General features: G+C 42.4%; 6 protein-coding genes and 2 long non-coding RNA genes across 20 annotated transcripts in view; 5 read left to right on the forward strand and 3 right to left on the reverse strand.

Moving 5' to 3' along the window:
* Positions 1-13675: 13675 nt before the first annotated feature.
* Positions 13676-174199, reverse strand: jade2 (jade family PHD finger 2). 3 transcript variants are annotated; one of them, XM_086226381.1, is made up of 15 exons: positions 174095-174191; positions 173252-174019; positions 154015-154078; positions 146522-146607; positions 122971-123128; positions 86557-86711; positions 81562-81773; positions 79536-79703; positions 75287-75403; positions 68419-68886; positions 67713-67877; positions 42348-42465; positions 31388-31522; positions 21777-21922; positions 13676-20604 (listed from the first exon to the last, which is right to left on the reverse strand). In XM_086226381.1, exons 3-15 carry the CDS (start codon positions 154076-154078, stop codon positions 19807-19809), a joined length of 2790 nt encoding a protein of 929 aa, XP_086082507.1. In that variant the 5' UTR covers positions 173252-174019; positions 174095-174191; the 3' UTR covers positions 13676-19806. The 3 variants fall into 3 exon arrangements, with proteins under 3 accessions (XP_086082507.1, XP_086082508.1, XP_086082509.1); XM_086226382.1 differs by having other exon boundaries at positions 31388-31519; positions 173252-174199; XM_086226383.1 differs by lacking the exon at positions 31388-31522 and having other exon boundaries at positions 173252-174199.
* LOC147248438 (uncharacterized) lies at positions 23645-27322 on the forward strand. The gene is made up of 3 exons (XR_015119474.1): positions 23645-23692; positions 25357-25455; positions 27214-27322. It is a non-coding gene; the product is annotated as an uncharacterized LOC147248438 (long non-coding RNA).
* An 8189-nt stretch (positions 174200-182388) lies between the features above and the next one.
* On the forward strand, positions 182389-184161 carry xtbd1 (XRN2 binding domain containing 1). The gene is made up of 3 exons (XM_086226817.1): positions 182389-182652; positions 183679-183784; positions 183862-184161. Exons 1-3 carry the CDS (start codon positions 182441-182443, stop codon positions 183868-183870), a joined length of 327 nt encoding a protein of 108 aa, XP_086082943.1. The 5' UTR covers positions 182389-182440; the 3' UTR covers positions 183871-184161.
* Positions 184162-185380: 1219 nt separating this feature from the next.
* On the reverse strand, positions 185381-193533 carry ube2b (ubiquitin-conjugating enzyme E2B (RAD6 homolog)). The gene is made up of 6 exons (XM_086226622.1): positions 193352-193533; positions 190369-190449; positions 188744-188769; positions 187695-187784; positions 187318-187406; positions 185381-186583 (listed from the first exon to the last, which is right to left on the reverse strand). The coding sequence occupies exons 1-6, from the start codon at positions 193393-193395 to the stop codon at positions 186455-186457; spliced, it is 459 nt and encodes a 152-aa protein (XP_086082748.1). The 5' UTR covers positions 193396-193533; the 3' UTR covers positions 185381-186454.
* Positions 193534-203627: 10094 nt separating this feature from the next.
* ppp2cab (protein phosphatase 2 catalytic subunit alpha b) lies at positions 203628-212849 on the forward strand. Its single transcript, XM_086226040.1, has 7 exons — positions 203628-203968; positions 210633-210842; positions 210956-211129; positions 211233-211322; positions 211410-211571; positions 211804-211922; positions 212030-212849. The coding sequence occupies exons 1-7, from the start codon at positions 203867-203869 to the stop codon at positions 212100-212102; spliced, it is 930 nt and encodes a 309-aa protein (XP_086082166.1). The 5' UTR covers positions 203628-203866; the 3' UTR covers positions 212103-212849.
* Positions 212850-214367: 1518 nt separating this feature from the next.
* Positions 214368-219566, forward strand: skp1 (S-phase kinase-associated protein 1). Its single transcript, XM_086225622.1, has 6 exons — positions 214368-214539; positions 215181-215280; positions 215368-215441; positions 216723-216866; positions 218642-218782; positions 218866-219566. The coding sequence occupies exons 2-6, from the start codon at positions 215184-215186 to the stop codon at positions 218899-218901; spliced, it is 492 nt and encodes a 163-aa protein (XP_086081748.1). The 5' UTR covers positions 214368-214539; positions 215181-215183; the 3' UTR covers positions 218902-219566.
* Positions 219567-219937: 371 nt separating this feature from the next.
* LOC147248443 (uncharacterized) lies at positions 219938-232284 on the forward strand. 2 transcript variants are annotated; one of them, XR_015119403.1, is made up of 5 exons: positions 219938-220065; positions 231278-231329; positions 231420-231527; positions 231697-231757; positions 231844-232284. It is a non-coding gene; the product is annotated as an uncharacterized LOC147248443 (long non-coding RNA). The 2 variants fall into 2 exon arrangements; XR_015119402.1 differs by having other exon boundaries at positions 219988-220069.
* Positions 220555-275542, reverse strand: part of tcf7 (transcription factor 7) — a 71331-nt gene continuing 16343 nt past the window's right edge. The window contains exons 4-13 of one of the 10 annotated variants that reach the window (XM_086225611.1): positions 246814-246940; positions 240660-240747; positions 235994-236083; positions 234361-234480; positions 233777-233939; positions 233165-233272; positions 231452-231499; positions 228693-228741; positions 227060-227132; positions 220555-222902 (exon numbers count right to left, since the gene is read on the reverse strand). In XM_086225611.1, the coding sequence (XP_086081737.1) occupies positions 222521-222902; positions 227060-227132; positions 228693-228741; positions 231452-231499; positions 233165-233272; positions 233777-233939; positions 234361-234480; positions 235994-236083; positions 240660-240747; positions 246814-246940 (1248 nt within the window). In that variant the 3' untranslated portion in view covers positions 220555-222520. Of the gene's footprint in view, positions 222927-227059; positions 227133-228692; positions 228742-231451; positions 231500-233164; positions 233273-233776; positions 233940-234360; positions 234481-235993; positions 236084-240659; positions 240748-246813; positions 246941-275542 lie in introns of all 10 variants that reach the window. The other 9 variants (XM_086225615.1, XM_086225613.1, XM_086225612.1 and 6 more) reach the window with 9 other exon arrangements.

Below are 275542 nucleotides of genomic sequence, written 5' to 3' on the forward strand. Positions count from 1 at the left end.
TGAGACGGAGGAGCAGAGCAAGAAAGAACTTGACCCGAGACGGCATTTTGTACTGTGATACTTTCTAATGAAGTGAAGCAAGTCCTGCAAATGTGTAACAAAGTACATATAATAAGAGCGAGGAACACTCTTCAGGGCATGATTTGTTTTATCGACAAGTAACAAACAGTGTCTGGAGAAGTTTGGTCTGCTCGAGCTGTTGAGGTCTATCCCAGAGCCAAAATGTTGCTCAATAAATTATTGAGTGTCTCATTCATGAGCGTTAAACTGTCTCCTAGTTGGGGGATGATTAGCTGCGCACGCACGTGTAACCAAAAAAAAAAAAAAAAACTAATATTTTAAATGTGTTTCCCTTCGCGGCATGTTGTAAGAGCGCACAAACTAAAAGAACATTAAGGATTTTTTTTTTTTTTATGAAGTTGAAAGACAGCTCTTACAGAACCTGATATTTATGGCTGTGGGGAGATTTCTGAACTTATTTTGCTTTTATTTTTCCAGGTTATCGTGGAGTTGGATCATAACCCAGCATGCATTACATGAAAGGAAATGACTGTGATTGTTCATGCGGCTCATGTTTGCAGCACATTCAACCCAGAGGTTCCCAAAGCGGGGGTCAGGCCCTCCCAAGGGGTTCGCAGGACACAGAGACAGAACATGTAAAATGGCAAGAGGGCCAATTCAAGCCATGATTGTTGCAGACAAATTTGAGGGACTCTTTTCTGTGAGGCATTTTTTTCCCCACAGACTTTTTTATTTTTTCCTATTTTTTAAAATTAAGTAGTCCATCATGTCTGCATGATTCATATTTTTGTGTAAATTTAATCTGTGTTTCGGGGTCATCGTGTGGAGACATCTCAAATCAATCTGCTCTTGAGATTAGTTGTCAAATAGAAGAGAAATGATGGATGAGCAAAAGCAGTTACTGCATGTTTTTCCGTGTCGGCCGTGACAGATACATTCACGTAGACAGCGGATAAAGTGATTGGTGTTAAATCTGCTCTCCTTCACGTCCTCACTTCAGTCCACGAGCAGCCTGTCCTGCAGCTTCATCACATGAACAGAAGACGGAGGAGAGCACAATGACTCTGACACCACAGATGTATGTAGCAGGTGTTCTCAAGCACCAATGGACTAAAACCCATATGTTTTGGTCATGTGGAAATCTTTCTTTGACACTATTCATGAGCTACAAGGGACAATTTCTGTGTTTGGGGACAGAAGACTTCTCTACAGAAGCCAAATGTCAGGATGTAGAGGCCCAATCTGAAATCCGAGATCTTTTCTGCAGCCCATCAAAACCTTCAGTCAAAAATACACAGGAGGTAGATGAAGTATTTCTTCGATATCATTTATTTCACAAACTGACCTCCAGCTGAATCTCCGCTGCAGTGATACAGAGGAAACTGGTCGTCCAGATGGGCTTGAGAAAGTATGCGATTTTTTAAGCCTGCATCAGTGACACTGAATAATCTATCACTTATTATATCAACCTGGTTTACAACCCATACATCTGATAATGAATGTGTTATTACACTATTATATCATAAAATTAAAATATTTATGCAAAAAAAAGCAAAATAATATTTCCTTATTTATTGTAAATGGCCTTTTGACACCCAACTATGGAAACTTCAAGGCCCATTGGGATCATCGTCATCATCGTCATCATCGTCATCATCGCCATCTCCACAGAGGTCAAGGTTTGTACACTTTTTCTTTACAGCATTCACAATAGGATATCATATAAAAAGAAAGACAGTACAATTAAACCACTTTTTAGTGATAAATTAATTGTCCACGGAGAGCAATTAAATACGTTAAATGAATGAAATATACTTCCGTTGTTTCGATTTTAGAGAAATGAATTAAATTCCCAGTGAAGTTTCCTCCGTCGTACAAATCTGGGTCACATCTCTTTCATAATCACATTTACAAATTGTAATCACAAATATTACACGCTGATAACGGCTCCAGTATTGTCATCTCGTTCTATTAAACTCACATATAAATATTTGAATAGACCTCAAATATCCAGTTTTGCTTGGCTGAACTAAAACTTGCAGACACATTAGACTTTTAATCAGACATGCCTGCTCTCTCCATCTGGTGTTATTCTTTCATGGCCCTCCTCTTCCTCACCTCACCTCCACCCTCCTGTGACTCTACAAAGTATTTACAAGGGATCTCGTACGGGAAACCCTGCGTCACATACTGCAGAGCGGCCTGGACCTGGACCAAGAGCAACAAAAACAAACTATCTTTCATGTCCACAGGGTCTGGCGTCTTTTTTTTTTCTTCTTTTCAACCCAATCCCTCTGCTGAGTCCATTGTTTGTTGCTTTAAGAGGAACTGGATGACTTATAATTCCTCAGGAACACACTTAACCCTGCCGGCCTCTTGGCATTTCGGCTGGCTGTTTGTACTGAATGGTTTCAACACCTGATATGTGAAAATACTGCCCTGGTCTGGATGTGTTAGTGGAGTTGATAAGGAAAAGAGAGTTCAAACACTTGTGCCAGGCTATGATGATCCTCCGGTGTGTGTCTGGAGTCCTTGTGAGTATTTTTGTAGGACAGTATATCAGTCTGAAACACAATTGTCCAACCCCTCTGAGCCCAGTCGCCCACCTCCTCCCTCTGTCGTTTGCTGGACGTCCTGAAACCGATGTAAATTTTATGGTTTCACAGTGGTGCATGACAGCTGCCAACAGTTTATCCAAACAGCTTTCTGTTCTCTATTGATTCTCCAACAATGTGTCAGATTAGCTGGCTGCTGGCATAAAGGGCTATTTAATAGATGCCTTGACATTTTGAATTTAACTCAATTTTCTCTGCCAGTCCCGTGTCATGTCATTGAGGAAACTATTTTCTGTCTCTACGACTCGTATGAAGCTTATTAGCATGTATCATTTACTACAGAGCTAATGAGCTAGCTGATGACCTACAGAAAAGTGCATTCATCACTGACACGGTAGCTGTAATTCGAAATAGATACAACGCTCTGGGGAAGGAAACAAAAAATCTAAGTGAAACCAAAGTCAGTCTTCAGTGGGTTAAATGAGGGAAGCATCTGTGTGACAAGCAAATCACTTTTCCTAAATCCATCATCCACCATTTTTAGAGTTCAAGAGACTGAAATACTCTTCAGTTATCAGCCGGTGATCCCAGTGGATTTCACTCATGGGTTCCTGCCATTTACTTCAGTCAATCAGGCTTAAACGTCTGCAGCATGGGGATAAAAGATCAGCGTCAGAGCAGCCCTCAAGTAAATGATTAGACCATTTAATCAACAGATTTGCAACATTTATGTGGTTCTGCAACATTTAACAGGCATAACATAACTGTTTCAAAGTCTGAACTAAAAAAAAAGTCAAAAAAACCTGCTGGGAAATTACTCCTGTCGACTCAAATTGCTCAAAACTTAGTAATAAAAGAGGAAATAGGAGAGGAACTGGGGTTCACCTCCATGCAGTTGCATCAATTGCAGTTGAAATAAATATGATGCTGCTCATCTAGACACAACAAAAACCCAACGCCACCATCTGGGTCCATAATGTCAACCACATGCCGCTCTGACAGTTTCACAGCAGTCTCCAGCGACCAGCTGTTTGAATGACTGTCGCTTCTAATACAGAATGTGCTGCTGCTTGATTGCAATAAATGTATCACAAAGTGATGAATAAAAACTCAGATTAGGATTAGAATTTGAAGATTTGTCTGTAACAAGATTTCAAATGCTTGTTTTTCTGAATGGAGTTTGGGTATCAGATACAGGAATGTAGTTTGAGCTCTTCTCCATCATTTGTGAGCCAGCTTTCTTCCCTCGTCACTCTTGTTCTTCTGTGTGTCATAAATTCTGCAGCAATATGTGTTTTGCTTTTGTTGGCCAACTAGCTTCAGCTGCACAGTGCAAACAGAGCTGAGCATTCTCTACTAGCTTGTTTAGAGATGGTGCAGCAGAAAAAGGTGATTACAAGCAAACATCTAAACAAAATGACCAAAGAAAGAAAGAAAAGTTGCTGATTGGTCCCCTCTGGGCTTCTGGGATATTAATGATAAAATAATTCATAGTAATGGATACTACATTCGGGTGACACGGTGGTGCAGTTGTTAGCACTGTCGTCTCACAGCAAGAGCTTCTGGGTTTGAGCCCCGGCTCCAGCACGGGATCATTCTGTGTGGAGTCTCCATGTTCTCCCTGTGCCTGTGTGGGTTCTCTCTTGTACTCCAGCTTCCTCCCACAGTCCAAAGACATCAAGAGGGGACGAGGCTGAGTGATACTCTAAATTGACCGTAGGTGTGACTGTGAGTGTGAATGGTTGTCTGTCTATATGTGTTGGCTCTGTGATGGACTGGTGACCCGTCCAAGGTGAACCCCGCCTCTCGCCTGAAGGCTGCTGGGGTAGGTTCCAGCCCCCCCACTACCCTTAACAGCATAAACAGAAGATGGATAAACTGATGGATACTACATTCAATCTCTGCCATGATGTCCCTCTCAGTTCTGCACACTGCTCCTGAAAAGCTACTGTAGGTGACTTTCACTGTCATGGTTACGATAACAAACAGAGTTGCACGCATGAAACTTGATGTAACTTGGTGTTGGACACAGACTTGGACAGCGTCTCCCAAAATCTGGTGCTGGGTTGACCCACCAGAGTCACCACCTGCAGCGCCAGGGTTCCCAGGGTTCTATATAAAATTCCCACACCTGGACCTGATCTGGGAAGGCTGACACACCTGCCTGTCCTCAGGAGGAATCACCCACATGGCCCCACTGATAGAGTGATGAGTGACAGCTGCCCCTCACGCAGAGTTCAGTTCAACAAGACAGGTGTGAAAAATCAACTCAAGTATTTTTTTTTTTTTTTTTACTGCTTGCTAGACACCAGAGAATCTATGGCACAGGGAAGATGTGCTTTTCTGTATCACTGCCTTGCAGTATGTAGTTTAGGCTGATAACACAGATGCATACTCACACTTTCCTACAGCAGCTTGAATAAAAACACCAGCCTCTGCAGCAGAAGTCCTGAGTCCTTGTGGCAAACCCAGCTCTGAAACACTGTCACGCTGCGTCCCAAAGCTAGCCAGAGGCACCAGAAAAGAAATCTCAAATTTATGCAAGAAACCATGGAAAAAATAAAAAGCTCCATTCAACATGCCTGAAGTTGAGATGGGACGCTGGGTTCAACTGTAACTAAACAGCTCATCAAACCTTCACAATAGATTGCAAAACAAAATGATTTTCAAAGGGTCCCAGAAGGAGAAGAAAGAAAGAAAGAAAGAGATTTGTCAGGAAAGTCATGTTCATAAAGTCTCTCCAGGTGCCTCTTCCTTTGTGCTGCGAAATTGATTTCCATTATTTTGAATATGTGTGTTTGTGTGGCTTGTTTCCAGGGTGTGTTTGTGGGAATCGATGATCGACGAGAGCAGAGGTCTTTCTGACAACAGCTGGAGATAATAAGGTAAACAGATGTGAGATAGTAAAGAACAGGAGGAGATGGTCAAGTAATGAGACGCAACAGAGTTCTAGTAAATAAACAAAGAACAAAGTGCAGACCATGTCCAAAAAAACTGGATGAAATGTTTTCACAAAATCGCAGTGATTATGTAAACGTGTTCATATTAACAGAGGGAACAAACAGTGAAAAACAAATTCACATCTTGTTTGTTGAATGCAAAAAATCCCTGTGGGTTCAAACTCGTGCCACAATAAAACTACATAACAGCTCAATTTGTGTTGCTTGTAATTTGTATTTTGTCTAATGTTCCAGGGAAACCAACACAAACAGAGAAGCACTACAGTGAACTGGTTAATCTGGCGGGTGATGGACCCGTTCACCTGTGCAGGTCACATGGAGGCACATAGGCTAATTGCAGCTGCCATTCTGGAGCTATTCCACAAGCAAGGCTAAAAAGAGAAGCAAAACAGAAGAGGTTGAGAAGTTGATTAATCAACTCTTGTTTTTGGCTCTGAGGCCCAGAGAAAAACCCACAAGAGCAGTGTCTCTATTTAATGGGCCTTCATAAAGTATTTAACACCTCCAGCCTTTTCCTTGCGTTTGCAATTCCTGCCACAGCTTGAATTTAAAATGTATCTACCTACTTTGAAATATGGTTGTGGAAATGCAACACAAAAAGTAAAGCAGTCTGGATTAAGAGATAATTCTCTTCAGCTTTAACACCCACCTTTTCAGATTAAACATTTGATAGTATAAAATGTAGCATCGAGCATCTTTTCTGCTGATGCTTTATCACGGTACCTTTGGCCGTGATAAACGCTTCAAGTCCTCCCAGACACATCTGCAACATCTTGGCACATTTAGACTTTCCTGTATGGCTCCGTCTTCAAGTCATTGAACAGATTTTCACTGGGATTTGAGGCTGCTGAAGGACTTAGACATTCTTGTTGTGAAGACACGCCAGCGTTGATTTGGCAGTGTGTTTGAGTCCTGAACTGGAGCAGAGATGCTTGGCTGCACTCTCAGGCCTTCGGCACTTAGGAACATACTGCGAAATTTGCCTTGTGTTTGGACTCCCACATTGTTCTTGTGGACCCCAGGCCAAGTTTCTCTGGCCAGGTCTGATTACGCATCGAGGTATGGATGGTGTTGGAGGGTTGATAAAACTCTACCCGTTAGCAGCAGACTCAACACTCAGGATTACAGTTGAGCTGTTTTGAATTCGGTTTCATCATGCCCCAGAATCTTTTGCATCATTCTCAGTCTTTCTTGTCTTTTGATGAACTCCACGCTCCAGGCCACGGGTTGTTTTTCAGGAGAGCTTCACTTCTGAAAGTTTGTGACAGGCGGGCTGTCCTGTCTATTTGGTTTTGTCAGTGAGGTATACGATTACCTTCCCGATCAACGTCTACTTGGCAGGTTGCTATTTGGTAGAGGCCAACTCAAGTGATTACTTTTTTCGTTGTCGACTCCAAGACTTTAGTCGTTTCATTTTCTTCAGATTTGAGTTTTATTAAAGTTTCATGTTGTTGAAAGTTTGTCCAGTGCCACAGGCAAACTCCAGGGCCAGTTCGCAAAAGTACAGAATTGTGTATCTACTGGTATCCGGCTTCTCTGAGACCACCTTGACCCCAGAGCATTAGCGATGAAAAGAATTTCACTTTGGCAGTCAGAGCACTAAGCAATGGATCGTTCACTCATTACTGTCAACATCTCATGCTCGTTCCAATAAAACTGTGTACTCTAGGTTATCCAGACTGGGAAATTGTTCCTGGATGGAGTTACTGTTGAGTGTGACTGGTGCCCTCATATCTGTAACTTCTGGAGCTCAAGATATTATGTGTTCACGCTGCTCGTCTTTCCCATTCTTGTGAAATCTCAGTAAAACCTAGAGGGAAATCCTTCAAATTTGCTGCGTATGTTCACTTGGACCCGACGACGAACTGATTCGGTGTTGTTGGTCAAAGGTGAAAAGCAACTGCGACCTCAGAAAACATGTTGTTGGCCTTCTGAACATGGGCCCTCAGCATCAACCTCGAGGGAATTAATTTGGCACCAACATTGACTTGGGCTCAAGGATGACACCCTTTTCATTTAGGTGCTCGCTGTGACTGTCCAACACTTTTTTTTTTTTTTTTTAGCCATCAGAGAAGTGTCAGTGGAATTTCTTCCAACTTTTGGGGTGAACTGATTCGATTTTGGTGGCCAAAGGTCAAAGTGACTGTGAGAACGTCTAGGAATCACACACAAACGCTGACTCGGGAGTCTGGGATGACCCGATCCGTCACTGTGACTGCACCAAACACGCTTCTGGCCACATGCACATGATGTTATAGAAGAACAGACATGAATGTAAACTAAAATGATTTAAAAAAAACAAAGTAGGACTGAGATTATCTACATTTTAAACTTGACCAATTTAAAGTTGCATCTTGAAATCAAATGTCAGTTTTTTTTAAATGCATGAAAATGTAATTACTTTCAGCTGGATTCATTTCTTTCTGTTATAAAGGGGGGGGGGTACTCTGTGCTTGTGTAACGCGATATGGGATGAATATATATTCACCAGGGCTAAAAAAAAAAAAAAAAAAGACTGACAAGAGCAATTTGTCAATTTAAAAGTTTTTCCTCTTTAAATCAGGTGGAAAAGACCAGCGAGGCCCCCTTTTGTGTGATGAAGAGAGAGTCGGAGAGCTTGTGTACACAGAAAGCACTGCTTTATTGACTGCACTGGACTGGACTGGTCTGGACTGGATCAGATGGGACTGGGACTCCACCAGAGGAGGGTCAGAGTTGAGGGAGCATGGTCATCGTTGGGGGAGGGGAGGGAGCAGACAGGTTGTGGGTGGTGTGGTCAGGGTCATAGTGGGATGCAGCCATCATTAAGGCAACACAAACAGCATGCAGATACAGTCACAGGAAACATCGTCATCATCATATTGCTTTTCAAAGTCTCGCTTAAAACATCGAAATTGTACAAAAAGGAAGAAAATAGGTTTTTCGCACTAATGAAAAATACACTTTTTGATTTTCCCTCCTACAAAGAAGATTCTAATACAAGAAAATAAATATAGCAAAAAAAGCCAAAAAATAATTTAAAATAGCTCTTCTTTTTCATATATGTTCAATAGTTCTCTTTGCTATTAACAAATGGCACAACATTCTTTGAAACAAAGAATACAGAAGGATAAACTCCTGCAACATTCATATTATTGTATTGAAGAACCGATGCAGAGTGGAGGAGAAACTGGACACGACAGCAGAGATTTGAACACCTTTATGAGGACAATTAAGACAGGAAGAGGAGGAGAAAACGCACGTGTCCAGCTCTGCTCTGATTGGATGATGCTGATTAGTATTCAAATAGTGCTTAAGTACGACCAATAGGATGCAAAACAATTGCAAAATGACACCCAGTAAAATCTTAAAAAGTTGCAAGAGAGCAGAGAGGGGAGAGAAATCGCTCTAATGAGAAGCTGCTCAATTAATTCAGTCAATTTAAGACTTAAAATAGATTAACTTAAAAAAAATGGACATTCCTAAGTGCTTATAGGATAACAAAGGGGATGGTATACGAAAAAAGTTCCAGAAATTTAGGGAAGCAAAACTTTGCTGTTGTTTCTCAGTCCTTTTTACACCTGAGGGAGAAGACTTTGTCAAGGACAGGTCGGGAGAGCGGGGCAGGAGTTTTTGTTGTTGTTATTGATGGATCCGAATTTGTCTTCGCTGCAATGAAGTGAAATACAGAGAAAGCAGGAGGGAAAGAGTTTGAGAAGTGAAAAAAAGCCGATAGTGAGACATCAGGAAATAAAGAGTTGTGAGGGAAAGAAACAGAAAAAGGAATTTTCTCTCTTGGTGTAATGATTACTTGACTTGCCTCTTTCCTTCGTCACTATAGTTTGTTTCTGCACATTTCTACACACATTCACCTGTATTTATGTTGAGTTTGGGAGTGATATTGCAAATAGAAACACGTTAATGAACACGCCGGTGTATGAATGCAGTCGAAGTGCGGATGGGGAAGGAGAGCGGAGGACAGTCTTTTTCCTGCGTCGCTTCTGTCATTGATGGACAGGTGCTGGTGAGGAGTTTATTTACTGACTCAGACGGGATGAAGAGGAGGAGATTTTACCTTTTTTTTTTCCTCCCAGGTTTCTATAAATAGACGTTCCGATTCCACCTTTTCCTTCTCGTCACATATGGTGATACTTAAATATGCACATCAGTCTGTTGTAATTTATACGAACATATGACATGGCTCTGGGTCAGCTTTCTGTTTAACAGGAACAAACACATAGAGGCACCTGTTGGGAAGCTGGATTTGCGAGATCAAGACATCACGTGAGATGTCATCTTGTCAGTCTTCGCCTCACGAGTTTGTCTGCCAACCACAGTCTTTACGTTTAATTAGCTTCTTCATAGGAGATACGGGAGGGGTTTACATGAGCGTGGCACGAGTGTCGGTTCAAAACACAATTTGCAGTGGTTTGGCACGGGAGAGACGTCTGGCTCAACCGGTTATCACTGTGCTAGCGGAGAGAAAGTACTTTCACTGTATTTCTGGAAGCTAATTATCACAGTCAGGTACCAAAGACAAATAACATCAATGGAAAACCATGTGCTGTTCTTGTTAACCTTGAGCCGATGTATATCTTTACAGCTATTGAGGGATATAATTGGGCTGACTAACCTTATTCTATGATGCAAATCTCCTAAAACGCAGCCATGTCACATGATTTATTGGCGGGATTTTATCATGGAAAATATTGCCGCATTGCTGATGTTTTTCTGGCTCCGTCTGACTAATGTTGTGTATGAGTCAATTCTTCTTTGCTGTCCTAAAATTGTAGTTGCCAGTAAAAGCTTAGCACAACTTCCTGTGTAGGATTTTAGAGCAGCAAAGAATAATAAGTGATTTCCTGTATGTAATATTAGTCAGAGATAACCGAGCTTACCCGGATGTAGCAGATTAGCGGTGCAGAAACTTCTTGCATATTTTCCGATACCGATCTCGCATTTTTAGCCAGTATCGGAGCCTCATTCCATTCTGGTATCTGAATCGAAGCATCTCTACATATCAGTGCGCGTCAACGTGCAGTGTTTTCAAAAATGTTGCTGCTTTAATGTGGACATCCCACTTCTCTCGAAATGAGGAAGAGGAGGCAGAGAAAGTACATTAGGAGAGACTTCCATGGTTTAAATTACATCAAACCCACACTCTCCCTCTCATCATGCACACACACACAAATCAGGATACCTGGGTGTGTTCCTGTGCAGCCTGTGTTTATCGGAAAGACACACACACACAAAAAGACTGCACCTTCTTCAATTTACGTAATCAAAACACATAATTCTTGCTTGTGTATCACCGATGGTATTGTAGAGGCAAGTAAATGCAATGTTGCCTCAAAGGAAAAGATAAATGTTTGTTCTGTGCGAGAGAGAGAGAGAGAGAGAGAGAGAGAGAGAAAGAGAGGGAGAGAGAAGGCAGGTTCTGAGGTTCTGAAAGCAGCAAAGACGGGGGAGACAGATAAGGGTGAAAAATAACAAATCACAAGAGAAACAAAGTGGAGACAGAGAGCAGAGAAATTACAAATGAGAGAAAGAGCAGAGGCAGAAACGCAGCTCTGAGAGCCTCTTAACAAATGGTCTTAACATGCATCTTAAATCAGACTGTCTAGACATGATTTATCCAGATCACATTTACACCTGGAAGTGCATTAATGTGTCTCCAGTGCATGCACTGAAATCACTCTTTCCTTCATAAAACCGATTCCCACCCACGTCCGTTTGCTATATTTACATCCTACAGCAGGACGACGAGCAGCACGAAGAGATGATTTTCAAACTGAGACGCTTCGCTCTGCATGTAGCAGGCAACTATTTACGTTAATGTGATCATATGAAGCTTTGACCACCAGTGGGAGGAACGAGCTTTTGGCAAAATGGATCTTTAGTGAGTCTTGGTTGCAATTATACCTCAATTTGTCTGCATTGATATACATCTGAGCAGAGTGAGAACCTCCCAGGAGCCTAATGGTGAAACCAGATGTAAAGTGAATAGATCGCTGAGATTGTGAGGGAGGAACTATAAATCTGTGGAGGAAAAAAAAAAAAGAGAGAAATTGGACTGATTGAAAGAGGCGGGCTGGAGACATGTCTCCGGGCAGGTTTCAGGTTAAATAGACAAAAGAATTGAAAGGATGGATGAATCTTTACAGATCAAGCTGGTCATATATCGTCTCTAGTTACTTGGACTTGGTAAGTCTTCCTCAGTTTTTGTAAAAAACAAACCAAAACAGCTTATCTTAAAACAGTGGTAGCTTTAAGTGACATAAAGCGTGAATTTTTTTTTGTGGGGGATTATTTTGGGGGATTCATAAACAATCAGAGGGCCAGTGAGTGGTGCGCTGTGTTTTTAATAGCCTGTGGAGCAGAGGGATAAGAAATGCCAGCCAACTTATTACCTCTCCAGCTAGTTTGTTCGCTGGATATCTCAAAAATTCTGAAGGACTTTGATCGAATTTGGTTAGAAAGAAAGGTAATATTATAACAATATTCCAATCTGGATCAAACTGTCGACCCTGAAGACTGTTCTAGGCACACTTGAGTCAATGTCAAATGACTGGAAAAAAAAAGAAGATAATTTCAGCTTCCGGAAATCATCTCGATCATCTTGAGGATAGTTATTTGTGACATAAGGGTGCATATCTACCACTAAATGAGTATATTTTGATCAAACTGGCTGAGGTCGTGTACTCGAATTAGACAGATTAAGTATTAAGCTCCTTGAGGTGGTCTGATCATGTGGTCTCATGTGGTCTCAGAGAGAGGATCGTTTGTTTGGGTGTTAATGTGATCTGATAACAGTATCCTGCTAGCCTCATGTTACATAATGATCTTTACTTTTCTGTAATAGCGGCAGAAGTTTTTGCTTTAGTTTCATCAATAAATCTTTATTTCAATTGAATTCATGGACGATTTTGCGGAATCCTGCCATAAATTGCAAATCTGGCACATCTCCGTCCTGGTTTCCTGAACGTTGCAGGTTAGGAAGGAAGTATTTGGACAGAGACCCGGCTGTATGGAGATGGAGAGCAGAAAAAGTACAGAGGGGAAGAGAGAGAAGAAGGGCGATGAGGAGGCGAGAGGGCAAGGAGATGGGGAGGGCCTTGTGTTGTTTATATTAGCTGCTTGTTAACTTGACTGTGCCGACAGGCTGCAAGCAGAACGCAGGGGAAAGAACAAGTTGTACTCTTTGTCTGCCTGCCTCTCTGGCTTCGGTTCAGTAAACGTCTCCCTCCTCTTCTCCTTCTATCCATCTCTACTCTCCCCTGCCCCTCCTCTCTGGGCTTGAGCAAAGCAGAGTGCAACGTTTTCCCTCCTCACACGTACTTCCACAACACGTGCCTGTCATTATTTGTCCTTAAAGCTACAGACATCCCCTTTTTCTTCATTGACTTGTTTTGATCATCCTATGCTTACAAAGTGATTTGGAAAGAGACACGTGCTGGCTGGGGAAGCTGATCACCGGACAGCAGAGGAGAGGAGGGAGGAGGAGCTGTGGGCTGGGGAGACACAATGGGAAGGGAGGTTCGAGGGATTCAAGATGAAGCAGAACAGCAGACTTTGCTGGTGGTGGAAGAGGAAGATATCGGATGGAGTAAGGTGCACAGTTTGTGCAGATGTGAGTTTTAGTCCCACAAACATTTCTTGGAGCTGCTCTGGAGGTTGAAATTGAATCTCAGTGAAATAAGGGATTGGTAGAAAAGAGAGAGAAACCACGCATGCGTCTGCCCTGCTGTGAATTGATTTCAGGAGTTGGATGAGGCTTAGTTTCTCAGACAGGCAGTGACTCAGAGCAGAAACCATTAATTGATTAACTGATTAGTCATAGACAGGCAATCGGACAGCAACAAGTTTCCCTGCAGCAAAATGCCAAATATTTTCAGGTTCAAGCTTCTTAACACTGAAGTTTTGGTGCAATTGTAAATATATTTTTGGGGTTTGGAGTCATTGTGGCGGACGCTTTTTAAATTGTTAGAGTAGAGAATTTATTATTAAAAAAGTAGATGACTTGATGCTGGAAATTAGCTAGTTAAAGCCAAAATTACATCAATATATATATATATATATATATATATATATATATATATATATATATATATATATATATATATATATATATATATATATATATATATATATATATGTGAATACTGTTAAATATCCCAGTTCCCGGGGTGTCGAGTGTGAGGTGCAACATCCCCGGTTTCTGTTCCACAGAGAACCTCATCCGCCATATTCATCGAGTGTTTAATGTCTGCGACCGGCTGTCTTTTCAAAACTGACACTGCTTCATTAATATCGCTAGTCTTCTGTGCAAACCTCCCAGGTTCAAACTGGCTGATGTGTATCTGAATGATCTTGGTACACCAGTTAGCTTCCCTGTAAGACCACAAATGAATGAGAAGGGGTCGTCTGATTCAAATCATGGCACTTCTTTGATTCCGTCAGTTCAGCTTTAACTGGGTGAAAGAGCTTGTTTGTGCCTCCACAGCAGCGTTGCCAGTGAGAAGTGTTTGTATGACTAAACCTCTGATCTGTGCAGTGTGTCTGTGTTGTGGATGTTGAGACCCTGAAGCCACAACTTTGTTGTAACAGAGAGGAGAGCTTAACGCCAGTAAAAACTGAGGAAGCAGATAATGAGTCAGCTTTCTGGTTTGATATCAGCCACAACTGCCAGCTAAAGCGTTACAAACGGGAAACAAAAAACAGCTTGCAAAGGATCTTTCAAAACATGGAAAATGAAAATGTCTCTTGTAGTAGTAGTAGTAGTAGTAGTAGTAGTTGACAGTACTGTACATTATTGTAAATGTGTATAATCTCCAGTGGTAGTGAGGAGGGGGGTCTGAGTGGCTGCTGCAGGACAATAAAGCAAGGACCAGCTCATGAACAGGAAGCACTCCATAGCCAAGAGTAAAAGTTCCTTGTCTTTTTGGTCAGGAATTCCAAGAATTCCTGAAAATAAAAGCCAAACAACATCTGCAGCAAGCTGCATTATGGCCTTTGTTACAGATAAAACAGCTGCTGCCACTTGAACTGACTATTACCACTAACCGAACACTCACGCTGTGGCGAAAACCACAGCTTGAGAGAGGAGCTGTGGCACTGAAATGAAATCAATCACCACTGAAGAATGGGAAGGATCGGCCGGTCCTGGCTCCACTGACGTGACGACAGCCTCAAACCACTTTCCTACTGGATGAAGGAGCAACCACAGAGAAAGACAGACATCCTATGAACAGCATCCGAGTGCCCTTCTGGTTCCACAAAACCGCCTCAGTGCAATAATCATGTGGAATTTTCATTCACCAGCTGCAGAATCTGGAATTGAGATCATATTTTCTGTTTTAGGCAAACAAATACTTTAGTTGCACAAATATCTTGTGTAGCTTGGTGGTCCTGCTAACACCTGAGGAAGTTCTGAGGAATCCAGCCCGGCTAGTGCAGTGACGCCTTTTGCTAGGAGTTTAACAACAGTGTCAGTGTAGAACATGGATGGAAGGCAAAGTTCCAATTATCTAGTTGGAGTGTCATTTGGAACGCAGCTCTCCAGTGGTCGTGTGTCTGGTGGCTCCACCAGCTGGTGTCTCCGGTGCATTCATACCAGACGCCGCCGGAGAAGCGGCACATGCCAGCCTACACGCTACAATATCTTGCCGCAGATATTCCACCATGCCTTCTGACACCGATGCTTCGCTCGGGAGGCAAAAAATATCACCGGACCGGGTAAACATTCCCACAGATTGAATCCTTCAAAGAAAAAGAAAGATGTGTAATCTGGATGTTCTATGTAGATATCTGAGCTGCAAAATTCATCGCAGCACATTCAGGCTGTGAGCCAACACCCCCTCCAGCGTACCACACAAAGAACAAAGATGCTTTTACTTGTATTCTATTGGATATTGATTGAAAAAAAAAAAAGGAAAAGAAAAAAGAACCTGCAGTCAACAGTATCTACGAAGCGGAAGGATAGGGCATTGAAGCCACACTGTAAATATAGAATAATAACCAGATGTGTTAACTAAGAGGCTGCACAGTATCCAGGTGAAAAAGAATAAAACAACAGCTGAGAATCTCAGTTGCCTTCCACCACAGATATAAATGGAGGAGTTGTTATTATTATTTTTTGCCAGCACTGTGCAGCCTTAACAATTGCTACGACATGTTAAGGCCGTAAATGTGAGGCCTTGTCTAACATCACTGTCTACAAACGCCAGGCTACTCTGAACACTGAATATTGAAACCAAGATTACATTTTTCTGTAACACATGAAGGGTTACAACTGCCCAGAGGAGGATTAGTGAATGTTTACACCACATCCTCGCTCTTCAAAACATTGTCGCTGTATGTTTCGTTACGGTCAGTTTGCATGGGTGTGTGTGTGTGTGAGTGTGTGTGTGTGGTTGTAATAGCAGTAGCCAACGTAGACGTCCAGAATCCTCCAGCATTTATAAATTCAGCAACAGCTTTCCACATCTCAATACAATAATTCTGAAGAAGGGCTTTCGAGACTTTTCAGGGTGGACAAGAGACGACGATCTCTCGTGGAGGACCAAGAATACGACTCTTCTACGATGGCTACGACTGAAGGACCGAGGAGACACTCCAGCATCCCCAGTAATAATACTCTCTTCCTGTGAGAGGGCATTTCACTCTGAGTAAGCATCCTGGTGCAGTCAGGACAACATATACATACAAAATTAGTCATCTTGTACATCATAACCCTGTTATACCAGCTCTAGTGTGTGTGTGTGTGTGTGTGTGTGTGTGTTTGTGTGTGTTCAGTTCAGCAGCATTTGGCTTTTTCTGAAGGAGATAACTATGTGTGTGTTTGCCTGTTACTGCCGCAACAGATTCGGTTATTTTTTTCCCTCCGATGTGAAGGTCTGGTAGAATCCAGTTTGTTGAAGCTGGTGTAGTTGAATAAATATGCCACACTGGATCACACCAGGTTCTGGATTAAACTGAGCTGATATCCTTGTCTAACATTCTTAAACTTGACGAACAAATACAGAGCAGTGTGTGTGTGTGTGTGTGTGTGTGTGTAGATTCTAGGTGAATATGCTGCCTTGATACACAGATCTGTTCTTTGGCGTGGTCACTTCAGAAGACAGGTTAGACGCTGTCCAAACAGAGAAAAACACAGGAAGTAGGTTGCACCTCCATGTAAGTGTGTGTTCATCAGGGTCAAGCAGCCCTTAACATCACTTTTGACGCTTCATTTCACCCCAATTCGGGTCCAGATGGCTGGAGTCTGCGAGAAAGTCGAAAGAATAAAAGTCCCGTCTTGTCCACCAAGATAATATTATCTGATGCAAAGTTGAAATGAACATTTATTGGTAGAGACTATCGAACCCAGTGCTGATGATCATATGGTCGTACTGAGAGAAGGAGCATGCTCAGTAGTAGTCGTGTAGGCTTTCAAATAAAGAAGTCTCTAGACATACACATCACTATATATATGTATATATAAGTATATATCTATATATACATATATATGTATTTATTTGAAAAGTTCCTTTGCAAAAACAGATAAGAGCCAATCTTTACATGTTCAATATTCATTATTTATCCATTGCTTTTATCTGTTATGCAAATAAACTCTTCATTTATATATGATATAAAATGTATATATACATATATGTTTATGTATATATATATATATATATATACGCATCTACGTCTTGTGTCGCTTTTTCCATAAATCTTTTAACCTTTTAATCCTCCTTTTTTTTAAACATTTTTTTAAAAGTTTTTTTAAACCCCTGAGAAGACCACAGACTGCCTTAAGTACAAAATACAACTCTCTGAGAGAACAACATAAAGTCTCAAATTTACAAACCACTCAATTCAAGAAGGTAGGAGCGCAGGCCTCTGAAGCGGATCATTACATCGTCATCATTCATCGAACACAAGGAGCGTTTGCTCCAGAGCCCTCATTTACAAGAATTTAGCCACGTCACGCTTCGCTCGCAGCCATGTTTGTGTCTGCTCATCTGAACACAACATTGAGCATCTTGCTACACCGGTGTCATCGGTAATAAAAAGGGAAATTTCTGTGGCCTGAAAGAGACACTGAGCAGAGCAGAAATAATTTAAAGGAGTTGAGCTACCGATGTTGATTTATAGCACAGGTAATGTGCTTAAAATAAAAAACAAAACAAAACAAAGAACCTAAAAAAAAAATCTCAGAATTTTTTTTCCAGTTTGATCTCACCTCTTCTCCTCCAGCGTCAGGAGAGATACACAGGGAATCTAATCTGCTTAAGTATGGGCTAAAATTTATGCTTATCTTTACACAAGATCTTCCATAATAGGTAGAGAAGTTAGTTTAAATGTTAGCATTCCAATGTAGAACGTGAGCACTATGACTGCACATTTACAGCAGTGTAATGGTACTGGCTGGCTGGCTGTGTCAAAGTGTCTTATTTGTGTCACAGGCAAGCTGAGATTGTTTTTAATAGCATGTAACCTCATTGAAGGAGTCCTATTCCTTTAAGTTTTATTTCCCAATGACTGTACAGCTGTTGTATTTGTGTTTGTGTGTGTGTGTGTGTGTGTGTGTGTGTGTGTGGGGGGGGGGGGGGGGTTCTGTTTTTGGACATTTTTGTTTGCCTGCATCACAAATAATTTATTTTGAAAGTCCCGAATGAATATTTAGCTGGATTCAATGTGGGTGACTTATTTCAATTTGATAGAAGTTGTAGCTTGCCGCTCAGTTTCTACCCAAACCAACAAGAAAATAGGACCCAGACTAAAAAAATACCAGAATTTCCCTTCAAGTCATTCAACTGGACTGACTGCAGACGGGGTAGCAGGCTGGATGAACTACAGAAGGATGACATGTTAGCGGCGCTAACCCTGCTCACTTCTGCAGGCAGCAACATGGCGCTGACAGTGTGACCTGGCCAAACTCCTCTCAGTGGCTCTGGACTGCAGCGATCTCGTCACTGGGGGCTGAGAACAACGGGCAGCTCTTTGCGCAGATGGCGAGCTGCGGCTCTGCTTTGCTAGCGACTGCAGAAACTTGGTTGATTAACGGCAAATGCTGCATTTACATCCTTATTTCAGGCACAATTGTTAAGGTGACAAGGAGCCCAATTCTGGCTACAGTTTTGTAACCAATGCAGTGGGTTTTCCTTTCAGTTTGATTGTTACAAATCAGATTGAGAAACAGCTGATTGAACTACTTGTTGATTGTTTGGTTGATTGATAAGGTTGGGGGGTGGGGTGGGGGGTGGGGTTTGAAGGGGAGGCAGGGCCACAGGGCGAGCGACAGAAGGCACAGAGTTTCGATGATTTTTCTCCAAAGATTCTGGGGAAAACAAAAAGCCCAAAAAAACAAAAAAAAAAACAAAAAAAACTTAACTAAGAATAAGGAAGAATTTGAAACATTTGAAAACAGTCGGATCGAATATTTCAAAAACGTCAAAAAGGGATTCCCGTATGTGTGCGTGTGTGTGTGTGTGTGCGTGTGTGTTGGTATCCGTGACAATCAGAATGAGCAGTAGGGTTGGGGGCCGTCATTTCAAAAACTGGAAAAAAGCTGGCAATGTGTTTTCTTTTCGACTGTGGAGATCAATTTGAAGGCTTTCATGTATATTTTACAACCATGATGAGAGGTGACCCCAACCCTGGATGAGCATGTATTATACATAAGTGCTTATGTTACAGCTCCAATAGTTTGTGCTTTTCAAGGCAGAATACATGTTGTCCCGTGTCACCCTCTGTACATATACAAACCAACTCTGGTGTGAAATCGTCTTTTCACTGAACATACTGAAGAAAACAAGGACTCATTGGATGCATCTCAGGTCACACGGACCGGGAGTGAAGCAGACCCTGAAACCAGCTTGAATAATAATAATAAGAATAATTATAATAATAATGCCCCAAAGTTTGTTCCCTAGTCTGGCTGATAACACAGACATGAGGCCAGAACTTCAACGCCAAGAAAACAAAATCTGAAATACAAAACAAAAACAGACTAAAGGTTATGTTCATTTCCTATTCGCTGAATGTATCGTAAGCTAACAACAAACTATGATCCGGTGGAGAAGCTTTACTGTACGACAGGCAAACAGCTACATTCAAATTCCTCCAGAAAAGCAAAGCAGGTAAGAGCTGAAGAGAATTTCCACGGGTAAACGTGACGGCGCTTTGGTCAAACAAAGCCCTCCGCTCGTGTTTTGTAACTTGTCTACTGGGCACAGATGGAGAAACAATTAGCCAGACGAAGACGCGGCTTGGATAACTGCGTACGTGTGTGTCAGTCTCGGTTTCTAGGATGCCAGCACGCTCCTTCTCAGCAGGTCCTCGTTCCCAGAATGCAACTGCGACAAACGCAATTTGCGTCCGCTAGAGCGTGTGTCCAAGTCGCTCTGCTCACCATCAGAGTAGTACCCATCAGTCTCAGCAGCATCCAGCAGGGATGTGTCCTTCGCTGTCAGGGGCAGGTCCATGGTCTCAGAACCAGCGATGCCGCTGCTGTTGCCCCTCCCTCTGGATTTACCCTGGCGGGGCAGTCGGAGCCGTGATGCCCCACTACGAAGGATTGCCCCCGCGTCACCGACAGTCACCCCAGGGCTGGACGCTGGAGATGGGGACGAGCTTGCAGTAAATCCTCCAGATCCTGCTCTTGATGCAATACCATTTCCTGCGTGGCTGCTGTCCCACGGGCCGGGTTCCTCCGAGATGTGACAAGAATCCATCTTGGAGATGGGCGGCTGTGGCGCCGGGTCCCTGTGCAGGTCAGAGCTCCTGGTCTGGTGGTGATGAAGGTGGTGGTAGTGGACCTTGGTGGAGCTTCGGGATCGTTCTCCTTTGCGTCCCACGTGACTGGGCTTCTCCTCTTCCACACTTACCCAGAGGCTCTTTGCAGTGGAAGGGCTGCTAGCGGTAGACGCGGCTGCGGCGGACAATGGCGTCTGGGGTGGCGTGGGTGCGGTGGATTGCTGGTGTCCACGAGCGCGGGGCTTGTAGCTCCCTCTTGATTTGCGGCCCAACTGGGGCGTTTTCCAAGTGGACTCCATTGAGTTTTCCATCATGAGATTTAGCAGGTTCTCCTCGCCTTGTAGGAGCTGCGTGAGGACAAGAGAAGTGGCAAGGAGATTATCAGACACACAAGTGAGGAGCGAGGGAAACAACTGACTAGTTAGTTGGGTTAACATCTCACATTCTAGACTCTGTGTGTGTGAATAAAAGTTACGTAACATGTTTTATAATGTGACCTTTTACTGATGGACACTGATTCTTAGTTGCATCAGGCCAGTGTAACTTGGCTGCTGTAGGTTTGTTTGACAGAAGTGAGCAACTACTTGAGGCCCTTTTAAAAGCTCCGTGTCTACTTGTCTAACCCTCTCTCAAGGTTGTCAGGTTTTCAACTCTACATCTCATTGATTCAACAACCTTCCTGTTACTTTTTTGTTCCTTAACCCCAAACAATAGAGTTATATCATGCATTTTGGTTGGAGCCCCCTGCCAATCAATACACAAACAGAGTACATTCCTGCAGAGAACAGCAGGTCAGCCACAGTGCAGCCCCGCTCTGCCCATCAGCTCTTTTGTTGAAGTGGTCAACCCAGAGTGAGAAGGACGCACAGACCGGATTTATCCTCTAAGATTTAACCTCATAAAACCACTTCATAAATCACATCCTGCTCTATATCAGATTACAATCTCCTGTTATGCTGGTTGTGCTACTAATGTGAGAGGTCTTATGCCATTAGGCATTAATATTTGTTTTACCACTTAAGTGGCTATAATTTGTACAGCTTTACTTGTATTTTACTCACTTATTACTCTCACAGTATAACCCAAAGCAAAATCAATTAGACTGAGAAAACAACAGCAATTACATTTTGTACCATCAGGCACGCGTGTGTGTGTGTGTTTGTGTGTGTGTGTGTGCGTGTATTCCTCCCTGAAACACTGGGCAGTGAAGATGATACAATGGATTTTGAGAGAACATAAACAGCTGTCCCGCCTACATGTTTCTAGTCTTGCAGTCAACACTTTCATCTTGATGCGTGCCCTTTCCCCTCTAATCAGATTCCCCTCCTTGACTAAGAGGAACTTGTTGAACTTTGGATGTCCGTCTCAATCACATCTGTGGGCAGCAGTTACTTCTCTTGCTCCTGGCACCAGTTTGCTCACCACTGCCAAGACTTGCTGCATAATCAAAGCGTACCAGTCGTCATGACATGACTGTCAACTTTACACCTCCCCAGGCCTCCTGCTACCAAAGCCCTACCTGATCAGAGAGCAGGCTGCCGCTCTTGTCCCGATGCTGGGCCCCCAGAGCCCACTGACTGAGCATGTCATCAGCGGTGATCTGAACCGACTGGGCGAGCCAGCTGTCGAACAAAGAGTTGTCCAATGGGAAGGATTTTGACAAACCTAGGGAAGGGAAGACAGAGACAAAGCAGACAGGTTACAGCGCCGCATACGCGTAAGGAAAAAAAAAGAAAAAAAAAAGTATTGCAAAATGCTCTGAAAACGAGGCGATGAAAGCAACAGCCAATTTAAAGAGTCAAAAAGTAAATGGCATAAATAGAGCAAGAGGCTTTTTAGCAGTGCAGCACAAGAGCGATGTGGCAAACGCAATATCCCATAATTGTGTTAAATACAAGGTTAGCTGCAGTTCACTGTCACTTCATTTTCAAATCAAACAGTAATACTTGGATTGTTATTTATAAAAACTGGCTCGTGTTCCTACAAGAACACATTGACGAGAGAGAGAGAGAAAATAAATCAACACATTCTCGTCCGCGCAGTAATATTGTTTTATGCAAATTTTTTGGTCTGTGACTGTTATTGCTCGAAAGATTCAGAAAACGTTATTGTCTGTCACATGGTGACAGAAAATATAAGCGTTCATTATAAATAAGAGCAGGTGTGCAAAATAGCACTGAAACAGACGTTGGAGGGAATGAGAGAGTTTCGCTACTGGTGCTCTCATTAAAGAAGATTTCTGCACTGACTGGTGAAATCATTTAGCTCCAGCACCTCTACCACCTCTAACAGATACACAGATAGATGAGAGGTGTTCCAAAAAAACTATCTCCTGGTTCCTGAATGCTCCAGCAAAGCTACTCAGTTGGAGCGATCTCACCAATATCATACGGTGCAGAATTAACTGTCGAAACAAAACGTTCTCAGTCTCAGAATTCATTTCACGGCATGATACGAACAGCACAGGAAGTCCATACAACAACCCGCTTGCCGAATTGTGATATGTGAAATTGTTTATGTTCATTATGCCGTCGTCTCCAGATGAGTGTCATAAAAATTGATATGGAATATCTCAAAAGTGATGATAATCTCTGATGTGGCACCTCTAAATGATGCTGTTTAATGTATTTAGATGTCCGCGCATCACAAACAGAGACGCAGACCTCGCCGGTGCTTTGTGAAACAACGGCACAATGACACCGACAGCAATAAGCTCCAAATCCAAACAGGCAGCTTTTGTAGCTTCGTCAATAATGAAGATATAAACCCATTTTACAGCAGAAATCCTGTTTCATGTCTCCTTGCGAACAGGACTCTCTCGCCACACACTCTGGTCTTAGTACAGGACTGTCACAGACCAGGACTGTGTTTTTGTGTGTGTGTGAGTGTGTGTTTTGACTAAGGCTTCAGACAAAGCTCCCTGATTTTAAGTATGTGAGTATGTGTGTGTGTGTGTATAATTAGGAGATTTTCATGGCTCATTTTCTATCATTGTGGGCTGTGAAAGTGCTGCCAAAGCACTGTGTGTCTGTCTGTGGCATTATAGTTTGTCTTACTCAGACACACATACACACACACACACACACACACACACACACACACACACACACACACACACACACACACACACACACACACAATGCAGTAAAAACAGTGACGCTTGAAGAGAACAGAGGGTGGGGGTGGTTTTCCTGTTCCCAAAAGAAGACAGTGCCAACATTTGGCTGGTTATTTTTTTTTGACCTTTGAATGCACTTTATTAAATACATCTTTGGCATCAAAGCCCATTTTTGAGCAGATACCTTTCTGAAATCCTCTCAAGTTTCCATATCCTTTTTTTGTAAGAAAAGTTTGCGTTGAGCTTTTTTTGGCCACAAGGGGGCAGCGGACAATGGTTGGCAGCGAAACACTGACCCATCGTCATCTTTTAAATTGGTATGATGAACTTTTTAGTAAAAGCTAAATTATTTCAGCAATAAAAGAACAACAATAGCACTCACTTGAAGTTGTGTTTCTGCCCAGAGAGAACAAGTAAGTCCAATATTCCTTCTGGTTTCTCTATCAAGGCCCAGAGAGAAATATTTGGCTCTTAGCTGCTAAAACTCCACGTTGTTCACCAGCTGGCTGCTAACTCTTAGCTTTTTATTGGCGAGCAGCAGGAGTACAGTGGGGTTTTTTTGGGGGCTATCTAAAAACAGCTGTCTGTACTGGCTGACTATGATGGTTTGAGACTCGACCAAAACCAGAAATTTTCAGCTGGACAGCTAAACGTGAAGCTGAAGAGATTAGTGGTAATTGTAAGTTCAAGAGCTAAAACTCATGCAACGTGTGTTTATTTACAAATGACAAAAACATTTTATATGAGTTGGAACCCTGTCGATAAAGTACTGAATCTGGTTTACCAGACAGACGGCATTCATGGAAAAGTGAGGTAACTCATTTATCAATTTTTGGCACCTTTTGTTTGTTTTTTTTAATACTCATCACCCCCCCCCCCCAAAAAATACAAACACAGAAAACGACAGAATTCTGACGACTGTTTTATGAACGACACTGTGTGACTTGACTTGTGTTTTTGTGTTATCTCACAAGATTTCCATTATCTAAAGTTAACAAGATAACTTGAGCCGTTATCAGGAGAGAATAAGCGTTGTCATCTCGACACAACAGGATAAATTCACCCGTTATCACGAGACGTTGAAGTAGTTACAAGTATGGCTTTCCTCAGCCTCTGGAGAGAAGAGTTGAACGAAATCATGTTTTTTTTTTTGTTCAGATTAAAGGTATCACAAGATGAAAAATGTTTGTGGGTGATGCTGCAGCACATGACTTTATGAGCAGCAAAATCAAGATGATTTGAAGCTCCAGGACTCTCGCATAACACACATAAATGTTAGCAAAGATGGAGGTGGCGTCAACAAAAGAACAACAACGGCGCATTATGAGGTGTACTGAGTGTGCGCAGAGTTATCCTGTGTGACTTCTTTCTCCTTGTCTCAAATGTGTTTCTGGTCTCCCTGTAAATCTTCAGTGCCTATAATGATCTGCCAAGTGAGACAGCAGGAGGTGCTGTTAGGGTTGCTTTAACACCAGCTACCCTCCACCTCCACACACACACACACACACACACACACACACACACACACACACACACACACACACACACACACACACACACACACATACACACACACGGCCGTTTCCATGACGCAGCATGCCTCTGCTGGAGTCGGGAGAGCAACGAGGGAGGGAATAGGTGACGGAGGGAAAAAAGAGACAGTGAAGAAGTGTGGAGAAGACAGGAGGGGGGTGAGAGAGGGGAGGAGTTCAGACAGAGGAAGGGAAGGTAAACATGCCCCTGTGTCATCTGCAGCTTTGCTCAATTCCTATCACATAATTTAATTCCTGATAGTATTTAATTTAACTTTTTGAGAAATAAAAAAGCCACATTGAGGCTCCAGTGGCTTTGTGAGAGCTAAATGCTAACGTCCAGTAACCTTAATTCACTGAGCTAAAATGCGAAAAATCAGCATTTGACAGAGCAATGTTTGTCTTTGCTGCTTCGAAAGCCTTCGCGACCGTCTGATGATTGTTCTCAGGTGCCAACCATCTCCCTGGACACGACACCAGATAACCGAGACTGAAGGAACTGGGGCACAGGCACGTGCGCTGGGCCATCTGATCACAAGTGCACATTTGTGAGTAGACGTGTGAACGCACTCAGGAAGCAGTTTGATCAATCAGACCAGACCTGGAGCACAGCATCCAGTCTTTGTGTGGTGTAAACACAAATATGACAAAAATGCGAAAAATTGAAAGGGTTTTGACAAATATTACAATTTTAATGTGATTTATTAGGATAAAGAAGTTGTCATTCTTGTGTCATTATTCACATCTTATTGAAAAAAACATATTGGAATGACAGCGGTGTGATTTTTGCAGGGATCTGTACCAAACAAAGACGTTACCTCAAAAGAGTAGAAGGGTGGCTGGCTTGGATTTGCCTGTAGAGCCACAATACTTCATTTGGAATGATACTGTGACACATTTTGCCTTTAGCAGGTTCTCTACCGCCTGTGATTTGGATATTGCATTACGACACATTGCGATTTTGATAAAATTCTCATATACTTCTTTGTCCTAGCAACAGGCTTCTGACATGTCAGCCGAGCCTCACTCAGCGGACCGTCTCTCCCTCTGTGTGCAATTGATTTAGAAGAACACCTCAACTTATTGGGAAATAAACTTATTTGGCATCGTCCCCAGAGCCAGACGAGACGATGGCTACCCTTCGCTCCTCTAACCCTTACACATGTATTCCAACAGGTCTGCCACTGGCTTCAACGTCAATCACATCTTTACTCAGAAGGGCCCGAGTTTGAAAATAAATGAAATATCCTTTAGGCTGTTCAGATGTGACTTTGTTTATTTCTAATTACTATATTTCATCTTTCGGTTCACGGAGCATTTGTTTGGGTCAGTGTTGCCATCTGTACACACACACCAAGTTTACTCACTGCAGGTGATTTGTTTACTTCCCTCATAGGAATCATTTCAACCAAAATGTGATTGCTGATGAATAAGCTTCCCTGGAACGTCCTTGAGTTTTGCCTCTCGTTCTCACAGCAGAGAAGCACAACAGCTGCTCAGGCAATCACCTCTGTGTTAAATGATCCGCTGAAATCAGTGACTGAATAAAGCTTTAGCAGGTACAGGTAGCTGCAGCTCAGAGAATCAGGCTACAATTCATGTCTAAAACAGCTAGTCGGGAAGGAAACTTTGCACCAGTGTTCCGACCTGTTCTTTTACTTATTTGATACTGTGCCATTGTAACTGTGCTTCTCCTTGTTGACTCACACAAGAGATCACAACACCGCATTTGCTGATTCATTTGATGGGTTCATTCTCTCTTAAAACAAAATACATGCGGTCAAAGACTGACTCCACAGCTGCAGAAACAACGACGACGCACCGCTTCCTACTTATCACTGCTGATTACCATCCGTCTGGAGCGAAAAACAATCGCGTCTAATGTAAAATCAATGCTAACACTTTACAATAACCATTAACCATGGTTAGCAAATGCTAAGTGTTGAATAGACACTGCTAAAGCATAATTAACCAGCTATTACTGTTCTTTGTGACCTTTATTGTAAAGTGGGGTACATGGACTAAGCCACATTTTACAATGACTCTTACCGACTCATCTTAATATGTTTTTGCACATTTTGAACGTGCCTTTTTTTCTTGTACACGGTGTAAATACTTAACCAGTTTCAATTATATTTTGTTTCTTCTTTTCGTGCATAATGTGTGATTTTTTTTTAAAAGCACTTTAAGATCATGCACATTAATTGAATTTCAAACAAGTGTACAATAAGTTTAAAGATTTCAAACATGTTACTTTACTCCCAACCAAAAATGACATGTTCAAATAACATTTCCTCTTTTGCCAGGGGGAGGGAGGAGATAGCGACCTGCACATCACCGGGGCCAGTGCAACCAGTCCGACACTGGACAGGTCGCCAGTCCATCACGGGGTGAACACATGGACAGAAATCATTCACGCTCACATTCACACCTTCGGGCACTTTTGAATCTCCGATTAACCTGACGAGCATGTTTTTGGTGAATAAGAGGACGGCGGAGCACCGGAGAGAACCCACACAGGCTCGGCATAACATGAAGACTCACCACAGAAAAACTCCAGCCGGCTGTTGGATTCAAAACCAGAAACTTCTTGTTGGATGCTTTCCAACACTTGTATATGTTCATATGATCTAAAGTTTCTAGATGAAACTAAATCTGTGCCTGAGGGTGTTGCCATTAAAATTTCAAAAACAATTTGCTTTTTCCAATTACGGCGGGCATATGGGCTCTGCTAATATACGGAGGGGATCGGGGACAGAGCATCAGAGAGGGAGTTATGGTAAATGTCTGCCTTCTTGATCCCAGAGAGAAGACAAAGCCCTGGGAGTCAGGACCAGACCAGACAGAGAACAGATGGCCTGACACACACACACACACACACACACACACACACACACACACACACACACACACACACTCACACACTCACACACACACACACACACACACACACACACACACACAAAAACACTGACAGTGAGATGTGAATGCATACGGCATGTAAAGACAAACACACGGATGACACACTGAGACAGGAACAGCATATCTATATAACAGACTGCCTACACCCACACACACCCACACACCCCCACATGAGCGAATGATACGGCTGCACCCAACAAAAGTGCACGATATAAACAGAAGGGCTTGTTTGTCACAAAATCACAATGTGAGTGATGATTTCCCCGCATCTATTCAACATCAAGCTGTAGTCCTTTTCTATCAGCAGTCATGTGGAAAGACAGAGGCAGAGAAGAACGGAAAGATAAACAGAAAGAGGGAGCGTTATAACTCGGGAGCCAGAGGGAGGGAAAAAGAGACAGATGCACGGTGAAAAACAGACAGAGAAGAGGGAAAACTGAAAGAGATAAATAGAAAAGGAGATCACATCAGAGCAGGAAGCGAGCGAGGCAGAGCCGAACTTCTCTCCTGTCTTCTGTGTTATCGGGCTCTTGTTTATTGATCATATTCACTTTGACAGGAAATCACTGTTGGCTCGACGACTCTCAGCTCTAGTTAAATAAGGAAATGAGGCAGAGATAGTCACCCTGTTTGTGTGGGTGAAAAGTACAAAACATCTCAGTAAGACTGTATCTCGAGTATGCTATAAAATAAAATGCAAATGGAATGCTGGGTTCTCAAGGTTTGTCCTGATATGATTTAACGTGATGAATTTAGTTGACTATTTAAAAAAACAACAACAACAACAACACCACGTATTTATGGTTCCTGTCAGCAAGAGGATCTCAACACACGGAAACTCCATGAAGTGCTGCAGGGGGGACGTGATTGGTCTGCCAAGCTGGCAGTTTGCAGCGCCATGACTTCCCTCGACCAAAAACAAGTGGGATTTTTACACTGTAATTTGGATCATTGTCAAAAATAAACTCTGAAGGAAACAAAAGTTAAAGAGATGATGCCTTCTGCTCAGTGAGATCACTTTCACTAATGACTTTTGGGGCATAAATTTAAGTTCTAGGAGCACAAAGCTAATGTTAAGCCAACAATGGCACCGCTGCTAACTTCACGCTTTTTGTCATTTTGACAGTTAATGTCCACCGAATCCTAAAAACCTACTTTTTAAGACATATTAATACCTCAACAATGACGTGAGTGTGGTATTTACTGATTAAACATGATGTTAAATAATTTCCCACAGACCTTATTTCAGCTATTTAACCTATTTAAGTAAACTATAATCCAAAAAATCCCATTGACTTTGAGACGACAAACCAGATGTTAAACAACGCTACATTTTTTTGGGGGGGGGGGGGGGTTTAAGACTCGATCCCGCATCTCAGTTAGAATCTCTGAGTTGTTTGTGGATTTGCGTCTTTTAGAACATAAGGGAGCCGCTGGCACACTAACCAGAAACTTCAGGGGCAGAGAGAAGTGCAGAATAATGGGCGAAATTATGTTCAACAGAGAGGTTTTTGAGACGTGTTAAATGAACTTGTAATCATCCCCTCAATACTGCTATCAAAATGAGCTTGTTCTACAGCACAGACGTCTATGAAACGTGTCCAACCTTTCCAACATTTAACTTAAACGTCTGGTCCTCTTTTGAATTGCAAATCACAACAATGATGCCTATTAGGAGGTTTAACTATATTGGAAGTGAAAATGAAAGTCAACAAACCTGCTATTTTGCTTTCAAAAGTGTGTTTAAACAGTGCAGTAATTTAAAGTTGCAGCTGCAAACAGTGTTCTAAAGTCTGATGGATGAACGCGGATAATCGAGTAAATGTTTAGTTTGGGTTGCGTTCTGCACTAGCATGGTGAAATGAAGTCTGTTATTTACAGTTTTTTTTTTTGCTGCCGTTGCAAACCCTGGAAGTGTACCGAACGCATCAGGGTACAGCAGACGCCATCACCGTGACGACGAATGCAATGACAGACCGGACATTTTTAGGGTTTGATGACTAAATGCTGAGTAAAAGCATGGATCCTAGTGGTGATCACATATCCTTGATGCTGTTTCCTGCAGTTCCCAGGGGTTTCATGAGCAGCAACACAGCAGAGAAGTCTGACAAATGGTGGGGAATTTTCCTCTGACGATCAATGGAGTTAATATTATAAGATTATAGTCACTACGAATGTTATCCATCTTGTACTGTAGGTGAACGTCTTCTCCTAATACACATAAAAACTCAGATAAAAGGATAAATGATATTAGAGAGCACAATTAGTCACCAGAACTCATTTTCATTTAGACTCCCTGATATGAATCATGTTCCTTAATTGTCAGTGCAGCAGCCCACGGCGTTTTACTGAATGTCACTGCAGGAATATTCATAACTTATTAAATCTGGATACATATTAACAAGGATTATGTAAAGACAGAAGTCCTCCCACTTGACGTCCCATTTTATTGAGGATATTCACAGTGGAGAGGCTTGTTTTTAGAGGAAGGACCCCGTCACGTCACTGCTTGAGTATTTCTTTGTACGAAACAACTTTGCACGACTTTCTCACACAATAAGAAAAATCTTAAACCAGGGACACACGCACTCAAAGCAAAACTCCCAATTTCATATTTTGATTGCAAAAAAATTTTGCATTTTATTTTCAAGTTTCCCTAAACGCACAAACATTTATTCGATCTTTGCACTCTAAATCCTATCAAACTCCTGCCTGTCATCCTTTCAGAATGGGTTTGGATGGTTATGTAACTTTAGAACGATTTTTTTCCTCCCCAAAATAAAAGCCTGAGGGATTGAACCTGAAAGGAAAGGAAACACAGCGTTTGATCCTGACAGCGTGCTCTGGTTCTGCCACGACCAACAGCACCAGCACTCATCAAACTGTCACAGCTCTACTGTCCCATGAAGCGGCTGCATGTAAAAAAAAAAAACAAAAAAAAAACCCAGGATGTATTCAGGATGTCAGGAAATGTGATTTTAAAGGAGCTGGAGAAACATCAGACTGCGCCAACTCTCAACACAGGCCCATCTACCTAAATGAATACAGATGGAGAGGTAAATGGATGGACATGAACAGATGGATGGATGTTCAGCTTCCAGTCTGAAACTTGCACAGTTCTGACTGCAGAGATTTTGATGTCCGCACCTGATTTAAATCATCAGTCAACACATTTCTACATCCATTAACATGAACCTGGATAACTTCCTGAAAAACCAAAACCTTTCAGCCACAAAAAAATAGTTACCGGCGGACTTTTCCGGGCCAAACTTGTCGCCTCTGCTCAGTGGAACAAGAAAAAATAAACCACTCTTTGAGCTTAGCTATGGACGAACTCTCTAAGATTTCTATTTTTGTAAGTTATTCAATTTAGCCAAAATGAAAAGATAAACGTCTTTAAATAAATTATTGATGCAAGAAATGTGCTGCTGCCTTTTGTCAGCAGGATCTTTCCCATACGCTCGCGCGCGCGCGCGCACACACACACACACACACACACACACACACACACACACACACACACACACACACACACACACACACACACACACACAGTACCTAGCTCTTTAAGCAGGGAGTCGCTCTCTGACTTCCATCTCTCCTTTTTCTTCTCAGGACTACTCTTCCTTCTCTCCTTCCCTTTCTCCTTCACTCCACTCTGCTTCCTCTTTTCCCCCTTCTGGCTTTTCTCTGCTGGGAGACAGAAGACGGGCTCAGGGTTATGGGTTCGGCTTCATATTAAATCAATTAAATCAAGCTTGATTTAGTCTGGGAAACTGGTAGTTAAGTTAGTATGACACAATTAATTCAGACAGAGAAATGAAAAATATGCATTCTAAAAAAAAGCTGAATGAAGAGGGTATCTTTTTATAAAATAACCTACAAAACCTGCAGAAGTTGTTTTAATAGCTGCACATCAGTAACAAATTGCTTGGTGACTTCTATCGACACTCAACCACCCACACCCCCACCCACACCCACACACCCACCCACAAACACAGCATATAACATGTAATAGAACCCTGCCGAGTACATCCCTGCAGTGAACTGTCCTCTCACTCCAGGAGACCTCACCTGCCTTCTCCAGCTGAGAGAGTGGCAGGTAATACACACACACACACACACACACACACACACACACACGCACACACACATGCACCCACACACACACATGCACCCACACACACAATGTTTTCTTGACCTTAATCAAGTCATTTTTTTTGCCTGTACAAAACTTCACACTGTGTCCCATTTACAACTTTGCGTTTTTTTACAGCTCCAACCCAAACTACAGAGTTCTCCTTCAGTTGACCAAGAATTCTTTTCCAACAGCGAATGTCTTTTCAAGAGGATGTTGTCAGCGAATAACACTGAATAAAGTTATTTGAACTACAAAGTGGCACTGACAGTCGCTCACAGCGCGATACTGTTGAATCAGGGATTTTACACACCCGAAAGGTAAGCAGACAAATAAAATATTTCCAATTTAAGTGCACTGGTTTGAAAGTCGAGGGGGGGGGGGGCATGGCTCAGAGGTAGAGTGGCCGTCTAACAACCGAAGGGTCGCTGGTTCAATCCTCACTTCACCCGGTGACCATGTCCAAGTGTCCTTGAGCAAAATACTGAGCCCCTAATTGCTCCTGAAACAGATTGGCGACCCGTCCAGGGTGAACCCCGCCTCGAACCCAATAACAGCTGGGATAGGCGATAGGCTCCACCCCCCCCCTCCCCCGCGACCCTTAATGGATAAGAAGTATAGAAAATGGACGGATTGATGGTTTGAAAGTCATCCCCATCAAATAAAAGCTTGGCAACTCATATCATTATCTCTTAAAGCTACGTCAGACAGCCACACACACATCAAATACACATGCGACTGTGGATACATGGCCTCCAAATCAGTTATCAGTCAGGTAAGTAAACAATTCAGGTGCTGGTCAGCCTGTACATTCTTCCAGAGGAGGTCAGGGCCATAACAAGATATTCCAAATGGAGGCTGAAATGTTGATCACTTAAACAACAACTGCTTTAAGATTCAAATTGTCAGGCGAACACTTTTAACAGTCGATATCCAACATTCAAAATTATTTTTAGTTTCTGAGAATTGTTCTATTGAGGTGAAGTCCAATAAATCACTGCTCAACTCAGCATTTAACAGATACACACCAACACTTGAAGACTTAACACATAACTGTGCAAACACACGTAAGGAAGTGATGCAGACACATGCAGCCACACTCCACTGATCCTCGCATACACAGTCTTTCTCTCTCTCTCTCTCTCTCTCGCTCATTCTCGAACATGCACAGCCCTTATTGTTGGCATGTCTTGTTGTAACAGGCTCCTGCTGTTTGCACAAACAGAGTCCTGCCTGCATGGCTCACTAACTCTACTGCTGCTGTGGATCATGTTCATGTGTGTGTGGGGGTACATTAGTGCAGCAGGTGGCACCTGCAGGTTCATTTGAGCTATCCTGGGGGCTTTTAAAAGTGGAATGTATTTGATTCTTTACGTGTGTGTGTGTGTGTGTGTCTGTGTGTGTGTGTCTCATCACTGTTGAGTGAAATTCACGATCAGATACCCATCTAAAGTTCATCATTCACTGTCTTTGTCCAGGATGTAATTCTACATATTTGGGCGAGTGCCTGGTTCAATCCACAGCTTCTCCACAGACCGAGTCAAAGTGTCGTTGAGCAAGATACTGAACCCAGAAATGCTCCTGATGCCGTCGCTGACAATGTTTGAATGTGAGTGTGTGTGTGTTTGTGTGTTTTAAAAACAGTGACTGGTCAGTAGACTAGAAAAGCAATTAACCATTGACTATTTTTTTTTCTTGATGTTATTATTCATTTAAAAAACTGTCTGCATTTAAAATGTGAGTGTGTGCGCTTACAGGCACTGGATTAAATACATCCATTGTGCGTAAACATCAATAAAAAAAAAAAATCCCCACCACAGAAATGTTTTAAGGGCTTCATTGGTTCCATGCTAATCTCGGCCCATCCTGTTGCAGCGAGTAAAGCTTTAGGAACAACACAAAGAAACAAAAAGAAAAAGAATAACTCGTCCACCGTAGGTGTTTGGTCACAGTAATCAGAATGAGGGCTAGCTTGCCGTTACAGGCTGCTGATCTGTCAAAGTGCTGTTTGCACTTTTCGGCGTCGTCTCAGTATCAGAAGCAACAGAGAAAAAGTAGCTTCAGCTGGCGTGATAACAGTGATCCGCCACTGCAGCTGTTACGTCCCGAGGGCTCGCAGATGCAGTCACACATGGAAGTTAAAGTCTGTGTATCTAAGAGGCAAACACTTGAGTTCCAGTCTCTCAGGTGAAAATGTCTTTCCCCTTTTAGAATAATGTGGGTGATTTTAGAGATAAAGAAATACTACCTAGTTTCTCTGTTGTGAGACTCGTGTTGTCTACATGGTCCCAAATGTTTTCAAAAATTTTCTAATCTTAAATTGTTATGTGATGTTTCTTGATTTCCTGTCAGTGATGCCGTATCCCTGTTCAGTTATTTTTAGTGTGTAAAACGCTAGCATGCCGAGGTTTCGTCAGCCAACATTAGCCGAGGCTATTTAATTAGAATAAAATGACCGGTTCGAGCCCCGGCTCCATCACAGGATCTTTCTGTGTGGAGTCTGCATGTTCTCCCTGTTCCTGTGTGGGTTCTCTCTGGTACTCCAGCTTCCTCCCACAGTCCAAAGACATCAAGAGGGGACGAGGCTGATTGATACTCTAAATTGACTGTAGGTGTGACTGTGAGTGTGAATGGTTGTCTGTCTCTATGTGTTGGCCCTGTGATGGACTGGAGACCTGTCCAGGGTGAACCCCGCCTCTCGCCCGAAAGCTGCTGGGATAGCCCCCCCCACAACCCTGAACAGACTAAGCAGTAGAACATGGATGGACGGACTTCATTCTTGAACATGATTTCTCTCATCCTCGCTAGTTTAAGAAGTCTAACTCCATCTTGTTATTGTTTTGACTGAGGTTCTTCGAGCAGCTGAGGTTACACACTGTGCCTTTAAGTAAAAGCTACCTATGTGTAGCGCCTCTGTTGTGTGCAGTATATAGATTTTGAAGTGTGTGTTGGTCGATGCAGCTCATGTCCACACTTAGGCCTCCTTCCAAACATGTGTATGTGTGCATGAGGCTGTCAGCGCCAGCAGTGGGCTGTCCTCATGCTCGCCTTAGCATGTAGGAGCAGGACATGCATGAGTGAAGCCCAGAGACACCACAGGAGATTTCACACTGTGACGACTGTGTGTGTGTGTGTCCACCAAGAGCAACCCAGTGCAGAGATGATGAGAAAGTACAGTTCAGTATGAGTACAGAAGTGTCCTGCATTTCTGTTTGCCATTATGCACATGATCCTAAATCAATTTCAGGTTCTCAGTTAGGTGGTAGGTCTTCTTTCCTTTTTATATTTGTTGTGCTTTTAAGCAAAATATCTTCAATTGTTTTATAGTAAAATACAACTTATGAATGTTTCTTATGGGGACATGTCAAAGTGGAAAAACATGGTAATCTCTTGCTCTAGGGGTAGATCTCAAAAACAAAGGGTCTTCCATGAGGCTTTTTTCCTGCATTATCAGTTCCTGGTTCAGTTCAGGTGACAAGGCTCATTACACAGCACGACTCCTCAGCTGTTATTGCCTTCTCAATTATATCACTAGGCAATTAACAATTACAGTCAGTTTACAGTATAAAATACTACTGAAATATCATCGCCTCAGAATATCATTAAACTCCGGGGTGAAACGTCCCACGTCCTGACATGGGCTGACATACGCACCTGAATCCTGGGCCCACATCACGAGTTCGGGGCTCACAGAAGGAACTGAACAAAATCCTTTATGTTAGGGTTAACACTTTTTCATCACTGCAAAAAAATTTGGAGTTTTTGTTGATCTTAAACAGGTTCAGCTGTGAGAGAGGTTTTTTTTTTTTTTTAATCATATCTGACATCTCTCCACTTGCTGTTTTGTCTGAAAACACACACACACACAAAAAAACACAACAGACCCTCTAAATTTTTGCGGATGTCCGCTGTCAATTCTGAGAGTTTGACAGACCTCGAGTTCCTCGCAACTGCTGCTAACATAGAACTGGAGAGTTGTTCTAGAGATGAGCTAAAGCCACATTAGCATTACATTCATTAAAAGCAAAACCCAAAAGGTGCCAAAAATGAACTTGATGGATCCGAAGTGACTAATAAATAAATATCGTAGTGAGGCAATTAACAGTGTCCGCGTATGATGATACAATATATAAATTGGACCGTAATGTGATGATTTTGGCCTAAACATAGAAAAATAATATTTATATTCAGTATTCATACTCTACATAATTGCAACAAAACATAAAATCCCTGCCTGAATGTTTTCGGTAAGTGGGCTTCAACAGAAGGAGAAGGAGAGTGGAGCAAATACACACTGGATCCAAGTATAACGTGACCGTACTTTAACATAGGACAGCTAAAACTGTAGAATTAGTGGGAAAGTTTTGTACGTCTGTATGAAAAAGAGAGCAGGTACATCTAGCAGACATTTCTCCCCCTTTTTCCAATTTATTTTATGGCAGTTACTGAAACTGAAGAGGCCATTAGCGGCAGGGAATCTTTGAAGGAACTCCCAGAGGAAACGCTTCTTTGCAGAACTCCTGAATTGTAATTTCTCTCCTTTTTTATGGTTTTGACAGAAGGACCATCTTATCTGATCTCCAAGGGACCAATTTTGTCAACATTTTCCTCCCCCCACCCCACCCCCACACCCACCACAACCACCACCCCCCACCCCTAATCTGATCGTGTTCTTTTGTAAGTTCCACAGCTTGGAAAAGAAGGAAAACCATGTCTTTGGGTTTTCAAGGACGCCTGCAGACTCAGCTTTCCCCCTGCAGGTTGTAATCTCAGCACAAAATCCAACTATCAGCAGTGGAAACCATTTTAAACACTTGGAAGCTTTTTTTTTTTTTTTTTGTCTTTACATTCTGCTGTTGCCTTTCGCTCCATCTCTGCAACATTATTCCTCCCTCCAAAAACCTCTTACCTTTCTTGTTTGGAAGCACCAGCGGATTCATCTCTTTGAAGTGATTAATTTCCTCTCTTTCTAGATGCACTGAACTGCAGCGTGAGGCTCTGTGTTGCTACTGTGTCCTATTTTTTACCTGAGCTCATTAGTGTAATGTGACAAGTTTTTTTTTCTCCCCCTCTCTCCCCTACTGTCTTTTCCTCCCTCTCTCTCCCCTTTCTTCTGTCCTTTCACACATACTTTCCCCTCCTTTCTCTCTCTTCCGTTTCTCTTCTCCACCTCTCTGACTCTCATCCTATTACCTTCTTGTCCCTTCTCATCCCCTCCTTCCTCCGTCTTCCTCATCATCTCACACACACACACACACACACACACACACACACACACACACACACACACACACACACACACACACAAACACACACACACACTTGCTGAGAGCAGATCAGAGAGGCCAACACTAACCGCTGTCAGCTTGTCACAGTTTGCTTTGAGCCAGAATTTAAATGTGGTGCACTTCCTGCATAATAATATTGTGTGTGTTTGTGTGCGTGCTTTCGAGCAAAAGTCTTAGCAACAGAGACCAGAACTGGACCTGTACAGTGTTCCTCGTGCTGCTGCCCCGGACCGAAATATATCATTAACTATTAAACGAATCGCTAGAACATTTTGTGCTGACATTCACGGCGCCCAAAGGATCCATCCTTGTGACATTGGTGATCACCTGACGTTTCCTCCAGTATTAGGCTGGCATGTGTTTTTGAGTTTAATATCCCCCACGGACCCTCATGTTAAGGCCAAACTTTATGGTAGTAATAAACATGTTTACAGCCTGGAACAAAAAAATGGGTTTGGTCCCTAAACTTAATTTCCCCTTCGATGAGAACTGTACAGGGGAATTCAATAAAAGTCTCCTGTTTAAATTATATGAAAGGGATAGTTCACCCCCAAAATGTGGCTCCTGACCAATGAGGGAAGGGTCAAGACTGATAAGACTCATTCAGGATTCCAGCATCCGTGAAGGAGACACTGTGTTTCTGTATCCAGAAGTCTGAAGTCATGCTTCCATTTCTTGTACAGTTGAGTTTTAAACATCTCTGATTAAAAAAAAAAGAAAAGAAAGGTGGTCCAGTTCATGTGTACGTGTGTTCCTCCTCTCCGGGGGTGAGTGGCCAGCAGCTAGTGCAACGGCACGGCCTTGATATTACTGAGAGGTAGGCGATTTCATTTACCTGAAAACCCTCCTAGGCTCTGACTCAAGTAAGTTGACCTTATCGACCACGCGAGCCGGGCTGGGTCACCAAACTCTGTTAAGGAACGGTACAAAAGAACCCGATGTGTGATGAATAGGAAACAGAGCGAAACGGCCCCTCTCGAGTTTCAATAAGATCCAACTAGGTGTGAATTTTCCAAAGTGAGAGCAGGTCTTCATCTCGTAAAGTCACTAACCATGGCTTCAGCAATCTGTTATTCTTCCTCTTGATGATGTTTCTCATTACTACAGTTCTCATGCACACTGACATCTAAAGCACCCCTGCCTGGTTAATTTATAGACTGGAACACTGAGCCAGATGCATTATGGTCCATTAGACATTTACTAGGTGTTAACAGACTGTCATCCCTGACGCTGCCGGAGTGAAATAATATCATGATATTCATTTTTATAAAGGGTGACTGGATGACACCCTCATTTCTCCACAGCTCTTAACCCTTTGAACCCCCGGGTAGCTTTATTCACAGGTTTTGTTTTTGTTTGGATGATTTAGGGTGACTCAGAAAAACCTACATCAATTCTTGGGCGACTTTAAGATTTATTCTTTATTATCATTATTATTAAAAAAAAAAGCGGAGCAGCGCCGCGCACCACTGAGGATTTTTGATTGACCCTCTCGCCTACTGTATACACATATGACAAGAAGATGAAGAAAAACACTGTAGCAACACCATAGAAGAAGAAGAAGATGCAGGGAAACAATTATTTCAAAATGGAGGAAGACGAGGTCGAACAAAAAGGAGATGCTCCTTCATCAAACAAATCGGTTGTGTGGACTTGTAAAAGACAAGGCAACGGTGATGCTCTTTGCTTTGAAAACACTAAATATTTGTCATATATTTTGTGTTTTCAAAGCAAAGAGCATTTTATTTGTACTGACAGCAATAACTTGAATGTCTGCATATTAAGGAAGAAAATACAGAATATTTGATTTTTGCATTTCTGATTTTCTTTCAACTTTATTTCGTATTGTGAGTATTTCGTATCGTTTGGTGAGCTGACTACTTTGTTGCATATTTATATATATAAATATATATAAATATAAATATATATATATCTATATATATCTATATATCTATCTATCTATCTATCTATCTATCTATCTATCTATCTATATCTATATCTATATATATATATATATATATATATATATATGTACACATATACATATACACGCACTGTTTAGCTTGTCTGTCTGTCTACATGCAGGACCACGGGGACACCGCCCATCTGCCTGTTCACCCTGCTGGTAACACGCTAGCCTTCACAAAGCATGACGAGAGCAGCCTCCAACATGACACACGGGCAGATAAACATGACAGACAGACGGGCGGCCTGGCAGACGGAGGGTGGAACATGACAGGTGAGAGACAGACAGGTGGACGGAGGTTAGTGGGTTTTTTGTTTCAGAAGGGTTCAAGAAGAAAAGTGTGTGTTTCTCATGTGGAAACCAGCCCGGAGGGAGACCAGTGGTGTTGACTATTGGATGTCAGAGCAGTTTTGACACCCGTGTAAAAATAAAACTGGCAAAACAGTTTAAAAATCACATACTTAAATGCCTGAGAGTTTTTGTTTTCTGTGGGCATGTTCAAGGTTTTTATATATGATTTATAATATTTTCAGGGGTGCTTTGCCTGATCTGGATTATTTTAAGAGTAAATAATCTTATTTCTTTATCCTGATCAAATAGATGGACCAGTCAGTTTGAAATTAAATGCCATTGATCACATCTACATGACATGACCCAACAACAACCCGCGTAGGGAAAATTCCTATATTTTCCAATATAAACATTATTTGTTCCCAAGTGTTCGGCTCGAAATGGGGATGGAAATTTATAACTGTTCAAATAATGAGCTGGGCGCGAACGGTCAGCAACAGTGCAACGGCTCCAGCTAGCAGACAGAGTGGGATCATTTGTTGCTTCTCAACAAGTACATCAAGCCCATCATAAATTCACTCAAATGAATATAATCATTCTAATTCCTTAGTTTAACATGCAATTCATTAGACAAAAGCAATACAAAGCAACTGTGTCCATCAATGTTGCTTGTCTATGTGAACAACCGTCGCAGTACAAAAAAAAAACTCATCTTATTCAAAATCAGGTCAACATTTGTCCCTAACGGTGCAGGTAAGTTACTTGGAGCAGTTCCTCGATGCCACTGGTGAGTTTGTTCTCCAGTCTGGTGGATTTCTGCACGATTTTTCCAGCAAACAATCCAATCAAGCTACCATAGCGGGTGAAACCTAGACAGAAGTCTCTGTATGGATCTTCAAATGACGTCAAAATGCCAATCTGAGTGAAAATAAACACTGTTAGCGAAAGGATTTTTACCCGGTATCAGGAAAAGAACAACAATTTTTGGTGTTCGTCGATCTTCTTAATCTCCAACACATGGAAAAATATGGCTCAGGTTACTAATAATTACTAGAATTCCCCTTTTAGTTTTAAAATGTGTTTGTGAGACTCGAAGGACAACAGGAGAACAAACTGATGGACTAACTGAACTGATGAGACCGCCAAAATGAGGTGGCAGAACAAAGACAGGTGAAATATAAGCCTTGGAGGACATCCCAAATGAGACAGAAAGAACCAGCTGGAAGAGAAATTTGATTAAAGACAAGGATAAAGAGAAATCGAGAGTGAAAAACAAGAGAGCCAGATAACAGAGGCTGAGATACAAGGTGAGGGACACGACAAATCATTACAGTCGACAACCCCATCCTTCACACACACACACACACACACACACACACACACACACACACACACACACACACACACACACACACACACACACACACACACACACTCACACACACTCACACTCTAATCTTTCTGTAGCAGTGTGAATAGATATGGCTGCTTAGTGCCAGCAGCACAGCTCCCACTACCTAATGGCAGCAATCTGCTGAGTCAGGAGCCCTGTGTGTGTGAGTGTGTGTGTGTGTGTGTGTGTGTGTGTGTGTGTGCGTGTGTGTGTGAGCGTGTGTGTGTGTGTGTGTGTGTGTGTGTGCGTGTGTGTTTCTCATTTGTTAGTTTGTCTCAGTGTGTGTTAGTGAGAGGCGTTCATTAAATCTGGTCGAGCGCATATGGGTGTGTGTTATTCCTATGGAATAATCAGCTCTTAACACACAAATGCTCCATGAATTAACGACACAGTGCGTTGCCTCTGGTGTTAACATGACAACAGGTTTCCCTGACATTACCATGACAGCTGCCACTCATATCTGCTGAAACTTAAAGGCATCTTAAACAGCATCCCAACAGGTAAAGGTCACCATCGTTTTATTCGAGCCATACTTTATTGTATTCTCTTTTTCAAGTACTCCCAAACTACTCTGCATCACTTCTTTGTGACCCCAGAATGCAGACATGGTCAGCCAAATCTATTTAGCTTGAAGCTAACTGACATAGATTGAACTAGACGATGCCCTTGAAAGCTTGTAAAGGGACATTTTTGGGCAGTTTTGTCGTTGTTTGTAGTTGGTGGCTGAGGGGCGCCATTACACTGTGGAGGCAGCAGTGAAAAAATTCCCTCTTGAGTTGTAGACACCTAAGTGTGAGTACTAGACAGGTACAAACAATATACCTGCCTGCTACTACACTTGCTACACGCGTATCTTATGTGCATAATTTTATAAAGCAGTAACAAGAAATTTAAATACATTTACAGGTGCTGCTATTTTATGAGACATGACAAGAACAACATAAAATAAATAATTCCGGGGAGAGAACACATGAAACCAAGCTAACAACAGCAGCTTCAGCTCACGCAGCCAGTTTCATCCTCGCTACTCACACAGCAGCTGCATGAAATGCATCAAGGTCAACCACCTGTGCAGAGAGGAAAGGCAATTGAGCTCCATTACAGAGGATGGTGTGCAGCAGTGTTCTTTGCTGTGAAGGTGTCAAGTGTGGCCGACTGTGCAGAAATGATGACGGGCCATTTCCAAAACTGTCCACCCACCACACTCTGCCAACAAGGGTTTGGATGTATCTGCTATGCACTTGAGCTTTCCAAAAAGTACTGTGTGTGTGTGTGTGTGTGTGTGTGTGTGTGTGTGTGTGTGTGTGTTTTGGCAGCCTTGGCTTCAGTGCTGGAGTGGATGAAAGGTAACAGGCTTTACATTGCCATATTGGAGTGGCTTGATGTTCACAAATCAGTACTGAAAGCAGCCTCACATACACGCATTCATCTTCTCCTCCTACCTCCAGCCATGTCCTCTTCCAGGAGTTGTATCTGCAGGTGGAAGATCTTCTCTTGGAGGTCACACAGGGTGTGTTTCATCTTCTCCCTCCGTGTCACCATGTAGCACAGGTTACGCACCTGAAACACACGGCGTCGTCCCGATGAATAACAAACTCTTACAGTAGCATAAGCATACCGACACAGAAACAACATACTCCTGACTTCTGCGGCATTTTTAATGCTCTTTTTTTAAACACGCTTTTATCGCAAGGTTCACCTTGTAGCAGCAGATTTGTTTTACAAACAAGTTCTAGTAGACCTACTGGATACTAAAAAGAATTGTCTGACAAAGAGAGCAACAAGCTGGAGATGAAAGCGGAACATCATGCACTCTCAAAGCCCAGTGATGCCCAGCTTGCTCAAACATGGATAAATGCTGAAACAGTCTTTAGGGGGTGAATGACTTTAAAAAGGAGTGGGAACCACTGATTTAAGATTAAATACTGTTACTTGATCTGTGTAAATGTTCTCTTGAAATAAATGTTACAAACACAGCTTCATTCATGCTGGACACAATTCAGTCGAACACTGCAGTTTGAATGACTCCAGGAAATATGTTTGTTTACGTAACGGCTGGCAAAATTATAAAATCACCTGGATTATGAGTCAGTTTATGTTTATAACCCTAATCCTGATTCCTGACTGCTGCGTATATTCTGTTCCTCTCAATATATGCCGGTGGGAGGAAACCCTGAGCAACGCTTTTATAAAACTGTGGCAGACAATAAAGGTTTACAGCTCTTTAATATCCTCACAGGTGCTGTTGTATGTTAACAGTAAGAGCAACGTTTATGCACAACATTAATACTTAATTGCCTCAGTTTGTTTTTTAAAAGTACAGGACGTCCTGCTGTTTGCGGCTTGTGAAGATTTCCAATCGTGTACAGCTGTGGTTGTACTGCACCTCATATCTGACACACAGTGATGATAATAAAGTAAGTAGGGGGGGGTGGAGGGAGGCGAGGACATGGTGAAACTAATGGAGCCCAAGCCAGAACACTTGGGTCCAGAACTAACAAGCCAGAGAGTGGACCTCTGCCAACTGGATCTCTCATGCTGGTAAATCAGTAATCGTGTCTCAAAACACAATTGTGCATGGGTCTGTGTATATGTGCGTGTGAGTGTGTGTATGTGTGTGTGTGTGTGTGTGTGTGTAAGGGTGTGACAGAGAGACAGGAGATCTGCCGTGGTGCTAATGGTACAAATTGTGTGTGTGTGTATTCAGTGGATTTAGAGGAAGATCAAACAAGTGTATACAGGTGGAGAACACATACAAAGAACATAACTGCTGCTGAGAACACATCATTACATCAGAGTATGGAACTACCTGTCGTCTCTGTTGTGTGTGTGTGTGTGTGTATGGGGGGGTATTTCTTTTCAGTGGTCATGCGGGCTCACTGTTTATCTGCTGGTCTTGATGGATACGTCAGCTTGGCCTATCTGACCCATTCCATCCCCGTTAGAGAGCTCTAGATAAAAATAGCTTCTCAACTGGGACACAATGTGCAGAGTCTGGCTTTGATTAGCACAGCGTGTGTGTGTGTGTGTGTGTGTGTTTATGTGTGTGTATGTATGCAGAACATTTTCAAAAGTAAGTACCTCTACATGGACACATGACAGTGCGGAGCAGGACGCGAGGAGGAGTTATGAGAGCGGAGCAGAGTTTGGACTGGACTTTGTTGAAGTGTTCTGTTTTTGTTTACTTTCTCATTTCTCTTCCCCTCCTTGAACATCTCATGTACGAACTCTTTCTCCTGTAAACTCTGGACATCATTAACGAGCACTGAGCAGCAGCGCACCTACAAATTCTCACATTTCAACTGAATTAAATCAAAAAAAGGAAGAAAATGGTTCCCGAATTGTTGTGTGAAGTAAAACAACCTAAAGTCTTTACTGATTTGAGGGGTTTTAAAGACTAAAATTACGCTGATAACGTTGTCAACCGAGTGTTGTGAAACAGCTTCAGGAAAAAAAAAAACACTAAAAGTTACTGAGAGACTGAGGAGGGGAGGCTCTGTCGACAAAAAAGATCAGCCAGTGTGAAAAAAAATTGATTTACTTTTATTCATGACAAAGTGACTTTTTAAGACAAAATGCACACAAGGATAAACTTATGAGCCACTGGCTGCATTCACGTACACAAACTCTCAACAATTTGCTGCGATCATGCAGCAACACCAGGATCATCCACTCCCTCACACCTCACCATCACTGCGAAAGTTCATTGTCAAGGCTGTCACTTGGATTCCAGTTCCTGGATGGTTCTTTTTCATGTTTCAGCACATTTTCCACTAAGGGCACTTTTATGATAAAAAAAAAAAAGGTCTGCGACTCGGAGATTTACCTCTTAGGAACAGAGTAACAATCTGTACTTCATAGTAACAAAAGAATTTGGCTGATGTCGAAAAGTATAGAAAAACTACTCCTAAATTTTGTTTGCGAGCTAAAAAACCATCTTAGCCAAACAAACGTGGCAGAATATGCACTGCAACTACATACAACAGGCATTTTTCACAGACGAGTACATACCTCAAATTCAGTTAATCTACAAAAAAACAGGAAGAAGAAGTAATTTTGAAAAGGTCAGCGCGGAGAAGAATGTGTATGTTTCTCTAATTGATTCTATTCCTGACTGCAATACTTAATGTTCCCACCTAAATCAAATTTCTACAAGGCAGCAAAGTGTATAAATGAAGTCACCTGAAATGAATTTTTGCACCTTTGGCTCAAAGCGACTCTGACATGTGCTCACTCCGTCTTCCAGAGCCTGCTGCCCTTTACAAACACTCTCCTCCGTCATTCTTTCCTCCTCGCTTTAATCCTCCTCACTCCCTTCTGCGATGAACTGCGCCCCAGTCCAGCAACTCACTTTCTCTTAAACTCCATCCGTCATTCTGTGAGTCTATCCGCTCATTCAAATCTGAGATGATGTGTTGAGGACTCTCAGGTCTCCTTTTCAACAAAAAACATTCAAAAAGCCTCAGTTACTGACAGAAAGCCAATGAACCCAAAGCAAAGCAACCTTTTTACATCTGGTGTGAGGACTGATTGGATGACATTTCACTGTTTTCCTTCTGATAAAGAGATTGTGATGCTGCTTATAAAAGTATCAATATTTTTACAAGTCTTTTTTTATGGGGGGGGGGGTATTTGTCTTTGATAGCGTCACCAGACTGAAGTAAAATTGCAACATAGTGATATAAATTGCAGTATTTTTTTTTTTTTTTTAATCTCAAATTGGACCTGGATTTCATGTTGGAGCTATAAATATGTCCAAAAAAATCGCTGTCCAGACAAGTTAAACCCCAGTTAACAGCCAAGTTACTATTTATGAAAAAGTCAATCCTACGTACTTGAGATCTTCTGCAAGAAGAGGGAGGAATTTTAAACAGTGTATATTAAACTTGACAGGTAATTTGCCTCTTGGCAAGAGAGCCAAAACACCGTGTGAAACTGAAGTAATACAACAAAAACGTCAAAGTTAATGCAATGAGGGACATTTACTGTAATATACAATTAAAATGCATCAATCCTCCCTCCACTGTTAATCCCCCGACAGTTGAACCCACCTCCTCTCTCTCTCTCTCATCCATCCGTGTTACGACAGGTTGGAGATAATCAGCATTACAAGCGTATTAACCCAGCTGAAGTGAGCCGACTCCTCTCAAACCGCACCTTCCATTCCTGCCACACCCCATCCTCCCCCTGCTCGTGTGTTTTATCGCCTCAATCAATGTACACAAACTCGCACATATTGACGAGGCACAAGATATATGCACACATGGGCCTTCGCAGTCACCTGCTGAGTCTCTCTCTCTCTCTCTCACTCCGACACCTTTAACTTCTATACCTGCAGTATTTTGGATTCTATATGAGTATTTTCTCAGATTGCTGAATTCACTGAATTCAAAGCACCTATATTATTCCCCTCTTACAGTTAACTGTTATAATTTTTCGGATGTATTTACTGTATCAACATGAACGCATATTCAATCCAGAGCCAGCAACAGAAATGGAGTTCGCCTCCCATGATAACCTGAAGTAAAAACATCATTGTGGGTGGAGCATGCACACGGAGAGCTGCATGTGTGGTGGCACGTTCAATGAAACCCCTTGTGATGCGTTAAGGGGCATCAAATCAGAACGACTCACTGAATCCTATGACTACGAAGCAAACCAGCCCACATTGAACTGACTAGGTTTTCAGCATGTGTGTTCGTAAGCACATCAGAGACCCAAACACATGTACATGCACAAGCACTGAAAAGCTGAGTTTTTCCACAATATGGCCCCTTTAAGAACTGCATGGAAACATACTGTCACTGAAGAATGTTCCTCTTCCTATTCAGAGGTGGTGAAATTTTGTATTAGCAGCATGTCAGCTAGCTGCAGTTTGTGGCTCCGGGCTGAAAGGCAGGAGTGCATTAGATCTAATCTCCAAACTGAGCTTTAAAATAAAGACCAGAGAGGAAGTGTGTGTGTGTGTGTGTGTGTGTGTGTGTGTGTGTGTGTGCGTGTGTGTGTGTGTGTGTCTGTATGTGTTTGAAGACAACAGCAGCAACATGTGTTTGTATGATGAGGTACGCTTGTGTGATTCTGAGAGGCAAATAGAATGCAAAGAAATAATAACTAAGGTAGAGGGTGAGAAAGAACTTTTTGTCTCAAAGATGAGACAGCATCAAATCTATTGAAATAAAGGTGATAAAAGTCTCTTCTTTACTTCTCCAAAGAACTTCCAGCTGAGATCTATAGTGACGCGACCCCCTCAGCTCTCACTATATTGACTGCAAACCTTTGCTGCTTACTAATGAGCAACATCGACTGTTCACTGGCCCTGGATCACACGGGCAACTGTGAGGAGGCGGCCCACTAAATGATCAGGATTATTGATCTTTAATTGGCCCGATATCACCTCAAACCCGATACGGAGAGCCTGGGTTAATTACTAACAAGAAGAATAATTTAACTGAGGTGTGCACTTAAATGTAAGCAGCTTGTTATTCAAAGAGCTCTGCTGCAACAGCAAATAAACACCATTAATCAATTTGTCACATGTTGCTCAAGTACGTTTAATCGATTGGATACATTGCTGGCGTCAGTCTGTGTTTCTATACACATCTACATTATATCAATGATCAAATAGACCTCTTTAAAAAGTCTGAATCACTCAGTCAAAGCAAATTAAACCCTGCTTTTATCTCAGTGCACCACAGGAAACAGAGACGCTGATTTGTTGGATCAACTGTGGACATTAAAGGTTTTCGATACAACTCAGATATTTGAAAGAAGAAATGAGCCGAGCATTGAAGCCAGTTTAACACAACAATCTGTGTAATTACAACTATGGAGGCCATCATGTGATGCCCCGTAGCCCAAAGACTGAATGGAGGCATTTTTTTGGGAGCTTGCCTCAACTTCCTGTTAATGGTCAAACTACTCCTACTCCTACTCCTACTAGTACTACTACTATTACTACTACTACTGCTACTGATGCTACTGCTACTGAGAATGTAGAGTACTAAATCCCTATGTAGCGACTGGCATAATTTAATTTTCTTTGTACGTCAAAAGTAGTTATCACAAGTCTGCAGTTTATTGTGGCACAAAAGAGAAGATCAGTGATACCAACTGTAAATATGTAACAATTCAGTGTTTAAGAAAGAACCTGTGATTCGATAAAGAAAACAGATTGGAATTATTTATGCCAAAAAAGCTTAAAAATCAGTATCAATAACTCAAATCCCTTTGGCTAAAAAATTGAAATAGGATCCCTTGAGAAATGCTTTTATTTTGACAGGGAGGATTAAGCTGCAAGTGATCCACAGCCCAGCACAAGAAGCATAATACATTAGTTCTCAAATTTCTGTCTGGGCTACCTCTGAGTCAAAAAATGATTTTAAATCCTGATTACTCTTTTATGAAGCACAACATAGTTCAGGGCCAAAATCTATCTCTGGTCTACTTTTGTGTTATGGACCCTCCAGACCCGGCAGATCTTCTGGGATTGGTTTTCTGATAGAACAAAACATGGAGAAATAGCTTTTAGATTTTATGCAACACATCTTCGAACCTCCAGAGGTTCCGAACTTTGTAAAATCAAGGCTACACATTTTCGACTTCATCACAGCAATCTATAAAACATCCTGTAAATTCCTACATTTCATTTTTAGTTTTTTTTTTTTTTTTTTTTTTTTGCTACTCTAATTAATTTCTCCTTGTTATACTTGCAGATCTTGGCAGCAGAAACACAAATATCTACGTTGCGAATCGACCTTCAGATAACAGCAGCAGCTTGAAAACGAGATAGCTGGGTGAAAATCTGGTGTATTCTATGTGTGATGCCCCTCAGACGACCCCAAAACAGATGGTGATTCGATTTCAGCCACTGAGGCCTTAAGTGTTCAACAACACATCTACAAATGGAAAGAGCCGTAGTGTTGCTGACGAACAGAAGTGTGTGGCAGACACATTACAGAGGCCTAGTCATTCTGAAGACAATCCAACCCTGAAATGTTACATATTATACCCCCAAAACTCTGCAGTTGTACTATTCAGCCTCTGTAATTCAAGAATAATGTCAGAACTGGATCTCAAGAGCCTCCTCCATCGCCAGCATGAGCGAAAAATGATGAAAGAAGTTAACGTGCTATTTTGAACCAAGAAGTCATCGTCTATATGTAAGTGAACGATCACACAGGAAGCGGCTGGTGTCACAATTCACTCCCACTTAACAAGTGGCTCCGCTGAGATGAAAGAGGGGAGCGCAGGTTCTTGGTCTTGTTAACATTGCAGACATCAACCGTCTTGCATGCTAGGACAAAATTGTGAATTTCATATGATGGATCAAACCTTCCGTTATGCTTCAGGCACTCGCACGGAATACAAAAACGCCCTGTATGCAAAAAGGGTGACGCCATAAATGATCTGAAACGCCGCTAATCAATAATGATCCTTTCCTTTGTTTGTTGTTTGTCGGGTGCAGATATTTGGTACAAACCAAATCGTATGCAGTTGTTTTTGCCAATATTCTTGACAGCACAGCACATCTAACTTGCATCTGACAACCACACACCAGCCGAGACACGGCACCAGCATCCCCCGGCCTATAGCTGCTGAGTCGTGATGGAAAATGAGTTAATTTAGCTTTTTTTTTTTTTTTTTTAAACCCCCTTTTTTTTTCTCCCCAATTGCACATTTCCAAATCCCCCAGCCAAGCTGTTCTGGTCATTGCCCTGGAGCATCCTACACTACTGCGTGCTTCCACAGTCACACAAGGAATCATCAGCCACATCTTTTCACCTGATGTCAGCACTTTTACCAGGAGGATGTTGGGTGTTATTATGCCATTCCTTCCAGCTCCAGAGGAGGCGCTAGTGCAGTGTCCAAAACATAAACCCTCATCCAGCTTCCCACCTGCAGGCACAGTCAATTGTGTCTGTATGGACACCCAACCAAGCTGGAGACGACATGGAGAACCGAACCAACATGACCCCCCCCCCCCCCCCCCATGTTGGGAGGCAACACAACAGACCACTGCACTATCTGACAGGCTGGACTCACGGTCTCTTAGGTGCTCTTGCACAATGAGTGTCCTTGACAGCAGAGTTATTGTTTACTTTTTTGCAGTATTTACTGTCAGCGTCAACAAGGCTAATCTTATTGGACCTCGCGAAAGAGGTGTGAATGACCCTGGATGTTGTGTTGATAAAAGAATGATAGAAAAGAAAAACAGAGTATGGGTAACTCATGAATATAATATGAGACAGTCTAGATAGGCAAAGATAGATCAATGGGAGGGCAGGTAGACATTCAGAGAGACAGACGGGAAGGCCAACATGAATAAAATAAGAACAGAGAGAGAGAGAGAGAGAGAGAGAGAGAGAGAGAGAGAGAGAGAGGGTGCATAAGCCAGTCTAAAAAGAGAAAGAGTTATCCAAATTACAAGACATGCAAAGGGAAGAATGGATTAAGGGCATAAAAGGAGATAGAGGGATGAGGGAACAGTGACAGGGGGAAGGGCTGAAAGATGGAGGGAGGAGGCAAGGAAGAAAAGTAGGGAACCCAAGGAAAGAAAGAATGAGAAAGTGGGTCAGAGCTGCAGCTGGATGCAGCAGAGTGAAGCTTTGTGAAACCCTCCCTGATGTGCAGTGCACACACACACACACACACACACACACACACACACACACACACACACACAAATCAAGGCTACACATGCACAAACTACATGATTTATTAGCTCCTGCTAGTCAGTCACTGACACTCCAGCCACACCCACACGGGGATCCATGGCAACATCCTTCTCTAATTGGGGCTGTTCAGTTTTTGGCTTCTCTCAGGTATCCAAATTTAATGGGTCTTATACTGTTTTCATACATTTGTGAAACTTTTCACAGCTTTTTTTTTATGTAGGCGTTCATATTATGTGTTACACATATATATCGTGCAAACATACCCACACACGCACACACGTACACGTACACGTACACGTACACACACACACACACACACACACACACACACACACACACACACACACACACACACACACTGACATACCAGCTGGAGGAGGACGATGAGGGAGTCTGGAGCTCTGCCAAAGCAACAAGCTCTAAATAAACTTTGTGACACCCTGCTCTTCTCGATCCTCAACAGTCACATATTACAATTTTCTTTTTCGTGTGCGCTTCTCTCATGCTTCTTTTCCTTTTCGCCTATTTTCACTCACCTTCCTCTCTTTCATCATCCCATTTACATCCATTTCTCATCTTTCATTTCCCTCCTAACTCCCTATTCCTCCACATTATCAAACACTATCCACAGAAAGGCGTAATAGAGCAAAAAAACCAGAGGAAACAAACAACAGACACGGTTTAATTAAAATGAAAGGAGCGTGTGTGCACCCCACACCATGTCTAAGAGCAAATATGTAAAGATCAAATCCTGGTTATGAAAACCTTATTATCCCAAAGCCCTCATCCCTATTGGATTGAGGTTTTATTGGACAAACTGTTTCATGTCGGCAAACAAAACAGGATTTGGGGAGGGATTAATGTGTCTCCAAAATCTCACTTGACAATGTATCCCGACAGCATGGATCGGCTGTCTTGCATGCAGCGTGCATAAGCCCTGACAGGATTAAAGAAGAGACTGGTCGCAGCTTTTGGAAATTTCTAGTCCTTCCTACCGCAGCTCCTTCAGGAATCCCCAGCACTGTACAAGCCAAATAATCTTCTCCTGGTGGCAGCTTGTTATGTGTATCAGCACAATGTTTTCCCACATTTGCAATAAACAAATGAGATTATGACTTTTTGTTAGTCAGATCTGGTCTGAAATCTGCTCTTCCTTTATTTTCCAAGGTGCAGTCGGACCTGTAAGCACACGCTATTTTGCCAAGGTTTCACTCATTTAATCTGTGAAATTGGTAGAAGAGATGGATCATAATCTTACGTGACTGTTGTGTCCATGTCTGCAATTGCAATTTGCATTTCTTTTTTCTTCCTCTGCTTTTCTTTTGGTCTTTAGGGTTTGAAGTGAAAATAAATGATTCCCGATCTACATTAAAAAAAAAAAATAAACTGGTTCATCTTCATGTTGGCTCATCAGTCCAGAGAAGCAATTTTGGTTACTAGGGGTTGTTATACTACCAAGATGCTGTAATTAACGATCAAATCCAGATGTGAAGGGGTTGCAGTAAGAATTTCTAAATGACAAATTCTTGTTCACGAGTTATAAAAAAGATTCCCAAAAAAAGATGTTTACATTTCTGTGACTTCGCTCTCTTGTGACGCTGTATCCTTTTAATGTTCAATTATCTGTAGTATCATGTCCAAGATTCAGACTGTTGTGTTGTATCTTATGGTAATTCATGACAGGGCCAAATCCAGCTTTTACCGAACCGTTAGCCCTATATCTGTGTGCCAGGATGATGGAGGAGCATCCAGTCAGCCTCAGCGGGCGGATGCACAGCACAATCCAGAGGAGCTAATCAGAAAGTTTTCCCACTATGCGACGAGGCTCCAATCACCTCTTCTCTGCAGGTGAAGTCAGCGAGAAAAGTTGCTTGGACTCAAATCGCACTCTGTAACAGGAGAAGTGCTTCACAGTGAGAAGAAAAGCCAAATTGTCTATGTTTTATTGCCCAGCCAGCCAGAGGTAAGTGGCGGCCTGTGCAATGTGTTTGCAGATGCTACAGGGTCCACAGCAGTGAAGCGTTATCCCATAATGGTTTGAGAGGCTGGTTGGGACAACACTGTGTTCAGACCTTCACAGTGAAACTCAGTTAGGGAAGTGATGGATTTTTGGCACTGCGAGGGAATGGGCCCAGCTGAATGTGATCTCTGTAACCTCCCAATTAGATTCAATTTATTCCAAACTGGATATACAGAGTAGAGACAAGGCTCCCTGCTGGAGGTGAGCAGAGGGGGATGCGGTATGTCGGTGGATAGTGTGGTCTCTTCTGGATGTTGTTTGGCACAGAGAGACTTGAAAAGGGAGACTGGACGCCGGTTGGAATGCAGGGGTACAATACTTAAAGAGAAAAACTGTTATTGAAATGGAGGCAAATGCAATTTAACACAAAAAACCCAACAACTGCAAATTCAGGTTACCATAGGAGAGCAGCACATGGAGCTCTCCAACCCTGCAGACATGACTTTCCTCACAAGTCCAGGTCAAGTCTCAAGTCTGATGCCCCCCGCCCTTCAAGTTTAGTAGCTGAGCTAATTTCCCAACATATGTCTCTCTCTCTCTCTCTCTGTGTTTTATTGCAGAGTCAACACTGGGAAACACTCTGAGTGAACACCAAGCTAATTAATCAGGTTCAAGTCCCACAAAGCTTTTAGCAAGCTAACGTATAGCTGATGTAGCTGAGCGTTACTGGTCATATTACCACGTGACAGACAGTTTGATGTGGTCGATCCGACATCTTTTATTTTGTCGTCACAAACGCTGCATATAGCAGTTCTTGTGTTAGCTATTTACATGAATTTGCATGTTTTTCAAGTCAAAGTTATGACAAATGAACACAGGTGTGCTGCAGCTGCTCGCCATGGTTTTGTTGTTGCAGTATCTCTGCGGTTGTGTGCACCGGATGAACTCCTATTGTGTTTCAGATCAACTACAAAATCGCACACATTACAAATGTGCCCAATAACATGCAAAACTAGGTCACTGTTAATTATACATGTCTTACTTTATGCCTCTGTTCTGGCTGAACAAACACTAGTGAAACTAAAACAACGCTCTGCTGCTCACTGCCTGATTGTAATCTGTCACTTTCAGCTAACAGCTATGAGACATGCTCCGAAACACCCCAAATATAAACATTGTGAGCCATCTTCTAGAGGCCTGCTTCAGTAGCTGCGTAGCACTTCATGCTCCAGCAAATGAACACCTGTCTCTAATAAGTGACCAGTCTGTTTGCATTGCGGGTCATAAAACTGCTCACAAAACCAGCAAAACGAGCCTGGGGCAGTTACCATATTATCAAAGCTTGGAATTTAGGTCTTTGATATCATACTGGAAACAGTATGTAGTTCAGTCCTAAATAGATGCGCGTCTGTTGTGAAACAGTTTATGTTTCTGATGTATAAGACAGCCTCCTGTCCTTGCCAGTGAGATCTAAGTTCTTACCTCATGACTGAAACAAATAACACATTAGACTATTAGAAGGAGTTTTATTGAAAAATGCAGTAAATAGAGCAAAAGGGAACATATCGTGTCCACATCCAAATCCAATCAATTCTGTTCTTTGTGTTTTGAATTCTAGAAATTCATCCTTATACAACAAGCTTTGTGTAAGCAGCTCCTGAGTGGCTGCCCACTGAAGTAAGTAAGCAGCCAGTAAAAAGTCCCCCTGTGGTCTGCCTGGTTAATAACTCATTCATGTATAAATATAGGAGCTTGAATCTTTTTGCACTTCTGCATTATGAGCTGCTGTTCAACATGACACTCCTCTGCCAAGTTTGGTGAAAATCTGCCTCGTGATTTTTGCCTTTTTAGTCTTTAATATGACCTCCTTGGCTGAGGGAATGAAATGAAGTAATTGAGAGATGAACCAATGTGCCAGTAGGGAGGTACCAGTCTCGTATTCCCAGTGCAAAACGCAAATGTACACAAAGCATCATTTCGTGCTCAAGTCAAATTAGAATGTCTTTCGCTGACGGAATGCTTTGACTCTCACACGGTGCCTTTTCATCTCATGGACAGGATACTAAAGCGGTTCTACGGTTTGCTATTTGACTTGACGGCACAAACTGACTCTCACAGGCTGTTATTAAATTGGACCTCAGAGGGCGGCGCTTGCCATCGTGGAATATGAAGTGGTATTTTACGGTTGAACTACATCACTGTGATGGCCGCTACCGTATGAGAGACCCTACCTTAAAATATTAAAGACCTGGGTCAACTCGGGGGCCCTTGTATTGCTTTCATTACTTATTAATGCACTGCTATCCGTGTGTAAGGTAGCTCGTAGGCCTATAAGAGTGAGTGTGTGTGTGTGTGTGTGTGTGTGTTGTTGAGTGTCGCACAAAAGCACTGTCATGTTCATGCACGCACACCAACAGAAATGGACCTGTGTGGTAAAATTAAACACACAAAAAGAATAGATGCACACACAACGCTACAGCATGCATATACAGTAGTACAACATATAATACTTAAGTGTGTGTACAAGACCCTGGACAAGTGTGGATAAGTGTGCCCGTGTTTCATGTAAGAGTGTGACTCAGTGTCCATGTGATCCAGCAGCGAGGTGCGCTTGCATGCACTTGTTTGTTAGATTGCATGAGGTCACATGTGCTCAGTGGCAGGTGGTGAGTGCCGCCATGCTGCTCCTATTGTCTTATCAAAGTGATGTGAATTTAAGGTTTGACTTCCAGTGAATTATTTATCTCCACAGAGACCTTGGCAACTGTACGGGCCAAGGGTCTGCAAACATATACGATATATATATATATATATATATATATATATATATATATATATATATATATATATATATATATATATATATATATATATATATATATATATATACACACACACACACACATATATATATATATATATACACACACACGTGCGCACGCACGCGCACACACACACACATATATGTTTGCACACACTGCTGCCCAGAATTATACAGCTGAAGCCACTATAAATATTTATATCTCTGCCTCATATTTATTTCATCCAACAGAGCTCATATCAGAGGGGCAGTGGGACGGTGGGGATATCAGACAGAGAAAGAGGGAGGGAGGATGATCTGATAGAGAGAGAAAGATGAGGGGTAAAGGAGGTATTCCAGATTTACAAATGAGAATAAGGAAACAGGTGATAAAACAGAGGAATTTGACGTGCTAAGAACACATAAATAACTCCACTGGCATACTTCAGCCGAGGAGGCTGAGTAAACATGAACATCGCATCATCGACGTCTGTTCAAAAAATTTCCAAAATACAATCCATGCTACCTTCGGGACCTTCACTGAATTCAAATACGTTCAAAAATTACAGAAATATTAATCATTCGATCAAAAATAAGAATCAAACATTTCATGTGGATTGGCCAGAAAATGTCATTTCTAAGATCCAGGATCAACACTTTGATCCAGATCACTTGCTCCTTGTCATAACTCCAGTATCTTTCCACCAAATATCATCAAAATCTTTCTATTACTTTTTGAGGATTCCTGCAGACACACACGTGCTGGTGATCAAATTACGACATGGGGGGGTAAAAATGTTGTCATGATTGTAATGAACCTGGGATCGTCTTCTTGTCGTTTTGGGTCAAAATAATTGATGGGGGATAAAGGGTAGTTTAATGAATCCAATAGTGACAAAGACAAAAAGTTCTGCAACCCCAAAATGGCTACATGGTCCAGGTCCTGAGATCATTGTTACTGTAGCATCGACAAAAACAGAGACCTGTTATCAAAGTCCATCCACTAAATGTTTGCCCCCATCAGTAATTTTGAACCAGAAACATGGGAAAAGAGGGTCCAGGTTGAAAACAGGGTCATTTTCATCAAAAATTAGGTATGGAAGAACAGATACAAACATCCTAACAAAAATGTTCACAAAGATAAAAGCAGGAGGTGGTCAGGAACGTCAATGTTGATACAAACGAGGAGTCTGAATCGACAACGCGGTGGTAGCACAGTTAGCAGGCACAAATGAAACAATGTGACTTAGTCTTTCCTCGTGGTTAAAAAACAAAAACAAAAAAGACTTTTGGCTTTTTAGTTCTAGCAGCCAGGTGGGAAGTGTCGAGTAAAATATCACACAAAGTAGTAGCACAAACAAAAACTTCCATGTTGCTCCCTGCAAGTCATGCTGTATATCCCTCTCGGGAAGGGAGGAGCTTTCGCAGTCCTGTTGCTCAGGAGCTGAGCTGGTGGCGGCAGCAGCAGATGTGGTGCCTGTGTATAAGTTTGTAAGTAATTATGGTCTTATTTATTGGGCATTGGTGGCAAATTATTATTAGTTTCTTCTAAACTTAATTAAAGTTGGCTTTTACGGAGCGGGTGCCAGTATGCGGTATACAAATATACAGTATGTATCTGGAAGCTCTAATATTTTCATTTTTAAAGGTTTTGTGTGGGTTGAAAACAACTCATATTTTCCATGGGTGGCTTTTTTTCTTTTTTCATTTTTCAAATTTCAAATTTCATCAGCACCACAAAAGTTTGCGGTTCCAAAACAATACCAACACTCACTGAGCCTCGACATGACCTGGGAGGTCTCTACAGACCCTCCAGACTTTGCTTGCTCAAGAAAAAAAAAAATCATTAAATCAAATGTCAATGAATTTCCCGCAGTTATAGAGACACCTATGTCTATATCAAATCTGTTAAAAAACACACGGCAGCCCTGATGTTTTTATTCTAACTAATTTGTAAAATTTACCGTGAAAAAGAAACCTCACAATATCAAATGTGCTGATAAATCACCCTGGATTAGACTCTGAATGAGCTCAGACACGGCAGCTGACGTAATATTTTTGATCATTCCCCAAGAGCTCAAACTCCATATCCCATCAAAGTTTTTAATGTGTAGAAGTCTCTCCGGAGTAGTACGACCAGAGAGCTCATAAACTGCAGACTACTTCTGGTCAGTTTGGGAGCAGGCCAACCACAATTCCTAGGTCCTTCCTAAATCTACAAATGGGACCTGCACGGCTGGTTAAACACTTAAAGTGGCGGTTGAATGTTGAGATGTAACAGTAACCGTTGCTGGTGGGCAGAAGAGGCCCCTCTCTTGGATCTCTCTTCGTACCTTGAAGCATCTTGGAAACAGACAGCGGCCTTAGAAGAGGGATTGTGTGTAGTGAGCAAGTATTAGGTTTGGAGCAGAGTGGTGTGTTGGGAGCCAGATTGACGTGGATCCAACAGGGTGGGTCTGTCTGCTGCATGACTCGGCCCGTCTGGCCTGCAGCTAGTAACCCCCTTATAGCTGTGTGTAGGTGTAAGTGTGTGTGCAAGAAAGCAATGCATGTGTGCATGCCTTTGTCTGTATGAAAAAAGGAGCAATGAATGAGTTGTACAGTATGTGGGGCATGGACATGTTACTGCAAGTTAACATTAGTGTGTGTGTGTGTGTGTGTGTTTTGTGTTTATGAAAGTAAGAAACAGGGATCGTAACCGAGTAGGCAGAGTTGGTGCATGACCCCGTCCTCTCCCTGACCCTAACTGTCGTGCTGGATGATGCTCAGGGGTGGGAGGGTGTGGTGGGGAGCTGGAATGTAATGACAAGAAATGAATAAGAAGGCATTGCTCTCTACCTGCATCTCCTGTCCCGTCTCTCTCCCTCTCTCCTCAGTGGGTTTAAATGCAAAGTTGCAGTATAGCTCAATTACGCCATTTAATTGGATTGCCATCACTGTCCCAGCTCACATGAGCGAATAAATCGATTTATTCAGTGGGGTGTGTCCGCCTCTGGAGGGGTAGGGGGCATTATGCCCATTTACAGCTGGTTGCAATCAGGGTTTTCTCCTGGTTCACCTTTTGCATCACATTCCAAACAGGTTAGCGAGCAAGTGGCGACCTTGTAGGAGGGCGGACTTAAAAACTCAAAGAGGATGAATGGACAACTCCTTCGGCTGAGACAAAATAAAGCTTGTCTCCTCATCTGTCCAGAAACACCTTGTTTTCAAAAGTGGTTGCTGTTATGATATATTCTCGACTCCCAGGTTAGATAACGCCACGGGAGGGACAGGACATGCAAAGAACACCAGACCAGTTTGGGGCCAACTGCAGCGAATACTGTGCGTGCTGGAGAATTTGATTCCTAAACGTATTATCAAGTAATTTTAGACCCACTTTGAAAAGTACAATTCCAGTAAGAGCAATGTTGTTTTGATGTATCCATGTATGTATGCAAGTCCATCAGGCTGAATATGACGATTTTATGGGAAGATATTTGAGCTTGGGAAGGAGCTGCGTGCAGAAAGAAAAGTCCAAACAAATATGCAAACAATCTCATCCATGCTGCAAGGCTGCATTTTCTGTAGTTGAGGCACTGGTCAAAGTCATGTGTAATAAGATTAACACTGATGTTTGAGGTCTTTTTTGGCAATTTTGTTCCCAAAATTACTTGGAATACTCAGTGTGGAGGAGCTTTGTCAATAAAATAATCCTGATAGTGTGGCTATCTCAGTGTGGGCTTCAAGACCATCAGCAGGCCTGCCATACAAACTAAGGTTTGAGGATTTAGGGAACATTTACCACGTAGACAGAGAGAGAGTCTAACAACGAAATGCTTTGGAGGTGGATTGAAGTAAGCAGACCCTGAGAATTTGTAGCTTGACCCACATCGGGAAAGAAGTCACCGTATTACAACCTCTGCTGCTTTGAGTTTGACCATTTGGTTTCAATTTTGAATCTGCCAACTTAGTGGACGGGCAAAACTAAATCACTGGGGCTCACCCTCTCAGTAAAAGGTGGAATGTACAGGGAGCAAGGAGCTCTAAGATGTCAAACAACTGAATTTGAACCATGACAGACCAGAATTAAGTTATACACATTACTCATATATAAATGATTGACTTTAATTCATGAGAAGGGAATGGGTGGAGAAAGAGAATTCCAAGGGTTTTTGGTCAGTAATTGAAGAGACACTGTCCACATCATACTTAGTCCCGGGTCTGATAATCACAGTTTTTTGCCAGCGTGAAATGGGGACCGAGGTTGTGATAAAAAAGGAGGGTTGAAACCATTTAGCACCTTAAAAAGAATTATCAGGATTTTAAAATCTCTAACAGGTAGTCAGCACATGGGAGCCGAGAGTGAGAGCGATTCTTCGTGCCTGTGTTGTGGGCAACTGGACTTGTTTCAACACTTAAAAGTTACACTGAGGATATTCACTGACAGTGGGAGTAATACAAAGATTTGTTGCTGTGTTTATGACGAGTTGGAGACGGGATAAACGCGACTGATTGATAACCAAGTGTAAAAAGTTCAATTCTGCTCGAGGTGGGACGATACGAAGGCACCGCTGACTTTCTCCAGGTCAGCCGTATAAAGAATTGGTCAGCGTTTGAAGATGATTCAGAGCTGCATAAAACTTAATTTAACTACATGTTTTATTTGCTTGTCAAATTTCAATTCTGAATCAAATATGACTCCAAGATGTTTTACTTGGGGTTGAAGAGGGAGAATTTACTGTTCAAGATGAGGAAAAAAAATAATGCTGGTCAGATGGTATGGTCCAAATAAAATAACTTTGGTTTTATTCTCGTTGAGCTGGAGAGAGTCTGCAGCCATCCTGAAGACAGTTATTGAGGTCAGTGAGTTTTGTTGGTTTTCTTTTTTTATTTTTTTTATTTTATTAAACCCCAGGGGGAAATAGATCTGAGAATTGTCTGGATTAAATTGGAAAGAAATGTTGTTGTTTTTCACAACATGGTCTAGCGGATGCAAATAAAAGAAGGCGAGAACTGGACCAAGTACGGAACCTTGAGGGACACCAGTGTGCATGGGAACTAAGAAGATGGATCACCCATAAAGGAGGGATCCTTGGGTTATTTAATGGGCACTTCTGTATAGATTATGTCAATCAAGAGTGCATTTTTAGCATTTAGCATTAGTGATTTCAGTGGATATACCACACCCTTTTATACTAACTCAATTATAACTGTGCTTTATCATTTTGGTTTATCACAGCCTGTTGACTGTTCTGCAAATTTGCATTTTGTACTTTTTTGGTCAAGTTTAAACATTTCTGAAAAATATTTGCTGTTTTTACAATTTTATAAATAGGTTTTTAACCCCCCCCCCCCCCCCCCCCAAAAAAAAGTGAAACTGAGCTTTGTTTCCGCTTGAAAAGTCAGAGGTTGGAATCAGGAGAGTTTTGCAGACTGATTTCTGCATCCATCCATCCATCCATCATCTGTTTTTCATATCGCTGATCCGTTAAGGGTCATGGGTGGCTAAAGCCTATCCCAGCTGACATTGAGCGAGAGGTGGGGTTCACCCTGGACGGGTCACCAGTCCATTTCAAGGCTGATTTCTACATTATGAGCAAAAATAAATTTCAAACAAATCATGAGAATAAGCTTTGTATAAACTTTAGAACATCATCAATTAGTTAGTACAGCACACAAAGGCCAGAACCATAAAACGTGACAAATAACAATAAAGTTGTTGTCAATAAAGTCTGTAGAGCCTGCTTTTCTTGAATGATTGTAGAAAAGACTTCGATAGGAAATAAATCTTCGGGAAAGACCCCATGAGTTGTTTTTTTTTCCAAAGTTGTTTCCAACTTCAGTGTTCTGTTAAAAAGAAATAATTGAAATAGAGAGAAACTGGAGAAGTTGGAAGATTTCTTTTGTGGGTTATGTGGATCTTCCACTTGGCATTCATGAGCCGTGAGTCAATAAAGGGCCCCAAAACTGCACCACAAACATGGATATTGGCAGTCGGTGATAATAAAGATATTTCTCATGAAAAGCAGGTTTCTGCCAAGTAACTTTCTTAGCTTCTTCTGATGAGGAAACTTTGACTCTTTTACCTTCTCCTGGCCAGATTTTTACTGCAATATAACACCAGCAATCTTCTGGCCATGCTTGTGAGTATTACCCCCTCATTCTTCACTTCTCAACCTCCTCTCTGCTCTTTTCAAACAACAGACCCCTGAGAAAAACAAACTGGAACTGGAACCTGTCGTCAAGGAAAACTACAAATGAGTTAGTCACGGCACAGATAACAGTCCTCAACCACCATGGCTGCTTCCAAACCTGCAGCTACAAGATCAGGGCCTTTACTGACTTTGGCTCTCCCTAGCAGATTGTAGCAAAAATCCAAATCCCTACTTTGTAATTTTTCTATTTTTTGCCATATTCAGATACCATTTCTCTCTCTACATCCCTCCGCCCTCCCTGCATATGAGTGTTTAATAGGAAAAGACATTCGTTGCATTTGAATATCGAGGAAATTTTAAGTGAACTCTTGGAAATGTTGCAAAAGAGGAAATGTGTATTAGGCACTTGTCCGTCAACTGGTTTGGAGGTAAAAGATGGTGGTGGTCTCGGCAGTGCTATGCATGGCTGTGACAAACGCAGTGGATGAAGAGGTTGCAAACCCCAGAACTAGTTGTCTAGAGCAACAATCTACCGGTGAAAACTTGAGAAAGGGAAAGGGTCTTGATGAATAATGTGGTCTCGTCTTTGGTCCACATAAACCTGTCGCTGCCATATTTTCACTGTATGTTTTCTGTTTGGGAATCAGTCAAATTAGTTAAAGATTCACTATGTCAAAGGTTATGTAAAAAAAAAAAAACAACAGCTTTCCACCTTCAGTTTTGCACATTTACTATTTTTCCAAAAAGGCAGAACCACCTGAAGTGGGCACAACATTTTTTAGGGGGGAAATTGAGGCTGTTTCCATCAACTTTTTTGAAAATCATGTCAATGGGAACAAGACTGCTGTTAAACATTAATCTACAGTTCTCACCAAACTTTCCCCGACTCCTAAGTAGACTGTTCTGTTCTTTTCTGCGGGCCGGGTCCTGGATGTGGAACTGTTGACCTTCTGGGCTGCCAAGTCTTCACTGTGAGAGGGCGAGGGCGAACAGAGGGCAGGGCACAGAACAGCTCTGTGTCATCAGACATTTGGCTGGAGAACTGATGTAATGACGGGAGGGAAAAGACAACTTGCCATTGTTTAGCTCAAGGGGATACAAATGTAAAAACATATGAGAGGAAATGAGCAAGGAAAAAGGATTCTTCCACACCTGCGTTTGCTCCACCAGCCCCTGCTCTGCCCCAGGCTGAGCCCTGGTCGTATCCGCTCATCATCCACCTCCTCTGTAGGCTCCATCCCCCTTTTCTCCAGCCTTTAGCTCTCTCCTTAAACTTGAAAATCCTTATAGTCCTGCTCATTTTCATGTGTGCTTCCACTGCCTGAGCCTCCACCCAGCAGACATCCTCTTCTCTGACAGTGACCTATTTTCACCCAGCTCCAATTCTCCCTGTTCTCCTCAACCTCAGCTAGTTTCCCCAGCCAAAAAATTGATAAATCTCTCTGACCTTTTCCTCTTGGACTTCACTTCATCCTCTCTTTCTCCAAAATCCTGCCACCTCTCCTGACTTACATTTATTGAATAGTTCCCTGTGGAGGATCCAGAGCCATGAAATACATCAATTATCTTGATAATTTGCTACACTAGCTTTTGAGACCATTTGAAAACAAGTCTAAGTGCCAAAACTACTGATAACTGTTCATTTTAAATGTGAATTATATTAATTCTGTAACATATTCAGTTCTACTACTTCCATATTTCTATGGATTCATTATAGTTTTAACAGCAAGTCAGGGTCACGGCAATGTGAGCTATAGTTCATAGCATATTGGCTTTCCGTGATTTGTTGGAGGGTAATGCAGACTTTCCTAGCCGCTGCAGCAATCAACGCTGATGACTTCATCAATACAAGCAGTTGCTAACTTTATGCAACAAACACACACACACACACACACACACACACACACACACACACACACACGCACACACACACACACAGTGCACATTTACCCTGATTTAGAAAATACCACACAAGCCAGACAGAAAAAAAAAGAAAACACACTGAAGCGACAGTTAGCAGCCCCAACTTTACGCCATCCAATCACAGTGCCACACATTGCTAAGACATGTTACATGCTGATTGGACGAGTGATGCGGGGGCAAAGGGGCGGAGGGACAGCACTCAGGAGAGGAGTAGAGAAATGGAGAAAGCTCACCGGTGCATTAGGGACAGCGCGGTGCAATTCGTTCCATTGGCAGCACTTCAAAGAGGAAGAGGAGGGGGATAATCCAACCCAACATTAGCCCCCAGAATCTTCCACACCACCAACATGCACACACACACACACACACATTGCTTCACCAAAGCAGCGGGGTTTGGTCGTGAGGTCTGATTGGGTTGGGGACTGGGGATGACGGGATGGAAGGATGGAGGGGATTTTTCAATTTGCCAGCAAATCAGAGATGATTGGAATACTCTCTTGTGCACGGATACACACACTTGCCCTCTCACACACACAAACACAATGCTACACGCACAAAACATTTCCATCTCTACAGAATAGACCTCACACTCGAGCCCAGAGAGGGAAAAGGAACAACAGGTATTTATAAAGAAACGCAGAATAGAGCTATAATTTAGGGGTCCAGGTTTCAAATATGGGTGGCTGTGTCTCTCCTACAGGTGGTAAATGTGATCTGGGGAAAGAAAAGCAAGGAGTGCCAAAGAAGGCAAGAGAAGGAGACGGATGGAGAAGAAAGGAGCTTGTATATTGACTGCCACTACCATCAGTAGCAGTGAGTTGTCAACACTTGCTCAGCCGATACGTGACCAATTGATGATCAATCCTCCTCAGCGGCAACCTGCCAGGGTTAAACCTAATCAATCCTGTTTTCTCCTGTCAGACCTTCCAGCCATGTTAAAGAGGGATACCTCTCGGTTCAGAGCAGCCACAGCTTCTCCGTTTAAATCACCTCTTGAACGTGGAAAAACATATCGTCACTTCACACTTTCCAGAGCTCTCCGGCACAAACGCAAAATTCCGGTGAAAATGCAAACTAAATTCTTACAGGATATCTCTTCTAACAGCAGGATGAGTACATAGAAATGTTGTAAAAAATACTCACGAAATAACGCCACTTCAGCTACAGCGGCGTGATGATGATATGAAAAATTTGACAAATCAAACCCATGAATTGCTGGTTTCATTTCCAAATAATACTGAACGGACAAAGTTATCCTATCATATCTTTATGCTGTGGAGGTTTTACCTCATAGTTACATAATGTTCTGAATTAATAGTCAAAATTCCATCCATAAAATTCTCTGTATCTGTCATTGTCAGTAGTTCTTTTTACATACTTACAGAACAACAAAAACCCCATTGTTATTTTCTCATCTTCCATTGTCTCTACTGATATTGTTGGTATAAACCATGTAAACCTTTAAGATTTGAAGTGGTACAGTCCACTCCTGCAAGACATTAACAATGGACAGTCCCGAGGAGAGGAGTCAAGAGACTGACTGACAGATGGGGGGGTTAGCAAGGCCAGTAACAATCAATAAATTGGGACCACTGGGCACCACTGTGGCACGACCACAAAAACACAGTTTGAAAAGGATCAAATACCTCCACAGTTTTTTCTTTGACACAAAAAAAACCTTTAATTTCATAATTCTTTGTCCACTCTCAGACCAAGTGACACAAATACAGTAACAACAACACACACAGGTAGATGACTCACCACCTTACAAATGTTAAAACCCACTTGTTGAGGAGAGTCCACCTAAGTTAAGACGTGAGATATTGATATATAAAAGCCAAATGCAGCGTGTTGGAGTGCTGGGTGAATCAGCATGATCCTTTGGCCTAATCAGGAACCCTTAAATCCACTCCAGCTGAGTCTAAATGGGAAAACCAAAGAGCAATTAAAAATATCTCCCTCAATTATTCCTGTGTTTGTATTTTATTCTTTCGGTTTGTTACAGAGTTGTAGGTCATTTGGTTGATACACAGCCACATAATTGCCAAAACGTCGCCCTAGTATGAGCCAAATTAAACTAACCAAGTCGAGCCAAACAAAGGCTGGCCAGCGGTATTGTATCATATCACATGTCCCAGAAACCAAAGAAGAATTTAGGACACCAGTTTATTTTTACAGTTTCGTGGAAGACAATACACGTAATCTAGTTGTCTTTAGTAGATTTAGCATCATATCAAGCAGACGCTGATGATATAAAACACTGGCTCAAGTATAAGATGCCGTCTAGCCGCCTGTCCTTGGCAAACCAGACTTAAATGTATCCTCCTAAACTGGGATTTCAGAACTGTAGATGTTGGCTGTGGGCTCAGACTCCGCAGGGTAGATTGCAGGGTCAGGAAGAGGCTGTGAGAGCGCCACTGCAGCGAATGCCAAGCAACTATCAGAGTGACATGAACATTAGCCTGGGGTGAGGTTACGGCCATGGGTAAGACCAATCTCAGAAACTGAGCATTTAGCTGCCAAGTCTGAGCCACGATAGTGATTGCAGCCGAGGAACCGTTCCGAGCGACCTCCAAACTTTGCTACTGTAGTTGAGGTTCAGACTGAGGTTCTGCCTCGCTGGAAAGCATTTATTAAACGGCTATTATCTGTGTTTATGATGATGAGGTTTTCGCTGTCCTCTACGTAGCCTTGCTCAACGATGGCATGTCAATCAGACCCCTTCAGCTTATGTCCTCTTCATGGCCACCCTGAACTTTTTCCACATGTGATATGCATTGTTTCCATTACCATAGGAAAGCTTCTTAAGGGCCGGCCCAGCCTGAAAGTCCTTCTCCTTAAGTTCCAGCATCTTTCACCACAAGTGTCCTCTTGCTGGTGAAAGAGCTGCCACCAGTGGAGGCTCAGCAACTGGGTCTTTATGTCCTGAGACTTCTCCCAGAGTAACAGTTGTAGATCAGGTCTACCATGTCTGCCTGGCAGATAGCCAAACCTGGTCCACCTCACCCACATGTGTACACCAGCTGACGGCGCCGCTTCTCACACACAGCTGAAGACATGACCGCGAGCATCAACTGTTACTGTACCTCACACTTGAACGCGCTTGATGCCGGACGGTTGATGAGAAAGAGCTAAAAATTGAAAGCATCTCTTGGACTTCAGACACATTGCTCTTCCCAAAGAGCCCCGTCGCAACGTGGAACTGTTCCACATCCAGCACTCTCGCTAGCCTCCGAGAAGGCCTCCTCCTCCTCAGAGCAACCAGCTGTGGCTTCAGCTCAGACCAGGGGTCTCCTGCTGCATTCTCATGATGTTTGACTCATTGCAATAATGAGTTTCCAACAGGAAAAATACACATGGACAGACTCCCGTATATGGAAACCAAAAACAACAACAACTGGCGAGTCGGTAATAATTCTGATGTCATATAAGCAGTGTGTGACCTTAATTCAGTGTTTGCCTACTGATTATTTCATTACTTTATTAATTCTTAATTTGAATATCATTTTGTGATCACATACTGTATAGCACAGTGTGTGACGTGGTACTAATGTTAAGAGAGGGAGCTAGTTTAGCTATAAACGCCACGCATCCATCTAATCCTTTGCTTTTCATTGTCACGGAAGACTGGGAACAGCTCTTAACGTCTTGTTTAAAAACGCCAAGCTTTAAAAGACAACTCATCCGTGTGACGTCCAGGTTAAAAGTTACCGAACGCAACAAAACCAGAAGAAAAGTTTCCAAACTCAGATAATCTGACAATTCCATCATGAAATGATTGCAGCATTATTTATCACTACTGTAAACACACACACACACACACACACACACACAATGGGGCATAAATTACATCCCAGCTAAAGTTGTTACCTGCTCTGATCCTGTAAGTAAACGCTGAGTGGTGCATTTGATATTTTGGAGAGAGATGGTGATGAGATGATGATGAGGCGGTGCCTTGACGGCGTAACGATGTGTTATTATAGATCCTAAACAATCAAACCAGCAGTGTCACCTCATCATCAGCAGGTAGTCTTACCCATCAACATCCCCGCACTGAGCACAGGCCAAGAACATTCTGTGAGCTGCGATTTCATTTTCAACACTGAGCTCCGTTAGTCGGTGACTCATTTTATTAGTCAGCCATTTCATTATGCCTTCACCCTTCAGGCTATTTATTCATTTATTATTAATATTCACATGGCAAAACCTTATATGATGCTCAATAATCTTTTTTAATTAACATTCTGAAATATGTATATCTCTCCTTGCTGGACCACATGCACTCACACATACACACTCAATGTTTATCCACTCACCCTCTCCAAGTCCTGTCGGAGGTGTGTGAAGAGTTTGAGGCGTCTGTAGAGGACGTCCTGCTCCTGCTGCGCCAGGTTGTCCACTTCATCCCTCTTTAAGGTCACCAGAGGTCGATTAAAGTTTGCCTTCCTCTTCAACTTCCAGAACTGATAGAGAAAGTCCACCTAGGAGAGAGTTGACACCGTGAATCAGATAATCCTCATCACTACATCGGGATATCGTCCGGAATCCGCTGTGAATTATATGTTGTACTTTTTCCCAAGTCCACTACAGATACAATCTAAATAAGATATCAGATGTTGGCGGGGGTATGAGCGCCGAAGAGTGCCCTCCTAATTCAATAATTTATTCATTAAGTAATTAAAATTGCTTAAAAGCAGTAGAAAGAAGTAGTGGAGAAATATTTTATGACGACTGTGAGACTTTCCTCGGCTGATGAAGTTCTGTGATACGTTGGACGGCTCAAGAGCAGAGCAGCCCCTCATCCGAGCATATTTTCTCTATACAATGTTGCTCTAATCAAGTTCAAGAAGTTTCAGCTTCATATTCTTAGCAGACAGAACTTAAGTTTACCAAGCAGTTCCAGTATTTGTGTAGTTATTTATGTGATCGTTATCCTGCGCTCTGTGGTGTTTGGTCAATATGGACAAGTTAACAGTGTCATTTGCCAACATTATCTAATTCTAATCCTGTGCCCTCACGTACCTGCGTGACGGGCAGCGCCAGGTTTTCGGCAACCTCCCTGGGATCCACCAGTCGGTAAAATTCATCTTCTAGCTCCTGCAGCTTCTGTTTCCTCTGGCTCACCTTCTCTCTCTCCAGCTGGTCCCGCTCAGCTCTTTCTGATGCCGACACAGAAACCGGGTAGAGCACTGACCGTTGTTCTGGATCACCGCCGCCGTTTGACTGGTGCTGCTGGTCCGGCCGGAGTTCAGAGGTGACAGAAACCGCTCCGTTGGTTGGGTAGTTGGTGATGTGGTTGCCGTTGTTCGCGCTGGCTGAACTGGAGGTGTTGTTGGCGGTTGTACTACTGTTGCTGGCGGAGCAGCTGTGCTCCAGACAGAAGGACTTAAAGCGCACCTCGTCGTTCTCAGCCAGGATGGTCCTCATCTCCAGACCGTGGTCGAAGGCGCATGTCACGTGGAAGGCCACAATACAGGAGGGCATAGAGCACTGTAAGATGAAGAGAGGAAATGTAGTCAGATCCAGAGGAGGAGAGGAAGAGGAGGCAACAAAAAAGAAAACAGGGGTGGGGGGGTGGCTGGGTGAGGAGGATGAAGGATGACAAGGAAGTGATGCAGGTAGCAGCAAAATAAAATTACAGCAATTACAGCAGAGGAGAAAAATTAAGAATGTAGGCTGGAACAGGGAACATGAAACACAATTTGAGAGTTTATTTTGTTGCTGGCTTTATTAAAAAAATCAATGATATTGAAGTGGTTGGTGAAAAACAGTTTATGTTATTAGCTTAGAACCTCTCAGCTCTTGTGCTCTCCTTCTCCTTCTCCCTCTCTCTCTCTCTCTCTCTCTCCCCCAAACACAAATACACACATTTTATCACTTTGTGACACTTTGTCACAACTACTTGTATCAAAGTGTCATTTTCGGTCCATTTCTTGTGTTATCGAGGCTTCAGTACATGTGCAGCAAAGCAGAAAGACAAGCAAAGTCACAACAAACACGGTTCCACCACTTCTGCTGACATTTTGGTACCATGGTGCGCGTGCGTGTGTGTTTGTGTGTGTCGGTATTGGTACTATCCATTACAGGTCATACTAAGAGGCAGCCTCCCACTGAGTCCCTCCAGGCATGGTGGGATTTTGTGTGTGTGTGTGCGTGTGTATGAGCCCTGGTGGCTCTATGTTGCTGTCACTGAGGGCACGTACATTCACATTTGTGAACGTGTGTGTGCGTGTTTGTGTGTGTGCGTACATTTCATATGAGTTCAGCATTCAGCAGAGGGACTCGCACTGAATCTCTCTTGTACAAATGTAATGATAAAAACCCGACTGATCCTAAAAAGTCCACCATCTGGAAAATAACTTTTTTCTTGTTTTCACACATTTTCTCTCTGTGTTCTAAATTGGCAGATAAATAGATTATTGATCCTGCGAGGCAAATCGCAGTGTGTGGCTCAACCGCCTTTAAACGTGTCATTCTGAATGCAAAACAGCTCCTTTGATGTCGTGAAACCTCCTGAATTCTTACAAATAAATCCCACGAGAGGCCGAACTTATTCTGAAAATTCATAAAACAAGTCAAGCCGAGTCTTTTATCGGCTTTCTTTTTTTCTAGCTCACACAGTAGAAGCAGATATTATCAGCCCATTAAAAGGCTGCTATCAGGAGGAATCGAGAGCATAGATTAAAGTTAGTGAAGCCCTGCAGCGGCTGTAAATCATACAACTTTCGCATGGCACGTAATTCTGCACGGTGATGGAGGGTCAAGCAAACGCCAGAATTTGGACCAGGTGTTTCAGTCTCGTTCTGAAGTGACGCACGACATCTGTCAGTTCAGCTATGGATGTGTAGATTAGTGAATGATTCTTGAGTGCTGCGTCACCATGTTTGTGATCATTTCAGCCTCGTCAGTATCTTTGGGCCCCTTTCATACTCAACTGGTTTTGTTGGACTTTTGAGATTCACCTGAACCAAAATTACAGGTGAAATTTCAGATTTGGTTCATTTCAGGTGAGAATGTAATCAGATTACAAATGGATTTATTTCATTTTTCTCCACTCATGTTTTCTGACTCTCAGATCAGCAGCAGTCTCCTTTTACAGAGTCTGAAAGGAACCTAAAATATGAAGTGAACCCGAAAGTCAAAGCCAAGTGGGTTGAAAGCAGATGCTGGAGCTGGAGAGGCAAGACGAAGGAGCTTTGACTGGCAGATAGAAGACAAGAGGCTTCGGCAAGCGTCAACACCAAAACTTTAAAAAAGACCAACAGAGTCGGTCGTACCAGAGTTCAACAACACTACGGTCTTTGTTCAGCTCATCTGATCCCTACTGCTTTGCTCGTCTTTGTGTATTTAATTTATTATTTTATGACAATTAAAGCCCCAAAAGCATTCGCAACACGCTGCTGTTGAGTTTTGAACATTGGAACAAAGCAACAACTCTGATTACAGCTCTGAAAGCCCCCTCATTGATTTGTAAAGACCAAAACTGTTCAGTCCACCACATCACCATGAAAACAAAGTCATGGTGTGCAGCAGCAGAATAATCACCTATCTGGCCTGTGGAAAACACCGTGATAAAAACATCACCTTGTTAACCGAGTTGCAGCCAAAGGTCTAAACCGTAGACCCCCTCTGTTACAGATTTCCCCAAATGTCAAAGCCAGACCTCTGCAGCTGCTCTCGCTTATTTGGTGTCAAAAGGCAAAAGGTTGAACACGGCGTGGATGATGATAGACGTGTTGTTTGGTATGAGTCGAGACATCGCAACAAAATACTTGTCTGGCCTTTCCCGCTGCACCTGCTACGCTCTGGCAGGGATGGATCGAGTTTTACTACTGAAGATTTCACTGATGAGTGGTTTTCAAACCTTTGCATGAGGTACCAAGAAAAAGAATTACTCATTGTTATCGCAGTAGGATTTAATCATATTGTCATTTAAATTCAGAGACAGAGCGTGTAAGAGTAAAAGCTATCTATCATCTATTATGAGGCGGTGAGTATTATTCAGAGAAGTGTTGTTTTAACCTCTGATGTGGCGCCTGCTGCTTAATTGATGGATGCTCTGTTTTGTGTCCCTTTTTTGCGCTCGTTTAGGGTTAGAACATGCATTTATCGACAGGAGCGTTTCACTCTGAGGCTCTCGCAGCAGAACTGTCACTGTTAAAAGAAAAAAAAATGTATACATAACTATATATGTAAATGCAACGTGACTCACCGAATGAAAAACAAAGCAAAAGCAAACTGATCTGCTTGCAGTGGGAAAGGAGCCAATCACCAAATTTTAAAGGGTTAAAAAAAAAAAGCATATACATGCTAATTTGGATTTAAAATTGGAATTCTTTTCATATATTTATGATATATTTATGAATCATCCCTTCTGGTTTTTGGTGATCAGTGTAGGACAGAAACAAAGTTCATTTACTTGAGCACCGTATTTACACACATTCTTCAAGAATTTGTGCTTAAGTATCTTTTTTTTGTGTGCAGACTTCTGACTTTAATTCATTACATTTCTAAGACAAATATTGTACTTCAAACTCCATTTTTATGGATGTTGAAGTCTGCTGTTCCTCACAGACAAAACCCCCTGAATGACGCCCTGCCCGTCTACGGTGATGCGTTTATAGGTATGTGTAGCATTGTGGTTTCTCAAGGACGTCATTTAGTACAGCCTGTGGTTTCAGAGGGCTACATGGTTCTTTTATTCACTGTCAAACAATAAAACATTACAGAAATGAGTTGGTATTACAAAGAAAATCCAAAGGAGATCTTAAAGTCGTTCTTTAGTCAATGTTGTATTTCATGTCTGATGAAACCGGAAATTGTCCGCTAGCTTTCCAACACATTGACCCTGCTGTAAAAAACAAACACAACATCTGCGACTGCCACCTCCCACAAGCATCTGTTCAACACTTTGAGATGAATTCAGACGTGGCTGCTTGGCGAAGGCTTCCAGGAACAGCAGCAAGCTCAAACATCCTGGTTAAAAACTCTAATAGACTGAGAAGTTATCCATTACTCTGGTTTCATAAAGATTTGCCATTTTCAGTCTGTAGGTTACTAATAGCTTGCTAACTTGCGAGCGCAGAGTTTGATGTAAGAACCACGTAAAAAGGAGAAGGCCAGAGAAACAGAGTGATTCAATTATGCAGACTAATAAAACATTGTGTATGGTTGTGTGTTGGCTCCATGCTGTAGATTCGCATTTATATTTCTGTGTTAGCCTGGCTGGGTCAAGCAGTAATAACACAAGCAAAACACTAAGTTGCCGGGGACGCTTTTATGCTGCGGCGCTGGTTTTATTCTTTTAAATTTCAACAATAGCGGCTGAGACAGAGTAAATATTTTTGTGAGACTGAGCTAATAATACTTAAACAACCATTTAATTCATTAAAATAAATGAAATGACAAAAAAGAGCTGAGACCAGAGGAGGAAATATCAAGGAAATGAGTGAGATGGAATGCCTTGGAGGAGTTGCGATGTTCGGAGGAAAACAGTCACAGCTGTTGTCGGTTATGATGTGGATCTGATGCGCAGCTATAAATCAGGCTTAAGTGCTGGATGGATCCTACACAAGAGAGAACCTGACTCCTGAGGAATAATTGGAGTGCAAAAGTTTGTTTACCCAGTCTCAAATCTTTTGAATTTCCTCTAATCGCCGCATTAAATTTGTTTTTTATCCTTTCTTGTGATGTCACAATAATTTGGCTCTCGAACTATCGAGCAGATGTCTGTCTTGTCAAGATTCAAATGACAAACCATTTTTCACTATTTGACAGAGGTGGAATTAATCAAAGCAATGCTAAAGGGTTCCATGTAGCTGCTTCAGTTTCGTGTTGGCTCACAATCCCGCTGTCATGGCTTGCTGGCGTTCAAACACAAGCATGATTAATGTTATTAGCAACACCTGTGCTTTTCCCATCATGACCAGCCAAAATGTCTGCTGCGATAAAAGCCCATCAGGTGTATTTTTCTGACCTGTTTTCAGCTCCAGCATGGTTTCGTCTGCTGTACATATGGCAGAGTTGTTACCATGTAAACGGCTGACATGTTCGTCTGGAATCTGTGACTGAAACTAACTAACCATGACGCAGAAGCATTTACTTAATTGGCTAAGTGTGTCACCCGATTACCCAAGACTGTTACAAGTATCGCAAATTACAAATACCATCCGAGAGGAGGACCACGGCCCACAGTCGAAGTAAAAATCAGTTCCTAAGTGTCTCCCACGCTCTCCTGTGAGACAGAAAAATGATTTGTTATTTCATATTTCCCTCTACATTAATGCTGACACAGGACTCCCGCTGCTCGTGGCAGCATACAGGGCTGCACGTCTTCCTCCTGTGTGAGGCGGCAGCTGATCAGTGAGTGTGTTTGAACAGCCGGCTGCCTCCAGCTATGGAACAAGGAAGGAGAGTGAGAGAGAGAGAGAGAGAGAGAGAGAGAGAGAGAGAGAGAGAGAGCGAGAGTGAGAGAGCCGGGGTAGAGAGTCTTCCTCCCTGTGGGCCATTCTAGCTCAAGGACTCACTGTTAATCTTCAGCATCAATACTGTGACAGCGAACACGCTCACACGCAACACAAACATGTGTGTACACACCTCCATGGTCATTTCATTCTGCGGACACTGTGCATATATACACTGCATGTCTACACACACACACACACACACACACACACACACACACACACACACACAGAGCATGAGCCTTTAGGAACCCAGTTAACCTTGAGGGTGCCTTTAACGCTGAATGGTGCACTAGCTAATAGCTGTAAAGTGGGTTAGTGTTAGCATGTCAGCAGGGGTTTTGTTTGTGTACTCAGCAGCATGTTAAAGAGGTGCCAGGTTCAAACAGATCTACCCGCACCCAGCAGGGGGCTAAGAACTATGATAATCTGTGTTTGTGAGAGGCATTGTATGTGTGTGTGTGCGTACACGTGGGTGAGTTTATACACTACTTTAACAAGTCTGTTGTGTTGCTCTGCCTTTTACAGGTTTTCTGTTTTGTGTAAGACTTCCTCTCAGAATACATCTCATCTGTCTGCTTGTTGGCAAGTTCTATATTCATGTTGTGGCACTTGTATGTTATAAATAAAACAACTCTGATGTCACTCCAGTGACACCAAAATACTGAATTTCAAACATAAGCTGGGGCTCATTCAAACACCAGCTTCAGATGAAGAGGTGGAGTTGAATGGCTGGTCGAGGCAGATGGCCGCCCACTGAGAGCCAAGGTTGGTTCTGAAGTTTTCTGTCAGTTAAAAGGCAGTCATTGTTTTTTTCCCTCTCTGCCGTCTCCAGGTTCATGTTCAAGGGGAATTACAGGGTCTCTTAAAACTGAACTTATAAAAATAAATAATTTTAAAAGAATTTACATGGTTTGGTTGTAGATCTTCTCTAATTATCAAGCGTCATGTGATAACTTCTGCTGTGATTTGGAGTTATGTGTGGGTGGTCACGATGCGTCCCCGTTCACCTTAGAACGTGGTTTTGGCAGATCAGATCAAAATCTGTCCTCAACGCTCCTCTGGTGCATTTACACCTTTACCTTCATGTGTTCAAGCACTCTCTGGTTGCAATATGATCACAAAAAAAAAAAAAAAATCCCACGTTAATGGCAGGTGTAAAGACGGGGGTCATATAACCTTCCTCCTCCATTTGGGGTGATTTGTTTGTAAATGAATAAGCTAACAAGTACCTTCCTGAGGCTTGAACTGGGGTCTCCACTTAAGTTCCGATTATTGATTAAGTGGTTAACAGCAAACAAATGAATGTTTTTTGCAGCAAAATAAAAACAAGAGACCTTGCCTGGAGGTTTTCAAGTGGTAATGAATTTAGGCGCCGGGGGGCGGGGTGACTATGACAAGGTGGACCAGGAGTGTAGCGGGCGTACCTGGATGCAGGTTCCTGTGTGTTCTCGGCACAGGCTGCAGGAAAGAGCCCATCGGCTGGCGGGGATGTGGGACACCTTGGTTATGGGCTCCATCTTCTCTGGACAGCCTATACTCACCTGCAAGCACAAGAAAGCATGAAGACACCGAGACAAAGCTCTGCTAGAGATAACCCATCCATTCAAGTCACCACGATGACGCACAGTGCCGGTATCACACCGTTCAACTTAATATTCTTTATCTGAAGGTAGGAGGTGCACAGATTTCCAAAACTAAACAAAACACACAAAACAACACGTTAAAAAAATATGAATAATGGCAGATTTTAATAATGTAAACTTGTAACATTTTAATCCTGAGGACCTATAGTCAAGAAGAGCAATAAGATAATATTCTAAACAGAGTGTTCAGGGGCTTTTGGATCTCACAGACACTTCTACAATTGGGATGCCACAACTGGAACCTGTCTAACGAAGGGATATTTTGGCAGGTCATCAGTTCTGACCATCCTGGAGTCAGGCAGGCTTGACTGTCAGACCCACAATTGCCCTAAAGAACCTCTAGTATGGAGACACTGTTAATCTCTTAACATTAAACAGCATCAACAAAAAAGATCTCTTCAAAAATTCGCTTTCATCATAGTTTCCACCAAACATTCCACTTTTATCGCTAATATATGATGACATAGAGAATCATTGCTTGACTGCCTGATTCTGAGAGTCCTTTGGACCCGCGGCAGGAACATGTGTGCTCCTTGGAAACACATTAAACAGCATGTGACTCACGTTCCCTGAGTGAGTTATCCTGAAGCGCTTCGGCCCCTGAACCTGGCTGCGCCACACACAAGCAGAGAGTCGTTGACCAGCGACAACCAGCAGGAGAGCAGAACGCTCATCTCCTTTCCTTCCTCCACTGCATATTTCCTCTCAAAAACAATTCCACCCCTTTCACATTCAAGATTCCCATATTTGCTAAAGAACCCCCCCCCCCCCCCCCCCCACACACACACACACACACACACACACACACACACAAGGCCACAGCTTTGGTTTCAGCTGTTGGCATTGATGTTTAGTGTACGGCCACTCAATCAGAGTATAGGGCTCAATTTCTAGCCCATTGAGCACGTCAGGGGAGAATGTCCGGACAGTGATGCCACGGCTGACAGCATCAATGTTAGCTTCTTTTACACTATCGACTGAAAAGCCGATCCATGGCGAAAAGATCTCCAGTTTTTCAAACATCTAGTTAATTGATCGGTCTGTTCTGAAGCCTGGTGGCCACACATGATGCACATCCACAGGATAAACATTCCACCTTCATCTCCTCTGTTGGTTCGTCAATACGCAATAACACTCGAGCGTGTGTGTGTCTTTTTATGTGTTTCACTCCCTGATATTTCAACTCTTCCATTTCTCAATGCCATTTCATTCTCAACTGACAGAATCTGAAATCACTTCATCTGAAATGGAAAGAAATTGCATGTGAAAAGACACCTTAGAAGAGGTGCATCTTGGTGTGTGTGAGATGTGAAAAGCCCTTTAAAGAGACCTCTCTCTAGGGGTTGAAGGCAGCTGCCTACATACAGTTGCAGAGTTAATGGTTGTGTCATTTGACGGCTTGGTCGTATGTATGTGCACGCACACATTCATGAATGCACCTGAGCTCTGTGTGTGTGTGTGCGTGTGTGTGTGTGTGTATGTGTTTGTGTTGCTTCTCATTTAAAAAAATCTCTTTAGCTCACATGAGTATACACAGTTTAGTCCATGCAGACAAGCACACATGAACACACACACATGCACACATCGCCCCCACACATACAAATGTTATTTTATTTTGTGTAGGGCAGGAAGAGAAAACAAAAGCAATTAGCCCAATCAAGGCTAACAGAAGGCAATTAGAGGTAAAAGGATTGCCGTGCCAAAAGCCACATTACAGGGAAATCTGCAGGTGGAGTGTGTTACTGAATAGGCTGAAGACCTGACTGAAGGTGCGCGCGAGGCGGGAGGTGCTGTTTGTGCACGAACCTCTGAAATGAGCTTCCATTCAGAGCTTCAAGATGAGCCCCGTTTCCTAACGGTATCATCAAAACACATTGAGTCAACATGAGTGGCCCCTTAGTTCCTCCTGAAGGAATTCACAAGATCGGCAGTCTGAAGAGGGAGGTCTTGACTGGAGAAGGTGCAGCATGTATTTTAAGCATTTACTGCTGGTGACAGAGTGCCGTCACCTCGGTTGTATTTGCACTCTGGCTGCATGGCTCTTTCAGGATAGAAGCGAGTTCGGGGGGGGGGGGCACTCTTGCTATATCAGATGTGGGATAACTTCCTCTGAGGTCATTAGAGGTGTGCTTGGTGTGTGCACCATAACAAGGACCCCCAGTTTACATTGACTCCTGTGTGAGGGACGCCACAAATGGGGGAAGCACCAGTTTGTGAGACACCCTGGGATTAAAAAGGTACAGTGGAGGATGCGTGAAGCGTATGCACGTATCCCTCAAGCACTATAGCATCCAGTTCAAGATGGGGTGACCTTCACTATACTGCCCCTTAGATGTACCTCCTGTTATCTCCCCTCTGATATTCAAATGCAGCAGCCTGTTGATTGTTTATCAAGTGTTGTGGTGTGAAGATAGCTGGTAACGCACATAAGTATATATTTCAAGTATATTTCTGCCTTAAATGTCTCTCAAGATGGATGGAGACTATGCGGGAGGAGTATTCAAAAGGCCCAAATAATAAATAAGTCAGAACAATCGCTGTTCATTAAGAGCACAGCAGTCTTTCAGGGGGTTTTCTTTTCCATCGCTTTCACACTGTAAAAACGTCACCCAAGAGCATCTTTATACACATATTTTTCCACTATTCCCCCCACACACATGCACACCAATTATTTCTCATGTTTGTGTACTTGTTTACTCCATTGACCACTGGAGTGATGCAGGGCGAAAGGGATTTTTGCACTTATTTTTTGCAAAGACTGTAGCTCTACGTAAACAACTCACTCCAGAGCCACTTTGGTCCAATATTCATCAGTTTAAGAGGGGCCACAGACACCAGTTTTTTTTTTTTTACAGTTGCATAAAGTGCATCTCAGGGGGGATCTCAGCTACGATAACACTTTGATGTGGACTGCTGCAATTACCAGTCCCTCAAGAAAAATGCGATTATGCGATATCGCATGATTCAGCGCATAACTGGCCAAAGTCCATACATTTACAAGGCGGCAGCATTTTTTCAAAGACGCCGCAGTTTCACCGCATAAATCGTCAATTTCCATGCAAAATACATAAAATACACGGGGCTTGCATGACTTAATAATCCCCGCATTTTCGTTGCAAAAACGTCACATATCTTCGCAGAAAGTTGAAAAATGTTAACACAAGAGCAGCCATTTTCCTCCTGTTGCCTTGAGAACGTTGTGAAGTGCCATCATCGGAAAGCTGCAAACCCCACAAAGAAGACATGATGAAGCCCGCAAATCAGTCTCTTTGGCAACAAAAGTAAGCTTGGAACTCGTTTGACTCGTCAATGTTTTGTAAGTTTGAGCCATGTGTCTATTTAGGTCCGAAAAAAAATAAGATGAGAACTTAAGTATTCTCAGCACTTTATGTGACGCTTGCTTAACCTAGGAAGTAATTTGAAATGACTCTTTACATGAAGGTCGTAGCCGAGTGAGAGAGTTGGGGGAGTCACTTCTTTTTCTTGTTCATCAAACAGCAGTTTTTGCAAATTCCTGCAATTTTTGCAAATTCCTGCACTTCCACCGCATAAAATTGCATAAATATCCTGCATATTCCACTGCATTTTTTTAAGAAAACGTCCCGTGTAATCAAGGATTTTTGCCTGCAACAATCACAAAAAAACTCAACAGCGTTTTTCTGGAAGGACTGAATTACAGGACCTTGAGGATCGAAACAAACAAGAGATTGATTTGACTTCATTGTGGTTGTATACCACCATGGTGTTGACTGTCACAGTGACCTTGACTGTTCACCTTTGACCCCCAATGACTTTTTTATGTCATCGTGGAGTCCCAGAGGATGTTTGCACCAAATCTGACAAGATTCCGTCCAGGTGTTCCAAAGGTACCTTGTTGCCAGTGGCTCTGAGCCATGACTATCACCGGTGTGGAGGCATAGAACTCAGCTGTTTTTTTTTACTAATCAGTGACTTGAGTCTAGTACAATTCGTACATAAGTGCTAATCATTTTTCTCAGTTTGAGACTTGTGTCTACTTCTTGACTCTCACCTCAGGGATCCATAAGGCACAGCTGACGTGGACCCACTTGGTTCCACTGCGGGTGGGCTTGAGGGCGCCACCCCTCTTGGGGCAGAGCAGACATTTTGGCTGGACGCCCAGAGCGCAGGTCCGACACAGCCAGTTCCCCTGCGGTACCTTCAGGATGCCATAGCATGCCTGCCAGAGAAATAAAAAGAGAGAGAGAGAGAGAGGGAGAGGGAGAGGGAGGGAGAGAGAGAGAGAGAGAGAGACATTAGGATGTGAGTCAGGCAAAGAGACTCTTACTTTGTTCAAATGTTAAGAAATATTCAGTGAAGAAGCGTAATGAAATTCCTCTGTCAATTTACATTCCAAAACACTGCAGCGAGTTTCCGTGTATTTATGATTTTGAGGCTGGATGAGAGATGGAACCAAGATTTACGAGCGGCTGGACTTGAACCCAGACATGATCTGAACCAGCTACGCAACCAGGCTCATTGTCTTGTTATTGTGTCACAATCCCATTACTTTGATTTTTGGAAACCACATGCATTCAGTGGTTGCTGTTTCCAAAATAAAACAGTCCTATGCTTATTTCTCTTGTCACATAAAATTAGGCTATTCGCAAATTTCAAATTGGCACGTTTCTCCCTCATCTCACAGCTCTTTAAATCGTCTTGCTGACTGCTATTCAGAAGACATAAACAACACACAAAAGACCACAGAACAATCTGTCCTCATGTTATCATCCTGCCCAAAACCTTTGTTTCAACCGGAATCGACTTAGCAAAGCGAGACATTTAGAGCACGTTATTCTATCATGCCTGCTCCACCCATTTCCTCTTCCTCGAACACACAGGAGTGCTTTTATGCCAACATAATAGCACAGTTATATTTGATAAGATTCAGTCCCCAGGGTCAGACACGAAGAAAGATTTTATAGTGAGATGAAATGTAGCTCTCAATTCTGGTTTTGCAGAGTGATTCTGCAGTGAAGAGTGAGCCGCACTCCTTTTACAGCCACCTAGAAGTTCACTAAGGCCCTGCTGCAACATTCCTTGCAGGTCTCAATCTATTATCCCTCCCTCCTGACGGAGAGATACAGCATGTTTAGAGCTGAAATTGTTGACTGATTGTCAGTCAATAAAAATAGTTGATGGAAAAACAAACCAGACACGAGCAGGATGTTCTCAGCGTGACAGACAGAAACACATTGAGACATCGAGTATTCCGTCTTAATTAGAGGCAATTAAAGCAGTTTATTGATCAAACAAAAGACTTGAGTGAGAAGGGTCGGTGGTTCAGGGAGGTGACCTTACTAAAGACTGAAGACTGAAGAGAGGAATCTACTCGATACGCTCCGGGAGCAACAAGTCAATGTTTTATAAGACGCTTCCACTCCACAGTGAGGCTTTATGAAGCCCCCGCAATCAGACAGTGAGGCCAAAAGTTCCCACTTCCAACTGACCCGACTGGTTTTGATGAAGAAACCTTATTTAAAAAAAAAGAAATCATTTGATCGTTTCTCTTTGTGTCGTCCACTCATCTGTCCCGTCGGCTCTATTCACACGGCTCGCGCTTGCACGCAGCAACCTCACTGTTTCACTGACGTTTAACATGATTCATCCAGAAGGGAGGTTCTGTTGTCTGCGCTGTGTGTTTGTGCATCAGCAGGTTTACAAAAATGTTCCATAGTGAAAGGGTGAAGGAGCGCGGGTCAAGGAGGAGCCCCTTACAATTTGGAGTGGATCAGGTTCACAGTCTTTTGTTAATATAGCGGTAAAGTGAGGCAGCCACTGATCTTCTTTCACACAAGCACCACTTGTGATATTGGTGCTGTATACAACATGGTCATGCATGTCATTCCACATGTAAAGCTGGATGTAAAGCGGCCAAATCTGGTCATCGTTATTTTGCTTGTGCAACGCAGCATTGAACTTTTATTTTCCATTCTTTTTTTGATGTACATTTTGAAAAAGTCAAAACAAGGATCCTTAGTTAAACTATGCAAGCTCACATTACAGTGCATTCGCTCGAAGTGATATGAAACAATGACCTGATGAACGCAAACGTTGCACTTGTCACAGAAGACCATCTCGTTGCCATCTTCCCCCTCCGGCGAGCGGCAGACGTCACACACCACGTCCTCGTCGTACTCGATGCCCAGGCCTTCCTCCGTCTCGATGGCCTGCTGCATTTTCTCCTCACACACACTCTCCAGCTCCACCAGAACAAACTCCATCGTCAGCTCGTCCAACTCCGGCAAAGCTGTGGATGAGAAAACTTGATTAGTGTTTTTTACTCCTGGGCAGCAGATCCCCTCCCATCAATGCTCCAAAATGACATCACTGCTGGAATGAGGGATGAATATGGGAGAAAATACTACACCTGGACAATTACAACTTATCTGACTGAGACGTGTGTCTTCATCATGTGTTTTATGCTGTTTTGCGCTAAGTATATAATTGCAGATATGAAAACATTAGGACTTAAAAGGGGCAGCAAGCCAGTGGTTGGGTTTGAATTGTGGTTTTTCGGGTCATGGCCGTGGTCCGTTTCGGTTTTTACGTCAAACAGAAGAAGAAGCAAATGACAGCGAAACACACGGACACTCAGAATGAGATGAAATGAATAAACAACACAAATCACGGCTGTGGTTTGATACCATTAGTGACAGGAGTGTCACGTGTGCAGCCTTGGGCTCGCTTTGAACGGTTCATTTTGTAGAAATTCGGATCTCCATCCTTAGAAATCGAGTAATCTTTGATAATACAAACAGGCATCATCAAATGCTAAACTACCAGTTATATTGGCCAATTAGAAATGTGGTGAAAATACAAACTCAAATACTCTCAGGATATAAACCCAGGAGAAACTAAAGTGATAGAGACAGAAGTATACGAGATATAGCTGTATAAATGTACCTATGGTATGATAGCGGTGATTTGCAAGGATTTCTAATGATATACTACAGACCAGGGGTTCCCAACCACACGGCCTCAGACTGGTACCAGGCCTTGGGCTGTTTTCAACTGGGTCGCAAAAACTGTCAGAGGCCAGAGAGCAGCTGCACACCTACAGTACACAGCACATACAGAACTGCTCAAAACCTCAATCATTTTCAGTGTCCAGACCATTTTGAGTCATGCTTCCCTTCACACACACACACACACACACACACACACACACACACACACACACACACACACACTTCACAAGGTCGCTGTCTGTTTTCTCTGTGCCAGCTCAGGATGAAACGTGCTAGAAATTAGCTGCAGGAAGTGGGAGCGTGTGGACTTTAGCAGAGACATGCTACACATGTGCTCTGTAACTACAAGCACATTTGCAATCACAGCCAAGTGAAACTATGAAATTCGCCTTTAAGTCCCTTTTGCTGATAGCTCGCTTGACTGTGCCAATGTGTGCCGTCATTAGTATTCCTGTGTGATTTGCATCTCAAAGTAATGCCTTGCTCTAAGGCTGCTTAATAGTTGATGAAAACTGATTTAAATGGAAAATGTGAGCATTCGTCCCATAAAAAATAAAAAATTTCGAGGTAGTGGGAAAGTAAACAGTCGGGTTTCCAGTAGCAGTAGCAAACTGATGCGGCTCGTTATGATCTCATTACATGCAGTGAGATTTAAATAATTACAGAAAATGGTTAGCAGCAAGGCATTAGATTGAGGGTGAAAAGAGAATCTTTTTCTGAAATATCAGATTATTTGGATTGTTGTTTAAAATCAGAAAAAGGTAATTTGAAATAAATATTATTAAGAGAGTAGATTGTGCCACAAATCCTGAATCCTCCAAGTAATGAACTATGCCTACACAAATTAAATTAAATCATTTGCATAACCATAATCTCTGAATCTCAGATTTATAATAACAGAACCCATTATAATGTGATTGTTTTTTTAAGTTCTGCATTTCAGAGGAGATTTTTCTCTCGCTACCAAATACAGCGCTAATCAATCCACATTTTCTCTTTCACATTATGTCTTAAAAACTCCTTGGCAGGAGTAATGAAGCTCTTGCCATCCTGCACTCCGTATTTGAGGAATGTTTATTGATCTATTCGAAAGGATTTAGTAGGGAGTTTTTCCAAGTGGATAAAGTTGTTTATCTATTATTCACGTCACTCAATCTTTTCCCACCCGAAAATAAATTAAAAAAATAACTTTACTTGCAGATTCTTGATCTTTACCAACATGGGGTCATGGGATTTTGTTGTAAAGGAGCGCAGCTTTGACTCTTTTATAAATTGTTATATTGTTTTAGAATATCAACTTTAAGATGGAATTCTATATCTGCTGCTGAATCACATATCACTCTTGGAATCGTTCACTTAACTTTGGCCTGAAAGAAGAAGTTAAAGAAGGAAACAGAGGATTTAAAAGCTGCTTTTGAAAGAGCCGAGAACAAGGAAGTAGGGTTGGACATTAACCTGCTCTGACATTCACATCATGAACTGAACACGCGCGCACGCACGCGCGCACGCACGCACACAAAACAGGAACAACACATGTTTGAGGACTGTGTCTACTGCAGTGGATTTATCTTCAGTGTCTCATTGTTGGACCTCGTGCCAGTAGTACGCATAATATGCAGATATAAATTCATCATTTTGTGTATGTGTGTGTGTGTGTGTGTGTGTTTGTGTGTGTATACATTCCTGCAGGCTGTTATGATGATAAAATCATAGTTATTCCTGTAAAAAAAAGTAATGCAGTACAAATTGCATGATAAGCCATGTAATTGTGAGGCAGGAAGTGAAAGGAGTGAGACTTTAGGCAGCCGCGATTCAGGCGACAGTACTGGTTACTATTAGCGAGACGTCAACCTACTGATGGGTGTCTTTACTGAGACGACCAGGACGACCAAACCAGATTCTCTGTGTGAGCCGATCGGGACATTTGCCGTCATTGGTAATCATTTATTTCTTTGTGATTTCAAACCAGGATCTTTGCCCAACGTTAACCACTTAGTTTGTGTGCCTAAACCCTAAGCAGACTTTAACCATGGCATTGTCCCAACCATTGTATAATACTGCATTTTTCACCAAAATGGAGAGGAACCTACCACATTCTGATTGATGAGGATTACCCATCTGACTCCTGCGATGCAGACGCACACAGTATCGCTCGACGTGATAGGTGGACGTACGACCATGGAGCCAAAGCCCCTGACTGCCAGCTACTCTCACCATCACGTCTCTTATAAGACGCACAGATCAAATACAGTGTAACATGGGCACTTGGGGAGACTTCAGGCAAGGAGCACTGCTGGAATATGAATGCAAATTCCGCTAGTGCATTGCCTATTTCTCACTGAAAGTGTGTTTATGTACTTTAGTGTAACATGAGATTGTTTTGCAGCTTTGCGACTTTGTTCAAAATTGGGAGGAATATGCATCATAGCTTTAGGTGTGAAACTACAGTATATGAATGTTTCGTGGCGACACAGCCTTCATCAGGCTTGAACAAACTAAAAATGGCTGCAAAAATAAAAGTGTTGCATTGGCATTTTTTTGTTCAGCGTAGGTTTGACGGAATGTGCTATAATGCCGCAAGGCCTGAGCTATCATAACAAGCTTCTGCTCCTTTAAAGCCAACAGGTTTCTTTCTTAGGTTTCTGAAAGAGATCAAGTTTTGTCTCTGCAAAATAATCAGGAAATCAATATCACAACACCTCTAAATCCAACTGAAAATGTTCAAATAATCCAAATCACAGGAAGACCAGTATCAAGTTCAGTGTTTAAATAAACACTCAGCTATACATGTCTGGAGTATGCAGAGATGTGGGACAGAAGATGCTGAATAATCCTATCGTGACTCTGCAGCTTCACCCAGCCAATCAGCCGTCTGTTTGTTTGGTCTGGGATTGAGGGTTATGAGATAGAACCTGCTTCAGTGTGTGTGTGTGTGTGTGTGCGTGTGTGTGTGTGTGTCTTAGAGAGAATGAATCTCAGAAATAAGGCCTGAAGCGCCAGCGGGGATTTATAAACATGATTACTACACTTTATCTGAAAGGACTCAAACAGCTATCGAATAAAAGTGTGGAGATGGGAGAGATGCTCGGGGTCAGCAGTTGTCACCATGGCAAAATGGAGGCTGTAGCCAGGCAGGGGAGGGAGAGGAGACAGAAAACTGTTAAAGAGAAGACAAACTAACCCAATGAAGCAGGGGATGACAAAGAGGAGAGGAGTAAAGACAACAGGATGGATGGCTGCATATCTACGGTATAAGGAGGCATCCATCAGGACTCTCCTCTAAATATGACTTGGACTATGTTTGATGTGACATGTCTAATTAGGATTATATGAATGCAAACGAGCAGGGAGGGGGCGGGGAAAGGCAGATGTTAAGCTTCAGGAAAATTGCAGTGAGATCATATTTTATCATAGAAGACGGTCTCATTTGGCTGAAAAAGCTTTGTTTTCATTGCTAATTTTATTGGCCTGGGAGCAACTGATATTGTCTTGACTACAAAATAACTGAGGAAACTTTTTTTTGTAATTTTCTGTTTTTCCAGCACTTCACTCCCAAAAAGCAATTCTTCCTGAAGCCAACAGAGAATTTTAACATTTGCAGTTTTTACAAAGTTTCCACAAATTTCGATACTTTTTTTCCCCAGATTTTATAGCGTTGAAACCAGTTTTTGTAACTTTAAGAGAAAATTTTGAAAAATGATAATTCAACTGGTCTTTGAGGTGACTCAGCCCAAAAAACAAACAAACAAACAAAAAAATGCATTTGTTGGTGTCACCCTGTGAAGGTGCAGATTTAGTACTTTTCTCTGCAGATTTTTTTTTTATCATTTTACAATAAATATCACTTGAATTTTGGAAAAAAAAAATACAATTTGAAGAGTTTGAGGAAGCAGTGATTGACATGTTTTAATGATTATAACATGAGCAGTGCAATACAGGTGGCTTTTTTTTTATTGAAGTCCTGTATTTAAACAGATTTAGTACTGCTTTTAGGACTGATTTAATTCTGATTCAATGTATTTACTGAATATCATTCCAACATTAAGATAGTTTTCTACTCACCCATCTGTCTGAACTCGTGGTTGACCAGCTCCAGCCAGGCGACGTCAAAGTCATCCAGGTCGTAACAGCTGTAGGGCTGGGTGGGCGGTGGATGGGCGTGGCCCTCCCTCTCCTGCCGTGTGTGCGATGGACCTCCTGATGACTCTGGTAGTAACCTGGAAAACAAACACACACGGATGTGCAAGTTATTACATGGTCTGTAAACACAACAACACAACTTGTCTTGACAACTTCAAAAATCTGCCTCTGCCAATTGCTGACGGCACATAAAACTAAATCATGATGCAGAACCACCAGTACTGAAACGGTGCATTTTTTCCAGTATAGAAAGTCTTTTATTTTCTGTTGGATCTGGAAGTATGCTTAATTAACACCTCCAGCCTTAAAGCTTCTAAGGAGGAACGGTTGACTCAGTGTCTTGGCCTTTCTCGCTGCAGGTCTGCGTCACGGTCGCACAATTCAAATAATCAAATCAGGCTCTCAGTCGCTGGTAGAAGAGTTCAACATCAGCTGCTGAGGGGCACTCACACCCACTTTAACAGACGTTTCAAAGCTTCTCAGACCTCAGCCACAAGGAGACGCTACAGGTGAAGAAGGCACACACTCCCCCTGGTCCAGTACGCAAACAACACCTTTTATACAAATGATTTGAAATTCTATGCCGAAATATGCAAACGAGCTTTTATCTCAGCAGTACAAAATCGGAAATTGGATGAAGTCAAGCTCGAAATCCTCTACCTGGGCGACATTGTAGTGCCAAATGTTGTACAGAGAGGATTTTGGACATTTCCTACTTGTGCCGACAGGAAGCCTTGGTCACGTCACCTCAGCAATAATGAGAACTCACTCATCATTACTGCATTATTATATTCGTAGTTTTTAAACTCAACTACACACCCAAATATCCAAGACAGCATCATGCATGGCTGCGTGTTCTCACAGCGCATAGATAAGAACGGAGAACTTGTTCCAGGCGAGAACCTGGCCGATCCATCGGTGCCATACACCCAACTACCTTGCAGTTAACAACAAGGAGCCCAGGCAGGCGAACGAGTGGTGTGGCTTCATTCGTGACAACAGTGCCAGTTGTTGTCATGTAGTATGATCAGTGAAGAAAGGCTGGGACCAGCGGCACCACCAGCACCACTGCTCTCAAATCAGGCAGCCATCTTTTATGAGAAAACCTAATAAAAATCAAAGTTGCACAAATATTCTCCCCTTTCATCCATTTTAGATGATGACACAGTCTCGCCACAGCCAGCTTGACTCGCCCATCGGTTCCACATCCTTTTCTGACAAACAATGCTGTCATTTATTTTTGCATCTTCAAAAGTCCTGGGACAGCTGTCCCTTCTCTCAGAAGAATCCCCACTCTTGAGTTTCTGAGTCACATGCATCTACCCCCCCCCCTCCCCCCCCTCCCCCCGAATAATAGAAGTGGTGTTTTTGATGAAAATGTCTGCAGGCTATTTTTTTTCCATATCAAAATTGATCAGAAATCAATAATGGAATCTATACTGACTGATAGGGCACTCTGAACACGCTGTCAAGGACAGTAGTTATTGGGAACCGCTTGTTTATGTCTGGGGCCATCGCTTACTGGCTGGTCCTGACCTCACGGGTCACAACAACCAAATCAGACACATAAAAAAAAAAAAAAAAAAACAGAAAAAAACGCAGTAGAAACGACGATGAATGGAGTGGTTGACAGGAAGCTCCTCCAGGCAGTGTCTGGTCTCCAGAGCCTCGGGTCTGAATGTCAATAACAACAGCAGGAAATAGGGTCGAGAGCTCTGCTCGACCCACTGGGAACCAATAAAGAGTCAAACACACAAAAACATACACACACATGCACGCACGCACCCTCACACACACACTCACACACACACACACACACACACACACACACACACACACACGCTTCAATAAAACATGTGGATACTCTACAAGCTAATAGACACATACATATAGATAAAGCACATGCCGTCAGACACGCCACACCCGAATAAAGACAGCATACTCAGCGCTCCACAACAACTCAGTTGCATAGTAACACATGCGCACAGATGCACACACACACACACACACACACACACACACACACACACACACACACATTATTTACGCTCTTGCTTGCTGAACTTGTGTACCTCTGTGAGAAAAGGTGAAGCGCATCAGTGAACACAACAACAAAACAAACTCTCCATTTAGCTTGGCTCATTATCATCATCACCGCTGACAGCAGCATCATCATCATCATCATCATTATTATCATCATCATCTTCGCCGTTCCATCAACCCTACGGCGCAGTGACGTCCACCCAAATGACATATTGACACGCAAATGGCAATCAAATACTTTTCATAATTACAGTTTTAACACCAGACAAGGGTGTAATGTTCCTACCAAATCAAAACTAAAGCCTGGCTTTTGTTCCTGCTCTCTCTCCTCGTCCCTCGCCATCTCTAATTCATGCCTCACATCAATTCCTCCTCCTTTGGCTTTCTGGGATGTTTGTTGGCAAACATTTCCCACACATCTTGTCAGTGTTGTCTTGACTTTTATGTGCGGTTGCTCTGGATGCTCCGCTGGGATGAATTCATTTCCAGATCAAGCAACGACAACATCCAGGTCAAATTTGCATCAGTGATGATGCTGCTGCCTCCATTATTCCCAGCCACTCCAATCTGATTCATCGATGCACGCAAACGGCAAATCTATACTGCAATCAATTGGCGGGTAATTAATAGATCCAAAAATCATTGTGCGTAGACAAAAACAGAAAATTGAACCTTGTTATGTCCTGGGATCAGACTGATATGTGATACTGGACAGTCAGCTTGACTATCAGAGGAGATGAGAGTAAAAGGGACGGACACACACACACACACACACACACACACACAGAATAGGTATCTTCATGGCGACACCTTGTGTTATGTAATACTGAAAGCAACTTTAGTGTGTGATACCATTAGTGGGTGGTGCTACTGCATTATTAAACGATAAGACTATTGTCCTCGAACAAGGCGGAAAGATTCCCTGTCATTCCTCATGAACTCATAAATACTGGAAAGTATGTCAAAAGTTTCAAGCACAAGCAGATTCCTAGAAGAGATACACACAGGTTTCTTTTTGGTTTTTTCCAGGTTTTTTTGTTTTAGCAGAAGCCACAACGCACACGCACGCTAACCCGGTGCTAAGGGTCCTCAGACAGGCTTCATCATGGACACACAACGTGTGGGGTGATCAGTCAACACTGAGGACAACTGCGGTTCTCTGACTCTACAAACACACACTCAGGTGGGGATCAACATCAGGTCGTTCACCAGAGCTAAAAAGCCTCTGATGAACTTACAGGCTGCTGATGAGTTTTATTTGCATTTGAACGATGAAATGCCATTCACTGCAAACCAGAGTGATTACCCTCTATTATCGCTGTGAGGACTTGAAATGTCCCTTTTTTATGATGAGTTGATCTCCCTTTTTTACGACAACTTGAACTCAATTGCAATTAAACCTGGACAAAATGAATCTATCACAGGAAGAGGATGGAGTCAGCTCTCTTTTTTTGGTTTGGGCTGATATTAAAAGAATATATTCAAAACAGGAACTAAACACTGGCCATTAAATCATGAAAGCAAACACGGTGAGGAGTAAACAAGCATGAGCGTTTCCTGGACGCGCAGCAACGGTTTCTTAGATGACTTTTAACTTTTATATTCCCAAAACTCTTAATCAAAGATTTCGAGGTTACATCACCTTTAAATACAAAATAAAAAAGAGCTGCTTATTTCCCATAAACAATCAACTACGTTCCATTTTAAAACCATATCAAGATAAGAGAGGAATGTTTTTAGCACAAAATTATAATAAAAAAGAAACTTTTTGAAAACAGGTTTGTTTGTACTTGAGGATCCGACTAAGAGCAGCGGAGAAGGAATATTTGGAATCATATCAACACAACAGCTGAGTTGGCTTTGATCTAAATGGTGCGTCCCATTAAATATTTATCAGGAGGAACTGCACACGGTGGCTTTTGTTTCATAAAACAATGAAAACCAAGCACCCCCCCCCCCCCCCGCATCCCTCTGGCTTTGGTCTACTACGCAGGATGATGCGCCTCTGGAGAGCCGAGGAGGGTTTAAGTATATCTTGTGGTGTAACATGGCTGAATAAGATGTCATATGAGGTATAGGTTATTTATGGAGAGAGGGAGGGAGAGCTGGATCTGATACGAATAGTTCTCCAGTGGAAACAAACAGAAGGTTTGTTTTGTTTTTTAAGCAAGTTTAGCCCAAAATATAAATAAATAAATACATGAATTTAAAAAAAAAAAAAAAAAAAAAAGGTCAATCTCAGCTCAGTCTGGCCAGTAGATCATCTAGTCGCGTCTGACTCGGTAAACTAACAAGAGGGAAGTTTGCTTTTTCCTCCCAGCATCCATCTGTGTCACTTCCAATTATCACCTGCCTGCCGCTAATAGAAAACTAATGAACACAACAACAAAAAACAGAAGAAGAAAAAAAGCTCCGGCTTTAATTTCATTCTGGAGAAACTGTAAAATGGCCGTTTAAAGCAGACAATTTTGCAGAGAGAAGCTCTGAAGATACACTTCTCTGGTTCTGATTGGTTTTTAAGAATGGACGACTGAATAAAATATTGAAATACGAGTAAGACGCGTTTTAATGTTTGTTTTCGGGACATTTGCTGTGGTATTAAATGACCGTCTGAAAACATTATTGTTCCATTAGAGCACAGAACTGTCAAATCACCGTGAATTTGGTTCAGCGCGCATCAACAGTAAAACACTGATGATGGGAGATTTGCAGGGTGGAAGTTGTTGATTGGTTGATTTAATAATCTGACAACACAAAGAAATATTCTGAGGTAAAGAAGCAAAAAAAAAAAAAAAAAAAAAAAGAGAAAAATACACAAATTGATTAAAAACATACAGATAAAAAAGGAGAGAAAGAAGGCTATGAAAATGTCAACTTGCCTTGCAACTCCTCCCCCCCAACTCCTCGCCCGTATGTTTCTTACCACTGTGTAAATCTCACTTTCCTCCTTTTCATAAAATGTCAATAATAATCTTTTCTCAAGAAGGGATGAAGTGGCTGGTGTTTACAGAAGACATTTCCAGTGTGGGCAGAGCGACAGCAGCTGAACGCAGCTCTCAGTCTGACTCTCTGCCCACACAGGACACGTCTAGTTTAAACAGACATCTACTCCTGACAGATCATTTATGAAGAGCAGGAAGTGCCGCTTAAACCAGGCTGGAAACCTAAATGAGGCTAAACGGAAAAGAGGGAGGGGGGGGGGGGGGTTTGGATGACAGGTAGAAATGTAAGAAATGGAGACAGAAATAAAAACAAATGGGGAAAAATTAGGGATTAAAAAGGAAAGGTGAAAAGGATAAATGTATGGAAGAAATTGAGAAATGATGTGTAGGCAGAACTAGAATTACCATCTTGTGGTTGAACGTCTCCACCAGCTGAAGGTTACAGCCGTGTTGTTGCATTTTCAGTGCCACTGTGGTTGGGTTTAAGAACAAGAACTCTATGGTTTAGGGAAAGATCTTGTTTTGTGTCCCTCCACATCCTTCTATAAATGTTTCCCGCTCTCTGTTACGGTCATATGATTTCTTACTTTGTGTAGTCATAATTACTGTGGCCACTAGATGGTGTCAGTCACTCAAGATTATATATCATTTTAGGATCTCTGCGCTCGCCTCTTCCAGGAGGAGAGGCTGGTATGACCATGAGAGGCAGTTGGATTTGTGAGATCGCACTAGAAATTGTGAATTTATTAAATAATTCATTTCAGGGAATAAACAGGAAGACAGAAGTTACTGACAGACAATGGAAATGAAGAGTTTTGAACAATAATATTACAGCTATTTGCAATGTGTGTTCTGTGTTAGCTGAGGCTGTTTCCATTACATTTATATTTCGAAAATGTATGTAAAATGTCATGGCACCATTTACTGTAATACTGAATTAACCTTTTTGGCAAAAAGCTTAGCTTATAACTTTGACTGTCGACCACCAAAATCGAATCAGCTCAGGTGAACATTTGTACCAAATTTGGAGAAATTCCCTCCAGGCGTGGCTCCGATTTTGCTCGCACGAAGACGGTAACAGGACGAAAACCAATATCAAAGAAGAAGTTGCTTTTTGTCTGAAAATAAATGAAACCCAGCAGCCTGTTCCAAAAACCTTGAAGGTAGACAGCGTTTTATTCTGAGTACGGGATTAAAGCACTTGTTCAAACATAGCGTTCTTGTCGGATTCAAACAATCTCTACACCGTGTGGACAGTGTGTGTGTGTGTGTGTGAGAGAGAGAGAGAAAGAGAGAGAGAGAAACAGAGAGAGAAAGAGAGAGAGAGAGAGAGAGAAAGAGGGTTTGAAATAATATCTCATTCTTGAAATACCTCACTGTCACATTACGGCTGAGAAAATGGTGATTCCCTTTTTTTCCCTGTGATCCCCTCTTTCTTCGCCAAGTTTTCACACCAGACTCTGTGTGTTTGTGTGTGTGTGTGTGTGTGTGTTTGTGTGTGTGTGTGTGACAGTACGTGGTGCCAACAGCCCCTTATCCTTGGGCAACCCCTGTAAAATCCCCCACTCTAAAACACACTCCCATATCAGCATGCATACTAAAGCAGGGGAATCCGGCCGCGATCCAAACAGGACTCAGGGTTACAGGCCAACACTGCTGGTACCGCAGTGTGAGAGTGTGACAAAAAAAAAAGGGTTAACAACTGGTGAAACCTTGAAACAGATTAGATCACTTTTTTCTGGACCAGAGAGAGTAGTAATGAAGGCTGATCCAAACCCAACAGGCGCTCTGAAGCATTAAATGTTAACTGAAGTCCTGAGTTTTTTCTGATACGCTGCAAAGGTCTTACGGACCCAAAACCTAAAACCAGGACCCGTTCAGCTATGGATCCACTTTTAAATCAGTAAATGAGGCCCGGGTCCTGTTCCATAACCACCGAGTCTGTTTAATATTAAGCGTAATGGCCGAGCGGATCAGGCCATGATCAGACCGCACGAGCGAGACCTGCAGACTAATCTTGGAGCATCAAATGGAAGCACATTAGCAATGCTAACGTTAGCAGCTGTGGTAACAAACAAGCAATCATTAGTTCAAACGACAAAGCTGATCGTAAACAAGTCGCGTCTGTGACCCGTCACTGTAACAGCGAGTGGACTTAAGAGCTGAAAGGATGAGTGAATTAGCCAGGAGGTTTCAATCAGGGGGGAGGAAACCTGGAGGAGCAACTTCCTTGGCATGGAGGTTGGATTCTATTCATCACTGCCAGGCACAGAGGAAAACTACTGTGAGATCAGGTCAAACAAGAAGTTTTGTTTTGACAGTTAATGTTTGAATACCTATCAGTTGTGATCAGGTCCAATATTTCTCTTTTCAAAAACGGCCTGGGCCCAAGCTTTCCTATAAGAGACAGGTTTGGCGTGGGTTGTTGTTGTCGTGGTGGTGGTGGTGGTGTTGTCGTTGTTGTTGTGGTGTTGTTAATGATGTTGTTGTTGTGGTGGTGGTGTAAATGATGTTGTTGTTGTGGTGGTGGTGTAAATGATGTTGTTGTTGTTGTGGTGGTGGTGGTGGTGTAAATGATGTTGTTGTTGTGGTGGTGGTGTAAATGATGTTGTTGTTATGGTGGTGGTGGTGGTGGTGGTGGTGTTGGTGTTGTGGTGGTGGTGGTGGTGGTGGTGTTGTTGTTATTGTTGTTGTTGTTGTGGTGATGTTAATGATGTTGTTGTTGTGGTGGTGTTGTTAATGATGTTGTTGTTGTTGTGGTGGTGGTGTAAATGATGTTGTGGTGGTGGTGGTGTAAATGATGTTGTTGTGGTGGTGGTGGTGGTGTTGTTGGTGTTGTTGTTGTGGTGGTGGTGGTGGTGGTGGTGGTGTTGTTGTTGTTGTGGTGGTGGTGTTGTTGGTGTTGTTATTGTTGTTGTGGTGGTGTTGTTGGTGTTGTTATTGTTGTGGTGGTGGTGGTGGTGGTGGTGTTGTTGGTGTTGTTATTGTTGTTGTGGTGGTGTTGTTGTTGGTGTTGTGGTGGTGTTGTTGTTCTTGCATAGCCTCACTAGAATCAACCAGGAAAGAAGACAAAACTAATTCAATTAAACGCAAATGATCAACAACAAGAGCACTGGACACGGCAGAGTGTAAAGAATAATATCAGACTACAGAGATGAAACAACTGCCAATTTAAAAGCAGAATAAGATCATATAAACAATACAATCTCTTACACACACACACACACACACACACACACACACACACACACACACACACACACACAGCTTTGGAAAAAGAATTGGATTGACAAAACCAGATGGAGGTTAATAAATAGTTTATATGTACACACACACACAAACACACACAGACACACACAGTCCTGGATCGCTGTTAAGAGTTGCTTTGGAAAAGTGAGTCATCTTCATGTCATATTTATATGGGGACACACACACACACACACACACACACACACACACACACACACACACACACACACACACACACACACACAATGATCCCTTAGTGCAGGGAGTCATCTTTTATATCAATATGAAATAAATAATGCAATTATATCTCAAACACACGCTCTGACACACACACTGAGATAATGTTACTATCTTCATGGGGACTTAAATTGTTTTCATGCATTTATAGGCACTCCTAGACCTCCTAAAACCCCTTACAAAACCCTTAACCCGAACCATCACAAATGAATCCTCCACTCTGGTCCAGGACTGTGCTCAAATAAACCATATTAGACCCAACAAGTTTAGTTTGCTCCATTTTTGGACCTCACAAATGTAGTTAAACAAGCTTTTTACACACACACACACACACAAACACACACACACACACGCGCGCGCGCACACACACCAATGTGCAGTGATCCTCTGGAGCAGTGAGTCACCTTCATGTCAATGAAATCAATCATCCACCCAAATACACAAACATCATTTGCACAGTGACCTTTCCAAGATGACTCACCTGAGTTGTTTTTAAAAGCAATAAAGTACACACACACACACACACACACACACACACACACACACACACACACACACGCAATCATCTCTAGAAGTTTATTGAATCCCTTTTTTGTGGCCCTCTGCATCTTCTGTATTAATTACGAAACTTTTCCTCTTTAAAACAGGCTAAATAAACCAAAGCAGGTCAGATGATCACATTTAATGAAATATTAATCAGAAGACAGAGCAGGTTGCACATACTAATACATAAAACATAATATTTGCAGCAAAATGGAGAAGGCAAAAGAGGCCCTAAGAATGAGGAATTGCACTGGATTTTTCTCCAGAGACACTCAGGAGAGGACGTTATAGAGCTGTCCACTTGCTTTCTGACAGTTGGTGTAGGGGAGGTGCAGTGCAGAAACACCACAGTAATGAAAGCTGAGCACCAAAGATGGAAGGAGCATTTTTAAAAATGAGAATCCAGAGAATTACCATTTTAAGTAGGAGCTCATGAATGAAAAATGTGACTTCATTACAGTTTTTCTTCACTTTCTCCCCTTCTCTCGCTTTCTTTCTCTTGATTCGACCGCCTCTCTTGTCTTGCTCTCTTCACCTCCTACTCCTGACCGTATTGTCTACATTTTAGATATCACAAACAAATCATCTGAATCGCTGGGATTCCTCACTGAGGCCACACACCGTCTTTAACCTCTCGGTTGAATCCTCTTACTCAGTACAAGCTAAGCAGTTAGCATCATTGCGCCACGTCTAACTGCAGGTGGCGCTCCCTGCGGAGCTCCTCCGATGTCTGCCATGTTTACATGTTACTGTGTATTTCAGTGAGTAACAAGCTGGACTCCTGCTTCTCATGTTCATGTCGAATCATCACAATTATTTTGGATGCAGGCACAAATATCCCAGGATGCATTGCAGTACCAACAACAATAGCAACAGGTTATTATGTCAGTTGGGGGGTGGGGTGGGGACAGGACGGGGGACAAAACATCTTTAAAAAAACATGAGTACAACACCGGATCTGTTGCTCTCAGGGTCGGCCTACTTGCTGGTGTACAGTAGCTCACTAGGTTTCATCACGCTGGAGTCTGCTGACACAACTGGTTGCTTTAACTGGTTGATATCAGTCTAATGAAATTGTTACATATGAACCATGCCAGGGAGTTACACAACAGGTGCTGGGAAGCAGGTTACAGCCAGTTAAAGCTGTTGTTGTTGTGTGCTACCGTACGATAAATATTCAAGTATGTTGTTAGCGTGAATATCAGACTCCCCCCTGGATGATACTGGATAGTGTAACAATGTGAGGTGGTGAGGCATTAAATATTAAAAGGCACGATTCTGAAAAGCAATACAGTTTAAAATAACTGACCAATCAACCGGAAAAAAACGTTTTATGTTTGACAATAAGGTGAATCTGAATACATTTTAAATTTCAAACAGTGTGGCACAGGATTATTCAACAGGTGAATTTTAGCATTCAGTGTAATAACAGTCGATGCCAAAAATGAAACCATAGCTCATACACAGATTCACCCAGCCTGCCTCTCCTCTGACTTCGTAAGAGAATAACATCCTAACACTTTATTATTATATTAATAAAAATAATGGGATGGAGGTGCTGAAGTTAGTTTGCCCTTGAAATAACACCAGCTCGTGGACTTGAGGGGACTATTTTCAAGGATTCTTTCAACACAGGAAGCCAGCGTCAGTGTGTGTTTTACAGTGAGCTGCCATTTTGTTCTGTGGTTCAGATGCCAGTACAGTCGGCTTGTTGTCATGGATATGACTCAGACTTATTAACACCACTACTCTAAGGCACTGCAGGCTACCGCGCACACACAAACACCACATTCACATCCTGCCAAGTGCACAGATACTGAGAGTCACACATATATAATCTAAACTTAAACCTAAAGTTATCAAGGAGGGAAACAAACATGCAAACACACATGACCACACACATTCTTAGGCAGCAATGTGTGTCTGGAACAAACAAAAGGTGGAAAGACACACTGAAGCCCAAACTCGTGGTTTGTCACTTTATTTGCTTTCTTACTCGTCTCTCCAAACTCCCACAATTCCTCCAGGAACAGTACAAAAAACAACAACAACAACAAAAAAAAAACTAAAAAAAAAAAACTTTTGACTTTTTAAAAACCCCCTCCTCATACATGCACACGCGCACGCACGCACACACACACACACACACACACAGCCTTTCTTTCAGTCTTGTCCTCAGAAATGTGCAAACAATGTTAAACAAAAGAGACGAGGCCCTTAATAACAAGAGGAACAGACAAAGAGAGGGGGGAAGAAGAGAGAGAGAGAGAGAGAGAGTGAGACGGGGGGGGATAGGGGGTGTGTGTTTGTGCCTGGAGCAGAGTTTGGGCAAACAAGGCGGGGGGAATGTTTTCATTCATATTTTCCACTCAGTTAGTTGGGAGCCAGAGAGGCACAGGAGTGAGACACCGAGTCAGTGAGAGGAGCGAGACACACTGAAAGAGGGGACATGAAGTGGAAGTGAAAGCTAACAGCAGACATCGATTTATGTTTTTCATGTTTTATGGCACACTTCAGCTCTTACTCTGCATGTCTCCATTTCCCTGCCTTCTCCATAACCCCGCTTTCACACTATCCATCTTAAATACAGCCCCGGGTTCGATAAAACGTAATAGCATCTGAATACACCGAGGTCTGTAAAAATGAACTTGGTTTGGCTAAGAGAACAGAAAATTGCAGCATCTCACAGTGCGTGATTATGATGTAAGAAACACAAAGCATTGGTGGATACAAGAAACAAAAGAGGAGCCAAGGTCTCATTTCTGATCAAATTTTTACTAAAAAGAAGAAATGGCGGTTTTTGTTTCATCAACTGCCATAACTGCCGTCTCTCTTGACCAGCGTGGGAAATGGGATGCTAACGGAGTGCAATTCTCCTTCAACTTTCCAGCTTGGAAGCCGAACAAGAGAACAGTCTGCACACGGCAGCTGCACGAGGACCAAACATTCACTTCACTGACGTTCCCTGACACTTAAAGGTTGTTAAACTTCGTTATGAATTTGATGCATTCACTGATTGGACCACTAATAATGACGGTGTGCACTTTATTTTCACGCTCAGCTTCGACTTGTTAACACAGGTCATTGAAATGATGGTAATTCATGTTTTAGTTGCAGCTTCCAGCAATCCTTTTGTTCAGATGCACGTTGCAATGCGCGCATCAGCTAGGCAAAAACTCAGGTTTCATTTTGCCATTTTACACATTTAAAGTTAATTCCCTACCACTGAAATCCTCTCCAAAGAGAGAGAGTGTGCTGTTCTTTTAATAAAGGAGAAGATTAAATGCTTTGAAAGGTCATTTAGCCTCAGATATGATCGAGGAACCTGACCCGAAAAAGGAGCCGCCTATCGTAACTCAACCTGCACCTCCCATCTTTGCCATCCCCCTTTTATTTTCTGCAGTTAAAAAAAAAAAAAAAAAAAAAAAAAGCCACAAATGTTGGTGTTTTAAGTGATTTGCAGAGCCGGATCTGAATGAGTTAATCCCACTTTGTTTACATCCAAATGCATTCATGATCACAGGTGTTCAAGTTGCAAATGAAATGGAAACCAACTTTGAAAAGTGTGTCTTCATACCTTAATATTCATTTCTCAAGCCACTGAAGGAGGTGAACTTCAAGGGACAAAGATGAGCATAACTTTTTTTTTTTTTTTTTACATTTTGCAGTCAAACTGAACTCTCTTGGGAGAAGACACTGTAACTTTCTCAGCACAGGCAGGGAAAAGTAGCTGCCAAGTGCTTGGTTACTGCACAAGCTGTTCAGAAGAAATTAGATTATCACTTTTTTGGAAGCAGGCGCCGTTTTCTTGAACTCGTTCAAGAGAAAGTGGCGAGTCTGAAATGCATTAGCACATTTGTCCAGTGTGGTGACCGTAAGAATTTCAATGACTAGCAGGGAGGACGTGCTTTAAGGGAGGAGAACTATCCCTTTAAGTGGTTCACAGGCGATTTCCAGGCAAAATTAGAAACACATTACTACACTTTAATGTCATTCTCTACAAGTTATTGAATCAGAGTATAACTATCAACTGACCACTTTAATCATCCCAATGCACCACAAAAACAAGGATCTGTAGAACAAGAGAGGAGTGCTGCAATAATGGCAGGGCAGGAATGCCACCCGACTGAGCTGCAATGTTCCCTATGTTCCTTTGAGGGGGAAACACTAATACCCCTTTATATAAATGATTACACAATACTGCCTGTTCACAGGGAGGCAAGGGTGGGGATGTGTGTTAGGGAAGGGGAGGTGCCCAGACAAGCAAATACACACACTGATAAAAGCATGAAAAGCCAGAAAAACAAAGAAAGCCATGCACAAAAAAAAAAAAAACAGCTTAACAGACAAGTGAACATAAACTGCCAGCCATGGCAAACACGCAGTGAATGATGGAAGACGTCTTCATTGTGCGGCGCCGTCAACAAATGCTGCTCCTCGATGGAGCTCTCGGCTCCACAGACCCCCCGCGCCGTGGAGAACCTCATTTAACCTCAAATCTATTGGACATGCTAACGTTGAGCATTTGATTGACACAACAGCAACATGGAAATAGTCTTAATTAGTGGGGCAATGTTGTGTTATCAGTTAAATTGTTATGGTGCAACTATACCTGAAGTGAATCATTCATTCATGGGCACAACTGAGTGGAGTCATGGTTCAGTCAACCGACATTACAAGGAAATAAATATCTAAGCATCAGGAAATGTCAAAAAAATGTACTCCAGTATATAATAAAATTGTTAAAAATGAAAAAAAATGTTACAGCTTGGATTTATGCAGCTGTCACAAACAGTTCAGCTTGATTGTGGCCTTTGGTTTACAAAAATGCTAAAAAAGAGTCTCCACAAGGACAGTCCAAGGATCCCGGATGAGGCCCCATTTGTGGTGCGACCCAACTCATGGGCCACAGCGTGGAGGAAACTGACAGCAGAACTGACAAAATAAGGGGCTTACATTTAAAAAAAAATCCACAATAAAATAGTCAAAGAGAAGGATAGAGAATAAGAGCGTGTCAGCATGACTTCACGATGAGCACCGGCAGCAGGAGTGCGATAACTCCTGCAAGCCTATGCAGGTGTGGCCCATTCGGACGATAAACGCCACGCAAGCACCACCAAAAGACTCTCGCACTGCCACTGCGAGGCTGCAAAGGAGCGGAATATCAAGCTAAACCACTGGACCAGATACCCGTCCTGAACCTGACGGGATCAATCCGTGCGTAATGGACCTTAACCAAGATCGGACAAAGAACTGAAAAATGATGTCTGGTTTTGTGCTACAGTTGGATGGAAAACGGTGGCCCCAGCTACACTGTGATCTGCGCATAGTGGATGAAGTTGTAGAGAGACGTTGAGATACAAAACAGGAAAAAGAGGTAAAGGTGGCTTTTATCATGCTTCCATTGTGGGAGTTTCTCCTCTTTGATGTGTCAAAAGAGCGTTCAACATCCATTTTTTAGAATCCACACAAATTTCAACAAAAAAGAGACATTAAGTGCACTTTACCCTGCAGTTCTCATACATACAGCAAAACACATAATCAGTCTCTGCTTGCATATATACTCCCATGTTTTTGCATGATTCAACTCCCACTTTCCTCTCAACCCTGCAATGAATGCAAATGCATGTGTGAGAAGAGACCGGGTTGCCGTTCCGTGCTCCTACAGCAGGTAAAATGCAGTTTCAAACATACGGTACCATATCTTTTGGTGCATATTGCAACAAAATTATGCTTTAAGCCGCTGCTATATCCTGCACATCTGCGCTGTTGTATTCTTAGTCATATCCCGAAGCCAATATGGTACAAATATAAAATAACTTCTCACATGCTGTTTGAACCGAACATGAAAAAGTGGTTTTCCACAACTGAAACTGCATGTCTGTTACATATCAATGTACTCTCTTTTTTTTTTTGTATCTTAAAGCTGAATACCACATTAAAGAAAAAAAAAAAAACATTTGACTGTCACATGCTATTTGAGGATGTCCCAAGATCAATGTGAGGATGATGAAAACAAGAAGATTGCTCCACTATATTTTGACAGCTTTAGCTACCCTGTGGTACACTCTGAGATTACAGCCTGGGGTTTGAAAATGTGACTCCTCATTCTGATCCAATAAAACGCAGCAGAAAGATAGACTGTGGAGCAAATAAAAGGTCTTGAGGAAAAACATGTTGACAGGCTTTCAGTCTGATAACACAGCTTCGCCTCTGTTCTTGTGTGTGTGTGTGTGTGTGTGTGAGTGTGTGTGCGTGAGCGAGTGTGTGTGTTTAATAACACAGTGTTGGTGAATATAAGATTGTGTCTCATGCAAGTTTTTCTGAAAGCAAATTGCATCTGAAGTGTGGGTCTCTCTGCGTGCATGTGCGTGTGTGTGTGTGTGTAAAGGTGTGTACGAACAGGCTCAAACTCTCATTACATTCATGAGGCAGCGCACACACATGCAAGCTCATTGTATGTGTGCGCACATGTGTTTTACTCCTGTGCTTTTGTACGACAGATCAGAGTAAGCGTGTGGGAGTTGTTTTAAAAAGCTCCTTTGAAAGATAAGAGACCAGACAGAAAGCAAAGAGATAGCAAGCTACTGAGGGAGGGAGGGGTAGAGAGAGAGGGAGAGCGAGATAGAGAGAGAGTGAACGAGAGAGGGAGAGAGAGATAGAAAGAGAGGGAGGGAGGGGGAGAGAGAGAGAGAGAGAGAGAGAGAGAGAGAGAAGGGAACATTAAAAGCAGCAAGATGATGCAGAGATGAATTTCTTCCACGTACAGCCCTGTTTGGATGATGTCATGGAAGTCACAGTCTTAAAATACTGTGTGTGCATGCGCATGCATGTGTGTGCGTGTGTTTGTGTGTGTGCATGCGTGTGTGTGTGTGTGTGTGTGTGTGTGTGTGGGCATGTTTGTGTGCATAAATTGCTTTTCGCCCACTTTGGGATAAGAAAGAGTCGGTTTAGTCCAGGATCAAATGCAATCTACTACAGTGTATATGTGCTATGTATACACACAGACACACACACAGACACACACACACACACACACACTAAGCCCTTTCCTGACTTGATAGCAAGGATTGGATTCTATACCAGGTATCGATATACAGTGTCAGTCACTCACACACACACACACACACGCGAGGAACTGTTTTCATTACCTCTCAAGCTCACAGCCTGTCACATTCACACCTGTGACCTTGTCAGGATAAACTGAGGTTGGAGGTCGACAGCATTTTGTCAAATATTAAAAAGGAAGGAGAAAAATCACTCATTTTTAGATCCTCCATTACTCCTGATGTCACTCAGCTGGTTAACCACAAAGAAAGGAGGTTAATCTGCATCTGAGAGTGACTGAGGATGAAGCAACAGTCAAACTAGCCAGAACAGGGAAGCTAATGCTGCAGCAGCTAACGCCCTAGTGGACAACCGCCAGACTCTTGTACGTAAAAGTTGCAAATATGGTTAGTTGCTGGTTAATAGCTCTATTGACTAGATTACCATTTCCATTTGGGTGTTAACATTACCCAGCATCCTCTGGGCCTGCCATTAAGGTGCTTGTAATACAGAAAGCCTGCCACTCCCCCCACCCCACACCCAGTTCTGTCAGTGATCGAAGCAGCATGTTTTGCCCATTTCTCTCCCCATGTTCCCTCTGTATTCCTACAATCACAATCCAATCAAGGCAAAATGCCAAAAACATAAAGTAAGACAAGAGAAAGTGATTATCTTCAGAGTTCAGCAAAAGGGTATTTTAGCATCCTGGATCCAAATCTAATGTAAAAACCAACTATCAGACCTCAAATCTTTTATGAAATCATGCAGCCTGTCTTCTGGTAACAATCTTGCATTCGCATGCTTTTCATTGAATGCATCTATTTTTGTTTTTTATTTTCCGCTGCAGGCCGATATCGGCTCCCGCAATGACATGATTTCCACACAGGGGTGATTTAATCAAACTTAATCTAATCAGATTTAATTTAATCTAGTCTGTGATTGATAATACCACTATATTTCAGGAGAACAGCCAGTAGACTCTCCTAACTCCCCTCTTCTCCTTGTCAAAACCAAAAGTGCTGTCCTGAATACAGACAAGCAGATAAGAGGAAAAAATGGATATAAATACAGAATGAAGATTTGTCGCCCCGTGAGCACCTTACACATCGCACGCAGCTCACGCATATGCACACGCATGCACGCACACACACACACACACAGCGAAGGAAAATGATGGGAGCAGACAGTCAAGTGTTTTCAGTTGTGTGAAATATATACAGGTCATGAATATTAACACAAACCAGTTGGTAGCTGTGGGAAAAAGAGAGAGAGAGAGAGATGTGGTTTAGCTGTCATATTGTCAAGCGATTAACGTGTGTGTGTGTGTGTGTGTGTGTGTCTGTGTGTGTGTCTCAGAAGGAGTATGCAGCCAATTAGCTTCAATAAACTGTCCTGAACTGGCTCATTGTCAGCACTCTTAACAGACAGACTGTTAAAGCTAATCAGCAGGTGAATAACCTCAGAATTCACTTTCCAGCGCGTGCGCACACACACATACACACACACACACACACACAAGTGTGTGAATCTAAGTACACAAACATATCGATTGTTAGGCAGTACAGAGAATGAGAAAGAAGGCATTTCAAATTAAGCACTCGTGCCAGCCCGGTTATGTCCATCTGAGGCCGTGTCCCACTTGTTGAATGTCAGTTACACCTTGACAGGAGAGGTCGATGATGCGTTCAGGAGCAACTGGGAAGTTGCTAAACACCTCTCCAAGTCAGAATATCCCACAGGGAACATAGAAGGAGTTTGAGAACTCAGAATAGTTGGTTTGCCTTCATCAGAGTCATGTCAGCCTTCTGGCTAGGAACTGTCAATACCGTAACTGAATAAATTAGAATATTGACCTCCCTCATTTCAAAGGCAATGAAGCGGTTTGCCAGTTTTACAAAGCCGACCATGTTGCCTATGGGTGAACGTCCCAGCTACATGGACATATTACGTTTGAGATGCAGTGTGTGTCAGTGTTTGTCCAGCTACCATTTGTTGTACTGTCACGTGGAAGTTGTCTGAATATTGTTTTATTGGACATCAATATCTAATAAAATCTACACAACTTCATTTGCACTTTAATAAGTTTGAGTTTGTCAGAAACAAATGTGTATAAGCTTTCCCAGTAATTCAGCCTGGACAAACACAAAAACGACCATGTAGTGTTACTCAGCACACAACTTAAAATAGCAACAAAGAAGCTGACAAGTCGCAAAACAACACCACCGTCCGAATTCCTATTCTGACAATCAGACTTGAAACCATCCTTAACCTTGGCCTGAACCAACAGCATCTCTTGGGTGGCACTGACTAATTTTACAAGTGGCACAATCCAAAGAATTAAAATACAGACATTGCAAAAGAAAAAAAAAATTGGTAGAGTGAAATAAATATAAAAAGGGGAAGAGTGGGAAGTGTGATTAAAACAGAAAAATAGCTACTCCCACCTCTTTCCATGACTGCTTTCCTGTGTCACCTCAGTACTCGAGTTATTATAGGCCAGCTTTCTGCCTCTTCTTCTGCAGCAGCCCGGCACGCTCAGAGCTCCCTCGCTGAGGAGCCTCCAGCAACCCTGCCGGCAATTTGTCTTTTTGCCAACGCCAGGGTTTCTTCCCTCTCTCTCCCTTTTTTTTTAATGCTATATCAACATTTCTTAAATACTGTACAGACCTGAAATGTGGTAAATTCAAGGTGCTAAGAATAGTATTTTTAAACCATTAACATATTAACACAAACACACAATTGATAATAAAGACGGCCCTTTGCCATACGTAAGGTCACCTCCACTGGACTTTACAGCGTTTATAACAAATGACAGGTTTTTGTGAGGGCAGGTGGTGAGATGTTAGAATTATAATGTATTTATTTAGGTACCATTTCGGCACAGTTTCGCTATCATATTAGTTTACAAGGACCTCATGATACGATGGTATCATGAACACCAGATATCGAACGTCTAGGTCCAAGTTGACAGGCTAAAGTTTTGCTGTGCAGTGCAGTACCTGTACTGGGACACCATTAAAAGCTGTATCGGGGGGATATCGCAACATATTGCCACATATCTATTGTTTCCCCACACCTACTCAAAAATGGTGCCACAAAACAAGAGGAGTTCTGGTCTTACAGGTTCACTGTTGAAGAATGTTCTCTCCAAGGTAAAAGCATTCGAGGACATTTCTACCCTTTAAAATCCATGGGACAAAGAATAACGCTGGGATTTTTGGTAATTTTGCAATATTCCAGGAGAATAATGACCCAAAAAAATGGTTAAAGAGAGAATGAAAGCGGCTTAACTGCTCAAGTCGTAAGTCGAACTAAAGACGCTACGCACAGAACGAAATAATGAACTGATTAATGCGGACAAAATGTCACTTTAAGAGAAACAGATCGCTGCGGATAAACGGAGCACAATGTAAAGAAGTACCATGTATATAAATATATCTGTTTAACTTGAGGAAGAAAAATAAATCTTTTTCAAGACATTTCTGAAATTACATCCATGAACACATACTTCATCAGAGAACGGTACAACAGATTAATTCTCTAGTCAATTGCAGGTAACAAAGTAAATCCGTACAAATGAAACATAGTGGCTTTTTTTAGACCTTTAATTTAAAGTCTTTTATTTTAATGTCAGTTCCTCATTAACCTTCTTCCCCTGTTAATTACTGAAGAGACCACAGAGGAGTCAGCCAGATGTGTGAAAGGCCGACGAGTTGCAGGTTTCTGTTCGTACCTCACCGCCTTCCCTGCAGCTGGAAGTGCCCATGCGTGCGCGCGCACACACACACACACACACACACACACACACACACACACACACACACACACACACACACACACACACCTGTGCTTAAAGGATAAGCTGGGGGGGTGATGAAACTTGTAGTAAAATGTCAAATGCTTATGGCTGGAGGTTAGAATTTGGTTAAACGGAGCAGTGAGACAGAAATCAGTGGAAGAACGGGACAAACATGTCGCTGAGCTCAGCACTTTGTAATACACACAACTGTGAGTGGTCAACCAATGAATCAAGTCCACCAACAGTCATGACACCTTCCATAATTCATTTATTTTCCTGTTAGTTACTACTTGTGATCCTGCTAGCTTCATCTTCTTCCACCAGTCCAACTTTTCCCAATTTTTTCGTCGAAGTAAGGGGACTTTCAATCGAGGCAGGACTAAACTGTTGCTCTTGATAACGGAGCAGTTTTTCTCCTTCAATCTCTTCGGTGTAAAGATGACAGGGTCAATAAAACACTATTGACAGACAGGTTTTCTAAGTTGTGTCTCGTGAGGCTTTGGAAAGAGTATGAAACAGATGAAAGAAAAGTCATTTCTTTTTTCAACTGCTCTGCCAGTCCAATAATTGGCTTGGATTCAGAGAAAAACTCAGTGCTCCTGAGAGACGAACGTGTCAACCCAAAAGATGAGAAACAGTCTGCTAATAATCTGTACAAGCTCTGATTCTTTTGATGCCAGCGACTGTTGTGATTCATCTGTTGTGACACTTAAAATTTTAAGGAAGCTGATCCAAATCGGAACCACGGGGGGCGACGCTGAACACTGTAGCTTACCGGCTTTTTGAAAACATGAATATTAACACATCACTCATTATTTTTGTCTTTTTTTTTCTCTAAAGGCCCAGGGGAACTCATAATGTTTACACACCAAGTTTTTAAAAGGCACTGATATCCGTTGCTGTGGTGTGTTTGCTATTGTCTGTCTTCCTTTACTTCCTGTTGCAGCAAAAATAACAATGACCTTGGTGTTTTCTTAAATGAGGTTGTTGCATGTGGAAGGTGTTGTTGTGTTGTTCTGAAGTATTCATGGGTCAAGATGATTAAAACATATTCTTAAAATATTCCTCCATCATAGCACACAGTGTCCAATTAATGCCCAGAAGTGTGGGAAACCAGCGCTGTTGGCTCCAGAACTGGGAAAACGGGGCTGAATATACTGGTTGGCATATCCAAACACACACGTGAACACATGAGGAGTGAGGGGCTACCCCAGCTGTGACTTTACACACCCTCCCACCCCAACTCCCACCCTCTTCCTGCATTCCTCTCCTGTCTGACACACTTCCAGTAAGCCCACCAGCACTTCAAAAACAGCCCACCACCAGCCCTCCAGATGACAGCACTAAAAACAAGCTCACACACTCATACACACACATACACATGCATACACATATGCACACACACTCCCTTCATATTTGAAACTATGAAAAACAGGCCACAGGTGCAACCAGATCCTTGGTCGGATTTGGAGAATTTGTCAGCCACATTTTTACATGCTAAAAACCACCATTAGGGAGATAACTAGACAAATACTTGATAAACAACACGAAGAAGCAATTATCTTGTAATTATTTTTTTATGCTAAGTGCTGGTGAAAGGGTGTGTTTGATTTATTGCTCTGGAACATTTTTTTTTTAACAAGGTTAAAGAGAAAAGACAACTTTCAGCCCTGGGTATCGGTATCGTATAGAAATTCAAGCACAGTCGTGTGACCAGAATTTAGGGTAACAACTTGATTGTATGAATGGTTGTCTGTCTCTATGTGTTGGCCCTGCGATGGACTGGCAATCCGTCCTGGGTGAACCCCGCCTCTCGTCTGAAGGCTGCTGGGATAGGCTCCAGCCCCCTGCAACCCTTAAGCTTGGTTTATGCTTCTTCGTCGCCGCAACAGCATGGACCCTACGCCGTCATTGTGCATTCGAAGTTCTGCGTCGAGGGAACGCGTTGCTGTGCAATTCACCGCCAAGCCGCTAGGGGGGTGTGGCTGTGCCTTTGTACGGTTTCAGGGGGCTCTTGTCGGATTCCAAAACAAAACTATTTACAAAAGAAAGTCCAGTGCTTTTCTTTGAACGACTGTATGCTTTCATCAATCAAACTGTAAACTTTGGACATGACAAACATGACTTCTTGTGGCCATTTTCTTCCGGAGATGCACATATTTGTCGCGGAGGTTCTTCCACCTCTTCATGCATTCGGCGACCTCCTCTGAGCGGACCAATCACAGTCCTTGACGTTCACATCATGACGCGTCGCATAGTCAGGATTTTTTGGAGGTGCACGTCAGGCTACGGCGTAGGGTCCGCGTAGGGGTCTGTGTCGACGGCGTAGGTATGGCGTCGCCGCGACGCAGAAGCATAAACCAGGCTTTAACAGGATAAGTGGTTGAAAATGGTTGGAAACTTGGTAAAACATTATTATGCCCACCTACTACCCAACAAACGGTAGTAGGTGGGCAATGTAGCATCGTATCGATTCCCCAAAGCACATGAAACAGAGCAGGAGCAACAGGTTTTGGGGATTGAGTGAGCAAGAAGAATATATGACAACACTTGCCACCCACTATTATTCATTGTGCTAAGCTAACTAGCGGTCTCTGTGGGTCTCAGATCCCTACTGCAAATGTGTATCAATATTTTTGGCTCTACAGAGAAGCGCAAATAAGGGTATTTCCCAACAAGTTAGCGTTCCTTTAAAGATTTTTTAAAGGTTCTCAAAATACAAGACATCATTACCATTTTGTTTGTTATTGAAGACATCATGGGTTTGTTTTTCATTGCAATGTAAAATACCTCAACTCAGTGTTATTGGTTTATGTTGCAGTCTTCTCTTTTTTTATTTCTATTTTTTTAAAATCCTCTCTTCCTGCTGCAGGGCTGTTTTGATGAACACAGTTTCAATTTCTCCTTTGAATTAGCAGAGTACACTGCTTCATGTCTGCTCCCCAGAGGTACATCTGCTTTAATTCTGTGCCTGAAAGCTTCGATTAAACCCAAACACACAGAGAACAGTGGATAGGTGACATAAGGGGGAGAGCGCGAGGAGGGTACTGCCTGTGTATGTTCTAGCAATAGCAAGGCACTGTTGTGTCCATCTCCTTTTTTGGCGTTCCCGCTAGATCTATAGTTGCAACGCTCCACTCAACTGCCTCATCTAGCTGTTTGTTTACTTATTCCCTCAGTTCCTACACCATCAACATCCCTCCACCCACAGTGTCGAGGCTATATATGGCTCTTTCTGAGGATAATTTACTCCATTCTCACTTTCCAACCGTTTTCATCTCCTTCAACCTCTCATCACTTTCCTCCTTCCATTTTGTTTATCCTTCTGCCACTGAAAAGATGAAAAAAGGCCATTTAAAAGATCATCTTTAACACTGGATTGTGTTAAATTTGGGGACAAGGACAGAAAAGGGCGGATAATTCAAATCAGTTTATGTTTTTTTTCCCTGCTTGAAAATACGACTGGCTGTCACCGGGGATTTCATATGCTAATTTGTGCATTAGTGAAACTGCTTGAGCCATCATTTGTGCGCCCATGTTTGGACACAGTAGAAAAAGAACTTTGAAGAAAATGTTCAACATTTTAGGTTTTTACTGGGTCCCCCGTAACCGTTTTGGTGAGCTAATTTGGTTTTGAACTGTAACTTTAATCTAGTTTCGATTGTTATGTAAGATAAGGATTGAATGCTTGCGCGCACTTGATTTTAGTTATTTATAATTATAATGATTGCAATTATTCCTCTTCAATCAATCATTACAAACTGTGATGGTTGATTGACTGATTCAAGATATTTCCCCCACACAAATAATTATACGAGGGAGTTCATCTTTTGAGATTAAGTTACAGTCAGAGCAGTTTTTCTTTCAACTGATTCACCATTTTGGTCACATCTGTTCCTCCTTATCCATTCAAAAGTGAGGAATTATTTTCCAAAACCAAAAGTCAAAGGACCGCTGCTGCAGTTTGTTCTGCTTAACAAGTTACCAAGTCCTTTTTTCCGGTGCTGCTACTCTTTATTCTGCCACACCAAGAACGAACATGAAGAGTTTATTTGCTAAGAGACTCATTTTCTTAGTTTCTTTTTTTCCCTTCAACTTCAGAGAAAGCCTAACACTTATTTAGAACATTTATTGACCAGAAAACAAACCTTCCTGTACGCTCCACTCTCAACTTTCTAAAAGCCGTTTGTCTGAATGTTTCTGCAGTTTTCTCCTGAGGTCTTTGCCATTTTTTCTGAATGACAAGGAATTCATTCTATAAGATGTATTTTTGTGTTCAAAACTGATATAAAACATCCTGTGTGCCAATCCATCTTGATTTATTCATCTGTCAGTTTATCTGCCTTTTCACAAGAATGCATCCATCTGAATCCCAGAGATTTTATGAGAGTCCTGGGCCTCTAGGTCCCACTGGGAGACAAAGCAGCAGTAAACTGTGTTTACTCTCTTGGAGGCGGCCAGCCAGGGTGCACCAGCCCTGTAACGGTCGCCCTTATGTGACGATTAACAACCTCACCTTGGCAACCACACTGAGGGCGCTGGTGGAGGGATGGAGAGACAAACCCCTATTAACTTTGCCAGAGTGTTTCTCAGGAGGACCCACAGAGGGAGAATAGGAAGCAGAGATACAAAGGAAAGTGTCAGTTGCAACTTGACACATTAATTGTGACAGGGTTAGTCAAAGTGAGCATGCACACATAAATACACCAGGGATCTGTGGACTGGGGGGGGGGGCTTCACTATCTATCGACTATCTTCTTCTGTGTCTCACTCTCTCTGTCTTATAGTTACACACACACACACACACACACAAATCAAGTGAAGCTGACAGATGGTAGATTGGTAAAAGGCGGACAGCATGGTCCAGATGTTGCCAAAGCCACAGTGCAGAAGGCAAAGGGCTTTGATCTATCATCCCACAGAGAGGAGGGGAGGAGAGGAGAGGAGAGGAGAGGAGAGGAGAGGAGAGGAGAGGAGAGGAGAGGAGAGGAGAGGAGAGGAGAGGAGATTCTCATAAGATTAGTGTTTACATGAAAATATCTGAGGGATAACTCATCCACAAGTGCCGACTCCCACAAATGACTCGGGTTTACTCACATGACATACACACACACACATACACACGCACACACACACACACGCACACACACACACACGCACACACACACGCACGCACAGAAACCCAAAACATCAACCCACATGAGCCTGGATATTGGATTTAACTTGGGGACAATAAACAGAAAAGGCTGATGTACCGTTCGAAGGCTGTATTGTCAGATAAATAACCTGAGGGTTCTACCAACACCCTGAATGCTGGTACAACCCTTAGGTGCAGTTTACATGGCAGGATGACAATAGCCGTGTCTTGCAAGTTACTGAAAACTATGATCAAACTAATTTCCACTGTTTAAACAATACAATTGTAGGAGGAAAAAAAAAAAACCCTGTTAGGCCAAAGCACCTTTTATTATTGGTATTGCGTGTTTTCAAATGAAACATTACGCAGCATTTTATCATCACAGTTTCAAGATAACTTTAACAGTACACTTGGTACACACTCGTTGTGAAAATGGAGAAATGAGCTATGTAAATTTCCCCCCAGAGGTCCGAACCTCTTTTTCTGCACTATGTAATTTGAGCTGGGAATTTTCAGAGCGAAACAGTACAGGGTGTTTAAGGAGGAAGCAAAAGGAGAAACCGCTCCTTTCTGCTGCTAGTTACTCAGTCAGTGCTGCGCTAGCCATTAGCAACTGCAGTTAAAACACCTGCGCAACTTCCGTGTGTCCAGATCGATGGTTACAGCAATGATGTCAATCACAGACACCATAGTCCTAATCGAGCCAAAAGGTTTTTATGTCATGTTAAAACTGTTCCTCTCTGCTCCAGTCTTGTTTTCAAAATGAGACATTTACTCAAAATCCTAGTATTGTGGTATCCCTGGTTAAATCAAGGCTAAAGAACAAAAAAAAACCTGGGAGAATAAAAGTCGGCACCCGCCAACACAACCGAGTTGTGGCATGGCGCACACCTCCGCAGGTTAGCGAGTATTGTTTGGAGGTGAAATGTTTAAATCTTCCAGGTTCCAGGCACCAAGATGAAGCCCATCTTTGCCTGTGGGCCTCCAAAGGTGAATGAGTTTAGCTGGAGTCTGACTCACCCTCTGGAACCAGAAAACTGGCTCTGCTCAGGCCAATACTCAGTCACTGCGGTCAGAGAGACAGCCTGCCAGCCGGGCAGGCAACCAGTCCTTCAGTCAGCCTGCCAGTTCAGACTTCTCTTGTCATTTCGGTGAGGTCAGCCAAGCAGCCATCAAGTCAGTCAATACAGTCAGACACTTGGCATGAAACATGTGGTAAGAGATGGACCAGTCAAACAGTCATTGTGCTGTTTGGATGGATACCAGCCAACAGGACAAGGGAAAAAAAAGTTACGTCCTTCCCGTCACTCAGATTGTCAGATGTCAATTTAGCAACGCAGCAAACAAGGCAGTTATTCTTTTAAGTGATTAATGAGGCATTCTTTGACCATGCCACATACTGTGGTGATGAGAGGGCAGAGGGTTCTTATTTTCATTCAACCACTCATTGACCCTTTACCCATCTATTCAGTCTGTCAGGGTTTGGCCAAGCAGTCCACAAATGAGCCACCCGTGCAAGCGGTTAGCCAGTCAGCCAGCAGGCCTTAAATTTGTTGAGTAACAGTCCCACTGACCCAGTCAAGTGGTTAAGAGGAAGAACGTTTAAGCTTGGGTAATGGCAACAAAGCTTGGTTTTCATTAAGATGTGCAGCAAATGAGCTAATTAGTGAGGTCACCAATCACCAGTGTGGCAACCAGTCCATTAAATGGTGGGCTAATGGTCTGCAACCAGCAACTTGATCAGCCAATCAGTGACTCAATCAACCAAGCATGGATCATTCAGAAAACTGTGGTAAAAGAAACACTGAGTGAACCCTGCCAGAAATGAGAATGTATTATTATGCTGTATTTTATTTGCCATTACAGCTTTACAGTCTCACTGAGAAGTTTACACAGCCCTTCACCCACGATAGAGATCAAAAGTTATTTTTCCCTATAACATGTTATTAGATTTGTCATGGGGGCCTACCAGATACAAGCACAAGGGCCCAATTTGGCTCTGTAGCCCATACTTTAAGAAATACAGTTCTCATATTCACTCGCTCATCCAGCCAAAAGCCGCCAAATCAGCTTGTGGTGGGAAATACACCCACTGACCCTGCATAACAATGTGGTGATGAGTTTATACGAGTGAATTTGGCTTTAGCTGCAGTGCAGCTCTGATCATCCATCAACGGATCAATAAATCACAGCTCTAGTTAGCAAGCCATGGTTTCACCAGTCCAGTAAATTAATTAATCCATTCGCTCAGCAGTTCTTTCAGTGAGGTTGCGTTTCTTTTCCCACGTGCCTCCGAGCTGTGTGTCCTGGGTGGAGAGGGAGGCGAAAGGCTCGGGGGCCCACTTAGAAACATCTGAAGTTGCTCAACTTCAAGATCCACCTCATATATTTTATCATCTCATGTATCTGTCATCGAATTTTGGAGATACTGCGGGTTTTTGTTAGTTTTATTTCCTTTTTTTTTTTATCTGTGCTGTACATACAGCATCACGCCTGTCTGACCTGGAAGAAGCATCCCTCCTCTGTGGTTCTCCCTGAGGTTTCTCCCATTTTCTCCCAGAGGGACTTTTTTAGAGAATAGATGTTCTGAGGCCAAAGGGTGTTGTAACGTATAGAGAAGTCCCTGAGGAAAACTCTGTGACAAAATTTTACTTGGCTTGATTTTGACATGAGTTAGTAAGGTACCATCAGTCAACCTCTAATTGCTTAGACACCGAGGGTAAAGAAGAACACGAGACTGCGATGTTTGACTGGACCAGCCAGCGACATCTGGCGGCGAGGGACCCCGGTTTCTAGACGGCTCAGTTGCAAGAATCTCAGCTGTTTGAAATTCTGTAGGACAGAATATACATGAATTCACGACATGATAATGTACTCAACAGACGAAGGCCAGCTGCACTAAACTGTTCAGTAAATGTACCTCACAGTCGTGGCGTCTGTGGCAATGTATACGGTTCCTCGTCCGTAAATCATTTGTTCATGCATTGAAAAGACTTCTATTCATCCGACCCATCTGCCCTTCGTGTGGGCAGCAATTCCCAGAATTCACTTTATAAGTACGTGCAAATAAGCCTGAGCGTGTTTCATTCATCTGACTGAAAGCAGTAAAGACATGTATAAAAAGCCACCAACAAACATGCGTCAGTGTGGAACCTATTAGTCTACGACCCACTGACCCTGTGCATGACGAGGCTGATGATGCTGCTTCTACTCATCTCTCTATCTGATAAAGTGCTGTTTTGGAAAACGCACAGGGTATCTTTGGGGAATTTCCAGATGTTGCTGAGGAAATTTTAAGAACAAGCATAAACCTTTTAAATGTGAGTACATGTAGTTTCAACAGCAGGACTTGAGTGAAAACACACACACACACACACACAGTGCGTGCTGTACTACTGTACTGGTGGACAAGGCTGCAGCTGGGTCAAGCGGTTAGACTCCCTCAGGAGCCTTCAGACGTCTAACCACCACTTTTCTCCCTCTTCTTTCACTGTTTTCCTTTTGTTTTGTGTGTCACTGGTGTTTTATATTATGTTCTGACCTTTAGGGAGCTGTTTGTCTACATCACAAACATTTAGGGAGAAAAGGAAATGTCACTTTATTCCAAGGTATCTAACTTTCTTTCCCCACGACATGAAAGGTCAGAGTATGTGATCAAACCACTCTCTCGCTCATGATTGACAGTGATGGTTTACCATATGATCTTCAAGCATGCCCAAGTTTGATTCGTCTTTTTTTCTTCGAAATGCTTCTAAAAACACGATGGTAAAAGTGCAATAAAACCACACGAACCCCATAATGAAATACTCATCCATGATTTCAGTGAAGACAACACCGGAATCTAATGTTGCATGGTAGATTTCTGAAAACTGCAGCCAAGCATGATAGCGATTGTGTGGAGACGGTGTGTGTGATTTAACAAACCAATAACTCAGCCCGTTGAGACGTGATTCACTCTTGGAAAATAATGATTTTTTTTTTATGATGTTTCAACAGTACGACTATGGACTAATTAAGTTTAGAACACACAAAACAATCTACAATACTTAGAAAAACATCCTTGCTTAGGTTTGAAGGACTGTTACTGAAAAATCCTCCAACTCAATCTTTCCTACCAGACGTCACCGCATTACCACATTTGCTCTTGTCCGAAGTGTTGATATGAAACATATTTGTGGCTAAAAAAAATGTGTATCAAAATGCCAACATTTTATATTGGTGACCGAACAGTCCAAACTTTATTAAACTCACAACTTGACAGGAGCCTTGAAGCAAAAATGTCAAGGTCAACTTTTTAAGCTTTGAATATGGCTTTGCTATTACATGGCATTTAGACTCTCTTCCATCTCAGATATCCAGCCATTTTTTTCCCTCCTTTCCATCTCTCTATCATCTTACCACCCTCAGGCTTTCTTCAGTCCAGTATATGTGTGTGTGCGTGTGTGTGTGCGTGTGTGTGTGTGTGTGTGTGTGTGTGTGCACGTGCATGTGTGCATACGCATGTCACCGAGTCATAGAAGTCGATGACCTGCTGCAACATCTCTTCACCTATGGTGTGCTTGTGTATCAGAGCGTGTGTGTCTATGTGCTGTAAACATGCACTTGCATCTGTAACACTACCCCCTTTGATTGATAACAACCCATCTTTCTCCATTTATGATGCTCAATGTGAATCAATCTTTTCAAATTGTTTTGGGCGGCACCGTCTTTCCATTTCATTCCAACTCAATCAGTTTTACTGGGAGAGGTCCAGGGCAATTATAATTTTCCTGCAGCCTGAACCTGCCAAGTGCTTGGTTCTTAGTCCTGCACAAAAACATCTCAAACAAATGATCTACTCAGCAGTTTGAATTGACATCTCTAATGTAATGTGTTGTAATGTGTTCAGTGTTTGGGCACTGTCAACCTGTCATAACACATGCTACCTAATAGTCGGACTGGACATTGGATGGAGTTGTCATCTGTCTGTCTGTTGTGTTTGATGCAGTTGCTACTTCTTGCAGTCATGCGCATACAAATGCATCAGGAGAAAACCACACCTGCAGGTGACGCATTCAACAAAATGCCCAGATGTGGATGTGGCTGAGATGTGGAACAACATCTCTGTTTTCATCTGATGAGGGATTTGCCTTGTAGATCTTTTTGTCAGAAGAACTGGTTGTCTTTTCTGGCAGTTCCGCAGTGTGTAGCACGATCTCAGTGTTGCATCTTCCTATCCCTCTGAACAGGTCTGAAAGCTTGTTGATGTAAGATTCATGTCACTTTGATGCATATTTGTTTTGCATACCACACACAGCTGCCGGAAACCAATTATTTAAAGTATCCTAAATGTCAAACTTTGGTTTGTCTCTTAGGCAAATGACTGTATTTCCCTAAGTTAAGGAGGTCATTTAAAATGTGACCAAAAATTCACAACATCAAATTAACTGACACATGTCGTGTACATAGCGTTTCATAGGTACATAATATATCAGAACAATTGCATTTGCATCTTAAAAGATATCCTGTGGACGGACCTGACGAAGCATGAACTCATTCGTGGTACAAGTCAGCATCATGATGTAGTTACTTCATTGAATTTGACAAAACTTGATGCATTCAGTGTAAAGGTTCCCACTAGCAACCTAGCTTGGGTTGGTTGTTGCTTGTTGTAGCGAGGGGGACTCTGTAAATAGCAGCATGTAAAAAAGAAAACATGAAGGGGCGGAGCTCAAGTGATGGTTAACGCTACCGACCCTCGCTGGAGGATCTTTAAATTCCCATCCCTAAAAGAAATGGTGAAGGCCTCAAAATGGTTTTAAGCTTAATTTGTGTCCTTGGCTAAGATGAGGCTTTCACGGTGCTGATGTCAGGTCACGGTGGTAACCATAGCACTCACATCATCATACAACATCATTATTGTCAAGTTATTTAGCTGCTTTCAAATTTTCAGCAAAGAGGAAACAACCCCCCCCCCCCCAAAAGCCAAAGTGATTAAATATGAGGAAACCACATGCCAATCAGTCCAAACGGATTTAACTCAACTGTAACAACTCTTACAAAGATGTTTAAGAAAGACTGCCAGTCAAATCCAAGCCCTCAGAGTGGCCAGCGTTCTCTCGTGTCTCCAAATATGTGTATCTCCGATTTCGAGTCTGGTACGGGTCAGTTCAACTATTCGAAGGAAAATGATTACTCAGGACTTTCTTGCAACACATATGGGAATAGTTAAGGGCAAACACTTAGAGGTCAAGGGGTTTCCCCTAACATCATCCAGAGGAAATCCTTATGATGACTTAATGCAACTCATCCCTCCATGAGAATTTGGGGGCAACCTTAGCCTAAGTGGGTTTATGCAACCAGACACAGACCTGCAAGTTCCATCACTGATGTTTCCCAACGTCCCAATACAGTTACCTGAGCTTTGCATCTCATGAATCAAATTAAAAAACAAACAAACTACAAGCTCAGTTCTTTTTGTCCAGTGGCATACAAACCACTGTGCTAAGGAGTTTGACCGTGTGGCGTTCTCTGTAGCAGTAGCTTTACACACCGCCGCGCAGAGAGCCAACGTGTTTAACCAAACCACAAACAACGGGTTCTCATTCACAGAGTCGACCACCAGTCCTAGCAGGAAAAAATGAAGCAATAAATAAAATAACAGGTATCTCATTTCTTTTAGTTTGTGAAAAGGAGCAGATCTCTTCATGTGAATGTGTAATTATTTCCCTCTCCAGTTCGCCGTTGTCTTTGGGGACCAAGGTTTGTTGAGTCGCTGCCAAAGCTCAGTTCACTGTCTGCACATAGCCAATGTTATGCAACGGCTAATTACTTCCACTCGGCCCTTACAAAACCATGGAGAAAGAGAGAAAGAGGAAAAGAGGGGGACAAAATAAAGGAAGAGGAGGCGAGATATCTTGAAAGAGATGAAGGGCAGACGGTGAAGAAAGAGAGAGGAATGAAAGTATTGACAGTAAACTAATACAGGGAGACAGCTAGAGAATGAAAGACCATCTTCCTCCTCTCCCTGCGGTGTTTTGGTAAGAAGAGGCACAGAAAACATCAAACCATAATGACCTCTTCACCATCCACCACAACAGTTTTACTGAAAATCATGCCGCAGCAGCCAAATATGGTCCAAAGAGAGAGAAAGAAAAATATGGAAGAGGAATGTTGTCAAAGGCAGACGGGCCCGCAGCCCTTTTCCTCTCCAACAATTTTTCAAGATGATGTCATTATTCGTTTGAAAAAAAAAAAAATTGAGGGAGAAAAATTTGTCTGTGCCTCCGGCTTAACTAGAGCAAAAAGAAGAGAAGAAGGTGAGAGAGGAAGGATGGAGAGAGGAGGAGGAGGAGAAGGAGGAAGGATATAATTAACGGAAAAATGAAAATAATCTGGCATAAAAGGAAAAGAGTGAGGGGATACCAACCTGAAATCCCACTTTTACTGTGTAATTAGCTCCTATTTTAGAGATTAATCCTACTAATTTAAGCCAAAATACATATTTATTTTCTTCTTTTTAAAAAGCAACCATCCCCAACAAGTTTCTTTGCAACATATTTCTCTTTACCTCACAATTAATGTGATGAAAAGGAGTTGTCCTTCTCCAGTTATCCTAAGTATTGACAGCTGTCATTCACACTATTAATTACTCAAATTGAATTTTGTAGATCAGCGATCGCCAGTTTGAGGATAACACACAACCCATTGAGAGGTACACTGGCTGTCACTCATAAATATAGATTCTTTTCTGAGTTTCTTTCCATCACAACCCAAAAGAGCCTTCCTGCTACCCTGTACTGGTGCACCAGAAAGCTAAGCACTGTAGTGTCTGGGTCCATAACACTATCCAGAGGCAGTTTAAGCGATGAAGCGGATGTGAAAAGTGAATGGCTGTGAGCGGCAGTCGGGTTGATGCCAGGCTCACTCAGCCTGGTGAGTTTCACTGGTCCCTCTCTTCATCAACTCTGTCTGAATGCTTTCCGTTTCCAAAGAGTTTGCTGTGATTCGATCATAACAAACGGATCAAATATAGTGCCGTGAAGTACTGCATCATAACGTCTTTCCAACGGACGACAGGCAAACAACTTGGAAAATGGTTGTTTTCTGAATGGAGTTTGATATATCATCAGCATTAAAGTTTACACTGGCGCAAACGGGAGTAGGCTGAGTTGTCCTCAACTAAAGGAGATGTGAACTTTGAGTGAAAACATGTGGAGTGAACATAGACTGAGCTTCGTACACATGCCCTGTCTTTGAAGGTGATTTCTGTCTCACTGGTACCTGACACGTTCCGCTCTCTACCAACGTAGCGTTGTGTTCGCGGAGGCTTGTAATTCGCATGAAGGTTAGTTTAGCCGTTCCTCCTTTGGTTGCATCCAATACTCTGCTTTAACTCCATTTTTACAAGGTTTTGTTGCTTGAAATTAAATTGTTCCGCGTTAAATCTTGGATACCTTTAGAATCTACTCTACACCCGGGGAAGCCTAGAGGATTTCTCTTGATCTACAAATCGTTTCAAGTCTATCAACCCGTTTTTTTTTCTCTCTCTCTCTCTCTGGAGACCAAACGATGGGTGAATGACTGAAGCAGATACCTGCGGACTGTTAGCTTGTTACTCTGCAAGACCTGTCCGCATTTCTATGGTTTGTGCATTACCATCATGCATTAAAGAAGAAATTTTCTCGGCCCCTGAGTTCCCAAAAAACACTTTAAAATCAGATGCAGACCATCAGCTAAGCATTTTCAAGCTACGCAACTAATTAAGCCAAGTCGAGATGTATTGCTCTTACTTGTGAAGAACTTTTTTTTTTTAACTATTTCTCAGCAGTGATGAAAAGAAAACTATCTGTGTGTGAATGAAGTTCGCTGCCGCTCTTTCTGCCTGACCACATGGATCAAATAATCTCAAGTATCTCTGGCAAGTCAAGTCAAAGCTACAAAAAAAAAAAAGGAGCAAGAAAAAGAAAAGAAGTCGTGAGAGAGATGGAGCGGCGCAAAGAAGACAAATGAGTGAAAACAGATTAACAAACCGCTGTCAGGGGTGTTAACACCAAGCATCAGCTCAGTCACACTTACTCACTCACGCCTCCTCCCCTCTATCTCCCCCATCTATCTATTATCACTCCATTTCAGCATATCACTTTATCATTTTATCACATACCAGATAATAGGTAAGCTCTCATTCATCCAACCATCCTCATCTATCTTGGCGGTTTCTCTCCCAATCTGCTCATCCATCTTCAGTCTGTTAGCTCCATACTGTTTGCGTGTGTGCATATGTCACATCGTCATTCAGATATGAACCTACAGTATTAGATACTCTAAACGGTACCAAAGCTCATTCATCCTTTCAAATCTTGGAAACATAGAAGACGGTCCAGATCCAGACCAAGACCAAGATCTAGATCCAGTTTCAGATTCCAGGTCCAGTCTTTTACACATGCACAGTAGTGATTATGAATTTGTACAGGAAGTAACTGCAAACTGCGGGTGACCTATTGTATCTGAACACATCCCACACGGACCCAGACTGAAGCCGCCGCCGCCGCCGCCGCTGATGCTGTTGCTAAACTGTGTCGACTTCCTCCGCATCTGCTTTTCTCCAGGCAGATTTTTTAAAAAAAGAACAGAACATTTAACCAAATTTCAATAATTTGCCAGTCTCCTGAATGACTCATTCATATTTTTCTTCCACAGTGAACTGCACTTGTATTTGGACACTGAAGATTCTCTCCTTCTAAAACACTCCATCCACACAATCTCATGTGTTACAGCTGTTGCGTTGTTTCCATGAATTATTTTTAACCTTAGCCTGATTTTTTTTTTTTTTTAAGCGTGGCTTTTAACACAATTTTGTTGCTGCTGCTAAAACCATGAAATGTAGCCGAGCAAAACATCTTTATCGCCGCGACTTTCGGTTTCCTTTCCAGGGATGTGCATGTCAGATAACCTGCAGCTTACGGCGTTGATTCAAAGCAGAAGCATAAATTAGCCTGAAGCAAGTGTGAAAAAGAAAAGGACCTCGCATATTAACTTTTACAACAGTAATATTAAATGCATGCTAATCTAAAGCCATCAGCATCAGTAGCTTTTTGGCGTATATGTACACAATAATACTCTCCTCCTGCAAAGGGAAGCTGTGGTCAGCGTCTATCAGAATCAAAGCAGCTGCATATCAGCCTGTATTTATGGTCAACGAAAGGACTCTTACACATGCACAATAGTGATTATGAATTAAAACTGGAAGTCACGCCAAACTGCAGGTGACCTATTGTATCTGAACACATCCCATGTAAACCCAGACCGAAGCCGCCGCCGCCGCCGCCGCTGCTGCTGTTGCTAAACTGTGTTGACTTCTCCTGCATTTCTCCAGGCAGATTAAAAAAAAAAAAAGAACAGAACATTTAACCATATTTCAATAATTTGCCTGTCTCCTGATGTGAATGTATGGTTAATGTGTGTGTGTGTGTGTGTGTGTGTGTGTGTGTGTGTGTGTGTGTGTGTGTGGCCTCCCAGTATGACATGTCTGTGTAACAGGCATTACCAGGCAGTCTGAGCATTTTCATTAGACGATAGAGCGCCAAACAAACCACATGGGTATGCGAAGCAGCTGCAGTGGTACGAGAGATCCACAACACCCTACCAGGGTGGAGGAGAGAGAGAGAGAGAGAGAGAGAGAGAGAGAGAGAGAGAGAGAGAGCAAGCTTGGCCAGACTGATCTACAGTACGTGTGTCGATAGAAGTGGGTCGAAGGGCACGCCTGCACACATCTGCCCACCAGCTTGGGTCTGTGTGTGTGTGTGTGTGTGTGTGTGTAGGAATGACAGTAGAGAGCAGAAAGCCAGTTTTGGGTGCTTTTAAATGTCTGTGTGTACTGTAGGTGTGTGCGTGTTATCCATTAAGAAAATACAACGCTAATAATTACAATTACAGCCTCTCTCCCTCTCTCGCTCTCTTTTTTTTCATTGCAAATGTGAATGAATGTGCAACAGCTGTGTAACTTTTCAAACCGCTTGTTGCTTTTTTCAAGAGTAAATTTAATTTTCAGGGTTTTATCTCCTTTTGTGGCAGAATCTAGAATTTCACAACTGTTTCCAAAACCAACTTTCGTCATGGAAAACAAATGTTCAAACCTCGTAACTTTTCCAAGATCATTGTGACCGTGGGAAATCTGCTCTCTGCTTTATGTATGTGCAACACAGCGTGCTGCGGCCAGAGGCTTAAGAGCTTTTGAATCACTATTAAAACAGTCGGTGAAACTTTCTGTGTTATTGTGAAATGATAAGTGTTCATTTGCGTTGACTCCACATTCAGTGATTAAAAAGCTATTACAGAGATGATGTTGGTGTGTGTCCTACCTGACCACAGGCTCCGGAATGGCCTCTAGGTTGGCAGGGACCTGCACTCCCTTCTCCCACTCTTGTCTCCAGGGATCCGACAGCACGTAGAAGTCGTCCAGGCCGAGCTGGGCCGAGTCTGGCAGCTTCATGGCCGTGATGAAGTCAGTGCGAAACACCTGCAAGGGTGGAAAGACAGGAAGTCAGAGCAGAAAGAAAAAAATTAGTAAAATGGCCAAAAACAGACATAAGACATATTTGATCTATTTGTTTTGGGGGCGAAAGATCTGCTTCTGAGAGGCAGGAGGAGGAGGGAATGAGGTGAGGAGGAGAAGGGGAGGGAGGGAGGACGTCAGATATGGTGAGGCATGTTAGGAATAGAGGAGGAGAGGAAAGGAGAATAATAATAGGAGTTACAATAAACTATTGGTCTGATTGACAACAGAACAATAAACAACTTTCTTTTGTTTTTGAACATCCATCATCGCTGCCTGTTGTCTATCAGCAATTATCACATTATAATTGTCAATCATTTGTCAGTTCCACTCAGTGACACCGTCAATCACAGCGCGTCAGGTTGAAACCATTCAGATAGGACAGATTCATTTACAATCGGTAACAATCCAGGCAGACGCATGTGATTCATATTAAAAACATGTGTAGCACACGTACACGGGGTGAGCTTGTAAATGATACCCGTCAGACATTTAAACAGATGCAGACACAACATTTATCACTCCGGTTTAATGCTGAAAGAGTGCCTGCTGCAAGTTTATTAAAAACAGGAAAGAGCATCATAGGTTCAAATACGTGACTCAAGCAGGTGATCCAGCAGCACCGCTGTCCTCACTGGGGATCGAGATGAAAATCAAATAGCATTTATATTCACTGACATTAAAGACAGGTTGAACGAACCCTAATAACTGCTCAGTTCCCAACGAGGGAATCAGAGAATATCGATGCACGAGGACAATAGAGGCTTCTTACAATAACTCATAATGGGATATGATTAAAATACTTTGCTCCAATAAATGTATATTACATATGTATATTTACTATATACTGCAGGACAATTCATCAGTGATACATCACAATATCTGTAAAACTGCAAAAGAAAAATGGGACCAGTTCATTTGCCTTTTACATCGATGTTTGTCCAGGCTCGCACAGTAATATAAAAGTGTATATGCAGTGTGAACAGACAACCCAACTGTGATTCCCTCCATGCTGATAGAGGACTGCGTAATGGTCTGAGGAGAGGATCTGCTGAATATTGTGATCTCACAGCGAAGTTGAAATAAAATGTTTCGGACAGAAAATATCACTGTTTCATGCCACTCGACATTTGTGGGAAATTTCGTCCTTGTGAGCTCGTGAATTCTTGATTTTTGATCAAAAATGTGTTTCCTGCAGTCACAGTGACCTTTGACCAACAAGTTTGAATCAGTTCAAGTGGATATTTGTGCACAATTTCATGTTGCAGGGGCGAGAATAGGAGGAAGAACAGGAGAATAGGACATCACCCCCCCAGCTGTTACTGGCACAGAGGCATAAAAAAGCAGGAATTATAGATTTATTTATTCACTGCATTGTTGTGTCAACCTCACAGAATCTGAGATGAGACTAAACAATATCGTGATTTCTCTCTCTCTCACCCTCTCTCACACACCCACACAAACACACACACACACAGCTGCAACAAGTCATGATATATTGCAGTACTGATATTTATTTTGTCCCATCCCTAGTCTTGAATATGTCTGTGTGTGCGTGTGAGTGTGTGTTTTGAAGACCTGAGGGAGGAGTGGTGTGTATTCAGGGGGAGTTTCCATCACTTCACAGGATATATTGACTTACGTTGGTTCATCTCCTGGAGATTTACTCAAACCCACCATCAATATCACAACTTCACATCCTAAAATGTCATGATTTATACTTCAGGGAGTTACTTTTTGTTACTAAAGGGGAGGTGAGTCCCCGCTGTGTAAACACAATAATGTCCCCATAAGATGAGGGCTGCCTGGTACACACACACACACACACACACACACACACACACACACACACACACACACACACACACACACACACACACACACAGAGTCCCTGCCTGGGTGTGTGTGCTCTTATCCAGGACCTGAAGCAATGATATTATCAGTTCTATAGTCAAGGACATCAGCCAAGAACACACACGCATAAACAGCCACAACCACACCTACACACACACACACACACACACACACACACACACACACACACACACACACACACACGCAACCACCCACCCACCCACTGACAACCACACACACACAGAGCAGTGCCAAATCAACCGTATGACTGCACTCTACATTTTATCATTACTTTCTGAGCCTTCTTATCCCTCCTTTATTACCTCGTCTCCTCGATCCTTCTCCTCCTCCCCTCCCACTTTCTCTCCATTAACTTCAAAATTTCCCCTCCCTCCATCCTTCACTCCATCCAGTAACACAGATTTTTTTTTATCATATTTATGCTTAACCCGATGGAAACGTCTGGTGAGTAACATTTGTGTCTATAATTCTGTGAGAAGTAATTATCCACTTTGTTCATCCAGCACATTAAAACAAGGTTATGTCTGACGGACATTGTTCAGTCGCTCCAAGTGTTACTGACTGAGTAGGGACGAGTGTAAATGTCCAGCACTGGCACTAACACAAGCAGAGGTACTGAGAAAGGATTCCTAAACCAAAAATGGGTGAGCGTGCATTAGTTTAAGTTGCGAAAAACACGTACGCATCACTGTTTGATTAAATTGATCGTAACATAAGCAGTCAAGACAGGACTAACAAAGAAAATAAGCTTGATATCCAGCCCTGCGGCCACTTTTAAACATTTCATTGAAGAGTGTGAAAAACTGCTACACACACAAGGAAAGACTGTCATGGAAAGTTAGAGTAGAATAGAGGCCATTATATGTAGTATATTTGCTTTGACTGTCACTGGAGGTAATCTTTGATGAGTTGAAGACGATGATGATGACGAAGGATGACAGAGGGAGACGAGGAAGAGGACAATGACTAAATAAAAAGGAGATCGGAGGACAAGAGAAAACAAATCAGCAGGAATGAGAGTGAGTGAGCGGGAGAGTAAGGGTGATTATATTAACGTAAGTGGAAAGAAAGATGAAAGACAAGGACGTGAGCTTGAGACGGTGGCGTGCGTGTGTGTGTGTGTGTGTGTGCATTTGTGTGTGTTTGTGCGTGCGTGTGTGTGTGTTTGTGCGTGTGTGTGTGTCACAGAGCAGTATATGAAAAGGCTTTATGTCAAAAGCAGGATCCTTGCATCTGCTGCTTGGCTGCCACCTCTGTCTGCTATCCAGTAGAAATAAATAATGCAATGGAGCAAGAGGCTGTAAGTGTGTGTGTGTGTGTGTGTACATGTATGCATTTATGTGCTTGAATGAGTGTATGTGTGTGTTCATCTGACTGAGACATTGAGCCAAGGCTGAGATAAATCTTGTCTTCTTCCAACAGACGTAGACTGAAGGCGATCCAGTCCTCCTTGATCCTCTCTTTCATGAAGCCTCACCATAGAAAAGGTTGATGGAAACGGCAAAACTCCAAAAACCTTTAACGCACGCTTGAGGTGTTTATTTTTTTTTCGTTTTTTTTTTCGTTTTTTTTTTTTTGCTTTTGCCGCAAGAGTAAAGGTGCAAAATGGGAAAGGGGAAACTACCTTTTTTAAAACTGCTCTGACACGGCGAATCTCTGTCTCACGACTGAAGAGCAGTTTCTGCCTCCAGTGTCTTCGCTGATTTTGTTGAACTTTGTCTTCATTTCCAGACAACGTGTCCTGTACCAGCTGGTACGAAAGAACCAACACGCCCAGCTGAAGGTAATTCCTTCGAGACCTTTTTGCCGAATTAGCCACCTCTCCTGCCTCTACTCTGTTGGAGTCCTGCCTGTGCTGCAGACGTCTGAACCAAAATACACAGCTGGGTTTATTCGCTCCAAACCAGCTGATGGAAATGCGTCTGCTACTGTACCTCTTTCCCTCTACATGACCCATGATCTACACAGGGGTTTTAAACCTGGGTAAACCAGATATTAAACCTGATCTCTTGCTGCAAGTACAGGGGTTTCTTTTTCTTTCAAATGCGGTGCATCACGATCAATGCCACAAATGTAGTCAAAGCAACAACAGAATGAACAATCCGTCCAACAGAAAAGTAACATGGAGGGCAGTGTCACTTATTTCATGGTTACTGTTATATATATTTTGCTCTAGTCTGTTTTTACACACTCAGCACCAACTGAATAATATTATAGTGCTGTTTTGATGCAGAATTTGTGACCGAGATTACAAAAATTGAGAGGCGGAGGGCGCGATTTCAGAAGCAGGCCAAAGTCAAAGAGCAGGTCATTTGACCCAAAATCTAGATATTAGCAGGTATGAGCAAGAATCTTTGCTTGTGGGAAATGGGCTTCACTCAAATTTCCACCAAAGGTTCCCTTAACAATTGGCTTGTGAATTAAATAGAAACACAACAAGAGAAGAGAAGGGAGGAGAGAAAATATGAGGGCGAGGAAAAGGAGGAGGGCAAGGAGAGGATCTCAGTATATCAGTTTTATTACCGTGTGTTTGTACAGGAGTGACTGCTGCTAATTAATGTCTAGGAAACACTATTACAAGCTCCTGCAGTTTTATGGTCTGCCTCGCTCCTCTCTCCATCGCCCTCCCATCCTCTCATCCGTCCTCTTTGTCACTTTACTCTTTCTGTTGGGAGTCACCCAGCTTTGCTGATTGATGAAAGCCAAACAGATGCACAGGGATTATTAGATAAATGAGGCCACCAGGTAGAAAGACTGAAAGTTAGAAATATCAGGGGTTGGGGGGGGTGGGGGGGGGGTGATTTCAAGTTAAATGTAAATCTCAAAAGCCCAAAAATGCATCCAGTGGATAAAAACAGAGTACTTCAGGAGCTGATTAGATTTTACTAACTTGATTATGTTCTGCAGAGTCACTGAATGTCTGCTGTACATCACGTGAAGACAAAAAAAAAAAGGCAGAATGCATGTGGTTCTATTATAATGGAGCAGCTACTGAAGAGTTATGATTGAGAGTGATGGTAAAAATGTCCTTTCTGTCTGGTTTTGGTGGACAGAGACTGTTGTGCAATGAGCCTGGAGCTGCCTGGGAGAAACTGTCAGTAATTACTCAAAGAGAGCATTCCTTTTCCCATTTATCACGGGATTTACTGGAAAGATGTGACACGTCGATCATCCGTAATCATTTTGTTCTGGGGACACGTGTGATTGAATTCTGCAATTTCAACTCGCCAATCCACATTTGATAAATCATAATTTGCAAATGAAAATATAGAGTGGATGTCTGGCTGGTACAGAAGAGGGAATAATACAGCAGATTTCCAGCGGACAAGAAAGAAACACACAGCTACACCGAGCAATTCATCGTCTTTATCCGTTGTCCTCAGCTGCTTGTGGCCATGTTAAACCACAGCTCATCAGCTTTTGTTCTCCAGCTGCAACAAAGTGAAAACAACACCCAAACAGCGCTGTGGATTGATCAGAAGATCCGATAGGGTCAATAACAACAATATCCTGGGATTAATCACAATGAATAGCAGTAATTAGTTGTATTTTTGAGGGGTGATAACTGGAATAAAGAAACACATGAAAACTGGTAGGAGGAAACTCTTAATTTGCCGAGTCAGTAAGTCTCATGGTGTGCTTCATCTGCTTGGTCATTATTAAAATATAATACTGATACCCTGGTGCCAAATGTCAGTATTTTCTGAGTGTTAAATTGGTACTGAGCTTTGTTCACACTGTTTCATCTCAGATACCAAATTCTGTGAAACTGTCAGGGTTCTATATTATTTACCACTTTATTTATTTGCCCTCGGGTCGAGGCAATACAAGCACTTTTAGTTGGCTAGTTTCTTACCACTCATTAAGTCGTCGCGGTAGCTCTCGTCACGGCGATGCGTCTTCTTGTGTGTCTTTCATGCCGTCTGTGCCTCAGATTGTATTTTCTTATGTCGGTACCACAAGATTTCAGAAAATCCCTTCTGTCATTTCAATAAAACTGACATTAAATGTTCAGCCCTATCTAAATTCCAATAATGTCTGTCCATATCAATTTTGTTTGACATGCAATGAACTGCCCAGCCCTACAGTACATCATGGTGGGCTTGACGCCGGGATAGTTGTAGTTTTTTAGGGAGAGTGGTGTTCGCTGAATTTTGCCTATCTGACATCTGATGTCTGACAAAAACATTCCATTCAGCAACATTCAAATCACCGCCTACGCAGCGACAGATTGTAATGCTGCAAATGTCGCTGATATTTTCCTTTCAACAGCTCAGGTCTAATGTTTGTGTTCCGTCATCAGTTTGGTTTGCATCACTAGCGACCCGATGATGCGGTGCAGAATGATTGATGACCTCGCACTCAAACTGAATAGATTCAGCTGCCCAGCAATACTCAACAATACTGCAAGAGTGGGGAGACACACATCAGCTCGACTTATATCATCGTCCTCAAGTTCACCTCACTTTAACCTCACAAGTCTTCACCCTAAAATTTAATGAGTTACACCACAGAGGTTTACTTTTTTCGCCACAAAAATGGAGGCAATTTATGAAGGAGTGATTTATATGCGTGAAATACATGGTGTGTGCGCGCGCACACACACACACACACACACACACACACACACACACACACACACACACACACACACACTCCTTCGGCCAGTCAGTAGGTCAGTGTTGAGTTATGGCCTCTATGTATGCTCCACTCTCATTAAGTCCAATCTAGATCCAGACTGATGACATGAGCAGGGTTTTATGAGTGTGTGCCCGTCTGTCCGTGCGCGCGTGTGTGTGTGTGTGTGTGTGTGTGCGCGCGTGTGTGCGCTGTGCACACTAGTAGGGGGGCTGACAGCCACTTATAATAACACTCAAAAATGTGGGCACACATGGGAGAGCACCATGTGTATGAAGTCCTGTCCGAAACAGTTCAGGTCATGAATTTTAATGCTGTTAGAACAACAGAGCTTCTTCCTCCACCACGATCACTGATGCTGCTTCTAGCAGAAGCTACATTTCAATACGGACCCACCAGAGAGGACCAGTCTAGCTGTACTTGAATCAGCTGCTGATGGTCTCCACGATAACACGATGAACTAGATACGTTACACAAGCCCTGGGTCCACTTTTTTTTTTTTAATATCTGGAATTTACTGATTTTAAATCCAGGGTGATAAATATACAGACATTGCACTTATATCTCATAGCCAGTATTTACAGCTGATTTTAAATGGTATTTATGTTTTGTACGTCATGAAAAATGTAATTTTGATCTCCTAAACGTTTGCTAATCATATTTACTACACTTGCAACCAACGTGAGTGATATAAAAGTAAATTACAGTGTAATTGCAAGCTGGACTAAAAATAAAACTCTGGCCAGAATCAGAAGACACCAAATTCGTAAGGAGCCAATATACTGAGCAGCAATAATGAATTGGGCAGAAGAACAGATGTTGAGTAGCCACTCATTCTCTGTATTTTTACAGAGAATAAAGAAAATTGTCCAATTTGTACAAAAATACAAAATAATCACCCAAATAACCAGAAACAAAAGAAGTGTGCACACATAATGAATCAAGAGTGGCCACTGGGGCCCTTATGAAATAGTAACTTGTTGCAGGTGCACCTGTTTATCAAAGGTTCAGGGAAATGTGATGTCAGTGCTCGTGTGTGTGTCAGGGTGTACGTGCGACTCTCCTTCGCTGTGATTCTAACATTAACATGGACAGACAGTAAGCACTTACAACCTTCTTTTTATTTTTTATCCAATAAACAACCCGTCTTACCGACGCACTTGCCTCCTCTGTATAGTCACTCGGCTCCGGACATCCAGTAGGTAGGTGTTCTAGCTTTCTCTTTTGTCTTTCTACAGTTTTTTCTCCCTTTTTCTTTGTCTGTTTTGCAGTATCTGCCCTCACTCCCGCGGCTGAGATGAGAAGAGACCGAAATAAAAGCGCGCTCGCGCTTCACTTCCAAACTGACAGGCTGAGCGTGACCTGTGTAACCCCTGATTGGTTGCTGAGGCTCGGTACGCCCACGTGGGGGTCATGAGAACAGAGTGGTGCATTCAAATGAAATAGGTTAACACTTAACCGATACAACCAAACAAAATAAAGGAAACAAATAAATGCCCTCTTCTTTTATTATTAGTCTCATTAAAATGTTTTTTTTTCCCCCCACCTGGGTTACACACTGATTCCTCTCAACAAGTTCCATGGCTAGAATCAAAACACACAGTGTCAGTCGTAGGCCAGCTCATAATTCAGCCAAAGTCACGTTTAACTCACATCTGCGAAAAATTTGGAATGTCAAAATAATGTGGCAAAGTTTTATCACTAATCAAACGTGCCAATATTTCAAGACAGCCAGCCACTTGCATCTGCTCAGGCGGAAAGTGTGTTTTAAGAAGTTCATCCCAACTCACATCTATGAAATATGCTACATACAAAATGTTACTGCTGTACACTCACACTCACAAACCAAGCTTAAGAACTTCTAGATTCAGTTCTGCCACAGCTGCTGCTTCTGTTGCGATTATTCATCCTGCCACTACAACTGCTGTTGCAGCTAAAACTACTGACAATTCAGCATCACAAGTACTTCTGTACAGCATTAGTGAGCCACAAAGGAAAACAAACAATAAAAATCCCATGAGAGCCTTTTCCAATTGGACAGGAAACTTGAACCTGGAGTCTTCCAGGAACAATCCGCACCTTGTTCTCTTAACTAAAAGCTTCTGCCTCTTCTGATTCAGCTTGTTTGTGTGCTGAATGAGGCAGCTTGCCTCTCCGTCTTATTTTGTGGACAGACTCTGACCATATCTCTGACCATCTGCGGAGCGGCGATAGATTAGCACTGTCTGCTTCCCCCTGAGCCAAACAGAACAGAAACCACAGAAGATGACTGTTGAAAGCTGACATTTCAAACCAGGAAACACACAACCAGGCAGACAGAGACGCACACAGACGTATCCACCACACTGACACACAAGGAGAGACGCGGCTGCAAATACACAAAAACTACACAACTTTATCCACACTGGGGAAGAAACACTGACACAGATATGTTCATAGACAACAGAAACACACACTCCAACATCTACTACATGCTCACACACACACACACACACACACACACACACACACAGCTACCCCCTAACACAGACGTCCTTGTTATTACAGGCCAGTTTCCCTCAAGCACAGTGACAAAGTGCTTTAAGTGTTTCGAAAGGCCAGCTGACATCACACACTCTGGTTTGACTCAGTAGTAAACTTGGAAAACAATCAGCGTTGATCTTCCGTGTCTCTCAAAGGGATGAGAGCGCGGAAGGAAAGACATGGAAGATGCTCCGCGCTTCACTTTTCATTTTTATCACTTCTACTTTTACAGTTGACGGCTCAACTCTGACAGAGCCGTCTTTGCTGCGGGTGCAACAGCGGTGAGACCCGTTTCATAACTTGGAATGGCTGCAGGGTGGCATGGTGAGGTGTGAGGTCATGGTAAATGTAAAAGGCTGAGTCCAAACAAAATAGTTTATGGCCTTTTTTAAATCAAATACAGTCAAACTAAATCAAATGGCAAAAAATAGTTTAACAGTACAAAATGGTGTTAAATGACACCCCAAAAAAAGGCCAAACTATAATCATAACAACACAATCCATATTTAAAATCCTTATACATTAATTTTATATAAATTTCAATGCATTTGTGTCTGTTTTCGCTCAATTAAGAAAAAGTGCTGAGTGGCTTCCTGCTCTCAGGATGTAGCCTTAAAAGTAATACCAACAAGAAATAATTACAAAAATCACATTGAAGAAAAACTCTATTCAGTGTCAGCAGGAATCAGTTTGGAACTGACAGTATTTGGATCGGTACGTCTCGACTGCAGAATAGGATCAAAGGGGTTTCATCCTTTTCAAACATGTCATATCGACTGAGGGAATCTGAATGAAGTTTGTCTCCAAACCTCCCATTAACAACAGCACTAACAGCAACAACCTGCCAGAGGCCTAGAAATTTGATCCAGATGACACTCAAATACTCATCACTCAATTCCATCCACCTCTTTTCCATTAAACTTCATCCACATCCAGAAGTTAGTAAAATATCCTGCTAATAAACAAGCAAACAAGCACACGCTGGTGATCAGTTACCCCTTTGGCAGGGGTGACAACACATGCTCACGACATTAACTGGGAGACGAAGCAACAAACACCAAATTTGCCATAGCACCAGCCCTGCTAAATGCATTTACGTCCCAGCTAATGACCTGACAGCCCCCAGCGGACGGTTGTCATGGTAACACAAGCCACCTTCCTTGCACACAAGTTTTCCATGAGCGAGGCACTCAGAAATAATGACTATCAAGAGTAGTGATGGAAAGATTTGTCGATGTAAATGAGAGCAGAAGAGACGCTGATACAGTTCGCCCCCTCGTCGCGGTCGGGTCAGACGGAACCAGCCGGGAGGAGTCAAGAACATCAGGCTGAATGAAGGCACACAGACACAAGCCTGACCTGCAGTGACAACTAGCAAGCACAACAATCATACAGGGAGAACCTAGAAAGACAAAACCACCTCCATAGTGACACAAGGCTTTAAACAGGCTTAAGATAAAGAGATTATGTGTCTGACTTCCAGAACTGAAAAGTTTTAAGCAACACGCGCATTGTGTTCACGTGTGTGTCGTTCGCATAAGATTCATCTTAGTGCCGTGCATACGTGACATTACCATACTTGTTTTGTCCAGCAACTTAATAATTCCAGCTAAAATGTTTAGAGGAATAACTTCAAGTGACTTGCTTTGGACAGCTGCGATCTGAAATAAATGTGGCTCAATAATCATCAATGAATGTTACTGGAACATGGAACCGCCCGCTAGCAGTTGTCCTATCCGCTGGTGGATATGGAACGAAAGCTAAGTTCCATTGTTTGGCTTGATAGCTGCTTAAAGTTGAAGGTGCTAATGGATAGCTGTTAGCCCCCAAGCTTGTCCAGTGCTGATTTCCTGCAACATCTCAACTCTCGCAAGATTTCAGAGTGAGATTTCTCCCCGAGGTGGGAGGTGGACACAGACCCAAACCAAGATGGCAGGATCCAGCTGATTGAAAGGACAGACATTTGTTACTCCTTTCTACTGTTGGAGGACAGTTTTGATAATAATAATAATAATAATAATAATAATAATAATAATCTGATACTTCTGGTGGGACAATAATGTGCTTTTAGTGGGTGGAATTTGGCGGTAGCCAGTCACCCCATTGGATCACACTGTAGCTCGCTTTGGCTGTAGGCAGCCCTGTCCTTCCTCCAAACTGGACCAGTTTCAAAAATGGCTACTTCCATCACTCTCTTAGACACAAAACCTTCAGAAAATGGGGTCCAGGTTGGGAAAAAATGAAATTCCTCTTTAAGGTGGACCAACCTTTAAGGTGGTCCAGTTCTCCTTTTTTTTTTTTCCTGTGCGCCAGTTTTGTGCAACGACTTCAAAGACGTTGCTTTTAAACTCCCGTTAATTTTTTTTTTTAATGTTAAATCATAAAAAGATGAGGAAGGAAAAAGAGAAAGAAAAAAAAAACAACGAACATGGCAAAGAAACCTCAGGGAGTAAAAGGAATGGAAGGAGAAGCAGAGTTTTTCTCTTCCTCTGGGCATCATGGCTACCTGGCTCTTCACACTGCGTCATGGCAGATGTCGACTCACAGAGAGAGGAGGCTAATTTTAGCAGCCACATCACAGCACAGGGGTGGGTGTCTAATGATTGGCTGCTTGGAAGGTCCGGAGGACTCAGAGGGAGAGTGTGTGTGTGTGTGTGTGTGTGTGTGTGTGTGTGTGTGTGTGTGTGTGTGTGTGTGTGTGTTTGCGTGCGTGCGTGCGTGTGTGTGCGTGTGTGTGCGTGTGTGTGTGTATGCAGTGGGTGATTATGAGTGAGAAAAAAGAAAGACGAGGAGAGAAAGTGGTTGATGAGAGTGGCAGAATAAATGAGAGAAGTGATCAGTGCTTTAGTCTAGTGACTCAATGATTTCAGCGATACGCACACATTTGGTTCCTGGGTATCAACAGAATGTAATGAATTAAACCAATTACAGCCTTTCTCCAAATAAAATACAGCACAAGTGTAGAAAAAGACGGATCCGTCTGGAAACTGCAATAAAACAGCTGGGAGGAGACTGGACAGGAATTGAGTGAGAGTGAGTTGGAAGGCAAACATGAGTGTTACCACTTCTTCGAGCTCAGTGCAACAAAAAGCCAAAGATATTATATATTAGGAATAAGTGCTGGAATATATTTCCTTCATCAATCACTTGTTAAACCAACAATAATCGATTATTGACCCTCCCTAATATAAATTAAAAAGACAGGCATGATGAAAAAGTATTCTAAAAAAACAAAGATGAGATGAAACAGTTGCTACTCTCAATGGAGAAAGAAAGACAACAAGAGAGGAAAAGAAGATGAAACAAACATCGAGTGTCTAAGTGGCCAGAACTCCTCCTTAATGTTCTTCCAGGAAATGCCTGATTCTGCATCTTATCTCATTTTCTCTCAATTTCACAGTCTGGAAAGCCATGGAAAACCCATAATATCAGCAGATAGAGATGTAGTGAGAAGTTAAGACTGATAAAAGAGCGATATCTTTAGAATAAAAGAGAATAGAGAGTCCACGCCGGCCAAGAAACTGTCTGGGAATGTAATCAATGCCACATTAACACACAACCCAGGTGTTCATATAGTTAATATTACTTTTTCCATGACAAATCCTCCCTCCGTTGGTCCTGCTGCCCTTCTCTGATATCACCATGGAAGATCTTAGGTGAGTCAGAGCTCTGCAGCTCCACCTGCACTCTTGACCTCGTTCCACTCAGGTGTTCCCAAACTGTTCGCAAAACCAACCAAATTAGAACCGTACAACTGAGAACACATCCAAGTTCAACTGATCTGTGCCAAACTCTGACACGCTGCACTTCAGACGACTGTCCCGCGCTCACTGGTGTCTTCCAGTTTTCGTAACAAAAGAAGACTAAATCATCATTAGCATGGTTTAGTTATGCATGCAACCGCTCAAGCTGGCAGTTGAAAATTTAGAGTGCCTTCTGCTGGATAACAAAGCGAGCTACCTGAAGTAGCCTGAGGCGCTTACAGAGATGCAGCCTGCATTTGAAGAAGTCATTTGGGTTGAAATCATCACATTCCACAATCTGAGTTTCAAACATAAAGTGACAACACTCGGCTGAGCTGCCGCAACAGTCAGCGAGCCCAGAGTTAGCATGCCTGAAGCTCGCGCTGAAGAAGTTGAGCGCTGCATGACAGCGAAACACGCGGCACCTCAAGGGGTCCCTAATTCAATATAACTTGGAGTGTTGTTGGGGTTTAGGATTATTTCACCGTCTTGGTTGATGTTCGCATGATATTTAAACCGGCTTTACTAGCCTCAACACTCATACCGCTGGTTATGTTCCAAATCCCTGACAAATTTGAATAAATAACGGGGTTGATTATAAGAGCTATTCATGCAACAAATGATTTTTTTTCCTGTAAACTCTTTGACATCCCACCTGTGATTTTTATGCCTGAGCATTGAGGTGCAAATCAAAAAAATGTATTTTTATCTCTTTTTCACCATTTATGACATCAGACACGGTTCTGATGGCAGCTTGTTCTTTGTGTGAGCGCTGCAGAACTGGCACCATGCAGGGAGCTCGCTACAACCTAAGGATGGATGAGGGGGAAGGCCACGTTATTAGAGGAACCTCGTGTCTCACTAAACTGAATGACTTACATCAACAGCCTTCACCGAGTCGCTCCTTTTCAAACACATAAAAGATTTGATAGGACTGTGAATAGGATTTCCTCTTGCTCTTTCTATATGCCCTCTGCCCTATTAGATCCGAAATGTCACATCCGCAGCTCTTAGCCTAGCTTCGTCCTGCCGGGCTCTGAAAAGCCACTCAGGCTGCAATTCATGCCCCTCATTAGCATGAGTCGAGACAGTGAACAAGTCCTTTTGAGACTCCTCTAAACGCCGGCTCCTCATCACAAGCCCATAGCCTGAAAGATGCGTGGAGGGACGGCGTTCTCCTCCACGCCAAGGGCAGGCTGATTGCCAAGACTTCACTCAAAGGTCACGCAATTAAGCTTTGTTCCCGCTTCAATAAGGCTTTGACTAACTGAACGTGCTCCTCCAATTGAACAGCTGTGATTTTTGGCCACTGGTGAGCTAAGATTTTGCCCTCTGTTCATGTTGACAATCATGTATTCAAACAAATGAGTCAGAGACAAAAGAATCCTTAGCAGGAATTAAAACCAGAGATTATAATCCTTGCAGCTAGTTCAAAAAGGTCATTTCAAATATCAGTTTTCAGAAGTGCAGTAGCTTAGAGGTTGTGGATTTGGAGCTAGAAGCTGCTTGGACTGCAATCTTGACAAGGAAACTCTTTTTCCCCCTGAAAAACCTCAGGCAAGACATTAAACCACCAAAATGCTTAACTGGAGCTACTAAATGGCCATATGTCAAAACTCTACTGGGTAGCATGCAGGTGCTAATCACACAATTTAGACAAAAAACATCCTGATGGGCAGCAAATCAATCCACAGATTATTATTAGAAACTATGATGAAGTTGGTTTGAGACGGTTCCCAAAGCTGCTCAGTGGAGGCTGAGCTCGTACTCTGCAGCTCCCAGGTGTGAAAGAGTGTAAAATCATGAATATGTAGCAAGATGTTTCTGAGAGAGAGGGAGAGAGAGGGAGAGGGAGAAAACGAGTGCACGCAAACATGCTCAGAGGTGTCCCCTCCCCAACAAAAAAAAAAGAAGGTTAAAAAACTGGGTCACTGACAAGACGAAATGAAGGAGACTTCAGAAGCAGTGAGTCAATTTCCCCCGACTGAGGCCGATGCAAATATCATTCTTGGTATGGCGGGCTCAGGCAGACGATCTGGTGAAATGGCAAACAAATGGCTGGGGGAGGGGGGTGGAAGGGCGACCTAGTTTTGGAAATGCCTGGCTAAAAAACAACCCCGTGATTAATGCCTCATCGTATGCGTGTGTTTACTGCAGCTTTGTTACAGGAGAATACACAAATGAAACATAAAAAATGAACGATTCTCAAATGTGCATCGTGTTGCAATCATCCCCTCGTGCACCTCAGTCCAAGAGGCTGAAACGCACGTTAATGGTGTTAAGAGACTCGCTGCCAAAGGCACGACATCACCCTAAGACAAGCTCACAACTGTCATCCAACCACTCGCTGAAGCGTGTGCACTTCACAACTCGCTATCTAGAATCGTGAGCTGCAACAGGTGCTCACACATGACAAGACGAGTCAGCAGGTGAGGTCCCTGATGAGTTTATCTGGCCTTGAAAGCTATGTTTTGTTATGAAAAGACACGAGAAGTGTGTTGAAGTGTGAAATGAGGAAACAAGACATAGGGGTAACAAAAAAATGAGACAGTGTGTTTTTTAGCCTCCCATTAAGAGATTTCACCAAGAAACAAGCAAATGAAGCGGTTCCCACATTGATTTGAGAGAAAGACAGGAAGCAGGGCGAACAAAGGGATTGGGATTTTGATTTTGTTTATAATTTAGTTCTGGCATTTAAGGTCTGCGACCTTTCAGGCACAGCTACATACAGAAACACGAGCAGACGTCTGTCCCCATCGGCCTGGATCTGCCCCATGGTCCTGCCAGACACCAACTTGACTCGACAGTTCCTAACGTTAAGGCGACCCCTCTCACAGGTTCGCCACTTTTACCCTTTTTAGGGACACTTGCAGGAATCTGTATTTATTTGTATTTTAATCCAGATCATGATCTTTCCCTGAGTCTAATCAAGTAGTTTTGTGACTAAACCGAATCAGACCTTCATGACGGCACTGTGAAAACAACAATCTTAAAATATCTCCTTTTCTACTGAGAATACAAGAACATCCAGCATCTTGCTTCAGGTTCTAACAGCAGGGGTTTGATGGCTCATGTTGCTGGATATTTGTTAGACTGCGCTTCTAAACTTTAAGCCACCACATGCACGTTCAACGAGAATCTACACTGAAATATAGATTCACGAGCAAGCTGCAAAACCTCCAAAAAGATTGATTCAGTGTGAACTTCAGTATTCTACAAACGGTCAGGAACTGGTAAAAGTGAAACCACACAACTGTCAAAGGAACTTGACTATGTTCTCATCGAAACATTTAATCCTCTATCCCTCCATTCACCTTCTGTTTTTCACTTCACTGCCGCTTCATTTTCCTCCACACCCAGTTCATTCCTTCCCTTCTTTATCTGTCATCATGCGGCATCCTAACCTTTATATCCGTCGCTCCACCCCATCATTCCTCACTCCCTCACCCTCTTAACTGCGAGTATCAAAGTGTTTTCTTTAGGTCTTTTCTCAGCACCTGGCAGGTGAGCAACAGGAGGAATACTGACAGTTTAATACAGCAGCTGGAGGCTGTTCTGTGTTTGTGTGTTTACATGCTTTGCTCTGTGTGTGTGTGTGTATGTGCATGTGTGTGTGTGTGTGTGTGTGTGTGTGTACACGTTTATTTGCACTCATCTCCTGGCTGGTATGTTGATGACACGCAAATCTCTCCATCATCTCTCCAGGTTGCTCATCCATTCACTGGCACGCGCATGATCGTGAAATCACACACACACACACACACACACACACACACACACACGCACACACACACACACACACAACTAACGCCATGCATTCCTGTAGCTGTTTTCATCTGGTTGCCATGGAGTTTCACAGCTGTTTCTACCAGGTCTTAATGAGCTACAGCAGCTGCAAGCATACTAGGACACACACACACACACACACACACACACACACGCACGCACGCACACACACACACACACACACACCCTTCCAAGCACATGGATGGACATGCTTGTGTCTGATTACTTAACCATCACTACATATGGCCTTGGAAGACAAATGCTATTATAGGGAATTATAATGTGTAATGTCTAGGAGGCATGTTAGCGTTTAGCTCGTTGATGAGTTTACACAATGAAGGGTACTACTTTTCCCCCCCCAATAACATCTGCACATCTGGATGCATATATACAGCTGTCTTGGAACAACAACACAAGGCGTAACATACAGGTTGTTAATGAATACTTGAGAACGGTTCACAGACCATGTCAACATCATGCTGGAATTTTCCAGTGTCCTATAACTTTGATTGCAATATTACATCAACTGTCCCTGCGGGCCCACTTCCCCTCATCATCCATGTCTCTCACGCATCTTTCAATCTTTTTTTTCACCGTGAATTGAGCCTGCAGCCCTTCACCGCCATTGCCATTGTATTAATCTCAAAACTGCTATAAATTGCTTGATATTAAACATGCTAGCTTACTGGGAAATGGGCAAAAAATTTCTGTGGATGACAAACGTTAAATGATTGCTTGTAATAACTTTTAATAGCTCCACTCTCTGCGACTGTGAAACGGAGGGCCATGTGTTTTGTGATGTCAATAAACTTTGCCTGGTGATGTTGATGAATGGTTTAGTTTTTGCAACCACTCTACAAATCTGATTTATGCTACAAAACTCTCCAACACACTTCCAGCCTCAGATTCTGGAAACAGTCACTGATACTCAGTGTATCCACAACTGACTAACACAGTGCAGCACACACACACACACACACACACACACACACACACACACACACACACACACACACTCGTTTGTATGCACAATAAAGAATCCTCTACAGACAGTTTCACACTTGCTCAGCCATCACCCAGCAATATCACTTCCTCCCATGATGCATCAGGCATGGCATGTTCTCCTTTTAACACAGTTTGACAACATCTTCAGGGGTGCACAACTGTTCAGCCTGTTAAGTAACATTTAGCGTAGCACATTAGCCTCCAGAGCAAAGTTATTCACTTCAACAATGAAGTAATTCTGACATCTGATCTGAGCCGAGACACAGGCCTCCATCAGGAAGCCTTAAATAAAGTTACCAAAACGCTTTTGCATCACTCTTGAGGCTACTTCCATGTCAGCAACAAAAAAAAACCCTGACAATACACACTCAGAAGTGAAGGAATGAGATAAAAACAGTCCTGTACTTGACCTCAAAGACACATTTGCTACCTCAAAAGTCAGATATTAGTCTTTGAGAAGCCAGAAGTGCACCTTTTAACGAACAGGTAACAAAATAAACTCAAGTGTTTACAATTCTCTTTAAGACCAGAAAAAAATGTGTACTCTTTTCGGTACACAGTGGTACTTATATTTTTGTGCGTGAGGACAATGAAAATGCAGTAATTAATACTACAATAGTCCTGTAATCAAAACTGTATTTTAAAAAGTTAAAAAGGTTGAGAGAGTTGCAGTTTTCCTTTGAGCAAGATTCCTACAGGTAGCACCTTACCTGCCCAGGTCCTGAGCTGAGAGCGACAGGTTCACCCTCACGTGTCTCATACTGCACTCATCGCGAGTCACACCTAAGTTGCTAAACTGTAAATTGTGAATTAAACGACTGATGGGAATCAGTATGCCGTGTGATGCGAAGGGGCCCAAGACCCCCCCCCCCCCCCCCCCAGTCATTCAGAACTTTAAACTCCTTTCATCAATTTATTAGAGAATTGGTCAAACTACAAAATCAAAGAGATGTTTCCTCATCAGTTGTCGAAGCAGTATCATGTAGTCTAGATGAGCAGCAGAGATCTAAATTTAGCGGAGTGCCGCACAACTGAATTTAAAAACAAGGCGGGGTGTGGGCAGAGAGAAGTGTCTCATGTGGAATCCTCCATGATGACTATTGATCTCATTACTGTGTCTTATACCTCGATCAAGACCTCCCCTAAAATGGCCTTGTGTCCATCAGAGTGTTTTTCCCAGCTGGAAACACCAGACGCTCCTATGAAAGCACCCAGCAGGGAGCGTTTGGGAGCATTTTGCCAGCACAGCTGAGACACTCTTGCTTGTATGACACTGAATATCCGCTAAAGTAAAAATGGCAGAACAAGGGAGAGCTCTTGTTCTGGTGTTTGCTCTGGATTAAATAAAGACTGAGCCACGCTGAGAGAGAAGACAGACCCGCTGGTCTGGGGGGTTCATGAGATGTTGTGGGCGAGGAAACACTTTGGCAATTGGAGCCCTCTGGTTCGAAGGTTTTGTCAAGCCAAGAAACCTACATTGACAAGAAGTGAAAGCTAATTGATCGCTCCATTGCAACATCAGTAAACAGAGTTCCCAGAGCGACATGTGAGCAAATGTGTGGTAACTCGTCAAGGAAATTAATGATGCCACTTTAGACTCCACACACTTTCTTCACAGCCATCTTGTCTGTCATTGTAAATATAATTCTGCGCTCTTTCCATTGACGCATTCAATCCAAAATGGTGGCAGCCTTGAAGCCCTGCCTTGAAGTTTTTTGCTTGTAAATTGAACATTTTAAACTCTCTGCAACCTGAAAGAAAACACCAAACCCTCATTGCTCACCACAGATTACATACCCGGCGCATCACAACGCTGCTGCAGTTTGTGGGGTAGTCTACAAATGCCACACTAACATTGCAAACCATATATATATATATATATATATATATATATATATATATATATATATATATATATATATACATACACATAAATATACATTCACACAGGAAAAAAGGCTTTTTCCAAGGGTCCTCCAGGGTTTTGTTCTGAAAATTCTGACCCAACTTCAAGTACCTGAAAGCTGCAATTCAAGCTAGCAAAAGTTTGAAGCCGTTCTGGCTCAAAAGAATAACATCAAAACTCTTAGTTTAAGATAATGAAGGCAACAGTTACTGTCAGAGACAATGGTTCCGTCTTAAAGTTGACATTCTGTTATCACACAACAGAAAAATGTGCAGTTAGCAGAACAATGCTGGGGGAGACTAATGTTATCAGAAGAACATTATCTGAGTTCTGCTGCTTCGTTGAAGAAACACAACAACATCCCGTCACAATGATTATCTCTGGCTATTACCATCATCCATGTAGACTACAAATCATCTCACACTAAAAAGACACTGATCACCAGACACAAAATGACTTAAATGAAACAAGAAATGTTAATACAGATATTCCCCCTGATTGTGTGCATGGGAGACGATTTGAAAACCACAGGAAGAAATCCCCGGAGTGGTAATGTTGTCACGTTTTTGCTGCAGACGCACCCTCCAACAATTGTGTGTGCGCGTGTGTGTGTGTGTGTGTCTGGCAATCTTGCTGCAGTGTGTTGACAACCGTCAAACAACAATCTCCTAGGGGAGAACAAGGGGATTTTTCTCAGAGAAAATAGAGCTGCTTGGAGAAAAAGTCCGTCATCCGACTGAGTACTACTGTATCTACATCACAATACATTTTTTTTTATAACTCAGTCTTTATCCTTTCAGGGTGCATTGTAAGCAAGTACAAACCTTTTTTTTTTTTTTTTTTTTTAGATCTGTCTTCTGCTCGTCCTCTAAAATTGCCCCGAACCATAACCACAGGCCCAGATAAGTGTTGTTTGTGTGTATACTGTACACCATAATAACTTCCTGTTTGTCTACAAAATTTTAAAAATCCTCAATCTCAGGCCTCATCAAAACTGAGATAAAAACAGCCATACAGCGAGGGGAAGCATTGAACTGTGTCCTCCTTCCGCCAAGTAAAGCTCTCGAAACCACTTCTAAGAAAACTCAGAGCTGGAGAGAGAGAGGGAGGGAGAGAGAGAGAGAGAGAGAGAGAGAGAGAGAGAGAGAGAGAGAGAGAGAGACTTGCAAAAGCGCAAATAGACAGCTCTTTTTTAGAAGAGCTACGTTGTTATTACAAGTACATAGCATTTACCATTCGCCACACCTCCCTTAACTGAGGGTGAGTGTCATTCCATAAACTTGTCTGCTCTAGGAGCCGCGGTGCTTCTCAGCAAGGTTGCGCTGATAGGATTTATTTATTTATTTTGTCGTTGCATAAAAATCGCACACCTTTTTACTCATTGGTGGGTTTTAAAAGGCTGCACACTGTGCTGTCACACTGCCACCGTCAACAAAAAACATCAGATTGTCGTAAACGTCAAAGGAACTCCGCGCGCAGCCAATATAATCCACATTGAGTTCTGATTAGCATCAGTATTCATGTTTAAAACTACTACCTGTGAAACCAGCATGTGAATACAGCACAAGTCTAACTATGACATTTGATATCAGTGCATGTTTCTCTTATCCATACAGCCAAGTTACTTCTTAGCTATAAAAAGCCTCCTTTCTTTTTATTAGTCAGTCTGTTGCTCATCTCCTCTGAACAACCACCTCTTAAGCTGAAGCTACTGTGGCTACTGTGCCTTTCCTCTAACTGCCAGGTAAAAAGCAAACCAGGGACATTGCTGTGAGGAGACGCAGGCAGCAACCAACACCTCCTTCACGCTAACTGCAAATTAGTTGACACTGAGCAAAAGGACTTGAGGAGGCTGGAAAGACGTGTGTGTGTGTTGTGTGTGTGTGTGTGTGTGTGTGTGTGTGTGTAGGAAAAACTGAGGAGGGGAGGAAGGTGATGATGGTGGAGGAGGCCCGCTCTGACAAAAGGAGTGACACGGGATGATTGAGGAGGATGAGCTTCACTGGCGGTACAAAGCTGTCCAAAGAACCTGACCTCTGACCTGAGGGCCGGAGAGCAGAGGAAAAAGAAACCTCTGTTCAACAAGTGCACTAGAGAGCAAAACACAGAGTATGACTGTCACAGAAACACTCAGCCCAAACAGATCGACCTGTCATTCACTTGAAATCCTGCCTCCTGGCTCGTTCACTGTCCAGGACAAGTGCGCAACTTTCAGGTCGTCCTTAAGTCCAAGAGGACGTTTCTGACAAATTTCCATGAATTCCCTCAAGGCTTTCCTGAGATATTGTGCTAACAAGAAAGAGTCGAACAACTGACAACATAATGCCTCTACTGAAAGATAGCTCAATATTTTAAACGCCGCTGCTCTGCTCGCTTCTGCTCCTTGCTCTTAAACATTTCATGTCCATGTTAGTTACCGTACAGATCATTTAAAATATGGCCCCAGTCACAATCAATAAGAATGGTTTGACACATCTCTAATTAAGAGCCAGGATCTATGAATATCTCGACAGGATTTAGATAAATGCCAGCACACTTTTCAGAAAGAAGTTCAAGTGCACTCGCAAGGTTTGTGGTGCTAGCACCTGCCCTTCGTCTCTGCTCAACCTCTCACTGTCACTCACTCCCTAAACAGCTTCTGCAACACATCCTTTACAAAAGTGCAGTGTACCCTGGAGCAGGGCGAGGAGGGAGCAGTATGAAAGGGAACGTGGCCCCCGGCTCTTCAGCTGAGGCCAGGGTCAGAGCTGAGAGCTACAGTAGTAATTACTGGGAGACTGATTGCTGACAGGACCTTCCAACAGCCTGTGGTTAGCTGGATGGAGCTGAGGGGGAGGAAGCTTCAAATGCACAACCATGACAGATGCTCTGCTGATGACTTGTACTTCAGGGTGGTTCAGGGGCACGAATGCCATTTGCTTTAACACACTCCCCCTTTCAACATTTTAAAAAGAAACATTTGTGCACTTACGATTCAAGCTGTTTTTTTCGTCAAAAGAATGGGGAATAAATCTCAGCAGAGCAGAGAGCAAATTGTGAATATACTTCTCTCTAAAACCAAGCCTTTGTGTTTTCCTTGAGAACTCAAAAAGAACCGTCAGAAGCTGTTACCTGCTGTTCTTGATTTAAAAATCATCCCTGATCATTTTAGGAGTTGAGATAATTTGTTCCAGATAGTTATTTTTGGAGTGAAACTCTTCAAACAGCAACAGACAAGTTCCCCTTCAACAGATTTGAACTCCCTTCACTGACGGAGTGGGAGGAATGTGTGATTGTGGCAGGCGAAGGATTGCCACAACTGCTCCAGTGAACCGTTTTCCAACTGGATTATGCCAGTTTCTTCCCCAGGGTAGTCATTTGAGAGCCCTTGGGATGGTTTATCACAACCATATGGATGTTCCAACCTGGTATTTTAGCCAACTAATCTGTGCCATCCGAGCGACGGGTTGATTTAGTTGTGGTGACGATTGTATTTACGTTGGTCAGAGAGATTTGGCTCAGTTCAGAACTGATCTACAGCTGCAGCGGGACATCTCATATTCTTCATTTACATTTGTGTTGCCTATAAGCACAGGACTCACCAGGAGAACTGTTTCTGCATATGTTGTGGTGCGCTGGATTTTGTGGTCTCTCTTACAAATCTTTGACATTACAGCAATCAACTCTGCACATCAGGACAAGCCCCAGTTGTGGGACTGAGTCCAGAAACCGAAACCAAGTGTCCAGCAACCCCAACAGCCAAACAAAATGGAATTTGACCGTGTATGACAATTCAGAAAAGCCACGACAGATAACAGAAGCAGTGAAACCATGGGACTGTGTTGCATTAACTGCATTTTTGTGGCGATGAGCCGCTGAACCAAGCTGCCACAGTAACTTACCTCTGATGGTTTCTTGTGCTGGTGGCGGACCCATGTGCTGCTGGTGCCCGTATTCTTGGATGACCTGGACCATGATGTCACCTGACCTGCAGCAATAAAGAAATGAACATGATCCACAACTATTAAAACTCACAGAAATCTTACCAAACATTCAATAAGTGTTATTTCTTTTGTTTTGCAAGTATAGTCAGGTTTGTTGGCGTACTCCTATCTTGAAGCAGCACAGCGTTACATTTAGCTACAAAATACCTGCTCTGAAATCTCTTCACTGCACAACAGTTGCACACAAAACGTGCGTATTCGTCAAAATCACAGGACAGCAGTACAAGCATGGAGAAAATCCTGACTGAAACATGAAAACCTAAACGATTATTAACATGAACACTGCATCAGCTTCACCACAGGAAGCTTTGGTGGACTCCTGCTGCTGTCTGCAGGCTTTCAGGTCCGCGGCGATCCCCACGCAGCACCTCTGATGAGTACGTCTCCACATTAAGAGAGTCGCCGTGCATTTATTCACGAGGCACAGCGGCACAACTTTGCTGCTGATTTAAATCTGACAAAATAAGCTATTTCACGACTGAACTATTTGCCTTAAAAGATTACAGAGGCTGCTTTCACAGGTTGAAGCATTTTCATGTGTGTCGTCCTGTCCCCCACATGCAGTCAATGTTATGGGACATTTAACCAGCAAAACTAAAAATTATAGTTATAAACTTAAGAGGACAGAGCAACCTTGACTACAGAGGAAACTCTCCAGGGAGAAAAAAAAAAGCTGAACACCGAGTTTCTGACGTATTTTTAGACAGACAAGTCAGAAATAAGTTTCCTCTGAAGAAAACCATATGTTGTCCAACTCGCCGCCTCCATAGCAATACGCACCCCAAAGACGCGTGCGCCTTCGACATTGAAATAAGGCCCAAAGTGTTTCAAATATAACCTGTGTTTTGTTTAAAGAATTACTGAGTGTGAATGTTGATATAAAGTGGGGAAAAAAATTAAGAACAGATGTCAAATCAACCTTCAAATTCACTCTAAAGGAATTTTATTGACCCGGTGTTTACATTCCAGACACACGGAAATCAGTTCCTTATTGAAAAGCAAAAAGCTGCACAACAGAAGTTCAAGAATGAGATTGAGATGAACTTCCAGACCTTTTGCGATGTACATTTTGAAACTCGAACAGGAAGGCAAACCAACAAAAAAAAAAAAATCACGGCTATAACTTGCCCGTGGCTTTACCACTACTCATTTAATTGAAACAGGCTGATGATGATGATCTATTAAGACCTTTAATGCATAATTACTGTATAAATAGCATCTTGTTAAGCAGTTAGTCCACTGTGGTCCTTTACAACCTCATTAATACACAACTTAATGGCAATTAACCAGACGCTGGAGCCAATATCCCACCCACCACTTCAATCAGCAGTGTGTGGGTTTGCTGTGCGTGCGTGCCCATGTACATGATTAGAAGCCATGTTGATCTGAAGAGAGGCGGAGAACTTTTTTTTTTCCTCTACAAGCATTCTATGGAGCAACGCTGGCTCAGCAAGTGGAGCCGAGGTGTCCGCTGATGACCAGGTTCGCACTTACGACCCTCTCACACACACTGATACACAACAACACTTGTACACAAGCTCTGGATCGGCAGGAGCACCACTAGCCAGAGCTGTATATAAGTCACACACACACACACACACACACGCACACACACACACACGCACACACACACACACACACACACACACACGCACACACACGCAGCACTTTTCTCACTCACTCCTAACTCAGCATTTAGCATCCACTGATGTTGTTCATTCTTATGGAAAAAAAAAGAAGAGAGCCAAAATCTATAAATAAAATTAGTTGTGGAGGAGTCATTTACAAATTACTAAGTCTAACTGATAATGTCAGAAAAAAAAACATAGATATATTCTTGAAAAAATAAAAAGGGGGTAAAAGTCGCACATTCAACAATTCTCCTCTGCTGGCATTTTAAAGAACGAATTATTGAGTGTGCATGTTTCTCTCTTCTTCTTTTTTTAAGCGTGATGTTCCACACATCTGCACTGCTCTAGCTTTGTTGGGTGCATTCCACTTTGCACATCCATCCATCGTCATCTTCCGCTTATTCCTACACATTAAGGGTCGCGGGGGGGCTGGAGCCTATCCCAGCGTCAACGGGCGAGAGGCGGGGTTCACCCTGGACAGGTCGCCAGTCCATCGCAGGGCCAACATAGAGAGACGAACAACCATTCACACTCACATTCACACCTACAGTCAATTTAGAGTATCAATCAGCCTCGTCCCCAATTGCATGTTTTTGGACTGTGGGAGGAAGCTGGAGTACCAGAGAGAACCCACACAGGAACAGGGAGAACATGGAGACTCACACAGAAAGATCCCGTGCCCGAGCCAGGACTCGAACCCGGAACCTTCTTGCTGTGAGGCCACAGTGCTGACCACTGCACCACTGTGCAGCCCCACTTTGCACATATTAAGTAATTATAAAGAAAAATCTGTGTCGTCATGTTAGTTAATCAAATTAAATGGCATTCTATTAGTGCTGGTTGTCCATCACGCAGAAACAGTCAGAATGGCCATCCCTAAACCAAAGCTTGTATTTTTTATTCCAATATCATCCTAGTTTACCTTCACCAGATGGTTTTCACCCACATTTAGTGGCTGCCATCAAAAGATCCGCTACAGATCCAGGGTTTGATCCATCAGAGGACTGTAAGGCCTTGCTGGAAGTTTGTGCTCCACTCAGTGTCCTTCTAGTTTACAGGGTTGTTTTAATTCACAAAAGCCATTAGAAGCTGCATCACACTGGCAGTTTCGCTACATCTCACTAGCAACATGGAAAACACAATTCTGTGCAATATAGTACTCTGTGACTCTGTGTGTGTGTGTGTGTGTGTGTGTGTGTGTGTGTGTGTGTGTGTGTGAGTTTCCTCCCACTCAACATATTTCTCTTGCTGCCACACCACTACTGCTACCACGCTAATTCTACTTGTAACGTCTGAAAAAACACCAACAAGATCAGAATTGCTGTCAGGCTCATCTTCAGAATTACTGACACACACACACACACACACACACACACACACACACACACACACACACACACACACACACAGTCACTGACACTCTCTTGCTAATGATCACCCACACTCTGCTTCCATCAAAATCACTTTCTCAATCCTTCAGAGATTTCAGATACTCTCGCACACAAAAACACAAGGGCACAGCCTGACAATCATGGTGTGGACTGAACATTTCAAATGAATCCTCCACTCAGCAGTTCTGGGTGACGGTATCAAAGTGCACAGAATCAGCTCACATCCTGTGGTGAAGCGCAGTGTTCTGTAACTGTATACGTACAGTACATGTGTGAGAGACCATAGCTCTTTTTATACACACTTCTCAAGGTAGGAATAAAACAGCACTGCTGCTGAGACTGAATGGGAGGACAGAACGTTCTGCCTCTGAGCCGGCGACGAATGTAGCGAGAGCATTGAATCAGCGTCTGTGAGATCTGTGGCTGCCATGTTCTGATTTTCCCCTGATAAAAACAATACTCTGAATAAGAACCCGCCATGTACAGCGCATATGATAACATCCTTATGAGGTCACAGTTGGAGTGAGCAATACTCAGATTAGGATATCAAGTATTCAGATTTTAGTCACATGTATTCACCTCCATCACCTTATGAAATCCTGCTGGGGTTTTCGCAGCATTTTCACCACACGTACGGCAGTTTAATCGTTTTGCAAAGCAAGCTCCAGCTTCTGGCGAGGCTCCTGACTTTGAGCTGGACTCAACTTTAAGCACGGCGTTCTGCATTATTAGCAACAGAACACTTGGTCAAAAATGGCATCAGGCCTGGTTCTGAGAGAAAAGTCAAGCTGCACAAGTGCAGAGAGTTGCTGTTGCTATGGAAACGGTACACTGTCTTGTCCAGCAGGATGAACGGTCAGTTCAGACCCGGTGCATTGCAAGTAGTTTTAAACGCCGTCAGTCTCGTTGTGAATCTTGGATCTCAGCAGGGGGGGGGAGACGGACAGGGTGGCAAACATCAGATCAGTCTGTTGAGTTTATACGACAGAGCGATGACAAATTCACATACTGGGGCGCTACAAACAAGCAGCGTGGTCATTTATACACCGATATTACAGCTAATGGCAAGTGGCCGCGGACGGAAGAGACTGAAGACTCTAGATGGGCCGAGCATATCAAAACCACTAGAACACTGGCAAGGTGGGAAGGTTGTATGAGGCGCGCGTGTGAGTGCATCAGTGTTTCTGTGTGAGGGAGGTTGCTTCAGTTTTTTCAACACATATTAATGGCAACACAGCTGTCACCTGCGGGGACTTCAGAGCGACAGCGCACTCAACGTTCACGGAAACACAAAAGACACACAGAGAACCTCTGCAAAGTTTTTTCGTGGGCGCTTCAGATGGAACAACAACTTCCATTATAAAGGACTTTGTGGTTGGTTTAAAAATATTTTGTGGGAGTGTGTTCTGTGTCAGCAAGTCATGTCTGAGTGTACTCACAACGTCCACACTGCACTAAAGTGTGTATGCGTGTGTGTTTTTGTGTGTGTAGGTTACATCCACATGAGGCAGCCGCACCAAAAAAAGAGCTACAGCACAGTTGGAGGTTACCATCATGGCTGTGTGTTAATTAAAAGTCCTGCTCGGTGCACGGAAGCCAAAATTATCATGGGCATCCTTCAATTAGAAACCTGCTAACCTCCAGCCAACAGATGCAGCTGGAGCCCGAGCTGCGCTGGCCAGGGGAAGCTGACTGAAGCAGATAGTCTGGCCTTCAGGCTCGCTCAGGTCTGAAAAGCAGCCTGTTAATCCTGTTGTAAACACACACGAACGCAGACCTGTGACATTTTACAGTCAGACACAGACAAAAACACATTTAATTTCTGCAGCAGCAGCTACAACTGTAAATAAACACTTGGATTTCAAATCAGTTTAGTTAAGTGTTTTCTAAGAGTGACAGTAAACATGCAGGATAAATACACAGCAATATGCTCAGGAGAGGAAGAAAAAAAGGAAATGTGACCCTTCAATAACTAAAGAAGGCAGAGAGAATCGAGCCAAACTGCTTTGGCTTCTCATATATCTCTTGTTTTGAAGTTCACTGTCCTGTCTCATTTTCTGTCTGTGCCTTCTTTGCGGTGTCATGGGAATGGCCAAACAAATGCATTTGCTTGTTATTGCAAAATACATCCCGCAAAATTCCGAGAATTAGTCAAGTTGAACCGCCAAAAGCCACGAAGGATGACATTTAGAATTAAATTGAAATTGCTAGCTGTCTTCATCTTGATATTTTGTAGACATGTGATCAGGATTTGGTGCCAAGTGTGATTGCACACTGCACCGCTGTTAAAAGACTGTTTATTATGGGATGATTTTTCCAGTAAAGGCTGCCAGTGCCGGTGATGTGTTAGACTGGCCAGATGTTCCCGCCAGCATGTGGTGTATCTCTCCATGGATGGCTGGCTGTCTGAAGAGCTTGTGTCATGAGTCTGGTTAGGAAATTCATCTAGCAATCTATCATATCATAATATCTGCTCATCAGTCAGTTCATGAAAACACCATCATTTCATCTTTGGGTTGTTTATGACACGTACACAGCGCACGGATTCATATTAAATTAGCAATCCCACATTGTGTTTGCGTGTGCTCGTCACAGTGACCTCGACCTTTCACTCTCATTCAAAGTTCATCCTTGAGTCCCAGCGGATGTTGAAGAAATTCCAATTTCTCTCAATGTGCTCTGCATTCGTGCGAGGGGACATTGGCGAGGAATCATCCATTCTTTCTTCTTTGAATTGACGTTCGTGCCAAATTTGAATAAATTCCATCGACGCATTCCTGACAAATTGGGTTAACAGGAATGAGGATGTACAGGCGGACAGAGAACCTGGGAACATAATGCCTCCTGCCCACGTCTGTCACCAGTGCAGAGGCATAAAAATGGCACGGGACAAATGTGCATGTATTTATCTCTCATTCACTGTGGCAGCGGCCCGTAATGCAGTCATTTCCCGGACGGCAGCAGACCTGTTACTTCTGCAGCCAGAAAACACGCTGATGCCGTGGGATCTTTAACATTTACTCTGCCACAGTTCAACTCCACCTGAACAAACCTTAAAGTCGGCCAAGCCAGCGGTAATAGTGGAGGGTGCAGCAGCTCAGGGTGCAGCAGCTCAGGGTGCAGCAGCTCAGGGTGCAGCGGGGGGTTGCTGCTCTGAGGCTGATGCATCACTAAGATACCGAATAAATCCTAAAACATGTTGAGTAAAAACGTCCTGGCCGATACAGGAGGTCGAGTTCAACATGGAGGGGTGCTTTCACACCGTCCTGGCTTAGTTTGGTTGATCAAACCTCGCAGCGTTTGTTTGGGGATCACAATTTCAACCAATCAGATCAACCAGCTACACTATCTTTTCAATTGAGAAAATCCTTCAGTGCCGTTCTTTGCCTGTCTTTGAAAAATATTCTCCAGTTCTGACATAAATGAAGCTACAGCAGCATCGACACTAACTTTCTCGCCTAAACTGCGGCTGAACCATCTCAACCGTCTGTCTTGGTTCTGGTTGTTCCTCTGTCTAAAGTAGATCGTCCTACAAAATTTAATCCAAATGCACCCACTACTGTTACCCCGACTTTCCACCAGGCACGGTGACGCAGGGCTGCCATTTCCACCAGCCGCACCCTGTTTTCCCACACCCAACATCTTCAGCTTGCTCTGATCCTTCTGATTGGGTCATTGTCTGTATTTATTGCCTTGCTCACATCCCAGACACATCACAACAATGAACTGAGTGTTTATAGTGATGCATCTTTCTTTTTTCAGTCTTGGATTTTTCGCTTTGCAAAAACAAACAAGACCAGGGAGGAAACAATGATTAGGGTGAGAGGAAATTAACTACAAGTGTGAAAACCCCCTAATTCGAGGTAAAGTTTCAGCCTGCAGATACAGAGCAGAGTAGAAAATGTGTCAACATAAACATGAGTCTATTACAAAGAATAATAGTGACTCTGCAGTAAGTCAGTATGTATGGATAGAAAATTATGCACTTGAAAAATTCCAACATGTTTATGTCTTATTTATCTCGTTGATTTAAGTTGGTTTGTTTTCCTAAAAATATCAAAGCTCTCTCGGTAGAGAATGATTTTGAGTGAGGGTTTCAAGTTACGGCTGCTCGTGCGATCTGCTCATATGTCTCTTGTAGCTGGATTCAAAAAAGGGGAAGTCTTAATGAGCTGAAGGGGGACGCCAGGGAGACAGGACGGCGGTTTATTTGCCGTGAATATGAGAAATAAGCCTGTGGGAGTTGACAAATGCAGGCAGCTCAAAGTACAACAGAGGCACGGAAACTTACTTTTCTGACACCTCAGTGTTTCAGTCACACACACACACACACACACACACACACACACACACACACACTCCAACTTACTGTCTGTGGTGTCGGAGTCGTTGCTGCTGGTGGAGTATTTTCTCCTCTTCTTCTCGCTCTCCATCTGTCGGGGGGGGCAGAGAGGGAGGGAGAGGGGGGGTTAGAGGGAGAGAGAGAAATGACGAGTGAGAAGATGTTCACCATGAAAACACAACGTGAAAAAACACAAGTGTTAATGATATAATGCGCTGATGCCACCAATCTGTCAGAGCCTGGGGCGGGCAGCCAGCCAGAATAAACCGACTTGATCACTGTTACAAATTAGCACTTCGGACTTGCTGGGAACTTCACAATGATACAGTTGTTCTGATTCCTCACATACAGTGGGAGCCCTTGTACCAGCCGCCTGTGAACCCACCCCGCATTCATGGGCTATTTCTTTATACATTTGCTGCAATAACATAGCAACCTTTTTGTTCTTGTTTATCATAAGAGTATGAAATAAAAAAAAAATAAAACATCATACAGCATTCAGGTTTCTCTTGAGCAGCTGACAGGAGAAATCTTTTAAAAACAGCGTTTGTTATGTATTTGTGGTTAAATAGGCCAACCCAACCTCATCCGTATGTTTTCTGCTAAACGTGTCAGCGTTGATGCAGCGGAACCGGAGTTGCCATCTTCTTGATTCCACACGTTCTTCCTCATTAGAAAACCTGGCTGTCTACAACATTCTGACTACACATGCGTTTGTGTTATTTGCTGGTAGCAGCTAATGAATCCTCAAGGAGCCTCACTGGAGCTATCAGACTTTGCAAAGCTCCCTGTTTGTCTCTCACATACTGTGTGTGCTCCACCCCCCCCCACCCCCAAAAAAAGCTATTGGTAATCATGTGACCTCTGAGTTTAGTGCGATATCGCAGGCCATTTGTGCAGGAATTTTTAATTAAAAAATAACATGATTACAATCTCTCTCTCTCACACACACACACGCGCGCACACACACACACACACACACACACACACACACACACACACACACACACACACACACACGAGTTGTGATTATTGCAAATTACCAGAGATTCTCAGGTGATATTAGTCCAGTGCAAGCAGGTGTTGGTTTGCTGTTTTAGTTCCTTGATGTTCACATCATTTTGTTTTTTGGACTCCGATCCCCCGCTGGAACGATGCACACCACCACCACCACACCGTTTCCAGCACTGTTTGCATCAGTGTTTTCAGGGGGACTGCCAATAATTTCTAACCATCAAATCATGGAGGTCCCATCCTATCCTGGAGCAATTTTACCACGCGTGTATCTTGCAGTGAGGTTAAAACTCCACCGTAAACTACCTTAAATATAAGTGCAATATATGCATATGAACACTGGTCACACGTGACTCAGCTTTTCCTCATTATGAGAAACAATGATGAGCATCCTCGTTCGGCGCTGCCGCACGAAGCTGCATGCTGACTGACTGGCTGACTAAGTGGCTGACTCAGTGACTGACTGTCCCAGTTTCCTCCAAATCTACATCACGGCTAAACTTTCACTTGAGTCCCCACAGCAGTTTTGGAGGGACAGAAGCTGCTGCTGGATTCTCCGACCTTGACAATCACACATCAGAACATAGGAAGAGTAAATGGAGATGTTAAACCGTCTCGACACAGTCGATAAGTTGAAGAATACGTCAAATGTCAGCCACCAAAGTTTTTTTTTTTTTTGATGGACTTCAGCACAACAGGCCTGACTGTATTTTTATCCAGCAGCAATGTTATTACACTATATTTCACTCACAAAGTGCTCTCTGAATAGATTCCTTCACCGCATTTTTGGAAAAAGCAAAACATTCTTTTTTAGTTGGCTTTTGAGGACCTTGTGCATTCACACGCTCATAAAAATGCACAATTACACCCATTTTGTGAACGCGACAATAAATATTCAGTCCAGGAGAGGTGCAATTTCATTCACTTCAATTTACAAGAAGGAGAACAAACTATTTTTCTATTTTATTCCTGTGGTGCGTGATTTTGCAATGAGGTATGAGTCTCACTTCAGAGCCTGACAGATGAGAGGGGGCAGAGACGCTTCCTACATGACATCTAAGACACATACTAGGTCTGACTCAATTTTCCATCCAGACGAGAGACACAGGAGGGAGAGAGACTGAATAAATAAAGGCCATGTTGAAGCAAAGCGCTGTCCAAGAAAGCGTCAGAAAGATAAAAGAGGTGTGTCAAAGACAGAGGACCAAGTGCGTCACAGAGAAAAAAGGTCACAAATGAATCAAACAAGACTGACAGTAAAAAGCATATACAACTGCATAAAATCAGAGCCGAGTGGGAGACGGTGTTTTTAAAACGTTCATTTATCAAGCCACGGCCCAAATAGCGGAGTATTTATTTTCAAAGACAATTCCTTGCTGCAAATTTGAAACGTGAATGAGATTTGCAGAGAGTCATTAAGACGGTTACACAGCAGCTCTCCACCACCACCACCACCACCACCACCACCCTAACACCCATTTCTCAGCCATATCTGGGCTGTCATCATATATTCAACTGAAAATGTGGATGGAGTCCTAGTGGGCCTCTGAAGATAAAGCAGCATGTTCAAGCCAGAAAAGGATAATCAGCCATATAGAGAGCTGCTGCACGCTGAGAGAAAATGTTTATGATGACAAAAAATAAAAACACACCTCACCAAGTAGAGAGGTTTGAGGGTGAAAAGTTTGCATATCATGATTATATATATATATACTGTTAGGTGACATGTATGTGTCAGCAAAGCCATAAATGCACACGAGAACTAGCCAAACGCAGCACACTCTTCCTCCCCATTTTACTGATCGCCACGGAAACGACTCACCGCCGTCCACAAAATATTACAGGATAATATTAAAGATGTTGTAAAACTCATTCATCCAACATGGCTGCCAATGGAAGTGAACACTGAAGATAGAATTAAGACAGCTTTCTTTGATGAACGAAAAAAAGATGGAACAAATACGTGAAAAGTTATAACAGTAAATAATCCAATATGGCAGCCACAGGAAGTTAGCAACAGCAACCAAAAAAACAAAACAAAAATGTTCCCACCTAAACTCTGCGAGAAACAGGAGTTGAGACTCATAGGGTTCTGTGAGACCGGCCTTCAGTCTGAGTCCGGATGTGAACGGCAACCAGCGATGAAAAACCAGAGTAACCAGATCCAAATATACACTCTAAATGTGCCCATATTTCAAAATGAGGACTTTAATTTTGTTACTTCAAGTAAATTCACTAACCCTGACCATGCTGTCAATTCATCATGATGACTTTGATTAGTGAGTTTACTGGAGGAAACATGAGAACATTTGTCCTCAAAGCATCTACAGAATCAAAAGAGGACGATAAAATCCGTGCACAGCGAGCAACAATCGCCACTGCAACAATTTCACAACAGCAGCCTGCAAAAAATAAGGCTTCCCTCTCTCTCCATTCACAAAAAAACTACTACAACTTCTTATTACCACCACTAACACCATGTGACTCAACTACTGTAAATGACTCAAAAATGGTTTCCCACATTGGCTCCCACACATTCCTTCAAAGACATAGACAGCAGATCACACAGGCAAACAAATCCCTACATTTTTATCCTTTGACTTGGTGACTCCAGGGTCACACGAACGAAATATCAAGTGCCAGAAAGAAGAGAAAAGAAAGGCCATGGGTCAAGAGAGAGTGAAAGAGAGAGAGAGAGAGAGAACTGAAGCAGAAGAGAGAGTAGGGGGGTGGAGAGAGCGGAGGAGTCAAAGGGAGGCTTTAGTGGACTGCTAGACTGTGGCAGGAGGTGAGTTACAACCATCAGCGTGGGGAGCGGAGATTTATGTGCTCGTAAAACTGGGCTATTCCCTCTTACACGGGGCTCTTCCTGTAACCCAGCCTTCCCGCCTGCCCCGCACACTTAACTGCCCTGACATTTACACTAACAGAAAAACACAGAGCCTCGGAGCCGCTTCCCACTATTTCCATTCCCGGAGTATTGCCGTCCTTTTTCCTCCCCCTTCCCATCTTTCCTTCCTTACAATAACAGGGACGCGGGGAGTCTGCGGGGTAAGGTTAAGTATATTATTGACTTCCTCAGCCTCTCTTGCTACTCTCTCCATCTTCCCATCTGTCTAGCTCAGGCTCGTCTTCCTGCCTTTGAGGTGAGTGGTTAAGCACATCATTGACTTCCTCCAGCTATGTCTGTCTGACTTCAACTCTGCAAGCCTGGATCCATCTCAGGGATTCCCTTTGTCCATTAAACCCACTTAAAACCACTTAACCCCCTTTTTCTTAATTGAGACATTCAGCTTCCTGTCCACACAAAGAAAGAAGTGAAGTCTAAATATAACTCAGAGGGGATATTCTACCCGTCTCAATGAAGCGACAACAGGGTGTATTTGTGGTTGACGTTGCATGAGCTTAATCAAACCCAGCGGGGAAGAAATTCAGACCCGTGAAATATTTACTCAGGTGTCCTCAATGTATTTGGCAGCTGCAGCTGTGCACTGTTATTTTTCATGATTAGTTTAACAGTGCGGGGGTGCAGTCCAACAATGTGATGGTTTTTGATTTGTTGTTATAAGATATAAAAAGCTCAATTTTAGCTTGTCGTCTCTCTGTCGACATAGCAACCTGGCTGCGGCTCCCACTGCAGCGTTCCCAGCTCGCACAGGCACTCCATCAAACACATCCGACCCCATCAGAGGGTGGGAAAGCTCGCGGGCCGACTCCACCGGGGACTCCAACTGGTCGCTTACTCAAGAGAGAGACAGCATGAAGCTCCTGGCCCTGGTGAAAGTGCTCGCTGGCGGGTGACCGAAGGTATGCGCGTATGGATTTTATCACCTGACATTCAGTTTCAAGATTGTTGTTCCCGCTAACTCACCTCCCGTCGCTGCAGTTGTCCTGTATTTCTTTAATTAGAACCACTGTTTACGGCCGTGCGCCGCCACCAACCAGTCTAGTTTACACTCGTGCACGTCCAGTGATGCAGATTGCACTCGCACACTGTCGTGATGTGTGCACCGAAAGGTGACCTTGACCTTTGACCCCCTAATTCTTTTCACTTCATCCTTCAATCCAAGTGAACATTTGTACAACACCTGAAGGAATTCCCTGGTGGCATTGCTGAGAAATCCCGTTCGTGTGAGGTGACAGTGACCTTTGACCACCAAGAGCTTTCCAGATTATTCATCATTGATCGTAACCTGCACCTCCTCCTGCTTCTCCTCTCCATCTCTTTCTCTCTCTCATTCTATACTTCCACGTCTACTGCATCCGTGGTTCATCTCTCTTTGTCTCTAGAACTTGTCTCAATCAATCCAGCCAAGCAGAGCTCTCACACTAGATTGAGATGTTTCTTGTTCTCCGGAGAGAGATGGAATCAGTGAGAAGAAAAACAGAAAGTGGAGAAAGAAAAGACTCACAAATGTACAACTTTAAGCTCAATCAGTGCCGTGAACCAGACTCCAGCTCCGCACGGTTTCACTGTATCATTGTATGTGTGTGTGCGCCTGTGTGTGTGTGTGTGGGGGGGACTATCTTACCAAACAACTCCAACAGATGGAACAGCCAATGCAAAGCCAGAATTTACAATCCATATTGACTTAGACCTTTGACTTTGATATCGCTGCTCACTAATCTGAACAATTCTACAGACAACAAGTCTAACAGTTCAGTAAACAAAACACTAGCATGGATACCCGCCGACGTCCATTTGTGCACCTTTAAAAAGAAAGTGTGTGGTATACACTCGTTTCTTTTCGACTCATTTTCTTTTTATGATAGAAAAAAAAAACATTTCACACACAATTCAAGGTTCAGTCTGCATATGTGAAGAGCACTTTTCGGTTCGACAAGGAAACATCAGTTAAATTACAGCGTGTAAGCAACCGTGAATGTTTAATTCTGTTTTTTATAGAGTGTGCGAGTGTCCCTGTGTCATTTACTTGGCTCTTTCTTCTTCTTGATATACGAAACGAACGATACAAATGCAACTGAGGGTTTGTTTTTCTGTTGCGCGCCTTTTATTTTACGAATTATCAGAGCTAAAACGTTCAATCTGTGGAGGTTCTCAACCAGGCTCGAAGAAGGAGGTTCACACAGGAACGCCTGAAAATATTCGATTTGTTGTTTAAAATGCACAGAAATCCTGTCAGCGACCTGCGGCTCCTGGTTAAATATAAAAGCACGCATCAAGTTGCCTGTGTGACCACCAACCCTCACATGACCATGACCTCACAGCTCAGGGTTCACTTCCTCGTCGTGATGATGTTTTCGAATCATGCCGCATCATTTCATCATTATGAATCCCACGGAGAACTAAAATTATTGGAGAATTAAAAAAATAAATAAATACTGACATGAAAATTTAGATTATCATCATTTGGAATTTTTTTAAAGCTCTTTTTCTCTCTTCTTTTTTGTTAAAGTCACTATATTTTTAACTTCCTAAAATAATAATGTGGCCAATATTCCCGTCCTCGGGGCATGCAAATAGAAAAAAAAAAAATCTCATTAAAAATGTTCTTCAGGTGAGTCATCAGTCAAAGGGGAAAATGCTAAAAGATGTAGAGAGAAAGATGAGAGCATGACTGGAAAAAAAAAACCCTGCATCCAGACAGTGATTATGTAACACGATGTAATAAGATAACAAAAATGACTGAGAAAGAGACCAGGAAGCCAGGAGGCCACAGACTAACATGTTCTCCTCATCACCAACAAAATTTCATTTCAACGTGCACTCACGCGCTGAATTTTAATCCCGACATCCTGCTCTATTAAACAGAACGAGCTTTGCTAATAAGCTCATTAATATGAATAATAAGCCAACGGTGCGAGTGTGAACTCTGTGTTTAAAGGCAATGAGGAGGAGAGAAGTTTTCAACTAAATCCGTTTTTCCTTGTTAAAATGCTAATTCAACGGGGTGGGGGTGGGGGGGGTTGAAGTACGAGAGTGACGTCTGTCTGATACCACGGGCTGTATTGTTCTCAAGGAAGTGTCAGACCCACAGACAAGCAGACGCCGGCGTTGGGACAGAGCGTCCTGGCTCGCATCTGATCATGGTAGCAGCGTGTAAAAATAGAAGAATCAAGCATGCAGACATAAACAGTCCGTGATAAACAAACACGGACTGTGATTGGTCAATTGTTCCACAGCAACAGGCTTCCATGAGCACCAGACTTATTAAGAGCCCTAAACAGAAGCAGGTTCTGGTCTGGAACCACAGTAGACAGATTTGTTTTATTTTTTTTAATGAAGCTGCAGACTATCACCCCGTAGCCAAAACAGCAGCACGCATTTCTCATGTGCATTTAAATTAGTTAAATCCATCAAAGATAACCAATTAATTCCCCTGAGCTAATTTCAGCTGATTAAACTCGTAGCAAAAAATCTAAAACCTTAAATCTCTCGTTATATCTGGCTCAGACTCCACCACATCTACTGTATTTAGAAAGCCGCGACTGACTGTCGCTTGAATGGAATCGGCAGGTGTAAGCAACATTTCCTGTCCATCGTTAAATGTCAACCCAAAACATTTACATCAAGACAGTGAGAAGTTTGACTAATGCATGCTGGGAAAGCCAAGTCACCTGGGGAGCTCATTAACTGTCTGACGCTATCAAGAGCATCACGTCTGACTGAATTCTCTGTGCAAATGTGCAACAGATCAGCAGACAAAAAGATGAATCTGGACGTGCAGGAAGACAATCGGGTCAGCTGATTTAGCGCTTGACAGGATCTGACACCAAAATAGAATAAAAAGATTCATAATTATGTGTTTAACTTGTTATGACACATCTAAATGTGAAAGGGGCCAGCAGACGCCACAGCAGATGAGAAGGAGGGACAAAGCATGATACTGAAGCTAAGCTTGCCCCTACCTGAGGCAAGAATGAATGCAATATTGCACCTGTCAATCACAGTTGATAAGTGGGACGGAGACATCGTTTTCTTTTGATGGATTTTCTGTTGCTCTTCTGGCCTGTTTAGTTCCTCAAATGTAAAACAAAGCTGATCGTGAGATGGCGCTTCCCAGGAAAGACGGGTGACCGGAGAGGAATGCTTCCCCGCAGACCACAGGGGTCACTGAAGGATTTAATGAGATAAAAAAGGATGTGCACACATGCTGTGGCCCTTCACCGTCACCGATATATGCATCGCCATCATGAAAACATCAAATGAGGGAATATATTTAGAGAGGATGGTGCCCCCCCCCCCCCCCCCCATAGATTCCAAAGCCCCTTCCCCGCTCACCAACAAAAGCTCCTAACACTCGCCAACATCTGGCTCTTGTCTGCATGGGCACCGATGGAAACTTGGTACTTTGTCCCAGCCTACAACAACAAGCGGTCTGGGTTTAACTATCAGCTTGTCGCCTTCGCCACTAAACTTCCAAAACTTCTTGTCATCTCGGCCACAAAGTCAACCCATCCGTGTTAAAGCAGCACTCTAAAATCTCTCAGTCAGCACTGAATCAGAAGAACACACCGGACGGCAAATACATGCGACCAGCGAAACACCGTCGCTGTCCTCCACCTCCATACGTCTGTCCAGCAATGACGACACAAGCCATGTAACTCCAGCTCTTTTTTTGACACCTGTCACTTTCCTCCAGTGTGCGGATTTATGACATAATACACACCAGGGAGAAATAAACAAACGGAAACCTCAAATATCCATCTTTCTTTCATTTGCGAGTCCAGTCAGGTTTATAAAGCCTACGTGTGGGAAAAAAGAATAAGAGCCCCGTGGAATCTCAGCCGCGGTGCACTGGAGCCACAGCCAGTCACTAATTGTGTTTGCATTTAATTGTCAAGTGAATTTTATGGGAAATAAATATATGTTGTACTAAATGAAATTAGCATCATGGTGTGCTTCCATTAACTGTTCTGAAGTGAGTAAAATAGGCTCAGTAATTCCAGCAGAGGAAGGCAGCACAGGAAATGTTACTGGCTGTGAAAAAAAAAAAAAAAAAAAACTTCTATCAATCTTTTCCAATGCAATACTTCAAAACCACCACGAAAACTACAATGATGGATGCTGCATTATTGCTGCCACTGTGTCAGAATGTTATGAAACATCATGAGGTCCAACTTTGTGAAGTGAGGGCGTCACTGATCAATGACCAGATATGACGACATGAAAGATAATTCAGATTAACAATCATAAGACAGGGTGGTACAGGAACTCTCTGTCCATTTTCCAACTCTCACTGGCCGCATCTCATTTGTCCTTTTGTCCGTTCATCAAGTCTGCCTTTAAGCTCGCCATCTGTCTTTCTCTCTTTCTGACTGCTTGACTCTTTGCCTCTCAGCCCATCTACCCATTTGCCTGCCATCTGTTTGTCTGTCTGCAAGGATGTCATCACTCCGTCTGTCCGTCTGTGTGTCGTCTCCTCCAGTCAGCCGTGTAGATGACGGTGCAAAAACACAGTTGTGGCCAGGAGTGTTTTTGCAGCACTTTGCAGCACTTAAGGTCAGCACACAACAACAATTGTGATGATGGCGATCTATTATTAAGAGACTGAAGCTGCATTGGCCCAGCGGGCCAAACACACACACACACACACACACACACACACACACACACACACACACACACAAATGAGTAGGAAGTCAAGCTGTCAGGAGAAGCAGACAGATCCATCAACATCTGGACACACACGCGCGAGCGGCACACAGTGGTTGAGAAGAATGCTCTGTCATTTTAATGCATAAAGCACAAGTTTAAAGGTGCTCGCACACAAATATGCTAAAATGACAGAGGTAGCAACAACAACCACAAGCTATTTGGCAATCAACACATACACACACACACACACACACACACACACACACACACACACACACACACACACACACACACAACACAAACACACAGCTGGCCAGTGCTCAGAGCTCCTTGAGAGCCAGAGGTCAGTCAGTTTGATAAAGAATCCTTGCATATAAATTGCTTCATAACAAGCCATCTCTCTGAGGCAACACTGCCTGTGTGTGTGATGCGTGTTTGCATCCAGGCAGAAGGTCTGTGTGTGAGTGTGTGTGCGTGTGTGTGTATGTGTGCGTGTGTGTGTTGAGCAGAGTAAGACCTATCTCTCCCGGGAACAGAAAGCCTAAAAAAATGTCTTAAAAGCCTTTGGCATCAAGCAAACCCAGGAACCACAAAGGTGCTCTCCCTTCACCCTCTTCTTCCCCAGTCCCTGTCTGTCTCTCTATCACTCACTTCTCCACCTTCAGCATCACACTGCTTCACTTACTATCCCTTCAATCATTGCATCTTAATGCTTCTCTCCTTTGCCTCTACACTCTCTCATCCGCCATTCACCTGTCCCCCACTCAGCTTGCCTCACACTCTCCCTCACCTGTCAGCACTTCGCTCGTCCTCCTGAGCTTCACTCGGAAGGAATTATTTATGTGTAGAATTTGACACCAGAGGACCATTTTCACATGTGTCGGCCATGCTTTCATTCAACTGTAAAGAAAATTTCAAGCAAACTTCAGATATGTTGCTCAAAAAACAAACAAAAAAACAAAAAAAAAAAGTAAATGCAATTGAAGCAAGTTTCTGTTTTGGAACAAATAGTTATGCAGTGCATGTTTTCATCTGAGGATGGCGACGTTGTGCACGGCCGTAACAAACGTATTAGCCATCTACCAAAGAAGTCCTGAGGAAATACTTTCTTTGTGTTCAGTGCCCAACCCATAGTACCAGTTTGCTCCTAAAGACGGGACAGTGAGTGAGTCACTGTTGCATTCGGGATCTGTTGGCTTATCTGCAACAACAGAGTGACACTGCAGTGCTCCATTGAGCCACAGTTGCGTGTCCCTGTAAATATAAAGTCAGTCCCTGCAGCTCGTCCTCCAGCCACAGGAAAACCATACTGTAGTAGAGGGAGGGAGCAGCCGTCCGGACCAGCCGACCAACCGGAAAAGCCATTTAGGCGGTTGTGTTGTCATTAAGTCACTAACCAAACCTTGTGACCAGAGGTGAGTTTTGGACTGGACTGGTAAAGGGAACTTCATGCTATGATGAGTTAGCGTTTCTTTGTTGTCATTCTTTAATTCCTTGAAGAGGTCAGTAGGTTAGTCAGTGAGATGCTATGACAGAGTTGTGCCACTTCCTCTGGCTTGCGTGGGTTTAGGGTATCTTTTACGGACAGGCTTTGTGGTGTCATGGTGCTACCATGACTGTTGGCTATGTTAGCAAAATAACACCATATTTCGCTCTGTGCATCTGCTTGTTCAACACCAACGGCGGGTCAACAAGTCCAGTACCTGTAGCAGCCTGGCCTCTGATTCTGCTCCTCACTGCAAAAGCTGGAAAATTTCTGTCCACACACAAGTACAGTATTATCAAGCAACACTCATTTAAACTCAGTTTAGTGCATCTCAGTGAATGTCCTCACAATACTAGCTGTACAATCATTTGTGTGTGTGTGTGCGTGTGTGTGTGTGCGTGCGTGTGTGTCTGTGCTTTGCTAACAATGTGTGTATGAGCAAGACAACAACAGCTAGAAGGCATGGAGGCCTGCTATTTTTGGACAGCGCCAGCAGAGAGAAGGTAGACAAAAGAGAGAAGTTCACACTGACAAGTTTGACAGGTATAGAGAGAAAGAGCACAGGGGAAAAAAGGATTCGCCGAAGACTCGTGAAGCGAGGTGGAGAACCGCGGAGAGAACGGGAGAGGAAGAAGCTGATGAGAGAGAAGGAGTGAGAGGGAAAAATAGGCCAACTATTATGAATGAACTGAAGGAATTAAAATGTCAGGGTGTGTGTGTGTGTGTGTTTACCTTAACATCAAACACACGTGCACACCAACATGCATGCGCTTGCTAAAAGAATAAAGAAACACATTTGACACACATCGCACACATCAAACATCGTCATCAGGGCCGTGCTAACAGGTGTGCAGTATCCTACTCACAAAAGACAAACATGAAAGCTCTACACACACACACACACACACACACACACACACACACCACACACACACTTTTCTCTTTCTTGGTGGATGGACAGAATCAGCAGAAATCTGTCCTTCAACATCTGCCAAGGACAGGTTCGTTTGCGTCTCGAAGGTGTTTAATTTTAAAGTACAGATAATTAGTGATTGTTTTTAATGATGACCAGGAGAAACAGGGTCGTATTAAACCGTTCCGTTCGTGGGCTACGTAGGCGACATCCTTCTTTGCGCCATTTATGTCAGAATATTATGATGTTTCAGGTTGTGGCTGAATACATTACCTCTCCATTGTCATTTACATGATAAACTTTTAAGCAAAATTTGATTTAAAAAATAGTGCTCTCAGCCATTTACGATGATCTTTTGTGAAAAATGTTGGACAAGCTATATTTTTTCCCTTGAGCCTGCTCGTTTCAGCCGCGTTCCATGGTGTCAGGGGGCGAATACAAAGTTTGGGAACTTCTGATAAGAGCTGGTCAGTCATGAAGTTTCAGCGTCGACCTCCCGCATTCCACCGTTTGAGCATTTTGTCAAAGGCAAAAACATCTCAGGAGCATTCAAATATTTTTGCAAGATTTTTTTTTTTTTCCCCCAAATGTTGCTGTTTGTCTCAATCTTTTCTAATGTGCATCAAAATACAGTGAAAAAAACCTGGGCATGAAAGTCAAGTCTCCCGTGAAAGCACCACTGGAAATATGAGGGGTCAAAACTTAAGTTTTACAACTGAAGTAATTTTTTTTCACGATTATAGATCAAAAAGTGAATTACCAAAAAGAAAGTACTGTTGGCGTACCAACATGTGATGATATCATGTGACTTCATGTCATTTGGTAATATTTTAGAGAATTCTTTTTTTTTTCCCTGATGCCTTAGAAACTGCTCCTGTGAATAAATTATGAAAATATTCATTAGCTGCAGCTCAAAAATGTGTGAAACATTCTGCTCTCGGGGTGAGACGATTGCACTCTGGTTTCAGGGTATTTGAGAAGTATGAGTTAAATATGTTGAAAGAAAGCAGAGATGAGCCAAACGCTGTTGGTGGCTGGATTGAAGACATTTGGGTGGTTGTGAATTGAAACCTGCTAGCACAGTGAGAGCTGCAGTGAAGAGAAGAAAAAAAAAGGAAAACCACAAATAAAGGAGAAGTGAAAAAGACAAAACCACAGCGAGCATTTTAACTTCTTATGATGCCGCTGGATGACACACAACACACACACACAACACACACACACACACACACACACACACACACACACACACACACACACACACACACACACACACACACACACACACACACACACACCTCCTGACTGACTGGAAGACTCAGGGCCACTTTCAAGCACTGATGAGTCACTCCGATGGTGATATCACCACCGTTCCCATCAGCAGGCTCCCCAGTGGTCCCCTCCTCTGAACACGCCGCGGGGATCAGCTGGATGGAGCGAAGCTTGCTCATCGTGTCAAAGACAGACTATTATCTCCATACAGTGATGGAGTTCTCTGGCATTGGCGACAAGAGCTTTTAGGAGAGTAAAATAAACACACATTAAAATGTTCTTTGTAGCGTGGCTGAAGCTAACGATGCTTGGAACCGAGGTCCCATTAAGATCATTTGAGACTTCAAATCCCTCTCTAGTAATTTTGTTTTAATACACCATGACAATGTTCACATTATTATTTCTAAATATTAAAACGGTGTTAAAATAAATGACATTCAAGTAGCAGAGGACACCTTTGTCCAAGCGCTCAAATATTTCAATAAAATATTAGCAAATAAGGCCAGTGTTAGCTCGGTGTCGCAAGCACCGGTCCCTTGCTGACTCAATAGGACCGTGAAGTGGTTTTTTTCTTTCCTAAATTAAGGGATTTTTCTTTACCATTCAAGCACAATTTGTTATCAGAGCGTGTCTGATAAAGTTAAGGATGAACACAATTTCAAAACCAATGTGACAAGAAACTGCAGCCGATGTGGACTGGCAGAGTTCAAAAGTTCCATGTATAGAGTATTTTTACTTTAATGACATGTTTTTATAGGTTTTTTGAACTCTTTATGGATGCTGTTCATGTGTTTATCGCATAAATATAGCTATAACAAGACAAAACTACATAATTGTACTGCTTTCTCCTTGTTGGGACAGTAAAATAATTAAGGACACACCCTCGGTGACATCACCCAAAGGTTTTCCAACATAAATTGTGAAAGCCCTTCCCATGGATGCGCACGACACGTGTGTGTGTGTGAGAAACAGAGCTTGGATACAATCATAAAAATAAAAAAAGTTTAAAAATCTGCAGTTAAATGGTCTTCAAAGCATCTTTTATACAAGAACAGTCGTCTTTCAACTGCAAAAAGCAGTTCAACAACAGCTGAAATCTGATCAAAAGCGGAACTCGGGGTCAAAGAAGCTCAGGAGGATGAAGGTTCAGGAGTCTAGTAGGGACCTTGAGTCTCGTAATGCTCTGGAATATTCCTCTCACGTCAATCCATCAATATAAACACATACTTAAAACGTATTAATGTCCCAAAATAGTACGAATCTGAAATAAATGAGCAGGCGTAACATGATCTGTCTAGAAGTAGTAGCCTCCACTCGTACGTGCACACAAGGCTTTGCAGTGTTATTGTGCAAACCACCTGCAGAAGCATCAGGCGACACAAACAAGCCTCAGAAATCAAACAAATTTCCTTTATCACCTTACTGACTCCAGCAACCAGAACATTAACACAATATTTATTGATGCTGCCACTGTTCCTGCTGCTCCTGGTGCATTATGGGAGCAGGATTGAGAGAGTGCAACACACAAGAAGGAGAAGAGAAAAAAAAAGACAAAATTAATTAAAAAAGAAGGAGGCGGCTGAGGTCCAAAAAACTCTAAGCCTCCCGCTCTGTCTCCCGAAATCTGCTGACAAACAATGAAGGAGGTGAGTCAAAGCCAGAGAGGCTGCCAAAAAACTCGGGCAGGGAGAGGGGGAGACAGAGAGAGAGAGAGAGAGAGAGAGAGAGAGAGAGAGAGTGAGAGTGAGAGAGTGAGAGCGGGAGATAAAGAAGCAGGGAAGGCAGGTGGGAGGAGGGAGAGGGATGGAGGATTGATCTATCGCTCCCATCTCCAGGGCCATCAGGAGTTCACCAGCTCCTGGAAGGGAGGAAAGAAGGGATGAAAGCATAAAGAGATGGAGGATGAGCTCTGCCCTTCACTCCCATCGACCCCAACAACACCTCTGTTTGTCTACCTGCACCATCTCTTTTCCACCTCACATATCATCTTTCATCCTCCCCTGTCTCCCTCCCTCCCCGCTGACTTTTAAATCCCTCCCTTCAACCATCTCCCTTCCTTTCTTTCACATGTCTATCTTTTCATTATGTGTATTATGTAACCTCCCCGAGCCTCCTTCAGCTTTCCTGCCTTCTTTTATTACATTTTATATATTGGAAGGCTATAAATACATAATAAACACACAAATGAAATCTTCAAGGATGGAACGGTGAGTCAGAGGCTCATTGGTTCAAACAGTGTGTGACATACTGGTTCTGTCTCATGTTTACTCTTTCTCTCTCTCGCACACCCCACACGCACACACGCAAACACACACACACACACACACACACACACACACACACACACTCCTGAAACCATCAGGGGCTCAAGCAGCATCTGTCAACCTGTCCATCAATGTACAATGTGTTCCACTTTGTTTCGCCTGAAGAAGAGTAGGAGGTGACACAAAAGCAGAGAGAGAGAGAGAGAGAGAGAGAGAGAGAGAGAGAGAGAGAGAGAGAAGCTCTGGATTGTTGTGTTTTCATTGAATTGTCATGACAACTTTCAGCAAACTTCAGAAATGTCCCAACAAAGGAAATGAGATTTTTGGTTTGATTCAAATCAGCGACACAATGAAATGTGTATTTTTCTCAAAGGATGGCGGTACAGACGAGGTGTCCCATGACTGTGACAAACAGTAGACGAAGAAGAGGTTGGCTTTCTGGAAAAATAAAGAGAGGTCTAGAGGATTTAGGCTGGTTTCACATTCAGTTCCATTGTATCTTGATGCACACGAGCGCGACTACACACGTTTTCATGGGTATTTACCTTCACTTTCGGAGATATTGTGATGGATCACCGACAAAATGTCTTGTGATTTATCAATTATAACAAAAACACGGTGTTTTGCTACTTATTGTGAAGAAATACGCATCCACTTCTCCTTTCCCACCAGAATGCTACCTGCTCTCATGCAGCAGCTCTTGCAGGACTTCTATAATTTACATTCCAAAACTGCCAAATCCTCCTTGCTCAACTGATGTGTGCAGGTGTGTGCATACTCATGCAATTATCCTTCACTGAGGCTGAGTCACAGTGGTACGCCACGCTAAAATATGTGCAAATTAAAAAACTGCTTCTCCCCTTGAAGTTTGACGTCATCAGCTGCCCACTTAACAGCAGGTTAGCAAGCACACACACAAGTGCACGCATGCACACACACGCAAGCAGGCGCAAGAAGACGCTAATGAGGTTCTAGTCCACAGCGGGGTCATCTACTGAGAACAAACGCTGACAAACACACAAAGGCTAATGCAACAACACATGCCTGGAGTGTTTAATACTGGACACGCACATTGAACCCTGCAAGACTTGTAAACACACACAAGGTGCAGCAAAAATCACCTTTCGTCACCGATCGATTGCTGCCTCCGTTGAGTCATCCCGGATGCACACTGGCTGGTGTTTTATGTAAATTATGCTCATTTATGCTGTGGACAAGTGACTTTTCTTACAAGCGAGGAGACAGACGTGCCCTGTGAGGAAGAGGAGCGCTACAGCGTTCAGCTGGTGGCAGACAGGGAGAGCAGAACATTCAGTCCCCTACGGCCGCCGACACAGACGTGGACGAGCTGTACTTCAGAGAGCTTATTCCTTCTCATACTCTCTCACTGATTATTAATCATATAACTACAAACACAATCATAGAATTTAAAAATTTTAATGATGATTCATTTGTCTTTAATCATTATTATTTTTATTATTCTTTATGGCTCTGATAATGGTGATCAGATATGTAGCAGAAATCATCAGCGGCAATATCAGACTTTAGATGTCAGGCTATTCTTAACTTACAGTCTCAGAATTTGAGGAATGACATAGAACACACACACACACACACACACACACTTCATATCACTTGTCCAACACATAGTTCTGAATCACTCACATTTGCCCTGCAGACATCTTTAGCTGTGTGGTAAAAATGCGTGAGAGAGAGAGAGAGAGAGAGAGAGAGAGAGAGAGAGAGAGAGAGAGAGAGAGAGAGAGAGAGAGAGAGAGAGAGAGAGAGAGAGAGAGAGAGAGAGAGAGAGAGAGGTGGGTCTGTGCCTATAGTTTGCATGACGTCAGTGGTCCATTCATGAGCAACACCCCTCCTCCTTTTCTTCCTCCTCCTCCTCTTCACTACGTAGCTGCTAATGCGATACACCGCACCACGTGTGGGTCCTTACCCCCTTTTCTAGCCAATCGGAGCTTAGTGCTTAATGCAGCACACACAGACACACTCTCACACACATGCTACAGTAGGCCCCCGCCCACACACGCATGTGCGTATTTACACATGTGAGCCATGAAAGGTCTGCCTGCTTCACATGACAGGGCTCACGCATGTGGACACAAGCTTTCTGACTGGGCTGTTGATGGTGACATGGTGAGGGAAGAGATGGAAGAATGGAGAAGAAGGAAGCTTAAAAAGTGAGGAGGTAGATTAAGGGAAGCATGAGGAAGGACAGACTGGAAGTGGCAGGCTGGATGTTATAAAAAAATGCAGAATGAAAACATCTCTCATCCCTGTTCGCCTGCCTTGTAAACAACCGCTGTCTCTAGGCGAAAGAGGCGAGCCACCAGGGAGAGGAGGAGGAGAGAGAAAAAAAGATGCATCAGGGAAGATGTGAAAGACAGAGAGGGGAGAAGAGAGAGAGAAGGAGAGAGAAAGAGAGAGAGAGAGAGAGAGTTGTTGTGCCCCCACACACCATGACTCATCTCCGGTTTCATACCCAGCGGGAGGAGGCTTGTGTGTTTGTGTGAGTTTGAAGAGCATGGTTGTGTTTGGAGTGAGTGAGATTCACACTGAGAGATGTGTGTGTGTGTGTGTGTGTGTGTGTGTGTGTGTGATGATGCTGTTTGTGTGTGTGTGTGTGTGTGTGTGTGTGTGTGTGTGTGTGTGTGTGTGTGTGTGTGTTTGTGTGTGATGGTGGTGGGGGCTGCTGTCACACGTTTCACAAGTCCCCAGACGATTCTGGCTTAATTGATTCAAGGCTGGAGACAGTTCAGCTTTACATGTGCCATCCAAAAAAATCAAATCTGGATAAATTGCACTAATTGGCAGACGTTCTATTCTTTAGGGGCTATTATAGGGAGAAGGTAGCCAACACACACTGCTGAAAAATCACACTGGAGACAAATGCCCCACTTACACCCCATTAATCCTTCTCATATCGAACACCACAAGTGTTATTTGTTGATGTTTTTGCAGGTAAGGGTGCATCCACCACTAGGGCGCTGACTTTGAGGAGGTAAACAACAGCCACTCCCCCTTCTGCTAAAGCCAGCTAGACCTGCACAGCACGAAGCAGCAGGAGGAGGAGGGGGCGAGGAGGCAGATAGGAGTTGCTCTAATTCCTTGATGTGTGTGTGTGTGTGTGCGTGCGTGCGTGCGTGTGTGTGTGTGTGTGCGTGTGTGTGGTTGCGTGCTCAGCCTTCCTAAAAGCACAGCCTCTTTGCAAAGGGGAACCTGCCATTCCTCCAGGGACTGAGAGAAGGTGCGCCTAGACCTGCTTCTCTCATACAACTTCATCTCATTGGCTGTATCTGTGTGTGTGTGTGTGTGTGTGTGGTGTGTGTTTGCGTTCCAGCTGCTCTCACATTCCTCGCTACGCTGCTGAAAATGAGCCTATTTGATGCAATTACGAGCAAAAAATAAACTATCCAAACGTTTGATTCGCACCGGGTTTGCAGCACCCAAACACGATCACCCGGTATATTTCATCACTGCATGCACAAGCGTTGACTTCAAATAGTCTTTTCATCCGTGCAAAACACACAACACACACCCTCCTTGACCCACATGCACCATGCAGGCTTCCAACGCTGACTGACAAGCTGCAAAAGTGCGCACAGTGCCGCTGGCCTAGCACTGATGTAGCACTAGCAGCAGGAACAGCAAAGTGGACTTGAGAGGTTGTGCAACACTCCCACTTTTAGCTTTATTATTTCTCCTGTAAATTTTGGTTTCTGACAGGGATTTTTTTTTTTTACCTTGATCGCAGTCAGCTTCGGGTACAGAGGCGTCCTCAGTCCTGGACGGCGGGCGATTCCCACAGATTAAGAGATCATTTGGAGCCAGGCACATGTATTTTTATTTATTTTTTTAACAGCGGTGGGTTTAGCACTAGTTCAATGTGCCCAGTCAGTGCCCTGACAGGCTGCTAGCAGAGCTGCTACACAGCCCCGACTCTGAATCCACGTTGGGTGACAGGACCGTCCCTTCCCCTCCCTTCCCTCCCCGTCACGGTGCGCGTTGACAGCGCGTCAGCTCCGCAAAGCCCCAGCAACGAGTCCAAATCCGAAGTAAAATCCAAAAGTAGCAGCCAGAAAGATTTGCAGCCGTTACAACTCAGTACCAACAAACGCAGCGGTGCCGCCGTGGGTCCTGCTACTGCTGCGGTTCACGGTGAGGCAGGCGGCGAGGTGCGCGCAACATTCCGCTCACAGGAAAGCATGTCGCATTTTGCAAAAGCAGCCCAAACGTGGAGTCCAAAATCCGACTGTTTTCCTCTCTGGTGCCAGCGGCGCGGGAGGAGGGGATCCGGAGCAGGAGGGGTGGAAAAGGAAAAGGGATTCTGTATTTCCAAACGATGAGTCAGAAAAAAGATTGCAATCCAGTTTCGCAATGTCCCCCCTTCAAAAAATAAAACAGTCCTCGTCTTCACTTGCTGCCTGCTTCCACTCCTCTGGCCGGTGGACGTGCACGCCGCTCCGCACTGCACTAATGAACAGGCGGGTCTCGTATCGCAACCTCTCCCCCTTCAAATCAACACATAGAAAATCAGCTCTTATCTTCAGCTTGAAAACTCTTTTGGCGCCATATTTATGGCGTACTTTCAATTCACTGTTACTGCAGGCTGCACTTCCTCCTCTGAGAAACACAAGATGACTGCGCCTCGGAGAGGAGAGGACGGGGATTGACGCTTCACCTGCACCGTCTCTGCCAGTGATGCACTTGGGGGAAAACTGTTAAAAAAAACAAAAACAAAAAGGACATTAGAAGGCTGATTTTTTTCAGCCTGTAGTGATCTCAAGCGAAATAATTACCCATTTAGAAGAAGCTTGTCTTCTTAAAGAAAATGATACACTTTTATAGTGCTCCATTAGTGGATCAATATTTACTGTTGCCCTAAAAAGCAAATTGGTCCAACTGCAGGAAAAAAAAAAAAACCTCACCAATTTTTATATATACTGTATATGCGCGTATGTGTGTGTGATTTTTTTTTTCTGCAGTTGGACCAATTTGCTCAAGCTCCAGTTCTCAAGCTCACTAAACAAAATAAAGAAATTATAAATAAATATTTTTTTTTAAAATATACAATTTATAGGATATTTTGAATTTGAACACAAGTTGTACATTTTACAGCTGTGTTTTTCCTTTGTTGTTGTAGAAAGTGAAGTTAAGGAAATCACACATTTTTATGTATACTTTTTCAATGAAGAAACTATTCTCATGTTTCCATAGAAATATGTAAATTGTAGTGGACAGGCGGGGAGGAGTTTAGCCTCACGCCTACGTTCTTTTGATCAGGAAGTCGCTGGTCACCTGGGTTCGTCTCTCATGTCCACATGCAGGTGTTGACATCATCATTCTGGGGGGAAAAAAAAGTGTTCTAAAGTCTTTGGGGAGCATCATGAACAAACATGTACTTTCTTAATTTAAGCAATATTTTATGAGTTCTAGTAGAAGAAAAAACAGTTTTACGTGCAGCAAGCATGGCTTCGCTTAGCAAAGCTGTTTTACACCTTGAATTTTTAAAATTCTGATTGTTATTATCATTGTTATTGCTGTTGTTGTTATCTCTATTGCAGTCTGCTGTGTCGCACGTTTCATCTCTGCTGTATTTCCTGCTTTGACACCAGGAATTTCCCCAAATCTTATCTTATCTTATCTATGTTGATAACGCTGCTATCTAACCATTGCCAGATACACACAATATGATTGCAGATTGATATTTCAAAGCAAATATTATACACAGCCACAGTTGTATTAATGCAGGGAAACACTTTTTTGGAGAAAAGTACATATCAGATGACTTTTGATGGATTTATGCCGTGCAACCAATCAAGTGCCATGCAGTGTAATAAGTTAACTAGCGCTTAGCTTGTCGCTGTGGGTCTTAGCTCCTTCACACAGGGAGAAGGATCTCTTTTATTCTTTGGCAAAGTAAGTCTTCATATATATTATAAAAATGAAGAAAAAATAGTTTGCATGTTCCTTACAAAAATAATCATCTCAGTTACCTGCTGTCAAGTTCATTGCCAGCAGGAGCTTCAGTTAGAAGTGGAGGCCTGATTCTCATTAGCCACAATAACCCTGCTGACATTAGACTTGGTGGTAATATCGCTACTGCAGGTTCGTTTGCTCGCTGTGACCCAAAGGAGATGTTTGGAAAGATGCTTGGTCAGGCCATAATCTACAACCACCCACTGTCCCACAATCACTGTCCTGTTCCTGGTATTGAGCAGGGCTTCATTTTCATGTATAGTCTTTACAGTGTTTGTGTGTGAGCCTTTAGATTTTTGCATATGAATCCATGTTTGTTCCCCATAAAAACTCCCTGTCTCATTAAGTATGTGCAGATTTTAAGTCTGCAGCTCTACAGAGACAGAGAGCAGATAATTCCAGCTCCCGTTTTTCATCTTCGCCTGGATTATTTTTGTATGTAAAAATGTCTCGTCAACACACATTGTTGCAGAGCCAGAAGGCACGCTGGAATTAATGTCACTGTGATGAGCACAAGGGACAGTTCTACCTTCATCATACTCACACAAACACATAACGTACACACTTAGGAAGGACAGCAGGTGCATAAATGCTCATAAGAGCTGTATCGAGCATCAGTCAGAAAGTAGAGTGGTGGTGGGGGGGCTGTTTTGCACAAAATGAAATGATGCAGTGAAGGACACAGAGGAGGGATTTCTCTGACACACATTCAAATGCAGCATCCTGCACTTTATCCACCCCTCCTCCACATAATGCAGGTAGGTGTTGTCCCCTAAGGCAACCCTCGCCATGATTGTTTTTAATGTGCACTAATTCAATATCCTACTTAATGAGATGCACGCTTTGCTTTATTTAGGAAGCAGATCCACCCAGATCTGGGTCATATAGTAGTTTGTTTAATCTGTTGGGTGCACCAGACGGGTGGGGTTTACAGCAGCAGCAGCAGCAGCAGCAGCAGTAGCAGAGCATTCCCAATAGCACGTCGATTCATCATCAACCCACATACATCCTACTACATATGTTGTTTTTGACCTTTGATGGAATTTATGAGACTACGCCATCACACATTAGGGACCATTACATTGAAAAAAAACTCATCTGACTGTGAGAAACTATTATAATATTTCAAGTTGGAAGACGTTGTGCATTTATTTGTACTTAAATTCAGTTTTAGAGGGCTTCAAGATTTCTGCTCCCTGTGTGTTGGCCTACATTTTATGCTCCTTATTTGGCCATGAGGGTCTCATCTCTATATCAGTTCACATTTCCAAAAACTTCATGCTAAATCCATGAATATCTGTTTAATGAACCAGGAATAAACCCAAATTCTCTAATTCAACTCATGTATTTCTGCAACTTTTATTGTGTATTGATAAAAAAATACACAATGTAAAAAAATTTTTAAAAAAAACATAAATATGCATTGTTTACATGCCAGATATATCCAGCATTTCTTGCGCAGGGTTTATAATTGTACAAGCCCAATAGTTCCTAAAACTTTTACAAATTCCTCCACCCCATCTACCTCCACCCGTGGTGCTCGCACCACCAGTGGCTTGGTTAACACCAGTCATGTTAACGCGAACTCTGTCAGACATAGGTGGTGCTGGAAGCCCTGGCGCAAACATGTGAGGCAACATATTTTGTAAAATACATGTTTATTTTTGAATGAATATTTTGAGTGCGTATTCCACATTTTTTGGGGGTGTACCTCTGCTGGTACAAAATCCAGTTTGGGAACATGTTGATGCTAATAGTTAGCAAATGAAAGAAGTGTGTCACCCTTTTCCCATTGGACCTTTAGTCTCTTTGGTTTGAAGAACTTGTGCCTAGTTCAAAAGGGTTTGTTGCTCTGGGTCTTTATTTCTTATTATCTGTGATTTTGAGTCTTCACATGGGACACAAAGTCACCGAAACGTCAGTCAGTGTGACCGCAAGTAATGTCAATCATGAGCCACCTCCTACCAATGCAACCAACAATAATACACACACACTCACACACACACACACACACACACACACTCACACACACACACACACACACACACACACACACACACACAATCAGAAGCATTGGCCTGTATTTCTGTGACATGGGGTCCACTGGATTCTCATAAATGCGCATTCAGGGAAATGAGATCAATATGTGAGTACACGGATGATAGAATTCCTCCAGAGGCAGCTCTGTCGGTGGTGTTTCATCGGAGCAAGTGCTGGGTCCCACGAAGGTCTACGCTCTATATCATGGCCCAAATATCCATGTCAACTACAATTAGGCCACTAGACGGGTATATATCCTAGTTTTTTTAAACAATGGGCAGAATTCAGGACCTGAAATAGCTGCCAGGCCCTACTGCTCCAACATCTCTACATGTCAAGAGCACTAGCTTTAATTAGTCTGGGTCCCAGGGTGACAGACTACATTTATCACCCAGGTCCCAAGCCTAAAATGTTGAAGCACTCCACTTTGGGAGCTAAAGTCAATGCAATGTCAAGTGTAGCCTACTTCTAAGTCCAAACCACAATGTCTCCCAACAACTTTCTTTTAGCTGTCCTGATGTATGCCTTTTTTATATTATTATTCAAAGGTTTTTTTTGTTTTTTAGTACTTTACATGCTAATGCTCAAAATACCACACTTCTGGATTACAATTTTGAAGTTTTATATGTGTCTTAAACACTACGGTTGCTAACGCTAGCTGCTAAAGCCATTTGCTGCATACCGTATTCTTCAGAGCGAATACAACGTACTGAACGCCCTATAGAGCAGTATCGTGTCAGATACTCTACCAGAGACGCAAATGAGACTGGCATGGTTTCATGTCGATAATCTTCACAAAATAAAGCTATTATTCTTATAGGTACAAAGATAAAGTTACACTCCAAGCGAACAACAGCGCATGACTTCAGTGTCATCACAACCAGCTCGGCACTTCCTCTGCTTTTTGGCGGGCGCGTTATTTACTGATGTGTTTTTAGTGAAAGAACAAAAATGTTACCATATCTGTTATCTGTTTTAAAAAAAAAAAAAACGTATTCGAAAACCCCTCTGACTTTGAGACAAGGGGTGAGGATGTTCAACAATGCTAACTTCATCTTCACCAACTCACTCATGTGCCACTCCAGAAAGGCAGAAGAAGAAACACTCGCTGCGAGGACGCATTCATCGTACGTCCAAAAGAAGAGAAGCAAAACACTAATCTGGACTGTTGTGACAGGAAAACATGATCAGAAAACAGAACGGTGCTGAATCTAGAATCTAAAGCCAAAAGAATAATCCAAAAAAAAAAAGTCTGCTTGCAGTTTACTGTTCACCAGCTTGATGCAGCTTGTGAAGGAGCTGACTGAAAGCTGACTCTTGGTAGGTCACTCTGTAAATACCCCGCTGCCATATGCATCATCTCACATAGCACAGGCTGTACAACTTAATAATGATCTAAGCACCTCTCTCCTGCCTGTCCTGTTTGTCTCACAGTGACCTTCGTATCCAAAGACACTTTATAGAGTGGGTTAATCCTTCCTCTCTGGCACGCCACCAGGCCTTGGGCTGAAAAGGCTACCTGTTGTCTGTGTGCTACGCAGCTCTCCTGAGTAAGCATGCATTAGGTGACTCATCAAGAACGGCTGGCTGCCAGAACTGGCTGGAACGCAGTGTATTATTTCAGCATCAGTATATATTTCAGGCTGAGTGAGAGGGAGAGAGCGAGGCCATAAACTTAATGGCTTAGCTCACTCAATAAAGCGCCGACTTGTATGACTTGGAAGCGGCCCAAATTATAACATGCTCCGGAGTGCCGCTGGTGGGTTTTTCTGGGGGAATTTGAGACGAGGCAAAGGTGTGTTTTCTTGTTTGTTTTCTTAATTTTCTAAAATTAAAAAGGTTGAATATTGAGTAAAGAAAACAGAGGGAAAAAGTGTCAGAGAACATTTTATGGGCCACACTTTGGTGTTAAAGGGTTTGGACTTAAGCAACAGAGTGATGCAGAAATGAGTCGTAAAAACCCCCCAAATAAGTCGGCAGCGTTGTACAACGGTTTCCTCGTCTCAGAGTCAATGAATTTAAATGAAATAAAGTCTGGGGTTAAGATGCTTTTGTTCTCAATTCTGCGCCTTTATTGTCAATGCAAAGCTGTACAAGAAAATGTGGAGTCTCTGACGGTACATACAAAAAATTCATGGAGAAGCAGACAGATTAAACACTATTTAAAGTATAAAACAATGACGGGTATATACAAAAAAAGAGGTATAAAAACATAAACTGCGTCAGTCAAAACCACTCTCGTGAATTTGGATGAATTTTGCACGTCTTGAAAACGGCGGTTGCTGAGAGGCTGCTACATGAGACCATACAGGAGATTAAACGTTGTCACACTGAAAATAGAAACCTCACTTGTGGTGGTGTTGATGTCATCGGGGGATTTTTGCAGTGCAGGTTTGGAAATGCATTTCCTTGCGCATCGAATTTTGTTTTAAACTCACAATTCAAACTCAGGAACAAAATTTTGACAGGGTTTATGAGCACAAGCACCTTCGCCATCTGAGATATTTCTGCCTCGGCGCATTATCGTTATTAAATCTGTAAAACATTGTTATGAATGTGCAGGAATCCTTATCACTCAATCAAGTATTTTTTTTTTAAGCCGCCTCTTTAGTTCATCGAGGTGAAGACCGCCAGTGTTATGTTATGACACAAACGGATCCTTCACGGCCCTCACCTGTGAAATCCCAGCCATTCACCCGTCTATCAGAAGGGTTCAGGTTTTGGTGATCCGGATGAAGTGCTGATGTTCTTCAGACGCACAGGATGAATGCAGTAGATGTATAAAGGTAACACAGGCCTCTGATCTGCTTTTGATCTTCACTCAAATCTGTTAGCTTCCACTTTAAAGAAATCTTGTCCTGATCTGCCCGAGACATTATTTCATGTCTGCGTGTCTGCCTGCTGCTCCAGCCTGCTCAGTCCTTCTTATGTTATGACTTTACTTTTCCCTTAAAGGAACAAACTACTTTTGTGGGAAACGCACGTGTTTGCCACCCACCCTGGAGTCTGACATGAGGATAGATCTGCTTCTCCTCCGTGTGTGCAGTGGGGAGTTGAGACCCACGGAGACCCTTTGACTGCTAGTTAGCATAGCATAATGAATGGTAGTGGATGGGCCTGTGTAGCTTCCTTCCATCAAAATCTATCATGAATAGAATTAGGACTGGGCTTGACATTAACGATCAAAGTTTGAAAGATACATCGGCAGAAGTACTTTTCTGACTGGGCACAGTGGTTTGATACACCGTCTCAAAACTTCAGTCAAAAAAACAAGTAGTTGGATGTGTGCAGTGTTCTTTTAAAACCTTGGTGAAACTAATTTCACTGTGATTTTACTTAAAATGACTTAAGATACATGCAGCTGTTTCGCATGGTCATTGTAATGATGACAACTAATCTAACATCCCATCGTTTCTATTCTTTTTGTCCATTTACTTCCATGCAAAATATTCAGATGACACTCAAGATTTAAAGAAAACAATATTCCCAATTCTCTCAGTGTCACGGGAATCTAAATTAGTTTGAGGTTAAAGCAAATCGCCCAGGCAGGGCTCTATACTCTATTCCTCTGAAATGTGTTTGGCTGTCATAGTGACAGTCTTGAGACACTCGCTGTCATTTACAGTAGAAAGTGTTGTACCTCTGCAGCGTGACAGAGCAATGAGCTGCTGGTTTGTCAGACTGCACGTTGGCTCGCTCTCCTCTGGAATCCCAACAAGCCCCAAATCCTCAGCTCTGCTCTGAAATGAAAAGAGAAGAGGTTTGATTGCAGGTCGGTGCGGAGAGCATGAGGAGAGACTGCATGTGTGCACATCTGAAGCCTAAATGACTGTCATTAAGCCTCTTTATGTAGACCGGAGGTTACAAGTCCAGAGATTCTCTATGATCGTGTTCCTGGCAGGCCGGCCATGTGAAGGGAGGAGGGCAGAAAAATGACAGTATGGATGTGAGCTGGAGACTTTTCAACACTGCCATGCAGGTTCAGTGAATTCTATATCTTCTGGTAATAAACCTACGCCAGTTTGGAGGTTGAGGCTCCAAGCTAGGAGCGTACAGCTAATGTTGCCTGCTGGAAAAAAGGTACCACGGCTACACGTCACAACCAATTGGGCCTTTTACTCCCAAACACTTTCAAAGGACAGGGAAAGCACCAGCATGAATAATGGCTGCATTCCATTTTGGTGCACCTGTTTTATGGTTCTCCTGGTAAGGACAGAGACGTCATTGCTCCACGTTCTGCCATGAAAAGTCCAAATCTGTGAAAATGTTCTGTGCTATGTGATGACGTCTGAGTAAGTGTGACGGTGCCACCGAGACATAAGATCCTAACATGTGACATGATATGGAAAAAGCAAAACTGTTTTAATCACCTCTGCATGTCTCAAAAATGGTGATTATTTATCATGCAATAATATTAAACTGTACATGCTACTTATATCATTAGTATCACATAGTGTGTGTGTGTGTGTGTGTGTGTGTGTATGTATGTGTGTGTGTGTGTGTGTGTTAGAAGTAATGTGGAGGGGGGATCAAAAAATCAAAGTGTTGAAAATTTGAAATTATAAGTAAAAATATGAACAAATAGAAATAAGAAAGATAGAATGTATATTCCTAATATTGAACAACAAATGGTGAAAAAAGTATCATTCCCATAGCATTTCTTTAACCTTTTCAATGCATGAAGTGTCAATTAAAACAGGAAGACCACTTGAGAAACTACGCCTGAGGACTGGTTGCGTCATTTATTCAGCCAACGAACTCTCCCCATGAACCAGCAAGAGGCGTAGCCTGCAGCCCCCACCTCCACCACTAGGCGTCGCTGTCGGAAACATGAGGACCTGAAAGTAAGTTCAGGGACCGCTCGGGGAAACAGGAAGCTACCTTTGTTGACTTGGCCGAAGAAGACGAGCAAGATGTCTGCTCCGGACGTGCATGATTTTATTCAGCAAAACAGAGCTTTGGCAGACAAGGTAGAGACGTATAGAGGTTACTGGGAGAGTGAAAAACACTGGGAGCCCCGGAGGGAGTTTATCCTGCGGAACATAAACGACTTTGAAGACCGGCAGGTGGACCACTTACTCTCCTTGTCCATGGTCTGGGCCAACCACGTCTTCCTCGGCTGTCGGTAAGTTACGCAAACTAGATGTTTAATTAAAACCTCGTTCTTAAAACGTAATGTGAGCTTTTAAATAATCACATACGTGTCATAAATATCGCATATTCTTGCATCTGAAAATGTGGTGAATGAGAATGAGTTCTTCTTCTCTTAGCTGTTGTAACGCGTCATGGACTCACTACTGCCCCTCTGCGTCCACAATACTATAAACAAACCTGCTTAGTAGTTTTAATGTCTGTTCCCCCACAACCAGACAGCAACGAATAAAGAAACAATAACCCCGTCACGTACAGTTGTGGAAAGTAAACATTCTCATACTGATTTATATAAAGTTACTCAATTAACTTGAAATTTGTCACAGCAGATATTTGACTCATATACATGGGAAAGGGACACTGAACTGGGGATAATGGTGGTTCTGTTCCATTCAAGTCCTCACTGTGTATTAATGCATATATTGATATTGGCCCGATGGCCGATATTCATATTGGTCCAGTTTTCCGCGTGTCTCTGCTTGGTCACTATCAATAAATATATGGTTTATAGGCTTTCCTAAATGCTTTGAGAAGAAATAGAAGAAATATCTGTGATTTTTCAGTTGGAAAAAACGGGAATTTCCTGTTTTCATAGAAAAATAACAATGTGGTTATTTTAGGCTACACTTAAATTCAGTCATGTGATGTCAGATATCATTCAAACTATCATCGCACATCCGTAATTATCAGCCCTTGTACGTTTCTTGCTTTCAAATTGTTCCCTCAAGTAAAAAAAAAGTTGTGGTGTAAATGGCCTCATTATACAATAATACACTCATACTTACTTACTTTACAATGACATACAATAATGTCACATCAATACTATTTTCTCCATTATATCTTGCTCAGTTTAAATCAGTGTCATTTGCATGTTTTTCACAGAGCTGTGTTGTCTTGGAAACAAGATGAGCAACAAAACACTTCAGGATAATGGTGGCTAGTTATGTTATTTATTATATTATATCATTATTTATTCATCATCTGTCTTCTCTAATGGCAGGTACAGCACAGAGCTGCTGGAGAAAGTGAAGGAAATGGCTGAAGGCATCGTGGTGGAGGATGCACCGGTCTTCAAGACCAGAGATGAGATCATGAAGAACCAACAGGTAGGTGTCTAAGGAACACAACTGCATGTGCATGTTAATAAAGAACGTTATTCATGTGTTCTGTTCCTTGATCACAGGGTCGATGACACGCTCTTCTGGTCTCATCTATTCAGTGACTGAAGACAGTGGGACTTAACACATCCAGAGTGTCCTCTTGACAGATCAGACCACATTTCTGTGTTGTTGTCTTTTTTTTAATCATCCTTGATGATTCACGTTAAATGTGTTAAGAGACATAAACACCAAAGCAGAGATTGTTCTGATTTTAATTGTGTAATACTGAGAAGTGACAAGGAGCCGGAAACATCACTGCTCATCCATTTCTATCTTTATATTTTTTATTCTTGTTTTTTTAAATAAATGGTGGTGGAAAAGACTCATGATCTCGTCCTGATGTCTCTGTTGTTCCGTTTATGAGTAGACTATTGTAAGTCAAACACTGGTAACTCATCACTACCTCTCCAAAATTTGGACAGCCAAGTGGTATAGAAAATGGATGGATGGACAGAGTTTAGGGTTTAGTTTCACTACTTTTGGAGCTGGAGGCTTGAGTAATACAATTTTTGCCTCAAATCCTGTGGGCTGCTTGTTAATATCCCTGACAAAGACATGAAGGATGCTACTATGAACGCCTGAGCCAAGGGAGATCGAAGCGCAGAAAAGAAGAATAAACAGTATCAAAGTCTGAAAAATGTGTTTTATTATGTTTATACAGCATATCGTAATAAGTATACACTTTATTTTAATTCACAAAATTTCATAACATATCCCTTCTGCTTTATTAGGTGAAATAAATGATTTGCCACAATGATCTTTACTGTCTTCCATAGAATATTGAGCTGTAGGTGAACAGCTGGGTAAGTTAATAGTTGTATACTCTTAACTGGGTATCACATAGAAGTAGAGAGACAAATGCGGGCGTGAAAACAATCAAGGCCTTTGGGAAAGCGGCTGTTGGAACGGGGCTCAAACTGTCAATCCTTTCACTTCCAGCTGGGTCCAAGTGCTGCGCAGCTTTTATCCTCTGTTCATTTAGTTGTCAGCTGCATAATCCGAAGAGAGGGAGCAAGAGTACAAACACCTTATTCACGAGCAGAAGTGCTGTTTACGCAGAGGGTGAAATCAGAGAACCAACAATGAACTGTCAGGAAGAGCTGAGAACACTTCAAACGCTGCAGCCTCGACAAGTCGACGTGCGCATTATTGAAGAATAAAATAACTCTCTTTAGAGACGTCAACCAAAAAGTGTCTTTTGCCTTTCAAATACTCAAATATTTTTCCACCTCTTTAATACTTCTGTGACACCATAATGAAGAGCGAGCCAGCCAGGCCAAGCGACTAACAGCAACATTGTCCCAAAATGTCAAGTTCACTGACTCAAGTGCATTGTTTGATATAATCCACGTTCTTTATCCAGCCCTGGGCTCAGTAATCCACATCAGCTCTTCCAGCGTGAGCAAGTCGGTTCAACTCAACTGGATAAACCAGCAGGTTGTCTCATGAGCCAGAAGGGTTAGTCTTTAGCTCAAATCAAAGTGTTTGTGGATTACTGAGAATACAGCTGGACAAAGACAACTTGGATTATACGCCATGATGTGATGGAGGGTTCAACTGTTTAGTAGTCAGTCGCCATTAGCTTCAAGCTAAATACCCATGGCTGACTCTTCCTGCATTCTGGAACAGAAGAAGTGATGTGGGGTGGGGGGGGTCCTTCCTGAGCTCTGTTAATCTATACGAGTAGTAGAAAGCCATTGTGTTCTTTCCACAAAATACCATGTTTCTTGTCTATAATCTTCACGTTTACCTCCAGCCACTGGAGCACTAGTAGACATGAAAATGGCTCCTTTCGCTTCACTGTTGTGCTCGCGTGCCTTGATTCAATCATATTTAACACAATTACACTGTAGGACAGGCAGTAACAGTGTAGACTTGTGGAAAATTCAATGATGGAGCCGGGGGGAGTCCCACGGCCTTTTCAACAAGTCCCACTTTAAAAGAGCCACAGTCTCATTTTCACTCATCGACTGTGGAGGAGAAACGGTTAAAAAACAGCTCAGAGCGAGCCTGCCTGCGAGTCATGATTCATCAGAGCACCGGGGGACTTTGTTGTTCACAGCCAGTGACGTCTTAAATTACAGTTTTTCTTAAAATAACAGATATGGGATTTATCCTCAGCAAGAACAAAGCTGATACTCAAAGGCGTGTTTGTGATTTTTTAAAATATTCTGATTTGGTCATAAACCGGCCCTTTCCAAACAGCCAAGTTGTGTGCACACCAGCAGACAATACAAAAAAAAAAAAAAAATTTTTTAAAAAAGGGAACAAAAAATTCTGTAAAACTCAAACACTAACAGCATCAATCCAACAAAACAACAAAGATATATTACAAATTCTGTTAGCAATAACTTATTTCACATCATGCAATAAAAAAAGTAAAATTAAGGACAAAAACACATAAGATTGATTTCCCCTCCCATGTTTCCTCAAACGTGTTGGCAAGCAAGTTAATGTCCATTGTGGTTTGGTTGCTCATTAGATCTTTTTTTTTTTTCAGGGTGGCACTTGAGTTCTTCTGATATAGATGCTGTTTTTTCTCTTGATGAGGTAAAAATGAGAGTACTGGGATGATGAAGAGAGGGTGATGAAGAGGATGAAGGAGTAGAGAGAAGCTCAGACGTCCACCCAGCTCTGCTCCACGATGGCCGTCACTCTCTTCTCGTACTCCCTCTTGTTTTCCTGATAGAGCTGTGCAGCCTGGCTGTTCGCCGGGCTGTTGGGGTTTGGCTCGTCCAGCAAAGACTGAGGGGGAGACAAATAAACGGGAGGTGATGAAAACGCCTACTTCTCTTATGACTGATGTACACAAATCACAGGATAAGACTGACCCTCCTTTGAGTTTATTGAAAAGAAAAAGGCAGTTGTCAGTTGTTCTGCAGCATTGCCTGTTTTACATCTAGACTCACCACTAAAAGATGGCATATTCATAGATGTCATTCAAATTTGAGAGGCTTACATGGAAATTCCTGCCTACTAACTTCATTTGCATCATTTTCAAAGCCAAGTACAAATGAAAATGCCTTTTTAATTCACACTCCTGCCACACTAGTCACACAATATTTAAAAAAGAAACCAAAATGTATCCAATCAATTCTTCTTCTTGTCAAGAAACAAAATATGACGTGTGTGTGTGTACACCAGCACTTCGCGACCAATAGTTTCAGGATATCCAGCTAATCATCTTCACCTTTTAGCGGCATGCTTACAAACAAGGATGCATTAGCTAGCTAGCAAAAGAGTGGTACATCTGAGTCTGTTCTCCACCTATTTTTCTTCCCAAAATACCCGGCTTACAGCCCCACAGGCTCAAATAAATTAATCCTGAAGAAAATGGGATCTGTGACAGCTCCAGCACATGATCAAGGCGTTTGGTTTTTGATAAAAGTTTCAGCAATGACACGGAGCTGTTGTATGATCATCATACCAGTGCTTTGATCAATGGCGTCAAAGATGCATAAGCTTGTAAAGTAACCAACCTGGATGGAGGTGAGTATGGACGAGACATCGTATGTGGGGCTCCAGCGATTCTGAAGGATGTCTAAACATATACTGCCATCTGCATACACTGAGACACAGACAGACCCCAGAGATCACAGCACAAGCTAGTATATATATATATATATATATTTATATCACAGAGATACTTTGAAGTGGGAGAAGAGTATACAATTCATACTTGGAGATCATGGACAAACTAAACAAATCTTTTGTACACTAAAATTAAAATGCAGCTCAATGTGAAATAAAAATATCTGGCTTGAACTTTTCAAACATTGCGGGACGACTCCCCCCCCCGTTTCAATTCAGGGTTTGACCTGCTCAACGTGTGTGTTTTGGCAGTCGTGCAACTTACCATTTGGGTGAAACATTCTGGAGACGAAGCGAACTGTGGGAGGCTTGTTTGGGTACTCCTCAGAAAACTCTATCAGAAGCTTAAATGTTCCTGCACACAAAGACCGAGTGAAAGGAGGGTGAGGAAGTCAAGAGGCAGAGAGAGCAACAGAAGGAGGGAGTGCTACGGGCACGCATACAAGGAATTTTGTGAGGAGAATACAGATGGGAGGGACTGAACAGGTCAGAGAATGCAAGGAAAACAATTATGTGACTTAAATATAACTAATAGATGGGGGGAGCGAATCGCCCACTGAGGCAGGGACGTCAATTCTTAAAGCTAAAATGAGAACGAAACAGCAACACGACACGTGACTGACCCAAGATATAATTAAAGCAGAATAAAGCTGCAACCAGCATTCAACAGGTCTTTGTTCCCACCAGAGGAGGCATAAGCCCTAGTAATGCTGCTCGAAGTCTGTTGATACAGCACTGAATTTCCAGGATTACTGGCTAAAGCTTGAGTTAAATATCATTTCATGCTTGCATTACAGTTTGTGGAGCTGGAAATGAAATGTGGCATCCATTTAATGAATTGTCTCATGTCCTGTTGCAAGTAGGCAGAGCCACACAAGCAGAGTCAATAATACATTGGTGCATTTGGTAGAGGTTGCCTGATCAATCACATTTTGTTGAATGAGCCATAGCCACAAAAAGAAAGGAAACTGAAAGAACAGAGTTAAGGTGATAGATGTTGTGAAGGGCTCAAACACTCATGAATAATTCATCACCATGAAAAATCAAAAACATTACAATTTGCAAATTTTTATGGGCGATGATGTTTGATGATTGTAACAGTGATGGGCAGAGGCTCTCATCTTAAAAACACCTGACACCAGACTGTGTATTTTTTACATCTCCAGAAGAATTAAGCTTGACAATAAACCCTGTAATTCATGCAGAAAATAATACAGCTGTACAATAAAACCAGTGCAGCAGAAAGTGAATTAAAATCCAGAGCCTGGATAAATGCCCTTTATGTGTAAAATAAATAAAAAAAGGACAACTTACCATCTTCAAATGGTGTTCCCACAGGCCTGAGGAAGAAAGAGAGGGTGGTCAAGGACACAGACCGAGGAGGATACAATATCCAAATTCAAAAATCCCCACAGCAGCCAAAAATGCTCCGGCTTGTCAAACACACAACCATTTTGGTCTATTCTTCAGACAGACACACAAGTCTTCATTATGTCAACTCAAACAAGTCACACAAGTTTGTAAAAAGAGTCTATTTAGTTTATGTCTAGCTACTGGGCGCTGGCTGATCTCTTGGGCATAGTTTCTCTGTGAAACCAAATTGAATTGACATTACTGTCAGATCATCGTAGTAGAGATGCCAGTCTACAGCGAGGCGGCTGAATCTCTCTACCTTTTCAGTTGGCAGAGCAAAAATTACACATTGGCGAACATCTGGTAAGGAGGAGGGCAGCCAGCTGGGCTAACAAATCACTAGTTTACAGTTGAACATCGTGCCGCAAAAATCAACATAAACGCATGTTTAGGACATGGGCTGTACACCGTGTTCAGAATGAGTGGGAAAAATACTAGATTCAGATGCAGTGAGAATCTTAATTGAATGGTTAATGCATCCATGCAGAGAAAGTAATGATAGCCATTCTTGACAGATTCTCACTTTTATTGCCTGTTCATCAGAAAACCAAAGCACATTAAAAGTTAGGGATGCATGATATGACATTTTGTGAAGACATGACAGTTGTTGACAACTGATTTGCTGATGTCTCTTTAATCTGTTAAAACAACAACTTTACATATTAGACATGTTACGTTTTATATTCACAATTATTACATTTTCTGTCAATTTCATACATTTTATGAAAATGTGATGAAAATAATTTTTGATGATAAAAATAGCTGAGCAAAGAGAGACAAGACGGCACATGAGATAGGATGGAGTAAATGAATATTGCGAAATTGGAAGAAAAAAGAGGAGTCCATGTTTTTCAACAGAATAATTTGGATATGTGATCAAGTTATAAATTGATTTTTGGGCTGTTGTAATCAAGCTGAAAGGTGAAGTGCTTGAATTGTTCCACACTTCATCTTTAAATTTCCATTCAGCCCCACCTGCTCCCTTATCACTTACCTGGCTACACAGCAGTTTAACCCACATCAAAGCTGGGCCTCATGTACTTATTCCTCTGACACAGCGAGTATGACATTGTTATGGCTAATGAACATGACCTATGAACAAGCATTCATTCTGCAGCTGCTGAACAGAGGATGCATTAACAAATTTATTTGCCGTATCCTTGTTGTTATGGCTCTTTAAAGTCTTTGACTTCATGAGTCATTTCTTTTCACCTCTATTTAAAAAAAAAATAAAAAAATAAAAAATCACACACCCAGATATTTTACACGTCAGAAAAGTTGCTCGTTTCGTTTGGTACACTTTTCCCTCTGACTAAAATCCACCTTTTCCTTCCTTCCATCAAACCCCCACGGATTCTCTTCATGCTGATTTTCCTCCTCTGTGCTACAGTCTGGGCTGTAATCAGTAATATTTTTAAAAAGCAGGAGAAGTAGACTGCTGAGCGAGCTGAGGGAATCTGTGCATCACATTCACAGCAGTACAGTAAAGATGGGAAGGGCAGAGTTGGATTTAGAGCATGACTCACCCAAAAATAACAGCATTCCAAAGCATGATATTGTTCTCTGATGGTGCTCCGCTTACTCCGGTGGGAGGGTCTTCTTGAAGTCTGGGAAGGACAAACAGACAGAGACAAAAGGGGGAAGACACAAAGCAGACAAAAAAAAAGATGAAAATGATGAAAAAAACAAACAAGAAATAATAAGGAAAAGCAGGGTCAGAAAAGGAAAGTAAAAAGATAGGAAGAGAGAGTAACACGAGAGGCAGGGATGGGAAAAAGCATGAGGATTTTAATTAACACCTTGACTGCAGGACAATTATCAGTCAAAACACGAGCAGCTGTATCAACATGACTTTGGCAGACAGCTCAGCTCTCAGGATCACCTGCACACTTCTCATCCTGCAGTCACATGTCAATTAACATACGTGACGCCATTACGACTAATCTGAAGCACTGCTGTGCTTTTAATCTTGGTTAGCATCAAAGCCCTGCTGGTTTTGACCTCAACTGCTGAAGTCACTGAGATGAAGTCCACCTTTACCTGAAATTACCCAGCGATCAACACTGCTGCGACCAAGCTATCTGGATAAATCACAAATCCAAACAAGAGGCACCCTTGAGAGTTTGTTTTGTTGCACTATCGCTGCTCTATGACACTGATGACCAAACTAGCCTGCTGTGCATGACTGTTCTGGCCAAGCAGTGTGTTTCTCCAAGGAAAACTATGTGATGTGGATAAAGTGATGAGTTTTTACATTTGGAAACATCGTCATGTTGGGAAGAGATGGAATAACTTGATGAGAGATTCAAATAACATTTCAACAGAAATTGGGATAAAATGTTCAGCAAAATGCCAATATTTAACTGAATGTTCATCAACCCAAGTTCTACCAAACTTTATCAAAATACAACCACGCTTTGTTTTGGGTTTTTTTTGCCAGTGATCATATTACTTCTTCAGCAGTGGCAGAGGTAAAAGTAATTGTTTGCAGACACAAAGAAAAGTGCCTATTGCTGTTTGACAAAAGGATCTCAAAGTGCAATACAAGAACGTCACAGAAACAAATGCCTGGCAACATATCAAAACACTAAGATGTAGCGGAAAACCTTTCAAGTTATGTTTCTGAAAACATACGGGTTTCTCACATGACGGTCTAGAAAGTAGCCATCTCACCAACATGACAAATAAGCACATTTACACAAGAGAAGAGTCCACTAGTTAATGTCCCCTTCATAAACTACAGAAGGATATTGCACGCCCATAGATATGGTCGTGCATCTAATTGGCAATGCACGCATGGCTCACCAGACTATTAAGGCCTGCAATCCGATGGATAGTATAAACGCTGGTTTAATAAGAGCTTACAGCTATAACACATGGAAGGCTGATTTGTGTGTGGATCCATGTCTAAGTCCCAAGCTGCAGACAGACCCACTGCAATTAACCTCATTTACCGTAATCTGCTTGAGCTCTCTGCAGGTGGAGGAACATTCCACTCAACTGTACTACTAGACAGAATAGCAGCTCGACATTTTTCTTGTTAACTGGGGATTACTGAGCAGTCTGCAGACAGCAGATTTGGGAAACTGATGGTTAGTCTTGAGCCAAACAGGATGCATGTGCTACTTTATCAATACAGTAATTAGAAAATGTGAAAAGAGATGTTAAGAACACCAATCAAACTGCCTACAGATGCTTATAGATCACATGGAAAAGGTGCACTTAAATGAGGAACATTTGTGGAAAAACTCAGAACCAAAAGACAGGATATTGTTTAGCTAGCAGAACTAAAGGAAACCACCTAATTGTGTTGCACAACAAGTGTCATTTCATGCTTGAAGTGCAGACAACAGTGTTTCCATTCACACACTTACATAGCTGAACACAAGACACGTATGCAAATAATCTGACTTAATAGCTAAAACCAGCGCAGTAATGCAGTATCACATACAGCTGACGTCACACACGTATGTGTGCCATTGTTTTCCTCCCCTGTGTATTACAGTTTACCACCTGGGCACTGGCACAGCAGGGTAGAGTTACAGTGACACCTTATCCATGCTGCTTCAATGGCTTTTCTTAGCAGAAAAGCTTAGCATCTTTTACCGCTGAGAGGCTTGTGTGAACAACACACCATATGGAGCACAACAACAGATTGGGCATGGCAGATACTACAAGCAGACCTTTGTCAAGTGGGATTCTCCCAGGAAACCCCAAACTACCTTTTGTCTTCCCTTTGATCACTAAGATTCAAATAAGAAGGAAACAGATACTTTCTGCTGCATTCAAAAGGAAAGCACAAGGATAAGGTGACACAAATATCACCTGGCCAACTGAAATTTTGAGCTCATCCCCCTCTGACCCCCCCCCCCCCCACACACACACACACACACACACACACACACACACACACACGCACGCGAAGTTGTGCAACATCTGCAACGCAAGTCACGTTGCTTTGTGAGATCTAACGATGTTAAACCATGGTGGATGCAGGATGGTTGAATTTTGCTCCCTTCGTGCATCAGACACAAAACCAACAGATTGAGAACCGGGCCGACTAATTAAGCTAAACCATATAGCTTATAGCTTCTAATCAGGGCTGGGGTTTGATGGGGCGTCCTCTTTCAACCAGCCATGTTTCACCCAGCTCAGGTATTCCCAGCTAGCCGAGCTAGCGCCAAACCACGTACAATCTAGTCAGGAAAAAACAGACACATTAACATTATTCCCTGGGTACATAACACAGCAAAACCTGCCTTGTTTGAATATCAACCCAGGAAATAGGAATTTAAAATACGCTATTATTAATATCAAATTCACTGGGTACAGAGATAAACCGCGTGAATTGACTACAATAAACAGAAAACTGTTAAATAAAATAACCACAGTCAAGCTTTCTATTCTGTTTCTTTCGCCAGTAGCTAAGCTAATAAGCTAGCACCCGAGCTCTTCATCGGCTAACGCTGCTAGCTACACACAAACAAGGGAGGCGAAACGTTTCCGTACCTTTTAAAATCTCGCATAAGCCGTCTCCTTGCCGGGGTCGACATTATTCTAAACTAAACCAAAACCATAAACCGAATTCTACACGAAACCAAATCCGGTGCTTCTTCCGCTTAAAGCCCTTTTCTTCTTCGTTCTCCCAAAACAACTGGCTAGCTCGCTATTTATGGTGACGTCGGTTGCTGACAGAGCTGGCCAGCAGAGGTACGGCCCCTTTTATGTCACAACCATGTCGATGTGAAAAAAAAAAAAAAAAAAAGGGAATTAATGAAGTGCTTCCCAAATAAAACCTAGATATGCTTGTGTTTGTGTAAGCAAAGGTAAGACGAACCTGTGTTTACTGATGATATTTTACTATTTCCTCAGACTAGAACTAACACTGAGGCTGTAAAATTCAAGAGCTCTTGAAGTATTTTTTGAAGAGAATTCAATTCTAAAGGCAGTTTTTCCTTTAAATTCATGTGGAAGGTCTATCATTGTTGGTTACGTGGGCCATGGGTTGTGTGATTTTTACAAAATCTCTGAGTGCGCTCCTTGATCTCAGTGGTTGTTATCTCAAGGTCTGACTTTGATCTCTGATTTGGGTCACAGAGTTTTCACTTAGATTTGAAACAAATGCGTGCGTGATGAGAAATGGGAATGAGAATCTTGACTGTCACCTCAGACCCCACAGACCCCACACTTCAAACTTGCCACCGATTTTCCTCCAGGTCCGACGTTATAAAAGAGGAAATCCTAACAGCACAGTGTTAAAAATGCTAACAGCAGAGCAGTGCTTCAAAACAGGACATCACAGCTGTTGCAGCACCACTTCACAGGACAGCAAAGGAGACAGGCTCTCTCAAGCAAGCTGCAATACCACAAACAGTGTCAGAGCAACGTTCGTCATATGAAGACAAGACCAAACGACGCACACGCCAACATTGACGTCAGGTGGATGAATGGTTATTGCGATAATTCTGTCCCAGACGTCTGTCTCCTGAACTTTTGCACATCAGATGAGACAGGAAGTACATACCACCATGGAAAATATTTCTAATTATCACTTCTATGAGCCTATATTTCATCTAATGTATTCCTGCAATTTCCTGATGGATAATTACAGTGCATCTGTGGACCTCCTAGTTTATCACTCTCCTTCAGTGAAACATAACTCACATTCTTTTGGGATATCTGGCCCTGATCCATATTCTGAACTGTCTATGGAGAGTCTGTGTTTAACAGGTATACTACACTATTTGTTCTGGAGGGGGGGGGGGGGGAAATCAATGTGCACCAGTCTAAGCAGTCAGTGGCTTCCCTTAAATCTGCACAATCCATCCGTAGCTAATGCACTCGACTTGAATTGTCCTGCCTGTTAAGTGATCAACTCTGTGGAAAGATGAACTAATTTCTGATTGAAACTCCCGTTTCAGAGGTAACTGTTGAAGAGGAACTCCAGAAAACACAGAATATGAAGAGGCTTAAAGAGAATGAAAGCGGTGTCAACCGGTTGTTGTTGCAGGAACTATGTCACAAAGTTTGGAGAACCGCCTGCATCACCCAAAACAGTTGTCACACACAGTTGTATGTCTTAATATCTGACCTTTAGCCATCAAACTGTTCTGAGGTTCATTGGTAAATCACAGTGGATCATGTTCATGTGAGGGGATGGTGACCTTGACCTTTAACCACCTAAAATCATTTGAGTTCATCCTTGAGGACAGACAACCCAAAAACATAATGCCTCCCATTTACGATTTTCACCGTCACGGAGGTTTAAAAAGTTCTCAGGACATCTATAAAAGGCATCACATGAAATGTAATCTTTAACTACAGATGACACAGACGGGGAAAAGTTGAGGTTAAACTGCATACCACACAATAGTGACATTAAGTAAGAGCAAGTTTTTAGTTTTTTATTGAACAATATTTTTGACAAGAAGCTCATTAAGTGCAAAGCAGTGGAAACTGATTTACATATCAGCATTTTGAACTTTTTCATCTTTCTTGTCTCCTCTGGACTCCTCCCTGTCCAAAACAAGCTGCTTTTGTGCAGCACTTGGATATTTCAGCATTTGTGGGAATTTTGCCAGGAATTGTTGCAGAAATGGAACCAGACCAAGATCACATGACTCAGCTCATTCCTGTAGCTCAACAGTCCCAGTGCAGGGCGTCAGTGCAACTCTAGCCAAAGCCCCAGCAAATATAACTGTCTATTTAATCTGGTGTAATCGTCCTCTTCACCATTTCCCCAGGGGGAGTCCAGATTGCTGCTATCAATAGACCCACAGGCCTTTTGGCATTTCACTATAGAGGGAATGTAGGTCACACATACACAAAAGGGCCAAGTCACGAAATCCTTTCCTGCTCCCCCAAAAAAACAGGAATGAAAAGCACGTCCTTTATGTAATTCAAAACATATTCGCATCACATGTTGCTCTCTGGGCTCAGGAACCATTTCCATATGTACGGTTTCACCTGTGAAAACTGACGTGTGACTGTAATGGTGAAGTGGAATTTAACAATGGAGGTTTATGATTGAGAGGGATATAATGGTCCAACTGATATCTTCCAAGCGAATTCTTCTTTAATGTAGCCGTTTTGATAGTTCTTCCTGGCTGCATTATGGAGAAAACAGTGACTGATTGCCTGTCTGTCTGCCAGGCACTGGACAAAGGCCTGGATCCAGCCAAAATTGGCAGAAAGAGAGTTTCACTGTTGAGCTCAGATGCTTTTAATAGAGAGGTTGAGCTGGGAGAGAGCATGTCTCTCTTTATTTCTCCCTTTCAGAATATGCCACATGAACACAAATGCTAAAAATGTGCGGATAGTCAAGAAAATGTTACATACTTTATCAAAACCCTACATGTTTCTTTCCGTTTACCAGCAGATTAAACGCTCTTGATTACACTGTGAATTGTAATTTAGCTCTTTGCATAAAAGAAGCTTCGTAGAGAAAATCAATTAATGTACCGCATCGTGGTGAGAGATATAAAATTGAAATAGCTTTGGGACAAAGCTGCTCATGTTTGAGAACATTTAACATTTTATACTAGACATTTGTCAGCCATTTGTAATGGAAGTTATTACACAAAATGCTGTAAAACTAAATGTATACACACAGATATCCATAACTAACTCCACTGATCTCTGTTGATATCTAAAGCTCCTCAGCTCAGACTTGATGTCTCCACTGAGGAGGAGACGTGATCACCAGCATGTATATCTTTCCGTTAGTTCATTGGCTGTTTTGGGTTTTTTTTAGCAGGGTATCTTGAAAATTTGCCGAATGAATTTAGATGAAATTTGGTGGAAAAATATTACAAACAGGTTGATAATTTCTGGAGTCAATCTAGAGAAAACAGTAGATATAGGAACCTGAAGACTTGTGGCCACTGGCTGGATACACGCGGCACACTAAGGTTCAACCAGTATTTGAGGTATTTTCCATGTGAAACGGGGAAAAAAGAGGAATGTTTCTGCTTCAAAAAGTATCTTGATTTTATTCTGGACCTTTGAATGAGAAGACATTTTTTTGGCAGTTGTGAAAAAAAAAATTATGAATGGGTTTTGCTGGTACTATTGATCCCATTCTGTGTTCAGATTTCTCAGCAGAATAAGTATAATCTCCTTGTCCACCTCTGCACAGATGTGGTACCCTCGCATGCTCTAGGGACATGAAATGAATGTTCTGATAGTTTAGGTTTTCGGGGACATGTTTCACTATCTCCCCTACAACTGAACATGTGTAGAATTAAAAAATAGTGGCAATCGAGAGCAAGTACCGGTTGAACCTCCCTTAATAATGTCTCCCCTCTTTTCTCTGGTCCATGATCTGTGGCCATCGAGGTGATTCAGCGTTTTTACTCCACTCATCAGTCTCGCTCTAATGACCCATTAGTCTCCACAGAAACCTGCTGGCAGTGGCTGTACTCCGGTCTGAGTGTTAGGGCGGGGCCGTGATGGAGCCATCAACATGTGCAGCGGCCATCAGCCCTAATGAGGAATGAAGCTCTTAGATGGTACAAGCTAATTGTCTCATTAGAGCTACGATGTCTGGTTACATCTGCATGGGCGATGGTGGTAATTCAATTACGCAGTGGAATGGGTGAATGTTTTCGGGCAGCTGGCAAAGCCTGAGGCCCATCAGAGCATCTCGGTCAGATTTGAGGATCTGTGAAGGGCACTGGGGCTTTTAATTTCAGACTTATTAAACAGATACTTTTCATTCGAGAAAAATGATCGCAGAGACCATATCAGCCGCAGTGTCGTCAGTTGCTTTGTAACTGTCTCATTCATTTTGAATTTATGGTGTTTATTTTGGCTTTAAGGGTGGAAATCAATTGACTTCTTTGATCCAGAATGAATTGTCTCAATAGGCTTTGGATCCATATCCATGCAATTTGACTGGTTAGACCTGATTGTCCTCGAGGAGAAATCTGACCTGTGCACAGTGCATGGTTGCTTTACAAAAAAAAAAGAATATTAAATTATATCATACAATAGGAACATACAAACATATAGATACTTTTTTTATAGGCATCAGAACCAGTGCTTAATCTGGAACCAGTTCCTCATGTTTTAACAGCAAAAGAACCAGTTCTCACCCAAGAAATTAGGTTTCAGAGCAGCGTCAACACTTGTCAGATTAAGAACCAAGAATTGCTTATAATTAGAGGCTGGAGGCAGGATTATCCAAACATCCAATCAAATTCCAGTAAATTAATCACAATGACTTTGGTGATCTCATATCTTTGTTTGTTTCTCCTTCTTCTGTTTTTGCGTGTTGGTTCCTGTTGGTTTTGTTCAGTCAGCATGTGGACTACTTATGGTACTTTGCTACAGTTTGTGAACTGGTGAGTTAAAACATGTTAATGATTCAACAAAGAAAAAAAAGTCTTTTTTTTTTTCCCCTGCCCTTTCAGATTAGGAAATTTGAATGTGTTCTTCCTTACTTGGTCCTTGCTCCTCCACTCTACCACTTTCAGTGAAAATTGGCATTGCAGTTTTTGTATCATTTTGCTAAAATTCTGACCAATCTAACCAACAATCAATGAACATCTTGTCTTCTATCCATACTTTCACTCAACATAGTACAGTATACCCACAGTACAACTCAGGATACGAATGCACCAAAGCACTTAGCATTTACCAGGCCCTGTTTGTCCCCAACTATGAGAGATGATGAGCTGCCAGGAGATGGAGCTCAAGATCTAAGCTGTGAACAGTAACCTGCTGTTGTCATGGTTTCAGGTATTCTGGAGAAGCAATACTGGCTCCTAATTGGTGGAAAGAGAAAGAGAGAGAGAGAGAGAGAGAGAGTGAGAGAGAGAGAGAGAGAGAGAGAGAAGTGTGGAGGTTGTTGCTCCCTCACTTTCTTTTTTTGTGTTGTATCTGTATCTCTATATTTAGGCTGAAACATAACATCGATAAAACAAAACTAGGTTAAGACAGATGGAGAAAAAAATGTGTGGATGTGGGGGAATCCTGGCAATGATGAAACTTAAAAGGGTGTTGATTAGATTTTAAATGGAACTCAACAATTAAGTATTGTGCACCATTAATGGATGTATCTGGCTAGGTTTACTTTTATCTATTTATCTGCCTGTCTCTGTCTATCTATCTATCTATCTATCTATCTATCTATCTATCTATCTATCTATCTATCTATCTATCTATCTATCTATCTATCTATCTATCTATCTATCTATCTCTGTCACAATGTAACACTGATAACATGATTAGCTGCTGTAATACGCTCCATGTCTGGATTGTGGGACCTCACAGTTCTCTACTCCTCCTCCTGCCCTGGCACCTTCTCTCTAATTTAGCAAACTATCTAAAACACCCTATATGTCATATTTCCCGTGCTACATGGCAGGCAAACACACATATCTCTGATAGTTGTTTTCAAGAGTCATTTCATCCTGATACCTTGGCATCAGCATCAAACATGCGGTCTGCATCTGCTCGCTTGGAATTAAAAGGGCTTTCATCCAAAACTCCTTGGCACACACAGAGAATATAAATTTAGATGTTGAGCAGCAGTAGAAGCAGGTACCATGAGGCCCACTTAAAAAGACAGATAAAATAACCATGTTTTCTTCTCATTAATCATGTGCAGGTGCTTAAAGTGGCTCCAGTCAGCCACAGTGCAGATGAGAGTTGTGTTACTTTGGATTAAGCTCTATTATTTTTGTCCCCTGCCTTTGTCTCCTGTCTCTTATGCAATCACAGTCAGCATATAAACACTCTCATTTCTAGGAACCAACCTCGGGGTCACTCCATCATCGCTGGACACATGCAGGGTGTCAGGGCAATCTGAGAGTACCTAACATGTTGTTTACCGTATGTTGTGTCACGTGAGCCATTCACATAAATGACTTAAACTCAAACTGGTGAGAAAAGAAAAAGAGAAATTAATCTTTGATGTGTCTTCAGATTAAATTCAGATCCAAGTAGGGCGTAGCTATTGTGGCATCTCAAAAGAGCTGTCGTCCTTTTCTTTAGCTTTTTAATTGCAGCAGGGTTCCAGCTAATCACTGACACACACCAACAAAAGATCAGCTGGTCACATGAGGAGGGTAAATGAACTGCTGGGTTGTGCCAGATTGGACGCCTGCCCAGTCGACTGGTCGGGGCCACAACAACTGGACAGCCCAGATGAACTTGCCTCCAATGTGGTAGATGGAATGTTGATGTGGAAAACAACGATCCAGAGACTACCCATCGGGATCTAAAATAGGCAACAGGGTCATTGTTCAATCTAAAAAACTTGAAACTTGATGTGTGAAGGCTTATCTGGAGTCAGGCTGCAGTGGAATAGACCGGATAAGTGTTTTATGGTCCAGATTTAAATGAAAATAAAACACACACAACTGACAATGCAGGTAATCAAAAGAATGATCCTGAATAAACCCAAATGGAGACAGTAGTTGTTTTGCTGTTGTTTACAGGTTGCACGTCTGTATGTTGTGTTATTGTTACTGGGATACCTCTGGAACACCTTCATTTTGTTGTTTCAAATTTGGCACATAAGTGCACTGGGACTCAAAGATGAACCATATGGATTTTGGTGGGCAAGGGTCAAGTCACTGTCACCACAAATAAATACAGTATGTCATGGATACGAATGCAGAAAAAACATCCACCAGGACTAATAAACTACCCTAACTAACAACCATGCTTCTGTATTTGTTCTTGTGATCATCACAGGCAAGCAGCCTTTGTCACAAGTTGTTGCACAGCATGAAATTGGAGCTGATTTCATTTTCATGACAAAATTGCACATATTGAGTTGTGGAAATAAGTGGATACTGCTGTAGTTTTTTTGTTTGTTGTTGTTGCTGTTGCTGTTGAAGAGGCTCAATCAAGAAAACGGAAAAATACACAGTGAGACATTTTATTTCTTTTAAGCTGATTGAGAGATGCATCATCACAGCACACACACTTACTCTGGGGGGAAATGTGATAACTTCGAAGAAAAGAGATTTGATGTCTTTTTAAATTAAGTTGGAGCAAAATGATTGAAGTTCTCTGTGCGATTTAGGGGACAGGGATTCAAAGCAGTTATATCAGAGCCTTATGAGAACTTTATAACTGAATGAACGAAACAGCTCGAAGGAATTTTTATTTCGTGGCTGCGTGGTTGACGTTTAATAACAAGAGCTCTGCTTATGAATGAAAATACTTGTAACAGTATGATGATTAGATTTTCTGCACCTCATCAGTATTCTGCTTGATTTAAGCAACCTGTCTTAGATTGTGTGCCAACAGTGGAACACTGAAATGAACAGACCCTCCCTCTTTGATTTGAGTGTGGTGCTAAATGCAGCTGCCACTGTCCCCCTTTTATCTTGTCTTGCTTCAGTGTTTTGACTAATAGGTTCAATTTAAGATACAAGGATTACTAATTAATATGCGATGAGTCTCAGTGAGTGTCCCCAAAAGAGCAAATTCAGCCTTTGATCAGGATTTTTGAGCTAGAGCCTGAAGTGTGTATGATAAACAAGAAACCAAATGAGCCCATCCACTACTCTAACCATCTAACACCCACATCCTAAAGCTACAGCCCGGAACATAAACCTAATTTTGCCTAAATCTTAAACCAAGTCTAAAATTCAATGGTTCACATTGGCAAAATATCACAAATTGGCTGCCATGCCATGCTAACACTGTTTCATGAAACTAATCTAAATAATCTTTCCCTCATGGAAATGGGTTCTTCCATGAGTCATACCTACTCCACCCCTCCACCAAATTTGTTAAAAATTGCCCCCATAGTTTTTGTGTAATCCTTCTGACAACCAGACAAATGCCACCAAAAACATGACTTTCTTGGTAAAAGGAATAAAATGCTGTCATGGCTCTAGATTATGAAACTGTGACCAGGTAATTGCAGATGAAAACATCTCGTAACAGATATGGGCCAAAAGGTTTTGTTCCACAACACACAACTCAGGCTAGAATTGGGTCACAGATGTAACCAATGAATTATTGATACCAATAACAAACCAATGAGGGAGCAGTAAGTGGAACTTGAAGGGTGTTATGTGATTTTGTAGGTTAAGAGGATACTTATTCATGTTCATAAATATTAATTGACCATGCTTGCGCCATTCAGCAGTACTAGTCAGCATGCAATATTCTTTTGAGACTGATTCCCAAGGTAAATTACTGACATGGAAACTTGCAGAGGCAAAGCAAAAGCATTTTTAGACTCCTGCTTGCTGATGTAGGGGACGAGATGTTTTCCTAAAAGAACATTCTGTCACCACGATATTCTCTTGCAACCTCAGACATGTTTATCTGTCTGCATTATGGGGTTGAGAAAACAGGAAATTATTGTGTAAGTATTTTTTTTCTGGTGGAGACTAATAACCACAGTCTGAGGCTTGTGTTAATCTCTTTTTATAGGTCTGTATACAGACACTTGAGCAAGTGTCAATCCATGTGAAAGTAAGATTTTGCATATTTGTGATACAGCTTTCATGTGATGCAGGGTAGGGGTACAAGGATAAAAATGTTATTATTATAAACTTGTGTAACCGTAACAATAAAGATGAATACACTAAAACCAACAGTGCTGTAGTCTGCCTGTGTTCTGACCTACTAAACTACTTGTGTGGCTCAGCCACAAATCCATTAGATCCATTAACTGTGTGAGTAGTCTGTCAGTGATATGTTTTGGACAAATATATGATCCAAAATAATAGGCTGTGTCAGGATCCTGGCTAATTAGCCAGGCACTTAGAAAATGACAGAATATCACCAGATGTATCCATATACTTTATTTACCTTATTGACAGATAACATTTCCTCAACATCAGCTTTAGAAATACCATCCTGGAGGATTTTAAAACTGGAGCTATTAAGTCATCCTACTGTGCTTATTTTTTGCTTTTAATCTACAATATGGATTGCGAAATTACATTTGGTGGTGATTGATTCAGTTTCTAAACAAAGTCTTATAGGTGCAATGTGAAAAGGTCCTTTCATTTGTTTTGTTTATCGAATATGAGTTACATGTAAAACAGTGAGATCATGGTCACACGATAATATTCACGGGCACTTAAGGAAAGATGATGTATTCGTTAGGATAGATGACGTCAACTTCTCTGCTCAACGGAGAACCAATGACAACTCAGAGGGAGTAGCAATGTGAGCCAATGATAGAGCTGCCATCGCAACCTTGCGGTTACCATTTGTGTCTGCTGCTGTTGTCAAGTTTCACACAATCACCGAGAAAGGAACCAGAAGTGGACTGAGGAAGGAAACGGGGCATAAGAAGTTCTATGTTTAAATTGCGTTTTTTCTTTAATCCGATGACAACTTTTTTGTAAAGAACAAATATCAGATAATTATATTTTGGGACGATGTGTTTGGAATAGAAATTTATGTCTGTATTAGCAAATTAGGAATTTTTAGGGTTCTGTCCATCCATAAATCATATCAAGGGATGCCTCTCATCTTGCATCAGTTTGCAGTTTGTTTACAATATTTCTTTTGAAAGGCAGGGAAACGAAAAGTACAAAGTTCCCTCCATATATACTGTATATATATATATATATAGAGAGAGAGAGAGAGAGAGAGAGAGAGAGAGAGAGAGAGACAGACAGACAGACAGACAGAGATAGAGAGAGGGAGGGAACTTGTACATTATATATATATATATATACAATAAAAATATAATAATAGTTTAATCCATGTACTTTTAACGATTTGTCAGCGACTATGCTTTTATTTTGAAGGTTCAAACGGAAGTGCGGTATTTTTTTCTACAGCGATCGACACAGACTCATTTCCTGGGTGGATCACCAACTGACGTCCCACCCTCCCTCCTTTGAGTTTTAATTGAGCCAAATCATTGCTATCTGACAGCAGAGGAACACAGGGCTTTGAACAAGAGCGCAATTAACACCCAGGAGCCGCAGTTGGGAAGCTCTGGAACGGGCAAGAACACCCCGGGACTCCTCCTCCAACAAAAAATAGATAACGTGTCGGTAAACGAACTGCGGCGACCCCGAAAAGAGAGAAATGGACGAAAAGGCGTTTACGAAAGAACTTGATCAGTGGATCGAGCAGCTCAACGAGTGCAAACAGCTTACGGAGGGTCAAGTGAAAAGTCTATGTGAAAAGGTGAGATAAATGTTATTTTTTTCTCCCCCCCCCCCTCCTTCAGCCCCGAATTATGTTGAGCGTCTCCTCTCCCTCCTTACCGCCGCCTTCCAGACATTCTTAAAATGGCGTCTATAGTTTACATTTCAACTGCGCTGCGAGCAAATGTTCCCATCATTATGAGTGATTTGCTCGGGATTCAGTAGTTCCGTGAACCGGTAGACAGACCTGTGAGTGATATATGACGAGTAGTAGTGTGCGTCTGAGGGGTTACCAGGCAGACAGGCAACCATTCACGTCTCATTGCTCTCCCAGCCCTCCTCATTTAGCCCGCCCGTGTGACCTGTGGCGTCTCCGTTAGCCAGCTGTGGCCCTAAAGAAGCCCCCCTCCAGATAAAACTGTAACGCTGCTGACAGCTTCATTATTGTCCTCTTAATTGAAACCAAGCAGGTCGTTTGTGTTGTTGTCAGGCGGTCAGTGACGTCAGGACCAGCAGTGTTTTGGAAACGAAAACAAAACTAAGTGGTTTGAATCGGTTTAATAGTGTAAAGCGAAGGAAGAGAAGGTGAAAGTTGATATGTCGTCATCCCTTTATTAAAGCTGTGTCAGTAACTGCGTTTGTCAGAGGTAGGAAATGGAACAGTTGACCTCTGACCTCAACGTAGCATCTGAGTTGCGTTCCAAGTTAATAATTTTTTCTGCAGTCCCTCTTTAACGAGACAATAAAGTCTCTTTTTTTGACATTTCAGCAAGTTAACCAGAAATAAGTCATATTTTAAGTTGTAATGCACGCTTTTGATCATTTTCTCATGCAGTCATTCATTCTGTAAACATTAACCAAAGTGTCAGTTTCTAGTTTTCAAGATGAACAGGGTGACGTCCTCAAATGACTCCTTTGGTTCAAAATAGGTTCAGTTTTCATCAGCTGCTGTTTATAATTGCCTAAAGCTCTCACACATGACAACAAAATACACTATTATTGGACACGAGAGTTTAGACACTGGTGTATGATGAATCATTTCTCAAAATAATTGTAATCGGCCCTTTGTTCTTTAACATTATTGGACTTATTAACCCTCAGTTTACTCTTAAAGGTAGGATACAAAGCCTGGTGGCTGTTTGGAACTCCTCGCTCCAGACACCTTGTGTGTGCGTGTTCCTTGTGTCTCAATTAGCCAATCAGGCTTGCAAAGACTTGTAAGAGACGCACAATAGTTGTCAGAACAAGGTGTTACAAACGGCTATCAGGATTCCCTCCCTGTGTAAGACTAAATTAAGGGCTGAAAGTGGCCTTCAGGGTGTGAGAGCAAATTTATGCATATAAATGTGGCCCATTGTTCCCCACATTCATTCAGGGAACTCAAGAGACTGAATTAGTTTGGGACTGAAAATGATTCGGACAACTTACCAATCAATGATCAAAGCTTATTCAATGGTTAACCTGTCCGACATCGTCTTGATTGAGGTCACAGTGGCTCATGTACCTTGAGCTTCCTTGTCGGCAAATTAATGTGAGCTTGCTGTTACAGTTTTTGTAATTCACACGAATGAGTGCTAAATACACGACATGCACAGTTCTTTGGCAGACAACTGGCTAACTGCAGACTTTTCTGGTCTGAAGCGGAGCTTAACCCTAATCTTTCAACATCTTTTCCACTTGGACCACCTGCTGTCATTCAGGTCCTGATTTCTGTGCCGGAAGAAACATCTTAACAGTGTTTTTGTCTAAATCTTTTAATCATTTGAAGATTTATGTAGTCCAGAAAGTCTCAACCAATCAAAATGCTCCATGTCTTGTAACGGCACTCAGTTAGGGTCTGTGTAGGAGTTTATTTGTGCCTTGTTGTTCAGATATAATATATTTCTGACTCCAGTTGTGATCAACAGAACCCTGGGTTCATCTAAAGTCAGACCTGTCTTACACTTCCCTTTGATAATAAAAGATCAGTGTTACTTTCTCCATTTGCCAGAGCTGCTTTTCATCCTGTAGAGACTTTGGTCCTCCTCAGCTCGTTAAAGGACTGAGAGATGAGGCCCTCCTCCATGTTTGGTGGGCTGTTGGCTGAAGGTTAACTGCACGCTATTCCCAAGTGGCTCGTCAATCCTGACATTTGTTTTCTTTTGTAGTTCTGCTGATTTGGTCAGTTCCAGCAGATTCAAGTGTATTATTCAACTTTGTTGTAGGGTAGGGGTGGGGGATGGTATCTCTGCCGTGGCAGCTGATAAAGTTAAACTTAGTTAAACTTTAGATTTTATGCTATATGTTTAAGAGGCTGTAAAGGTCAAGGTAAGTTCAAACGGTAAGCTTTATGAACAGTTAAGTCTTTGGAAAATGAATAAAATCCTCAAGGAGCATGCATATATAAGAATAGGCTAAATGTTGTCTGCTATCTCCTGTTGATTTCCCCGGTTTTCTCACCAATTCATCCAAAATGCCATCAAAGTTGATGAGTGGAAGATGTAACATGAAGTTTCCTCATCCTAAAGTCTGCCTGGTTGTCCTCACAGCATTGAAGCACTCACCAGCTCCAAACTATGGTCCACCTGCATCTGTACTTCCTTCCCTCAGTGACTTTGGTTGATATAGTCAGCATAATGCACTTACACAACACCCTCGCTGCTCTAAAAATAGCCAAGGATATGATTGATTTTGACTTTCATCAGTAACGCTATCAAAGCCTTTGTTGCTAAAGGGATCAAGAATGTGTGGCTCAGGATAACACTGTTCATCGTGACTCAGAGAGCTGCCGTGTCTGTTTTTGGGATGTGTGGAGGTGTAGACGCATGGGATGTGCAGTGTAATCTGTCCTTCTTCTGTTTGGTGCTGCTTTCCAGCAATCTCAGCCCAGGCTAACATACCAAAGGGTTTCGGTTACTAGCATGCAGGGTCCGAGAAGAACTGGAGGCTTTATCCTGTCTATCATAATTGTGCGTTTTTTTTCTCCTGTCACATCACACATACTACAGTCTTTTCAGAGTCTAGACCGCTTCAGTCACACGCACTTTCATCACTGGAGTTCCATGATTTTTCTACCTGTCTGAGGAAAATGTACAGTTTCTGAAATGTCTTCTGAAGATATGCAATAAATGACAAGCTGCTTGGTTTGATGGAGCATAAACATGTATGAAGGTAAATTACAGTGCTGACACAATTCGTTGATCATAACTGAACAACAATGAATAAAAAGAACCTGTGACCTTGGGCTCTAGGACATTGGGTTAAGTATTTTACAGATTTTATTGACTGAACCATAAATCGATTATGGTGAAAATTATTTGCAGATTAATCAACAGTGCAAATAATTGCTAGCTGCAGCCCTTTTTAAGTTCATTTTGACCAAAAGAGATTTCTGTCCGTCGCTCTTAACTGAACCATGTATATTCTCGTACGGAGGGATTTGTAAATCCAAATTTTCCTGGCTTCCATAACCGTATGAAGTCTCTCTGGATTTGTGTTGCAGATGTTTGTTGACAGAGTAGTGACGTCACTCCTTACAAATCAGATTAGTGTTACTAGTTGTGAGACTTTTCCTCTGTTTTTTTTTTTGTTTTTTTTTTTCTCCCTCGTGTCAAAAATAAACTTTGGAGAGGGAAAACATTCAGACATAAATTTTTGTCCCTCATGTTCAAAGCCTGCCTCATCATCTTTGTACCTGTTAGTCTCTCTGGTGAACATTTAGGCCTGGACTTACTGGTTTCTCTTGTCTTGAGTTAGTGGAACTCATCTTCAAGCTGATCCTGCCAGGGGTCTGATAACAGTCGCAGAAAAGCTGAAACGCAACAATCCAGTGACTCTCTAAACACACTGGAGCCAATTTGACTGACAGTGACATAAGGTTGTTCTGGGCGTCTCAGCAGAATTCACAAACTGTCATTGTAGAAGAGCTGACGACGTGCCTTCATGTGGCTGCTGGTGCTGCTTATTTCCTCACTGACGATGGTGCTTTTGTCAGAAGATGCTGAACTACCACAAAGTGAGGTCATCCTCTATGCTTGTTGTTGGACCTCGTTGGGAAGTTTAATTTGCCTTGTGTTGGATCCAGGAGGACCTTTGGCCCAGTTTAACTCGCTTTAATGGGATTATATTGCAGCAGACAGGAAAGTGCTGACTACACTTCTCAGCACTCTACTAAGCAGTTTGATTATAGAGCGTGTGATGTCTTGGTCTATAATCTGGGTTGAGAATCCCCCCCCCCCGCTACAGGTGGGGTGCGTACTCTGGGTGGGGTGATTACATAATCTTTACCGTCATCCTTTCATCCAGAGCCAGCCTGGCTTCCCCGGTTCAAGCTTTGACCCATCATCCACTGGGTAAATAACATCGGACCCAAATTAAAGGCTTTGTGCTGTTATTAGGATGAAAATGGAAGATAGAACTATAATTTCAGCAGAAGCAGGTCACATGTCATTACATGAATTTCTCCAGTTTTATGTCATATTTTATTAGATAGAAGTTAATCCTGTTAGTTTATTATCTTCTGCCTCTTTTTAGTACTTTTTTGATGTGTATTCATTGAATTAAATCATGTCCTCTCACGAATAAACAACTCTCTTGATAACAGCCAGCTCTGATGGCAGACAATGACTGAAGATTCTAGTCAGGCCAGCATTACATGAAGTAAACACTCACCAAGTTCTAATCTTTTCAGCCAATTTAGGATCAGATGACAGCACAGTGTGATTCATACACGCCAACATAAGATTACTGAGCTGTAAAGGTTGCCGTGAACCTTAGTATGAATATGAGCTGGAGGTGCAGCACTCGAGAGGAATTTGTTTTTGATGAGGTAGTTCTACTTTTTCGTTAAACCTCACAATCTAGGATGTTCTCCCAGGGCAGCTCTAAATATAGATGGAAGTTATTACATCATTGCTGTGGATTCTGTGTTTCTCTAGCAGCAGAAGAAGAGAGAGAGATCTGTTTGAAACAGATGAAGAGTTGGACATTTGGCTCAGAAGCATTTTTGCTGCCAGTGAGAATTCCTTCCTAAAATGACCATGGAAATGATTTCTGGGTTCATTTCTTACTTGGTAGCAGCTCTGTTTTGATTGTTAGCCTGCTACATGGTAACGTAGCCGGCTGCGTAGTAACTGATGAGTGACTGGGTGGTCCACTTAGGCTTTGCGTGTTTAGCCCGGTCATATTGCTCTTCCTCTCAAAGTAATGCCACTTGAATGCAGGCATGTAGAAAATTCTCTTGGGCTCAACAGTTCAAATGCTCTGGTCAATCTGTCATTGAAAGGCCTCCTGCCACATGGTAGTATGGGCACGTGGGCTGTGTGCATATGTGTGTAATATAGGTCAGCATTGTGCAGAGCTGCAGTCCTCTCTCTGTCTCTCTCTGTCTCTCTGTCTCTGTCTCTCCCGTATGGCCGGAGGACAGACCAGCTTCAGCACTGTCAACATCAGTGCGCTCTCACTGTCTGTTATTAACAAAGTGTGTACTGAAACCAAATTAAGAGCCGCTTCAAAGTCTGTCATGTGATCTTAACACCCACCTTGACCCCAGTCTGTCGTGGATGTGTGGAGACATTTTCACTAGATGAAGCCAGTCTGAAGCTCCACCTCCTTGATTTTTTCCCACCCTCTCCCTCTCTTCTTGGCGCACATCTGATCTCCCATGCAAGTCCAACTTGTGTGGTGGTCATTCAGCGCAGAACATTTCTCTTTAGGCTTGAGGATTTATTTGCTCCAAAGCTCTTTTTAAAACCCGACCCCATAGTCCCAGAACAAGCTGGAATCTTCCGATTTAGTACTGTTTAAAGCTTTCATCCATTTTTAATTCTAATCAGGCGGGAACTGGTAAAGGCTGCATAAATATTGATGAGAACGATGATTAAGCAGAGGCAGAAATGTAAACTTTCTGTTGGTTTAAACTACCAGATCCTCATCTAAATGAATTCAAATGATTCCAAGTATCCTTTGTTTCCGTCTCAGCTGACCCGGAGAAGAAAATCCCCTGCATATTTTGACTGTTATGTCAGTGCAGGGCTTGTTCGTGCTGAATCAATAGGCAACAGTTACCAAGTGTTTCCTCTGAAAACACTCCTACTGAGTCACAAACTGACTGTACACACTGATGAAGTCTTGGCAAATGAATATATTGCTTTCCAGTTTTATTTTTGGCTGATTTGGTTGACTGCGTTTTCCTGCCTTGGCACTCCTAAGTCCTCCTAAAGTAATCATCCAAAATCCCTCGTGACTGTTTTCCACTCTGTCTGAGGCTTTTAGAGCATTGCACTAATTGAATTGCTGCAGTGAAGTCAGTGCACAGGAAGGCAGGCCCATGGGAAAGTGGACACACACACACACACACACACACAATGTTGGAGCTTATTTCCTCTGAGAGATTATGGTGGTGATGTTCAGGGGGGTCGTGCTGTAATCACAGTGTAGCATCTTGATTTAGAAGCCCCCTGCAGGCTGATATGGAAATTGTGCAGCGAGCTTGGCAGGAAATTGTCTGTTCCTAAAATAAAGATGGAGAACAAATAATGACATTGGAAATTACAGTGCAGAGAGAGCATGTGATTACAGTGCAGCGTCACTTGAATTGTCCCGCTCACACACTACAAACTGGAGAAAATGACTGATAACGCCATGTCCTGATGCCGTTAGCGTCATTATTGCAGAGGCCTGATAATGTGCTTATCCGTGTGTTTTCTCTTTTTCTCTTTGTCCAGGCAAAGGAGATCCTGACAAAGGAGTCAAACGTCCAGGAGGTGAGATGTCCAGTGACAGTGTGTGGAGACGTGCACGGTCAGTTCCACGACCTCATGGAGCTGTTCAAGATAGGAGGGAAATCTCCAGACACAAACTACCTGTTCATGGGAGACTACGTGGACCGAGGGTATTACTCCGTAGAAACCGTCACTTTACTAGTAGCACTTAAGGTGAGTGTGGTACTGATAATAGCAAAAGTCATCACACATTTTATGTATTTAAATCAGGTTTTGGTATTTTTCTTTTTCAGTAAAGACTAAGCAGACTTGGTTGTTTGTTTCAGGTACGCTTCCGGGAGCGCATCACAATCCTCAGAGGGAACCACGAGAGCAGACAGATCACACAAGTGTACGGCTTCTATGACGAGTGCCTACGGAAATATGGCAACGCCAACGTTTGGAAGTACTTCACAGACCTGTTCGACTATCTCCCCCTCACTGCCTTGGTAGACTCTCAGGTGAGAACCCACCTCTGCTCCTTTCACAGAGGGGATGAGTGTGCACTGATGCATCAGAGTAGTAGTGCTGGGAAGCTGAGTACTCACATATTCTCCCCTCCAGATCTTCTGTCTTCATGGAGGCCTGTCACCATCCATAGATACATTGGATCACATCAGAGCGCTGGATCGTTTACAGGAAGTGCCACATGAGGTAAAGAAAAAGTTCATGTGTCAAGACCAAAGTGTTCAACTCCATCATGGTCAGGAACATTAACACGCTCCTTCTGGGCCTCTGCAGGGTCCCATGTGTGACCTGCTATGGTCGGACCCCGACGACCGTGGTGGCTGGGGCATCTCCCCTCGAGGAGCCGGCTACACGTTTGGTCAGGACATCTCTGAGACATTCAACCATGCCAACCGCCTCACACTGGTGTCCCGTGCCCACCAGCTGGTTATGGAGGTGTGTGTTGATTTATTTACTTATTTATTTTGGCTAATTCATTTTACTGAGCTCATTCATTTTAGTAAGAAACTAAACCAAAGATGAAAGTAGCAACAAGAAGCTAAGTTTCTTCCAACTGCCAGAAGACCGTAGTACTGTGATGTCACTAGCTTGCTATCTCATACATGCACATTTTTCATCGTGGTACTTCATCCTGATCGACCTCCATTAATAATAATTCTGCTTTCAGGGTTACAACTGGTGTCATGAGAGGAACGTGGTGACTATATTTAGTGCTCCTAACTACTGCTACCGCTGTGGCAACCAGGCAGCTATCATGGAATTAGACGACACCCTCAAATACTCATTGTAAGTACGACAACAAAAGGAATCTCTGGAAATTATTCAACTTTTTTGTTAAACACAAGCAACAACAGGATTCTTTTGATTTATGTACTTATTTCTTCTTCTACCAGCTTGCAGTTTGACCCTGCGCCTCGCAGAGGGGAGCCTCATGTCACTCGTCGCACCCCAGACTATTTCCTTTAAATTCTGACCTTTGACCCTTGTACAGTCCAATAACGCTATGATACGATCTTCAACTGAAAACAACATGATTGAGGAAGATGGAGGGGGGGGGGGGGGGGCGCTACACGAGTGCACATTGTACATTCACACAAAGACCCTATTTAAGCATTTAGCAAAAACAACACGTGTGTCTATGGATGGACCAAAAGGTGTGTGCCATACTCATGACAGTACTCATTGCTGAGGACTTTCATCGAAACTCTCCCCTGCTATGTAAACCAACAGTGATGTTTAAACCTTCATCCTGTACTCAACTGTGTAGCTGGACTGACGCACCGAGGCTCCTACATGGGCTACTTTACACGTGGCTCTTGTGACTCCCACATGCCGTGGCTTCACTTCGATCTGACCATGATCTGTTTGCACTTTTGTAAATCCAAAATAAAAGAATTTGAAAAAATATAATATGTCAAAAGATTAAAAAAAAAAAAAAATCCCCCTAGATGGTCTTTTTTTTCTTTTGATTTTTTTTTTTTAAATTTCAAATAAAAGCCCCCCATCATGAAGGTTTTACAGGAGGTTTCTTTGTCCTGTGTAAATTAAAAGGAAAACCCTTCTTAAGGCAGTTGCCGTTTGGTGTATATGATATGTTGTATATTAGATGACAGATGATGGAGAGTTCATCCACGTCGACTCACTGACTCCCTCTGAACCAGAGTCTGTATTAACCAAACCATTTGAATAATAAAGATGAAGGTGTCTCCTTGATGTGACTGATGGTTTTGTTTTGTTTTTATTCTCTGAAACACTTTGGCCTGCAGATTGTATCACGACAGCTTACTGGAGGTCAGCCAACCAAGGAGTAGGTCAGCCGTCTGGGCTGCAGCTTGGCAGGCCAACGCAACACTTAAGAATTAGATCAGGATGCGTGTCTTGGAAACGTCTGCTCATTAACCAGTAGCCAATATATAAATCCATTATAATTCATGGTTGAAATGATTTTAAAGCTAGACATTTTTGACAGGATATAAATGTTAACCATCAAAGCAACAAAAGCACTTTATATACAAATTAACTGTCACCTTCTGACCTTTATAGTTACTTTTGAATAAATGCTTTAACTGAAAAATGAACCATAACAGCCCAACAAGGTCAACACTGAGAGAAGTCTACACTTTCATTTGATAAGACACGCAGCTTTGTGCTTGACCTCCAAGCGTGAAAAAGGGCACTCATGATGCAATGAACAAAAAGAAAGATCAGTGGTATGAAAAATTCCAGGAGTACATGAAAGCTCCATGACATCAGTTCAAAGCGCCACCCAGTGGAGGTTTAAATTACTGCATCTAAGTCGAGCGTTATTGCATTGCAGCACAAATAAATACTGGAATCATGCTTTAGCAACTGTCTGCCGTTTGATAGTGCAAGAATGGGCCCGATAGCCTCTTGTTTAGCATTTGTTTTTACTGCATCACTTTTCTTTTTTGGTGTTTGTTTTGTGAGTAACCAGAATGCCCTGTTGGAATAATTGTTGAAGCTCGAAAATATCAACTTGTGTGCAAAACCCCCGAAAAAAACAAACGGCCTTTGAACTGTCAGCTAGGGAATTTTTCAGCCTAAAGATGGCGCTACTCAGCGTTTGGAGCTTAATTCGTGAGCTGGGAAACCGAAGTTATGGTGGAATGATAATGGGATATAAGAACCACTTGAATCAGAAGGGTCGAACCTGGACCAGATAACCTAATAGTTGACTTGTAGTTGCTGTCTCTGGTTCCTCTATTATTATTATTTTTTTACTTCATAAACATCAAACTAACCTGCCAGATGAAATGTCACTTTGCTGCATGTTTAAATTGTGAAAACAAAATCATTATTAGCACGATAGATATTTACTTATGTAAATATGATACTTACTTGTATCTCACAAAAAGGAGAGCAGCATAAACCGTATTTTACATAATTATTTGGAGGCAACAAGAGGTGAGTCCAGTTGCCTATATTGATCATTTTTGAGACTCACATAAACAATTGCCTTCCAATTTGCAGTTAACTTTAGAAATCATTGCCATTTTGAGACCATTTTTGACATTATTTTTTTGACACTAACATGCTCCACCTTTGCCTGATTCTGCACATTCTCAGCCTCATCCATAACATTTGGACATATTTGGTACAGAATTACGCTGACGGGCGCTGGCATTTTACCAAGCATCTCCTGGGTCAGCTGACTCTCCAACCTACTTGCTCAGTTCATAAATCAGCGTGTTCTCGACTCAATAGCGCCCTCTAACAGCGTCGTTCCCCCCCAGCAATCGACAAAGCATCCGACAGCCGGCGGGCGGCAGACCCATTAGCTTGATCCAGCCTTCGACAGTTTACTCATCCTCGGTGTTCTTCAGGCCTCGTTATTGACTATAGAGGATTTTCACCTCTGGATCCGTGTTAAAAAACATTCACGGTACGTATAATGTGCTGAAATCATTTTTATTCATCAGGCAAAAGTTCAGCTCAGATTATTTTCTCCGTATTTACATCTTTGTCTGAATGTGTGGTGAAGAGGCCTCGCTGACATCGCAGGCTAAGGTGCCGTCATTGTGCATGATAATGCTAGCTACGCGGTTAGCTCACGGCATACGCAACTTTAGCTGGAGATTTGCTCGAAAAACACTGAATGATAATATTCTAGCCAGAGGGTGTCTTAATTGCAAAATCTAGGAGGTTCATGCATGTGGGAGTAAAGTTTGTTATCCAAGCGGCTAAGTAGCTAGCTTGCTACACGGTAAGCTTCTTGACGCTTAGCCTTTGATTTTCTAGAAGCTAAACCCTTCTTTGGCAACCAATTGTCGATTAAATTTGTCTCTCTAATTACGTCACACTCAATGTTAACGATACATTTATGTTACATTTATGCTACGAGGTTTATTATTGCTGTATTTGGATGCTAATAATGTTAGCTTTTAGTTACACACAAGTTGTCAACAGTCCAATCAGGACAAAAATTAGCAAACTGAAGCGCTCGCGACCTGAGTTGACGTGTTTCCCTGCCGTTAATTGGAGCTCAACGTGTGTTGTCCTTTCTATTTCTGTATTTCTCCACAGATAATGCCCACAATAAAATTACAGAGTTCTGATGGAGAGATCTTCGAGGTGGATGTTGAGATAGCCAAACAGTCTGTCACCATCAAGACCATGCTAGAAGGTAACATTAAATTCGCTGAAGACAGTAAAGCCGTCTACTAAGCTAAGGGTTCTCTATCATAATAGTTATCAATTGATTCTTGAACAGATCTGGGAATGGATGATGAAGGAGATGACGACCCAGTCCCCCTCCCCAATGTGAACGCTGCCATTCTCAAGAAGGTATTTTTACCACAAGAACACACAACACAGAGACCACAATCTTGTGGTAATGCTGTTGTTATTTGTTTCAGCTATTATCAGAGCCCACTGGTGGGCTTTCGGGGGTTTTGCACACAAGTTGATATTTTCGAGCTTCAATAACTATTCCAACAGGGCATTCTGGTTCCTCACAAAACAAACTCCAAAAAAGAAAAGTGATGCAGTAAAAACAAATGCTAAAGAAGAGGCTATCGGGCCCATTCTTGCACTATCAAACGACAGACAGTTGCTAAAGGATGATTCCAGTATTTGTGCTGCAACGCAATAATGCTCGACTTAGATGCAGCTATTATCAGAGCCCACTGATGTCATGGGGTTCTGGGTATTCACACCCAGACTTCCTCCTCTCCTTCCTGCCAGTTACAGTTCACCTTTATTGTCTCATAGCAGGCTTGTGGAGATGTTGAATTTCAGCCACCATGTTTCACCCCTTTGGCTCTCAACACCCATTTAAATCCCAACCAAAGCCCATTTAGACACGATGAGTTAATTCTACTTAGATGACAAGTGGAAACTAGAATACTTGAGTAACTAAAACCTCTGCTTTACTTGTGAATATTGAGAATATCCCAGTTATAAGTCTTGTGGCAGTACAGGAAGTAAATTATTTCCGGTTTTTATGGAAGCATATTGTTTTTACCCTAGCAACAACTCTTAAGTTTTATTTCTCTGATGAATGCTTTATGTTTCTGCAAGTTTTAGCTCTGATAATGTCAATTGAAACCAACAGATGTATCAAAATGCCAGCATCAGAAAGCAGTATTGTAACCTCGAGTAATGTAATCTACATTGAACAGAAGCAGGTGAAGTTCCCTCACAGCTCGATGTGGTCGGGCTCTCTGTTAATCAGTCACATACTGCAGCACACGGTTGCTTCCTGCCATTGTCTGTTGGTTAGTTCATCTAATGAATGGCTGTCTGATCACGAAGGAAGCTGAGAGCTCAACAGGTCAGTGTCTTCGTCTGTCCTACAAGTTCATACTTGTGTTGCAGACCTGCAATTTAAAAAAAGAAAAAGAAAAGATTCTTCTGCTCATAACCCAGAGGGGGAACCTTTGACTTGACGTGAACAATCATCATTTTCTAAACAGGTGTCTCAGATGTTGAAAGTACACAGTATTGACAAAGTGACAAGTTTGTGTATTTGTGCTCCGCCTTGATGTGCGGTGGGGAAGGATTCCAGGCATATTGGACTGGTTATGGCGAGTCTTCCTCAGGTAAAGCCGTGTGTGTCTCCCTCAGGTTATTCAGTGGTGCACTCATCACAAAGATGACCCTCCTCCCCCTGAGGATGACGAGAACAAGGAGAAGAGGACGGACGACATTCCTGTGTGGGACCAGGAGTTTCTCAAAGTGGACCAAGGCACCTTGTTTGAACTCATTCTGGTAAATAAGCCAAGTTAACTTAGCAACTCTGACATTGTGACTCTCTTAGTTGACATAAACAAGATGATATCTCACTCATAGTTGTTCTCAGTCATGAGGGTGAGTAAAGGTTTTACAGAGACTCCCATGTTGTTCATTTGATGGCCTCTACTCCTGTCTGCCACCAACCAAACCTTTCAAGTAGAATGTGTCTCTGTATACTGCTGAGTGAGGAGATTTCTTACTTCCACTGTGAAAGAGAGAGAACTCTTGTGTTCTATGATGTGTGTGACCCTCCTTTCCTGAGTTGTGTGTATTTACAGTGTTGGAGCACTGTGTGTTTTCATGTGATCCAGACTTCAGGAAACTTAAGGCATCAGTCATAGCAGGAAGACTGCAGCAGCGATCACAGATTGTATTGGATTTTATAGACCACGTGAAAGGTCACCTCCGTGTCTGGACTTCATTGGAAATAGGTACACAGCAGTGGGCTTCCACGAAGTGAAACATTAGTCACTGGCTTGGGTTTAGAACCCCCCCCCCCCCCCCCGCTGTTTACAGGCCCAAAGCTTTAGATTGCTGAATAGAACTGAGCTGATGAAGTAGTGCAGTGGCGGGGGCTCTGGTGATGAGGTTTAAAGCTCAGTAGGCAAGGTTGAAAAGTTCCCTCAGGATTTGACTTAACTAGACCAAATAAAGATGGAGGTTTTAGTGGTCGGAGGCCAGTGGGAAAGCTGATGGCTTTGAGAGGTGGTCGAACCAGTAGGAGGCTGGATGATTTGCTGGAAAATGCTAATAATTTCGGATGTTCACAATTCAGTCGACAAGCAGGTGGTAAATGCAGTGAACTTGTACTGGGGGGGGGGGGGGGGGGGGGGGGGGGGTCTGAGGAACACGCCAACAGCATGAGCACCAGCTCCATGTCTGTTGTTTTCCAACAGTTCTGATCAAGTTCTGGGTAACAGCTAGAGGAACATGACCCCAGTGAAACAAGAAACCAGGAAATTGTGTTCAGTTGTGTGTTCAATATGCCGACGTGTCCAGTGGCTTACCTCTGCAGTTTGATGTGGCCTAACGTGTGTCACACACTTGTGTGGTGGGGGGAGGACCCAGAAGGGACTTAGCATTGGTGAACACTGGCTTCATGATGATCTTCTGAAAGTGTCAAGCTTTGGTTCACCACAGCTTATCGTAGGCGTTCATTAAGAATCCGATGGAACAATCCTCCAGGTGTTTGAGGCGACGCTCACCTCCTGGTTGGCGGACTAAAATGTCGTCCCGGTGAGATTTGCTCCAGGTGCGTGTTGTAATGACTTCGGTCACTGTTAGTGAGCGAGGAGAAGCGAGGGAATTGCTGCTCTGTCTTGAGCTCTGGATGAAACAAACACGCAGGATTGTCTGGCAAGTAGTTGATGTCGTGCGATGTCGCATTCCTGGTTGATACTTTGTGACATCAACTCTGTATTTGTGTTATTGAGCTCATGGTGAGTCACACTGGCCTCCTTGGATTATATTTTATGTCTCAATGGTCTTTTTTTTTTTTCTCTTCAAAATGTTTTAATATGGTTTTATTTGTTATCAGCTCGCAACAGACAAAGCTGATGTGAACACTACAAGGAGCATCATACCTCCTGGAGTGAATCCACACACACACACACACACCACACACACTGTATAGATATTTTCTTTGAAGGTGTCAGGGAGTCCAAGTGTGTGTGTGTGTGTGTGTCTCTCTCTCTCTGTCCCCCCCCCCCCCCCCCCCCCATATAAGTCACTGTTGTGTTTTTCTCTTTTAGGCCGCCAACTATTTGGACATCAAAGGCCTGTTAGATGTCACCTGCAAGACGGTGGCCAATATGATCAAAGGCAAAACCCCGGAGGAAATCAGGAAGACGTTCAACATCAAAAATGATTTCACAGAGGAGGAAGAAGCCCAGGTAAGTTATTCTGTCCTCTTTCAGTCTGACGGAAAACAAACGTTGTGCTCCTCCTGAGATGTTCGGCCTGTTCTGGTCTGCAGGTACGCAAAGAGAACCAGTGGTGTGAAGAGAAGTAACGGGGAAGATCCTGCCAACACTAACACACTGAATAGGAATGTCTCTGTTAACTGGTTGCACTGGCGTTGTTCATACTTGTTAATATTTACATTTAGTATATTTAGAGACCATACCTCCCCACCCCCATTCCCAATCCCTCCATCATCAATCACTTAAAGCATGACCATTTTAACTTGCCTGTGTGGTGTCATTAATTTAAATAAAGAAGCTCTGTTTCCACACACTCACGTTGCGTATTCATATACTAGTCCTGGTTCTACGATGGCTTAGTACCTTTCCAGATTAGAAAGCAGTCCTTTCATATTTGCCCTATTATAAATCGCTATGGTTGTCTTTTTTACTGTTTTTCTTTTAGGTTAATTGATTAAATAAAAAGGCTTTCTTTACAGTGGAGATGGAAGGGTGAATATTTTTGCTCTATAAATGCATCTGTTCTGTGAAACCATATTAAGAGCGCTGGGTTGTTAATAGAAAACATGAGGTTGCAAAGATGTGTGTTCTTTTCAGTCCTTTGGACTCAAAGTACTTGTGTGTTGTCACACAGTGTTAGGTAACTCCATTCCTGATTCATGTTGTATTGAATTGGAAAAGTTTCATTTAAGCTCCGTTGTTGACTTTTGGGATGATCAAACATTGAAGGAGTAAATAAAATGTATAAAACGCTGGTGTTTGTCATTCTTGATGTGAAACTGGAAGCCTGAACTTTTGTCCCTGAAATAATTGTTGAAGTGGCTTTTTGTGGCCGCAGATATCTTAACGTAAATGCAACTGGGAAATAGAGCTGAGGCGTTTGAGATGTGTGGCATAAAGAAGACTCCTCCTAGGATCTCTCTATGTGGAGTCTGCATGGTCCCCCTGTGCCTGCGTGGGTTCTCTCTAGGTCAGGGGTGTCAAACTGATCTAGTCAAGGGCCGTGTGGCTGCAGGTTTTCGTTCCAGCCAAACAAAAGCAACACCTGATCCAGCCAATGAGCTGTGTGGACATGATTGCTTGATTGATTTCAGTAGATTCAGGTGTTGCTTTTCCTCTGTTGGAATGAAAACCTGCAGCCACACGGCCCTTTACTGGATCAGTTTGACACCTGCGCTCTAGGTTCTCCGACTTCCCCCCACAGTCCGAAGACATCAAGAAGGGACGAGGTTAATGGATACTCTAAAGTGACCGTAGGTGTGGCTGTGAGTGTGAATGGTTGTCTGTCTGTCTGTCTGTGTTGGCCCTGGCGACCTGTACCAGGGTGAACCCCGCCTCTCGCCTGAAGGCTGCTGGGATAGGCTCCAGCCCCCCCACAACACTTCACAGGATAAACACAAGAAAAAGGACGGATGGATGCACTTTCCAAGAGAATTACACAGGCCAGACATTTGTAGTGCCTGAGACCCCTCTGCTGGAGCTACGTAGTGTTGCTTTTAGAGCCGTACCCCTCAGTTAGTCTGCAAGCTCAATGTGAACTTTGCCTTTTTACTCAATTGAGTTTTTGTGAAACTGAAGTGGCACCACACAGATTGAGATTATAATTTAAAGCAGATACCGGAACGTTTGACCCAGGGAAAGGGCACTGATCTGCTTTTCCCAAGGTACATGTATGCAGGCCTGGGTTCTGGGGCCTGCGTGCTCTCATATTTTCATTTTAAAACAGTACACATGGATTAGGTATTTAAACAACTTTAATCCATCGAACAAAAACAAAACAAACAAACCAAAACAAGTCATACAGCAGAGGAATTTGAAACGTAAAAAATACAGAAGACATCTTGAGGGAGTGTTCACTACTGACATCCTCGAATTGAAGCGAGCTATTTCTAGCACAAGAGCGCCCTCTGCTGGAGGAAAAATAGTTTTGCTGTACAAAAAGCACAACCCACAGTTTGTCTGCAAGCTTAACAGGAATATTAAAGCCTTTTTTAGTCAAAATGTGTTTTTGTTATATTGAAGTTGGAACATACAGAACATTTTAATTCAGACGCAATAACACAAAAAAAAAATCTGCACAAGAGGACAAACAAATGTATTGCTTTAAGAAATGGCTGAGACTATAAGAATATATTTTTTTTTTAGTTATTTCACTTTTTTTTACATAAACATATAAAAGTTTAATTATAATAGGGAATTTCAACACTTGTAAAACTTTACAACACAATGTAATATAATAGTACCCTTTTGGTCTCGGATTAGTTTACAGAGCTGCAAATTGTTCAGTCAAAAGAAAACTGCTGAGAAATTATAATAAATGAAGTTCCCCACCAGCAAATACGTCGGATTCTTTTAAACTAAAGAAGAAAAACAGGAAGAAAAGGTTACTGTTGAAATGTTGAGACAGCAAGAGACTGACAGCCTGAAAGTGCCTAAAAAAAAAAAAAAAAAGTCATGTAACTGGAATTTTGGAATACATGCTGTGTTTTTTTTTGTCAGAGCTGCAAAAGTTTAGAAACTGAAGATCAGAAAATGGCAAATTAAAGAGTGAATCCATCCCTCTTCATAGTTGAGGTCCTACCGGTCTGGCTGGCTGAGTGTTGGACTTCGCTCCCCTATTACGGTATAATGGTTTGGTCTGATAGTAACAGAGGGTGAATAATATGTCAAAGTGATGCCGTGTGAGGAGGTGAAAACCGTTAATCCAAATCAGGTGTTTTGACATCTGTACTGATGTAGTTCATGTAGCTCTGGAAACCCGTTTCTGCCAGGGAAGGACAGAGAAAAGATAAAAACCTGGCGATGGTATTAAAAACGCTACCATGGCAAGTCATAATGAGACACGAAGTCAAAATTGTGAAATAAAAAGTTGAAATTAAGAGATAAAAAAAAGTCGTGAATGAAATGAAAGTCTCCATCCAAATAATTTTTCGATCGGATTATGATGATTTACTGGGGGAAAATGAATGATCTTATTTTTCCCCGTCAGAAACAGGCTTCCTCAGAGCTCCTTTGCAAACCCTTGTGTGCTTGTCAGCAGGTGAGAGAAGATCATTTGTGAAATTCTATTTCAAAGGCAGGTCTCCAGGCAGAATTAATCTCAGTTTAGTTTAATCACTGAACATGAAGTCAAAACCAATTTGTTGTGTTTAGCCTCTAGATGGATCCTGCCTCCGGCGCAGGTCTGCCTCTGGGGGTCTCCCTCATCAGAGCTGGAGGCTCTGGCCGATCCTTCAGTGGACCGGCAGACAAATGCAACGGTGCGTTCAAGTGCTCCTCATCAGCTTCTGTATGAATCGTTTACAGAAGTTGTTCTCAAAACAACCAGCAAATAGTTAAACTGGGACTGGTTTGAAATGGACGACTGGTAAAATGTTTGCCAGATTAATATCGATCATTTATTGAAAAGCTGGTCATCTATCCAGATGAACATCCCAGGCTGCTAACTGTTCAGGTTCCGGTGAGACACTGCTACATATCCAGACTTTCAGGTTGACAAGTATCGCCTGATCATTGACGGTGCATCTGAAGGAGGCTTGGAGAAGGTAGATGATCTAGTTTGTGACATCACACAACACCCAGGTACTTTCAGTCAGTCCTCTCACTGAGACAACATGGCGATGAGTATGAAGGTGTGTGATGTGGATCCTCTGGGCTCTGGGGGAAGTGGAGGTGAGCGGCAGCAGGGATGTGAGTGGACCGGCACAGTCACTGAGTCTCCGTTAACACTTTGAGAGAAAGTCCTGCTGCCTTGGCGGCCGACAGCGCCGTGGTCGAGCTGAGCGTCTGCCTGCTGGACAGTTCCAGGTGTGTGTGTTTGGCTGCGCTCTGATGGAGGTCGCTACGCTTGCTGGCGGACTTCTCCAGCGGTAAGCGTGTGAGTGAGTGTGTGTGCGCTGGTGGAGACAAGGGGAGACGTGCTGACGGGGAGGTCGGTGGTGGGGAGCAGACCGGGGAGAGGGGGCGCTGGTGCTGGTACAGGCGGTGGCAGGGGGAGGGAGATGGGGGAGAGTCTATAGCACTTAAATCTGAAGAAGTTGGGCTGGGGCAGCCTCCTCCTTGAAGGTAGCGAATGCACTTCTTTTTCCTCCTAGGGACAGTCAGAGAGAGTTATCTGTGAATAAAGTGTGGATGGTAAACGTCAGCAGGCGTCAGTACAGATGCGTCATTCACACTCAACAGGGACACATGATCATTATGACTATCATTGCCACTCATTTCCAAAGCACCACTAATGCAGAAAACAAAAACTGATTATTTCCTATAATTACTATTCAATAAGTAAGAACACGTAATGCTTCTATCTTCTGTTAAATTTGAGCTGAAACTCTGAGAGCTGGTGGAGAAAACCCATCTTAAAATCATCATTTGTGCTGCCCGCTTCTATGTCAGACCATAGGAGTGATAAATCAATCGAATCAAATCCATTTGTAAATGTGTCCGTGTGGTTTGTGTCGTCATGAGCTGCACTAAAGGTCTGTTTTCAGTTGTTCAAACCAGTTCAGTCTGTCTAGTTAGTCAGTAACATGAAAGTGGAACAAGGGCAGACATTGCTCACTATCGCCTCTTGTGGTAAAAAAAATGGTACTTCAAGATAGAACAGAACTGCAAGCTAATTAACATAGTAAATCATTGTGTGTCTGTTACCAAACGTTAAAACTTTTATTTTCAATTCTGATTTTTAAATATATTTTTTTCGTCTCTCAAACTGCAACAGGATTATAAATACTTTTGAGTGAGATCTTGTTTGACTTCCTGCTGAGACGATGAAGTATTTGCGAGCATCGAGAAGTAGCCGGAACGAGTTTAGCGTAAACTGTTGTTATGGATATAATTAACACTACACACTTGTTGTGTCCCCATTAAACAAGATAACCTGATAATTAGTGAGCTGTGTATTTCTGAACTGTAAAGACTCAGGCTTGCTGTTTCCAGACTTAGCAATGCTAAGCTAACGATCTCCTGGCTCCGCTTCCACTAAAGCAGACACAAGAGTGCCACTAACCCTCTGTGGGAGGAGGGAACACCACTGTTCTTGTGTTGAATAGTGAGCAGCGCTCACACTCATACGAAGAGTTACATTTAGCATTTACTGCAGTAAACAGTCCGGTGTTGCAGGTTTTTTGTCTGCTCCTTGTACATTAACACGACCCTGGTCTGGATGCCCGTGTTTGACAGGAGAGCAGCAGTGTTGTGCCGGGCTTTGCTAAGTGTTTCACTTAAAAGCAGATTTGTGTACGGCTGACTGCTGCATCAAAGCAGTTAACAGGATCCCATGATCATTACCAGAATATGATATGAGTCACCAGGTCTAACCGCAAGGAAAGGCGTTAGGCCATATTTAGAGAGAGGGAGAGGGAGGAAGAGTGCAATAGAAAGTGATTTCTAAATGTCAGAGTTCACCATCAAACAGCGCCTGTGACCACATTGCATGAATGGAGAAAGTTGAAAGCAGATGGGCATGAGAATGCTGTCAAATTGCAAATCTGCAGGGAGTGTGTGTGTTGAGCTGTGGTGATAAGGATTTGCCCTAACCACACTCAACCTCCTTTGTTGTCTCAAACTGAAACACAGTCAGATTTCCATGACGTGATGGCGGGGAAGACGGAGGGGTGGCTGCAGTGCTGTGGTGGTAGAAGCTTTTTCTGCAGAACCACACAGACTCCTGACTCCTGCTGCGACGCTGACGGCTGGCCTACTGTAACCCTCGCTGCCACTAAAACAGAACAGTCTGGAGTGGTAACAGTGTGCTTCTAATGAATTCTATCACAGGGTTGCAATGTTCCTGCTTCACAGAGATTAAGCTGTCACCGTGATGTGAAATGGTCAGGAAAAACACTTGCAGCTGTTGTACTAATACGCCGTATCTGAGTGTGGATACACAACTCTGGCAGGTTATTCAATAGATTCACCCAGATATCCCTAAATCCAAACCAAGTTTCCTCGGGGTTCCAATTTTTCAGAATTATTTTCTAGCCCTGAAACCTTTCTATTTCCTAGTTTGCTCAATTCTCCCTCGGCCATTTTATACCACGCTTTTACAACAGGAATATGACGCTGCTGTGACTCCTCACTGTCTGTACAGAAGAACACCCAGCGGGTGTAGCCGCGTCTCTGATCCATCAGCTGTGAAGTTAACTTGTATCCCCTCTGTGAAAATGCTGCTTCTGACTAATAATACATGGAGAAAATTAAGGCTATTTCACCTTCAGCTTTCAATATCAGTAAATCCCGCCGACAGAAAGTGTTCAGTATCGAGGCTTTGGTTTGGAGGGCGACTGTCGACGGCGATAAAACAAAGTTCTGTGGCTTCATTCTTGAGATTGTTCAAGTTTTGCAAAGACTTGAACGGGAGCCGGATCATACAGGAATGATGACATCATACCGCATCCGTACAGAGTTCGTGGAAACACATCAGTAAGAGAGGAGAACTGACTGGGGAGGAAAGAATTGCATCCCTACTCTTCTCCTGTCTGTGACTGTGCTGTTCATGAGGTGACACAAGAGCCCCCAACACACAACTCCAGCCTTGGTTTCTTATTTCCATGTAGGAATTTTCAAATTACACTTTAAACTCGAGCAGATCTTCAAGTCATTGAGAAAATGTGAAAGCCGTTTAATATTACTGGAGCGTTTCTCTTCGATGCCGCCAGTGCCAGCTAACCACTGTGAAACCCTCAGACTGTTAACTGAGTGGAATTCCCTTTAAGGCACACGGTCTGTATGATGTAATGTGTGATAATAGAAGGTTCCTGCTTAAGAAGACGGAGCGGGAGAAAATAAGGGTTTGGTGACACATGGTTCCTTGTCTAAAAGTAAAAGGTTTCTGTGCATAACCTTTGACCCTCGAACAGTAATCCCTGATGCTACTTGAACTGAAATTAATTGATTCAATTCAGAAAAGAAGCAGATTACACTACAGGATTTTTTTTCCCCCATTTTTTTTTTTACCCTTAGACAGGATTTCTATTCATCAGTTGAGTTTCCATCCAAATGTTTTGCGAACTTTAGCTTAATCAGTAAGGGAAAATGCAAATTCATGTGTTTCCCAGTCACGCACTGATTGCATGTGACTGATAGCAGTTCATCCAGATTAGCAGTAGGGGATGCTAGTACTGCCACCAGGAGCCATCATACCACTGCAGAGGAGGGTGAACAAGATGACCTGAGAGTTGGAGCACAGGCAGGGTCTGTTTCGAGTTTTATTTCCAGTAATGCCTGAAACACACTGGAGTCGTGAGCAATGTCACTGGCAGGTAGCCAGGGCTTTTAAGCAAACACACGGGTTCTGTTTGTTCTGCACACCCTGAAGCAAAAACAGTCGTTTCTATGGAGTTTCTATCATTTTCAGTGCTGAAAGGAAAAAACAGAAATGAGTTGTGTGGTTGACAAGCACGTTCACTGTAGCTGCTCCAAACGCTTTGGGTGATTACTCACTGCAGTGACGCGTGCTACGCTGGACAGGCCTGGTGTTTCAGGTTTAACTTCGCAGCCACTTATTCAGTCCACACAAGCTCGATATTTTTCCTGCTGCCATTTCTTTCATTCCGCAAGTGACATTTGAATCACAGGATATCAGGAAGTCTTTTATTTGCTAAATCTTTTTTCATTCCACATAGTTGCATTTTTATTACTTTTTATTGGAGTACCAACTTCTTGAACCCCCCTATGCATTACGGTAATAGCTTTTTTTTTTTTTTGCAGTATTTTGCGTCTTTTTCCTCCAAAATGTTTATGCACAAATTGGAAAAATGCATCGAAACCAGCGGATGGAAACCAGCTTATTGTAACGGACAGACCGAAAGCCATCTTGAAAGAGATGATGAGTGGTTGATACTGACAATCACAGAATGCTACATTCCACTACCAGCCCAGTTCCCATTGTTCCAGTTAAAAAGCTTTTCTCTTCGGACATAGTTGGTGTGTCCTAGTGCTTCTTGCAGAGCTTGTGCAGAGCAGCAGGTTAGTGACAGAAGGGCATGCAAAGCTTAGACTGGATTTTCAAATATTCTTTCAAGGCGGAGCTCCTCACTGGCGGAGTAAAACTTAAGACACCTTGTGAACATGAGATTGATGACACCGCCTCCAGGGAAGCTCTGCCTCAGAATACATATTTGAATAACTAAGACTCATGGGGGGGGGGGGGGGGTACTGATGATCATGGTTAACCGCAGGACAAATGAGGGGTTTATGGGCGGCGGCAGTGCGGCGCAATGGAATGGATGGGGGTGGATGTTCGGTACACACCTGCAGGGACCACACCAGTCCGTTTGTTGGTTGAGGCCGAAGCGAGCTCGACATTTCTTGGGCGAACCCGGGTCTGAGCGTGACGCACAGCATGCACAAAACAAGAAGGAGGAAAAGCGAAAATAGAGAGAAGCAAAAGAAGGAGGTTAGAGGGTAAAGACAGAGAGAGAGCAGAGATATAAAAGAGGAGGAAAGAAAGACAAACAAGATGTTGTCAAGAAAGGAAAAGCATCAACAGCGCTGTCCATTCAGAGAAAGCCATCAAGTCACACTGTTAGTAGCTGGTTGCAGCACAGCGAAACATCAACAACAATCAGAAAAAAAACACACAGACGCAGCTTTGTTAAACAAGTCAGACATCCTGGTAACAGGCTGTAAGGACATACAGAGAAATACAGACAGATTCGGTGAGGGCAGCCGTGCTGTGACGCTCTGTTAGTACAGACAATTTTCTCTTAGGAGTTCAATACTCCTGAGATCCAGAAATATAGTTCATACGTTGTTGTTGGAACCCTCTGAAAATCTTCTATTTTGCTAGGTTTTCATTATCAAAGGAGCACAAAAAGTAGTTCAGTTGCTGCTTTGTTACAGCTTCACTATCAAAGACTCATTCATCAGCTGTTCTGCTATTAATTGGCTTCCTAACTAGAAATATCCAGATGTTCTACTAAAGCTACATGAATGCCATTTAAAGGAACACACCAACTCTTTGAAAATATACTTACTTGCTGTCCTCCCAGAACCAGACAAGAAGATAAGATACCCTTCTGTCCTCTGTGAGTACGTTATGGAGCTTTGACCCTCAGAGTTCTGCTGATCGCTCGTTAGCTTAGCGCAATAAATAATATTGGGTAGGAAGTGCTAGCAAATCAAGTAGTTAGGGTTGAGGATCTTGGCTTGTCCAGGAAGTAATCCTAATCTTCCTCATCCAAATTTCGGGCACGATTAGTAGTAGCTCAACAAGGTTCTGATGTGCTGGTTGAAGTTTGGAAGTTCTGTGTGAAATCACTGCTCACTATAGGTTTGTCAGGAAAGGAGCTGTGTCCAAGCTATGTATCTGCTTCTGAAACTACCATATCTCATCATGTGACCTATTTCAAAGAAAAGTTATTTTCATGACAGCAAAGACTGTTTTGGAGAGGGGAATATTTGATGACTTCTGACACTTCCTAACTGCTAACACTTCCCACCCACTACCATTTATTCTGCTAAGCTAACCAGCAGTCAGCTGGTTCCTATTGCACGCACAGAGGAGAGAAGGTGAGCCAGGCAAGCAGTGTATTTCCTGAAAAGTTTGTGTGTTCATTTACATTTACATTATCATCAATGAGCAGGTTAAGATAAGGGATGGGAAATGTCTTTGATGAACACCTGATGTCTGTCTGACATTCTGAAATCCAACCAGCTTAATCGCAACATAAATGCGCCGGGGATTATGGTGTTTATCATTTTGACTACATGGAAAGCAGAGTGGGTGGTTTGACAAGACACATCCTGCCTCAATAAGACGTCAAAGCGGCACAAAATTTAGCTCCTCTACAACCGAACTCTCACATATATTGCAAAGTTGACACTGGCTGCTGATTGTTTTGTTCCAAGGGTAGAGCAGAAAAAGGTGAGATGTGACAGTTACCTGTGTTGGAGTCCTGCTGCTTCTCCCTTTTTCTCCTCTTCTTCTTGCCCTGTGGGAGAGAAAAAAAATCCCACCCCAGGAGACATGAGTCTGGCTGGATTGTTGAAACGACTCAGTTGCTGTAGATTCACTATCAGAGATTTGACTGTGGCTGATAAATTAAATAAACAGTCAGAATTGTTATCATTAGTTAAGATAAAGGGATTGTGCAGATGTGATTAAGAATGATTTTGTCTGCTAAAAATGCTAGATGGCTTTCCTTTAGTTGTAGCCTCTGAAATCAATTGTTTTCTTTAACAGAAATCTTCACCATATGAACAATTTATGCAACATAAATCTATTTCAAATACAAAGGTGCAAAGCTAAGAGCAGCAACCAGGCAACCTTTCCACAAAAGCAAGAAAAAAGCAAGAAAGATTTGAAGAACGACTCGCAATTTTAACATTTTTATAAACACAATTCATGCAGAACTTGGATTCGGCCCAACGTAATTATTGAAAAGGAGACCTACAACTCTCCAAAAACATGTCATATGTACAAATCTCATTTCATAGAAATTTAAGAGGAGTATGTGACTGCTGAGGTAAACATCACAACTGTTAACAGAGATCCGGTGATGGTGAAGTGAGGCCTCATGTTTGGGTGAGATGAAGGATGTGGGTAGAGGAATCTACCGCCTACACTACACTGTCTACCCTCCCCAGCACGCTGTGAGCATTGTCCCTGTGGTTGCAACTGCACCTTTCTGAAGTCTGTGGGTGTATGAGTGCATGTGTGGCTCTGTTATGTGTGTGTGGAGGTGCTGGAGAAATCCTTCACAGCTGCGGGGGTGATATGTGGTGCTTCCTGTTTTGCTGGGAGGTCCAGTGACTGTTCTGTGTAATGCATTGTTGATGGGGACTTGGGGGTGGGAGTGGGTTGGAGTGAGTGAGGGGTTCTTGAAATGCAAGAGATATTTTAAGCACAGCCCAGATGCCCTGATGTTGCATTGCACACAGTGTTCTCTTTCTCCTCAGCAGCTATGAACAGTGTTTCTGGAAACATCTTTTTTTTTGGATCTCCCGTGGAATTGCGATGACAAAGTTAACGTTTCTGTTGCAGAATGATACATTTAAGGGTCAATATGCACAATTACTGCAAAAAGTTTCTGCTTGCAGTGCTCAAGAGTGCCGTTCTGGAAGTGAAAATACCATTCATGTTCTCTGCAGAGTAGTGTTTCTCAACCACTGGACCCCCGGCCACCAACGCCCCTCTAGTGCTTTCAGTTTTTGTGAGGTATCCCCCCCCCCCCCCCCCCCGAAAGAATATTGATAAAATAAATATGAGTTCCATTAAATTCTTCTTAAGACGTTGTCTCCAATTTGAGACCCTCAGTTTGGCATGTTAAACAGTAACATTATGCAGGCAGATGGTGATTAATCTGGTCTGGTAAACTTAAGATCAGAAATATTATGTGCATTGGTTTATGGGGTAGGCAACTCCTCAGATAATAACTAAATGTACCCTGTTTTTGTTTAGCTTTCCTAAATTTTTGTTCACTCCAAATCCAATATTTTACGATCAGGATTCTTCTTGAAGTACGTTGGTATGAGCTCCAGGTTTATTCCTGCACGCTGCCTAACTTGAGAAACCATTTTTATTTGCATTTGTTGTAAACCTTCATCAGCCAAAACAGCAGCATTTTTTTGAAGTCATAATAGTTTCCTGGTTTCAAATTCTTTATGTCAAGATTTTCAGGAATGTCAGTATAGAGTAAATGAGTGGGAAATTCACTTCCGGAACATTCCAATGGGAGTCACTGTTGAGTTATTATCTCCCAAGAGTCCCCAGTTCAATGCTGTGAAAATAAGTCATGATTAGATATAATATCAACATATAAACTGTAGTAGCGGTTTACCAGCAACCAGCATCCAGTGTTATACATTTATGAGAAAATGCCCAAAGCTCCATGCATTCAGCAAATATGCCTATGATCACAATTTACTCGAACTTTGGTTTATAACACTCAGACCTTCTTGGAAAGAACTTTACATTCGGAACTTTTATTTTGAAAAATAAGCTCAACAGTGAGTGATTTTTTTTATTTTTTGCCTCCCTGTCAGCTAAAAGAATATAAAGTACAGCACAAGTACAACGATCAAAGCCTGTATGTATCATGCTTCAAGTAAGGCGCTCATTCAGCTTGTTATAAACCACAGCCCAGGTAAAGTGTCACCATGTGCCATGCCTGCCTGTCTGCAGAGTTCAGCTCAGTCAGAAACAAGGAAAGCGTAAACAGCTCTAAAATGACCAGAAAGCAGCCTTTAAATCACCTGATTGATTCATTCTCATCTTGTGATCATACCATGTGTGTCGTTGCTGTCTGACTATACTAATAAGGTGCTGTTGCCTCCTCTCCAGAAATAAACATTAAATAAATGGCAGTGAGGCAGTGAGGCCAGCCATGCGGCCCTGCTCTCTGTTAGTTGAGCAAACGGGTTGATTTATACCTCTGTGTGATCCCGTCTTTACTGTTAAAACTAACCAGAGAAACATGCAAAACCTGCTGAAATGTATCCACAACTGGCTCCGCTCTCCTTTTGCAGCTGTCGTAGCTGACGTGTGAAGCTGATGAGTGTGAGTCAAGATTTCTGGAAGGTACATGCAAACTTTGCACAGGTTTTCCCCACAACCTCTTTCATGCAGCTCTTCACATAATTAAGGTTTTGTTTTTTTTTTCCACCACAGAGGCATAAATCCACCATAAGATGTGTCCCTACCCAATCAGCTTTACTCTTTTCCCCTGCGACCCCGCTAAGGCCCGCCTCCTGCAAGAGTTCAACAGCAAACTGACAAGTGAGAGGCACACAGCAGCCCAGATACAGCACATCCCCCAATACATCAGACTAGTAAGACTAACACATGCACCCCACAGGTTCGAGTCCCTCCTTTATTCAGGGAAACATACTCCTTCATTTCATGCCATAAAAGTGGGCTGTAATGTTTGACGATGTCTGACTGACAGGTCTGGGAGTCAATGATCATGCATATTTTTGAGGCAGCAGAAGTAACTTCTCAGCTCTGAGGTGGGAACAACGAAGGTCATCAATCCCGCTTCACCCTGCTCTGGTTTACTGAGCTCTAGATTCTGCTCTGTTTTTGTCATTTACAGGGAACCCAATCAGAGAGCAAAGAAGTCGAGTGGTTGGCTGTTTGCTCATCAGATGTTTCGTACATTTTGCGGTTTGTCTGCCTCCTTGAACTGATAAATGACAAACTTAATATTGGATGAGATGTCACAGATGGTACTTTCTTATTAATATTTCATGAAGATCTCAAGCAAGACTATATGAAACACTATACGGCTAAATGTCAAAGTGGGGAAAATGTGGTTAGTGTATCTATAATGTGAATTTCTTTGGATATCAAATACTCATCTGCAAATGTCTGTTGCTGGCCAAGTAATATTTGTTGTTAAAGGACCAGGAGAGGTTTTTCGGAAGCCCAGAACTTCTCTCTGGACCTGCTGGACATGTGGGAGCTCCAGGTCTGTCATCCACTGCTGCCCTCAGATCCCTGATCTTTACAGGGAATCTGGACTTAATGAATGACAACTCGTTTGAGTTTAAACAGGGAAGTCTGCAGGAGGACTGAGCTGATCTGTTCTTGCTGAGACTTTCAGATTAATCATATGTCATGCTTTTTTAATAATAAATCACACTTCGTTTGAAGCAGAAATGTGACTTTTTTTTTATTGGACTCCAGGCTAGAGATCTGAACTGTCACGACAGCGACAACACGGAGGGCACACCCCCTGTTAAGTGAAACTGATGTAAACACTCCTTTAGAGAACGTAACTGAGAACAGCTCAGTTATACAGAGTAGTTCACATCATTTAATTTTGAAAATAGCAGCATCCATTTGGAAACTCCAAGACTTGACCTGCTGCAGCAGTGGCATAACTTGATCACCCAGGTGTGTCTGCATTTATTGTGCTAGCCCGTTACCAGTCCAGCCAAAAATCTGATTAAAAAAACAAAACAAAAACTGTTGCATTGTAGTTGAAAAGAAAAAAGCTCTTTAGAAACACGTTTTCCTTCCTTTTTTCTGTATTTTCTCCCCTTAGAAGCATTTTTGGAGCTCTTTCTGATAAATGTGTTGAATAATTATGTCTACAGCTTACTGTTCTAACTGCTTGGATTAAAATAATGATTAGAATGTGTCTTTATAGTAGATCATCAAAAAATGTTTTGTACTCTTCTTGTATTTTTAGTTGACATGTAACAAAAACAACCACGACTTCTTTATTCTAGAGATGGTTCCCACTGCAGCCAAGGTCTCAAAATCCTCATTATTTTACATTGTTGAGGTTATTTTTTCTTTCAAATCAGCTTAGAAAGTTTGTCACTTTCTGGTTGATAACCAGTATCATCATGAACAAGAGAGTGAGTGTGGAGGAAGAGGAGAAAAGAAGAAGAGGAGGAAGTCCTTACGTAGTTGTCCCTGGCAGACCAAGTCGGGTACAGCTGCATATGGAGTTGTCTCTCCTTCCTGGCTAACTCGTAGTACTTGGCCTGCTCCTCCCGGGTCAGCGCATGCCACTAGAAAAAAACACACACACACACACACACACACACACACACACACACACACACACACACACACACACACACACACACACAGGAATTTAGGATTTTTTATGGCAGTGTCACATGTTAGCTGTTATCTTGTTGAGTGCACAGTCTGGTGAGTTTTGGTGAAGTAACCTCAACAAATGAAAAGTCATCAAACAACAACGTGAGACAGGGAGACCAGCTTGGGAAAGGGGAAACCAAGCGTCAGGTAGCTGAAGCTGAAGTTAAAAATATTCTTTTGCCTTCACATTCTGAGAGTTCTGATAACAATCCATTTCATTATCATTCTTGAGGGTCCAAGTACCACCCGGCCGTGTTGTGATGATCTCCAGTAGCACCGGCGTGTGAGGGGAACAGATTTCTCATTACCTCTCATGTTCCTCATGTGTGAAATTACAGACTGACCTGGAAACAGGATTAGTCTGCTCTTACTCGTATCTCTGTGTGTGTGTGTGTATGTGTGTCCCTCACCCTCCGTCCCAGGATCTGGTTGATCGCGGCACTCTCCTTTAACGTGCACTCTGCGATGACCTTCGCCCTCATCTCCTTCATGTAGAGCATGAAGGCGTTCAGCGGTTTCTTGATGACCGGCTTCTTGGGCTCCTTCTCCCGCTTTGCCTCCAGTTGCGGTTTCCTAAGGGGGGGGGGGGGGTAAAGTAATTATAAGTTATTTGTATTTATTTATGTGATATCACTCTCAAATCTGTCCAAGAAATATGAAGCAACAGTTGGGAGCCAGTTAGTTTAGCTTCGTACAAAGGCTGGAAAGAGGAGAAAGAGCACTCCTGAATTTGTCTAGAGGACAAAATTGCATCTCTTAAGATAAACTCAATATTACACAAGGTTACCACTTCTATGATGATGAGGGAGAATATTTTATTTTTAAACAATGTAAACAAACTGATACCAAAAAATGAATATGTATTTGTTTGGTATTTATAAGATAGAAAGAGGATAATTTAAAGGCAAGTGATGAAAAAGGGCCATATGAGAAAGACGGTGAACAAAAAAAGAAAAGGAACAAAAGCGTGGCAAGAAATTCAGATCGTACTTACACATACATGCCCCTGTCATACTGATCATGCTCCTGTTTGCCTGTGGGGGGCACTATAGCAGGGTGAGGGATCCCTGTGGGATGCATGCCAGATGGGCCCAGCATCAGAGGGTGAGAAAACCTGATGGAGCAGGACGACAAGAAGCAGTGGGAGAATCAGCCGAAAGAAACGCCATCAGTCAGGGGAGGTGGAGTAGATGGCGAGCGTCAAAGCAAGCGATGAACCTGAAAGCATGAAAAGCCTTCCAGACGGTTATCTGAGCACTGAAACTTGACTATAGTACATCAACCAGGAGTCGTTTTAACCGCAGTAGATTCAATCTGGGAACAAGTCTGCTTGGAGCAAGAAGCCATAATGTGTTGAAAACCTCCAGCAACAATTTAAAATCATGTTCACTGCCTTTACAAACTCACAGGAGGAGCGACAACCTGAAACTATCAGGCTCCCGCTGAGAACAGAGCTTAGAATGGGTTAGTCTTTCACATTAATGCAGCCTGATGTAACATCTGTCACCTCCAGAGGGTGCTGTAGCCTAACAGAGAGGATGGAAGAGGAACATAATCACCGTCCGACAAAAGCTCACAGCTACACATCTGGGCTTAAGAGAACCATTTAGGGAACTCACTTCTGAATTTCTTTATCTTTACAATATACTTTCTAACTTCCTTAACACAAATTGTTTCAGCACCTTTAAAGACTAGAGAATCAGCGACAAAAGAAAGTCTGATGGATGGAAGCAGCAAAAAGCATCTGGGAACACATCTGGACAAATAATGATTGAAAAAAAAGTTCATATCGTTTGTTTAAACCTGCATGAAGATGCTGTTTGGTCTCGTACACTTGACAAGTCCAGGCGACACAGATACAGATTTAAGCGTATGTGACCAAATTAAAGAGGAGGCATTTTGCAGTGGGACTCAGGTTACAGGATCAACTAATATCAACAATAATTACATTAAAAGTAGAATAAGTGTTTAAAAATGTTTTCAATTTGAAACCATTTGAGACAACCTCCCTGGTGATGCATCATGCAGGTCTAAAACTAATCATATGACTGGCTGGTTCACTCTAAACCGCTACGGTCTCCTCGCGTTTGAGATGCAGCAGACAACCTGGCAAACAGGTAAAGCGCTGTGGCAAGAAAGCTTCTGTCTGTTGCGAGCGAGCACTGACTTTTATTCTGTGAAAAAAATGGTTGAGGATCAAATGACTCAGATTGGAGTTGCAGCAAAGACCAAAATCCTTGGCGGTACAATATGAGGATATTGTCAAACTCTTGTTGCTCTCTTAAGTCTCAGTTTTACTCGGGAGGAAAGAATTAGTGTGCAACAACAAGGAGAGGGTTGTTTTGTGTGTGTGTGTGTGTGTGTGTGTGTGTGTGTGTGTGTGTGTGTGTGTGTCAGCCTTCTGTATTCTGCAGCAGCCAGCAGCTCAGCTCAGCTAAATTTGCCTTCGCACAGCTCGTTTTAGTGAAACACAGAACTCGTCCTGTTCACAGCACAGAAGTCGATGGCAACTGGAAAACAGGTCCAGGAATTTTGAATGTGCTGTGAGAACAGGAGTGGTTGATGCGGAGCATTGCTTCTCTATGTCAGCGAGGGCCTGGCTCGGTCCAGCCGGATGGCTACGGTACCTGGAGTAGGAGGTGGCACTGGGGAGGTTGGCGGGGTAGGTCTGCCTGAATCCACAGGAGGACAGGGCAGGGTAGACTGGCGGGCTCTGCCTGCCACAGCACAGCAGAGGAGAGACATGCCAACAGCTTTACTGCTGAAAGTTTGTTGATCCTCATGGGGACAATCAGTACTTCAGGGAGACTTTGTTGTTTTCTTTTCTTAATTGCAATACAATTCAATGATTACATTACAGCAACATTTAAATATTCCCCTACAAAGATGTTCAAGCCCAAACTCTGAGATTGTCTTCCAGTCATCATCTCTGTTTGCATTTTACAGACAAACATGTCTTTTCATCCTACATTATTCTTCATTATTATTTCTGTTTGATTTTTAGTGTTTGTGTTTATTTACTATGCACTCATCTATTTATCCATTGTGGTATGTTCTCTTTTTCTGTTTTTTTTTTGGGTGATTCTTGTTCTTTGAGCAGGTTTTATACGATGTGTTCACGAGCAATGTCTGATGACACATCTGGTATATAATTGCTCGTAATGAAGTAGTTGTTTACAGAAAACCCCTACATGTTTGTCACTGATACAGTAGAACTAGAAGGGTATATTGTTGTATTTGCTAAGACTATGCTTTTCGTTGTACATTACTTTTTCTTAGTTGTCAGTGACCACAACAAATACACAATTCCCACTTTTTACATTTTCATCATGTCTGCGTCAGTTATATGGAACCTTTTGTGATGCTGTGATGCACATCGAACCCCTGTGGAGAGTCTGGATCAGCACTGTTGACAGCTGTGTGTCAATACTTGGCTTACCCGGAGCAGAAACTCTCTCACACACACACAGACACAGACACAGACACAGGCACACCATGGGAGGTGGAGGGTGGGGATGGGATATAAGCAGGAGCCTTTGATATGTAGAAAACCACACATCTACCTCCTGAGAGCCAATACAACTCCCCCTTTACTGATTCAACCCCATGTCTCAATGAATGCACACACACGCTACCATCACACACATTTCCTTGTCTCATCTCCCTCTCGTCCTCGCAACTGTGTCCACTCTTAAGCCCCGAGAGGCAACACTCCACGTAATATAGCCCAGGAGCTGAGGCCCTCTGCTGGGAGGAGATCCAGGGATCACTGGGCTCAGTTCCTGGAGGGCCATTAACACCGTAATCCCGCTTTAACTGAGGTCACAGCACAACAAAGGTCAAGTGTTGTTCAAGACAACGGTGGTTCAAACTAAACAGACGGTTTACTTTTCATCTCATTGGGAAGAAACACACACCACGACTCAGAATGAACAAACCTATCACTGTGTTTTGGACGGTTTGGACCAAAGCACCCTGCTACACACAAAACAATCCTGGTGAGTGGCAGTGACGCCATACTTAAACAGAGACACATCCCTCCCATGTAAAGGCATGACTGGACAGAGGTATGCTGGCAATGTATTTTCAGTGACCTTTGCTGTGAATTTCCTTTGATTCACTACACGGAGATTCTGCAAAAGACTCGCTGCAAACAATATTGGGGTCATGCAGACACCAGGTGTGAATTTATACCTCCCGATGTTCTGTAACACACAGGCAAGGTGTTAACTTGACAGCAACGGACTTTTAAACGAGTAGTTCCTTCATCCCTCGTCTCCCTCTACTCCTATAACATCAACATAACATTCCAGTCTTGAAAGTGCTGCGATAGTAGCTGCATTCTAAGGAGATCAGTATGACAACACACTTTTACACTAAGATTCTGTAATATCGTCTTGATCCCACCATCCACATTCTCTTCTTGTTTACACAGAACCAAACAGTGCCAGAGCTATGCCACCCCAAGCGTGTGAATTTATATAGCACACCAACTCTACTGAACAGAAATGCAAAACCCAACAGCTTTGTTTTAAAGACCTGTTCCACCGTTCTGGCTGTACCTAACCCTGCTGCCAGCTGGGAGGTAGGACAATCTGTTCCACCAATTCAACTACAGTGTACATCCATGCAGGTGCCGAGTCCTGTAACAGAGGCCTTGAAAGGGCTACATACTGAGCTATAGCATCAGTCAATGACAGCAAAAGCAGATGGTTTCCATACTTTTGTTTCCAACCTGCTTCTTCTTCTTCTGTCACGTAACACGACCGACCTGAAGATGCCTGGATCCTCAGGTATTTATCAAAAGCAAGGATGAGAACAATTTTACTGTCTGAGAGAACAAAACTGACCATAAAATGCGAATTTTGGCTCCAACTTTCTGTACAGACTTTTCTTTCTGTCAACTGACATTATAGGCACAACCAATCTTCTACCTCCCACATTCTTGCTGCTCAATGATGGAGGACTGAGACGTATGAATGTCAAGAGATAATTCAGCAACAAGGGCAGGGTTTGCTCTATGTTGGGTGTGTTTCCATAGTGATTTGCAGCTTTCAGCTATCGGGGTTGCAAGTTAAAAAGGCTTGATTACAACTGCTTCAGCTCCTGTTAAAGTAATGTCTTCTGAGATAAATACCTAAAAACAACTGAACACATTTTAACAAAAATGCTTCGATCCTGGTAAGAAACCAACCCATCACGCCAGAGGACGAATGGAGGAGGTTGTTGGGGGACAGGAGACGAGAGCAGGCTAATTGTCAAAACAACAAGTTTGACATTTAACCAGTTATTCTCTGTTCTCTTTCCTTCTCCTCCTTCACTGGAAAAGCTCACTACAAGGGGCCAGAACAAGCAGATAATCTGGGTTAAAGGAGATTAGCTGTTAATAATACTTGAGAAAATCCATAGTGAAGTGTTCTTGTCAGAAAAAGATAAAACGTCTGCAAATCACAGACTTTAGTAATATCTGGGGACACACAGTAATATCTGGGGACACACAGCCATTCCTACAGAAATATGAAAAAACAGACATAAACACACAAAAGCAAAAGTTTTAAGCTTCCATTCCAAATCTCCATGACATTTGATGTAAGCCTTTAACTGTTCCTGCAGGGGATTTATCCAGATACTGTAGGTTGTAATAACTGGATTTTTTGTTGATCCGTAAATCAATGGAAGCTTGACATTAAAAGTTCACAATCAAGCAGCAGGACATCACAAGCACATAATCGACTCTTAATTCAGCTGATGAAAAATAAAACGTCTGAATGTGGAACAGATGTGGCCGTTACAGACATCCCACATGGCGAAACGCTCTCGACGTCCCCGCTGCTGCTGCTCCGTCCACATAAACAACGGTTGTGGAAATCTAAACCAGGATGGATGCAGGCTGAGAGTCGCTCTGCTACTGTAAATCAACAATGACGCGATAAAAGCCAAGAACGCACACACAATTTCATGTATAATTTTCAGCTTTTTGTGACCTCATCTTAATCTACCTGCCCCTGCCCACATTCCTAAGATTCCTCCTCACCGTGATCAAGCGGTATATTTTGTACAAGATATTGCAGGACTTGAGCTCACTGAATGTTTTTTTTCTTGGCATGAATATGCAGTTTTAAATCAAATTATGTCTCATAATTTGATTTTTAGTCAGTAAGTATGTGCAATCAGAGGATTCACTTGTGGCTAGATGGACTCCAGCATCTATAACTGAGTTTTCACTCATTTTGGAGGAGGTGTCATTTAAATTTAGCAGTTCTCCACATTCCTTTTGTTTGGACCAGAGGCTGCAGGTCAAAGCAAGAGTCATAAAAACAGAGGATCAAAGAGGGTGGTTTCCATAGCAGCGGGACCTTGAGTTTGCTGCTTTGACACCAGGTGAGACCGTGATGTATGGACTACTGCCATAGGTCATTGTGTGTGTATGTAATGCTGAGAAATAGCGATAATGATGATGTGTTATGACAGCAGGAGTGCTTATGGGGAAAGTTATATCTTGATTAATCTATGTGTGAAGTGAATATTTTAGAAATAAGGTTATACAATCCTAAATGATGAGAAAAAACAGGGAGTTTGAGCTGAACCACATAAGAAGTTTCTTCTGTTAAAATTCACCATTGTGCCCTGCTGCACCATAATATTTGCTGCCAATACAAAAAGAAAAACAACAAAAAAAAACAACCAAACAATGATCTGGGCCCCCTGATGCAAAAAGATGAACTAGAAGAGTGATATTGATATATACACTTAATTCAAGCTGTAGCAAAGTCTGTGTGGCACAACAGTTGGTTTAACTTATCTGAGTCTGATGTGGCTGAATGAACGTCACAGTGTTTGAGTTTGGACTTTATCCATCTGACCAAGGTGATAACTCACTGAACGCGGAAGTGGACATAAGCTGACTTTTAGCCAAGAGCGTGCATGTAAAATAAGCTCAACCCTGCCAAGAGGCCTTTAGTTAAAGCAGTACATTCATTCTGAAATTTTGATATTAAAATATCCATTATTTCAAGGGTTAATATCATGGTTATTATCATTAGCATCACTTTTAAACATCAAATTCACAAAAATCAAGTCAATGAATTCCTTTGATGTAAAGAAGTTATTCTGTTACGACAAGGTCATCTCAAGTACAAGGACTGACACAGTCAGTGTGTACAACTGTGTGTGTGTGTGTGTGTGTGTGTGTGTGAGTGTGAGAGAGAGAGAGAGAGAGAGAGAGAGAGAGAGAGAGAGAGAGAGAGAGAGAGAGAGAGAGAGAGAGAGAGAGAGAGAGAGAGAGAGACTCACCAGCCCATTGAGGGAGTGATCTGGCCAACGCTGCCTGGGGGAAGGGAGTAGTACCCTGAGAGGTCTTGGGACTGGTGCCTGTGAACGCCTGGAGGGGACACACACACACACACGCACACGCACACACACACACACACACACACACACACACACACACACATACACGCACACACACACACACACACACACACACAGAGTGATGTTTCTTACTGATGATAAAGTACACGTACACACCAACTTTAGTGTCTGTTCTGTCTGTTAAACACTCATTAGGGCAGGGTCAGTGGCCCCTGGCCCCGAGTCCGCTAGGCATTTAGCACCATTAGCAGTCTGGGAACCTAATATTAACAAAAATGATGTCATTAACACAGGTCACACACTCCCATCCTGTCACAGAGCATCTAAGAGTGTGTATGTTAGGAGATGCTGCGAGTGTGTGTGAGTTTACGGGACCCTCCACTGGCATCTACACTGGGAGCTGATCCTTCTAAACGGGGTTAACAAATCTCACATTCAAAATAAACATACAGAAAGAAACCCAAACATGCAAACAAACAAGCCCTCTTTACGTTTAGCATTTAGGGCTTTTGCAACAAAAGCAACACAGAAAGCTTGACTCTCTGTCGTCACACAGTAAATATCCAACCTCTCTCTCTGTGCCCTTCAAAGGAAGTCATTTGTCAACAGGCAGCACCTAGCACTTAGCGTGGCCCGGCTGCTAACCTGTGTTTGCAGCAGAGGAATGCTGTAAATGACTGTAATTTGGCAGTGGCTTCGGGCCTGTTTCAGGACCCCGAGCCGCTATAAATCTGGACGACAGGAATGTGACTGACTCAGTCTTCCTGTCTCACCACCCTGATTCTTCCTCCTCTCCCTCTGCCTATCCGACCACTCCCTTCCGCCCTTCACCTCTGCTCTGTCATCCTCGCTCACTGCCCTCCTCTTATTCACTGTCCTGACTCTGGCTTGCATCTTCTCGCCGCTTTTAGCCCTCCTTCTTTACCTGTTCGCTCTCCTCCTTCATCATAGACCTCAGCTCCTCCCTTTTCTGTCCCAAGTTGTTAATGCAACTCACTTTTGTTAAACACAGATCCAATCAAATCCATTGTGGTGAAATAATGAGCCAAAAGTGCTTTATAACCAGATGTAATAAATTCTCCTGTTTAATGTCCTGTGTTGGGCATTTGGGCTGTCCATCATGATACGTGGGAGCACCTCATGATTCCCAGTCTAAAGCACCTAACTGTATTCAGCAAGCTAATGCAGGTTCCTTTATATCCACCCAACTTGTGACCCAAAAAATTGGGAAATGTAGGCTTTAATTTTTAAAATATCAAAATCCCTTTAAATAAACTGTTGACTCGCTATACATACACGACCCTGCAGGCGGTGTGCCCGCCGGTGCGGCACTTTCTGTAGAATTTACAGATTAAATAAACACTGGAACTAATACATTTGTTGCTGATCTGTCTTGAAACTGGACTTCATATTCTCATCCTGCATCAACACACCAATAAAGGTCATTTTGTTGCTGCCATCAATCTTTATGCCCACTTGTGTCTAGAGGTGTTTTAAAATCCTACATAAAATGAAGTTAAACTGACATGTTTCTTGGTATTGGCAGATTACCTCATAGCGCATACGTGATTATGTAAGAATAGCTTAATACTGGAGTACATGGTCATCATTTTCTTTAAAACACATGCTTTCTGAAATGATAATATGAGTGTTTTACAGTCGCTGTAAATCTGTCACACTTGAATGTGATGAAAACATGTCGCTTGTTTCTGTAAGTCACGTTTTCGCTTCAGTTTTGACAACATCAGTTCTGTTTGTTTTTGGGAAACCTGCAGGGGGAAAATAAGCAGCTGCGACGGGGCAGTTGTCTTTGGAATGCCCCTGTTAAAAGCAACCATCTAATAACAACCACAGCAACTATCTCACGGTCGCCAGGTCTCGGGAAACACTTCAAAGACTAACCGTCTGAGTCAAACCGGTGCTATGCGAGCTCGCTATCAGAATGTGTTCGTGTTAAACGAACGAGTCGAGGACCTGAAAATAGTATTTCTGCACTGATAGTCCACTGTGGTGGTTCTAACCACTGAGAGTGAAGGAGCTGCAGCATCTGAGCCTTAAAATGACTTTACTACAAGCCTGAGTGGTGAAGATGAAGGAGCCTGAGCTGAGAACTTGTTAGGCTTTTATTACAGTAAAGAACACTGACATACTCATGTACAGGAACAGTTTTGGTGCAAACAAGAAAAGTCACAGTAAAAGTAAAAGTTCATTTTTACTGTGCAAATGCACAGTGTCAAATATGAGTTTGGTTTTCATCTTTGTCATCATTTTTGCAATTAAATATACAGTTTTCATTTTCTCACGTGTTAAGGTGAAGTGACTCACACTCTCATCATTCGTTACATGACACATGCACTGTATACATTCAGAAACGAATTTGGTGTATTTTAAAATGAAAGACGCTGGTTTAGTCAGAAATAATCTCTTTATCTATCATTATATGACAAGCAGTAACGTATTTTCCCAGTATTTCATTTCAATTAATTGAAAAAAAAAACCTCTGGAAACTACTTAACATGATTGTTACTGCATAATATGAAGAAAAATCCCCCTGAAAATAAACAAATTCATTTTTAAGAGTAAAAATATATGTATTTAATTCAATTCCATTTGTTCATCAACTCTAAAACAATCTAGAGCCTGAAGCCTACTACATGCATTTCATTAGGCGTAAACATTGCATATAGGAGTACAACAACGAGCAAGGCAACTGGTAGAAAATAACTCTTTATACTTTGTGCAACTTTGGACATCGTGTTTCTGTTGTGTTTTGTTCAGTTACATATTTATGTAGAATTTGGTCGTCTGTTAAAACTTTTTTTTTTGGTGGTAGCCAATAATGTGTTTTCTGAGGTCACAGTGACCTTGACTTTGACCACCAAATTAGAATCAGCTGGTTGGTGATATACCAGATGTAATGACACTGGAATATTTATGAGAATGATAAAGATGCACCCTCTGACCACTGCTGTCGCTGGCACAGAGGCATAATAACACACACTGTTACCAAGCTCTGTGGTAACCATGGATACGGGCTTCCTTGCATCCTGTCATTGTCACTGTCAGTCTTACGTGAAGTCTTTTGATGATGGGTGACGACGTGAAGTGAAGCTTAGATTCACCTGCATGTCCACTATGGTTTGGACGTGCACTTCAATATTAAATTCAAAACAAAAACAAACAAACTTTTATGCAAAATTTATCACTAAAATAATATTTTAAAAACATATTTACCAAAGGAACTGCTGATACACTGTATTTCACTGTCTGAGAAATAAAGTGAACCATACTAAGAGGGAGATGTGAGACAATATTTCAGGTGCAGTGAAATATTAAAGTGAGGGCTGGAAGATCATGGTACAATGAAGGCCAAAGAAGGGAGGTATTCAATAAAAGAGGCAGTCTCGAAACAGCCACTCGCACATGTCTGGTTTTGTTAAATCCAGGTAGCTATGAAAATATATTTTAGAGGGATCACAATGAATAGCAACTAAAGCCAGTCTTCTTTGCCATGAGGCAAATTTTTTTTTAATCTAAATCTTTTTCCAACTGCAGAAAAATGCTGCACAAAGGAGATGACGAATCAAGAAAAAGTAGTTTCAGATCAGTTCAGTCCATGAAGGGTGTATTCATGTTGAGCGGTTAAATTTAGTTCATCTGGAAAATGATGTCACTGATGAGTTAACCTCTACCTGTGACAAGTTAATGAAAGATATGAGGCATGAGGTAAGTTGGTGTGTGTGTGTGTGTAAGTGTGTGTGTGTGTGTGTGAGTGTGTGTGCATTTCACAATGTTGCCAAGGAGAGCCGTTGTCAGAATTCAGGTGAGATGGTGTGAGAAAGGTTAAATGCAGCAGCCAGGTGTGTGTGTGTCAGCGTCTAGAAGCAGGTGGTTCAGTCTGTCATTATGAACTGAGTCACTTTGGTAGTGTCGGACTCAGACACACACACACACACACACACACACACACACACACACACACACGTGCATGCACACAGTATACAAGGAGTCTGTTTGTAGGAAGGGGGGATTTCCAGACAAGGAGGCAGGAGACTGCCTGAGGTAAGACTGTCTAATATCTAATCACAGACGAATAAAGGCTTTTGTTCAATTTTTTACCTTCTTCGTCTTTCTCGCCTCCAGTTTCCTCATCTCTCTGAATATATGTACATTCATCATTGTCACCGCTGTGACATCCTTAAATTATTTCATTCGGACTAAAGAAATTCAGAGTTTGAGATTGGTGACTCCATGAATCAGACTGAGCAGGGAAGGGGGTAAGAGACAGGAAAGGTAACTGACATCTGGTCACTGTCAATCACATCAATACCTGGATATGATAAATGCTCCCAGTGACCTAGATGGAGTAACTGAAGGGGAAATCCACCTCCAGGACCAGAGCCACTCTAAGAGTTAGCAGTCTTGTTTTAGACCCGTGAAAGAGAATTTGATCCCAAATGATGCCCATTCTTTCATTCTTTCCACTGAGAGATGCTCAAAACAACAGCTCAAGCCTGTGGCTATAGTTTGTATGCAGGATTGTACACTGAGAAGATGATGATGCCCCACAAAACAAACAAAACAAGGAAAATCACCCACAAGAGTATTAATAGACAAAACCCTCTGAGGGACAGGCGTTCCTAAAAGTACGGTGATAGAGCCCTTGAAAAATACAAATTAGTCAAATGTACCAAGATACATCCAGCTTCTCCTTTGGGGACCATGAATGGGCTCAGCTAAGTGCATGCGAGGCAATCAGGTGATTGCCAGGATTTTGGCCAGCGAAGCTGCTGAGAGATCAGGATGTTGCCAACATCAGTCAGACAATCATCCTCTAGAGATTATGATTATAGCCATCAGATTCAAGAGTCAGTAATTGAAGTATCTCGGACTGGAGCCAAATGTGAGACTGACAGACGGACGGGCCAACCAACACTGCCTCCCTTTAAGCCCCACCCACCTCTTGCAGTGTTTGAATGTCAGGGTGTGTTTGTTTGTGACTTTCAGAGTACAGTGTGTATTTGTATGCTCAGTGCTCCCTAAAGAGAACCTTGTGTGTGCTGCTGAGATAGTTTGTGTGATTGTCACCCTAATTATTTCCATCTTGTGTGTGTTTGTGTGTGTGTGTGGCTGGCAGTCCCCTCAGAGGAGCAGGCCACTTCAGAGCAGCCGTGGGACAGCCCGACAGAGCCGGTGCTGCCACTTCACACAATGCATGCGTGCCGAAGTGTGTGTCCATGTGCGAGGGAGGGGCGGTGAGATCATGCAAATATTTCATAATGTTGTGTGTGTGTGTGTTTGTCTATGTGTGTATCTGTGTGTAAGGCACAGACACACAGACGTCAAAAACTAGCAACAATTAAGGCCAACTTTTGTGTCGTCTCATGTTGCCTGTCTGAGCAAAAAGTTAAGACTAGAACACGCTGTAGCAAAGTCTATAGTCGGTGGTCAGTGAGCGTGTACGTTCTGCATAAGATGCAATAACTCTTGATACCAGCAGGTGGCAGTAGTCTGTATTGTTCTCTCGGTTTGTAAACAGAGTGACTTCTTGGACAATATGGCTGAGAAGAAGTTGCAAATGAATGTTGAGATTAGATTTTGACAAAATTTGGATTTTCTGAAATTGATGAAACTGAGTGGCCAATCTGCGTGAGCCAATGCAGCAACGTCAAAATCCTACTATGCCCCACGAATGCAGCGCATCGTGAATGGACCCCGCAAATATTAGTCGTAGTGTCATAGACAGCTTAACAGAAACAACAATCAATAGAATATGGCTATAAAACATTGGTTTCTGGTCTAATGGGATGTGTGCTGCATGTGTAGATGTGATGAATAATGTGTCAGCAGCTCAGACAGATCCTGGTGTCCATGTGGACGAAGGTTTCATCAGCGATTTAGTGGCCGTCTGGAACACATTTGTGTTTATTTGAGTCTGTCTCAGTATTTCAGCATGAATCCAACATCAGTTTACAGTGTGTGTGTGTGTATGAGCCTGTTGTGTCTGTATCACCCTAAGTATATGCATATGTATGTGTGTGTGTGTGTGTGTGTGTGTGTGTGTTTTTGCGCTTACCTGTCTTCTGGCTCATGTCTGTGGGCAGATGTGGAGGACTCGGGCTGAAGTGCTCGTTACTGTAGGGCAGGAGGGACGTCAGTGGGTGCATCGCGTGAGACTGCTGCACCACTGACACTTTGTTGGACTGTAAACGATAACAAGAATTAAGATGTTAATTTAATGAGTTCAATGACTCTGTTACTCATGTAAAAGTTTTCATTCACACACAGTTAAAACACCATGGAGTGCTGCACTCTAAACTGAAGCAAAGAGGAGTGCAGCACAAGCAGAAGGAGGACGACATAACACTGAAAAGGTTCTGACTTATTTAGCCACTCCATTCCACGAAACCTGGATTGGCTCGGGAAGTAGTTACTGGATTATAAATGAGTCACTGAGGATGTTCTAAGATGCAAACCCACAAAAATCTGACAATCTCGAAGAACAATTTCCTCAGTTGTGTGGCAACATCTGTGTTTGCATGTTGATATGACAAAAAAAAGAGAGAAAAAGCATTTTAAACACGGTTTAGAACAAACAGATGGGCTGTACTTCGCTCCCGTTGGTTTTCAGAGGAGAAGGGAGGAGGAGGCCCATTTGATCGATAAGCCTTTGATGATCAAGTGAAGCTGCGTGCGAGCTTGTTTGCTTTCATGTTTCTGTTTACAAATGGCTTCCAATAACTTATGTGAAATCCAGTTATTGCTAATGCTCACAGCATGCTGGCTGACATACGATACGTCACAGCGGTTTGCAGTGTTGGAGGCAGCGGACAGGCAGACTTGGATGCAGTTTAACTGCATATGTTTAAACTGGGCGCTGTGTGTGTGTGTGTGTGTGTATGTGTGTGTGTGTGTGTGTGTGTGTGTGTGTGTGTGGACTGGGAGGATATGTGTGTGCTTCTGTGAGCTGTATTAAGTGTTTGAAAGCTTGGCAAAGATGCTTATTTTCATGTATATAAGCATGTCTGAGAAAAGTTTTTTGTCGTGTTTTCTACAGGAGAGATGGGCAAGACTGTGTGTGTGTGTGTGTGTGTGTGTGTGTGTGTGTGTGTGTGTGTATTTGCATGAGTGTCTGTGTGCAACACGAGCACTACAGAGGGGCAGATCTGCTGCTACTTGCAGGGCCTCCTGCTGAGTTACAAAGTGAATACCTTATCACTTATAAGCAGAGCTTCCACACGCTACACTCCACATTAACACACGCGTGCACGCACACACACACACACACCTTCAATACCTCCTATCCATCAACATCTTAAACTTTCATCTGAACACACACACACACACACACACACACACACACACACACACACACACACACACACACACACACACAAACGGGCACTCATGCGTATGCTATACGACTAGCCGTGAAGCTAAGATCAAGCTCCTACACCGCTTTTTATGTGGAGAAACATGAAAACAAAACGCACTACCTGTACACCAGAGAGCCGCAGGGTTGGAGGGTTGAGGGCGGGGCAGGAGGAGTGTGGGAGCAGTGCAGAGGTGGTGTTGAGGGTTAGATAAGGTGGTCTGCATTTATAATAACCAGAGGAAGCTCTCACTCACACACTGATAGAGGACAAGGCTTTTCACTTGATGAATATACAAAGATTACGAAAAAGAGGCCAGTTGCACACGAATATCAGTGCATCATTAGCTGATTTTTTTTACCGCACAGGTATCAGACCGATGGCCGGTGCTCAATTTTAACAATTCAATAGAATCTACCTGTGGAATTTCTAAATGTTTGTATATTTGTATATCGGGACAAATGGTACCTTTTCCAATTCAGTGTTTACATGTTCTTTTTTAGTCTGTAAAAAAAATCATGAAATCTTGTTTTTACACGCATAATACCGAGATCCATAAATATTGGCAAAATTCAATATCATGCATCCTGTAAAAAGGCAACAAATCATCTAAAGGTAGATCTATTCAACAACAACCTTACGTTAGGCGTTCTAAGGTTTTAAGAGGGATTGTTAGGGGTCAACATCCAAGTATCAAATCCTACTCACAAGAAAATCCTGACTGAATCTAATCTAATCTTCTAAATGCAATCCAGAAATAAAATTATAAATAATAAAACTCATGTTCCTTTAAAACTGAAGACAGAATACTGTATTTCTGATGGGGAGACTAATTAATATCAATAAATGGCAGCAGATGCTTGCACATTCTGAACAGTTCATGCTCTAAATTTGACATTTTTCAAAACATGAGCCTTGTAATTGGGTAACATGACAGGGACATCACACAACCTGATGTCAATGACGCTTTATTCTACATTTAAATTTCCACTGAACATAAAATGTGTGCGAAATCAGAGACATGCAGGTATTTAACTGCGGCCATGAAAAACTCTCCATCTTATCTGAATGTTTGGCTTAATTTGATTGCAACTTTTCTTTGAATACATGTTTGATGTTCCTGATTAGTTTTTAAAAGGCCATGTTGAATTAATCAAATTGGGGTTTACATAAGTATTAAATTAGCTTTTAGAGCTTTTTCATGACTGACAATTCAAACTCAACCTGTTCTCCTGCATTCCTCGCTGAGGTCAGTTTAGTTCCAGTTTCTCTCCTAATGGCCCTGCTGCACTGCAGTACTTCAACCCTCTGAACCGTCTGCCACTATAATGGACCCACACAGAAGGAGACGTTCTAGAAGGGAACCTTCAAAATGTTCTGTAAAGGGTGAAAGGAATCCTGAACCTTCATAGAATATTGGGAGGATCCTTCATTAAACCCTCTTTTGATTATCAAAGTCCTGTAGTTCCCGAAACGACATTTGGAGAATTTTCCATTTTCATCGTCACATTGCAACATTAGAAAGAACTTTTGGGATGTTTAAAAAAAAAAAAAGTTCTCCTCCATTCTCCATTTTCTAGAGGATGTTCCTTTTTATGTAAGATCCTCAGAATCCTCTAAGACAATTCCTTGTAATGGAAGAACACCAAGGGAACATTCAGTACATTCTGAGAATGTTAAAGGTGTTAATATTATTGGGACTTCCCTCTAGGTTTGCACCTTTATGTGACATTAACAGAATTCCGCTAAAATATTCCTTCAATGTCCTTAAAAAAAACAACAACGGATTGTTCCCTAAAGGCCGTCTGACTAATGTCCCCGAATCTTTAAAGGACATCTCAAACATCCAGGAATATTCTGGAAACACCACGGAATAAGGTTCTCAGGATATCCTGGGAGTGCAGAACCTCTAGCAGGGGAATGACAACTTGATATACCAGAGCATATAAAGGTTTTCCGGAAATTCCCACTTGCGGTAAATTCTCTGTAACTATAACCAGTTACAGTGGTGTGTGTCACCAGGAAGTAGGTTGAAAGAAGTTACATGTCAAGGAAATCTCACGTTAAGCATTAAAGAATCCACACAGTGAGAATGTGTGTGTTAATATAAAAAAATGAAAAGACAAATATCGAAATGAGTTTTTTAAATGATATATAAGAGAAGAAAAACACACACACACACACACACACATACATAATTAACAGAATAGCAACAGAGTAGTACGCAGAGACACAGTCCAGCAGACAACCTGCATGCGCGCGCGCGCGCGCGCGCGCGCGCGCACACACACACACACACACACACACACACACACACACACACACACACAGTCAAAGAAGTGTGATCACACTCAACTGACACTCATCTAACACATTCTAAATACAGTGAATTCAGTGCAGTTTTTCTGCCTCTCGATGACTTCTGCACATATGGACACACACACGTACACACACACTCTCACACACACACGCACAAACACACATCTGTGCTGGGCCGCTAGAAACTCTTCAAAAGTAGCTGTGGCTCCGTTTCACGGGCTGAGGTTGTTGTAGCCATTTTGCTGTAACATTATAGCCGCAAAATCGTCCATTTATGTTTCCTCTCTTCCTCGGGGTAATTAGTTGGCCTTGAAGTGGCTTCTGCTGCGCCTTCCTTTTTTTACACACACTCAGGGAGGTTGACTGAGAGCACTCATTTAACCCATGATTATCAAGACCTCTGTATTTAAAAAAAAAAATCCCCCACTCCTCACCCCCCAACGCACACACACAACTTACACATAATTACCATAGCTGTAACAGACAAGTGCGTACACGCGCGAGTAGAAAACACACACACATACACACACTTAAGAGATCAAATAACACTTATAATGGCATATTTGAACTGGAAACATGTAGTTTAGTTACTGATAAATCAGAAACCAGGGCAGTTACACACAGAGCATGATCAGGTGCTCGTATGCACGCACGCACACACACACACACACGCAGAGTGAAACATCCACATCCACACAGATGCAACGGAGGGTAAAGTTCACTCACCCTTTAATTTACAGGAATAGAGTTACCCACCCTTGCAGGCTGCTATATATCATCAAGGAATAAATTCATAGCACAAATCAATAATAATACAGGGTTTTCTTGCAGTACGCACCTCAAATATGACCAACTGAACCTCAATTTATTTATGTTTTAATGGGAAAATGATATGTTTGAGTGCCCATCTGAAGGACCGCTGGTTTGACTCTGAGCCAATACACACTCCTTTAGAAGCTGGAAAGATTCTGATGTAGGAGCTTCGCCACATTTCTGATATCAACGACACGTCCTACTGCAGTGGTGCACACAGGTGTGGGAGCGGACAGATCTCATCACTAGTGCTCACACATGAAGAGTGTTTGCTTCGTCCTGGTACAAGAGCTAACATTGTATCTTGGTTTGTTTGGGCTCCCTTGGCAACACTCGTCACCAGTCCAAAGTTGTAAAACAAACACCATGTGCCAGAAAACTGCTCCCTTGTTGGTCAGATCTGATCACCGCTGAGTCGCTCATTCACTTTGTTAAAGTTTAACATGATCTCATCTGCAAAAAGGTTGCAGGCACTAGTCCGGTAATTTCTTGTATGCCGTTATGTACATCATTGCTGTCACACAGACAACTCTGAGTAATCGTTGGCCGATGGACACATTCATGGCTTGAAATAAAGATATAATACTGACACAGTGAATACCCTCATGCCGATTTGGGATATAAACATTTTCCTATTCTAAAATTATTTCCTGATTTAATCAATAAGATGGTTTTGAGTGCTGCTCTGCTCACAGTTATTATGTAGTTTTCAAGTTTGAACACATAATTTTAACGAGATTAACTTGTTCTATGGTCACTGGAAACAAACCACACCAGGGTTTGAATGGACCACCATTCCTTGGCGATCTGGGTCTGTTTGTTTTGTCCGTTATCCCATCACCATTGGTGTGTTGGCATACACCAAAACACCCAATCTTCAGGAGTAAACACCAACAAAACAAATGCTACAGATGAACCAGGTGTGAATGCACCTGAAAAAACGTCCTCTCTCACCTTCATCCTTCTTCTTTTGGCGTTCGTGTTCAGTGAATGAAAAAATCTTGGACTGGACTGTTAGAACATTTCCAAACCTCCGTTCTTAATGTTTGTCCATAGGGCAGAGATGGAAAAGATGACTTAATGCTCACAGTGATCTGTTGCAAGAGGAAGTACAAGCAACCCCCAACTACCTTGTTATGGGAACTTGTCTTTCCATGATCAGCACTAATTACCCGCTGTATTGTTCCTGGTCTGTTGTGCTTACGTGTTCCGTGCCATTCCAACTGGAGAAGGGAACTTTATAGAGCGCATACCTCCTTTCTCAAGGTTTTTGTGTAACTGCCATCCAGAATACAAATAAACAAACCGATACAGGCAGAATTCGCAACCTCATAGCCTCATAGCTGAGGGTGAAAATCAGCTTCACACAGATTTTAGGAGGCCAGAAACGCTTTCGACGCACATTACAACCTGCGGGTGTAGTTTGTCTTTGTGAGGAAGAAGTGAATACGACTGAGGTTGCACAACGGCATTTTTAGCAGGTATATTTGACACTTTTAAACACTGACATTCTGTTGAGGAGGAGACGGTACACCTGATAATTCTTTGTATCACTGTATTAACCATTCACCGGGGAAGATCCACTGTCAAACAGCAACTGAATAATAATCTTCCGTTTGTTGATTACATCAAAAGATTTAATTACTTCAAAGACGTGATCACTTTAAAAATTCCAATTAGATATCAACACCTTTTTAAGTGCGTCAGGAAATGGTAAATGTAGCTCTGAGTCTCTCTGTAGTCTCATTTCACTTGAAAGGCCTTTGATTTATCAGCATATTGTTGCTGCCTTTTATCTCCTCTCTATTTGAACAGAATTCTGCTGCTGAATACAAGAGTTAATGGGATCTCAAATATCACTTGTTTGTAATGACGGCCCTCTACCTTGACCCTGACACACACACACGCAAAGAAACGCTGTAGCATGCAAGCACACAAACACCTTCGTTTAGAGGACCTTGTGCCTCTAATGTATTCTTTAGTTTTCAGATGGCGCACTAAGTAGATCCGTCTCTTTTTATATCTGAAGCGGAAATTAAAGCGTCCTCTCTTTGGTGCCCCCCCTCGCCCAAGAGCTTTTGAATCTAAAGTCTTTAATCTCACATTTCACGGAGATGGCACATTAAAACATCCTCTCTCTCTGGCAATCACCCTGCCCCGGTGTGGCAGGAGTGAAGAAATACATAAATAAGTGCAGTGGCTGGTTTTTTTTTTTAAATGGTGGATTCACTGGATCCTTTCAAGTGGCTACAATCAAACTGTAGCTGGAAAGAGTTTTTCGTACAAAGAGATCTGAGCATGACAGCGCCATATTTTGTCATCAAATGAATCGCACTTTGTACAAAATAAACCCTCCATCAACGAGAAATGAAAAAAAAAAAAAAGCCATTTATGTGAACCATGTGTCCGTTCATAAACCCTGAAACTGTGGGTTAATCACAATAACTGTACCATTCTGAGAAACTCCTATTAGAGAATAATGGCTTTGCTTGCAGTGGAACTTGTAAAATTGTTTTAATTTGTAAAATATGCCTGGAGGATGAAAATGATGTTTGGATATGGGACACTAGTCCTGTTTTTTATTTCCTGCCATTAACTGATCACTAGATTGAATGACGTAATTGAAGTATTTGTGATTATAAATGTCTGTTAGAGTTTAAAAATGTGTCACCATAAGAGGATTGATATTTCATAAGGGGCATAAAATAATAAACTACACAGTTCTGCGGTTTGAGCTTTTCTATCAACCATCACCCGAGGCAGCTCCTTTTACATGCACCTTGAAGGACATCTTTCTCCATTTGTTAGCCACAGTCAGACTAAATGGGCAGTCCTGCACTGACCATCTTCCTCCAATAGATTTCCCCCGGCGAGTGACATTTCTTGGCTATTTTAAATGGGGAAAAAAAAACAGTTTTCTAAATGGCTTTTTACAAATACACGTGTCTGAAATTTCAGACAGAAAAAGTAACAGCAGAAGGGAGGAATGAAATCATCTCACAAAAAAAAAAAAAAAAGGTGTCCTTGTAGTCAAAATAAATCCATCCAACGTCAGACTGAAGCTGAAAGCAGCTTCTGGAAGGGGACAATTAAGAAGGGAAAAAAGAAAAAAAAAAAAAAACCTCACTGAAACTATTATTAAATATGAATCAAATCGTATAAGTTAAGTTACACGAAATGTGTTTAAATGTTTATCAGACACTAAAAAAAGTGCATATTGGTTTAAACTGTTAAGATTTTTCTATGGCAGCTACTTCGTTTTCATCCTACCAGTCATTAGCTACACAGTGGAAACACTGGTGGTGTCACAAAGTAATCCAGGAACGCATGCTTGGTCTGGACCAGTGACATCGTGTTGCATTACCCTAGAACCCTCTGCATTATCTTAGCTTTTCCACATGCTTTTCTCACAGGTAATGTCAATCTTATGTCATCATATTGAAAAACTGCATGAACAGAAATGGCAAAATAAATAAATAAATTTAAAAAAATAAAATAAAATGCAGCGCAAACTGAGCTGGACTCCCTGACCATGCAGAACAACTTTCATCAAATGGCAACAGGACAAGAATGTTAAATTTCCATCTAAAAATAGGAGCTTTTCAGTGCAGAAAATCACAATAATCACGGATAGCTTCACACAGTGTAAAGCCAGACGGGATTGGTTTTATGTGCTGACATGGGGTGAAGTAATTATTACCAGGGAATTTAGTCCTGTTTGAACGCACCATGTCAGCAAACGAAACGGAATATGTCAGTAAAATTTATGGTGACTTTCACTTTCTGTTAAACGGTCTGGAAAAATTACGGTAAGTAATATTAATCCCATGCGAATTCGACCCTCTGTAAATATGTATGTAACATTCCATCACATCCTGTATAAGTCCCTATACTTCTTTTTCAGGTACTCTATCCTCTCTTTCAGCTTCAACCATTCACCGAAATCTTTGCCAACTTTAGGATATTTCCTTGTGACCTCGCTATATATTTGTTCCCACCCAGTGTGGACCATTCTCTCAAACATTTGTTGAAAGCGCCGTTCTCCCCTCACAGATATTAAATACAGAGTTTCCTCTTTTGCCCAGTTTCTTGCCTTTGCACGCTTTCTCCCGTTCAACGCCATGTTGGATGCAGTTAGGATGTGTGGAAACCATAGAAACGCGGTACCTACAGGAAGCAACATAGCACGAACATGGCAACAAGACAGTGATGGCAGGATGTAAACAAACGTACTCCTCCCACGTCTTATTGAGTAATTGAGATTTCTTGTCCCGTGCGAATTGGCCAGTTATATGACAGAAATCCTGAGGTGCAACAATTTTACAGTGGGGATGTGAGGTCAAATAATTTGACCTCACATCCCGTCCAAATAGGGCTTCAGTTGTAAACGTTTTTTTCAATTTTTTTTAATAGAGGTTAAGTAATGCATGTCAAATGTCTGGGTAAAGAAGAAAAAAAAAAAGCTTGCCGGTACAGTATTCTTCCTCTGGTCAGAGAGAAGTGGTATCTGTTTGTGCACGCATGTTAAACACTGATAATAGACATGCACAGTCACAACAGTATATGCATAAGTGTGTTTGTGGGTGAACACGAGGAGCAAAAAAGCAAGTGAGTCTAAAAGCGCGGTAAAATTCCCCACACCTGCACGAAGAGAGAAAGTGCAACAGCCTCAAAAGAAGAAAAAAAAAACAGATCAGAAATGAGGTGTCATCTCCTCCCTAGAGAGAGATCTGACAATCTGACAGAGCATTCGATCCCACGGGAACTCCAGACTCAGCTCTGACTCAGATTAGATTAGATTGGTATTAGATTGAACTTGATCTGGTTTGATAAAACTCATGGCATGGACGTGAACTAAGAAAAAACAGCAGAGTGAAATACTTCATCGGTTTTGTAGTTTAGAAACCATACTGCATGACTAAGAAGAAAGAATATGGTTTTGAAAGGAAAAGGTCTTTGGTGAAAGGAAACAGCCACACTGTGTGTCATTAGATGTCTGGTGATAAAAGGTTTGATTATTAGCCAGAAAATATGAGGAGAATGAAAATATCCACTCCCTGCAAACATCTGAAACATTTTATTCACCTTGACTTCACTCTGACGCAACTTCCATAATGACTCGGTGCATAAAATACCTCATTAATTACCCTGCTGCCCTTTGTCACTGAACAGCATGTAACTGGTTCAATCAAATCCTCGTCTTGCTCTGTGCACTCATCAGGAGAACACCCACCCTTCCCAGCCCCCAGTTTCGCCAAGGTGACCTGCTCTGCCCTTCATGACCCCCCACAGCCTGTCCCACCCTGGCAAGTCAGTCTTGGTGTGTCGGTCTCCCAATCTGGAAGTCATTGCCATTTCCAGCTTCAGGAGCCCAAAATGAGAGCCTCTTAGTTGGAGGTTTGGGAAACATCAAAGCCCAGGCAGCCATAACAACGCAGCTATGTTTAAAAAAGGGCCAAACACCCCCACCCCCCCGCTTCTCCAAGCCTGCCCACTCCTCAATTACACACACGCTCATACACATGCACAAATGCATGTATGCAAGAACACACCCAGCAATGTGCATGTAATTAATTACACACAAAAATACACACACACACACACACACACACACACACACACACACACACCATCGTCCATTGCCGCCACACACCACTGGAACATCTTGGTCGAGGCCATGATGAATCAGTCAGCTTGAAGCTAACGGACAGACTGGTCTGCATTATACTCCCAAACCAATGTGTACACAGACAGCTGCCGACTCCGCGTAGTTCTTCTGTTTATACAGCTTTGAGTCTGTTAGGAGGACGCGCACGGTAGATCGGAGTCTAATGAGAGTTTTACATATCATATAGAGTATTATATTCCTAAAACACCCATGCATACTTGCAGACATGGATAAGTGGCACAGTAATGCAATTTTTTAGATTATGCACCCTGAAAATTAAGGGTGAGTCACATTTTTATACACAATCATACTTTGGACGAGTTTCCTCTTTTAGACAGATACAATTTAATCTGGAGACACAAATTCTAACCATATATTTGGACGGTCAAAAGACGTACAACAACAACAACAAAAAAATTTGTGTTACGATCATTTATTTGGATGAGGATTCATGCAAAACATGGTCATTACTATACAGAGTTTCTGATATTCTCTTAGCTCCCTTGAGTATTTCATAAAGTAAGTAAAACGATTCATCATAATTTGGCAGTTGGAGAGGTGGTAAAGGCATTATTATTGTAGAAGTGGTTCTACCAATAGTCTTAATGTTAATTCATCTTGCAGAAAAGCAACTTTCAGCTATTTATATTCCAGTTTTTATAGTTTCTTGGTACCATTCTGCTCGATCTTGATGTACATAATGAGCTTCTGAATCTGTATAAGTGAGGGGAGGATGGTGTGTGTGTTAGCCAAGGTTGGGGGTCCCCCAGAAAGCGAGGGACACCTGGGTTACCTGCTCCTCCAGATAGTCGGCAGATGATCGTGAAATGAATGGACGGATGAATTTAATATGCAAACGTGCGAGGTTCCTGACTTTGATGTTCCATTACCAACAGGACTGGAGCCAATAATGATGTAACAGCACAGAAGATGCAGTAATGTTGCCAGTAATGGTATAGCTGCAATAGAAAACACTGACCAGGCTAGAGAGAGAGAGAGAGAGAGAGAGAGAGAGAGAGAGAGAGAGAGAGAGAGAGAGAGAGAGAGAGAGAGAGAGAGGAAGAGAGGAGACAAGACAAAGCTTTCACACTTAATCTGGCATCAGAGCTCAGGCTGGTTGTAGCAAGCAACCCTTCATGAGAAGACGCTGTTGCAGCTGGCTCGGGGCCGTGGATATGACTGGGCGTGAAATGGAATCCGACCAGTGTGATGCATTCAGGGATGAGTTATCGCTCTCTTAATGAGCGGAAGGAGACAGACAAGGAGGCAACTTTCCCTTCTGGGCACAAGATTGTGTTTTACTCTGCAAAAATGAACCTCTAATGATTGGTCCTGAAGAGAGCTAATTAATGCTCTACTTGTTTATTTCTATCAGAAAGTTCCACAATTAACAACTTGTTTGTGACAAGCAAGCAATCATCCACAACAAAAATATTGACGTAGGGAGTCGGGAGGAAATGAGCCGACCACAGCGGGCATAAATCCTCTCTTTGGTTTGCTCAAACAATGGATCCTAAAACCACAGCCATATTTGTCTGCCATGTGGGAGACGGTTAGCAGAGGCAAGAAGGAAAGAAGAAAAAAAAAAACGCAGCTGTTTGTTGACTGTATTGTTAAAAAGGCACAGAGGCGGGAAAGCGTCTGTGTTTGCATTTTATTCAGAAATATTGTTTGCGGTGTAAAATGTCAGATTTCTACCGATGCGCTTTTCTGACCCGATTTATCTGGTGATGGAGATTTATAAAAAAAAATAAAAAAAATCGCTTTATCATCAAGATCAAACTAAAATTTTAAATGACCTTTTGGGGATTCTCCTCCTACCTACAGCAGAGAAGGAAACAGGCAGCCTCAAACCCCTTCTCTCCCTCCCTCTCTCCCTCCCTCTCTCTCTCTCTCTCTCTCTCAAAGATCCCCGGAGTGATTGCAATCCTGTCCTCGGGGTTATGTGGTCCCGTCCCCCCCGCTGTGATGACTGATCACGTCTATATCTCAGTCATTGTGAAAACTTTTCTCTACGGCTGTGCTGAGGACAGCTTTCACTCACTAGTTTGCTCTAAATACCAGCCTATGTGCCCAAATGGGAAATGCCACCACACATAAAAAGAAAACCCCCTGCTGCGACGCGTTTCCGCTGTGCCAGCGTTCATTACACAAACACGGCAATCAAATACCACAAGAAAAGAGTCTCACAGGTCACAGCTAAAGGATAATGATATTTGGATTATTTACATAGCAAAATGTAGCTCGCTTTTATTGGAGAATTAGAGAAAATGTAAGGTGAATCAAGTAGCGACCGACCTGAAAGCTGACTTTAAATAAATCACACATACCTCAGTCTAATTCACTCGTCATGTGAGGAAAAAAAAGCAATGTCATTCACATGAAACCCACAAAATGATCAGAGACGTTTGAAGCTTTTTTTCCCCCCCTCTTTCCTGGTGACAAAGCAGGGTTTTTAATGAGATGAGTGGGACATTTGCAGCCGTTTAAATTTATTTATTTATTTGTATTTATTTCTACTTTAACCAGAGCCACGATCTTTCCAACCAAGTCCCAGGCTTTAACCACAGAGTTGTCTAAACCTATTCCAAACAAGCAGGCATATCTAAATTTAAAACTTTAACTTTAAACCTCAATTGAACCCTGCGTTCATCGGTCATGTGGAAGGCTGAAGCATCTGCACAGTTTCAAGGAGAGCTTAAACCAATGGGCAACACTTGTTGAACGGGCAACATTGTTATTATGAATTCCGTGTATTTTAAGCCTCGCCGAGGTCAGAGACAAGCAAACTGCTAGAATTCATATGTCCGACTGTAACCGGGCAGAACTGCTTTTCTCTAAAGATCTAGATGGGGACACTTCACACTCTCACTTTTCACTTGTCTTTCTTAAACAAATATCATGCGCTACTTTCCCAAATGACAATAAAGACCACTTGGACATGGAAGAGTCAGCGGTGACATCACGGACAACCTAACCCCCCACCCCCCCAGGCTGAGGTGCAATCAGCTGACTCTTTTCATCATCATCATCCTCATCTCATGCGGGTCAAGCTGTCCAACTCATGACCGTTTAAAAAAAACCCATCCCTTATCTGGAAGATTGATGATGAGATGATGGTCCCTGTTACGAGCGCATGGGAGAAGTAGCCATTTGTCAGCGCTGATGACTACTGTCAGCACACCAAACACTTCTAAGCTTCTCTTAGAAGTCTCAGTGCATGCCACCTTCATCCAGGGGGGACAGAAAATTGATGAACTTTGACCCTTGTGGACATCAAACTGGCTAATGACCAAAATTACCAACAACCGATGACTGTTTTGAGTTTTTATCCATTTTTCATTCATTCCAGTCCTTCGGGACTCTCCCAGAAACCCCCCCAAAAACGTAATTTTATCCGCCAATCTATCACTTTTTGAGGACTAACGGATAAAAATAGTTGAATGTATTAAAGGTGAAAGGGACAATACTGAAATTTGTCCCCAGAGACAAATTTCCCGTCCGTACATTGATAAACTAAGTTATTGAACACATCAGCTGTAATATTAGGAAGAAAAAGGGAGACAAGACCACAACCAAGATAGACAGAAGAAGAAGAGATGGATGGACAGATGATGGGGGGGGGGAGCAGATATAGGAAAAGATAGGGTGATGTTAGATGAAAATTTAAGCTCCCTCTCTCCTTTCATGTTCTAATTTATTCTGTCTGATTAATTCCTCGTACCCCGGCGGCTGGAGCGATTCCTCTGGATGTGCAGCCCCGCCTCCCAGCAGGCCCTCTCTCTCCCTCTCTCTCTCTCTCCACCTCTTTTCCTTTCTACCTCTCTCGGCCCACATGCTGAGTCGGTCCCCAGTCTAAACCCTGAGCAACAGTGAGGAAACAGAGCAGGCATGACGTAACCATAGCAACAGTAACCCCATCCTGACAACACAAAAAGTACAGACCTTCAATCTGTCGTACAGCTTAAAAGGAATAATGAATTCTCTCACTGTTATCAATTTACTTAGTTTTTTTCTTGCACTGATGTCAAATTGTCATAACAGGAGGAAGATAAATGCTTGTTAAAGGAACCTTGAAAGTGACTCCCAGGCCGTTTTACTACACTCAGTTTGTCAGCAGTCACGTTTACATTCAAATGCACCTCAAAGTTTTTAGAAACCTCACAAAAAAAAAAAAGATCTGACAGTAGAAGAATCCTTTTTTTATGCACATGAGGAATTTCCTTGAATATAATTTGTACCCTCGTAATCTTTCAATACGTAAATTCAAATATTACACAGTCTTACGCAATATTCGTCTTGCAAGTGGCTTTTATAACTGAACTCAAACCTTTGCCAAATCCTAGTGTATTCACAAAAGCTTTAACCTCATCCCATGAATCTATTTTTTTAAAATATTTTCTACACCGCATTTAATCTTTTCTGATGTACAACTACAAAATGCACATTAGTACATGGTTATGGAAACATGACTATTAAAACCCATGACACCTTTTTTTTTGTATCTTTTTTTTTTTGTTTTTTTTTATTTAGTTGCATTCCAAGCCACACATACAAATGAGAACATAACCATACAATGTACCTTAACTGAGAGGATCAGAGGGCAAGAGGCTACATGTATTGATTGCGACGTGGCATGAGATGACCACAGGACACTGTCTGCCCAAACTGTGGCCACAAATATTTCATTCATTTATTTATTTATTTTTTTTAATCGACCAACTTGAAGAAGTGTGTCATGCAGTCATGATTGTTTTTCTCTTTTATGCATGTATCTATTCATTCATATTCATTTATCGCCATGTTTAAAATTGCCTGCGCAACACAAAGTGCCTATTAATGACCCCTGTGGGGCAAACAAGCTGATTTGAATGGAATTGAATTCATAAGAAGGGAACAGTTTGAGACAGCAAACATCAGAATATCAAACCTCTACTCTGGCGTTCCGTCCGTGCACCTGGAAAAACAGCTCTGGTTTTCCTCTCTGCTCTCATTTATCGTTAGAACTTGTTGTTACCACAAGTGGTTTGGCTCGGCCTCGGGGGGATCTGATGCTTCTGTGTGATGGATAACGCCTGCAGTCAGTTACTGTTACGCAGCTGCATCTTTGCCACTGTCCTTGAGTCAGACACACGCTCTGATCTGCAGCCTGCTTCTGTAAAAGTACTCCCTAAATACTTTAAAAGCACAGACATTCTCCTCTTTGACCAAGTTTGTAGTCATTTTCCTTGCACAGAAGAAAACCTGACTTTTCTCCTCCTAATGGCGTTGACTTACAATTTTGATCACATCTCCTGCATCATCTCTGCTTTTCTCTCGTGTGTTTTCCATCAAAACAAAGCAGAAATGCCATAAACATCATTTTAATCTTTCAGTTCAACGCTGGGAGATTCTCTGTGTGTTGAGTCCAAGGAGCGATGGTAAAACATATTCCTTTTTTTTTCTTTCCCCCTTCGCTTCGTCTCTCTGTGATGCTGAGAGATGCACTTCATGTGTTTGGCAAACATCCTTGCTGTAGTTTGACTGGCTTGAATTATAGATAGGCAACGCCAGCCACCCCGCCGCTTGTTTGTTTGTTTGTTCATGACTTTGAGTTAGCGAGGAGGAGCGAGAGATGAAATGGGACGGAGAGTGTGGAGGGAGGCTGGAGATTGATTTAAAAAAAAAGAAAAGAAGAAGAAATTAAAAAAAAGATAAAAGCAATAGAGAGAGAAAGATGGAAAAATGGATGGAGGCACAGATTAGATAAATCATCTGTTACAAAAGTCGCCGTACCCAAATAATTGTTTGTTAGTGGTTGCTGCCTTACATCACCGACCACCCGTCCCTGCTCTGCACCTCGGTGGCGGTGCCTCTGAATCCAGGGGGAACCCTCCTCTGCCCATCCAGATCACATTACACAGGGCTCACGGCTCTGATGTGGCTTCAGATAGAGTGTACAACCACACAGCGCAGGCTCAGTCCTGCGGTCTCTTTGCTATGAAGGAATATTTTTGTGGATATTCCCTAACTTTATCCCCCCCACATGCTGCTCTCGTTTAGATGGGGTTTCCACAGGGGGGGCCGAGGGCAAAGTATGCTAGCTAGTGGGGTGGTTGTGACAAGTTATTCTGAAGGGATGCACACAGCCTTTCATCAATTTTCACTTACGGACAAAAGGATATGGTGTGTTCTGGTAGAAGTTGGGGAAAACCAAGTGCAAGGAATCAATACCAGAACTGAGCACGTAGTTTTAGTGCTCTTCTGTTTCTGGTCAGACAGTGTGTACCACAAAGACCTGATCAAACAGAAGCATTCTGAAGCCAGTGGTCATCCTGACAGAGTTCATAAGTGCTTCGTTGCTTTGACTATGATCATCAATGTGAAGAAAAGTGTGCCGTCACTAAAGCTCCCTGGGTCCAAAGTACTGAATATGACAGGAAGTGAGAGGGAGACCAGGAAACAGTGAGCAAGCTGCAGTTAACAAATCCCGTCATTAAAACCCGATCTCATGACATTTGGAAAACGGCAGCAAATCTGTACGAGAGAGAAGACGTTTCATACTGAAGCTATGAAAGAACTATTTTAGGCTGTTTTTACCTTTACATTTTTTACGTTTAATCAATGTTGTTTTATGACACTTAATGTGGTCTAAATAACCACTGGGACTCGTGCCTTTACTATGCCTATGTAAAAAAAAAAGTTAAAAAAAAAGCACGAGATAAAACGATCACACTGAAAAGCTGAACCCGACTCCAGTTGCCACGGAACGGACCCACCCTGCCCGACTCTGAGGCTGCCACACCCAGTCAGCAAGTGATAGGCATCATTCCAAAAAAACCTCTTAAAGTATGTTACTAAAGCTACAAATAAATACCAATCAAACTCCTACTTGTCTTATTCAAGATTTTGCTCCAGTGCAACAAACTACCCAAGATTTAAATGAAAAATGGATGCTTCTGTATTATGTGCAGTGGTCCACTTGCACTAGAATGAACGTGTTGCACAGGTGTAGCCAGTAACATCGGCTTACACATCATTATGGCACTGAAACTGGAATATCAATGAAAGGCAGCAAGAAAAGTAACAATTAACAAATGCGCGTGTTGTTGAAGGTGTATTGATGTTCAGAACGACCGTGCACGATGATACAAACATGAATGTACAGGTAGAAAGGTGGGTGAAAACCCATCGAAGAAATACCCCCAAAAAATATGTTAGTGAGATGTTAGAGTCTGTCAATACGGGGACAAATAGACTCTTACTGATGGGTGAGAAAGAGTGACATTATAACTGATTTTAAAAAGAAGCCTCTGACCACACACACACACACACACACACACACACACACACACACACACACACACACACACACACACACACACACACACAAACACACACACTCCATTACAACCTTGTCAGCCCTCACCTTTTCATCCATCTCTCTTCTACACATCAATTAAATCCCTTCCCACTGGCCAGATCTTGTACTATATTAGCACCCTGCCTTCCCTCTCTGTCTCGGGTGAGTTTCTCTTTAATCTTCAGCAGATGTTCCCATTGATGGGTCTATTGATTTGATGTTGCGCCAGCTGCTTTTATCTCCAGGATCTCAAAGATGCGTTGAAGAGAAGAGACATACTCGCCACCAGAATACTTCACGTTAGGGATAGAGATCCAAACCCGGGTCCATAAAGGCTGATAACCGAAAAATTGAAAAAACAATAACGAATCTGGCAAGCAGGTAGGGGTATTCTATGTTTAAGTCGTGAAATCATGAAATATGGGCGAGAATGTTGCCTCCATACACAGCACAGACCTCAAACAAGAGACAAAGGAATGTCCTCCATAACATTGGTGTCCCTTGGAGCCAGTTTTTAACTATTTTTACACAATGTAACAAACTCTAGCAACAAGACAATAAATTTGGCATCAACTCTATGCTGAGGACTAAGTCTATCTGGCTGCTGAGATGATCGTTGGGTAAGACGTTCATCACTGTCAGTTTTTACGAACAGACTTTCAATCACAGTGGAAGCAGGGTGGGACATATACCACAAAGAACGACCATCACATCCTTCATGTACAAGTGCTGAACAAAAACAATAGAAAATCTTGAACCACATGATTGCGCTTTGCCAAAATGTTTCCTCGCCCTCAAATCTTGAAAACCCAAACAGGCTAGTGGGTCTGTACTCTCCGTTTGAGTCAGTCTTTATTCAATGCTGAGGAAGTGCTGACTTCTGTTTGGTATTTGGAAAATTTCGATTTACCCTTCAGAAAGCAAATAAAGGTTTTAAAAGATGTCCATGAATGATTAATCATTAGTCAGACAGATTTTAATGTGGTTAGCAAAGTGCAGGTTGTCTCACATGAAGTTTCCAGTAGACCAGGATGATGTCAGGTGCTAATTCTAGATTGATTATGTAGCACCTCCTGAAACTGATGTGTGTTATGCCATTTTTTGTTGTGTTTAGTAGAACACATCCTTTACAATCTTAGAATTATAAAAATGACTCCTCAATGTGAATCAGCAACTGTTTGAGAACAAAAACTATTTATCTCTTTGTTTTTACCATTGTCTGCTTAAAACGTTGGATTTGAACAGTCTTTGCTCTTGGTTCGGGGGCATACACTGTTAACGATTTCAACATGGCCCAACTCCATCAGAGTAATCTGTGTACACCGAAGTGAAGCGAGGGCGCTACCATCCCGCTGACCACAAGTGGAGCTTGTCCAAAACCCTACAAGGTCCAGTGCTGGCGCGTCCAACCACAGAGCTGCATGCTCAGGCCCAGGGGGCCTCGCTGTGCAGCAGCATCAGAGAGATTGTCTGTCACCACTCACCACGGGGGCACTGTGTTCTAACTGCTGCCGCTGTGTGTGTGTGTGTGTGTGTGTGTGTATGTCCATGTATTTAGATATTTTTACCATATGTGCATGTGTTTATATGTGCATCTGTTTATTTCCTTTTTGTCTATTTAGGAATGTGTGACCCATGGTCTAGAGAGTTCAGTACAAACAGATCTTTATGTATTTGTGTGTGTGTGTGTGTGTGTGTGTGTGTGTGTGTGTGCGCGCGCGTGTGTGTGTGTGTGTGTGTGTGATGTGGGGGTCCTCTACTGAGTAGGGCAGGCCTGCGGTTTATGGACTGGTTGCCAAGCGGCCTGGTTAGATGGCCGTGAGGGTTGATATTCTGCTATCGATCATCTATAATAATAACATGGTGACTTTCCCAGAGTGTGTAATTATCACCCCAAAATAAAGTGGCAGTCTCTGCTCAGGAACCTTTAAAATCAGCTTTTGTCATCTGATCCTTCCTTCAGTCAGCTCTTTTTCAGGTTCTGGAATAACTTCACTCCATGCACCTTTAACGGAGCTGAGCCTCTGGACGTGTGTGCATGCAAAATTTCACAGTAACGTATGATGGCTCTTTAACCAGGTTCCCACACAGATAGCATGATGTACCCTTTACGTGATCCATCCTGCACATGAGACTTGTACCAGGACAATTTAAGTTAGCTGTGCTGCACACTTGATGTGAAAAAAAAGGTGCAAGGTTATGTGTCCCCCTGATTCTCCTCCATCTCCCCCAAGTAAGAAAACTTCAGTATGTATCAAGTGTCTGTTTGATATTTGGACAGAAACAAATGGAAACCAGTAGTTGCCTGTAACAGTAGGAACACTATATGCTCCTTGGAGAGTATTTTATTCTTGTCACTCATCCATTCATCCGTTCCTTCTTGTTTGCATGCCCTCATCCTTGTGCATTCTTCTGCCCATCCCTCCATCATCCTTATCCATCCATCCCATCTATAAAAACATCTGATGTTTGCATATGTGGTTGGCAGAATTGTTTAGTCGTGATTTGTAATGTAAATATGTGGCTGCATATGAGAGCACCGCTCCCTCCGGACGCCCCCTGAGCACATACATGCTCGCGCGCACGCGCGCACACACACACACACACACACACACTCACACGCACGCACGCACGCACGCACACACACACACACAGCATATTCAGAAAACAACCAGCAGCTGCCTGGCGTACTGCCGCTACTCCTACCAAGCCATAATTGTTCCCGGGCCTCTGCTGTAGCAGCACTGGTCCACCCGAGCCAAGCGGCTAACCATCAGCAGTCCTCACGGCTTGAGCTCCTTCAGGCTCCAACAATCCTACAATGGAGTTGATAGCCTCCACACGACATACGGCAAAAAGCAACACTTCAAACTAGTGTGTTTAATATTTACATGATTTAATCATTCATGGGAAAAACAGGTTTCAGGTCATACAGCAGCTGGCTGCCATAGTGAAAACCTTCATTTTTTTGGCAACAGTGACAAAAAGTAGATTCTCAGGTTTAAATTCTAGCCGTTTTACTCTAGAACTTTAAGAAATGATGTTAAGAGTCTGAAAGTAAATATGAAAAATGACACCTGACCTCTCACGGTCACCCGTGACCATTTAGTAGCTGCTCTGGAGCTTTTGACCTCCATCAGCAGTTGGTCCAACCATTGAGACTGACATGGCTTTGGGTGCTTTCTGACTGGATGCTTCTAGGAATTTTAAGAGGAACTACCCACTGTGGAGGTCCCTCTGAGGACTACAAACCTTCAAGGCTTTTTTCTATTTGCATTGGCACCACCAGGAACGCTGAAGTGACGTAAGCCTGCGGTTGGTCGGTTAGTGCCAACGTCATTTCTGCACTGCAGCCAGATGGAAAAGGCCGTGATCGAAACAGTGTGTTTGTTCGTTGAGAAGGAAAGGACATTTTCACATATGTCTGGACCTCGCAACTGCTTTACATACAAGTGTTGACAGAGTGAGAGCAACAGCAGAACAGAGGGTAGAGTGAATCAGTGCACTCTTAGATGAATAAAATACAGAAATGGGTAGCCAAATATATTTTGGTGGCCAGTAATATACCCGGGTGACTCGCCAAAGAAAAGTCTGTGTGGGAAACACTTGTACTTCAGTCACTCAGAATTCCTCCGCTGTACAGAATGTACGTACTCTAAAGTAGGAAGGACTGCTCCAAACTTGGTTCAAAAACTATGATCGGGACTAATTCCTGCAGTGCACACACAAAAAAAGGTATCACTCAATCAGCTCTTACAACTTTGCTGAACAGAGGCTGATGTTTGGTCAACCTCTTTAGATGTATTTCATTGGTGTTGGATGTAATTGTGAAACCAAGCTTTCTTGTTCTCCAGTAGAATGTGCAGGAATCAAGTGTGAGTAACTCAGGAAAAAAAAAAAAGTCTGAATCCTTGTACACAAAAAACAAAAAGTAATCTATAAGCTTTCTTTCCTTGAACCTTCAGAAAAAAATCTACATCTTCTTTTACTTTCATGATGTTTCTCCTTCTTTTCTGTTTCTAGGTCTCAAGTCCCTTCCTATCTCTCACTCTCTTCCTGCTTCACTTGTTTCATCTGAGTCCAAGAGAAACATGGTGGGAAACCAGAAAACCAAGCAAAGTCCCAGCAGCTCAACGAAGGCCAAACCAGAGATCACTGCTCCCATCCTGGACTGCTTCCCTCCTTTCCTCCCTCCAGCTACTCCGTACGATGCCACTGCGAAGCATTAACAGGCTCTCAACCCATTACCTCACTGATCAAATTCCAGGATGTTTCCATGACTTGTTCATGACACAGTACAGCCTCTGCTGCAAACATATTATGGATAATTTCATATCACGCAACAAGACTGTAGCATTTCCATGACACCTGCTCAACTCTTTTATGCAATTATTTCCCACCTGAGAAACAACGTGACAGGAATTGGTTTCAATCTTCCTTCATCTTTGCATCATAAACCTGCAAACAAACTGAAAAAAGAATCCTATTTCACTAAAATTGCTACAATCTTGGAAAATCTCCGAACACAGAAGACAATGAACAGCAACAATTACTTGCAGTGCAGCTCATATTCCACCAGTGGCAAACTTTATGAACACATGCAGCATTTACAAGACTCCCAATTCAAATAATTAAATATCTTAGATTTGATGTTCCTCTTTTACTGCTGGTTCACGTCATTATTTTCCACTGTGGGTCAGACAGCAACTTCTCCATTTAAAGCAGTGATAGGAAAAAGGGAGATGCAGTTGAGCAAGTGAACCTTTAAAATTTTCCACCGACACAAGAGCAGTGAGGGAGGAGTAGTGCTCTACTAGTGTGTGTGTGTGTGTGTGTGTGTGTGCGCGTGTGTGTGTGTGTGTGCATGCACGCATGTTCAGGTGACACTGAGACTCTGGGCCTTTATTTTCCATGGTAAACCACAACAGTCTTAACCTTGTCTAACTGTACACAATACAACACACACACACAAACACATACACACACACTTATATGCAGGCCTACATGTCAACGTTTTTGCCTCTACCAAATTTCTATACTTTTGCAAATATGTAACAGTACTCTAAATTCTCTCAGAACCCTGAGCACCGAGGAGCACGCTAAAAGTATAATGTTGACGGCAATTTCTAGATTATATTTCGATCCAAAAGCATCTCAGTCTAAAACTACCACAAATAACCAGTTGAGCTAAAAAAAAAGTTGAAATTAATCAAAACAACTGGCTCTTGTACTGAGCTTTTTTGCCATCTGACAACCTCTACTTATAGAATATCTCCATAAATCGTATACAAAAGGTTTTTAAGCATCTAATACTTCATTTAATGTTAAAAACAGAAACCCCTTCTCCAACCCTTCCAACATATTTATGAATAGTACTTTTCAGCACCATCAAAAATACAGATGCTCCCGTTTCATTGTAAAAATTTAAAATCAAAATCAATTTATTTCATATGAAAACGGAGAAAACTTATGATCCCGTGGGCCTAACCCAGATGTCTGAATGTAAGCATTAAGATATTATGTATGATACGTTTCAAATACAAATAATTACTTGTAGGTCTGATTTTTTTGAGCGTCCCTTATTGGAACCAAAGAAATTAAGTGGCAGCAGGGGGTCTCTGGTGACACCGGGGCCTGGGACTCTCTCCCAGTGGAGACGTACATTAAAGAAAAAAGAAAGAGGAACACAAAATCAACAGTCTTCTTCCATGCTTCCTCTAATCAAAACAAAATACCACTGACTTGATGTTCCGCTAATGGATGCCTAATTGAAACCAGTATTCCCTCAACTGGCCTCGGATTAATGGGACTCAGCAGGGGGATCAACTGGAGTCTGGATGGCACTCAAGCTCCGCTGCTTGTTTGTGTGACAGCGTCAGAGTTACGGCTGTCTTTAATTGGATGTATTAAGATGGCGGGCGCATTTTTAAAAGAAAACAGACAAGACGTTTGAGCAAGCGATGAGGTGAAGGAGCGAGATGAAGAGAGGGAGTGTAAAATGGGAGACAGAAGAGGGCTGGCGAGTAGCGGTGGGAGCAAACGAGTCCTCTGGGGTCCTGAAAATGGCTCGACTGTAAATCAGCCCGTGACTGGAGGGGGGATTCAGCAAGGGGACGATAAAAACGTCATTGATGGAGTCGGTCCGACGGAATGAAAGACAAAATAGTCATCAATGGCGCCGATTCCTCAAGAATTATAGAGCAACATCTGCACTTTGTTTTGAGCAAACTTTGCACTCACCACCACCACCAAATGCCTTTTTCATTCATTAATTACTTTTCTTTCATGGTCTCAACAATCAGTGTCTTTTAGCCAAACACAATAAAGCTGAATTTTGTTTTAACACTGTCACCAAGATGTACTGATATCATGCTTATTAACACGCTAAGACGCACAGCTTATATGCAACATTACAGGATAATTCAGCACTTAAATTACAAAACATTGTCGTTTCCCCCAGAGTTCTAGTAAAGCATACAAAACCTTCTAGCTACTCTCTACATTGTGACCTCTAAATACCATTGTTAGTTATTTTGGTGAATCAGAAATCACAAATGTTTTGTACACTGAAATCAGGATGCAGTTCAAAGCATTTCAAGTTTGAACCAACTCTTTACCAAATGAAATGAAGCAGAAACTTTAAAGAGGGGCGGTTGAACTCTTATCCAGTCAAAGACTGTGGATACAGTCAGCATGTTCAGGAAGTGACCATATTTGGATGAGAGAACGGGGCTAACTCTATGCAGTTCCACCATAGGAACAACTTGTCAATCATACGGTAGCTGTACGCTAAAGCACACACTGCTTATTTTAGTCTGAATGGGATCGGAATTTATAAAATGTACATCATGCTGTATTTAAAAAGACTTGAAACTACAGTTTGGGAACATTTGTACATAAGTGAGAGGTTAAGACATTTTCTAACAGTCGTACAAAATGTTTTTACGTCTCGTCAAGTTGCCCCCTGCTGGCAGTAAGAGGAGATTTAGAGCATTTTCACATTGGCTTCTCAGACCATGAAACTACAATCTCTCTTTAGTACATGCTGACAAGCCAATTTTTCTTTTTTTTTGTTGTTGTTGAAAAAAAGTCACAAACAGATTTGTCGTAGTTGACTTTGCTTTGAACCGGAAATTAAACAATTCAGTTTCTCTTCTAACGATTCCACTTCCCACGGTTAGAAGTTCAAACTGACTGTCAAGATTTAACCTGGATCTACGTTCCTATTCTTTGAGTGCAGTGGTGAAACGGTTAAAGGTTTTCTTAAGGTGTCAGAGTCTGTCTCAACTGAGGCTGTGGTTTGGTTTTATCATCAGGTGCACAGCGTGGTTACAAGTTTCTTATTGTTTACTGCCAACTCCCTTCCGCTACGGCAGCTCTCTTCTCTTCCCTTATTGTGATCTCGTTCATCTCTCTCCCTCTCTAACATCTCTTTTACAACCACTTTCCCTTCGTTCTCCATCATCTTTTTCCTCCATCTGATCAGCCAAATCTGAAACCATCTGATAAAGCAGGCAGTGTTTCTTTTGTTCTCCACTTCCTGCCCTTCTACATCTTCCCTTTCATCTGTCCTTGGCGTGCATACAGTGTTTCCCACATACATGTCCTGTAAAATGTGCATCATCTACACCATCGCACACGCAACGCACACGCGCGCGCACACACGCAGACAGACCACAGTGCAGTGCATATCACAGTTGCTCTACTTTTTGTTTGGGTTTGAAAGAGCTCAAGACCACAACACCCTCTCTCACACCTCCACATTCAGCAACACCTATTAGAAACGCTTTATGGGCTCCATACACTGTATTTCCTGGAACATAACATATTAAATGTTGTCTGTCAATCACCCCCTTTTGTTCGCATATTCAAGTATTTTCTCTTTCAACCCCTCCCATCTTCTATTAACACCATGTCCCCCTCCTCATTTCATGAAGGCCACCTCTGAAGCCAGTTGTTATCACCAGAAAAAAAAAAAAACCTCTCTTTATGCCTTCTTTCTCCTTCATGTGAGGAAGGCCAGTAGGAACAATTAAGTCTCATCGCGTGTCTGTCTGTGCGAGAACGTTGGCTTTCTTTATGTCTCAGGACCACACAATGTGTGGATGGGTCTCTTTCCTCACACCACAACAAGTAAAAAAAAACAAAGGTAGGAAATCAATCTGACGTATGGTCGAGTCCCTTTTTGAGGAAACCTGTTGAAGAGGGAATTCCTCTCCTTCTCGGCTTAAGAATGACATCAACGCATAGATAAAATGACAAAACATTTGAGTTTTTCCAAATGAAGAAACCGCTGTATATTCAACCAGGACAAGTTTCCTTCCTTCTCTGCTGTCCCACACGGCCATTTTCCTCAAAACCAACATAAATGGACTCAAACGCAGACTGTGACAAGTTTAGCATCGATGAACCTGAAGGCACATGATAAAGTACCGGAAATGTCAACAGAAATTTGAGCATGAAGCTGATAGATTGAAGGTGATGACAAGAATTCTTAGAGCTGTTAAACTGCAATTTCAAGGGTTTCATGAGTTTGATAGTTTAGGTGCACTGCAAAAAATACCAAAGCATTGGATATTCAACATTTTATGTCATTGTGGTAAGCATACCTAGGTTTTCCAGCCATTTAACCCCATTGATCAGCCATAAACAGACACTCATCAAACATTTGACAGTAAGACTTATGAATACATGACAGTAATGTATTTGTAGTTTACTGCTCCTCACAACCCCCTGTACACGGCACAACAAACTTGAAATTGTCAGAATCTAGCTTGTATCATGCAGTCTGGATGTATGCATGTCTGGGTTTGGAGTTACTAAGCCAAGGTCAACATTTTATACCAAATCTTCCTTTTCATCCGGTCACCCAAGCTCTCTTTATCTACATGACTTCATGAAATGCCTCTGTTGGGTTACGATACATGGCGTGTTCCTGTGTTGTGTGTAGGCATGATATATATCAGTGTGTCAACAGGAAGGCAGAAGATGTAAACTACAGCTCATGATGTGAGGACGAACTTACTGCTTGTAAGCAAGTTTCTCTGTGCAATTCAGTGTTTTGTGTGTGAGAATTTGTGTGTGTGTGTGTGTGTGTGTGTACGAGATGTCTGATGAGGTCTTCAGTTGCTGATGTAACGTCGTCTTAAGTGATGGAAACAACAACATGTGTATTTTTACAGCCGTCTTCGAACCAATTTGTGTTCTGGTTCATTTTAGTGTTGGCTGTTTCCTGAAGGCAGGCTATTTTTCAGAAATGTGGAAAAATGAAAGAATGAATTTCATGTGCGTTTCTATCTACTACTGTTATGCAAATCAAGAACAATAGACCACTTCACAAGAAGAGGGCGCAAGATGACATATTAAAAGGGCACCAGTTAAACCGCAAATGAACATATATACAAACAGAGAAAAACAAAATAACGTGCAAATTGAAAATACACATAAAACAAGCTGGATGGAAAAAAAAACAACAACTAGGCACCCCTCAAGAGGCAGATTGAAGGCTGAGACTTGTTTTAGGCTTAACTCCTGAGAAAACACCAGGCAGGTACATGAGGCGACACGCCGGCCGTGGCAAACCACTTCCATTATAATCAAATGAAGCTGCTGTGCTGACCACAGAAGCTGCACACACACACACACACACACACACACACACACACACACACACACACACACACACACACTTGTGAGACAGTGGCTGGTCTATTGCTTGTCCCGTCGGCTGCAGCTATGTGGCCCTCCAGGAATATAAAATGACAGACTTCACTGCATCAGTGGCAATGCGACACAGCGGTTCAGCACAGTGGGTTGTTTTTACACATTTGCACATTCGAAATAAACAAATTAAATCAAGGTACATTCCTGATCCCGTAATTAAAAGGATCAATATGCACGCAGTGAAGCAGAAAATGTCCACGGGAAAAAAACCTGGAAATGTAAACAGCAGGAGAACATTGGGTATCTTGCCTAAAATCTCCTCGGAAAACTCCAAAAACATGTCTGGCATGCATCTGCATGCAACATAGACTGAGCTGGTGTAGCAGGTATAAGTCACGCTCTGCTGATGTCAGCATGCACCTTAGGTGTGATGACAGGATCGGGATTAGACCAAGTTTGGGGAATGATTGATGTTGAACACTTATTGGACAGGGGGTCAACGAATGTCCCCTCTGTGTGAGTGTGTGTGTGTGTGTGTGCACGTGTGCGTGTGTGTGTGTGTGTGTGTGTGTGTGTGTGTGAGTGAGTGAGTGAGTAAGTGTGAGAGAGAGAGCGAGAGATAGAGCCATGTGTTCTGGGCTGCTTCATGCGGCTGTAGAGGCTCCAGCTGGTCTGCCACGAGCGCGGGGTGGAGAGAGGGGCGGAGGAGCAGGACGACGACAGGGGTTGAGTTTCATTTACTCGACTATTTTTATGAGCTATTTTAATAACATGCATATTAAAAATGATGATAAAGGTCGGCTGTGGAGGTCTGGAGGGGGAGATGAGTGATGGGGGAAGAGAAAGTAATTACGGGAAATTATGAAATAACTACATCAACACACAAACTGTGGGAGCGTTTTCACTCACACATGATGACGAAAAGTAATCTATTAAATGATTTTTCTGTGTGAGTCAATGATCAGTCAAACCCCTCAGTTTGTTACAGTGTCACTCAGATCATTAACCAACATCAACATGATCCATTAGCATAGAGAGTCACACGGCAAATCAATTTACTTCAAATTCAAATCACTTTATTTGCCTCTAAGCAGAGACTTCAGGACGTCAATAAAAATAGGAAAAAGCAAACAAGAAAGAAAAAAATCAACACTAAAACAAAAATAACATATGCAGCAGTTCTGATTTAGAGTCCAATATATGGTGCAAAGCATGAAAAACAAGCTACGTAAATTATGACATGTGATTAATATTGATGGAATACTACAGAGAACAATATTATTATATGATAATAAAATATTGCCAACTACTTTAATAATCGAGAAATTAAGTTAATTGGTTTTCTGACAAAGAATGTTGGGTTTTTCTCTATTTTCTGATGTAATTCAAAGAAAATGGATTCTTCCTTCAAGAAAATAACCAGCAGATGAATCCATAATGATACAGATGTTTAGATTTAGGGATTAGTTTTATGAATGGTCATTGTACAATTTGGTTTAGTCTGGAGTAAATAAAATGCAGGATGTGCAAGGCTGACGCTAAAATTACAGTTGATACACTGTTGACAGGTGGACAAGGATGATGTTCCACACTCAGGAAGATTCAAGACAAGTAAAACTGGAACAAG

This window comes from Aulostomus chinensis, chromosome 15 (assembly GCF_037954235.1).
Source record: "Aulostomus chinensis isolate RoL2024-O1b breed Wild chromosome 15, RoL_Achi_v1.0, whole genome shotgun sequence".
Taxonomy (NCBI): Eukaryota; Metazoa; Chordata; class Actinopteri; order Syngnathiformes; family Aulostomidae; genus Aulostomus; species Aulostomus chinensis.

Bases quoted from the DNA above. Each gene is read 5' to 3' on its own strand.
- jade2 (XM_086226381.1), bottom strand. From the start codon at position 154,078: ATGGAGAGCGAGAAGAAGAGGAGAAAATACTCCACCAGCAGCAACGAC. The intron at 42,466-67,712 runs GTGAGTGGATAA...CGTGTGTTTCAG, and splicing joins TCCGACAGGACTTGGAGAGG to GTGCGTAACCTGTGCTACAT. The intron at 20,605-21,776 runs GTAGGGCTTTGG...GTCCTCACGCAG, and splicing joins GCAGCCTGCTCTCTGATCAG to CTCCTACAAGGCGAGGAGAA.
- xtbd1 (XM_086226817.1), top strand. From the start codon at position 182,441: ATGTCTGCTCCGGACGTGCATGATTTTATTCAGCAAAACAGAGCTTTG. The intron at 182,653-183,678 runs GTAAGTTACGCA...CTCTAATGGCAG, and splicing joins CACGTCTTCCTCGGCTGTCG to GTACAGCACAGAGCTGCTGG.
- ube2b (XM_086226622.1), bottom strand. From the start codon at position 193,395: ATGTCGACCCCGGCAAGGAGACGGCTTATGCGAGATTTTAAAAG. The intron at 188,770-190,368 runs GTGAGTCATGCT...TTTCTTCCTCAG, and splicing joins TGGAATGCTGTTATTTTTGG to GCCTGTGGGAACACCATTTG. The intron at 186,584-187,317 runs GTTGGTTACTTT...TCTCCCCCTCAG, and splicing joins CCATACTCACCTCCATCCAG to TCTTTGCTGGACGAGCCAAA.
- ppp2cab (XM_086226040.1), top strand. From the start codon at position 203,867: ATGGACGAAAAGGCGTTTACGAAAGAACTTGATCAGTGGATCGAGCAG. The intron at 210,843-210,955 runs GTGAGTGTGGTA...TGTTTGTTTCAG, and splicing joins CTTTACTAGTAGCACTTAAG to GTACGCTTCCGGGAGCGCAT. The intron at 211,323-211,409 runs GTAAAGAAAAAG...GGGCCTCTGCAG, and splicing joins TACAGGAAGTGCCACATGAG to GGTCCCATGTGTGACCTGCT.
- skp1 (XM_086225622.1), top strand. From the start codon at position 215,184: ATGCCCACAATAAAATTACAGAGTTCTGATGGAGAGATCTTCGAGGTG. The intron at 215,281-215,367 runs GTAACATTAAAT...ATTCTTGAACAG, and splicing joins CATCAAGACCATGCTAGAAG to ATCTGGGAATGGATGATGAA. The intron at 218,783-218,865 runs GTAAGTTATTCT...TCTGGTCTGCAG, and splicing joins CAGAGGAGGAAGAAGCCCAG to GTACGCAAAGAGAACCAGTG.